This window comes from Daphnia carinata, chromosome 3 (assembly GCF_022539665.2).
Source record: "Daphnia carinata strain CSIRO-1 chromosome 3, CSIRO_AGI_Dcar_HiC_V3, whole genome shotgun sequence".
Classification (NCBI taxonomy): domain Eukaryota; kingdom Metazoa; phylum Arthropoda; class Branchiopoda; order Diplostraca; family Daphniidae; genus Daphnia; species Daphnia carinata.
Genome location: NC_081333.1, coordinates 1,285,368 through 1,553,423, shown reverse-complemented (window position 1 = coordinate 1,553,423; position 268,056 = coordinate 1,285,368). Strand labels below are relative to the sequence as shown.

Sequence of the window (268,056 nt, the reverse complement as noted above, 5' to 3'; positions counted from 1 at the left end):
CGAGTCCCGCCCTGGGCCGGAATCTGAGCCGACTCAGAGCAATCCTTGGCATACAAAGCAAGGTCAACCGGAAGGCAATGCCTACGATCCTTATGAGGAACAAAGGCAAGAGCCTCACAGGGAACAACAGCACGTTCAACATCATCACGAACCAGAGCAACAGCACGAACAGCATCAGCCGGAAGAACCCCTGCCGGTTGCGCCCATTCCAGGACGGCGGCCACCTGGCGGAAGACCCTCATTCCAACCCGAGGAACAGTTCAATGGACCTGAAAATGATCCAAAAGGAAATAACGAAAGTGAATTCGAGGATTCGCCACCTTTCGTAGCCCCTACGCAAAAAAGACCACAACATCCTTCACCCAACAGGCCGCGACCTCATCGCCCTCTGCCTCCACCGCAACGACCCAGGGACGCGTCCATCGTCACTCAGGGTCTCAACACATTGAAGGTAGACATGCACACAAAATGCAAATCGCTATTGAAATTAGAAACATTAAACTTTATTCCTTTCATTTTCGTCCCCCCCGTTAAACACAGAGCCTCGTCGGACTTCAGTCAACGCAACAACGGCTCAGACCACAACCGAATCCTGACGCACGTCGGCCTGAAAGGCATCGACGACCGGGTGGAAGGAGGCCACCCCATCATCCTTCCGGAAATTCGTTTGATAACGGAGGAGAAATAGGCCGAGTGGACCAATTGGATGCCGGCGGAGATGAGTTCGATGCGGCTGATTTGAACAACGCGCCAGTTCAAGCCCGTCACAACGTGCAACCAATCAAAGAAGAGCCCATGGAACATCGCAGCGATCCCGATGATGACATTCCCGATTTCCTCCCGCCCGTTATGTCGTCCACGGAAAGTCCCCTGCGGATCACAGCGCCACCTGTTCGTGTGACCGAAGCACCTGAACTGCCTGTTCCAGTATCTACAACGGCCGCACCGGAAGAACCCAAAAGCACGCTCTTCCCTCCATTCAATAAGCGCGTCCGTCCACAGCCTCCATCACCTGCCCAGACGGAGAGTAAAGCTAATGCGGCTAAAGACAGTTCGGCCGGCCAGCTGAGGATCACGTCGTACAAGCAACGCATCGAAGCCATGAAAGAGCGGGCCAAACTTCGAGAACAACTAGCCCAATCGAAGAAAGATGGCGAATCGACTGCCGATAATATAGCGGAGCCAGTCGTTCCAGTTTCAGTGACTAGCACGTCCACCACGACGGCTAGACCATCGACAACACGGGCTAAAATACCACCGAGGATGCCTGTTAGGAGGCCTGTCACTGCCTCCCCAACGTCTACCAGCAGCACGACCGAGAGTGTTCCAGTATCTGTAGAAAAGAGCCAAGAAACGAAAGAATCGAATTACGAACAATACAAAAGACGATTCAAACCAAAGGCTTCGGCCAATCGACCGGTGAAAGAAGAAGAGCCGGTTACACCAACAGCTGAGGTGGCCCCTGTTCAAGTTGATGTCCAGGAAGAAGAGCCTTCTGGCAGGAAGAATCTCTTCGGCAAGATGCCCGGTAGTCCTTTCGTTCGAAGAAGAATCCAGCAGAAGCAGCAACGAGAAGAGGAAGAAAGGTTGTTAGCGGAAGACAGTCCTAAACCTGTTGTTAAGGAAGAGGTGGTGGAGATGCCCAGTATTCCACCACGACCTAACAAGAGAATGAGACCAGGGCAATTTGCTCGTACCACAACAGCTGCACCGATCATCGAACCGTCATTGGATGATGAAGAAGAGTCTGGCTCGGTCCTCGCATCACCTGACCAATGGCCACCCACATCGGAGCCGCAGATTTCTGGTAAAACAGAGACGTCCAGCATGCCAAAGGCTGAGGAAGAGGCAGAATCTGCGAAGATTGAGCTCGTGAGCGTGGCTTCCATCGCGACAGACAAAGACATTGAGAATCCCGAACCACAACCGATTGAAGAGGAACAGGATTACCCAACGCATCAGCAACAAAGTTATGCTTACGAATCAGCTGGTCAGCCTTTCTTGGACAAGCCGGACTTGTCCAGCGAACGTGTAGATAGCAACATCGAAGAGAAAGAAGATAAGGTATGCAAAAAAACAATGAAAAGATTTCATGCGATTAAGCTGTTTTAATTGAGATTGAAATGTTGATTAGGAACCCGTTCCAGTTCAAGAAAAGCCGCGTCATTCGTTCTTCACCATGGCAACGAACGATCCCATTTTGCCTATTGAAGAGTTGTTGAACATCCGCGTGAGGGACAACGGCAAAGACATGTGATCACTGAACGATTGAAAAATTTGCGCACGTATCGCACACGAACAAAAGAAAATGGCAGGCCCTTTTTTTTTTGTTTTGTTTTCCAATTCTTTCGTTCCAGCTGGATCCCAGCCTTATTCCCGCTTGTCCACTACCTGCGACCTTAAACTCTTTTCCTGGCCAATCAGCAATGCTCCCCCCATCTTTTTACGCATCGGTTTGTTCTCCAAACAAACTCGAATTTCTTTGTTCTATTATTGGTTGATGTCTTTTGTAAATAAAAACACACTTGATTATGCTCTATTTTGTGAATCATACACACACACACACACACAAACAACAACAACAAAAGATTTTCTGTTTGTTTGAGTGTCTTTTTTTTGGTTAAATCCTGTTCTCTCTTTTTTGTGTGTGTATCATTTGTGTCAATTGTAACGAAACAACAGGTTATGTTCTGGGTGACATTGTTTGCAATGCTTTTTTTTTTTCAATGAGGTCGGATCGTTTTAAAAATAGTTGTTGCGATAGTATTAGCTTTAAGCAATAAAGAGAGACCCTAAAAGCTGCTGGCCTGGCAAAAATACTAAACAGCGATTGATATTAAGCCATTGATCCAATTTAAGGAAGGAAAAAAAAAAGAGGTAAAACTAGCAAAATTCGAAAGTTCCAGTAGAATAACAACTAATGGATCTGGAATGATGTTCCAGTAAAAAACTTGCTTTTAAAGTAACACCCGAATTTCTCCGGCTATTTCGAAACAGATGGACGACAAGGAAAAACAAAACAAAACAGAAAGAGCTAATTACATTATGACGTGAAATAAGCACGAACATTGTCGCCAAAGATTATACTAACCTCATACAACTGAAATTCATAAAACGTTATCACACTGAGGCTACGCGTAAAAATGTAGGCCAATAAGACACGACCTGGCTTATGTGGGCCATGTAAGTAATCTGTTTCTGTTCTTATACTGTCTTCCTCACCTTTAGCTCCACTCATGCCGGCGGCCATCCTTCATTCTGTGTTACCTTCTCGCGTTAATTCTTATATTTTTCGAGGCACTGTAGGTTACTATCAGTCTTGAGTTCGCCTAGGAAAACCTACCGCGGGAGGTCCGTGATGATATCACGTCATCACAACGACCTCAACACGCACCGCAATACCGAACCAACCACCTGTTGTGGTTCTATTTCAATAACAACGACCCCCCTTCCATTCTCTATGCATTGTTCATGACTTTGCAATGTCACGGCCAAGGACTGGAAGACTCATGAACAGTAATGTATAACCAAGTCTGCCATTAAAGCAGATTAGGTACAGACGGCTGTCGAGTACAAGGACCTCCTCTTTGGAAATGGCTGATGCGACGACGTGTGTCCCGCGTTCGTTACTGGATCAACCATCATTTGCCGAGATCAAAACTATTACACGACCCTAGCAGGTAATTTTCTAAATAACTTGAATTTCTTCTTCGTTTTTTTTTTTTTTGAGCATTTTTAATGCGACTGGAACAGCCCGACGTGGCAGTTTTTACATGTCACGTTGGCACATAGGTGTTCGTATTAACGTCTGGATGTTTCTTACCGAGGTTGTTGGTCGTTGGTTTTTGAAGTAGAACGGCAGCCTGCACCGTTAGATGAGTGGTAAACAGAAATGCCGGGGCTATTGCACACCACTTCAAATGACAGTCACGCTGAATATATGCGCTCGGTTTTTTGGCCAAAAATATGTTGCGTTGTTAGACACAGGAGAGAGAGTGCAGTGAACCGGAGGGTGAATGCCGGTAGCCCCTTTCAGAAAGATGAGTAGAGGACATGACTAGTGGCATCAGATGACTTTGGCAGAGGCCATTCGTTCTCTTCCTTTGTTAAGGATAACGAGTAAGTGCACTCGCCATTACTTGCACACACTAGACAGAACAAATGCAGACAAAAGGATAAACGTGCGAGAGCATCAAGCAAGTTGATCACCTCATGACCCATTTCTTTTCAGAACGTGTCCGTTAGGTCGTCGCGATATATATATATTTTTTTTTTCCTCTTTGCTACAATCCATCATAATAGTAGTCATCATTGCCGGTCACACGTGTATGCTATAAGTAAAAATGAGGGAAAAGAAAAAAGAAGTTCCTCATGGATCTCGATATCTAACAACCGTAATCGTCCCAGTTGGGATGTTTTAACAGCCCTGCGTATATTCATTTTTGAATATTTCTTTTAAACAAAAAGAAAAAACATTCAGCGTTGTGACCGTGACGGAAGGTCGGCTCTTGACTTCTGGAATCATTCCACACGCATCATCCATCCATCGTTAACGAAAGAAAACAAAAAAATGTTGCATCGTGTAACGGAGAAAATATTTCGAGTATCTTTCTCTAATGGCTCCACAATCCAGGCTATCATTCACGCTTGACGTAACAGCGTCTCTTCGTCGTGATGATATGTGGACACCAAAATAATCATGCCGCTTCACACAGCAATATTAACAAAATGAAACAAAAACAAGAAAAAAAAATACCTGACATTAGCCATCATAAAGGAGGAGAGGATGGTGGACGTATTTTATTTTATTTTTTCTACTTTGAGGTGAGTGCTGGAAGTCGTGGCAAGGCGTTTCTTGAATGAGGACAAGCAATAAGAAGCATTAACAACTGTTCTGGAAAGGGTGGGTTTGTGGGAGGGAGCGAACAAAGACCTGGAAACGGTGCACTTGTGCCGTCAGCTTGATTGGAACTGTAGCTCGACGCGCGTATATAAGGCGATGGTCTTGGCTCAATATCTTCAGTTGTCTGCTCACCTTCAGCCATCCAACCCGAGAAGGGAATTACTCATTCCAATTCTAGCCCGAGATAAATCCCAACATGAAGTTGTCGGTGGTCTCTGCTTGGTTCATTGCCGCAGCCGTGCTCGTGTCAGCTGATGCCGAGCGCAACGAACGCCAGCTCTTCTCATCATCGCGATTCTCATCTTCGGGACTCGTCTTCCCTGGACCACCTGCCCAGCAGGCCAAACAGGTGTTGCAACAAAGGGCCGGCAATCTCGGTGGCCCACAGCAACCACAGCCTTCCGAGAATCTGGCTGGTCCCGGACCGTCCAACAACCGCCCATTGCTGCCCCAGCCAGCAGCCCAGCAGCGTTTCCAACAAGGGCCCAATTTCCAGCGTCCATCCAACGGTCCTAGGCCTCCATTCGTTCCGGGAAATCAGCCGGTTAGTTACAAATTTAAATCTGTTTACATCACATACCCTGCGGGTTATTAATGATTATTGTTTTTGCTTCGTGAATGTAACAGGAAAGAAGCTTACCACCCGTTCCGCTTTCTTTGATTGGTCAACAGCCGGAAGAATTTATTGCCGCCGCTCAACAACGACAGCAGCAACAACAACAGCAACAACAACAACAGGCTAGACAAGGAATACCGCAAGCTGCTCGCCCTCAACCGAAACCCGAAGAAGAGCCTGAAGAGCTACTGACTTCCGCGGAAATCAGAAGAGAATTTCCAGAAGAATTCATCCAGCGCGCACCCGTTCGTCCTCAACAAAGAGAGAATCCGGAAAAACCCATCCGCATCCGCCCCAGACCACAAGACGAGAGGGCCGAGCCATCAATTCAGCAGACACAACAACGCAGACCAAATTACCCATCCGACTACAAACCCAACCGTCCGCAACAGGTGGGCCTTTCATCTAACTCTGCGATAAAAATATAATTGGATAAATTTGACCCATATTAAAATTTAAAAAAAAAAAATGCATTCCATTAACAGAATAACGGATTGGAGGATGAAAGACGTCGGCCACAGGTAAAACAGCCCGCCGAAAACGAGGAAGAATTGCTAGAGGAAGAGGAAGAAGTCAAGCCGGACAAATTGCAGTTGTTGCTCCAGAAGACGGACTTTAGCTGCGCTGAAAAGAAGGACGGTTACTACGCTGATGAGGCCGTCGAATGCGAAATCTTCCACTACTGCCAAGATCGCACTCGCCATTCTTGGCTTTGCCCAGCTGGAGCCTCTTTCCACCAGGTAAGAGTTAATGAAAGAACAAGTCAAAACCTATAACAATCCGTTACGTTTGCACTTGCAGGTTCATCTGATTTGCATGCCGGTTACCAAAGATAACATCTGCAAAAAGTCGTCTCAATTCCACTTCGTTAACGAGTACTTGTACCAGCCCATGCAAGACGAGGACGGTAACAACAGCACCTTGTACGCTGATCGTTATTACCCTGAAGGCTACGAGCCTGGAGATGATATGGCCGATGTTGTGGAGCCGGAAAAACCCAATCTTCAATACAACAAGCGCCCAACACCAACCCAGAACCATCGTAGCCAACCACAACAGCAACGGTACAATCCCGACAGACCCAACCGGGAACGCATCAGCAACGAAAATCGAAGAGTAAGTGCTTTAATTGGTTTCACGAGGCCTAACATTGTATAGCCTAACAATTCCCTGCATATGCTTATGCAAGAGACTAACTTTGTTTTTTATTCTATAACAGCAGGGAATTGAACCGAGGCGTCCAGCATTTCAGGCACCCAACGCCGAAGAGGAGGTAGCCGCATTCAACAAACCTTCCCGTGGTGAAGACTCGCCCAACCGCCGCTCTGGTAGCCGCCCCCAAGCTCAACCGGAATTAGTTGAAGAAGAAGAGGAGCAGTAATTTATAAAAATTCCGTTGACATAATGGAAAAAGCCGATTTTTTGTTTTGTTTTATTTAGTTATTTGTTTTTTTTTTTCAGTTCTTCTGTTCTATGTTTTGTTGTTAATGTCTTCATGTCCTCCCCATTGATCTGGTGCGTTGGCAGCTAGTGTCAAACGTGTCCTGCTAACTGAGAATGTGCGTATACTCGAAAAAGAACGATTACACATGTGTTGCATATAATATTGATTTCAGTGACTGAGTAGAAAATAGCAATTAAGTTGGCCAATTTGAATTATAATAACGAAAAACGTGTTAAGCGGAGTGTTAAGCGAGATTCATATGAAATATTAATATCAACTTCGTTCATCATATGCTTTTGCATAAGGAAAAATAAAAGATTACGTAACAAACTAGCAAACCAGACTGGTATGACCGTTTTGAAATGCGCGCCAGCAAAATAGAAAATTTAAAAAAATTGCTTCTCAGAGACACCTATCGGCGATTACTGTACTAAGAAATCGATAAACAGCTGAACTTGGTCTTGTGACTCAAACGGGCTGTCAGATCTCGTGACTCGATCCAGATTGGCAGTCTTCTCGGCACCTTCTGGACTCGACGTTATCCAGCCGATAAAATCCAAATTGCACCTTAAAGTCATTTTACCTAAAACAGTTTTTCCCTTATCTTCTGAAAGATAGCCGGCTTGAAACAACGAATTCAAAATGCCGCTTTTCAGGAGCGAAGAAATGACACTTTGTCAGCTCTTCTTGCAGAGCGAGGCTGCTTACGCTTGTGTAGCTGAATTGGGAGAACTAGGACTTGCCCAATTCCGTGACGTGAGTACTTGTTTCCTAAGCTTTAGTCCAGTATACTTAATGATTAAATTGTGTATAAAGCACAAATTAAGGCAGGAGTATTAAGAATTAACACATGTTTGTTTGTTGATTTGCAGTTGAATCCCGATGTTAGTGCTTTCCAACGCAAGTTTGTCAATGAAGTCAGACGCTGTGATGAAATGGAAAGGAAACTCCGCTATCTTGAAAAAGAAATCAAGAGAGATGACATCCCCATTTTGGACACTGGAGAGAACCCAGAGGCCCCTCAACCAAGAGAGATGATTGATTTGGAAGCAGCTTTTGAAAAACTGGAAAATGAATTGAGGGAGGTGAACCAAAATTCTGAGGCACTCAAGAAAAACTTTCTCGAGCTGACTGAGTTGAAGCACATCTTACGTAAGACCCAGACATTCTTTGATGAGGTATGAAAAATCTGACATTTTTATTAGGTACAGTTGTGGAGCAATTTTGTGTTGCACATCATATTGGAATCTTGGTTATCCATATTTCAATATGATGTCTATACAATATCACAGAAAATGAAAGCAATATGTAGAGGGATAATAGGTGACCATTAAGAGAAACCGTTTACATTAATAACAACTTGAAAGCTTCTCCCTAAACCTGATTAATCTCAGTATTCATTCTTTTGATAAAATTCTGTTATTATTAACAGTTTTTTTTTTTTTGGTATGAAGTTTTTCGTTGATTTTTGGTTCATGGTAATCCCTTTGAGCTTGCATAATGCCAATGATTTAATTGATTTTACATAGAGCGCATGTCTAGTCAGTTACTTATTTTCTTGTTTCTAATCTAGTTTTATTCATTTCATATGTTTCCCACGCCTCTCGGTTTTTACCATCGGTTCTTTTCTAATGCATCTCATTCTACCTTGACTTCCCCTTATTACTTCATTTTGCATGGCGTCTACATACTCATATCTCCGCTCCTGCGCGCTGGCTCGCTAATCTGAAATTCATTTACCTGCACGCATATACGAAAACGTAAAAAAAAAATATCATACGCATGCACATTTGGGTCGGAATGGTACAATTCTGAACTAAACACACAAACACAAAACAACACAAACACAAAACAAGATTGAAGCTGTCTTTAGTCAAGACAAAGTCACAGAAAAAGTAAAACATACTTCTGCCCATCGGCATGGCATACGTCCACAGATGGCCGAATCGGGTCACGAAGATGAGCATGCCAACTTGCTCGGCGATGACGGACTGCGCACTGGAGGCCAAGTGCTTAAACTTGGGTATACAAACCTATCATAACCATTCTAGAAGCCATGCATGGACAGTTATACAACAAAAAACACTTTGAAAGCAAACATTTTGGAATAGAACGTGTACATTGTAGTCATTCAAAATCCTCCATTGAAATCTATAACAGTCCAGCTGGCATTCTGTTGCGTATTCTAACCGACAAATAGTCAATTCCATTAATTCTATGGGCTCCCCAAGCATTATATCGAATTGATTATTTTTCCGTGAATTTTTGTTTTCTAACATAGCAACATCTGTCTTTTAAGCAATTAGAAGACTAAGATGAACTAGATTAACCCTCTTGTGTTTCTGTTCACTTTATTTTCGTTTGTTTTCATAATAACTTTCCTGTCTTTCTGGTGAGGATTTCTCGTTAGTTGTCCGTTACCTAGAGTTTTTACGTTAATCGTTTGAAATAATTTAAAATGAGAACATTCATACGACACTCATACGTGCAAACCTTGCTGGCAGCCAAATCATCCTTGGCAACTCGTCAACCGTCCATAGTCTCTGTCCGTCTCCATCCTAACTTACTTTTTCGCTCTCTGAACCTTTTTTAGCACAAGAAATTGACTAACGAATTCGTTCTTATTCTAACCTAGGGGATATGTCCCGCTTGACTTTGCCGGTGATGGGTTAAGCTTATCTCGGCGTTTGAGATGTTAATTTTCTTAAAACGTATATCTATGTTAAACCAGTCGCATTAAATGATCCAATATCAGCCTCCACGCTGGTTGATTTGCTTACTTTTGGCGCTTACAATAGTATTCATGCTGGTTGAATATGCTTAATTTTGGCAGAAAGACTCAAATTCTTCATGAAATTACTTTGTAAAACCATAACCAATCCCATGCCATATCCTAGAACACATCTTAAATTACAGCTTATTACCTTTTATCTCTCGAGCGTAATGCTTATTGAAATTCAGGCAAAATCTTTTTTTTTTTTCTGATTTTATTTTACTTATGTTCTGGGCGCGCCGTGAAATGGAAATTAATATTTTTTTTCAAATGTTAACGGTGCGCTTTTATGTTACAATTTTTTCGGTATTTCTTATCTCCTCTGCCCGCTCATTTTCTTCACTTACAAACTCCAAACTGCACGTTGATATAGCGGGAAAGTCTGATGGAAACGGAGAGTATGACTCGAGCCTTGATCCCGGAAGATGTGATCAGCAGACAAGTGGCCTCTCCTCAACAACTCGGGTAACGAAGGATGATTTACGCAACGGCCATATCATTTCGCTATTGCCCAGCATAATGATACAATCTATGGTTAACGTATTTTATTAAACAAGTCGAAAGATGTTAGGTCAAATCAAGGTGAAAGATCAGCGAGAAATTCTCGCCAAATATTTTCAAATTTATTCTTTTGTTCTTTGCTGTTTTATTTTCTTTCTTATCATTTTGGTTTTTTAATCTTTTTTTTTTTTTTTTTTGTTTCTTCATTATTATTATTTTATTACTTTTTCTCCCTTTGCCCATTTTCGTACCCACCATCACCGCTCCACCTCTTAGAGATGCAAATACGTAATGTAGCGTTTCCGACATACAGGTTTGTCGCTGGAGTCATTCTTCGAGAACGTCTTCCTGCATTTGAAAGGATGCTGTGGCGTGCTTGCCGTGGTAACGTCTTTCTTCGCCAAGCCGAAATTGATTCTGCCCTAGAAGATCCAGTTACTGTAAGTGTCCATTACACAATAATATCCTGTCCCAAATGAGTGAGCCAGTTTTCTTCATTTTGACTACAGGGAGATCAGGTGTACAAATCAGTGTTCATCATCTTCTTTCAAGGAGATCAACTCAAAACTCGCGTGAAGAAAATTTGCGAGGGCTTCCGTGCTACTCTTTACCCGTGCCCGGAGACGCCAGCGGAGCGCCGTGAAATGGCAATTGGTGTCATGACTCGTATCGAGGATTTGAATACCGTATTGGGCCAAACACAGGACCATCGTCATCGAGTCTTGGTTGCTGCTGCTAAAAATATTAAAAATTGGTTTGTCAAAGTCAGAAAGATTAAGGTAAAAACAAACAAAACAATTGCATCTGGGTTGCCTCTCTTTAAAAATTGTGTTTGAAATTATATTTTCAGTCCATCTATCATACCCTGAATTTGTTCAATTTGGATGTAACCCAAAAATGTTTGATTGCTGAATGCTGGATACCAGTCGTAGATATGGAAACTATTCAAATGTCCCTTCGACGTGGAACGGTACTGAAATCTTGTATCGCATTTTGTTCAATGGTTTCAAGCCTATAAGTTTTACTGATTGACTTGAACAGGAACGCAGTGGAAGTTCAGTTCCCCCAATCTTAAATCGGATGATGACGAGAGAGGTTCCGCCAACTTATAACCGCACCAACAAGTTCACCGCTGGATTTCAGAATCTGGTAGATGCTTATGGAGTTGCCACCTATCGTGAGGTGAACCCGGCATCTTTTACCATCGTCAGCTTCCCTTTTCTTTTCTCCATGATGTTTGGTGATGCTGGCCATGGTCTCTTGATGACACTTTTTTCCCTTTGGATGGTTCTAAAAGAAAAACCACTTGCGGCCAAAAAGATCCAAAGCGAAGTAACATTTAGCTTTTGGTATCAAAAAGAAATCTTCTTTTATCCACCACGTTAATAACAGATTTGGGTCATCTGCTTCGCCGGTCGTTACATCATGTTATTGATGGGTCTCTTCTCCATTTATGCCGGATTCATCTACAACGATGTTTTCTCGAAAGGTGTCAATATATTTGGCTCGGGCTACAAGGTTAACTTAACGCACGAAGAACTGCAACATCATCACTCCGCGATGTTGGTCCCCGACGAAGCCAATGGTCACTACAGACAAACACCTTACCCATTTGGTGTCGACCCTATCTGGATGATGGCCGAGAATAAGATTCCATATCTGAACGCATACAAAATGAAAATTTCCATCATTTTCGGTGTAGTTCACATGGGTTTCGGTGTTATCCTCGGCATTTGGAATCATCGGTATTGACATCAAGATATTCTTAAACAATAATGAAGGCATTACAAGTTTGTGATTTGATTTTATTTTAGCTATTTCGGCCGTAGTATGAATATTCTCGTCGAGTTCATTCCACAAATCATCTTCTTGGTTTTCCTGTTCGGCTACCTTTGCATTTTGATGTTCATCAAGTGGACCAAGTACTACGCAGGAGCTGAAGACCGTAAGATTTTATTGATTTGTTTCGATTGGGAGTAGAGGAGCTTGTAACACTTTTCTTTTTTCAGAGGCTCTTACGCCTGGATGCGCACCTTCGATTCTTATCACGTTTATTGGCATGGTACTGTTCAAATACGACACCGTACCACTTGATGGTTGTGACAACTACATGTATCCGGGGCAGGTACTGCAAACTAATTTTTGAAGTAAGGATTAATCTGATCCAGCTTTATTTACAATATGCTTGGCTCAGGTGACGCTTCAAAAAGTAATGATTATCGTGGCAGTCCTAGTGGTTCCAGTCCTACTTCTAGGCAAACCTATTTTGTTTAAAATGGAAATGAACAAATCGAAAAATCATGCTGTGAGTCATTAATTTCAAATAACATTTATCTGTTCGACATCACATTCGACACGTGTAATTTTTTTCCCTAAAGGCATTACACAACCAAAATGGAACTGCTGAAGGTGAAGATGTGGAAGTAGCTGGAGTACCGCAAACTGATGGCCATGAAGGAGGGGACGAGCCGCATGAGTTTAGCGATGTTATGATTCATCAGGTAAGATCCTAAAACAAACGCAGAAAAGGAAAATGGTTGGAAATTTTATTAATAATTTGAATCTTAGGCCATTCATACTATCGAGTATGTTCTTGGATCCGTTTCCCACACGGCATCTTATTTGCGTCTGTGGGCTCTAAGTTTGGCGCACTCCCGTAAGAGAAATTCAATGTTTATTTTGTTTCCTATTCCTTTTATTTTATTCTTTGAAAATGCTATAGAACTGTCTGAAGTTCTGTGGCTGATGGTGCTGCGCAAAGGTCTCATGTTCCAGGATTGGTATGGTGGAGTTCTTTTATATTTCATCTTTGCTGCTTGGGCTGCTCTGACAGTCAGTATTCTCGTCCTCATGGAAGGCCTTTCGGCTTTCCTTCACACTTTACGTCTTCACTGGTAAGAAGCAAATAAAGAGTTAGCGAATGGTGCTTTCTTATTGGTTATGTTTGTCTATTTAGGGTCGAATTTCAGAGCAAATTCTACGCTGGCTCTGGATACCTTTTCGTTCCATTCTCATTTGAAAACATCATGGAAGTCCAACCAGGAGAAGAATAGGTTTTACTCTAGATCCGATTTTTCGTCTAATCGCCTTTTTAAAGGCACATGTAATACGCAAGATCTAAACAAAAATCTCTTTCTTAGTAGTTGTTGATTTTAGCAAATTGGTGTTGTAATATCTTCCAATATCCCTCTTAATGAATCTGTACTATTTCTCAATCTAATATAATTAGTAAGCAATGAGATTTAGATTCACTGGATGGAGCTTACACATGGTGACCAGTTTTGACTACCTTATCAAAAGATGACATGTTAAGTATTGAATTTTTGAATGATTTTTTTTCCTAGAATCAGAGCTCAATGATAGCAGGAGAGTCATGCTTTGCTGGGAGAGGAACCTTTCAGTTCAACGTTAGCAGGAAATGAAAGTAGCGATGTGTAGATGTGTTTGGTATGTGGGGCAGTTGCAGACTGCCAGGGAACAGTTGATAAAAAGCTGCATCGTGAACGGCCTACATTCAGAATAACTTGATCCTAGTTTCATTGATATTTCCAATATCAAAACCTATTTTTACAATATTTCTGTTAACAGATGGCGTTGGCGACCGAAAACGAACTAGATAACTTTGATTGCGTTTTATTCAGAAGCTGTAGAAGTAAAACGAAAACAAATACTAGATTTGGAATCCGCGTTCAATTCTGACTATTTCTGGTAAGTTTCATTCAATTCTAAGAGATTTAATTTTTTTTCGGATTTCAACAGAAGGGAAAGGCTATGGCCTTCCCACTTTTCCATTTTTGGCAAAAATCTAACTATAGCTCAATGTAGGTGAATCTTACTCAAAATTTCACGGGGATCACGAAAATCTGCTTTATTTTTGCATGGGACTAATAGTTTTTTCGCTATTCAGATTAAAAGTAGTTGCTCTAAGATAACTTTGTTTGCGTTTTATTCAAAATTCTGCAATTCAAACTGTTATTTAAAATCTTGTCGACAATACGGTCTTGTCGTGGTTTTTCCGATTTTGACAAAAGTGGGAAGGCTATGGCCTTCTCACTCGTAAAAAGCCGCAAAAGTTGGGTTAAAAAATAAGCCTGGGTTTAAAATTTTTTCCTATTAAAAAAAACAATAGCATTAAATCTAGATAACTATAGATGATTCTGATTCAAAATTAACCAAGGAAGACGAAAATTGAATTTTTTTCTACGTAGAGTTTATAGTTTTGGAGTAATCTAAAATATAAAATTGGTGTGTGTGCAAATCGAAAACATTACTAGCGCGCCAGTACGCTACAGCGCTAGGGTGATGCAGCAGAAATATTCGGTAGTGTATGTGTAGAATTAACTAGAAATCTGACCGGTAGATGGCGGCAGTAAAACCGCCATTTTGGGGGGGGCGAGAGAGGGGGCGGGGGGGGTAAACGGATTACGGCATACCATATGGCATGCTAATGTCAGCTGTTTCATTTCGCGTAACGTGGTAGAGAAGCCATGACGGATTGTTCTCTCGTTAAAACTTCTTTGACGATTTTCAGTAATTTCGTGTTTGTTTTTCACGTAGATTTCGCATTTTGAGCTTAATAGGACATTTATGTATGGAAAGCATTCTGTACAAATGCTTTGAGGTATTTTGGCAAAAATTTATTTAGAAGAAATATTTTACCATGCTTTGAAAATTATTTAAAGGAGAACCAATGCTCGATGCTCGTTTGCTTACCAGCACGTTTTACATATTTGTAAGTCGAGTGCGTCCAACTTTACCGCAAAAGGCTTTTTTTTTAACGAAAGTTGTCATCTTTTGTAGTATTATCCACAATCTAATTGTCATAGTTCTTTCAGGTCGTAATTGGGTTTTTGCCCCAATTTGGCTGTTTGACGTTAAAAGTATTAGTTTTATAACTGTACTTGCAGGTCTCCAGGATGTACTCAATAGGCTGAGCTGGCCATGGCATTCTTCTACGACTGAAAGAAATATCACCCGTGTTATGATTTTGGTGCAAATATAATATGTCTAGTATCACTTCTGTGTTTGGGGAGTCATTACGTACTTTGAAGGAAGCTGGGAACTTAAAGCTAAAATTGGTTAAATTCCTTCACAATGCCGTGGTAAGTGATCTAGTGCCAATGATGAGTCATTTCTTTTCTGTTTGTTTTTTGCAAAGTAATTGTTTTCGACAGTTAAACAGAAAAAAAAAGAAAAAGGAATTCGTCGTAAATTTTGACTAAATATTCTTAAGCGTTGGGGGTGTTTTTTTCGCCAGGAAAAGTATATATGTTTATCTGACAGTGAAAAGATGTTTTGGAACAAATACTTCGTTGATGACTAGATAGACAAGTGAAACAGATTGTCGGATAAGTATTCTAAGTTTGTTTTTTTATGTTGTTTTAGTCATGTTAAATAAAGTACACACGAAAAAGTAAATAAAAATTCAATTCTTTTTATTGACCCTCCTCCACCCTACAATTCCGCCACTATTTTACATAATATACAATACACGAATACATATTTACATACACATAAACACATACATACATAACTAGTTAACCTGTTGGCTGCCAAGCCACGCAACCCGTAGGTTGCTGAAACTACAGTAGCTACTCGTCGCGTCTGAAGGATCCCGACCAAGGGGGACTTGTCCGAAGACAAGTCCGGGCTGGCACGGTGATAGAGGCCATTCCGGGAATGCACACCCCAGGCTTTCTATCACCGGACCGAAAAAGAGAAGTCCCTACTGGTGCATTGCCTAGGCGCGCCTAAAGGCCTTGTGCCTTTAGGCGCGTTGGCGACTGTTCCCCCCATGGCCATGGGGAAGAACAGCGCCCGGTTCCCTACAACCTACAAAAAAAATGGGAGCAAACGGGGTGGCAGCCAACAGGTTAACTATACAATACAACACATAACACAGAACAATACAAAACAATATGATACCCGAAAAGTCCCGCGGCGCAGTCTCGGTCGATCGCCGCAATTTTTTTCCTGGATCCGATTGTTCCATCTTTGTGGGTCGCACGCGAACGATGGCGATGAGATGAAAGCGAAAACGGCGATGGGACCCGAGACGAAGGCGAAGACGGTGATGAGACCCGAGACGAAGGCGAAGACGGCGATGAGGCCCGAGACAAAGGCGAAGACGGCGATGAGACCCGAGACGAAGGCGAAGACGACGATGAGACCCGAGACGAAGGCGAAGACGACGATGAGACCCGAGACGAAGGCGAAGACGACGATGAGACCCGAGACGAAGGCGAAGACGACGATGAGACCCGAGACGAAGGCGAAGACGACGATGAGACCCGAGACGAAGGCGAAGACGACGATGAGACCCGAGACGAAGGCGAAGATACCACGATGAAGGTAAAGACGGCGACGATACCACGATGAAGGGAAAGACGGCGACGATACCACGACGAAGGCGATGAGCCCACGGCGAAGGCGAAGAATTGCGAGGGCGAAGGCGAAGGCGAAGAATTGCGAGGGCGAAGGCGAAGAATTGCGAGGGCGAAGGCGAAGACTTGCGAGGGCGAAGGCGATGAGACCACGGCGAGGGCGAAGACGGCGAAGAGACCACGGCGAGGGCGAAGACGGCGAAGAGACCACGGCGAAGGCGAAGACGGCGTGGGCGAAGACGGCGAAGAGACCACAGCGAAGGCGAAGAGACCAGGGTGAAGGCGAGAACAGCGATGAGACTAAGGCGAAGGCGAAGACGGCGATGAAACCACAGCAAAAGGTAGCGACTATACGAAAACGAACCTGTGCAACAGATATAAGAAAATCAGACAAGAAAAAAGCAACACAACATTGGCAGATAAGAGACTAAAGTACCGATTATGATTCAAACAAAGATACATGTTTGAAAACTAGCTCAGGTGATTTCCTTTGATTACTGGGACATAATGTTTGAACTGTGTGAAGACAGGTGATGCTACTTTTGTTAAAATAGATTTTCATTCTAAAAAAATTTTATGCAGACAGCTAGCATCTTCAATTTTCTTTCAATAAAAGCTCTGCATAAACCTGAACCCCTTGAATGAAGATTCAACGGAATCAAATTAAGGGAATATCTAGTGCACACAAAAGTCACAACGTGAAGTACCAAGTGAAAAGGACAAATAAATCACTTGGTTCTCTAGTTATAGATGAATAATGACAGGTGACTTAAGCAGTAATGGTTCAACATGTGTGCCTAAGCTTGAAACAATACAGTCAATCCTTTTAGGTCAACTCACGATTCTTTGTGAGAGATTCTTTGCAAAATAATATTCAAGCATTAAATTAAAAATAATGCTTTTACTATGCTCTGATGAAGAACTGAGAGATAGTTAACTCCTGAAAAACCCAAGATTGCATTTACTTAGGTACAATTTCAGCATTGATTGTTCACTACCTGAGTTCTACTTATCATTACTTGTTAACATAACAGGCTTCCATTGTCCTAGGTCTAATAATGAAGCAAAAAAATAATGCCTGAAGAATAATAATTGTGTCGTGTTACTTACTTGCTAATGTAAATGCACAAAAAAATGGGAAAACTTTGACGATAACAGAGTAGAAATGTTCTCATGTAGACACAGCTAAAATGGCGGACATGACAGACGACGTCAGCGTTCAATCCTGTGAGTTTCGATCCGTCACGACACAGGATTGTTAAAACGTTATACTATAACGAACTATAAGCATTCCAGGATATTTACATACTCGCGGTGAATAGTTTACTATACTACTAAGTTCGGGTGTTTTATGCAGTCTTTTAATATGCAAATTTCCAAAAATGCTCCGAAAATACTGAAAAACTAATACAAATTACAAGGTACCCAACATAACGAACCAGACGTTCGTTATTCCTGCAAAGTTTAAGGCTGGCACGCATTTTGTTAATCAAATAATGCCAGAATCAGCTAAATCTATCGACCCGCAAACTTCACCTCAGCAAGATGTGGGAGGATCCCGAAAAAGTGATTATTTTTTTTACATAGACTGTTTCGTCTGTCTCCTTGGGTTTAATATGGATTAAATGAGGACTTTGTCCAATTAGTCGGCTTTAACTGTTGGCCATAACTGTGGTGCAATGCTACTACAATGTGACATTACATTGTAAACAAGAGAGGAAAAAGTGATCAAAGTCGCCGACATGAAGTTTCATTACAGTTTATTTTTTTTTTAAATTTTGTATTAGCCATGCTCCACACGTTTTCTTCAAGGTGCAGCTACCATTACCAATGCAGGGTACGAATGTTGTCATTTCATTGCGAGCGGCAATTGTACGTGGTTATTTGTTTACGATCTTTGGCGTCTTGCATCTTGGTTTTCGCGCGGATACCGACTTGCATCACTCTAGTTTTCATGCGAAGAAAGGAAAAACAAGAACCAGAGGTGGCAGCCGCGGTATTTTAGATAATAACGATCGCTGCATCTTACAGTCATCAATTTTCCCTGGAAATCGATGCTGCGTACCTATGGACTCATTTTAGATTATGTACTTGTAAATAAAGAACTTGCTCATACCTTCGAACTCTTCACTTGTAAATATAGAATGGGTTTTCACTTGATTGGTTTGCTCAATATGTACATTGTTAAACAAAATAAAATTTTCAAGAAAATGTTTTGCTTAACTTGCATGATTGCCATGTGATTACGCTTGAGTTTTATAGTTGGACTACTTTTATAATAGTCCTAAGGTCAACATACCTAAACTGGATGCAATGATGGATGTAAGAAAACTGATATCCAAACTTGATACCAAGCATGGTTGTAATGTTCAGGGCAAAAAACATGGTCAGTAATCACTTTGATCATGCCTTCTGTAGAGCATAGAAGGGTTTTTAAACATCAAACACTATCATACCTGTAATCTAGAATCTCTGTTGGCTTACCAAACACTCCATCCAATCCAAGCACTGCCTTCAAAGCTTAACGATATTAACACGTTAATCTCCTTTCCATAACCGTCTCCATAGACAATTGACTGGCAAACGAAACTGGCCTAACAATCGATTGACAAATACAGTATTTAGAATACTCCTGCTTCTTTTGGGGAGAGATCTATTCATATCCGCCATCGATGTTGACTGCTAGATTGTGCTTTGACACTCTTGACCGCTAGCTGGCGTTTGTAAAATAGTGAACTACCGAACTATAGTTGTCTGTCAAAAAGTGGGTCAAACAGCGCGTCGTACTAACCGTTGAGATGTAAGAATGAACGCATGAACTTCCCGAATTTCTCCGAAACGCTAACGTCGGCATTGACCAAAACATTGTCAAACACGGACGAGTGTACTTATTAATCGTCTACATTACACATAATCCCTATTGGGAAACTGGAACAACATTCCGATAGAGCTCAAATTGATAGGTGACTTATTCCTTCTATTCAACAGTCCTATGACGAACTATTAGGACAAAATAACTTCAATCCGTCAATTCTGCACAATTATCAGATATTTGCCCATCAAACAAACGAAAAACGTTCGTGACTTTTTCTACCAAATCTCAAGATTTCTGATTGCAACACTTTTGAAGATAATTTTAAAAATTTGTAAAACAGTTTGGAGAGGGGAAAAAAAGCATAACAGTTACTTGGGTCTACATTACCCTATTATGAACAAAATTATGTAAAGAACTTAGTAGGCTGGGTCTTCATTTATTCTTCTATCCAGTAAACCATTCACTGACTTTTTCTTTACGTTCGTGAATTAACGTAGTTTTTGTGCTAGTAACCTACCGAAGAGCTATATTATAATAATTTTACTAAACAGGGCAATTAATTGCATACCGTAGAACATCGAACAGTAAGTTGAGGTTGTGCTTCAGCTGCGTCTGAATTTGTAGAACTACTAGTACCAGACACCACAGCCTCATTTTCCACATGGGGTGGTCGCCCGGTATCTACGGATACCGAAACACGCTGACTCTCTGTATCTACTGTATTGTTAGTTTGAAAATGGCAATATAAATTTATACGTGACATGAGTACCGATTGAATGCATGGTGTCCGAGCTGGATGTCATTTGCGCTGTGATAGTCGAACCTAAAGACAAGATGCAATTAATAAGGTTATTCATATCTGAGGGATAACAGCCTGTTTAAGCTTACCAGGTAATACATGGGTGGGATTTCGACAAACCTTTCCTTTGACATTTACAACTACCAACAATTCGGCTTCTTCACTATCGACAGACTGAGCGTCCATTTCTAAGGTATCCGCTTCTTTGTCCCGTTTCTTATTCGCCTCATCGTCAGGGTGTTTCGGCTCATTAGCATCACCGATCTCACTTTTGTCAAATATATCTGGTTTGGTCGTCGACGCGTCTGATTCTAACGCGATGGGAGGTGTTTTGGATGTGGTGGTCGATGCGTCCGACTCGACATCCACTGGAGGTGTCTCGGTGGTAGTAATTGATGTGTCCGATTCGACTTCTGTGGGAGGTGTCGGAGGACCTGGTTCACCTAGCACTGTCGAGCCATTTTCTTCATCTGTTATGTTTTCTTCAGACATTTCACGTTCCTCGTCGATGGGATGTAAAGCGGTTGAGCTATCTGGAATGTTCTTGCTTGCATTTTGAATTATTTTCATCTGCTCTATCTGATTATCCTTTGATGGATACACTGGGTAAAATTTTCGGGTGGGGTTAATTTGCTTCACAAACTCATCTTCTTCAATCGATTCGGTATCGACACTCACAGGTGGGCGCCGCCCGGTCCCAAAAATTTCAATTTCTACAGGCTCTTGATTGCTCGCACCGGCTGAAGTGGTGGACGGTGGATTATTAATGACTCGGCGAGCGTGGGATCTCTTGGCATCGTCATCCCTGTACAATCAAAAATAGAAAGCTAATTTTTAGAAATTCATAAGTTTGCAAGCTTACCTCGACGTTAGAAAATTGGCTACAGCTTTTGACGCTTCGCTGATGGCGTGTTTAGCTAATTCCCCAGCTAACGTAAGAAAGACGAAAAGAAAAAAATAATTAATTAAATTAATGAAAAAGTGAATGGAAAACAAAATTATTGATCACGCCACTTCGTTAGAACAAATATGTTTCGCCCTGGCTTTTCATACCAATATCACGACATCAATGATACCCGTAATTATCATTAAAAAATTCAATTTACATGTTACGGAAAAGCGACACGGAAAAGGCATCGTACGCACAGCACAATACCGGCACATTCTGCTGTATTCCAAGATATTTATATTTAAATGCACTCACGCAGAATTAGCCTTGTGGCTGTTTGAAATTCGGACGCCGAAAGGGTTGATCTTCTTGTTAATTTCACCAATCCTGCCGCTTCAGCCACCAGTCGCGAGTATATGTCGTGCATGAAATCATCCTCGAAAATAAAAACGGTTATTCTTTTTTAGGGACTGAAAATAACATAAACGTTTACAGAACTTACCATTACTTTCATTGCTTTATTCGTCATCGACAACTACATGAACAAAAAAAAATATGATTTTAATATCAAAACACTGTACGAATTTTTTTTCTTTAATAGAACGGATAGAAAGAAAGCGAATCATTGAACTAAATATATCAGCGATAACTAAAAACTTGCCTGTGGATGCACTTGCTTCAGTACTTTGAACACATAGTTAGAGAAACGAGCCGTCTGGAAAGATTTTTTACGTCGTGTCGATTCCCTGGTTTGCCTATGATTCAGAGCTGGTTGCACAAGCTCTTTTTCCACGGAACCTATACTTCTCTTCCTACGAGCCATGTGTCCAGGATTTCTAATCACGCACAAAAAATTACTTGATTCCTTCCCTTTAACGTTGGAAAATATCATAAAACAGAGGGATTGTGAAGGAAAACGACTAACACACGTTGAAGCAGTAGTTCAACTGACCAATATTCTTACCCTACCCATGGTTTCCTTTCCTCCACTAAATCGATCACTTGACCTTGCAATAATTCGAAAAACGTTACCTCTCATCTAGTTTTTTAGGCAACCTTGCAATTATGCAGTCTTAAAGATAGGGGGGGGGTGATCCCTTCCCCCTCGCTTTTTCTTACCGTATCATAAATTTTTTATTAAGATTTGCTCGAGATGATAATTTAACAAATTGTTACATAATATTCTCATTTCACCTTGTTTCACATTTTCCGTGTCAATTTTACCGCCGTTCATTTATTTGTTTTAGATTATAGCGGCAACGCTGTTTTCCTTTTTTGTTATTTCCAACATGTGATGTAATTTAGCACCTCATAGTCGAAAAATAAAAGATCAGGCAAAAATGGCGATGTATCAAAACATTTCTCGTGCGGTTATCCGGTCTCGTTCAGCGAATCAGCCGTCGGTATTGTGTGCTTCGTATCATCAGAAAGTAAGCAAACTGCAAAGATGGATATTTGTTGAGTTTTTCGTCAAATGAATCACTTGACGCAATTTATAACTTGCATACGTATATGTGTCGTCCGCAGGCCTGCAACCACTAAAAAAAATTTGTCTTATTTTTATATTTGATCGCTTTCTTCAGGTAATAGATCATTATGAAAAGCCAAGGAATGTTGGTTCTATGGACAAGAAGGATGTCAATGTAGGCACAGGTCTTGTTGGAGCTCCAGCCTGTGGTGATGTGATGAAACTTCAAATTAAAGTTGATGAAAACGGGAAAATTATTGATGCAAAGTTCAAAACTTTTGGTTGTGGTTCAGCGATTGCATCAAGCTCATTAGCCACTGAATGGGTGAAAGGAAAATCAGTAAGCTACTATTATTTTTTGGAAAGTGTAATCTTTTTTAACATTTTATATTGGTATAATAGGTTCATGATGCCTTGAAAATAAAAATACTGAAATTGCGAAAGAATTATCGCTTCCACCAGTCAAACTGCATTGTTCTATGCTTGCTGAGGATGCAATCAAAGCAGCATTGAAGGATTACCAAGTGAAACAAACTTTACAGAAGAAAAAAGAAGAAAAAAGGAGTGCTGTTGCTCAGTAGAGGGCAACCAGTAGCTTTTTGTAGAGGCAGAGAAAAATCTCTACCAATTTATGTGATGAAAATTTGAGATATTTCTGGAGGTAGCTAACAGTGGGCACGTAACAAGAAGTTACTACCTTTGCTTAACTACACCGAAGTAATCTTTTAAGATTTGTAATATCGAACGAAATACATGAAACAAGCGAAAGTAGACCTCGTTTAAGAAGTTCAGTCATTGATAGTAGAAAAGTCCGTTAGGTCGTGAATGATAAGCAGAAAATAGAATTTTGGATCAAATAGACTAGAGATTCAAGTAACTGCCTTCATTATTTGGAAAGTTTCCCATTTTTCGTAAGCGGCAGCAATGGTTTTCCGTTGCTGCGCTGATTAAGTTTTTTAGCTGTAGGGGATGCAGAGCTAATTTGATCGTTTCGGCTTAACACAGGAACTTTTACAGAATTGGATCCGGTCATTTCGCTGGGAGCCGAAATAGTACCTCGAAAGTCATTCTGGGTATGTCCCTTAATAGAAAAATAAACATGAAGCGTGAGGAGTAACCGAACATGAAACCCAACATACCAATTCAGTCATCTCAGGACTATTTAACTCTTCAGTTTGGTCGATTTGTGCTTGAGACATCAAATCGGTCAACCCACTGGGGGATTCCTTGCTTTGCGGACGATCGGTCTCCGATATAGATCCAGGAAGATTCCATTCTTCCTAAAAATAAAAAGATTTAACACATGTTTTTATTTATTCTAGTTTCTCCGCAATACTGTTATTTCTTCAAGGGGCTGAAAATGGTTTTTGATGCCATTTAATGGATCAACACAAATCTGTGTAACAGTTTCTTCCACTTCGTTTTGCAAAGCCTTGAGTCTTTCTATTCTCGCTCTTCTAGAATCCCTTTCTTTGTCCTCTTTTGCTTTTTGCGCCGCTATATCATTCGTCACACGCCGATCAATCTTGTCGAAGTTCCTAATAATAGTTTCAACCAACCAACTATACACACACAAATTTAGTTTAATTTGATTTTTTAATAGGCTTGTTTAGTTATTACTGGAATCCAATTCGTATAATGGGATCAATGTTCTTTCCGGTACCCTGTGTCGCGCAACAGATTTCAATTCTAGTAGGCGTTTGGCACACGTTGGCCAATAGTTCGAGCTGAAGTTTGTCGGCAACGTCCACCTCATCGAGAGCATCGAAGTGATCTTGTTTATTGGCTAGCCTGGTAGTAACATGTACGTTGGTCGCAATGGTTTTGTAACGAGAAAAAAAGAACACTGATTACTCACAGAAGTAGAGGCTTTCCTTTAAGTATTGGGTGTTTCATTAATGAACTTAGATTTTCGTGAGCTTCGGACAATCGCTGAGAATCACTAGCATCAACAACGTAGACGACTCCGTAGCACTAAATTCCATGAAAGTGTGGAAAAGATTAGGGGAGTAATGCCTAAACGAACATTGTAAACTTTTTGCAATGTGAGACAATATGTACCTCAGCAAAATAGTTATGCCAAATATCACGAATTCTGGAGCTGCCGCTAAATGCACAAATTTTAATTGAAGTACTGTAAGTGTAACCTGTATAATACATAGCCATACATACAATATTAAAAAGTTGAATAATTGGTATACATACCCAAGATCATAAATATTAATAGTAATTCCCTTTTGTTTGGTTACAAATTTTGAGAACCCAATAGTGGGAACAGTGTCTGTTAATGTTTCTAAAAATCAATGATAATGAAACAAGAGTAGATAAAAGTTAACAAAAAACTTAATAATTATTAGAAGCATAAAAAAAATTTACCTCCAACTAAAGCTCGGCTCATACTTGTTTTGCCAGAGTTATCTAGCCCGACCACAAGAATGGTAAGTTGCCTGTTGAATCAAAATAAAACAAAAAATGTGTTGCTTATTAATAAAATAATATCTTAAAAAGGTATACCGTTTAAGGCCAATATTATTGCACAGTGACCCTCCATTTCCCATTTCCGCAATGTTGTCTATATGGCTATATGGATTGAAATTTTATTCCAACAGTGTGTGGAAACCTGTGGTAAAAAGGATCACAGAAAGTAGTAAGTCAACGTTTTTCCAGGTTCGTACTACAAAATCGAGTGGTAATAACAAACACACGATCCAACTGCTTACCAACCCTTTCGGACATAATGAGAAATTCTTCGATCCAAGAAAGCGTTTTCCGAATTCGCTCGCAAGTTACATAGAAAATGTACGTGCAATACGTAGTGCATATAGATTAAACATAATACGGTAACGAATACAGTGGTGATCAATTACATTCATACGGGTTTGTTGATGTAAACAACGCGGTTGGCAACCCAACGCTGCCAATCTTTTTCTAACGTGATTGCGTGGCTGGAAACGCGCCTATCTCTATCTCCACCAAACAAACAAAACTTCCTGGCTATGATCACACCATTGTTAGATTATTCAAGCCACACTTCAAAGTGGAGAAGTATTGCATAGAATATATCTTTTTTTTTATTGAGAATAAAAGGAAAACGAATAACATTACAAAAGCATTACCGACGCAGCGAAATTTTAGGGTACGTTACATGGAAGAAACCAATAGAAACTTTCTATTAGCTAGGATTGCAATTGTTGATTTTTTCCATCTCCTCTTTAGTAAGAGATTCCTTTTTTGCACCGGTAGCCCATCGAGTCGACGAAGTTGGGGCCACTGCAACAGCTTTCGGCATTCGAGCTTTCATTTCTTCTTGGTGTTGCTCTTGAAGAGCTAATGACGCGGGTAGTGGGTTTCCTGTTGTAATGGGAGCCGAAGTTTTTGTTCTAAGATTTCGCTCGGCCTCCACCAGTGGGCGATCTGAAAGAAGTCGTTATGAAATTCAGTTTGCTTCTTTTTTTGTGCACGAAAATGGCGTTCATACCTGCAGTATTTTCTCGCGAACCAGCAGAAATAGACGATTGACGTTCGAGTGGCTGTGAAGAGTTGTTCGACGAACTGCTTGGTGGCCTCTGTGGGTCTTGGCCAGTCATTTGGAAATACATTGTTCGATATTTAATTAGCTTTTCTTTGTAAAACTCCATTCTTTCGCCAAGATCAGAGACTTTCTTCCTTAGCCGCTCGTTGTCTGAAACGTATTGCTCCATTTGCCATCGGAACTGTGTGTTAAAACATGATTGCTTACAAGAAAACTGACTAGTTAAAGTAAAATTTTTTGAAAACTTACGCCAAATCCTTTATCAGCAATCGGATCAGTTTGGATAGATATGGATTCAACGGAGATAGAAACACGATGCTTGGGTAAGCTAACTGTTGCCTCTTCATTTGGCCCATGACGGAGTAGGCGGAGCTGCTCTTTGCATTTTAAGTACTACAAGGAAAGACAAGATAAATGCATTTTTGGTATACCATAAAGCATAGCGGTACTGCACCTGCTGCTTTACAGAATCAAGTTCTTTTTCCAGCCTCTCAGTTTTCTTCTTGCGAGCATTCTCTTCTGTCTCAAAATTCAATCGTAGAACTTCGCTTTTTGATTTGGTGTCAGCGATTTCTCTTTTAAGACCATCAATCGTTTCTTCCATCTGTCTTTGGGCTACTTGATTTGAGTTCGATTCGAAGGCAGTAAGTTTGGCTCGTACTTGACCGATTTGATCGTTCAATATTTTTATTTGATGACTAAAATCATCACGCTGACCCTGGGCCACACGTAATTGGCTTTCCGTTTCACATAGCGTAGTCTTCAAATTTTCATAATCGCAAAGGATGGCGTTCTTCTGTGACTCGGAAAGCAATTTATTTTGTTCTAATGCCGCTTTCTCTTCAGTAATCAACTGTAACTTTGAGTTAAGGCGTAAAATATCCCCTCGTGAACGCTCTTGATGTTCCAAAATTTCATCCCTCACCGATGCCAATTTTTGACACTGATTGACAGCATCGTTATATTGCACTTGCAAAGCATTAAGGCGTTGCTTTAATTGCGAAGATATTTCACGTTCTTTTTGGATGTCATCGAGACCACTTCGAATGTCTCCAATTTCTTGATCTCGGCATTCTAATTCCGTTTCCAACGACTGAATCCGGTCTGACAGACTCGACTTCTCAGACTGAACCTGTTGCAGTTTGGAATGCAACATATCGAATCTTTGCGTAAGGTTTTCCATGTCTTTGCGTAGATTTTCATTTAGGTTCTCTTTACAACTGAGCTGCGTCAGGAGATCATCATTGGCACTTTGCATAGATTCAAGTGCGGATCGAATGCTTTCCAGTTCTTTGTGGGATTCGTGCAATCTTTGCTCGGTGTGTTTTAAATCTTCTTTGCCTCTAAGTTGACTATCTGTGGCGTGAGATAATTCCTCGTGTAAGCAACGCACTTCCTCTTCTTTCTTCTCTAAAGCACAGGACATCTGTCTTGATTTGCTGGCGGTCTCTTCAAGACGAGCTTGTAGCATTAAGATTTTTTCAGTCATAGGACCAAGACTAACCAGTTTTTCCTCTTTGGACTGTATATCCGACTGGTATTGCTCAATTTCTTTACTGAGATTTGCATTTTGAGCTACAAGATCCTCTATATTGCGTTCAAGGGAAGCTACTTGCGTAGAGTGACCTTGTTTTTCAAGTTGCAGAGCAAGTGCCCGAGATTGAAATGATTCCATATTTCTAGACAAATTTTCAACTTGTAAAACTTTTTCTTCTAATGATGCTTCCAACCGAGACACTTGTTCAATTGCCTCTTTCCAATCCGATTGCAAAGCATCGAAATCTTCGCGCGCCACCATCGTTACGCGACTGGAATGTTCAAACTTCATAACTTCAGCTTTCGCAGCTTCCAAGGCAGTCGTTTTTTCCTCAAGAGTTCGCGTTAATTCATTGACTCTTCCATGGAGCTCAAGAAGCTGGTGTTCTGTTTTCTCCTTTTCCTCCAAACTATTTTTCGATGCTGCAGCCGCAATAGAAGCCGCCTGCTCTGCAACTCGCTGCAAAGCTAAATGAGCGTCGCATTCTGACTCGAGGTTTTCTTCGAGATCTTCAATTCGTCTTTTCGCTTTAGCCAAATCATTTTGGACGATTTCCTTCATGGACTGGACCTCAATCAAACGAGCATGTGCTTCCTTAAGACTGAGTTCAAGTTCATCGATTATTTGCAACTTGATGTCCAATTCAACTGATAATTCTTGTTGTTTTGACGAAGCTTCTTTGTCAGTTGCCGAAAGAATGTTAATCTTTGACTGCAATTCATCGCTAAGCTCTTCGATTTTTATCTTCGCCACGCTTATTTCATCTACGAGTTCTTTATTGGTCACTTGAAGCTCTTCTACTTGACCCCGATTTTTTTCAAGTGCATTACGTAGGCAGTCAACTTCGGAATCATTGCCCTGTAGTTCTTCCAATTGTTTTTTAGCCTCCTCCATCGCAATAGATTTAATGCGAATTTGTTCTTTCAGTTCTTCTACCATAACAAGAACCTCTTTTTTCTCTGTTTCTAACTGCTCCTTTAAACGCAAAAATTCTTGAGAGTTTGTACGGACTTCTTCCAGTTCTTGTCGCACACTTTTGAGATCAGCTGTGGTGGAGTCTAACTCCAGGTGAACTGCAGTTATTTCATCATGTGCTTGACTGATTTCAAGCAGCTTCTTTTCCAATTCAGCTTTGAAGTTTTCTTTTTGAAGCAATGCCTCTTTTTCAGCTTCCTGAACATCTGCGAGTTCTTGAGTCTTGGAATCTAAAGCATCTTGTAGGCTATCCAGTTGACTCGTTAATTTTTCAACAAGCTCTTCCAGCTGAATTTTTTCAAAAGAGCTTTGTTCTACTTCCTCCATTCTAGAACGTGTTTGCTTGAGGTCGTTTTGAGCAGCATGGACCTCAGCCGTCTTCAAGTCGAACTCTAGTTTCAGTTTTTCGATTTGCTCCAGAGCACGGCTCAGTTCTTCATAAGTCTTTTCATGTTCAATGTTAGGTTTCTGTTCGAGCTCACTTGAAGCGGCAAGGCGTTCTAACGTTTCACTCAATTCAGTATGAGCGGCTTCGAGATTTTCATTTGCCTTTCTCACCTGAAGCTCGAGAACATCTTTTTGCTCGGATAGCTTATTCATTTCATTTCGAATATTCGTGAAAATCTTACGTGCTGAATCGACGTTGTTTGATACGACAGTTGACTCTTCATGTAGCAAGAGAATTTTTCCATCAAATTCATCTAGACTTGATATCAACTGTTGTCGTCCTATGCTTCGCTGTTCAAGGACTTGGATGGTAGACTGTGCGGTTTCGAGAGATCGAAGCGATTGTTCCACCGCTATGGTTTTTGAAGCGAGTTCCTCCTTAAGTTCGTGGATTTTGGCAGCCATTTGGGATACTTCTTCTTCAAGTTCTTGTTGGCGTTTATTACTATCATCCACTTTTTGTATGACTTGCGCAGCCGATTCCGACACTTCATGAGCCGTCAAAGATCCACACGTTTCTCCAAGCTGTTCTCTTAAACTAACGAATTCTTCATCCGACCCACAAGATTGTTCCATATTCACGACTGAAATGGAAATCGACGGGTCACCCATGAAGCAACTTGAATCAAATCCTTCTCTTGAATTATTGAATTTGTTTGTAGAACTTTCTTCTTGTCGAGCGGAGAACTCCATTTTGTTTTGCTCTTGACGAAGAGCTGCAAGTTCGTTTTGTGCGCTTTGTAGTTGGTTACGTAGAGCTTCTTTTTCTTGACTTTGAGCATCATAATCAGTTTCGTAACGTAATAAAACGCTCTGCAATAAACAAAACCAAGATTTGCAACAGGTACGGAAAGAAATAAGCGATGATGTGTTACCTGCAATTCGATAAGGTATTCACGTATCTCTTTGATTTCTAACACATCTAATTCGTCAGACTGATCAGATGTAACCGCTAACCGAGTTTTTTTGCTTGGCTCAATTTCCAATTGGGACGATTCCAAAATACACGTTGATTGATCCATCTTTTCCAATGCAACAGATAAAATTGAACTCGGCCGTTTGCGGGTTTGACGTGCACGCGAAACGAAAGAGCAATCATCATTAGCAAAAACGTCACGTAATTCATCTGCCAGGCACATTCCGCTAAGAGAACTATCATGCATTTCATCATCATTTTTGGCAACATCGTTAGGCATTTGAAGAGCAGAGTCCTTGAGATGACGTAGCTCATCTGTAAGTGAGCGAATTTGAGATTGTGCTTCATCGTTACGCTTGTGCCTGTTTGTAATAATGCAAAATTAAATCGAATTTCAGTCAAGCATAGAGTTCCTTTCACATCAGAAGACTGACTTACATTTCGAGAAGTTCTTGTTCCACAACAACGAGTCTCTGCTTAGCGTCAAAATTCTGTTGTATCGCTGTGGGATTTTGGCCAAGCTGCTCCAGTTGGTTCCAAGCTTCCTGCACGCAACACAAAGATTACAATCAACTTAAATTAAATTCCAACCAAATTTACTCGGGATTCCCCATACCTGAAGTGTATTTCGAAGATCAACTTCTCGCTTAGCATATCTCTCACTAATAACTTGCAAGTGAGTGTCTGATTCTGAGTGATCTCTTTCCAATCGATAGAATTTATCCTTAAGATCGCTCTTTAAAAAAAATTACAAATTTTACTTTAAATTGGAATAACTCTGAAATGGTATTATGCCGATTTCTAACCAATTCTTTGGAGACGCGTTTCCTTTCGTTCGTTTCTGATTCTAATCGCTCTTGGAAGTCAGCTTGCTGCGAACGAATTTGTGCTTCATGTTCCGCTTCTTTAGTTCTAAATTCTGTTTGAAGCTCGCTGAGTTTTCGATGTGTATCCAAGTATAAGACTTCCATATCGTTGGCCGTCTGTAATGCTCGATGTAGCTGATCGGCGGATTCCTGAATATAAGAATATTTCTTATAGATAACGCATATGCTTAAATATGAATTTTCATACCGGAGTCGCAACGTTTTTTGCCGTAACTTGTGGATGAACTCCGATTTCCTGCTCTAAGCGGGTAAAGTTTGTAAGATCTTCTAATTCTTCCCTTAGATCTTCATTTTCTTTTTCTTTATTCAATAATGTCATGCGCAAACGCTGCACTCGTTCACGCAATACTGGAACGGGCGTAGAAGGCACGCTAGGTAACTTGAAAGGAGATTCTCCTGCATCAGTCATCGTTCCCACGCTCACTTTAGCTACTGGATCAGAAACTGAACTAAAAACCATTTCCGCTGGCAAAAACGTTTCTGATTCGAAGCTTTCTGCATCTCCTGATGCCTCGTCAATAGCCATATCAGAACCGGTAAGATTACTTGATCGCTGGCGACTAGCAAATACCTGTGCCACTGTAACAATAAATCAAGCAAGATTTTCAATACATATTCAAAGATTGGCACTGTTTCAACGAAAAACTATGTGAAAATGAAAGTTGTATTTTTCAACTAAGTTTAAATTACCTGTGCGTGGAACTCTCTCCGAAGATGGAACTGGGGGTGTATTCACTTCCAGAACGGCCGGACCTAGAAGGTTTAATTCTTGTCTCAAGCGGTTACCACCCCATGTCATTCGACGCAAGTTTCGTTGGGCACACTAACCGTTGTTGTAAAAGAAAAGGTGATTTGATATGGCATTTACATTGAAAACATTTTAAAACTTACACTAAGACTATTATCTGGTCTTCCAGATGCTACATCACCACAACTTGATACCACTAGCTGCTCCTTCAACTCATTGATTTTCATGTCTTTTTCTTGTAGAAGTCGTTGCATTTCTTCAATAGCTTCAGGCTTCTTTTCTAGTTCTTTTTCTTTTAATTTCTTCTCCAAGTCTTTGATGTAATTATTGTATTTGCGCAGCAGAGCCTGTTGGGAAAAACGGTAGTGGTACTTCAGCGGAGTACTTAATTAATTTGTCAAAACACACCTGATCTGAAAGAACTTCGTTGACGTGTGGTTGATTCTGTACAGCTTTGGCGCTACAGGCAAACTTGAGGGTTGAAGAAGTCTCGTCCAAAACGGTTGGAGTAACGTTGCAGATGATAGCAGTGCGTGCATTTCCACCTAGCGAAGCTCGCAAAATGTGAGTGAGCTTGCTGTCACGAAAATTAACAAAACCTTCGCCTTCACTCAGCTGCTTGATGACCAGACTTAAAGCAGACAAACTGGTGTTGATTGCACATCCTTCGCGGAAACGATCGCCAGTTGCATTCGTCTGGGAAGCTTTTTCCGATCCAGCAAGATCAACTAGGGTTTTCGAAAAAATTTTAGGACGAGAAATTCATAATACAATAGCGATGTTACCCAAATTGATATGAGACACTATAACAGCAGCATCAGACCGATCAGCTTCATCACGAGGCAAACTTTCCACAATTATCCTGAAGATGGTATGAGACCGAGAACTTCTTTCATTCATGCTGGTGCCCCCAACTTTTCGCTGCTTGTTACCTTGTTGCATTAACTTTAATACAGCATCAGGGGTATTCACATTAGTCTCAATCAAATTGTGTACAACGACATGACCTTCTGCCAATTCTTGCACTTTCAGTTTTTGATGGCTTGACGAAAGGAGGTCAGAAATTGATTCATTATAAATTTCAATATATGAGCATCGTAATAAGAAGGCACGCTCAGGGTTTTGTTCAATAAGTGTGAAAATTCTGTTAACTGCCAATTGAACAATCCCAAGCTCTTTCTGACTTCCCATCATGGTGTATGTTTTCCCAGATGCAGTTTGGCCATATGCCAAGACAGTTACATTAAAACCATTCATGGCAGAATCAATCAGGGGTTGAACCAATGCAGTAAAAATTTTATAGTTTTGGGTTTCCGTACCAAAGACTTGATCAAACAAATAAGGATTTCCAATCCTTTTTTTGGTGCCAGGTTCAATTTGAAAGACCATACCTTGTTCACAAGCCCAATGAACTTCAACATCTTTCTTTTGAAACAATACTGGCCGTACCCTTACGGCCACTTGGATTTTGTCAGCCATCCTTTTGCAACTGAAATCCAAACACAAGAACGAAACATGCATTTAATGGATAGTTTGCATCACGTAATAAAAAACCCTAAAAAGACAATACTTACAGAAAACAAAGTTTTACCTGAATTAATACTACTGTTGATTGAAATACAGAAGTTTATTTTAAAAACTTACATTTAGTGGAACGACATGAAAATTAACCATCCGTTACTAGACTACCATTCAAATTTCAACTTGACAGTACAAATGCGGCGTTGCCATACTTTCATTTACGCAGATGCAAAAATATGGAGAGAAAAAAAGAAACTAGAGACCAGAATCAATAGAGAATATTCTCTATGACTCTGCTAGAGACTAGACAGAGGAAGGAGATATAAAATATAAAATAAATTTCATATTTGAAATTTCGTTTCAGTATATTGAGATTTAAACAGCACACGTTTAATCTACTATTGTGCATAGTGAAGCACGGTACATTGCAAAAAAACTGTACATAAGTAATTCTACGTTAAGGATGCCACAACCAACGGATAAAAGACAAACAAAAAAGATACTTAAGAACATACTTGCTTACGGTCTTTTTTACGATTTACGCTTTCTGCATAATTATGAAACCTGCTGTAGATAATGGACAACAAGCCATTTTTACGCAGAAAAGTACAACAACTTTTCCCTTTAAAACTACAGTTCGGTGAAGATGTGTTGTTCTCACCATTGGTAAGAAAAAATCACCATGTCAGTGACAAAGTAAGGAATAATAGTACATTTCACAAGCATCTTTATCCCTTAGCCATTAATTATATAATCACTGGATTGGTCTTTATTATTCGATTGCCTGCTATTTAGAGGGCGTTGTTTGCTCTGTTTTCGGGTGTTGTGCAATTTCTTACAAGGCTTACCAAAATCTGACTTATGCGGTTCTGTCGCTAGCATTCCTTGTTGCTGTACGTTGGCTATTAACGATTCGTCACGTTCATGTTTATCACTAGCTGGGGATGTTATTGATACGGCGACGAACGAGTTACGTCTAGATGTCGGATTGCTACCGTTGTGTTTCAACGAAGCAATTTTCTTCCAGTAATTTGGCCCTAACAAATTACTCGTCCCTGGCTGATTGGTAGTATTTTGCACTTTGTGGTACTGGAATTTGGGATGAACCCTAATAACTGGTTTAGAATCATCATCAGCACTTCGATTTTGGTAAGCCCCATTTCTTGTGAGTATCTCTGTAGTCTTTATCTTTCCTTTTTTTTCTTGTTGGCGACCATAAGTGGTGAGGTGCTTCATTTTAAATGGGAACGTACGACTTAATCTTGTTAATTTTTTTAGTTCATCTTCGATTTCACTGAGACGTTCTTCAAAATTCTTTTCTGAACGTCTTTGCTCTGGCTGATTGAGTACTCCTGTAGAAGCCCATCTTTGAACATCTTGTTCGGTTTTTGGTTCCCTGTTTGGTTGCAACCCAGATGCCTCGAGTTGAGGATGAATAAGGTGGGACTCCTCAACAGCAAAAAGGACGTCTCTCCAACGTTGGAATGCCGTTTCTAATGAAGGCGAAGGTGAAATACCTAAACTAGTTGTGTTTGAAATAATAGCTATTTTATCGTCAGGCACATCGTTCCTCTTATCTCCTGGTCTTTCCAATCTTTTATTGGTCCAGCTAGATTCACTCCGGCTGGCATCGATCCTTTGAGAATAAGCTGCATTGTTTGCTTCCAGCGTTTCTAATAATGAAGAAAAATCATGCTTCAAAACATTTTTCAGATATTTGAAATAGTTTCTACCCAAAACTCGATGAATTTGTTTCCAAATAGCCGGATGTTCTGCGATTTTGACAATGAGTTCCAATACTTGTTCGCTTGCTTTAGGATCGATCAATTCCTTCGAGAAAGAAATATCATTATGATTGAATATTTTAGATTTTAGAGCTTCATATGAAAGAGCAAGAAAAATACCACTGCGTCGATTACAGCGTTTCTTCCGTTCTGCGAGTCCAACACGTCCTGCTTTTTCCCAATAATAACGTTCTGCACGATAAAAAAAACAAACAAATTTTTTTTGGTTGACATTCACAATTCTCTTTTAGCCAAAATGATGGAACGTGAAGCGTGGGAATGGAACCACACGTTTGGCTTCCCCACGAGCTATCGTAGTTAACAACGAAGCTATACTTTGCCCTTTTCTGTAAATATATTTTCTTTTCCTTTTTTGAGGAGAAAAAAATGGAAAATATTCTTTAACTTTTATCGGTTTTCCTCGTACCACAATGAGACGATGCTTGGCAAGTGTTAACAATCAGAAGACCATTGAAAATAGTCCTAGACTCACATGCAATATAAGATGTTGTACGTGACTACGTGTCGGGAGTACCTTAGGGAGAGGTGAGATTGTAATAGTTGAGTTGACGGCGAAGCCCGAGGACGATTCAGACGTTGCAATAGAGTCAGTACCGCCTATAGCAGAAATCACGATGAATTTCGTTTTCTGTCTTTTCGCTTATGTTTTTTAAATCTTTCTTTAGCAAAAAATGATTTTTAGCCAATTAGTTGAAAGCCATGTTCACGTCCGCGTTAGAGGTCAAAGTGGATCGTTATTGGGGAAGGACATTTCCAAATATAATATTCTTTCTCCTTATGTAGTTTCAGTTTTTGAACAAAAAAATGCTATTTTAGTTATTGAATAGATTATTTTGGTATGGAAGCGGGAAGAAATGGGATTATTTCAGACCGTGTCGCCTTGCCAATGGCTAAGGTGATGACATGTGTCAGGAACAGGTACAACACCGAAACTTCTCTTATCAGAATGGCAACTGGAAGCCAAATCTGTACAAGCAACGATTTAACTAGAAATATTCTTTTCCTCTGCGATTGGCTGTCGCTCCTACGTCTCTTACTCTTTTTAACTAGAACTACATTTAGGTAAAAAAAAAAAAAAAAAAAGATATTCTAATAACCTAACGTTTAAAACCTAACCTAAAGTTTAAAAGAATGTAAAGAAAAAAACATTACCTGATGAAATGATGAACAGTAAAAGGACGACAATTCGCCTTGCGGTTTGCATCTTCCGGATGGAAGTAAAAAAAAGGGTGGACAATAGAAAAAGGATAAGTCGAGTGAGATTGACGACACAGAAGGAAATAAAGCTCTAGACGGGCTCAGCCTCTCTTTTTCCCTCTCTTCTCTTCATAGTTTTGGGATTGTCCGGTCCGCTACCGCTATAAAGGAGAACGCAGTTTCCAACAAACGCGCTTGCGTATTCGATTGATTGACGATTGAGGTATGCCTTATCACCTTGCCCTTTGGTTTCTTTCGTTTCACGCACAACACTCGAAAAAACGTGACATTTCAACAATTCAAATACGTAAAAAATTGAAGTATTTGGTTTTCAAACGATTTTTAAAGTTAATCGATTTTAGTCTATGCTGTTGCTTCTTATTAATGCAACATTTTACATAAAGTGAGCAAAAATCGGACAAGCAAACATTGAATCGATGTTGGAGGGGAATCGGGAAGAAACCCCACGAAAATATTCGGCCCCCGGCTGGATTGCGACATCAGAAGGTGGAAACCTCATTAAATATCTCATCAACCAACGGAATAGAAAATTGGCGTCAAAGATGCTGCTAATGGTACGTCGCGTAGAATGTGACGTTTTCTATTAGTAATCGATGGCGAACGTCCCAACGACTAGTTCCCTCTTCTTCCCGTTTAACATAAAAGAATCTGGATGATAAAACGCGATCTTTGTATCACCCATCAGACTTCGCAAAGACTCATTAGTCAGGACTAGCAAATCCTTTCTCATCGTGTCGTGATGGACCGCGTCCATTTTCTGGCCGTTCTCCGATACAATACAGAACAATAACAACCGAAAAATCTGAAAGAAGGAGGGAGGCGATCGAACGTGTAGACTAGCGTTGATTAAATTTCTCCCCCGTGTCCGTCTTGGAAGGCCCGGCTCTTTGCCAACAAGAGACGGTCTTAGTATGAAACACGAAGAATAGATCTAGAAAAAGAAGTAAAAAAGGTTGGGAAAGACTAACCACGCCTCTTCGACAAAGGTTTGAGGTCACTAGCCAATTAGTCTTTGAGCCAATCCAGTGGGGAGCATACAATGTTGGATATTTTTCAAATACGCTTTACTTGAAAAACAGGATCCTCTTATGATCATCTGTATTGATTGGCTTGGTTAAAAATGTTATCCACAAAGCTGCGTATATAACTTGAAAAATTTCAACATTTCTTGTCGATGATCTGATGCAAAAGAATAAACATCAAGATTTTTACTTGAAATAGTCCAAAGTATCACCCAAAGTATGACTGCATATGTCATGGGGTACCAATTTCTAATCGCAAGTTGGGTCAATTAAGAAAATATGACATGCAAAATGCGCGCAGATAAAACAATATCAAAAGGGAATCCCGCAAAATGGTAAAAACTTATAGAAATCGAAACCAGCGTAAGTTGCACCTGAATTTCCCACCCGTTTTAATGTAACGTTTGATCGGAAACAAAGAAACGAACAGTCGCCCGTTTACCCATAAGGAAAACTCCCATATGCAAAAAAATGAATAATAATAATTTTAAATAAAAAAGAAGAAAAAAAATGAATAAAATCTAAAGCTAAAGGAATCGTTTCCGAAATTTTGAAAAAAAAAAAAGGTCTCGAGGAGATGAAAGGAAATAAACAAAATAATAATTACGGCGTTTTAGTGGGCCGCTGCAACACCAGATTAAAATCGAGTTTCTCGTTTTCAGTATGTGGGACGAGCAGGATTTCTAAAAGGCTGAAAACGGAGATAACTTGACGAATTGGCTGTTCGCCCGCCGATTCGGGATCCCACACTAAAGTCAACCTTCCAATTCCGTTGTAGTTTTCGTGTGTCATCGTCAATGGCAGTTTCTAAAGAGACGAGCAAAATCCGAGATAAAATTTTAACAAACGTAAAATAGTTTCAAAATATGTTTTACCTCTAGATAAAGACGACGTATGATTCCCAGATAAATTAAAACAACGTCAACGGAATGGTCGAGCACTGCTAACACAATTCCCTTGACTTCGATTGAACCACTTTTACGAATTAAATTAGCCAGATGAAGCTCAGAATGCGTTTCTTGAAGAGCTTTGGCGGCTAGTTTTCTCGAATTACAATTGTCCAACAACCTAATGCATAACTTACATTTAGAACCATTCAAACTTTTATTTGGCACGATTAACTATAAAGAAGACGAAACCTTTTGATGACGTTTTGATCCCAATGGTCTAAAGCCTCTTGTTCCAGAGCAGCACTTAGCAATCGATGGACAAGGATATCCGGATATCTCCGAATGGGTGACGTGAAGTGAGTGTAAAAGGGCACGCTGAGGGCATAATGGCGAAAATTTTCTTCTTTCTTTACAATTCCGGAACAAATATACGAAGCACACTAGATTATAAGAGCACGTCGTAAACGTCAACCAGTGTAAATTGTAATTAACTAAAATGTCACCTTCATTGGCTTGGCCAGCAAATTAGATATCACAAGATTTCTTCCCATTGAAATGGGGTCAGTGCTGCCTTGACCATATCGCAACAGTGATTCTTGCAGCGTTGCTGAACTAGTAACATCGAGATGTATGCCGATTGTTTGTAGTGTCTCCGCAAGTTGTTCCAATTTATGGGTGGGGGGAGGTGGATGTGAACGTAGAACGGCTAATTCAGGGAAAACCCCGTAAATTTTTTCGGCAACACGCATGTTGGCCAGCAACATGAACTCTTCGATCAGCCTATTTGATTCCTTTAGCTCATAAACTCGAAATCCTATTGGGGTTCTAGTTTCCCAATCCATACTGAAGGCCAGCCTAGGCAGGTCGATTCTAAGCGCACCTTGATCCACGCGTTTTTTACGCAAATGACCAGCTAATTCTTGGAGGACTAGGATAGATTTGCAAATTTCTGACGTGGGATAAGGTCCTTTGATAACCGGCCAATTACTGACATCTCTTCCTTCGATAACAGTCTAATTACAAATAAATACAAAAGGAATCTTACTGCACTAAGAAAGAGTTAAAAAATGAATCGATTGACTAACCTGGGCATGGTCATAGCTTAGTTTTACACATGAACGAATAACTGAACGGCCAAACCATTCTTCCAAAATTTCTCCGCGATCATTAACTATCCATTCAACACTAAAAGCTAAACGATCCTCACCAGGATTTAGTGAACAAACGTGCTCGCATAATACGGACGGCAACATCGGAATCACCTATGAATTTCGAATTAGATTAATTATTATTTCAAGATTTTACTTTTCTTTTCTACATACCCTGTCGACTAGATAGGTACTGGTGGCTCTCCGGGATGCAATGTCATCGAGGACGGTGTTGTCTTGAACAAAGAAACTGACGTCAGCAATATGGACAGAGACTTGATACAACTTTGTGATTCCATCCTCAGCCATTCTCAGGAACCGGCCAGATACAGCATCATCAAGATCACGAGCATCAGCAGGATCTATCGTGAATATACACTCTTCTCTGTTGGGAAAATTTTTTTCTGTTATTAACAACATGTATGAGGCAGTTTCATTTGAAATTTTACCTAAAGTCTCGACGTTTTCGAATTTCTTCTGGTGGTATACTCCAAGGAAGTGACGGAAGACTATCAAAGACTTCTTGAGGGAACTGACCATAATCGACCTGGTGTTCCAGTAAAAGAGCTATTGTTTCAGCCTCAATATCGCCGGATTGGCCAATGAAATAACAAAGCGAACTAGATGGAGAAAAAAGAATAGCACCTCCATGCGAGAAAACAACGTGAAAAATACAGTGTTACCCAAGTGGATTATTGATGTCTTCCCACGAATCGATCCGAGCCAAATAGAGCATATTAGGTTGGGAGAGGCAGCTGGATAGCGCTGGTGTGAACGGTATTTTCATGCGAGGAATACGGTGATCCTTGGGCGAAAACAAAATCCAACTTGGTATTGGACCGGACTGACCGTAAGGCCATTGTTTCAAACTGCCAATGGCACAACGCGAATGCTTAAGTTCTTTGATAAATACAACCTGTGCACAAATGTTTAGAATAAATGATTATGGTATGGGGGTCAGTGAAATCAAGAATAATTTACCTTGGCTATTTTACGTGGAAGATTTGAGCTCTGCTGGTTAATTTCTACAATTTCTTCCGTGATTGTAATAGGTGTGCTTTGTGTGGCGATTTTTACTACTGCTTGGGTCACTATGTTGGTGGTTGTCACTACAGAATCTCCAATGGCACACGATTCTGTTAGTTGCGTAGCAAGACTTTCAACCATCATATTTTTCTTCTTTTTTGGTCGACGAGTTCTTTTTTTTTCCTCCTCCACAGCGCTTTCCGTCTAAAGAAGATACGTAAATTCCTAATTCACGGCAACTCTCTTCGCATTCTTTGGAATAATTACCTTGGGTACTTTTTCTAGCTCTGAAAGGCTTTGCGGCGGAATATCTGAATTTTTGCTTTGCAAATCTGTAGAGGTATCATGGGTTACATTGGAGTTATCTTCTTTCAATTTCTTTTTTTTTCTCTGGCTTTTAGGTTTCATGTTTCTTGGGCCATGGAGATCTGATGATTTTTTATCTATGCTTTCATTAACAGCCATTTTTAGAATATTCTCCTTCATCTTGCTCTCTTCCATCACGTTTTTAGGTGTAGGTTGTTTGCTTGGCCGCTCACTTTGTGAAGTTGGACTTTGGCCATTTATTTTTTCACATTTATTTTCTGTTTGTACGGTCAGCACCTTGCAAACCACGACATCCCCATTAAGTGCCCTATTTCTGTGTAGAAGTCCTTCAATCAGAAAGTCCTCTGTTCCGTCCTGTTGTCGAACCACATTTATGGATTACAAGTTTGATCTAAGAAAACAGAAGTACTCACAGGTGCAGAAATATAGGCCTCTTTGTAGTTTCTTGGATTGATTCTTAAGACACCCTAGAAATGGAACAAAATTATAAAAACGTGTTCACAGCACTGATTATTGAAATGCATACTTCAAACAGAGATCCATTGAGTAAACCTTCTTCAACATCTTTTTCATCCCAATATTCTTCAAAAGTTTTATTTTGGCTTTGTCTCTGTGGAGTTGAGCTTTTGCTGATTGAGTGTGCCATGTTAAATGAATAACAGTTGAAGGATTTCTTGTAAAACTTTGATTTGAAAGTAAGGTGATGCAACAATGATGCAACAATGCAATGCAACAATAAATTCAATGTGGTAGAGGTGAATGTACAAGTATCAATTATTGCTTCTGTGAACTTCACACTTTATTTCTCTAGAACTGTCAAGTTCTACTGTACGTCCAAAATTTAAAACGAGAAATTCTGCGATTTCTGGTTATGGGTTGCTAATTCTCCGAAGAGAAAAAAAACTTTACCTAATTTTTGAATTTTTAAAGCTTGAATGCAGACACCTACTGTACAAAAATTCAACAACGATTACCTCTATTTAATTTATGTCAAAATCTAAAAGTTTAAAATACAGATAAATTTAGAATTTCGGGTAACTCGCATACAAATTCGTGATTACCCTTGCAACTCAAAGCTAATCGAATAGATGATTTCTTCGTTGCCTCCAATCGACGACTGACTTTGACCGTAGCAGACGACGTCTGTCGTCAACATAAACAGCTGTGAGATTTCATCAGTTCCATAAAAACAATTTGCCGTCGAATTTCATTTTCAGGGAAAGGAACGGTTAGTGAACTATGGAAGATAAAAGTGATACCCAAATCAAAATGGATTTGAAGGATAGTCTGAAAGACAGCATTATAAAAGAAGCTCTCAATTCAGGTGTAGATTTAAGGCAATATTCACAGCAAGTTGAACAACAGCTGCAGGAGGTAGACATTATGTGCAACTTTAAGGATTGAACAGTTTATTCAAATTCCAATTTATAGGTTGAACTTGTGTCAGTGCAAGACTATGTTAATCAAGGGACTTCCTTGGCGCAACTTCACTCACAGTTCACACAATGTGATGCTGCCCTTGAAAGAATGGAAGAGCTTCTTAGTACATTTAGATCACAACTTGGAGGCTTAAGTAGTGATATCTTACAGCTTCAGCACCAATCAGCTCAACTTGGATTGAGGTTGTCTAATCGCCAAGCAGCAAGATCATTAGCTGGTCAGATTATTGATGATTTAGTTATTCCTGAAACACTTATCAGGTTAAAACACCAATCCCAATCTGCATCATTGGCCATAATTGTGCTGTTTGTATTTGCACCTTAATATTCTCATACAGGCATTTGTTGGAAACTCCAGTGACAGAACCAGTTTTCTCTGAACAACTGATAATACTTCAGGCAAAACTGGCTTTGAGTGGAGACCATCATCAACGGTGTAGTAGAGCTGCCCAGGTGGGTTTGCTATAGCTCACATATAATCAATAGTAACTGTAGGTGCATATATACTTACTTTAGGACGTCGTACCTGTTCTTGGTGCGTTGCGGATAAAGGTGGTTGAAAGATTACGGCAATTTTTGCTCTTGAAATTGCAGCAACTCAGAAGACCGCTTGCGAATTATCAACTACCACAAAATTCACTCCTAAAGCACAAGTAAGTTTGTAATGGCAGGCATATTAAACTGCATATTTTGACTTTAGTGCAAAATAACATTCTTTATTTTATTAGGAATTTTTATCACTTCCTCATAACTCAGGAGCCAGAAATTGCATATGAAGTGAGACAAGACTATGTGCAAACAATGTCAAAGTTGTACTTCTCATATTTCAAAGTTTGTTACACATGCTAACGCTTGATTCTACTATATAAAAAATTGTGTGCAATGTAGAGTTATTCTACACGATTACTGAAACTTGTTGATTCAAACAGCGTTAATAAAGATGACGTTCTTGGATCAGAAGATGCGTCTTTAGGAGCAGCTGCCGCGGCTGCGGCCAGATCTCTGTTTGGGAGAGCTGCGCCTAGTGGACGAAATTCGAGTAGCAAATCGACTGTCTTTACCTTGGGTAATTCAAGCAAGGAAACATATGTTTGTGTGGAACCCCATTCATGCTAATTCTCACTTTGTATATTTGATTTCTAAGGAACTCGAGTTGAAGTCGTTACCAATTTAGAGGCTCCTGTGTTGGTTCCCCATGCCGCAGCGACAGGTACGAGTGCTGGCCATAAGGGTGAAACCAAATATTCGTACGAAATTGTTTTCCGATCTCAGCATTACGCACTTGCCGATAATGCTTGCCGAGAATATCTATTCTTGTGCGAATTTTTCCACGTTGAGAGGGCCCCTGCCATGGAGCTCTTTCAAGAAGTTATGGGAAAGACTTGTACCATCTACATGGTCAGTAGATTAGTTTAATGATGAATGTTGCATATGTTATTTAATTTTTGGTTCAACTTTAGAAATTTGTCGAAGAGTATGTCTCAACTTGTTACGATTCCTTGGCACTCTTTCTTTGCATTCAAATGGTCCAGCGATTGCAATATCTTTGCCACAAGAGAGCTGTTCCAGCACTGGATTTTTATTATGAATCTCTGATTTCCATATTATGGCCTAGGTACCAGAATAGTTTGCCTAGAACTTTAATATCGTGATTAATTTATTTTTCTTGTTTAGATTCGAATATTTGGTACAGGCAAACATTCAAAGTGTCCGCGACTGCGATCCGTCTAGATTATATTCTCACATCGACACGCGACCACATTATGTACGAACTAACAAATTTTACATTGAATCTCAAATAATTGAAACATTCAATAGGTAGTACGACGCTATGCCGAGTACACTTCAGCTATTTCAGCGATTCACGGTATAAATATTTTTCAAATCTTAAGTGCATTAGTTAATAACATTTTTCATTTTGCGAAATAGAACATAACAGTATAACTTCAGCAATGGACTGGACTCCACGCTTGCATCACTTACTTTCGACAATGCAAGAGGAAGTTGAAGGTTTCACTCTACGCCTTGCCGCGGCATTTACTAAAAGAAAGGATCAGCTTGTTGCCCTGATCAACAACTATGACTTAATGTTAAGCGTGATGACTGTAAGGTAGCAAATATGTTATTGCATCGTTCTCTAGTCAACTTATTGTCTTTACCTATTATTTGAAGGAACGCAACAGAGAAGAAAGTCGCGAAGCCGCACGTTGTAAAGAACTACTCTCCGCTCGAATATCCGAATTTGTTGAGGAGATATTGTTTTTCCACTTTGAAGGACTCGTCCGCTTTGTTAAGGATTGCGAAGTCATGTTAACTCGGGGACATAACGAAGCGTTGCGGAATGAAGAACGTATGAAATTTGAATATCTTATTATTGTGTTTTCTCTTTCTGATTTAAACATTTTTCTCTTTGATGTAAAGGTCGAGCTACGCAAACAATTAATTCTTTCATGGCTGGGTGGAAAAAATCTTTAGACGAGATCAACAAGGAAATATTAAATCTTTTTCCAAATTTCAAAAACGGAACCAATATTTTGCAAGCTACTTTAACTCAGCTCGTAGAATACTATCACCGATTTCAAAAAATCCTCACTCAACATCCATTCCGCAACGTTCCTGCTCGCGCCGATTTAATCAACATTCATCAGCTAATGGTCGAAGTCAGAAGATACAAGCCAGCTTTCTAAATTGTTTAGTTTTCCGTTTCTATTTTCACGTTCCGTTGTCATCCAATAAATGTATTAATTAACTTGCGATGTAATTGCCTCTTTGGTGTTAAGAAGAGAAAAGGTTTTCCGCAATTGGAAGGCGAACAATTGGGGATCTCAGATAAACTATGCTGTAATATCACAGTCGAACGGACAGCATAAATTTTCCCACTGATTGTTCAAAAAGTACTAGATAAAAACTTGGGCAGATAACAAAATACAAGTGGAGCTACAGTACATGGTCCCGAAGTTAACGTAGTGCAGTTAACATATTAAATCGGTTGCATCTAGTTACATTCAGTTAGCGTTAAAGAAATAGCAGTTAATAGCATTAAATCTCTACCATCTAAATTTATAATTTGACCGAGGAGTGCTCATTTGCTACAAACTATCTCGTAATAGTTTACAACAAGATTAACCTAAAACTAATTGTAAGGAATATCTCTGACAATTTCTGGGTGCAGCAACACGGCCCAAATCGAGAGACGCATTCGTTAGTGGAAAAGATAAACCTGCTGTTCAAATAATGATTGTAGAATCAGTTGTAAGAATTTGAAATTCTAACACATATTTTGTAATTGCATTCAGACCATAGAATACTTTTTTTAATGGACGCCAATTCTACGCAAAATTCAGAAGCAACAGAAAGTTCAATTGAATCTTCTGATGAAAATGATAGTTCCAATAATAGTTCACAACAGTCAGCAACAACAAATCGTTCAACGGAAAACGATCGTCTGCAAGAATTAAACGTCGATAGTCCAGAAAATAAACCTGGTGAGAATGAAAACTTAAAGTCGGATGATTCACGCTTCCAGCCGACATGGAAAAAACTGTTATTCCTATTACCCAAGAACTGGCCCAAGCGACTAGTATATTTTGCAATAGTAGCATTATTTTTTCTACTTCTTTCTTTTTTTATCTACGGGAAATCAACTCCATCGAATACTTCCAATGACCCAATCAAAGTAATTGATAAAATGCAAAAAACGTTCCCATTTCAAAAAGTCGAAACGTGGATAAGTTTTCTCGCTGCGCTCCAGAGTGTTACAAACGATGAACCATCCCAACCAGCAGTCCTTCTTTTTATTGGCGGAAACACCCCGGTTGCAATGCGTACTATGGAGCATGTTGTTACAACTTTGGCTATCAACACCAACGAGCTGTTGCATACGACGAACTCCGCCAATGCCAACTTCAAAGATATAACAGTCCAATGGGATGAAATTACCGATCTCACGCAAGAGGATAACGCAATCACGCGAGAGCTAGATAGGAAAATTCATTCTATTCTTAGCAAATATTCTTCGGTTGTTCTTGGATCTTTAGAAAAGATTCCACCAAAAGCTGCTATGATTTTGCACGGCTACTGCGATAACTTCATGGCTCCTTTCAAAAGAAGTGTAATCATCTTGACTGCAGCATTTGATTACGAGATGCCACGCAATTCAAAAGAGGTAGAACGGAAACTTCACAGCCTATGGGATCCCTCATTAGGCATAGACAAGTCCGCTTCTCTTGTGTCACGGGTGGCCAATAACGTGGTTTTTATCGAACCAGAAACTGATTCCACATCATCTAATGATATCGGACGTGATTAATCATTGGAAAAACCATTTTAGCGCAATAAAAATACATTGTTTTTTTGGTATTGCCGTGATATAAGAACTAACCAAATATTGTATAGCCCACAAACAAAAAAAAGCCAAAAATAAAAAATAAAACAAAAATAAAAAAGGGAAGAGCAACCTTGAAAAGCTTAATGTACGTAAATTTAAGAATCCACAAGGATTTTCTACAGCGCTCAGAAAGAAAGCGTACCCTGAATCGCATTTTATGTATACGTTTGTTACGAACTGGCCATTGTAAGCCTGCCTCATCGTTGAAACTGGTCAGTCATTTCATTTTAAATTGGTATTGTGCAGAGGATAGAAAAAAATATTTGCCTTTCAATAAAACCAATCTCTTGTCGTTTTGCTTTTTTAACTATGACGTAGCTGAAAAAATAAATAAATTTTTGCGAAAGAGGATAACGAAGTGCTACTATCACGTAGACCTGATACGGAGACTAAGATAAGACATGGGAAGATAAAAAAGAACATACACGGCAGTATGATCCTGTGTTATTACAGTTCAGTTATTACTAAAATTCATACCGGTGGCCACCCGCAACATATCAACCGACATAAAAGAAACAAGAATTAACAGAAGTTGGTCACAACCGTCCTTATTTTCACAATTCTACCGACTCCTTGGCAACCTATTACAACAGCAATAGCTCATAACTAGCTGTATGGAATTTACTGTGAAAAAATTTTATACGCACTACACTAGTCGAGAACGGACTTGAACTAATCCAATTGAATTGCTGTTTGGATAAAGCAGAAACAACTGTTTGGAGAAATTCAAATAAACACACTAACTGTTCACAATATTTCCTTTGTAGGCCAATGACAAGCTATAACCCATCAATTCCCACAAAATGAAAAACATCAGAGTTCAAAAAAAAAATTTAAAATAAAAGCAGCATGGTTCAACTCACATTATAGGTGATCCACAGACAATCCAGACTTTACTAGTTGAGACACCTACACCTGGATGGGAAAAAGAACTTCAGTCATAAATCATTTACCCATAATGTCAAATAATCTTCATTCAAATCTACAGAAATAATTCAGTTATGAATTACTATGTATGTGACTTTTTGCTAGCTATCAACATACTTTTTATTAGTGTTTGCTTACCATTTTTGTTGGGTGGTCAAATTGTGGGTTTTTGGTCAGTTCTCTTCAACGCTGAAGAAGACAGGACATCAATCCAAGCAGATATTTCATGTCAAGTTAATAAACTACTTGATGAAATGCAAAGCTCTTTTCCATTGCAGAAAAAAGAAACATGGATAAGTTTCCTCGCAGCACTCAATAGTGTTATGGAGGATGAGCCATCCCAACCAGCAGTTCTACTTTTTGCTGGAAGAAACACAGCAGCTTCAAAGCAAAGCATGCAATGTGTTGCTCTTACTTTGGCTATCAATGTCAATAAGCTATTGCATAAGAAAAGTTCCACAAATGCCGACTTCTCAAGGGTGACAGTTAACGTCGATGGAATTACCGATCTTCTGCAACAGGACGACACTATCAATCAAGAACTTGATAAGGAAATCAGTTCTATCCTTAGTGACTTCTCTTCAGTTATTCTTGGACCCTTGGAGAAACTCCCACCACGTGCAGCCTTACTTTTGCACGGCTATTGCGACAACTTTATAGCTCCTTTCAAGAAAAGTGTAATCATCTTGACAGCAACGTTTGGTTTTGACATCCCGCACAATTCAAAACAGTTGGAACAGAAACTTCACAGTCTCTGGGATCCTACACTAGGCGTAGACATATCCGCTTCTATTGTGTCACGAGTGGCCAACAACGTGGTTTTCATCGAACCAGAAACTGATCATACACTTGCACGACTGGACAGCTCCACACTGACATCAGACGTCTACCATTGCCACGCTGTCCTAAACAGCTAACGTTGTAAACTAAAATAAAAAATAAAAAGATTAAACTTAATTTTGTGAAAAGCAGGCATTTTTGGACTGGTAATTCTTGCTCAATAGCTTGACAGTAAAATTTTTTTTTAGCAAGTCAAACGTGGTGTAACGAAACAAACTGCAGGTCAAAAGGTTTTGTTCGTTTGAACTGTAAGTGCTAACTTGGGTTTGTTCTGCTAGTTTCAAGCAGCACTGCTAGGGTATAACTCATGGTTTTGGAACATGTCTACTTTTATCGTCGAACTTCACGAAGATAAATTCAAGAATTTTGATGCACTTTTGTTTGGTTTACCAACGATTCAGTATCTTTCCAGTTTAGTATGAATGTGCGAAATGGGCTGGGATGCACCTGATGTGGACATCGATACAGTGTAGAATAACTAACAGGTACTTCGAAACTTCGCCTATTCTCCAAGAATTGGAAACACAAAACGTAATATGACAATGACGACGGTTGACAATATTATCAATATCGACGTAATAAAGAAAAATGAAAAGACAGCAAGTTAAATTGCGAAAAGAATGAAGGGTTTAATTTGTCAAATGTTGCAAGATTTCTTTATAACATAAACATTTGTTTTCAATCCGAATCATCCGAGCCTGATTTAGGTGTTTTAGAACGAGATCCGGATTTAGAGCGTGATGATGAACGTGAGCCGGATTTCGATTTAGACCTGGAACGAGACGATTGAGATGACCGCGAAGAACGGGAGGATCTGCTAACCGAGCGGGATTTGGATCGGGATTTGGATCGGGACTTGGAACGCGACTTAGAACGTGAGTTGGAACGTGAACGTGATTTTGATCGAGATTTGGATCTCGAATTAGAACGTCCAGATGATCGAGAACGAGATCCCGAACCAGAGCGAGAACCTGACGGCGATCGCGATTTTGCTGGAGAACGAGACACAGAGCGTCCGCTGTAGCTCTTCTCTGAACCGGAAGCGATTCTTCTCCTCCGGCTTTTTCCGCCCCCTTCACCACCACTTTCCTCTCCACTGGAAATAGAGACACGCGAAATAAATGAATAAAATATCCATGTAAACTGGAATTAATGGATGTGCTCCACCAAAATTTTAATCTAACTCACCCGCTCGCAATGCGCAATTTGCCACCTTCCTCTGAAGACGAATCGTCTGAAGAAGATATGATGGCTTTCGATACCACTTTGCTTTTCTGTTTGGAACTAAGGCCATCCTCAATATCTCCGGCTGATTTCTTCGAAGCTCCTTTCTTAGCACCTTTGCCTTCACTGCGACCTTTTTTCTCCCTTGCCCGCCCACGTTCTTCTCCGCCTTTCGTCTTCTTCCGTGATTTGCTTTCTGTTTGGCGTGGCTTCCGTTCCGCCTTACGTTTCTTTGATGGCGGGCCAGCGCCCTCATCACCGCTACGTAGACGATCACTACCGTCAGTAACGAAACCGTCTTCATCATCCTTCTTCTTGCGACTCTAAAACACGACAATGTTAAGTAATCTCAAGTACGTTTCGGTTGTGCTAAAACCTAATCACATACCTTCTTGCCCTTATCAGCTTTTTCTGTTGGCATATCGTTAAACTGAGTCGCTTTCTTGGTTTTCTCAATAAATTCTTCACGCAATTTGAGTAGTTTTTCTTGCTCCAGTCTACGACTTTCTTCTAGTCTGTTTTGTTCTTCTCGCTGTTTCATACGGAAGGCTTCTCTCTCTTCTTCTTGCTTCTTTTTCATACGTTTTTCTTCCTCCGCGAGGCTACGAGCACGCGCTACATGGTATTGTGCCTAAAGGGGATAATTCCGGTTAATGGTTATCCTAAGACATTTTGCAAGGAATTACTTACTTGAGAAAGAAGATCTCCACAATGTCTAGCCTCGGCAGCAGCAAATGACAAATCGTAACGCATGCGATCTCCATTAACCGAGAGCCATTGGAAGAACTTGTGCGACAGCTGTAGTTCACTGACAGCTTGCAACACAGTTTGCAAGTCTGATTTCTCATCCTTGAGAATTTGGGTCGCCAATCGTTGCAGGACCAACGCCGTGTTAAACAAGAGAACGGTATCGTGCGGAGCGACATGCTGGGCCTTAAGGAGAGATAGCTTGGCTTCACGGAGCTTACCGGCACGGAAGTGCGCTCGAGCAAGGTACTGAAGAATTTCCACATGCGGATGTCGGAAAAACTTGCGGATGCAATTTTCGTACATCTGGATTGCAGAGACATATTGCCTTTGTTCAACGTAGATGTGGGCGATGTTTAGCCAGACATCAGAAAAGTCGGCCGTTGCTTCACGGACCTAGTTTAATTTGTTTATTAAAGTTAATTATGTAAAATTTTAAGTTACCAATTCATTAGTTACTTACTGATGCAAAGATGTCTCGCGCTTCCGGAATGCAACCCTTATGAGCTAGCACACAACCGACACCATTGGCAGCCCAAATATTGCGTTGGTCGTTTTTCAACACTGTTTTATATAACTGAAGGGCTCGCTCTTGATGCCGTTTTTCCTTTTCTTTGTCTCTTGTTGGAACATGTAAAGTTTGGAGCCAGACGTTGCCCAACGCAATAAGCGAGTAAGAATCATTGGCAGTTGCTGGTTGCTGAAATTATAAAATCAACTTTCAGTTACGGTTTGTCATTGAAACCGACGAAACAAGTCATTTAAAAAAGATTGCATCGATCTAAAATATGCTGATTGTTAAGAAATTATTGTATAGTTACTCTAAGGATGCGCTCGAATTTCTTTTGTCCAGGTCCCCATTCCATCTTAGCTAGATGAAGATTACCAATAAGAGACCAGGCGTCGGGATGCTCGTTGTTAATTTGAAGAGCTTCTTTAAACCAATCAGAAGCTTCGTATATTTGTCCACGATCTCGTGCCATACAACCGAGTCTTAGATAACAGTCGACATAATTAGGATGTTCTGAATAAAAATACCGTATTATTTCCGTTCATTACGATATTAAGAAAACGAAAATACCTTTCAGAGTTTCCTTGTAATTTTTTTCTGCTTTATCACACATAAACAATCCCTCATAGATTCTTCCGAGGTTATAGTTTGTCGTGACGCAAATCGCATTCTCCGTTTGAGGTTCTTGCTCGGTGTTATCCGCTTGAGGCTCCTGTTCAGCGTCCGCTTTGGCACGTTCGATTGATTGTTCAAAGTACTTCCGCGACTCTTCCAGGTTCCCCAATCTATGAATGGTGAACATAAATGTATTCCCAGAAATAGTACCACAATTTCTTAATTCACATACCTATAATACAAGGCACCCACGTTGTTGAGGATTTCTGGTGGTATTTCTGCTTGCACTTTCTCTTTTAGGATTTTCATGGCAGTCGAATATGCTGCTAGAGAGCCTTGTAAATCTGATTGTTCCAATATCTGAGCAAGCTCGATCCAGGCCTCAACGTCATCAGGAAATTGCTCCGTAACCTATCGAACACACATACAATAGCAACACGATGAAAGGGGTGAATGACGAAAGGATACGAAAAACAACCTTTTTGAGGTGGGTTTTGGCAATATCTCTCTTGGACTGGCTACTAGAAGCAGCGTATAGCGACCCCAAGAATTTTCATTGTTTCGTAGTTACCCGGTTGGGCTTTCAGCACTCGCTCGAAACATTGTGCTGCATTTTCCGTATCTCCACGATATATGTACATTTGACCCAGTCCAAAATGCGGCAAGATGAAATTAGTAGAAGCGAATTGAGTAGCCTGTGCAAGACACAGCATAAGTAATAGAGATTTAACGCGATGTATAGCGCGATTGAACCTGATAATAATATTGAAATGCTTGATCGTAGTCGCCTTGTACATGGAAAGCACGAGCCATTTGGTAGCACGATTCTGCGCGCATGGCTTCATTTTCGGTATTATGAAAAGCATGCAAGGCTAAGTGTTGAACTTTCGAATAGTCCTACATATATTTAAATTGAGAAATGAATAAAATTTCTTATCTAAAATGAATGAATTTTTTACTTACCTTTTTGAAGAAGAAATGATTTGCAAGATGATTAAGAACCATTGGATTACTAGAATCTACTGCGTAAGCCCGTGACAAGAGCTGAACTCCGTTGCGAATAGAATCGGACTCTTGTAAATTCAATTCCAGAATAGCCATTCCTACTAGAGCACCCACACACTTAGGATCCAAATCAAGAGCTCTTTCAAATGCCATTCTTGCTTTTTCTGCATTGCCCAGCTTAAGAAAACAGTGTCCCATACCCAACCGTACACCTGTATATAGGTTTTGAATGCAAACAAATGGCCTAAAGGCAATAAATTAAATAACTTTATACCTGCTGGGCAAGTTGCATTAGTTCTCAAAGCCTTTTTATAGTATGCCAAAGCTGCTTTGTAATCTTTCTTATTGAAAGAAATGCAAGCCTTTCCCAGGAGTGAAGGTATATTGTCAGGTGACTGGTTCAACACAAAGTTGAACTGAGCATCAGCCTGATCCATTTTATCACCCTCTAACAAGCAGAGATAAGCACGACCCAGCAAGTGATTCTAAATTTGAACAAGGATGTGACAAAATATTGTTAATTTACTGGAACAGTTAGTATTACCTGATCATACATGATGATTTTATCAGCAGTTGTATAAAGGTGTGTAGCTTTTGTGAATAGTTCACGTTTTTTGTCCTTGTTCTTTTCTCTATTTGCCTGTTGGACATAGTGAGCTGCCAAAGTATCAAGGGCCTTCATTTGATCTTTTTCCGAATCTTTGTAATTCATATTAGACTCAGTGCGTGAGGCTTCTAACACCTTGACAAAATCAGCAATCTTATTTTGGTTGTTATACTCCACCTTAGATAGGGCATAAAAGAATTAGTACAACATAAATAAGGTAAGTAGTTTAAGCTGTATTTACCGCCAAGGTAACCCAAATATGTATTTGTGCATGTTCTTGTTTAAGAATCTGAATGACTTCCTCTCCATCAGGTAGTTGATCAAAAAACAACTCAATGACCTAATGAACAGAGTACAGACAAGAATAAACAAACACAAATTAAAGTGTTGTGTCCCAAAGTTGTAGAATGACCAACGCAATAAATTACCTCGTCAGTATCCCGAAGAGGGATTTCGACGGAACCCATTTTTATTCTTTCTACGCAATTCGCCGGGAAATTTAGAACAACATTAGCCGTGTGAGCTAACAAAATTCTGTTTTCTTTTTCGCGACTCGTCGCAAGACTCAGCGTTGCACGAATTTCGGAAAACCAACAACTAGTAGAGTAGTACTAAACAGCAGTTTTTAGCTACAAAGCAGCGCAATTATTATTTATTAATGATATAATTATTATGAAGATCTGAGTAATCAATGCCGTGGACCATATTTGTTTCTTACTATGCTAGAATTTTATGTAATATTTGAAACAACACGTTAATCAGAAACTTGGAAACCACAATAGTCAAGTTTTCCGCTGCATTTTATCGCAGTATAGCAATGTATTCAAAACCAAAATCTCCATTACAAACTTTGAACAAATAATATTTTGTTTACAATCTCAAATAGAAAACCATCTCGTGCAATATCCATTGTGGAATACGGAGAAATACGAAAAAGTTTTTCACAGTAGCTTCAAAAATGGATATTCCACAGAAATTTCAATAAAGTGGCAATACAACCAGGCATCAATCAAGCAAATTGTAAGTCTTGTTTGTTTTCGTTTGAAACTGGACATAATTTTTAAAATTACATTTGGACCAAACAATAGTTTTTTTTTTTGCAGAATGGAAGGCACTAGAAATTTTCGGAGAAATTCCAATACAGATTCCAGTAGTCCACGATGTTACAATCGCAAGCCATTGGTAAGAGATAGTCCACCAAGTCCAACCAATGAACAACGCCAGAGATCCAAAAAAGCAGAGAAGTCAAAACAGCCTGATTCAACTCATATTATAAATGATCCAAACCTATCTGAAGATGACACACCACCACCTGACGAAATGAAGCCTTCTGCCATGAATCCTTTACCTTCAGTGACAAATAAGCCACAATCGAAAGCACAGGAGGATGTATCAGGGTTGAACTCTTCAATCTCTTATTGTGTTCTACTTCTACTGGTAGTTTTTGGCATTGCCTTATTACCAGTTTATTTTGGTGGTCATATATCGGGCTTCTGGTCTTCTTACTACCATGCTGGAAAGGAGAGGGTATCAGCCCCAGTTAATACTTTAAGCCAAGCAATGGAATTACTTGATGAAATGCAGAACTCTTTTCCTTTGCAAAAGACAGAAACATGGATAGGTTTCCTCTCTGCACTCAGTAGTGTTATTGAAGAGGAACCATCCCAGCCAGCTGTTGTTCTTCTCGTTGGCGTGAACACACCAGCTATTACGCGTACCATGCAGTGTGTTGCCTTAGCTCTGGCTACCAACACCAATAAGCTACTTCACGCGACGAAGTTCACGGATTTCAAATTCCCTGGAGTAACGGTCAAAGTTGATGAAATTTTCAATCTCCAGCAACAGGAAGACGCTATAAAGAAAGAGCTCGATGCGCAAATCCATTCTATCCTCAACCAGTCTTTTTCAATTGTGCTTGGACCTTTGGAGATGATCCCACCGCGAGCAGCCTTATTGTTGCACGGCTACTGCGACAACTTCATGGCTCCTTTCAAAAAACGTGTAATCATCTTGACTGCCACGTTTGACTCTGATAAGCCGCTCAATCCAAAACAGCTTGAACAGAAACTTCACAATCTCTGGGATCCCGCACTAGGCATAGACATATCCGCTTCTATTGTGTCACGAGTGGCCAATAACGTGGTTTTCATCGAACCAGAATCCGGCTCCACACAGTGTAAGGACATCGGGAGTGTTTAATTAACGAATGGACAATTTTGTGACAATAAAAGAATGTTGATAAAAAGATGTATAGATATCTGTATACTGAAAGATAAGGCAGTTTTTTTCTTATCGTTTTCGAGATAAACAAAAATAATAATAAAATAAAAGTATCAAGCAACCTCGGGCCATCGCCACAGACTTGCATGCAAGGAAACTTTGATCAGAAAACGCCATGAATATAACTTGAACGGGCGATCAACTTACTGTTTCACTTTCCTGCTTTCATGGAAAGAGTACCAAAATAAAATATGGCAGCAGTTCATGTACACAAATTTTAAACATCAGTTGGCGGCCTGGTTAGTGAAAGTAAAAATTCGGCCCATTAAACATGGCTTTCACCACCCTCCAATTGTAAATCTTCTCAAAGAACATCCATACCAACAACGAACCTCCCAATACTCTGATTAGTTTTTTGTGCCATAAGGTAGGAAATAGTGGGCTGCATTTTTCTTTGTATGTTTCTTGGTCATTTTTATTTTGTATGGTTAACTTAATGCTCATTCATAATTGTTTTCTGTCTTGTCTTTACAGAAGAAAACCAAAAATTATTTCAGTAATGCATGGATGGAGCCCAACTCGAAGTCTTACAGTTAATCTTATGCCAAATACTGAAACCCGTTTACCTTGGACCAAAGATAAATTTAAGTGAGATGATTGGTTGAAATATGTGCAAGCTATTAACCATCAATGTGTCTTCATAAAGTTAATTTTAATATTTCCGTTACCTTTTAGCTTTCTAGTTGCCAGAGTTTATGGGGCGTTGTAAACTGTTGGATGCAAACGGTTCCGTTTCATCGCCAAGCGCTTTGTAAACCGTCATTTTCTCATACTGGATCCGATTCGACAAAGGGACATAAAATAGAATAAATAGAAAGAACGCAATTTAGATTTTTTTTTTCACAATAATAACAACATTTACCGGTAAAGAAGCGCAGCAACGTCCACCAAAGGCCTCAATCAAGTGAAGACATAGATATCCAACTAAGCTCAAATAAAGCGCCCCTCCTATTCCGAAGGCAGTGTAAATCGCCCAGTGCGGGGGCAGAGCCTCTTTGATGGTCACAACCACGAAGAACAGATTGATGCTGACGACAACAACGGCCAGTATAGTTAAGATGGTTTTGTTGAATCTAAAACGGATGAAGAGAACAAAAATTTCATAATTATAGGCTACGCTGTTCCACGAAGTTAAATGCACCACAACCCCACCAACCCACACACAGAGATGTCCAACTCGTTTGGTACTACGGCCAACGATTTTAGCTCTCTTAGAATAGATTTTTGTTTAAACTTACAGTCCATTCACGAATTGGCCCATGATCTTTGATGAACCTTTTCGATAAAAAGAAAAATCAAGTATTAGTATAATGTTTTTTCAATTCATAAAGATAAAATTATACTTGTGAAAGTTAAAGTTGGAATCAAGGCAAAAGGTAATTGCAAACTCATAACAGCATTAAGGTAGTCGTTTAAACCAGTCAACTGTTGAATGTCGGCAAAAATAGCAAGAAAAAGGGTTGGGGAGATGGCTATCGTTCGCGTAAGCAAAACACGTTTCCAACGAGCCCAATGTAAATTTAAGAACCCCTAAGAAGTTTCAATTGTCATTATAAACAAATATTTTCCTGAGTCACCTTTTTTATTTTTACCTCCATAACAAACTGGCCACTGTAAGTTCCGGTCATTGTGGACGACTGACCAGCGGCTAGAATACCAACAGCCCAGATGTATCTAGCAGCGTCACCATATTTGCAGCCCAAAAAGAGTCCAGCTCGGTAAATATCAGCATCAACTGTTTCGTTATTTGCCTAAGTTGATATGGTACGGACGACATCAAGGAAATAGTCTATCAAAAAATCACGTTCATGCTTTTTAACTAAGACGTACCGGAAAAAATTCTTCGATTTCTTCTGCTGAGGAAGAGGACGTGCTGTTAGCACATAAATCTTGCTGAACGCAACAGAAATTGCATAGCAGTTTTATGTTAAGGTCAAGAGGCAAAAGGGAATTACACTTTACGTAACTTAAAAGCGAAACTTACCACATCTTGATTGGTCTTGCCAAAGAGTCCGTAGGCGAACACGCAGACGACAAAAATATTTATAATCAATGACACCAGCAGAGCTATACACGACTCGATAAAGTAGTACATGTTGGCTTGTTGGACGGAATGCTTATCACTTCGGTCAACTTTGCGGGACTAGAAGTTTAACAAACACGAAGAGAGACAACATAGACCATTAGTGTGGTAACAGAGACAGCCTGTAGCCACTGAAGTTCTTCCAAATTAGCAAGTTTTTAGAGCTAAAAACATAAAATACCTTGACCAAAGCAGAATGGAGAAATAGATTATGAGGCATAATGACCGCACCAACTATCCCTACTGCTCGAAGCACACCTTCAGGCCCGCAACCCGCACAACCCGGAATGAAGAGGCCTTTGATTACTTCGGTTTGTGGTGGCGGATCGTGAATATACTGCAAGTAAAAGATAGGTTAGATGAAACCGCTCCCGATTCAAATGATTACTCAGTTATAAAACACCAACTTCGTATCCGAAAGTAATGGCCATTACGGTAATGAGAAATCCAAATAACAATTCCAACTTTCGCAACCCATATTTGTCAAGGAGTAAGAAAGTAAAAGTGTCAAAAACTGTAATAAGCACACCACCCCAAATAGGAATTCTGAAAACAAAATAAAAACTGTGAATTAGTATAAATACTAACAGATCATACACAGAAAATTAAGCTTACGCCTGGTCAGAAAGAATATAGATCGCAAGTGCGGTTCCAATAACTTCTTGAATATCGGATCCAATAATGGCAATTTCAGTCATAATCCATAATATGATACGTGGTGTTCTTGGGTATTGCTTGTAGCACATCTCGGCTAGATGCAGGCCTGTTACCATGCCCAATCGGATGGCTAACCTTTGTACTAACAGTCCCATAATTGTGGCTGTCATCAGCACCCATAGTAGCTGAAAATAGTCATGTTAGTTTACGTTTGACCACACGTTTTAATTATATAAAAAAAAAGAATTTACCTTGTATCCGGCAACAACTCCAGACTGCAGATCCGATTCAATGTTACCGGGATCTAAATAAGCAATGCTCATCAAGAATCCCGGTCCGGTGAAAGCCCACAACGTACGAAAGCTGAATGATCCCTGTAAAGTTATGAATTGTTAACGTTACATGGGCTTACAGTGAAGGTAATTTTTTACAATAAAACTGGATACCTTTCCTAGTTCTGGGACGTCAATTAATTTTTCATACGTTTCATTCTCTGGAGCGACCTCGTCTTCGTTAATGAAAGCTGGATTAAGTTGGCCTTGTTTGTCATTCGTAATAGATTTTTGCACATTCGTTTCGCTTGGGTTGATGTTACTAGCTTGGCTGGCACGCCTGTTGTTAAAGGATGAAAGATTAACGGAATCCATTGTCGTGGAAAATGTTACGAATCGATCAGCGAAAGCAGAAAAAATCAAGCTTCAATTGTTGATGCTGGTTTGCAGTGGTCTAATCCGCGTTCCAAATACTTTGGTTCTCCACTCGACTACAAAAAGTCGTATCAGCAATTTCATTCGATAGGGATCCTTAGCGATACAACCTAAAATTTTTGGGAGGAATTGCGACATATACCCATATGTCGCAATTCCTGCATCATAGCATGGCTATCCCGTCAAGCGTCTCATCTTGCGCACCCTTTTTCACATCTGAAAGGATAAGGCGTCAAAATAAGCACAGAGACTTATGTTTATATGCAACGATTGGTATTACAAACTTTAATGCAGTCATTTGGACGCGGTTTCAAGGTTTGAGAATGTTTCAACAGGAGTACCGTGTCGGATTCTTGTCTAGAACTGACAGATGCTGCAACAAAGAAAAACATTGTGGTTATTAATCGTGCTGATATGCACATGTGCTCAGTAAACCTGTTACGTCATCAAGAATGAAATCTTGTCCATATGTAAATATACATCAGCCGCGATAACGATGACACCGCGTACTAAGGTGCGTAGAGTACAAATAAATTTCATGAAGATCTAAATTGGATATTCTGTTCAATTCAAATTGTACTGTAGTTATTTGGAATTGCAATGTACAATGAAAAGTTTTCCCACATAAAAACAGTGTAGGGTGCCAGCAGATACACTGCTGTTTGCTGAGGTTATTGCATTTATATTTAAAATAAGCAAAACTATTCATTTTACAATCTTTTGGTTTCTAAAACAAGAAAAATTCAGGCTCACCTCAGATGTATGCTTCACAAATTTTCCCTTGCCGTCGAGTAAGAACTTTTCCAAATAGAACAAAAAAGATATCAGTAAAGCACGCGATTGCTTTGCATGCTGTTACAGAGAACGATTTCCAGTGAAAAAGCTTCGTCTCATGTTATGACGTATGTCGTGGGATAATCACAATTTTGCCGAATCTTGTTCTAACGGACAACTCAACCTTTTTGGGCAGTAAATCAAACGACTAAACCTTGTTTTACTACTTTTCGGCAAGCATATTCAAAATGTTACACGATGTAGGCTAGCACTTTGCAACCATTACTGTGCAGTTCCACAGAAATGTCTGTGTTCAAACGAAAACATGCGGGTATTTGGCACAATGTATAAAAACCCACATACATTTCTTGTTTTATTTTAGTTTTATCTTTATTTTTTAACGTTATTTGTTTGTTTCAAAAATAAGTTCTGAAAACAATCAGCGCCAACAAATACACCTGAGACAACACTACAGAACACGAACTCTGACCGTCGTCTGTAAGCAATAATTCATTGCAGACGAAATTAAATTCAGGGGGAACGGAAAGAGAACAAATTTGTTATACGGAATAAGCGACAAATAATGAGGGAAAATGTATAATGCTGATAAATTTACGTAGAATGTATTTTTGTATGCCTAGATAAATGCAAGCTCTTTCAAGCAAAACAACTAGACGGCATACAACATATGTCTCTAACCCAGTTACCATTCTCAAAAATACATAATGCTAAAAATTCCTGATGAAGTCATTCGTACAAGCATGGGAGAAATATTTGAAGAACAAATTAGCTGATAGCTCTCGCTGGGGGAAAAGAATGTTGCATTGATTATCAGATATTATTCAGGCTTAATTAAAATTCTGTGAACAAAAGGCTATTTCATTCACATTCCGTTGTACGCAGGTCCACCGCCACCCTCAGGGGCGACCCAATTGATGTTTTGACTGGGGTCTTTGATATCACATGTCTTACAGTGAATACAATTTTGAGCATTTATTTGGAACTTTTTACTCTGGCCATCTTCTGTTGGCACGTATTCGTAAACACCTGGAACGAGAATCAAATAAAATCGACAGCCGAGTTGTTATAATGACAATAGCTTAGTTACCAGCGGGACAAAAGCGGCCCTCTGGGCCATCATATACAGCAAGATTTTGCTTGACTGGAACTGTGTCGTCCTTCAACGTTAAATGAGGTGGTTGATCCCCTTCATGGTTCGTTCCCGTTAACGCAACTGAAGTCAATAGATCAAAAGTTATTTTCCCATCAGGCTTTGGATAGTCAACCGGTTGGCATTGGGCAGCGGGTTTTAGCTTTCGATGGTCAGCCCCTAAAGATAAAAAATTGTCGACGATTATAAACTGCACAACCTATTATGTCACCGATGCCTCTGCTTTCATGTTTCTTACCGTGATGTGTAAACGTCCAAGGCTCTTTCCCTCGACCGAGTACGTAAAATAGCCCAGTGTACATAAGCCCGCCATATAAGCCAAGAGCTGAACTGAAAGAAGGTCTTACGTTTCTGACGCTCTGGAGTTCTTTCCAAACGCAACTGTTCCGAATTCGCTCTTCGTAGACTACTGGATTTATGCCGACCGTTTCTTGCTTAATATCACTGTTAATGGTATCAAATATGCTTTCGGCCGCTAACATGGCACTCTTCATTGCATTGTGTGTTCCCTTGATTTTTGGAACATTCATAAAACCAGGTGAACAGCCGACCAGGCAACCTCCTGGAAAAGTCAATTTCGGAATTGACTGTAAACCTCCTTCATTAAGGGCCCGAGCGCCATAGCCAATCCTAGAACAAGACGTCAGTGTCATTCACTTACAGGTTATGGTTAAAGGACATACCTTTTCGCTCCTTCTAGCAATGGCTTTACAGAAGGGTGGAGTTTCCATCGCTGGAATTCTTTGTATGGGCTGATAAATGGATTACGGTAGTCAAGCCCAATCACAAGGCCCATAGCTATAAGGGGCGTTTTGTTTTCGTCCGTAACGTGGTAAAGAAATGATCCACCATATGTTGTTCGCTCCTAGAGAAAGAGAAAAATGAAAAGCTTGTCCAACTGACTTGTTATTCCGATAAATACCAATGGCCAACCGACGGTATGTTCTATCCTGTCCTGGACGATGCTTAGCAGGATCAATCTCCCACAGTTCTTTTAATCCAATAGCATACGTTTGAGGTTCACATTCTGTGCGTAAATTGAATTTTTTGTAGAGTCTCTTCGCCAAATGACCGTGACAACCTTCAGCAAAGATGGTACATTTTGCGTGCAATTCCATTCCCCGAGCAAACGTATCCTAAACGTTAAAAGTGACCCGTTGTAAAATAGCGACACGAAAAAGGATTCTGAAAAATTTTATAAATGTTGGGGGACTCACTTTAGGAGATCCATCTTTTGCGATTCCAACATCGTTAGTAGCGACTCCTTTAACACTTCCATCTTCATGGTAGAGTATTTCAGATGCTGCTATGCCAGGGTAAATTTCGACACCCAATTCTTCTGCTTGTGAACCCAACCACTGGACAAAATGGCCCAGTCTCACAATCATGTTTCCATGGTTATGCATTGGCATACCTGCATAAAAGTAAGTGTTTCATTTACAACACTGTAATTATTTTGATGCCATACAGTACCTGGGAATATTGGCAATGGGACCCTATAGTTTTCAGTCAATAGAGCAAACTTGTCAACTGTTACTGGGGTGTGAAGAGGAGCACCACGTTCTTTCCAATCAGGAATTAATTCATTCAGAGCAGCTAGCTCCAGACAGGCTCCAGACAATGTATGACCACCTACATGGGAGAATGCCTATTACATAAGAGTTACGTCATGGTTATTTCAACCAGATGAGGTTACCTATTTCAGCTGCCTTTTCAACAACACAAATTCTCATTTCTTTTTCATGCTGGGCAGCAAGTTGTTTCAGGCGGATGGCTGCAGACATTCCAGCAGGCCCACCACCAACAATAACAACATCAACCTCATCTACTGCTCGCTCCATGTCCACACCTGAGAGGATTGAAGTCTGTGCAATTTACTGTTCTAACTTATACAAATTAGCTTTACTAGCATACCTTCCCATCTTGGATCCTTTTCTCGTGGATAGACTGTGTAATGGGTCGTAATTTTAGGGAAAGATTGCTCCGTCCACGAATACAAACGTTTAAAAATCAAACACCCATTTTGACCTAAATCATAAGGTTGATAGAATGAATAGCAAAGTTTGCAATGATAAAGGATTTACCTTTATTAAAGGCTCGTAAAACAAACCCATGGACCATTTTTGCTAACAACCTGATTGCAACACAAACAACTGTAAACTGCTAGGTAAATCGTAAACTGATAAATAAGCAGACGACGCTTAGTCAACATTTTTGGGCTTTTCCAGCCTCAAGGGAAAACAAATGCTTATGGATCCTGTGTATCGTACCGGAGGGGCGGTCAAAAATGGAGTTTTTGAGGCTGAAAATTCCCAATTCTCATGACGAAGGCTTTCAACGACGAAAAATCATTATCCACTGGACTGCTGTGGGACGATAAATGTCAGTCCAAACATACCCTGGTGTACGTGACGCATGGATAGGCGATGAGAAAATAAGGAAATCTATATATGGGACATCTCACGTCCGCCTTAGCTATATAACAGTACGTAATCTCGAGGTCATGGAGAACGGGTATGCGTTAACATTACGTTAAACAAGTTTCTATCCATATACAGTTTTGTAAGAAACAATAAGGTAAAGTCGACTAACGTTGGTTGCGCCATAGTAGTTCAACAGTTACTGACACACATATGGCAAGCAATTTCTCAGTTCATGTTTTTACTGGAATTTCCAAGCTTTGACGAATTAAGTGACACGCAAAAATTTCCACTTGTAAAAATTTAACTTCACTAGACGTTCCGTGGCCCTCAAGAAGGTAAAATGAAATCGGAGTTTAAGTTTTGTTCCTTTATGTTTACTATTGTTTTCTTACAATAAAGTACAGACCTAAAGTGCTGAAGATAACGGAAATCTTAAAAGACATGCAAAACAGTAAATCATTCGTGCTGTGGGTGTTGGAAAGTTAGCAGCTCAATCAAGTCAAACGTTTATATGGCATTGACAAAGGCTTTGATTCCATTCCACGTCTCAATGGCTGTCGGAACAATTTGATCAGGTGGTAAAACAAATCCATAAGTGCCTAGGTCACGAAGCTCAACGGTGTAGGAGTGTAGTATTCCTTCACCTTCGTAATAATAATCGGTGGTAACACCCGATCCGAGATCTTGAGGATATTCCAAAAGAACAAAAGGAGAAATAAGCTGTCATTCATAATTGACAAAGCAAAAAATTTAGACTGTACTTAATTTTGACTTACAGAGTGCGTTAGCAAAACTGCCGTATGTGTACTGTGTTCCGTAAGTGGCCGTAAGTGCATTGACGCCTATTTCCATGACACGGTACTGTAGTGACAACAATGAAAAGTATTAAACTTTGCTTTTCACAAGTAATATCATTCTTGCAAAGATTCACCATTTCTGCGTACTCAAGTGGATACGCAGTGGAATATCCATAAGGCGATAGCCATTGCTGATCATAGGAATGAACGGAAATGGCTGACCTGATTCTCCCACGATCGGCACCAATCAAGTCCTTCAATATCCATTAAAATTTAAGTTTTCCGTAACAATAATAAAATAATTACTTTAATTGTGTTGGATTCTATCTCAGAAAGTGGTCCTTCTCCGCGGTAAGCTAGATATGACGATACAAGGTACAATCGAATGCATTATAAAAATTCAGCCATTTCATGCGAGCTATTTCAAACACAATTGGGAAAAATAAAGTTGATAAAAATAGCGTAATACTTGTAGAGCAGGGAGAATCAGATCCACCATCAGGGCTACCAAAACCAATAGGAAAGTTACGATTGATATCGACACCGCGACATGTGTCATTACTTGTCAAGACACGGTTTTTTCTCCACAGGCGATCCTGTTAATGTTAAACAGTTGGCATAAATTCTGTTCGTAGATGAGGTTTCCGAACCCAAATTAAAAGATAATTACGTCACTCCAGGTGTACGCATAACCATCTGGATTGGCGATTGGCACGAACTTCCAATCGTATCTATCGACAAGATCGGTAATTTCGGGATCAGAACCATACCCAGTAGTTATCTGCGTATAATGAATCATGTAATACTATAATGTTGTCAAAAGAAAGCAAAAAATTCTGTTTACCTGGTCAATAATCCAAATGCATGTTGCAGCCGTAATCCACTCTCTTGCATGTACGTTGCATTCAAAGAACTCAACAGGTTTGTTGGCAGAAAGATCAGTGCTGATAATTAATTGAACAATGTCACGACCCTCTGCAGTTATTCCTCCAACCTTCGTCGACACTATTGGATTCGTATTAGCCAAATCAGCCAGGTAAGCCATCACCTATTTTTATTAATATGCAATCAAAGATGGACATTGTTTTAAGAACGTAGGCTATAAATTTACCTCTTCGTATGTGTGGTAATTTTCATGATCAATTGCTTTTCCACTGTAAAGTGCACGTCGGAGAGCGATGGTCTCTTGTTCCTGTCGCACCAAGTCCCCAATATTCGCAATATGAATTTTATGATTAACGTTCATGCGAGTTAAGGTTTCCACGACATGGTTGTACCTGTTAACAGTATAGAAATTAAATAAAATCTACAACCTTATAGAAGATGAAACGTACCATTCGGGATGTACGCGAATGTCGACAAACTTGTTGATTTTGCTCGGTGGGAACCAGAATTCGAGGAAACTGCTCGTTTGCGAGAACCAACCGTTCAAAAGTTCCAGTTGGTCTTTCGTTTCAGGAATCGCACGGATCACCACATGCCTATCATAAAGAAATGCTTCAGATTAACAAGTTAAGAAGAGTCGGTATGCCAATGAGCTTGTTATGCTTTGAAAAACACAATAAAAATACCCGGTGTAATCGACTTTTGCTGTCACTGAAAGAAATAAAAGCAAACTACAAAAAATGGCCAAGGCAACCTTCATTTTTCTCCAATCCGCTTTCGTTCACGATCCAAAAAAAGTAAAGACTGTTTTAAGGTAACAAAAGGTGTTGTGATGGTAACCAGTTTTACGCTTTCGATAATCTTTCATTATCATTAGCTCCCTTGTTTTTGTCTATCTCAATATACTTAATCGTACTCTCAGCTAGACTGAATGAACCCCAACAAATTCTGTTGCTACTCCATAACCGAACTGACCGTCAACGTCACGATGTTTGCCGTTGATAGCTAAGCCATAGCTAAGCTTACCAACGGTGAAAGGTATATGAACCACCTGCTATCACTTGTAAAACTATACACAATAGAAAACAACTTCAAATTGCCACCCTTATCTGTTAACTTGGCCGCAAAAGTTTTCTTGGTGTATATTCAAGATTTAAAACTTATAAAAAGAAATCTTATATTAGCATCATTCGATATATCATTCGTATCGTGAGGATACCTTAGCAGGGGAAATCGCATTTTATACCAATATAATATAAAAAATTTTTCTAAGCTATAAGAAAACAAGGAAAAAGGGGGAGAAGTTTTGTAAATAGGCAGGAATAGCGGGTGCTTTGCGTGAGACATACGAATAACTAAGGAGCCCTACGTAAAACTCGCCATCATGCCAGAGGACAATTTTTCGACCTAGTGTGTTGTTGCGAGCCACATGACTCTTTAATGTACATTTTTCTTTACCCATAAACACTGCATTACTGTAATTGAAATTTACGTCTTACGAACTGAGTAATGGCCACCCAGTTACACAGTTAGATATTTACGATTTTTGCACTGACCTTAATTCCGACGCGTAGTCTAGCGATTCTCCTGGACTGCTTTAGCTTCACTTGCAACATCACGTGAATATGGCCAGCGTGTGACTAGCTGAACGATGCTGATTCAGGTGCAAATACGTTAGGACATTCACGTGTTCGAGACTCCCTTCACTTTGTTTGCTCAAATTTCAACATAGCCGACTGCTTAAACTCAATTGAAATGGTTCTAGAAACGTAAGATTAAAGAAAAAGATCTTTATGATTATTTAATTTGACTGTAAATTTATTCTTAAACAATAATGTACTCAGGTTTGGTTTGGTTACTGTTTAAGCTGTGGTGGCTATGGCACCACAGTCAGTATCTAATCCAAAAGATTTCTTGTTATTTTTTACATTAAACTATGCAAGACGTGATTGTGCTGCGTTGAATGTTAAAATTGTAAGGGCATATTCTGCACAGCTGTTAATTGGCTAGCTATTTCTAGACGAACAAACTATCCGTAACTAAATGTTACATGCCAACAGTCCATCGTCTTCCTCGACACGAACAAAAAGAACCGAATTTGTTACAATTGCAAAGTTTGATTCCTTTTTATTTTCAAATATCTGTTAGATTTCATACATACCGTGCAAACTTATTCCAAAAATAAAACTGTCGATGCTGAAATTGGCCATGTTGGACTGCTTTAACACTGAGTGTGTCTTTTGGGGTGCCAGGAATCGAACTGATATCGGACCCTCTGCAAATGGCGGGAAAAATTTTGTACCACTTTTATTTTCGTAAAGGGCTGTTTTCTACCCCCTTCCTTCACGCTTACGAAAACTTACGCCGTTGCAATGACATTTACCGCGAACAAAAATTGCAGCGGTGAAAAAAAGAAAAAAAGGGATAGAAAAAAGGCGGGGTAAACACTAAGCGGCGGCCATCATGGATTTTTGATCCCTCTTCCCCCCAGTTTGAATGCGCTGTTGTATTCAGTATCTAGAAAATTGGCAACTCTCGAAATTGTGAAATAAAAACATATATTTAAAAAAGAAATAAATATCGATGGCATGAAGCAAAAACACAATAATTCGAGATCACGTTAGCTGGGTTAAGCATTTACATTAATTACCACGTAAAAAAAAAATAACATCCAAAAGAATTGAACCCGAGTAAAATGAATGGGAGCCGTAAGCTATACCACAGCGCTATACTACAGCTGCCGAATATGCATTAAAGGTGCTATAGGTACCTGAACAGGTGACCAACAAAAATTGTTTTGATTTGGATGTGCGGTCCTGGCACAGTGGTTAGCGCCACTCACCTTGAAATCAGAAGACCCGGGTTCGATTCCCGCCACCTCCAACTTCCCTCCCTCCAATTCATCATTCAAGATTCTTCAAAACAGATTCGCAAGATTCTACATCTTCATCGCTTCGACATCATGCCTTCAAGAAAGAAGAAAGAAGAAGCAAGAAGGAAGATGAAGAGCAACCAAGAAAGAAGAAGCAAGAAGGAAGATGAAGAGCAACCAAGAAAGAAGAAGCAAGAAGGAAGACGAAGAAAGAAGAGCCATGCCTACTACAAAGGGGCTAAAAATGGCAGAAGAAAAAAAACACACACCCACACACACACCACTCACGACACGTATACAGACGTTTCACATCGATCTGTAGTACTGTCCACTACACGTTAAAGATCGTCCCAAAAACTGAGGTAGACAAGAGGTGATCATTGAACGTAGGTTGTTCGTAGGTCTCCCCACGGCCTGAAAGACGGTTCGTGGATGCAGGCAGCTTATGATCGGGATATGTGACCCTCTTCGATACCAAAAGTTTTTGTTTTCCTTATGTGCTATTACTATGTGCGGCTAGCAGGTAGGCAGGCTACATATTTTACATTGGCTACATATTTCTATTGGCTTATCTATGATTCATACGGTAAATTGTAATATATTTACATATTTTTCACAGGCTTTTTCGCAAAACGGCATCTCGTTTTATTGTGCGTTAACTAATAGGGCTAATTATAACTAATAATACTACGACTTTCAAATAGCATTGATCATAGCTTTCAATCCATTCCAGGTTTCGATGGCCGTTGGAACAATTTGATCGGGCGGCAATTGAAAACCATATTTTCCCGAGTCTCGAAGTTCTATAGTGTATGAATAAACAACCCCTTCGCTCTCGTAGTAATGATCCGTGGTGCTCCCAGATGCTATATCTGTAACGATTAAAAAAATAACAAATCTGTAACGTTGGACGATCATACAAACGCAAGACTAACGTAAACTTACAAATGGTGACAGCAGTATTGCCGTAGGTGTAGGGTGTCCCGTACGTGGACGTTAACGCCGTCACAGCGATTTCCATGGCACGGAACTGATAAAAAATAAACTTTATTCACTAGAACACTTGTTTACCTTATTTTTCACTTACCATCTCAGGATATTCCACAGGTAAATCGGTGGTATAGCCGTAAGGTGAAAGAAACCTTTGTGAATAAGAATGCATTGAGATGGCTGTTTTCACTCTGCCACGATCAGCCGCAATCAAGTCCTATAATGTTCAATAAAAGAACAATGTCATCCATCTAAATTACCTTTTAGATATCAACGCAAAATTTACTCTAAGTGCGCTGGCCTCGCGCTCTGAGAACGCAGCAATTCCGTGATAAGCTACAGATTGACGAAGAAAATAGGATATCATATTCAATTGTCATATAAGATTTAGTGAGAATCGTACTTCCAGAACAAGGATCGTTGGAGGAACCAGATCCAGCAAAACCGATCGGAAAATTGCGGTTGGCGTCAACACCGACGCACGTTGATCCGTTGTTAATAAGGCGATTCTTCCGCCAGTTGCGATCCTGTGCAATTCAACATTTGTTTTCAAATGATCTAGTATGATTTGGTGACTCCAGCTTACAGTGCTCCAAGTATAAGCGTATCCATCTGGATTGGCAATAGGAACAAACTTCCAATCATACTGATCGACGAGCGACGTAATCTCCGGATCGGAACCATATCCTGTTGTTATCTGTTATTACAAGAACACAGTTAATAAATCGAACAAATATTTCACGAGGTTTTCTTTTATACCTGCTCGATGATCCAGATGCATGTGGCTCCTGTAATCCACTCTCTAGCATGGATATTGCAATCGAAAAAATGAACCGGTTTGTTCGCTGAAAGATCACTGCTTATAATGGCTTGGACAATATCACGACCTTCTTCGCTTGTTCCTCCAACCTTCGTCGAAACTAATGGGTTGGTGTTGGCCAAATCGGCTAAATAGGCCATCACCTGTTGAGGATAGTACGTCACAACGAAGGTCTGCTAATAGCTAGATAAACTCACCTCTTCGTACGTGTGGTAATTCTCGACATCAATGGCCTTTTGCCCATTAAACATTGCAATGTGTTGTGCCATGTTTTGTTGTTCTTGTCGTTCAAGTTCTCCAACGTCAGCAATATGGACAGTATGGCTCATTTTCATATCAGCCAATTTGGCAGCAACATGAGCGTACCTGAAAGATGTTAGGATCCAATGACATTAGTACATAACCGGTAAAACGAGATACAATGGTGCATTATGCTTACGTTTCGGGACTAACGCGAATGTCTGCAAAACGTCCAGCGCTAGACGGAAGCAGCCAAAAGTCGATATCACTGCTTGATTCCCAATCACGCAAGAACTTCAATTGCTCTCTAGTCTCGGGAATAACACGAATCACCTTGTGCCTTTTAGAAAATTTCATTTTTAGTTGTTAAATGGAATATGCGTAGTGAAATTATACTGAAAAATTATTCCTCTTTTTGAGAAAACAAAATGCTAAATTGATTGCGAAGAATCAATGTTTGAGTCTTGTGTCTTTCGTCGCATACGTTACTTTTGTAAATGGAAAATGAGGCATTACTAATTTCTTGTTGCACGGCAAAAGCAATTATTAAATGTTACCCGGTGTAGTTCACCTTAGCCGCCGCTGCTAGGGCTAACAAGGTGAACCCAAGGAGGATGCAATTCTTCATTTCTTAGCTGTCAACCTGAATCGTTTACAAGTTGATGGGAACTATACACGATACAACCAGACACTTACCTGTTATAATCAGCGGCCACACGTTTGTTATCACCACCTGCAATCTCATCATTTTTTAACGGCAAAGTTTGTTTTGAATCACGACTGTCAATAATGACAAGCTAAATGTTTATTCAAGAGTTGTGTCTCGACATTTGATGGCCAGCAAAATGGAATTTGGCTTTTCACAGCTAAATGTATTTAAACAGAGTAGTGAAGATTATGCATTACAAAGTTCACGGCAAATCAATGTCCACTTTGGACACCAACGTCTTTAATAAAAACATTTATTCTATTTATCCACTCTTATGTAAACTGAACTCCCGACCTTCATATTCTCCAGCGCAAATTTATCGTGACTGAGGGTATGTAAGCCTTGTACGTTCTTGCTTTATGTTTGTGCTATCTCATTTTCATAGTCTACGACGCAATGAGAAAACTCGCTATATTCACATTCGAAGTATATTTCACTGTGAATCTTTTTATTGCATAGGCCTCAATTTCCAATTTTCAATTAGTTCAACTCAACACCGTCTAACAACCTTTTCCCTTCTTGTCAATTAAATAGCGTTCATGTAAGCCTTGATTCCGTTCCAGGTTTCAGTGGCCGTAGGTACAATTAGTGATGCCGGCAGTTGGAATCCGTACCGTCCTTGATCGCGGAGCTCAATCGTGTACGAATGGACTACGCCTTCGTTAACGTAATAATGATCCGTAGTAGTGCCCGATGCGATGTCTGTTAAATAGGCAACGAAATTCGTTACACATTTAAGCGAGTTAATTGAAATAAAGAAATTAGTTTCAGAGCAAGTCTGACTTACATAGAAGGGTGCCAGTGCTACCGTATTCATACGGAGTACCATAAGTAGCAACAAGTGCATCAACGCCTGCTTTCATGGCATTCAACTGGAAGAGGGAATATTTTAAAGTAAATTAAGCAATCGTTAATTTAAATGTTAGATGTGTTACGTACCATTTCAGGGTACTCGACTGGCAATGCGCTCGAAAAAGAGTATGATGATAGCCAAAGTTGGGAGTAGGAGTGCATGGAAATGGCCGACTTGACCCTTCCACGATCAGCAGCGATTAAGGCCTTTAAATTTTAAAATAGAACAATGAGCTTGTTGTTCGATCAACGGGAAAAAGAAAGTGGGTACACGTACTTGCAAAGTCTGAGACTCCGGCTCGGAGAAGGCTGAAACACCATGATGGGCTAAAACGACAAACACAATTAATACTAAAATATTAGCATATTCAATGACGTATAAAGCCTACTCTCTGAGCATGGGAGGCTGGAGGATCCTTCTCCACCAAAACCAACGGGGAAGTTGCGATTGAGATCAACGCCGGCGCAGGCGGAGCCACTGTTAATTGCACGATTCTTTCGCCACATTCTGTCCTGTTAATTAGCAGGTTGGCAAAACGTTTAGCAACAGATCAACGGTCATATAATTTTAAATCTTTTAATCCGGAACTACTGTACTATTAAACTTTCATTACATTGGTCCAGCTGTAGGAATAGCCATCCGGATTAGCAACAGGCACAAACTTCCAATCGTACTGATCAACGAGCGCAGTGATCTCGGCATCAGTTCCATATCCACTGGTGATCTACGCAACAATAATCCATTTATAAATATATCAAAAACGCATGTACGTGACACTAGGTATACCGTATCGATGATCCAGACGCAAGTAGCCGCAGTGATCCATTCCCTGGCGTGAATGTTGCAATCAAACCAAGCAATCGGTTTGTTAGCAGAAGGATCGCTACTGATGGTCATCTGAATGATTTCACGGCCTTCGACACTGGTACCTGCTACCAATGTAGATACCAATGGGTTGGTACTAGCCAAATCGGCCAAGTAAGCCATAATCTATTTTGAATCACAATCAATAAATAACACGAAAATGAACAGGTACTTTAGACAATTTATAATTCACCTCTTCGTAGGTGTGATAGTTTTCCACATCGATGGCCTTGTTGTTGCTGAAAAGCGCTCGGCGGAGTGCGATGCTCTGCTGTTCTTCTTTTTCCAGCTCGCCGATGTTAGCAATGTGAATCTTGTGGTTCATGCCATTTTCAAGCAAAGCTCGTGCGACATCCTTGTATCTATATTTCAATACATATTCTTGTATTGAGATGCTTAAAAATTAGATAAATATCACGCTACATACGATTCGGGACTGACGTGAATGTCGGTGAATCGATTAGCGGTGACCGAGCGTGTCCAGAAATCGATAGAGCTGCTTGATTCCAAAGCGCTTAAAAATTTCACCTGCTCCTCTGTCTGCGGGACTACTCGAATTACCATATGCCTTATTTTAAAAAATATCGATTCGTTTCAAATCTCAATTGATTTTCGGCTTGGACACGACAGTAAAGATGAATTAGACAATTTGCAACAAAACGCAAGTGTTGACTAGTTCAATTAAATAGACACATACCCCGAGTAGTCGACTTTGGTGGCGATGGCGAGGGAAAACAAGGCACAGAAGATCTGAACGTGAATCTTCATTTTCTCGGCGTGATGCGGCACGAATTCCAAACGACAATAACGATGGAACCAATGGAAGCTGCTTGATCGTTTGTCTGACAGTTTTTATAGTCTCTAATTTAATCGTAGTACCAGTTCCTTATCGCAGATGGAAACTAACTTGCTGAACTTGGTAGACAAGTACGGCCTTAACAAATTGCGGCTGGCTGTACACAACGAATTCGTTTGTGTCAATCTTAATATAGATAAGTATATTGTTATTGTGACTATAATTTCCTCTGTTATCCCAAACGAACCTGTCATAAGGGATTTGGAAAGCCCGACGTAAAACTCGATGCGTATTAAGCAAAGTCATTGCTGATAATAGAACTAAACAATAACAAAAAAAAAAAGGCAAAAGTGTATGTATACTGTTTGTCTTCTTCGTGACGTAAACCTTATGCGCTGCTTATCATCTTTAACTGCCTTGCGTTCAAATATCAACGAGATTTTGTAAAACTTGGCCTATATCGATCGACCACATTGTTCAAAGGCATCGATCTCCTGGCCAGTGTAAAGGCCATACTGTGCGCAATGGCTGAATACTAAAATATTTATGCTGTGTACTATCCCTTTACGTAAATGCTTGAAAGCTATAAAACTCCATATTTCTTAAAGAATAGTCCATATAGAATAATATGCGTAGGAACAATGCGGAACCAATGCAGGCCTCTATACAAACCGTTCCGCACGATGCGTTGCTACAGGTGCATATGCATTAAGCGATTTAATAATTTATTGGCTTGCGTTTGCCGTGTGTATAAAAGTGTAATAATAAAATTACTGCCATGGAAACTTGAATTTTTTTCGGTGTTGCAAAGATGAACAATAATTCAAGCACACTTCATTAGATGTCTTAAGCTATCCCCAAGCAGTTGTGAACGAGAATATTAATCCTTAACTTTTCAATTTTAATCCTACGGTACACAATACGATAAAGATAGAATGGAAACCTTACTGAACTGTAGAATATATCAAAGGTTTCGTTGAAAATTTGCCCATGTAGTTTAAACGCCTTTGATCGGGCTGACCTGCATATTTGTCCGAATTAAGTGTACCATCACTGGATTGGTTTCGTTTTTTGATGCAAGGACATTGTAAGCATACCGTAAGGCAAAAATGACGTACTCACCAAACCATTACTCATCGTCGTGGACGGACTAGGAAGCCCCCAAAGTTTAATTCAATCACGTTGGTGATGGGCGTTTTCATACTTAACACGACTAATGTTTAACATTTTTCGCAATGCTGTTGTAAGCTGCACACTCCGATACGAAATAACTACAACGGCTTTTGGAAACATGAAGGATTGCAGTTTATTTTGAGAAAATTTCCAGGGAAAAAGAGAACCTTGTATACGTGATTTTTTGTAACAACGCAATGATGCAGACATTAAATATTGCTAAATGGCCTAGGATTAGCTGATGTTAGCCGTTTTCATCTCAAAATAATGCACCTTAAGCCTTCTTGCATTCGAAGAACATCGTACTGCCTGACCACAATAACTTGTTACATTGTATATAGGGCAGCATGGGTTAGAACTTGGTTCTTAAATAACAAAAGCTTCGAAAAAGTTGTTAACCATTCGTATGGTGCACCGTATATCACTTCAGCCGGAACGCTTTTTCAATGTTAAACTTATTTCCCCATTCAAAAAAAAAAATGTCCCGTATGCAAATCTCGGATATGAGAAGCTTCTCCCAACGCACATCGAACGCACGAGCCGATTCAATTTTCAGATTCCCATACAGTAACAGGTTTCCTGTTTAAACTAGTTAAAAGGGAACACTTGCTTTCGTTCTCGAACATCATTGCCCTTTCAAATTTTTATTTTCTGTATTCGGTTAACATGCGACACAAGTGTATGCTGGTGTTTCTTTTTCTACCCTTCACTACTTGTGCATCACACATTGACTTTGTAATTTAAAAATGTGTGCACACGACACACGTTTCACATACTATCATATTGAAGAGGTTATTATTTATTCGTGTTGACGTCGAGCACAGACCGTCAAAATCGTATAGACTGCCAAGATGGAGATCATTTTCACGAATTATTGACGTACGTGCGTTCGCTGCGGTCTGGACCATATTTGAACATCTCATCAAATGTATGCAGTATTAAATGATTTTCTTGTACATAGGCCAGATAGTTTGGTTACTGTAACCTTTACCAGTTCATCCCGTGCAGACCATGTAGACAACTCCAACTCTCATCTTCGTGACATCTCTAAAATTGTGTATGGATTTTCATGGAGCAAGGGCGTAAACATTCATCCGCCGCATTGGTATAGATGAGACATTGATGAAGAGCCTGTCGCTTTAGATTGGCGTCCGTGCTGACATATCCGTCCATTTCCTATAAACGGCCATTTGTGTGGCAGTTTACGAGTCACAATGAAGCCGCAGATCGACAGCATACAACCTAAATCTGCATGAATGTAACGATATGTCACGTTGATGAATCGTACGCGTACGAGAGACGGCCACGAGCAGCATGGACGTGTATAAAGGAAAAGCAATTTCTGGCTGTAAATATGGCAGCTATTCATTTGATGGCCAATAGTTTTGGATATTGAAAGATTATATTGCGTACACGTTTGGATGGGTGTGACTATACACGTTGAAGATAATTTTCAAAAAATTCACAGATTTTAATTGGATGATTGTTGGCCTTTCGTTGGCTGCAAAGTTCGCCATCATTAGAAAGCTCTTGACGGAAAAAAAGGGGACGTAATATAGAAGAGTCTTGAGACACAGTGACTTGCAATGTTTCAAGTGCACTTTCACAGGACAACGCGCCGAGGAAAACTTGTTCTAGATACGTTATATAGTGTATACAGTTAGCAAGATGCTACACCTTTTGCTTCTGTCCTTTAAAAAAAAAAAACTTTTCATGATGTTTTGTCCTTTGACATCAACTTCCTTGTTACCCATACTCCCTGAAACTGTGAGCCACACTTCCATCAACGAAACTGCAGCATAGACTCAGTAATTTAATTTCAATGATTTAATTCGCTTTTCTGGCAATATATTTGATAATTGGCGTGTAGGTTGGTCTTCTTAGTATTTTATTCTCATCATCCCGCGATCAACGAGAACCAAGAATGAAAACGAAACGTATACCAAATTTAGCTATCATTTAAAAGCTTTCCAACTGGATTAATATTCGTAGAAGTGACGTAGCTACCCCATGTTTAAATGCAGATGATTCTCTATAAATCCTATATCGTACGTGCAATTACCGAGAAGACTAAAACGAGAGGGAAACGAAGGAGTAAACAAGCAGGAGGAACAAAAAGAAGGGGAGAGATAAATCACCTTTGGAACTCGCATCGGGATATATATATAGGCACACGAATTTCGTATTTATCCATAAAGGGCTATGGTCTATAGTGCAATATCTCGTGTGGCCTCCATCAGCCGTTGCCATCTCGGGAAAGGGGTGGCCCGTCTACTAACACCGACTGTAGATGGGCTCCGTTCAAATTAGCTTTACCATCAGATATAAATGGATAGGAAGTTGGCTCATTTTCTCTGTCCGTCAGTCTATAATGTACTATATGCCTTGCGGTGTTACGATATATATGCAGTTTATGTGTGTGCGCGTATGTAGAGCCCACGTCTAAATGAGTCGATGCACTGATGCAGGCAAATGAGACGAAGCTACGCGTGGATCACGTTCGACTCACGCCACCCAATCATTAGCTCCCTTTACCTTTTTCCTGGACGTTCGCGTTCGACGGTTATAACGAGGGAATTTTGAAAAAATACACGCTACTATTAGATCAAGAGGGCTGGTCAAAAAAAAAAAAAGCCTATCAAAATAACATCATCATCGCCCTAGAGCCAAATGTTTGGGGGGCGAATAAGGTGCTACAGGCATCCAACAAAAGTTGAACGGAGATGATAAGAATATCAGTTAATGCTTTTCTATTTTGAAGTCAATTTACCAAAACGAAAGAAAAAAAAAGAGATCGTTCGTTTTGTTAAAGTTGTCGATCATATCAAAATTGGCATTCCATTCTTTGGCCAGTAGACGACAGTTAAATTGACCTCTAATAGTTGGTCACTTTCGTGTACAAGTTGATTTTCAACTTACACGCGGCGCAAAATAGCGCACAATTTAACGACACAGAGTCGTATCTGTATGAAGTTGCGCATATTTTGGATGCATAGATGGGAACCAATATGCACCTTCAGGGCACAGGATTTGCGGGGAAGTTGAACCGATGGGGATCGGTGAGACGAGTAATTGAAATACAGGGGTACGAGCAGTTCTGAACGTCGTTATTCGAGCTTCAAAACACATTCAGTCTTCGTACAGATGACCCTCCTCTACATGACTTTGGCCAACGTTACGATAAACCCTGTGATTGATGTGCAGTGGTCCGTTTTGACGGGATACTTGGACTAAAAACGAGAGATCCTCCACCCAACTTTTGCTTGACTATATTTATGAGAATAGATGCTGGAGTTGGTGATGCTTTTCTAACGTACCGCAATGGCCAAACGTCGAACGATGAGCGTGACGTGGAAGTAGGTATCTCCCGTGTTGACGACGACATCAACGACTCAGTGTGATATCGTTTGATGGTTGGATCCCACTAACCGACAAGTGGATACACAACGAGCGCGTCATCCGCCAAAAGAAGGCGGATATCAACGAATGGAAGGAAACTTTTTCTTTCGGAGGGTTCTTCTTTGATCCTCCTGTGCTAGAATGGAGCTCTTTGTCGATAATATATTCCTTCTGATCTTCATCGTCTCCTTCATCTCCCCAACTAACTTTTGGCGAGTCTTTGCAGATCAGCCATGTACTCACGTCGATGCAGACATTTTGCCAACTAATGGCATTATTATGTTTACTGCAGACGTTGTGTAAACACGATTCGATATGATGATATTGATGATAATAGTTGCGCAGAAATGGTAGGGTGTACCACGTCAGCGAGAAGCAAATCTGGCTAGCAAATAAAAACGTGGGGAAAATAATGAATCGAGGATTGATCCGCACAAATGTCAAGAATGAGTTAAATGCTCTTCTCTTGGAATGGAGGAGATAAACAACATCAGAAAACATACATATTTAGCACTGATGGGAGGGCCCAGTGGTAATCCTCTTAGACAACGTATAAGGCAAGGCGATGAAGGAAGAATTGCATACATTTTGCACATAGACGATGAGTTGGGAAGTGAGTCTAGACCAACGTTGAAAAATGATGTAGAACAACAATTAACAGTTGATCGTTCATCAGTATATGAGTAATAAACGCATTGAACAGTAAGCCGCCAACTGATATCCTCCAGAGAATTTATTTTATTATTTTTATACAACTGATTTCTTCCAATGCCAAAACCCCATCTTCAGTTGAAATTGCACTTGGTTAATTAGTAGATATATATATATCAAGCTGAATACGATTGTTCTTTGTGTTTCTTTTTTTTTTAAGGAGAAAATGAATGAACAATAAGTATTTCTATTGAAGTAGTTTTTCTCGCAAATATTAGAACATATTCTCAGTAGAAGCTGTTTGATGCACTTTGCGTAAGAGCTCTTGTTACTTCGTTACCCCACTTGCGGTTATCACAGGTTATTGCGAAAGGAATCAACTTTTACAAATTCCGACTGCGAATTAAAAACATTTTCATCTTTTCTGTGTACTCGATTTTGGCCAAAAGGAATCAACGGATTTTTACAAATTCAAGACAGCAAAAGTTCTGCGAATTAAAAACATTTTCATCTTTTCTGTGTACTCGTTCTTATACAATACATCCGAACAGTGAACTTGATTATCTGTTCTCTTCGTGCAATTGTAAATTTTACTAGTTCTCCCCATATTTTGATTCAAATTCGATCCCAATCGAAAAAGCCATTCCTTTATGCTCGAGGTAATCTGCAGAAGAAGAAATTGGTCTTTTGTTGTATTAGAGCCACCCTAAATATAAATTGAATAGCTTTTTGCGTCTGCTACGCGTGAAGAAGTATTTTTTCGACACATCCATTTGAATATCTGTTTACGACTTGCAACCTTTCGACAAACAAAAATAGTAGTCTATTCCTTGAAGTGAGGGCTTTTGTTGCCTCCTTCCTTTGAAAATGGCAAACACGGAAGAGCAAAAAGAAATTGCCCATTTACGTTCGTTACTGAAAGACAAAGAGGATGAGATTGCTCGGCTGAAACTTCTCATTGGAACTGTAGGCCTACCCGTAAGTACCTGTCAGTTAGTTTTTTTTGTTTTCTTTCACTGTTGAAAGTTGTTCTGTGTTTGCTTGAAAACAGTTTCTTTGCTTACCATATCGAACAATCACTAGACTTGACTGCAACTCTGCCCTTGATAACAACTTTAGGCTTTCAGAAAGCATTAAGGAACTGCATTTTAGGATTGTGTAGGGAAAAATTAGACATCTCAAGTGTTTAGACATTCTCTGTTTTCATTACTTCACGAGAAGTTGGAATAATACAACAGACAGGTATGCCCTGGAGCATTTGGGACTGTTGTAAATATTTTGATTACTATGTGTGTATGCACGAATTTCTTTTTTTTTGGCAGTTAGAATTTTCTTATAATCATCTCCCTTTTCCTGGCTTCCGTGCATTCTCGTTAGATGCCGTCGCGATTTCATCATTGAAATTCATGGTTGACATTCCTCTCCCGAAAGTCCCGAACCGTGCGAAAATCCTTCCACAATCCGATCTGTGTACACATTCACCCTCATTTGTATTCATGAACGAAGACGCATTCTGCAAAAATCGATTTCCAATAGCCAAATTTTGGTGTCGAGGAAGAATAAAAGCGTGCGACAAAAGATTGGCTCTTTAGAAAAAGGCCAAAAATGAAACGCGTTGTTCAACAATGCTCAGTGATTGTTAGTTCATTATTTATCACCGTGCGTCGTTCGTTCTCTAGTGCAGTTTACATTTTTTTTTGTTGCTTCAAAGTCAATCGGTTCGTAAAGTCTTCCACCATCTGTCTGCCTCGCCTATCTAGTGGATGCCAGCTCTTAGAGCTCGGGACGGAAACAAATGCGGCACTTTCGCCAATTCTGTTGAATAAATTATGTCATGTTTTCAACCCGCTCGTCCCATTTTACCTCTGCCCTGGCCCCCCCCCCCTTTTTTTTTTCTCTATCAAATCCATATACAACTTTGTGAACTTTTTTAGGCGGCAAAAGAATATCTCCTCAACTTTTAGAAACGCATAAAGAAAAAATAAAACTTTTATTATATTTTTTTTTTGTTGAAATATTATGTGGGTGCTTGAACTGGCTCAACCCTGTTTTTATGGAATGCCAAAATCAATAATAAAAAAAAAGGGAATTGACAAAGAGGATCCATCAGGAAGGACGCCAACGGTGCCGGCTGCATGTCACGGCAACTTGACGAAGGACCAAGTCTCCCGCTACAGCAGGCAATTAATTCTGCCTCAAGTCGGTGCCGAAGGTAAGACAAGATATAATAGCTTATTTCCATATGTTTGTTCACTATTAATTGTTAAAAAAAAAAAAAAAAAAGGTGCGATTCTTCATTTATTTTTGATGATTAGAAATGGGGAGGAAAAGGGCCCCGTCCTAGATGTTTGTAAACAGACGGGTCCTATTTCACGAATGTTACTCCATATTTTAGATTAGTTCTCTATTTTTTATTTTCTGGTCATATTAAAGAGATGCATCACGTCACGTTAGTATTCATTTATTTTTTTTTATTTTTTTTTTTTGTGAACGCTCCCGGGCCGGTATTGGGCAACACAGCTCATTGGTTATGCAAAACTAAATAAACGTGTTACCTCTCTAATGCATATGCTACCGCTAGCGGCATATCCATCGCCTCTATGCCGAGCTGGGGATCTCTCACTTACTTTTTTTTTTTTTTGTACCCATACTATAAAAAAAATAAACTTTTTTAATTGCCGCGTACAGTGCCTGGCATTACGCACGGACACACTAGTAGAAAACTTGTATGGAAAAGTGATTACTTTTACATTTCTCTCTCACTCTCGCTTGTAAGTGATGTTGCAGAATTCAACTTTCAAACTGTGTGCATCAAAAGTTTTTCGACGTCGTTGCCTGCGAGATGTGCAATTAAAAAGAATGGCCGTGGAATTTCTCTAATGTTGTTCACTTTTTGTTGTTGTGTTGTTCAAATGTTACAGGACAGAAGCAACTGGCAAAGAGTTCCGTCCTGATTCTCGGAGCCGGTGGACTTGGTTGCCCGGCAGCTATTTATTTGGCTGCGGCCGGTATTGGACATTTGGGTGTAGTCGATTACGATGTCGTCGAACTGAGTAACCTACACCGACAAATCATGCACCGCGAGGCGAGCGTAGGTGTTTCCAAAGCGGCCTCTCTCGGCCAGGCGGTGCGTTCGCTCAATTCACGCGTTCGTGTGTCCATTCACGACGTCCAGCTGGACGAGAGCAACGCTATGGACATAGTGTCCGGCTACAGTGTGGTGCTGGACTGTTCGGACAATCCCGCCACTCGCTACTTGATCAACGACGCGTGCGTCCTCTCCGGCCGTCCTCTCATCTCGGGCAGCGCACTCCGCTGGGAAGGCCAATTGACAGTCTACAATTACCGTGACGGACCTTGTTACCGCTGTCTCTACCCGACGCCACCCAATCCCAAGTTTGTCACCAACTGCTCGGACGGAGGAGTCATCGGAGCAGGTGTCGCGCGTGCTCCATCCATTTCCCAATCGATGAGCAAAAACGAAATGTGATTTGTTTGTTTTGATTGTTTTCTTCAGTTCCAGGTCTGATTGGAACACTGCAGGCGATGGAAACGATCAAACTCCTCTTGGCGGAGGTGAAGCCGGACGCGTCCAATCATTGCCGAACAGGCCCTTCGTTCAGCCGGCGATTGCTCGTCTTCGACGGAGAGAGCGGAATGTTTCGTACCGTTTCACTACGCCCCAAGCAGCCAAGCTGTGCCGTCTGCGCCGGCCCGGAGTCGAGGACCATTAACCGTCTCGTCGACGTCGATTACGCTCTCTTCTGCGGTCGAGGACCTCACGACAAGGTTTCCATTTCCTTTTCATGTTTTTTTCTTAAATTTTCATTTTGCTTCTTTTCAATCATTTCGAGGGATTAGGATTTAAGTAGTTTCTTTTCATGTTTGCTCGTTCTGTCGACTACCCTGGCCAAAGTTTAATTTTCAGACGTTATTCGAGACTTGCGGCATTGGACCTTCGCCGTACCCTTCACTTGACAGTTCCGCCCACTTCCTTTTGTTGGTTTTTTTATTTATTTATTTATTTTTACTGTCGTTCAGATGAAAAGCGCACGTATCATTCGTTTGTTGCTACGTACACGTTTCCTAGTCATTGCACCGTCTTTTGCTCCTCTCATTTGCTGTATGATTATTGATAGTCAAAGGGGATTTGCCCGTCCCGTTCGGCGCGTCTTCCTTCGTATCTTTCGCATTTTCAACTTGACGATTTCCACGTTTTGCGTCGTTTTTTTTTTTTGCTTGTGATAGTTGTTGCTTACTACCCGCAACAAGCCCCCCTTTTCTTGTTTATCCGTTCCTCTTAAGTCTTGTTACTGCACTCGCTTCGCCACTCTTACTAATTAAACTTCCCCCCTTCCGTGCGTGTACAACTGATCGAAGAGCCTGTTCTACTACAGCCCCCCCCCCCTGCCTTTATTTTTATCTTTGCTTATTTATTTCTTTTATCTTCCCCTCTTGTTTTCTTTAAGCTAATTGCGCTCGATGGGCCAGGGTTGACGGTTGTTCTAATTTTACCTGTACCATCTAACGTGCGCCGCTGTCTCATCTTTCACGTTGTCATTGCGACTCTTCTTACTTCTTCTTTTCCCCTCTCCCCGCGTTTCAATTGATCCAATCTACAAAAGAAATGGGGCGGGTTAGCCGTGTGTTTCGTCCCTTTGTTTTCGTATGGCTTTGCGTTTGGTTGCACGAAAGTTCACGACTTTTTTGCGGCTTTTTTTCAAGGGGGGTTTATCTATCCGCCATTTTGTTTTAGCGTGACATTTCTCGTCATTTTTTTTTTTGGCATAGTCAAGTCAACAGGATTGTTTTTTGTTTTTATTTGGGGGGGGGGGGGTCTCTTGGCAATGAGTGGGGCGTGGAGAGAGTTAAAAAAAAAACAATATGGATCAATACCAAGAGCCAACTCTTTCGACATCCGCCCTCCTCTGTACCGTTCCTGTTATACAGTCGGGAGGTTACCGACAGTGTTACTTATCCGGTTAACCGACTCCCGAAATCACTGCCGTATCGATTGTGTTTTGTTTTTTGTTTGTTGTTGTTTTTTTTTTTTTTTTTTTTTTTGCTTGCTGTTGACATTTTGATCTTGTTAAAGGAGTATCAACAATGTACTTACTGTTTCTCAACTGATTTATAGGATGAAGGACTGCGAATATTGAAGGGCGAAGATCGCGTGACTGCCTCGGAATTCCGGAATGTCGTCGAGTCATTTGAAATGGATAGACGACCGTATCTTTTGATTGACGTCCGCCCTCGACTGGAAACGTCCATCTGCTCGCTACCAGACAGCGTCAATGTACCGTTTGAGGACCTGGAACAGCGTGTCGATGAACTCAAAGAGCTGGTCAATCGACATTTAGCCCGGAAGGATGCCGGACAATCGCCACTGTCAGGTAGGTCATAAAAAAAGAAAAAGAGAGGAAGAACTAGGAGAAATAATTCAAGCGTACAGCATGTACAACAAAACACTTTGACATGTAAATCCTGTTAGATGTTATGTAGTTCGTCATAGTTAAGACTTTTATTCGTTTTTTTTTTTTTTTTTCTCACTTTGTGGTATTCCTTCTCAAATGATTCATCGGCGGACTTGATCCGTCTATTGTGCGCGTCTTAACTTTTTGCCTCTTCGCTACGAAGCAAACGCAGTCATTTCATTGGACAAGTCCCACAAATCGGTCGGCCGGAATAATGGACACGGTCTAGTGGATTTAAGGACTCGAAAGTCTGATGTATGACCAGTTTTTTCCCCTTCTCGAGTCGAGCCTCTATTTCGTTCACATGGACGTGATCCTCGTTGTTATTTATGATTCTTCTTCTTAAGTAAAGTGTGAATATATTTTCGCTGCGGATGTGCACCAACTCGTACGCCGAGAGCTGTTAGCATTGAATTTTCAAAGAGAATGGACGAGCTTCACAAGCTGCCAGTTCTTCCGCAAACAGATGTCATTGCAAGCGACTTGCATAATGACTGTAACGCTGTGCCCATTCTTTTGTCATTTTCTTTAGTTTTTTTGTTTTTTTGTGGTACGGCGTCTGATGTGCTTTGTTTTGGTTTCCTTGTCTCTTTTGGTTGGCAGTGTACGTCGTTTGCCGTCGAGGCAATAACTCACAGCTGGCCGTCGAGCGGATGCGGACCCTCCTGCCACCCGATTGGCCCGTCGTCGTCAAAGACATCGTCGGCGGATTGCAAGCATGGGCCGAACAAGTCGATCCATTGTTCCCAATCTACTAGTTGTGCCTTCCCTTTTTTTTTTTTATATTTCTCAGTTTCTTAACCATCCGCCAACTTCTTTTTATTTGTATCGTCTTGCGAATTGAATACGAGTTCCTTGAATTACGTATCTGACGAAACGCATGAAAAAGAAGGCCACTGTTATTTTTGGGGTCTGTACAATGGAAAATGAAAATACAAAGAGAATGAAATCAAAAAGAAAAGATATTGGATTGATATTGATATCAGAAGCCTCCGCGGAGACGCTACGAAACATAAGCAAAAGGAGTGGATTCAATCAGATACGAAGCCAAACATACAACGGCAACTTGTTCTTGTTCGACTCTTTCTAAACTCATCTTTTCACTGCTACCTTTTTCTTTTTTTTTTTTTTTTTACTTGAAAAGCAAACAGTATTGAAAGATGGACGAGTGAATAGAGAATTTGTAATACAAATCAGATATAATAAAAGAAAGGAAGAAAAAATTGGAACTCTGTCAGATTTATTTTTTTTTTCTTTGTATCTTCTTTGTTTCGTTCGTGTAGCCGGTCCGAAGTTTTGTTTCATTGCTTTTGGTGAGTGCAGTTTCACGATCCATTTCCAATTGATGGCGAGATCGTGCTTCTATTTTTTATTTTTTTTACTATAGCACCACACGATCTTAAGTCTGGCTCTTGTTTGAATTGTTAATGCCGCGCCATTGACACCGCAACGACGCATACTCGAACAAAACCATGAAAGATGGTCAGGCCATCATCTCTTTCATTTCTTTTTTTTTTTTTTTAGATTCCCGACCAGCATCGACGTTTGCTCTTCTTTTCGGCATTTATTTCTTTACCGTCCATCATTCTCCCTCTTTTTTTTTTTTCTTTCCTTTGGCTTATGTATTTATTCTTTATATCGCCTTTTGTCGAGAGAGCCATTTGCCCTGAGAGTCATTTGTTCACAAAACAGGGTGGAAGCGTGCGCTATTTACAGATATATATACCTTCACATCGCACAGACTGTCTGGCATATCTTGAACAACAAGCTGAGGGCCAAATCGAACTCGTTTTTTTTTTTTTTTTTCGTATCGCCTCTGCACTCGAAAAACCACTTGAAAATGCGTATTCTTTATTGAGAGCCGACTGTTTTGAAACACAAGTTCGTGTCGTGTGTATAAGGTAAAAAAAAAAAAAACGAGATACAAACTTCGATTGGCTCTAGTCGGAAACTGATATATGCGTTGTGTTAATCTTTTTATTTTATTTTTTTTTTTTTCAAAGGAAGAAGAAGAAACACTTAGCCCGAAAAAACCAGAACTTGCATTGAAAGAAGGATTGAAACAGCTGACGGTGTCGAGCTCAAGAAAAAAGGGTGGCCTACAGGTTTCTCCGGCCGTCCTTCGTGAGTTACGTATTTAAAACCAGTGGTATTTAATGTAGTCTTTAATGGAAGTCGTTAGAGTACAAAGTTTGAAAATGGCTTGGAAAAAAGAGGTGTGCCCTTCGTGAATTTTGGGGTGCGCTGTTTCAAAATGCCCGCTATATAAGGACGCCATTCACCGTGAAAATGCCGTCCGCTTGGTGTCGACATACTATAGAAAGATTATATAGAAGGATAATGTTCTCCCACGTTATCTCTTGTACGTATTTTGTAGCCAAAAGAGGGACGAATCGAACAGGACCAGAGAGAATATGTTATGTTCAATTGGATGTCAGCACGACATAACCCGAGCATTTTGTTGTAGACTCTTAGACGAGTTAAGTCGAACTGAGTGGCATACGCAACCCCGCGGGGTTCCACTGTTTTTTTTTGTTTTCTTTTCTCTTATGTTGTTTTTTTTTTTTTTTTCTTTCTTCTTTTCATGCTCGTTCTCTTTCGTATTCAAAATTAAGCGCTCGCCCCATAAAAAAAAAAAAAAAAAAACGCGAGTTGGCTGAAACGCGGGTAAATTGCACCGGACACGGAAGGACGCCCGCAAACGATAACGAACTGTAACACACATACGTACGAAAGGTCCAACCCGGGGAAAAAAAAAGAAAAGAAAATAAACGAAATGGAATAAATGAAGGAAACAAACGAACTCTTTCTGTCCACTATTTTTACATATAACATTATATCCGCCTACTCTCTTTCCCCTCCACCCCGTTTGACTTTGAACAATAGGGGTGAGCAGTAGATATATAGGGCGAGTGCCTTTCATTTCCAGTTATAGTCTTCGTAGAGTTGGACTAAAAAAAAAAAAAAAAAAAAAAAGAGGAAGGGAAGAAAAAGAGGAAACGATCCATGAAAAAGTCGTAACGATTGTCAGGTCGCGTGAGCTTGATATTTGCCACTCATCCAGAACGATAAATGTGTACATTTGGCCCCCACCGTTGCAGCAGGGCCTACGCCTCTTTTTCATACCTCAATCAGGCCACTTCATTCACATAATGCACTCAATTATTATTATGGTTTTTTGTTTTTTTTTAAGGCCTTGCCCGTCTACTTGCCTTTCTCCCGCATTCTGATGCTCCTATTTATTTATTTACCAGTTTGCCCTGTGTGAGTTCAAAGCGCGTTTGGCCCCGTTTTCTCTATTCCCTGTGTGTTATTGATGTTAACACCTCCGAATGCTGCCTGGCAGACTGCGACTTGATCCGAGACTCGAAGTCTCGGCACAGTTTTCGCAATTTTATTCCTCTTGGTCGGGGTTTAGTTGGCAATCCATTTAAAGAGCCAAGGAGGATTCTGCCTGTTGTTTTGTTTGTTTGACTGCCAACGACACGCATTAACACAACCTCCTTATATCCGTTCTCCTGTTTTGTTTTGTTTTTTGTTTTTTTTTTAAGGGTTTTATTTGAGTTGTTTTCCCGCTTTATACCGACACCCGTTCCTTTGCCATGTATTCCCTGCAGGATTTTCCTGCTTTCTCGTTTTTAGCATAGCGCAAAGGCTTTACTTCAAGTAAGGTTCTGTACAGTCTAAACTAGTTTCTAGTTGTATATACATATAAGGGCTAACAGAATTATAAAAGGCTCTGTTTGATGCACTGAAATTTGAAAAGCTCGTGTGTTGATGTTAAGACAAGAACATTGTTCGATTGTTTTAATAGATATTTACATAAAATGGCTGTCAAGCACAACAGTCTTGGGGGTCTTGTGTGAATGGGCCTTAATGTTGGCGTACCCTCTGAAATCGATTTTAGAAAAGGGTAGAAGAATGCATTCAATTGTTTACACATAACGACGTTCCTATTTTTTTTTTTTTAGCAGTTAACAAGTTTGACATGAAATTCGGTGTTATTTAATTGTGCGCTGAGATGAATTCCAACACACACAAAAAAAAAATTCATGGAGAGAAAGGTCAAAGCATAACAAACGACAAAAGTTTTGAGTAGAAAACGCGAAATCATGCAAATTCGTACGAAACCGACTTTGAAAACTTAGATTTTGTTTTTTTTTTCATTTTGCTCGCCGAGTGTGAGTTATAGATCCCTCGAGTGTTTATAAAGACTATACATAAAGGAAAGCAGCAAAACGGCATAGCTTCAAAGCTTCTTTTTTTAAAAAATCCAGTTTCAATTATCCTTTGTTTTGTTGGAGTTTATGTTCTACTTGTAGGAGATGCAAAGGCATGTAATCATGTTTCTTCTAATATAATAAAAAATACAAACACGAATTTAATGAACAGTTTAGGCGCACCGGAGGTTCAACAGAAAAGAACCCCTCGCACAGACCTTATTATGAACAAGTTTTATACACACACACACACACACACACACAAAACAAAACTGCAAAGACCTTCGTCTAAGAAAAAGGGGACAGACGCAACAGAGGCCGTTGACAAACATTTTTTTTTTCTTCTTCTCTTTTCTCATTGTAATCAAGTCCGATGTAATATGAGAACGAACGTCTTGGTCCGTCCAACAAATGGTTAGACTCTTATAATGCTTACATGTTACATCCCTTTCTATCGCTGGGTATTGGGGTAGAAAAAAAAAAAAAAGAAATGGGACGTCTCAATTATACGGTAAGTTGAAACCTATGGGTCGCTATCTTCGTTCATACAGCCAGTTTTTTTTTTTTTTTTTGGGGGGGAGGGGCAAGAAAGGCTCTTTCGAAATGCAACCTCTGGCCCCCCCCCCCCCCCTTCTTTATTTCATCAAATATTTTTTTATTTTTTGTGTGTGCCTTTCTTTCAACTTGTCCCCAACTTTCTTCTTCTTCTGGCAACCATACGTCCTTCCCTTTTGCGGCTGCTTTCGACGATGCGAAGCTGTTGAGAGCTCTATATGTTTCGTTAGATGGGGTAACCGGAGCGCTTGATGTGGGCGAAACACACGGACCATATACACAAGACGAGTGACAATATAGAGGCACCATAGACGCAAGGAAACGCGTCGAGCCGTAGGAAACATGGGGCCTATACAGCACAAGAAGACTGGAAAAATATAAGAGGGCCATTTCAAAAAAGTTTTCTCATTTTGCTCTGCAATTGCAATTCATTTTTTTTTTTTTTTTTTCGTAATAGTACACAGAAGAAGAAGAAGAAAAAAACAGATCAAAAGAAGAGGATGTACTTATGTGTGTATCATAAACACAGGCCGTAATGCGCCGAACGCCATTCGGCCCCGGTTTGTTTATAGGCAAGCAGCTGTGAATTCGAATAACTCAAAAACGACAAGTGTCACGTTAAAATGAAATAGATTTTCGTGATCCTCGTTTCATTTCGAATTGAGATCGTGTAGAGTTTGATGTATTCAGATCTGACCAAAAAAAAAAAAAATGAATGTGAAAAATTTAAGCCCGACTTTTATCTGCAAAATGCTGGGCTTCAGATTTTGACTTGGGAATCGATGAAATCTAACCTATTATATCCTAAATTAAACGCTGATTTCAAATAAACTATCAGTTTTCCCCTAAATGATGTAGAATTTTAGATACAAATGAAATTTTCGTGCTGCTAGCGCAGCCGTGTTGAATTTGAATAAGCTCATGACTCATAGATGCCAAGGGTGTGCTTGTGCTTTAATTATTAGCAGGCGAATCGTTGTTATGGGCGAAGACGCAGAATGGCTATCAAATTAACGAAATAAATGGTAAGCCAAAGAACGGCGTTCTTCCATAAAATAGTGAGGGCAAATGGCGTTCCTTAGTCATGCTCGGTCTTCCCTACACGTACAGTGTATAGGATGTGTCTTCATAGAGGGAGGTACACAGAAGAGCAGCCCCCTCAACACAGGAGCTCCCAGTCGATTTTCAGTCCATCGCTGACGGTCCTCCAGTCCGCACGTGTTCTTTTAACGCTCTCTCTCCAAAAAAACAAAACAAAAAACAAACTTAAATTTGCCGTTTTATTTAGTTGGTTCTCGCATCGAACAGTTTCTTTTAAAACACAATCATCAGCCGGTGTTGTGTGATTGTTGATTGAGGGTTGGAATTCGTTCGTTCGTACAACAGTGGCCATCGTTGATGACTTTGATCGTTGTGTGCTGATCACGTTCATCTGGAAAAACATTTCCCGTGCAATTTTGTGATTGCCCGGCACGCTTGATTAAACTTGTTGATTGGACTCGCCCCACCTGTACGTGGTCACAGTTATTATTATTATTATTACTTTTGTTTCCTCTTGCCCACAAATCATCGAAGATGATGTCCATCCGACCGAAGACGGCTCTCTCTGCTGCACTTGTTTGCGTGCTGATGTTTCTCCTTCAAGGTAAGACCGGCTTTCAGTCGATCAACAATCCAACGCACGATGGATCTCTAGCCTCCTAAAAGTAAGACGGGATGATGAGGAACATAAAAGATTTCCGCTTTTCCCCTGCCCAATCGCTTTGGCATTTAATTGAAAAAAAAAACGTGGACGTTTCTACGTTGTGTGTCGTATGACCAGCAGCGGTTTGTTCAAAAGGGTCAACGCGTGGATAAGAAAAATAGAAGAAGAAAAACAAAATAAATATAACACACACACACACACACAAAAGAGTCGCTTTTAAAAAGTATTGGAACGTATAGGAACGGGGAACAGTGTTCGTGAGATGAGAGCAATATCCAAAGGAGGTTGACAGGTCCAGTGCCAGCGGCTGACACAGTCGGTTTCGTTCACAAACACACACGCGCGATTGTGGAGAGCTTTTATTTCTTCTATTTCTTTCTTTCTTTTTTTTTTCTTTTCATCACTCTCTTCGTTTGTGGCGAGAGATATCTTCTTTTCTTCTGCGTCGAGTTTTCCCACTTTTATGTGGGGCCGTTCTTACATCACAAGGGCAACAGTTCGCCAGAGCCTTTGAAATCGATAAGTTTCAAGGAACACGGTGATACATGGCCCGCTCGTATTTGCCCAGTTGCCTGTATACAATTATTTGTTGATATTTGTTTCATTGTTTTTTTTTATTGCTTCTGCATTTTCCTCATAACATAAGCGAAGTCTTCTTTTTTTTTTTTTTTTTTTTAAAGAACAAACTGAATTATCGATGATGGGCTGCGTTCAACTGGGAACGCTTTTCAACGTTCAGCGTTACGCTCTTATATACGTATATATATATATATTTTTTGAATGAACTCATTGCTTCGACTGAGCCTAACAACTGAGGGAACGCCAGCCGAGTGTTGGATGGACTTTGAAAGGCAATTTGAGCAAAGAGAACGAAGAGAGGGGGTGAGATGATAAAGGGGAAGAGGTGAGTGGTCGGCGAGCGAAGAAAACGGAAGGAGGCGGGCGCGGTTGACGTTCTGACCAACTTGATCACGCTGGACTGCATTTCTGAGCCCCTCCGAAAAAAAAAAAAAAAAAAAAAATGTCTCTTTAACTTCCCCTTTTTTCCCTCTTCTTTTCCTTGTTCCCTCCTCTCTCAATCTATTCGTTCCCCCCCCCCCTTCTTGTTTGTTACCGGCGTTGTCGGCGACGTGTCACTGATTGGATTAGCCATGTAGATAGGGAATGAAGAAGAATCAAACAAGAGGAAAAAAAAAAAAAAAAAAAGAACAAGAGATTCGATAGACTCTTTTATTTTCTAGCGCCGTGGCTGTCTAACCAAAAAGAAAAGTGGCAAACACATCGAACCTAACCAACAATGTCTCCCTATATAATTTCGTCCCGGATTAAATCCCATACATACAAACATAAATTGTTTCTCGACAATGGCAATTCAAGGCAAATGGATGGCTGTTGATGTTTGTTGGTACACATGCATCAGGCACACTGCGTCTGGTCACAATAATCTAAGCGCAGAGTATCAACATTAGTCATAATTTCCTGTTAGTTCAGCTGAGGTTAGATAGGAGGGCTGAGACGTGTAAAGCATCATTAGAGCCCGTTCTTGGCACGTCAAGAGCGTGGAAACCATAGAAACGAAACAAATGATGGTGTAACTCGAACACTCTTGCGGGAAATGACGAACCGCTGGAACCCGAAGCTCGAAACCAGAGTACATATATACACAACAAGACAGAAGACAACAAAAGAACTGTGCGTTCAAGAAAAAAAAAAATAAATCAACTGCAAGAGATCTATATATTCATTGATTTTCTTACGTACAAAAAAAAAAATGGTTACAGCCAACTGATTGATTGCATAACGCCAGAGGAACAAATGTACGCGAGAAATTGCTTCGATCAGTCTATTCATTCAACTCGTTTCCCGCAAAAGGCCATTAGCCACTTATCACTTGTGCGCATTTCCGGCGACACGCCATTTTATTTCGACTTGGGTTTTTAATTTATTGTCTAATGCACGTCTAGTCTCTTCCTCATGAACTGTATACGCTTTCGAGACTGCATTATGTAATGTACCAGTTCCGCTATATCAACGCACGTCTGAAAGTCTCTCGTTTCACGCATTCAAACCCCTCGAAGAGTTTCCGTGTCCGCATAACATTTACGAAATGGCTAGCGTCTTGTGCGTTGCTAAAGTCCATTTACTTTATAGCGAATAGGGTGTAAGCATTTTTTTTAATCGACAACAATGGCCGGCAAACGGCCAACGTGTTTTCTACAGTACGCGTTCCCGGATATATATTTTTTCATTGTATTATTCATTCAAATGTATTTCCGGGTGTGTTTTTTTCCCCCCCCCCCCATTTACACGTCAATAACTTTGGCGAATCTGATGCCTTTTCCGCTTATATTGTGCGCATGAGATGTCTATACAACCGTGACGTGCCTTTTTGGCCTACGTGCTGCTATAGGAAAAAAAAAAAGAAAGAAATAAAGAACCCAAACAAATTCCAGGTCAGAGAAGAAGCAACGGCATTGCGAGACAATTTTTTTGATTGAATCAAAAGAAATAAAGAAAATGACAGCTACGACATGTTTTCTTTTGAGACTTCGTAAACTTCTCTCTCGCCACGGGGTCTACGACCAACGAAATCAAAAATGTTTTTATGTCCACCAAACTTCCGACATCTTTTCTTTTCCTTGTGCCATTTCCTTTTGGCCCGACTGGAATGCGTGACAGGAGGGTCTAGATGGATGGGAATTCATTGTAACATTAAAGAAAATTGAGAAGCCATCGCATTCAGCCGCCGCCGGATGATTGTCTTTCGAATAGCACGCCGACAAATGAACGTTTCAACACTCTCGGTCTTTGTTGTCATTGTCACCTGTTTTTTTTTTTTAAACGGTTCAAGAACTTCACAGATAGTTGATACATAAACCAACAACCTATTACGCAACTGTGGCATTTTCTTGCAGCTATTTGTAAAACACGTTCGACATGACAGACGTCAATTTCCCTCCCCAACTAAAAACAATAGAAAATAAGGGAGAAGATCCGTCTATTGTTCGCAAGAGCTTTGAGACACGTTTGTGTGTACGACACACACACACACAAAAAAAAAATGTCAGTTTTTTTTAGGGGGGGGGGATGGATGGATTGGAACGATGAGGAACTAAAGCGACGGATGAGGAGAATGAACGGCGGAAGAGACGATGAATCTTCGTCAAGTTCACGGTCGTCAACTGGCCCCAGCGTTTTTTTTTTCACGGAAGTCGGACGGACTAGTTCCGTATAAGTCGACAGCATCCCGTCACAGGGTCAAAACCAGAAAAGACACACACGAGAAAATAAAAAACGGAGGGACGGACGGTCTTATTTCTAAATCCGTTTTTGGGGTGCGCTGGTTCACGAGAAGAGACCGCCCGTCTCCCGACTCCGCCCTGAAAAACGGCAAGGGAAATAGAAAGGACAGCAGACGGCAAAAGAGGAGGATACGTACAGTACCATCAGAGAAAAAGGGCAACGAGAGAGTTTAAAAAAAAAAAAAGAATATAACAACGTTTCGGGTTTCTCTGTCGTTTTTAGGGGGGGGGGCGAAGGAAAAAAAAAAAGAAAGGAAGACTGTGGCCGCTACTGGGGTTGCTCTCGGTTGTGCCTCAGCCGTCAGGGTAGGCCACTAGAGATTGCTCGGTCATCCATCAATAAGCTATAAGGGCAAAAACGATATTCTGCCTTCTTTTTCTTTTTTTTTTCCTTCTTATTGCGTGTCGTTCAACTGCTGCTCCCCTTTCCTATCTCTATTTTTTCTTTCCCCTTTATTTTATTTTATTTTATTTTTTGTTTTGTTTTACCAATGCCTTTATGTTTTGCTTATCTCTCTCTCCTTCGCTTTACGGGTTGATCGTTAAGACACTTGATAATTGGCAGCAGATCTCTAATTACCTTTGCTCTCTCGTCCCGACAAGCAGACGGTCTCTTGCGAACAGACGCTCAATGGCTGTGTTCGCCCTCACGACACGGCGCATTTGCGTTGATATTAAGGGGTGCTGGATTCTAATTTCTGCATCGAACAGCGAGACAAAGTGCAGCTGAGAGACAATGATCTAATAGAATTCAGACGGGAAAAAAAAAAGAAAATTTTTAAAGATATACAGTATAGAAATATAAAAGATAGGTGCCCCCCTGGTGCTGGCTAACGTTTATAACTAATCATCATCATCATCAGATCTCTCTTTCTCTCTCTCTATATATATATATATATCGTCTTAAGACTTTTCACTGCTGTTCCACGTCCAGACGCGATTCATTACGAATTCTCAACCCGTCGATTTAGGTTTATGCTGTACAGCCCAAGGAGGGGCGATGTATGAAGCTGCTTCAGGGGAAGGGGAGTTTGGCCTTTATTTATTTATTTTTTTTTTCAAGTTCTTTTAATACACATGGCTACGTTCCCTTCTCTTAATTTATCGTCGTGACTCTTCCGAACGATCTGCGTTCTCGTTAACAATAAGACGATGATCCCACACACACCCACATGTGTGCGGCAGGCATTTTCGGTGGGGTGTTGATTTGATTTGAACTGAAAACCTTGTTATCGGTATACCCACTCGAATATTTTTGACCTTCATTTTCTGAATAACAAACAGCCAAGACGTCTGGCAACAGTCACGCGGCATGCACATAGCCATGCACGTAGCAGTGGACATACATTTCTGTCTCATTTAGTATGGACCGTTGTTTGGCATAGCTGCGAGCCGCTTCGTATAAAGTGATCTTAATAAACGTCCTGTACTTTTCTTTTTCCATCAAAACATAAAAAAAAAAGAAAGAAAAAAGGGGAGATTCGATTCTCAGAGGGCTTGATTCGTATATTGTTGCTAAGTCGATTCCCAACGAGTTTGGGGGGTCGTAACACGTGCGCCGTTGCTCGCCGGTTGACTGGACGTGAACCTCGTTCTTTTTCACTTTATGCATCTAAGGTGCGAGTTTGACTCGATTTCAATCTGTTGTTACACGAACAATCCAGTATAGTCAAAGAATTCGATTTTAGTCCGATTATTGTAAGCTTACAGAATAAAAAGGTTTGGGGTTTTCGAAGTGAATTGACCAACATTCCCTACACCGATCTCATCTCTTGAGCTCAATAAACACAAATTCAATTCTTGAATATTTTTTTTGTTTAAATTAGATTTTGCTTGACGCCGTCATTTACGGTTATGTTATGACATCAGTGTTAATCGCTAATCCGTTCAAAACCCAACGTCTTTAACAATTTGATTAGAAACATTTCGAAAGGGGGGGGGGGGATGACACGTTGCGTCTTGTTTCTTTCTCCTCCCAATCCAAAAAAAAAAAAAAAAAAAAAACAACACAAGAAATGCAAAAGCAAATGCAGTCGGGGGCTTGAGTAGATTTCCTAGAAAGGCAGCATGCCGTTAATGCTCTCGTGCTCTTATGTAGATTGGATGCAACTCACTTGACAGCAGGAAAAAGAAAAAGAGAAAAAAACGAAAATTGCAGACAAGAAAAGAAAGGCAGGGCCGACACTTCCCTTTTTATTACAGCACTATATACAACGACCACTATGTGTGTGTGTGTGTGTGTGTGTACACAGTAGTATATACATATCTATACATTTATATATATATAGGTTGACTTCAAGAATGTTCAGTTGCCTACACTTAGATATAGGACAACTGCTGAGAACCAGTCTCCTCCGGTCCCTATATAGCCGGAGTCTCTAATCTAGACGTATCAATCAGCCCCAAGAGTATCTGCGTGTGTTGCCCGATGTTCTCGCTAGGCGATAGAGTATCACAACACACGAGCCAAAAACAAAAAAAAAATAAAGAAAAGAAAGAATTGAAGCTTCAAGAGGCAATGTAGACTGACATTAGCATTAGTATAGTATATATGTCTCTACTCTTTGAGGGAACGCGTGCGCCGTCCCAAACAGAAGAAGAAGGGGGGGGGGGGGGGGAGAGGCGGCAAAAGGGCAAAAACAGTCAGCAATTCACGAACCATCCACTCCGGCTCCATCGCAATACATCCCAGTCGACTTTTGAACAATACGCGTAGATAGCACTCGAAATGCTGTTTTTCTCGGAGTCAAACTCCCTGGACGGGAGGGGAGGGGGGGCTGTAGGGAAACGAAAAATTTTCTCTTATATTAGTACACACACAACTGAAAATTGAAGTAGAAAGAAGGGGGGGGGGAGGAGGAGGAGTATACAAGTGTCGGGATTGACGCCGCACAGCAACTGAACTCGAAACAACGTTACACACATTTTGTCTATAGCTAAAGAAGATAGCGGCTATTGCTGGCACGTGCCCTTTTCACGTGGGTTTAAGGGTCCCGAAAAAGCCCAAGACCATTTTTATTTTTTTTGTCGTGAAAAAAAAAAAAAACAATCCAAAGGGAACTGCTTTTCACTTGAATCTTGCGAAAGGGAGAAAAACCAAAAAGAAATCTGTTGCTTGGGAAATTGAAATAGATAAACAAGGGCAAACTGTTACCTTCTTAGAAAGTGAAAGCTCAATGTGATTTGATCTTACCAAATCGCATATCAATTTGAAATTGAATTAAACATGAATGTTTGTGTGCACAAGTCGCGTGTCGTGTCCTTCCTGGAAGGAGATAATGTCGCCAACTCCCCTTTTCCTTTTCTTTAATTCTATATAGATCTCGTCCCCCGTACAACGTACACATTGTATTCATAGACGTGTGTAGTACACACACACACAAACATAAATCGTTAGACGAAAAAAAAAAAAAAATGTCTACCACACTTTCTTCCTGGCTATAGGGGGAAGATCCTGCAGAGGCAGCACTTCATTTTGAAGGCCTATTGATATGGGGCCCTATGCTTTTCTGCTGACTATTGTCGTGCTTTTCTTTTCTTTCACTCTACTTGTACTTTATAACAACGCTCCTGTAACCCCCCCCCCCCCCCCCCCCCCCCCCCCCGAAATTTTTCGTCTCCCATTTTTTGATATTTATTTTTTTTCCCATTCAACCCTCACCGTGTACTTGATCTCCTTGATCGTCGTAACTTTCTACGGAGATGGGGGGAGGAGGAGGAGGGTCTGTTTGGCCAAGCGTTTGAAAGGGGAGGCTACTACACCGAAATCCAAATCAGACCAAACTTTTTTTTTTTTTCTTTTGGAACGTTTTCTTATCTAAAGGTCCGACCATCATTTTTGGACGTAATATATGTACATTTTCTCCCCCCCCCCCCCCCTCTCTTTTGGCCTAGTGCGCGATTCATGCCAACTATATACACAATAAAGAGAGAAAAAAAAAAAAGAAATTCTCATTGAACCTTTTTTTTTTTTCTCATTTATTTATTTTTTTGTTTGAGAGGGGTGACTGTCCTCATTGGCTGTCACATACGAGTCGTTCCAAGTTTTTGTTCACACTCGCCCTTTTTTTTTTTTATAGATACAGTATATCGATACGGATCATGACTGGGGCCCAACAGTCTTTGTTTTCACGTGGACGACGTCAGCTAAAAATATATGAGAAGGGTTCGATAGTAAAGCGAAAATTATATGACACGTTCTATTATTGCGTAATACAGCGCCCAGGGCTGATGGGGAGATAATAATAATAAAAAATACGGTTTGAATAGAAATATATTAAAATTGGAGCAGATGCTCCGGACATGAGCGGCTCATTTTCCAGTGATTCACTTTTCGATTTCTATCGGGCTCTTAACGAACCACATCAAGTTATTGGCTTTATCAGTTCCCATATATATATATAGATATATAGAGAACCTTTCGCCCTCCTACTGGGCAAACAATACGTTAGGGCCAAGGAGCTTGCGCATCGAACGTTATCGCACCACCAGTGCGGTTGGTGCGGTTTCACTTGAATTTAACGAGCTATTGTTTGACAATCAGCTACAACACACACATGTTCGCTTTGTGTTTCACTGAAAAAAAAAAAATTTAATTCCTACAGTACAAAAAAATAAAATAAAATAAAAGAGGAGCATGTCAATATAATTTACAGCGGCCATCTGTGGCTGTTTTTCTCACTCGACCGCTCGTAATTTTTGACCAATCGGCTATCGTTTGATAAAAGAAAAACGATTTTTATAGCGAACATTGGCAACAGACTATAAAAGCAGCCGTTACGTCCCGATAAGGTCCCCCGTCTAAATAAGAGAGTCGGTCGTTTATCACGTCCGCTAACAACTGGATGTGCTATAAATATACAACGCACTACTTCATCTTTGACTTGCAATAGCAAAAAAATCCGAATTCCATTTATTTATTTTTTTTTTCTTTTAGTGGCAAATGCGTTTCACTATACAAGTAGAAATGAAACAAAAAAAAAAAACGTTGTGTATCATAGATCTACACACACACATGACCGGATCCTTTTTCCCTTCCGGCTGATGGATACGTACTGCATACATAGCCTCACATATACACGCAACATAGATTCTTTTTATTTTGTTTATTTTATTTATTTTTTTTATTTTTTCTTTCGCAATGCGGCTTCTTTGCAGTTGCCATTTTTTTCCCCTTTTCTTTTTTTTGTTTTTTTTTGCGTTTACTTAAAAGAGAAGAGATCTGATATCGCCTTACTCTTGGATCTCTATCTGCGACTCAATGGTGATGGATCACGGATGTTGAGACAGGGCAATAATGGTTGGCTCTCTGTGTCTATAGCCTTGTACATATACACATCTATTTGTTTCTTTTCTTTTTTTTTTTTCGGCAACTAGAGTATTATATCCGTCCGTCGGGACAACGACGGAAGCATTTCCGGCAAATGGATATATACATACAAACTTATATACACTGTCGCTTCTTTTCTCAGTTTTTTTTCCATTTTATTTGATTTGAGATGACGTCATTCTTCGAAGCAAATGACGTTATGGAATGACGATCGATTGCCTACCGGTCCTGTTTGACAGCCATGTATATAAAGGCTGTATATGTCAATATGCACAAGCCGCTATATACCTTATAAATTGAAAATTATAGCTGCCATACGTTTGGAATATTACATGCTGCTCCTCAAAATGAACTTTCATCCCGAGATGGATACGCCAATGAATGCAATTATATAGTAGTAGGCGATCTTTCGTGCCATCAGTCTTTACACGACGGGCTTCTTTGATGTTGAAAATAAGGCCATTTTTTATAGCTGCCCGTCGTCCTCGAATAGTTTGGATGTGACGTTGCATTTACATTTTTCTCTTCCAACTAGAATGTCGTGCGCTTATATTAAATATAATAAGCCAATATTTTCTGCGCTTGTATAAACAAATCGTAAAAATGATTCGAAACGTTTTGTTCGCTCTCGGGTGGGCCGGGTTTTGTTTGCTCGTTGAATAAATATTATTTCGCCCTGTCGCTTTATATTTTTGAGGGGTTGTTTGGAAGGGAATTAACATGTGAATATAATCGAGAACGGCCCAAAAATGACGCAATGTGGCTGCTACAGATTGCGGACAGCTGTTTTCGGTCCAACGTTTTCACGCAAATTGCAGTTCCACGTTTCAAGAATATAGCCTATATGTATTTATCTTTTTACACTGATGTTCTTTCCATATACACGAAAAGGCTATTTCCAATAAATACTCCCCTTCTTATTTCATCCAGACCCCTCCACCTTTCGAGCCCCCCCCCCCCTTTTTTTTTCATCCCGATTACAATATGGTCCTATAAAATATATAAATAAAATAGCCTATTCACCATCTATTTACTTGCTAATCTGGATCGTAGGTCAAGTTTCCGTTCTTTTATGTACATTTCCTTTTTTTTTTTCTTTCATCCACCCAAACACTGTCACGTTATATAAATAAACGTGTCCCTCTCTCAATTTTTTACGACTTTGCAGAGAGCAAAAGAGAGAGAGAAAAGAAAAAACGAGGAGCTTTTGTGTGTGAAAATTTATGGGGTTTATATTCTTAACTTAAAAGGAGAGAGAGAGAGAGAGGGATCCATCTCTGAATTTCCAATGCCTTACGGGATGTAACATTTGCATACAAACGAGACAGAAATAATTAGACAAGGCAGCCTCTTATTTCCTTGTAGAAGCCAAGCGACAACTCCAGGACGCCTATACGATGGGAATGTGTGGGAATTTAGAAGCCAACCATCGGCTATTAATTTCGATTACAAACGTTTAACCCCCCCCCCCCCCTCCATCCGTTCAGTATATAGAAAATCTGTTTTGATTTTGTAGGATGGACACGGTTTTTAATGCGTGCGGTTTGGAGAAAGAATGATCGTAGAGGACCCACTAGAGAAACGCTTTTGTGGGGGGTGACATACAGAAGAGGGGAAGTTTGCTTTGATATGCGCCTACACACACAAAAAAGAAAAGGGAAGCGACATAAATAGATGGAAAAAAGGCGAGTTCTTCTTAAATGTCCATTATTTATATGATTATTCCGGTCGAGGGGTCGAGTATAAAAAAAAAAAAAAGAGCAAAGAAGAAGAAGAAGAAGCCTAGCTCTCTTTTGATGCTTATAGACACACACGCATTTGTGTAGTACGGTTTGTACGGCCTAGAGTTTGAAAATGACATAACTCATCGACGTCATTTTAGTGCTTTTGGGCATGACGACACACAACAGACAACACACACACACACAAAAGAAACGAAGGAGATGAACTGGAATAAAAGCTAGGCCATCGATGAGCACCTAAAGAAATTGAAAGAATTGAACACACACAAAAATTTGCCGCTATTTCTTGTATTGGCAGATGATCGATCGATAAACTTTATCTTTTTTTCCCCCCTTATTCTCACCCATCTGCCCACCCCCCCCCCCACTTTTTTTTTCTATATATATTTCATTTATTAAAATGCTGAGAAAAAGAGCAGCAGCAGCAGCTTTTTTTTGTGTACAGCATATAGAAAGAGAACCCATTGCACCGTTTACACAGACCACAAGGTCAGTACGTTCGTTCTCTCTTGTGTCTGTTATGAGTTTCTTCCCCCCCTCTCTGTTTGTATTCCAACAAGAAAATGTCATTGCATCGTTGAACGTTTGGAAACATAGCAAAGACCAAACAAAAGATGTATAGAGAGAGAACGGGGGGAGCATCAAGCACGTCTCTCGCAGCTTGATCGCTTCTCGCCCGATATACAAACACGACTGGCATCGTCTTGTACAAGGCGAATATCTATGTACATCTTTTCTCTACAAATAAATAAATAAATAAAAGAAAGGAAAGCTATATGTATGCACATCGACGAGGGGTTAGATTGATATTAAAGGTGGAAACTTGCTGATGCCACCCGTTGTGATGTACGAAACACACAGCTGCTCGTCTCCTGTTCTTATTCTTGTTTATTCATAGACCACACACATGCACAGTATATACGGTAGCTATTGATGTGTGTGGATTGCCTTTGTTTCGTATAGATATCACCACAGTTCACCGATACATACCCCTCGATGCTAAGGCATAATTCACAATGTATTCGTTACAGTCTAACGTCGGGAAAAAAGAAACAAATTAAGAAATGCGAGTGCGTGCTGAATTATATATATACGTCATAGCACTATAGCGTATGGCGGGGATGCAAATGAGAATCTTTTTATAGAAGATCTAACCGACGAACAGCTGTTCGAATGCGCCAATTGTGGCTCTGATGAGAATAACACGGGAAAAACAAGAGACAAGTGTTTCCGATTTAAACATGTTGTGGCGTGTGTGCACAACTTGATTTCTATATCATTCTGTTTGCGCTGTTTCGTCTATTTCTTTTCATCACTGAATCGCATGAGCTACCCGGCTAGAGAGAAAGTGACTGATGGTACACGCGGGTAGAAAGACGTAGATTGAAGACAAGGAAAAAGAAATGCTAAAATAAATGGAAACAAAAGGGGGAGGCAAGAAAACAAAACCAAATAAATAAAAACCCAAAAATAAAATAAAATAAAATAAAATAAAATAAGAAAAGATTAAACGGACACGACGGAAGTGCTCGGGCGCGCGTGCCGCAGTCATCCGACCGCATATTTCTCTCTCCCCTAAAATGCATTTTCTGTTGTTTTATAACCTTCCCGAAATGTGGATTTGCATACACTTCCATGTTTCCTGTAATATTTATAAACACACGCAGGGGCTCGGCTGTTATTACTCTTGTTTGAGAACGATCCTCGCGTCTATAAGAAAAATGAGAGCTCGAAAGAAATCCATTTCTCCAAAAGAATGTGTACTGATGAAGGGATGTGTTCCACACATCTTGTCTATGCTAATGCACACCGACCTATCAACTAGTGAAGCAAATTAGGAATGGGCTCCTCTATAACGGTACAACATAACATACCAACTCAGTTTACGATGTGACGCACTATCCCAACCGAAAATAGGAAATAACACAATCCCCATTCGTTTGACGAATGATTGAACTATTTTGCTGTTCAGAATCCAACATTCCCTTAAACGAAAACACACAGAAATGTTTTCGTTTTTGTTTTTTGTTTTTTTTCTTTTTGTTTTGTCATGGGCCATTTATTCATCAGCATAGAAAACAGGGAACCCGTGAAGAAACAATCCGGAAAGGGGAAAATGGAGCACAGCAGCAGCAACGAACGGAAACACAGTCGTTCGTATCCTGATGGCCTTCTTTCGATCCCGTTCGATCGGAGGGGACGATACGACGTCGATCCCACGTCCGGTCTAAAGTCTTTTAACATTTGGCCAGCATTCGTCATTCCTTGCGGGCTTTCCCTCTCCCATTAAAAAAAACGTGCAGCTCCATCGTGTAGATCCATCGCTCGTGATCTTGGCATTTGTAAGACATCGAGCAAACAGACACAAGTCTACACAGAGCGCAGTTCTTTTTTTTTTCTTTATAAAGACCAAAATAATGACAGACAAAAAGAAAAAAAAAAAGAGAGGAAGTCGGCAAACGGAAAAACTATAAATTCCGGATTGCCGGTCAAATGTCAGAGATCAATAGCTCATCATTAAAAGACCCTGCTGTTGAGCAAAAAGAAATCTGATGCGGTAGCGTCTCTCACAGATTTATAGCGCAGACGTGCACTTGTGTGCGTTGGGCCTGTGTGTGTTTAGCTTAATCGTCTCAACAGAAGGAAGTAATTTTTAAATAATCTAATTTAAAAAAAAAAAAAGGGTCTGCAATAAAAATCCAAAGAATTAAAAAGATGTCAGACTGATGAACCACGGGCAAAGAAAAACTTTACATTCAACTGCTGTGGGTAATGTTTGAGATTTACCGTATACGAGCGGATCGCATGACGAGGCTCTTGAATGCATCCAACAAAAGAGAGAGAAAAAAAAAAGAAGGAAGAGACGTGGTGCAGAGAAGCCAAAGGCCAACTTTAGCGCTCGATCGATTTCAGGCATCCGACGCGCATCCAGCCCGACGCGGCCATAGTGTCATACAGCTGACAATTTAATTCCATATATACATGCGTAGGCGTCAGTTAGGCCATTGGCGTCCAGCAACACATGCCCGGACGTTTTCCTCGTATTGATTAGGCCATTAACTTTTCTTTTTTTTTTTATCATCTCCAATGATCTATTTCTTTAAAAAAAAAAAAAATAAAATAAAATAAAATGCACAAATTTATTGATTCGATTATTTGAAAAAAAAAAAGGTCGTCAATGCCGCTGTGGCCAACTGTTTAATGAATGACGTCCGTTTTATAAACAGGAGGGGGGGGGGGAATAAAATAAATAAAAGTTATAAACGCAGTGATGTTCGATAACGAGCAAAATGCCAAAGACGCGTCTATGTGTGTGTGTGTGTGTGTGTACGTCAATCTTAATCAAGTTGTGATCTGACAAGGATGTGCGGCTCTTTTAATGGAACAATTAAGGAGTGAGGGACATTGGGGAGCACATGCCCTCCGATGTTTTTATCCGAACGCATCTTGGTAAGGAGCGAGGAAGAAAAAAAAAACAAAAAGAAAAACCAAATGATGTTAGATTACAAGCCTTTTTTTTTGTTTACTGCATAACAAATCCCTAGGATATATCTCTTGTGTTTTCATTCTTTTTGGCTTTCATATATATGCGCCGTCCTCCGCCCTCCCCCCCCCCCTGAAAAACAAATGAAAAGCAACAGTCGGATGTCATCAGTTTACGATCCAATGAACTCGAGTAACATCTCGCCTTTCTCGCCCTCTCAGTCACTGTGTGAATCTTCTATCGCATCACACGCTGATAATTATGTTGAAAAAAAAAGAAAAAAAAGAAAAAATGATAATCTCTGTGAGATCAACTTTGCTGATCCGTGATTCCGTCCCTGCCACTGAGTTTTTACGCAAGAATAATATTCAGATCGATATTATTTTCTTTTTTTATTTTTTTATTTCGTATACGCAAAGGCGAGCGAGGCTTAAGTGCAATCGAGTTGAAAAAAAAAAAAAAAAAGAAAAAGGCTAACGGCATAGCCTTTGGGCTTTTATTATTCCGTGTCTTCTATAGATCCTGCGTTTTTTTTTGAACGCAGCCGTGCACGCGTCGTGAAATGAGAAAAAAAAAAAGGAGGAAAAGTTTCATATCCGTTCTTGCACTACATACCTTGAAATCTACACACGTCGCTTTCTAACGAACTCAGCACTCAACAGAAAAATGTGTTTTTTTTCTTTTTTAAAGGGGCGTCATATGCAAATCAAGTGGCTGAATTTTGATTCCTTTGTTTTTCAATGTTTGGCCGAGAGTAGAGCTTTACGTGTTTAATCATTTCAAAAATAAAAAAAAAAGGAAATCCAGAGGCACACAACAAACAAGATAAGCAGATGGTAGATGTGGGTATATCTTCATGTTTTCACATATACCACAACATTCTGTGTGTGTGTGTGTGTGTGTGTGTGTGTGTGTGTGCCCCGTCTTGACGTGATGGCCTGCAGCGTGATAATAAACAAGGAAAGGGATACATGCTGCTGGACTTTCGCTGCTCCGGCCGAAATGTGCTGTGTGTTACAATTGCTCGTGGCTACAGTACATGTATACACTTCATAAAAGAAAAAGAAAAAAAAAACTTATTCCGGCATTAGACTGTCATGCTGAGGAAGGGGACGATGATGCATTCGACAAAGTCCCAAAGTGACAAAGCTCATTCATCACGTGACTCTCATCTTTTTATTATTATTATTATTATTTATATGCGCATATATGTATCTTTGCTTATTCATTTAGATTCGTCTTCTTTTCATGCATTTCCCCTATATTTTTTGCTGTTTGTTTAGACTGGAGGCGGAATAACATTTGTGTATGGTGACAATGGATTCAATTGTCGCAATGCAAAACATTTCGCTGCCGATGTCGGTTTGAGACCCAGACGCTATCATTTGCATAACGCGGCTGGCAGAATGCGCCTGTAATGGAAATGACATGAACGAAAGGGGAACGAAAAAAAAAAAAAAATGCATTTTTATTTTTTTTAATGTAGGCTCTATACGATTTAATGTTGAGCTTGGTTAAAAAAAAAAAACATTAAATAAAATGGGATGGAGAAGACGTGGGGTCCATCTCCGCCACAAAAGTAGGGGAGAGAAACGTACATAACGGTGCCGATGAGTTTATGGCGTGATACGTATCCCGTATATATGTATATACGACTGGCCCTTTAGTCTAGATGTGCTCCTCCCCTTACAACTACTGTGTGTATGCCATCTGTGTGAAGCATTATACGAGACAGAGGGAGAAACGAGAGTGGGAACGACTGCGAAAAATTGTATTTAAAAACAATTCCAAATGCTTTTCAATTTTATATATTGAAACGACTCGGATATATCACGGAAAGTGGTTGCAGAGAGAGAGAGAGAGAGACACGGCCCTGTTTTGCATGTTATACAACTTGTTGGCTCTTCCTTTATATAGAAGACGGGTGCTCCGGATGTCACATAAGATATACATGCGCTATGTTTACTCTCTGGAACAGTTGTAGAAAATTTCTTTTGTCTTGTGTATACACATAAGAGAACTCTTTGTAGTATATCATTCACGCTCAATTTATCTCACTCGTTATTCATTGAAGCAATGACGTAACGCACGTTCCAGCTGTCAGCTATACAGTGCAACATCGCCCCCATTTTCACTGATCAAAATTCTGCTTCTTTTTTTTATTATTTAAACAATTGATGTCTTTTAAATGCCACACAAGACGTTGGCTTTTCACGAAGCCCTCAAACTTATTGGTTTATAGTTGTACCGAATGAAAGACAGTGCGTTGAGTTCTTCTTCTTCTTCCCGTGTTAGGCATTCAACTATAGACCCTCTTGGCTGTGTTATACTTTGAGCAAATGACAATTACATTCTTGTACGTAGGTTCGTTAATTGTTAACTTCTACGTAACCCTTTCTTTTTGTGTCGTCGAGTCATCTATAATGAAGGGGTCCTTACGTATAGACGTTAATCAGTTGTTGGTTCGATAGCGTTCGGTAATGACTTCCGGCCATCATTCACGGCCCTACTGTATAACGAATGATGATTTAAAAAAAAAAAAAAAAAAAAGGCAGACGTGTGTGTTCGAAACAAAAGAGCAGTTAGTGTTAGTCAAAATAAATTTGACAGAAATTTTTATTTGGAACTTGTTGGCTCTTTTTCAATAGGCCAACGGTCTCATTATTCAACCTCCCTGCTACAATAGCTCATAAATTTCAAACAAGTAAGGTCACATATAGTGCTGTTATATAAAACGTAATAAATCAGTGTATCCTTCAGATAGTTAGGGCCCCTCAATGAAACGACAAATGTGTATAGGATGTCAACATCCGATTTCTCCATCAAACTCCAAACATCCGACAACAACAAAAAAAAAATCTGGGGACAGCATGGTGGCTGTGTTGAAGGCGTCGGATTACTATATAGCCCTTCCTTATATCTCTACTGTGTTTTTCTTTCTTGCGTCCCATTTTTTTTTTTTTTTTTTGTTTTACGACGACGCGTCTGTCAGTTTCCCTTCAGACGCACATGCATATGATTATATGCTGTGTGCAGTTTATATAGCCAGCAGCTATACGTTTTTATGGTTTTATGATGATTTTGTCTCGACGCTATAAACGCGCTTCGAATATTCAAACAGGACGCCCGAGATAGAGCCGACGCTTCTTTCCTCACCTCCCCCCCCCAACCACCATTTTTTTTTTTTATTTGTTTTTAACTTTTATCTTTTGAAGAGAAAAACTCCTCCCTATATCTAGTTGGACATTTACAGCAGCCAGACAGTAACACGCTTTTGATGGATGACACCGGAAACTCGGGGGGGGGGGGGGAGGGGGGTTTCATAGCCCACCTCATCGTCATCATCATTCATATCTCCACCCCACTTTTTAGATTTTTTTTTTTTCAACATTTCTTTACTTCCTTCCAAAAAAAAAAAAAAAGGGAAAAATAATCATCATCATCACGATCGTCATAGTGCATGATAGTCTCAATTGCGTCCCTATTTAACCACCTCACATGACCCACCCATTTTCCGGTTAGGTAAACGAATAAAGAGAGAGAGAGGGGGGAGGGCTATAGAACGGATATACTTAGATCGTTTGCATAGACTGCCTCTTCCTGCTTATCTCCAGGCTCTTCTGTTGCCTGTATACGTATGTACATGTAGATCGTTTATTATGGAAAAAAAACAAACCCGGTAGGCTATTGTGATTTTAAAACATGATAAAAAACTATAGAGAGAGATGATCTGGAACAGCCAGTGCGTGACGTTATAGGACCAATAGTTAAACGCATCACGGCCGCTTGAACAGGAAAAAAGCGTGGGCCCATCTGATATGAGAAATATGGGTCACATCGATGTAATGCAATTACGGAATTGCTCGTTCTTCGTGATTGTCTTAATGAAGAGACAATGAACACGATCGTGAATAATTCGTGACATGGTCACGCGTCATTTGTGTACATATGTCCATTTGATTTTATGTTTTGACCTCTTTTCATTACTTGAAATTTATTTCTTTGTTGTCTCTGCGCGATGATCGTCGTTCAACACGCACTTTTCTATACGGGACACGATCACGCGCTTTGAATCAGCGTGTTTTTTTTGTTTTTTTTTTGTTGTCTGTAACGGTCTGCAAACGTCACACAGCCGTGACTGTGTCGAACTAGCAAATGTCACGTGTGTGGAGCACACAAAAAAGAAAACGTTTTGACATTTAGCTATGGATGTATGTATTGCACACATGTTGCGACATAAGTCAATACTTACAAATAAACGACCTATAGGGGAAACAAAAAAGGGCGTGGTCGTTCGTGTATATAAGGTTTAAAGATTGTATTATAGCTATATGTTTTTTTTTTTTTAGGAAGGGAAAGAGGGGGGGGGGGATCCCATAACCAACGAGTTATTCCGTTTCAAGTTACATTGCCAAGACGCGTGTGCTGATGCTATTAAGTCACAACGCAGCGTAGATATATAAAATAAATAGGAAAAAAAAAAAAAAATAATAATATATATTTTAACCTTGCCGGCGTGCTGGTTATATATGTATACGTGTGTGTTTATAATACGTGGGCGGTTGGCAAAGATGAGAAGAGTGTTTAACGTACAAGTTTCTTATTTTTAGCTGGAAACTGTTGAGCAACACGCAACGACCGGCCGCTATTATAATCATAAAAAAAAAGAAGGATAGACACAAACTTTCTATTTTTTCGTCAAAGAAAACTTGTTTAGATTAGGAAAGTTAGCCTATACACCAGACGGAAATAGAGACACAACTAAAACGAGACGTAATGATTTCAAAATTAAAGAAAAAAAAAAAAAAGATTGAAACAATTGCACCTGTTCGGAAATAACCGTTTTCTTTTTTTTTTTTTTTCAAATAAAAAAAGGGGGGGGGGGGAGAGAGAGACTAACTGTGTAAATAGGGAGGAGTAGGTTAACAACGCCCATGATTTCCGGGACTGTGACGGAGAGGATCAAAACTCGTTTTCAACAGATAACGATCTGCTGACGTGAATTGTCTATAAGGGAGGCGGGGGGGGATTGAAACGCCTTGACGATAATGGACAGCCTTATAGATAACACACACACACACCTTGTGTTTATGTCTGTAAACAAAAGCGGCGAGGTTACATGGAAAGGGGAAATGGTGGCGTAAAGGTAAATAGGGTCGTTTCATGAGTGATGATAGCATCATAAACAATAACACACAGTGGTGGTGGTCAAAGGTCGTAAAAAAAAAAGCCGATGATCAATTCAACGAGGGTGAAAAAAAAAACAAAAAAAAATCAACAACTGTCCCGCAGAGTTTTGATTGCTATTTTGTTCTTGTTTGCTTAATCGTTTTTCGTTTGTAGTTAATGGAGAACGCGTGACTCTGTGTAAACGGGGTCCCTCATTTTTCCGACGAGACTCCGCCTACGGGAGTGTGACGTGTAGGCCAATTAATGCAACAAAAACAGCCAACCCTTAAATCATTTCTTCTTTAAAGAAAGAATGTGCTGCGGGATTGACTCACGGACTCAGTTCGAACGCCGGCCGTTTTTACTGTTGTACAGAATGTCATTAGGTTAGACATATACGTATAGTTCCGACCGATGTTAATCATGCCCGATTTTATGGAAGCCTCGGAGTCACGACCGATGTTCCTTTCGGACGAAAGGGCGTACGCACAGTAACTCTTTTTCGAGATCTAATATTTATCAATAAGTTCTTTTTATTATCTTATTATTTTTGCCCTTCATCTTTTTTTTTTTTTTAATAAAAACAATCTCTGTGCCGAGAGCTAAAAGCCGCCAGACATGCGTTGACAGGCTCCCCAATCTGTTGATGCTGCGTAGAGGTTTTTTGCTATACGTACACACACAGAAGACAACCAACTTGTCTCATTACATATAAGTCATACTAATAATTAAAAAAAAAGAGAAAGAAAAGTTGTTTAGGCTTTGCTGATGAAAGGCAGACGAAAAGCCTATTTTTGATTCTCTGGCTCGCGCATTTAATCCGACAAACTTAAAACGAATGAACTTTTTTGATAAACTATTGCTAGAACGGACTAGGAGATTTAAGTTCGATTCGAGTTAAAATATAACAATGAAATTGATTAGCTTTTGAGCTTTAGAAACTAGAAAAAAAGCGCGTCCCGTCGACTACGTAATTGCCGGACGGAATTATCACACACACACACACACACACACACAAAACGAAATGCGTCGGCACGCGTGCGCTCATCAAAATGTCGCCCCCCTAAAGAGCAAAAAAAAAAAGGAAAGAAAAGAAAATTTCGTTTTATATAAAAACGGGGATGCGGACAGTCAGACAGAGAGAGAGAGAGAGGGGGGGTGACCCTCTTTTAGACATGGCCGGCGGGATCGCAGCAGGAACGGAAGCCGGAAATGGCGTGACCGTCGGTGTTTCAAATGCGTTTTTGGCTTCGAAATTTTTATTATTACTCTCTCTCCCCCCCCCCCCCCTCCCCCTTCAAGTTATTTTGAATGAAATAAAAGGTTGTACATAATGGGGTGCTGAGTTTTTTGTAGACATTGGAGAGTTTTATTTTTTTATTCCACTTTGCAGACGACATTTTAATACAACCACGAAGAACATACACACACACAAGACCTAAATAGCAGCGCCAGTCATAATCATAAAAAAAAAAAAAAAAAAAGAATAAATTTAAGAAGAAATAGGGAACGTTTGGTAGACATTCCTTATTTATTATGGCGTCATCGTCGTATCTACGTATAGAAAGAAAGAAAGAACACGGGTCTGGCTTTCAAAATGACGCCAAAAGAATTCGATTACGATTATGCCCAATTCAACGTGACTAAGTCTATTGAACGTTTGAAATGATTCGCAGCTTTTGATAGTCGGGGAGGCAGATGAAGATCGCAAGAAATTCGAAGCAAATGACTCATACGTAATTAAAAACAGCTCGATCCGTTCTATCAAATATGCAGCAGCTAATTATGTGCGTGTATGCAAAATAGCCTCTTTGTCAGAAAGAGGGGGGGGGCGCTCCTATTCATGAAGCGCCGCGTCTTATCAGCTCTATAGGCTGTTTTGCATATGTATAAACGATCCGCACGTATGTATACACATAAGAAAAGATGTTCGGGTTCGGTATAAGAACAAGAAGTTAATCGATTCAAATCGTGGTGCACATCGAACGATCAGACGGTTTGCCTTATTCGTTTGAAATGCCACATCGATATTGAACTTTTCAGTGCCTAGAGCCTTTCTAGTTTTCAAACATTCAAAACCTGTTCATCTGGAATGTGCAGTGTGGTATTTCTCGACATGGAACGCGTCGTTCGAGAGATGGCGTATTGCGTGGGTTTTCGCTGTTGCTTGGCTCTGTGTCCCACCGTAAATCGATCGCGACCTGAGTGACATGCAAATCAACTGGCAGAACACCCGGGACAGACATCCCTTCTTTTCGTTTTCTGGCATTCCCTTTCACCATGGATATTATTTCGGGAGAAAGTCGGTCGGCCTATTCAAATACAATACGTCGGTTAACATTTTATAAGAAACGAAATGAAATACATTCGAAATAAAATGGCGATTAAGACGAGATTATACTCAGAAGTAACTTGCCTCTCACATATCAATGAGTCTGCTCGTCATTATCATAACCGAATCGGCCGGAAACAGACTCACGTCAAGGATACAGAGAACACCATCCTTCTCAATACCAGCGGACGTGTTCCTATAGACCTTATGGATTCTCGTGTCCCAAGAAAAGAAATGTTTCCATTCAAACAGCTATTCATCTGCCGTTCGTGCATATTCGTGCATACATGTGTGTGTGTGTGTGTGTGTCAACAGCAGCAACACGAATTTTATTTACCGTGTTCTAAGAATACTATACTAAAACCCAGGCACGTCACTATGTGTGTTCCAACAAAGAACACATTTCGCTTTATTATTTTTTTTTTTTGAAAAATATATTCAGCAGATCCCTTTGCTTCTTTGGAAGATCTTTAAAAGGAAACCCCACAATACGCCCCCGCGTTTCCTTTTATTTCGGTCGACGTCTTTTTTTTAGATTGATTTTAATGGGCCATCTATTTTTAACGGCAAAAAAAGAAATGATGGCCGCGTGTTATTTCTTTGATTGCTTCCATAACGAATTTGCCTTTATTTTTTTTTTTTTTGGCTCGGGCGCGTATTTCAAAATTGAAACGAGCCCGAATAATTTCATGACTAGCAATAAAAAAGAAAAAAATACATACGGAATGCGTTCCTATATTTATGGCCAGCTCTGTCAAACTACTTCGGTGGGGTACAGCAAACAGCTCCATTTTCTTTTATTTTGCTGCCATTTTCAATTTGGCCATTTCCTGCTCTAAATGGGAGCCAAAACAGCTGCAGCAATCCGCCAACCAATGACATCGCCTATTAAACATTTTCCACCTACGGAACATGCGACGATCGCTATTTGATCAACTGACCATGTAACGCAAAGGTTTCTGTTGTTGTTCATCATTGTTGTGTCAATAAAAGGAAAAAAAAAATAAAAAGGATGAGCGTACAGGCTGGGCTCAATAGAGAAGAGGCGCTTATAATCCACTCGTTCATTCCCGTCAGTTTCCGCTTCTGTGATCGGCAACAATTGACCGCAGCAACTCGCTCACCACGAAAACACCTCACCCCTGATTGAGTTCTCTCCTCTTGTATGGAACGCACACACACGCAAAGGGAGGTAACAAAAAAAAAAAAAAAGAAAAAAAAGACGGATGCCAAGCCAAACAAATCCACCCCCTTTGGCAATCCTTTTGTTACACAGATAACGATCGGCAAGTGATCCATATTTTTACTTGCAGCGCACAGTAAGGGCACAGCCTATTATCTATACACAACACGCACTTTGTAAAAAATGTGTGCAATGTTTGGGGGTATATACAGTACCCGCCCTTAGTATCTGAACACCAAGGGTTTTTGGGGCTTTTTTTTACACGGTGTCTTTGGCAGGGTCCCTTGCGCAATGGGCTATTTAGCACTATTTTTTTTAATTTTTTATCTATAAGACTTTTTGACTTACATGCTAGTCAAATCCGTTGATCTTATAGGGTGCCTAATGACACCCTCATTTTTTAGAATTTTTTTTTAATATAAGGAAATGTTTTCTAGATGGCAATTACATTAATCGATAGGATATTCATTAAACTATATTATTTTAGTTACACAGATAACGATCGGCAAGTGATCCATATTTGAAAAAGCTTGCAGCGCCTCAAGTGGGAACAAGATAAGGGGGAAAAACTTAGCACAGTCTTCACTTAAAAAAAGCCTAAAATAATTGATATTAGTTATATCTATACACAACATCTAGAAAACATTTCCTTATATTAAAAAAAAAACTTTGTAAAAAGTCTTATAGATAAAAAATTAAAAAAAATAGTGCAATATTTAATTAACGTCAGAACAAAATTTTATTTTTTTTGGGGGGTATATATGTGGATGCTACATCTACATAGATGTTGCTCTTCATTGGTGATCATCATACATATAATAATAGTCATAATAATAATAACAGGGGGGAGGACTATATCGTGGTCAGTTCCATCTGCCCAGGGATTGAAATCTGGCGAGTGGGACATCAATCTACTGTATATATCATGGTGGTCTGTAATATATATCAACTGGGAGGTGTGTGTGTGTCTGTGTGTGGCCACATTGTTATTATTCAATCTAATGTCCCTTGTTACGTGTGTATACATATGGACCTATACTGGTCATTTTTTCCGAAATATTCAAAATGTCTGCCTTTGATTGATGGATTTTGAAGTTCGTCCTCTTGTTTTTTGGGGCTTGAAAAGGGACGCACGGTGTACGCACTATTTATAACGTTACAAAACACGAGTTGTAGAGCTGCACTTGTATGTAAGAAACAGATCGATGTGTCGAGTTTCATGCCACCTCTTCCAACCCTACATCTTCAAGTTAACTGTGAATGATTTCGTCATTTACCTTGCACGAACACGATGTCACTAGAACTGTGCAATATTTCCATCCAACTTTACATATCGTTGATGAGTTACACAGACGAAAAGGCTTACGTAAAGGCTGTTTTCGAACGCCATTCGTATATTATTTAAGAAAACAGACGTTCAGGATGAAGCTATGAGCAACAGAGTTTCTCTTCTCAAGGGCACAGGATTTCTGTCAATAATTTCAGCTTTTAAGTCTGGAAAACTCGGGATCCGTGTGTTTGATAAACACGTGAATTATTTCCTCTCGTTGTTTACGAATTGTTACTTTGCTCTTTGACTGTGTCGTCTTATGGCCAACTATTTTCCTGATGCTGAACAGGACGACCCATCGATTAGATATATCCCAGGATGTTGGGCTTATTAAGACTCCGACGGGCAGAAAGTTTGTCCCAATATAACACACGTGCTGCACTTTGAAAATCAAAGGCCCATTTCATAGACTTGTACGACAAACAAAAGTTGCTATGGCTTACGTATTTCTATCATTGATTCACTTTGCAGATGTTGTGCATGTGATACGCACATGCCTTTCCATTGCGTTTCCGTGTATAATCAAAATGTTTAAATGCAACGTCTTGGAACATGTGATGAGAAAACATGCGGCTGTTATATCTTCGCTTCTCTGTACGCCCCAATATGTAAAAAATCATGATTGCAGTGATGCACAATAGAAATTGGGGGAAAAAAGGGGCCATCGCGATGAATTGGATGTAATCTTCACCATCGTGACACGTCCAACAACTGATGCTAATCCTGATTACACCCTTATTGTATATATATTTTTTTTTCGATTGAATCGTGTATAAAATCTGTGGCGAGCAACAATCATGACGTAGCGAATTTACAATGCACAGATGTTTATCGGCCTCGCACGTCATCGTGATTACGACACGAGAGGTCTCCTCTATTACACCACAACCCATCCAGTTTGTTGTTTCTATAGTAAACCCAACAGACTGCATCGTATCCTGATTATCAAGCGCAAAGGGGTTTGTGGACGATCGTTTGAGGAACACGACAACCTTATCGAAACAAATGATCGAATTTTCATTTGAAAAAAAAAACATAATAATTTATGACACGCTGTATTCCCTCTAGTCCGACAGCAATTAACGTCGACAACCTAAATAATATATGACCCTTTCTTTTTTCTAAAGAAGAGACGTGAGAAATGGCAAACGATGGTTTTCTTTCACTTGTAACGCGCAGTCCATTTGCCGACTTGATTGGAGCAGACCGCCTTGCAAAACGGTCACGACTCCCGAATGGCTCACGAGGAGGTCCCTTTTTTAAAAATTTGTGATAGGTTCGCATTTCTTTTTCCCCTTTTACTATTTGATTTGTTGTGTGAAACAATCCTCTATCTGCAAAACGAGCTTCAGCCTGTCGGGCAGATGTTATTATTCAATTGCAAGTGAACTTTGCTATACGTTTTACTGCAAACAACATCGTTTCCCTCTTTATATACCCGCCAAAAAACGAACGGAATCCGACGTGTCTGCTTAGGTCGTCCATTAAAAAGGGACGAAAACGTCCGCCATTTGAAAGTTCCCTTTCGTTTTGTGGTACACGAAAATGCGAAAGTTTAGCCCGATAATCAAGTTTCCTATCAACCTTATAGAATATGGATTGTTCTCCAAATGCATTAACTCTTTTTTTTTTTTTTTTACATCACTTGAATTTTCAACCATGATCTGTAATGTCGACGTTTCGCGTCAGGTGCACGATGAACGTTCACGAAGATGCACGTTCCGAGTTCCTGTGAATGTATCTTTTCTTATCAATTCAGTTTTCTAATTTTAACTTTTATTATCTTTGTCTTTATTTGGAGCGCTGTTTTATTACAACTGCAAACGTCACACTAACATCCCAAAATCCAAACTGCATTTGCAAAACTATAGACTAAGGGCTAACTATCCATCACGATATCAACAGTATAAATATATAGATATAAATAAAAGAACATTTCTTGTTGGCAGGATCGAGTCTCGCAACGTCCCTCGAGATCCCCTGGTGTTTTGATTAACCCGCAGTCTGTCAGAATACGGTTGCCCAGTCTGGGATATTTCCCTCCCCCCCCCCAAAAAAAAAGCCACTGAATCCAATACAATTGTATATATATATACGGTTCCCTATCGTATAGAATCAACTCTTATACACACAGACGTGTATCGAGTTTTCTATGTACCCCGACGCTGATAAATCACCCAGCACGACGCCAATCTATACGGCCGCCTTCTTTTTTGTGTGTGTCACACCCTATTTTTCGGGAAGGGGAGAGTCTTCGACTAGGGGTGAACAGTTGACACACTGTTGATTCGCCCTGAAGAGCGCCCTCAAGGGTTATAGGCATTTTCATAAACGCGGCAGATGGTCTGCTTTGAATAATTGAAATCCAGCGGTCGGTTCCATAGTTTTTCACCCTTCTTGATTTTTAACCCTCCGCTACTTGATTCACCTCTTCTATTTTTCCTATTTTTTTTTTTATTTATTTAAATCCCGATTTATAAAAAAAAAAGATCGTAGCCAACTCTCCCGGCCCCATTTCTCAATTCAACGCAGGGCATTCAGTTGATTTATTTCAGACATTTCACTGATGTTGGTGCTGTCGTTTCGCGATTGACGTCACCTCGTATTTATGTTTCAACCTATATAAATAGACGGGAAATCTATAAAGTCCAGTTTATTCAAATCACCGACGTAAGTTGGCCAGTTATTCCTGTCGTCAGGTGTCACCCGCGATCGCCTTTGCTTATTCACTGGCTTTCTCGTTTTTCTCTTCGCATTACGCGAACACGGATAAGGTGCACACTGCAGACGTATTAATATCAATGGCGCTCGTGTACGTGAATAGCGTATGCAATTTTAACTATATACGTGTATTATAGACAGACGTGCAGGGGCTTGAATTGCGCACACGATTTCCATCGATGGCGAAAAGCCCGTCGCGTTATTTCATTTGAATATATTTACCCCCTTTTTGCACGGCCTACGTTGTGAAGCGAATAGATATCACCAGCCCTTTGAATTAGTTGATGCATTTCAAATTATACATCCGAAATGCCCTTTCTGATGAACATACGCAATCAAAACGTCCTCGAAATTCAAATCGACTTGGATGTTTGACCTTTTTGGCCCATGTCTACAACGTCAAAGGCTTTTAGCTCCTGACATTTTGCGACAGTAAATATAATTATATGCGATTTTTTTGTTCCAAAAATCGTACAGTTGGGCACCTGTCGATTGGCCTTGTGTATACGACACATCAGCCAAGGGCATATAGATGCCACTTTCACAAAGTGCTTCACACTCCCAGTAGAATAAAAACGCACATATACATGTCCTGGACGTAGTACGTAAAAAAGAGAGAGAGAGAGAGTGCTGTCGCGTGTCTCGAAAAAAAAAACAGGAAGTCGACAGGTATATATATAGAGAGTTATATAGCATTAAACTTCCTCCTATATGGCCGACAGTAAACATAAGAGAAGCACCTGCTGGATACCTACCGAAATGCATTTTAGGCAGAGGCGAAAGCAAAGTGACAAATGAAAAGGGGAAACTATGTAGTAGCTATAGAGTGGGGCTGATATATATACATACGTTCGTTAAAAGCCTCGATTATTTATTAAGTGATTAATGGGCTTGTTTTTCTCATCACTTTGCATGTGCAGTGCATCGTATGGGAATAGGATACAACTAGCTGATGTGTTGCATTCTTAATAACAGCAATTCAAATAGATGAGGCCGCACTTTATAGCGATTAGAGAAATCGATGAGCTCTCTGGTCATAAGTCCCATGAAAATTGCATACCTTCACGATTGCCTATTTGCATCAAACTCACTCGTATAGCTATGCAATTTGTTTCCAGTCTGTCAATGCATGAAAAGGTGTTTTGACGTGTTCAAATCTTACGTGACATTATGGCTCGATTGATGCGCGTCACAGGGCAATCAGCTGCCAAACAATCAGACGATATACACAAGCGACCACATGAGCACCGCTGTTGTGTAATACCGAAATAAATAAGCGTCTATTATTGATGTTTTAAAAAATAGTTGAGCGTCTGAATAGAAAAAAAAAAAAAAAGCCAAGGAAACTAACGAGCTCAACGTTGGATAGACGTGATGCTGTAGATTTTCTTTTCACTATCGACCTGTTCCCAAGACAACGAGCATTGTGAATAGGGAAACGGGGCCAACGAGCTCCATCATCTATCTATTTTCAGCCGAAAATCACAAGATCACGGCCTATTATGCGAACAAGTTGCTTCAACTGCGTTTCAATCAGCTTTCCTACTTTGCCCCACAGCATTCTGCTCTCGAAAACGCATTGATTTCTAGCTCGACGAGTAACTCCCACCTGTCCTCTACAGCGCCTTACTTCATCTATCGAGAAGCGTCTTTATTTGAGCAAAAGAAACCCACGCTGAATGCCGAGCAGATTGACGTTTTTTGTTTGACACGCCGAAGAAATCTATCGATGTTTATTGCTTTCTGTCATCTTTGTGTGTCCTTTGCTTTCTCAGTTGCACACAGCGGGATCTTCGTCGCGTTTCAAAGCAGATGCTCTAGATGGTCAATAAACAAAAGGCATGTGACTCTCTGTTCAGTTGGTAAGGAAGGACAGGTTCTTGGTAGGCGGACAAAACAACGCATACGTTTCTGCTTCTTCAACTTCTCAAGTTTAACGGCAAAAAAAAAGGAAAAAGAAAAACTCTGGAAACTGTTGCTCGGTTATGATATAGCTTTCAAACAGAACAGTCCCCCCCCCCTTCTCCGTGTCTTTGTACACAGACGCTGTCGTGAAAGACAAAGAGAAAAAAAAAAATCTGACGGCCGGGAATCAATCTCGCGTCCTCTATTCTTTTAAACCTTTAGAAATTCAAAGAAAGAAAATAATGATAAAAAAAAAAATCTAATTATAATTCAAAAAAAAAAAAAAGAAAGTTTGTTCGTGGCGTCACCGACGTCATTCTGTCACAAGAAGGAATATTTAAAAGAGTCGTTATTTCGTCGGCGTGTTTGAATTCAAACAATCCCTCCGCTTCTTTCTTTTTTTTTTTTTTTTTCCTTATGTGTTTATACAATGCAAAGCAACAGTTCCTCCTCCTTGCCCACCCTTGAGGCTGGCATGTTTTTACAACCGTTGCAGGCCCAGCTGGAATATTCCTTGTTCAAATATATACGAGGCCTCTTCTTTTCTTATACGCTGTCTTCAAGACTTCCGCTTTTTAGCGTACCCCCCCCCCCCTCCTCTCTCTGTTTATAAGACTCCGTAAACATTAAGTGACGAGGACATGGCCACACCATTTTCTGTTACATGTTTTTCCCTGTTGAATTTTTATCTTTTCTGCGGTTTCTGGTAGCAACACGTTGGGCGCACGTCATCATCTTCTTTTTTTTCTTTATTCAGTAAATCCTACGCATAAGAGCTTGAAGCGTAGCTTATTAAATTTTCGTAGCGTATAATGAACGGCTTAAAAACATTCTTATTATACAAAGCAATGAGGGGTTCTCCCGCTTGCTGGTCCTTATATTTATATCCGATATATGTAACACGGCCCGCAGCGGGCTTTTGCCAAACAGGAAATGAAGCGAAATCCGGTCCGCTGGCATTTCACCGGTCAATATGATTATATCGGTGTGTGTGTGTGGGTGAAAATATATACCGTATATGTATTTATATACATTTATGTATGCAGGAGTCGTTTCGCAAACATATGGCGTTAGTTTCTAAAGTCACACGTCGTTTAAGTGAACGTTTTCTTGGCCATCAGGTGCCTTTGAAAACAAAAAAAGGAAAACAACTTGAAAAGGCAAAACGCATACGGCACGTGTAGCAAGTTATCCATTAGTTGAATGGCAATGTCTTCCCTTTCAACCTACGTAAAGAAACTTTCAGAGTTGGCTTGTCAGATTGGGCGACATTCAAGTGCGCAGAAGAAAACTAAAGCAAAAAAAGGACATTGAAAATTCAGCAGGAATACTCACTTAAGTGTTAAGAGCTTCCATTCTACAGTGGGGGGGAATAACAAACTCAATTCGAGTTGATTCTGAAAATCGAGAATCAAAAATGCGCGTTTGATCAAGTTCCGGTTGTGAAATCTGCAGTCAAAGCGTCGATGAAAAATCGAATTGACGTGGTGACCTTTTGTTTTTCACAACAAATTCATTAAAACATGTAGAACTGGAGAAGGATGTGTACAGGTTGTGCTGCCCTCGTCTGTATTGATTGGCCGAGGGTTAACAGACAAAGACAAATAAAATGCACAAAAAATAAGAGGGGGGGGGACTGTCGGGAATAAAGTGGGGAACGCGAATTGCGAGGACAAACTGAATCTCGTTTTTGATGTGGACGTACAAAGTGATGACAGGTGACAGGTCGAGAAACGTAAAACAAGTGAAGAGAAGGGGAGCATGAACGAAGAAAAGACAGCAGCTGAGGGAGTTGAAGAGGGGCATTATATCTCCTTTGTAAATGACGCGTTCACGTCACACGGACGAATAAACAAACACAGTGGGGTGAATAACAAACAAAAGACGGAGAGGCATCACTTTTATTTTTTTTAAAGAGAAATGCTTGATCCCTTGCATTTTGCGTCCATCAGAAAAATTTTGTTATTCTCTTGATTCAAAAGGCGTCGACATCGAAAAGTGTGGCCTCCTTCTTATAACATCTATTATGCATAGCGTAACAATCAACAGTTTGATGACAATGGAAATGGGATCGCCATTCAACTGTTTGTTTTCTCTTATCTATTTCATTCGTGTAGACGTCAGTTTTGACGTCAACAGACAAAACGAGGCGAACTGACAGAACAATCCAACAATAACAATTGATTTTTACGAGCGTTTATCGTGAGGGTTAACAGTTTTTGTTTTTCCCGAAAAATTGGTACAGAGTGACAATGAAAAACATATGCCTCCACGGTCTACCCTCCCCCCCTATTTGAAGCGACATAGTTTCTTGTTAAAGGGCTAAAAATGAGAGACGGTCTGTTTTCTTGGAAACATAGATGATGATGATTCTTTCCTTTTTCTTTAATATTTAATCTTTTCATCTGAGCCGACTGTCGTCCCAAGTTAAGAGCTTGCCAATTCGCGGAATCGCAATAGCTAAGTTCTGACGAAAACAGATGGAGACCATTTGCTTCTTGTCAACTTCAAAAAGAAAATCGAATCAAACTGAAAGACAAAAAGGTGGAAACAATGGATCGCTGTCGCATGTCCCTCTAGCGATGTAGCCGAAAGGGCAGAGTCAACAAGACAACCACAAAAACTGGGATAGCCATAACATGAGTATATGCATATGAGTATATGATAGATATACTATGTTCACGCAAACTCTATTTCGTATAGATGCAAACATTTTAGGCAAATATATTTCGCTGCCTCGGGGTCGGACAGGAAAAGGGCCAATCAAAATCTCTTCCATCTCTCTGTCTGATGTGCTATCCCGAAGGCCAATGTTATTCCAGTAGCAACGACATCACAGAGCGGATGCTTATTGCTTTATTTTCAGCTCCTCTTTCCCCAACGTTTCAACATCGACCCCTGTTTTGAATATTTCTCCCCCTCGGCTTCTTTAAAATCAAAAAGATGGAGACACTGTCAGGATCAATAAACACCGAAGATTGACAACGAATCGAAGCGTGATAAATATTATTGGCACGCTCCATATACAACCGTAGTTGATTTGGCAGTGAAATTCGCCACACGATCCCTCCGACTTTAAAAAAAAAAATCTAAATATTTAAGAGAGATGAAAGGAGAATCGTTCAGCGATCGTGCCATTTCGATCGACAAATCTGTTTTACCGTTCGATTTTGATTGGGTGGGGGGGGGGCGGGAGTTCTAATTCGCCTTCAAAATGGCACGAGTTCTTTTTAAAAGAGATGGCCAAAACACGACGGTAGGAAATGGAGACGCAATCGAACTTGAAAATGTCACGCACATCTTTGTAAACGACAATCGATTGTTTTGAGAAGGTGACAATGAAAAATGGAGAGGGGGGGTGGATCGACAGTTATTAGCTAACGTTCATCATTGACATGCGCCTAAATAAAGAAACGTGAAAGAAGGGAAAGAAAAAAAGATGTAAGAAACACTCGAACAATCGCTGCTTTTTCGATCTGTACTTCTTTTTTGAAATTCGTTTTTATAAATTTCTTGGCCCCCGTCCTTATTCATCGGTTTTTTTTTTTTCATTCTGAAGCGCCTTTTTTTTCTTTTTATTCAAGTGCGGGAGGGACCCGGGACTATTTAAAAGTGTACTTTATTATGCGGACGATGTTGGATAGTCGTTTTTAAATCTTCCTTTTTTTTCTTTATTGAAACGCGATAAGCCACGATGATCGTGACGCAATGGGGAAAGAAAAATGCGCCTTTCGTAACACAATGTCATGAATGAAATCGCGGTTTAAGTGGCATGTATAGTCTACCTAACATTATCAAACAAAATGTTATGAACGTGTGAAAACATTTTGCGTCACAACGAACGTTGATACTTAAAGTTGAATGAATACCTGCCTTTAATTTCCAAATGGTTTTGCTCTTCATTAATCTATATGGCAAATGAAATTGGACGACACCATTTTAATTGATCGGTTAATCATCAAATGGTTTTCGTTCCATGAATAAAATAAAGGGAAAACTAGTCTACAGATTAGTCATGTCGCAATTATCCAAGTGCTAACCGCTGACACTTTCACTTTTCTTTTTCAATGATTAAACTTTGCAACGCAGTCGTCCAGCAACGACCAATTGTACATGTCTAATGCAGTTTGCAAGTGAAAGCAGCGTCTATTAGATACCACTCTATAGGTCGAACCATCGGATCAATACTCAAACATGGAGTTATAACTCAACTCCAAATTGAATCTTGTTACCATTAAAGATATGGATCAATTAGCGTTTGTTCTTGTGCCCGAACTTCAGAGCTGCCCCAAATTTGTATTCACCAAACGCCCAAAATTATCATCATAATATCAAACAAAATTCAAACATAAACGAAACAAAAAGAAAAGAAAAAAACAAACAAAGTTGACCCATAGTTGAGATTACATTAGGCCTGTCATCCGCACAAGTATAGAAGACATGCAATTAAAAACGAACGAGACAAAGCGATGCGTCTGCAAAACATCGAAACGTCCTACACCGTCGGCGGGGTAACAACTGTTCCATAAGCCCGGAACGGGTGCACATTAAGGACATTAGGAGTTTAAAAAAACAAGCGGAACGTTTTGCTATAACACATGAGAGAATACTCGTAATAAAAGGAGGGCGTATAGAGTTAGTTATCCTCATACATCTACGTGTATAACTCTGATTGAGTTTCGTGTCTCGGTATACACACGTATATATATATATATATATATAGCAGCATAAAGATAACAAGGACGAGAGAGGGAGAGAGAGAAAATGACACGGCAAATGGCGATTCCTAACAGCTGGACGTCGACGACGCCTCCCGACGGTATTGCGAAAAGAGGGCAGACGCATCACGAATGGGGGCTCGGCTGTAAGCACGCTCACGTATGTACGCACACACAAATATCAAAGCAGACGATTGAGATTGGTTCGGTTAGTAATTACCTATCCAGTCTAATGACATCAGCCAGCTTCACGATCACAACGTTCAACTTTCTAGCGACAAGCATCTCAACGGAAAATGCAAAGATAACGCGCTGGTTATTTTGCTTTTTCACGCTAGTTGCGCTAACCCGTGCTGACGCTCCCGCTGTATACGTTCGTGGTCGTGATGTTTCTTCAAATATACGAAGCCGGGATTCGCCAATGAGATTAGACGCCAAAAAAAAGGGCTGTTTTGATAGATCGTGTAATTTTGCTCAGCAACGCGAGCGTCTGTTTGATGGAACGAATTGGCCAGGCGAATCAAAAAAAAAAGCTGAACGTGAAAAATGGGAGGAGATGTTGCGATAAGATGTGACTGTAATTTGACTCCGTGGTCGGACAAAAGTAATTACTTTGACATGCGAAGCCAATGTGATCTTGTGAAGCAAAACAAATCTGAATGATGACATTGATAGAATTGGTGATATCCCCAAACAGATGACCCGAGAGGCTTATATTCAACTTTACGGGGCAAGTCAATAGGAAAAATTTCAATTCAATTTGAATTAGGCACTCATTCACGGGCATTTTGGGAATTGCGAGTTGTATAACTGAAAGCTACAAATATGCTATCGAGAGAGTGAAAATAGAAAACAATTTCAAAAGCGGACGAGATGACTTCTGTTGACGATGGCAACACCTTTACCTGGGCAACAAAGTCAGGAACACCTTTCTTCTTCCACTTTCCAAAAATGTACAGAAGCGCAAAACTTGTACAAGATGTTTTGTTCTGGCCAAAGAAACAGCGAGAAATAAAGGGGGGCCATGACAATCAAATGAAATCAAAACTTGTTTGGAAACTTGAGCTTTTTCTTGTATGTTTATTTCATCGTATTTTTCGTTTCGTTTTGTTTAGGTGCCTGTGGAAATCCTGCTGTTGAGTTGCCAACATCTGGAGCTTACACCATCAACCCACAGTTTAGCAGTCCCAGTCAGACTGTCAACATAAAAATTGGCGAGACCGTCCGTTTACCATGCGAAGTTCAAAATCTCGGTAAGCTTTAATCAGCACATCAAAAGAGCTCGATTTTATATTCGACAACGATGTACTCAACGTGGTATCCTTTTTAACGCGACAAAGACAATGTGTTGCACTTCGCAATCTAATTTAAGCAACAGGAATGGCCGTAAAGACGTGGTCCTTTTGTTTTTTCACGACGTAAAACATTCACGACATTTCGATGTTTAAGTGAGAACGGAAGCATTGTCTAGTGCTCTTCACGTTTTACGTCTTATTAATTACCAGCTTTAAGTGGCTGATTTTGAAAACGTGATTATTTTACAGGATATCATGACTGCTCGGGATCTCAAATGATTTCATGGAATTAAGTGCGAATAATATCCGGGATCAAACATACGATGAGGCCATCGTACGTCAGCGTATAGAATTTTTAATTGGCTCTTTACTATACGAAAGTTTTTGCCAAGCCAACGGTCATGTATATATCAATCGAAGATCAAATGCGACTTACATAAGAGCTAATTGGACGGCAAGTTTAGTTGGAAGCTTCTCTTTAGGACTTTATAATTACGCTACAGAGTTACTCCCCGTTCATCCGCCCCCCCCCTCTCCCTACCAAAATAAAAAGGAAGTATAAGCCCAGCTAAAGTAGGACTGAAAATGTTGACTTGGAATTCGATGAAGTCTATCATTATTTTTAAAAACACCGACTAAGCCGGTGTGTTGAGTTTTCACCTTAATTTATGCAACTCTGTTATTTGTTAAATGGGACCATCGGTAGATTCAGGGCAACCGCTTTGACATAAGATAACCAAAAAACTATTGGTCCCACAGGTAAACGATGTCGTTTTTCGTAATCCTCGTTTTAATTTTGCACCGAAAACATGCATAATTCGATGTATTTAGATTTTTTCAAAAAAAAAAGTACCAAAATTTAAGCCCGACTTTTTAAGCCTGACTTTTTAAGCCCGACTTTTTCTGCAAAAACTTGGGTTTGAACAAATTGTTTGAAACATTGTTTGTAAAAACCAGAATTGAACGCTGAATCCGAATAAAATAATAGTTTCACCATCAACTATGCGGTTTTTGAATGAAACAAAATCAAAGAGGCTTATAAACTCAGTCCACTTTGGATTCGAATAACTCATAAACTATACGTCCCAAACCCAAAAAGAATTAGATTTTCGACATCCTCATTAAATTTTGTACCTAAATCACGTGTTTTTTTTTTAAATAACAATATCTATTCTTTTGAAAGAAAAATAAAATAGTAAAAGTCGGGCTTAATATTTTATCAGGCTTAAAACTTTTAACGAGGGTTCCCTAGTTTCGTGTTACGCACCCGAGTTCTATGCCCTCGATGTGGATTCAAAAAGCAAAACAGCTTTTCTTTATAAGGAGAATCCCACGCCATCTAACAGAAAGATGTAAAGTTTCACGAACAACTCACGAATAAAATTTGCATTTCCGCAACTGTCGTTCGCGTTGAAAACCTCCACAGAACATCTTTTTATTAGACTGGGTATTTCGCTACTATTCGAAGTTAAATTTTACGTTTGATAACATTTCAGTTAGTATATCAAAGAGCTATTTCTATGTGAACAACCTTCGTGTTTTTCAGGTACTTTTATGGTCGTGTGGAAGAAAGAATCGGTGCTTATCTCTGCCGGTAGCACGAAGGTGATCCGTGACAATCGTCTCAACATAGTTGGAACATCCCTCGACATTAATAAAGTTTCAAGCAAAGATTCGGGCAATTACACTTGTGAGATTAACACTGACGTGCCATCTCACATCAACATAGCTCTCAACGTCCTCGGTGAGCTCAAACGCATCCACCTTACATTCAAATGACATTTTGCTTCATTTAATTTCACTTTGGCACTTGGTCTAAACGAGTTAGCATTAAAAATAGAAGTTTCAGCCGAATAGAATTTAAAAGGACATTAAAAACGAATTATTATTCATTAATTCTTGTCGTTTGTAGAACCGGCCAAAGTACGTCGATTTCCAGAAGAGGGTCGCATTCAAGCTCGTAAAGGAGATCCAGTTACTCTGAGGTGCATTGGTGAAGGCAATCCTCCTCCTTCCATCCGATGGAGCAAACCCGTAAGACTAACATACTATCAATAACCAAAAACATAGACAAACAATGAATCTATAACTGCATCGATTACACAGGGATTTTATTTCCAAAATGGCGATGACAAATTTCAAGGATCGGTGCTCAGTTTTCAAGCGGTCGGTCGTCCAGACGTCGGTCTCTATGGTACTTTCGAATAGAAATATTGCGCGTTGTCTTGGCCATCACATCATTTTCTATGAAATTTTATTTATTTTTTTTTTTTGTAATAATAAATAGAATGTTCGGCTGACAACGGCGTAAGTGAACCTGCCACGGCAACCATCGACGTTAAAGTTTTGTGTAAGTTTTGCAAAACAATATTCCTTTTTTTCTTATGTGTCATCTTGTTATTTTTCAATGTTTAGATCCGCCGGAAATTGAAATCGAACGAAGCTGGATTCACACCGGAGTGCACCAGGAGGCCTATCTAACCTGCATCGTTCACGCAGAACCTGGGGCCACTGTACGTTTTCACTTTCAATAGAAAATTCGAATGATGTCCAATATAACGGTCCACTTATTGTGTATAGGTTCTTTGGTATCGTGAGGAGCGAGTCATCGTTCCGTCTGACACGCGCATCCTAGAATCTTCCAATAACAAACACACACTGATCTTGCGCAATGTGGAGGAATCGGATTTCGGACTTTATTCTTGCACGGCTGATAACTTGCTCGGAAGATCTTCTCAGAACATTGAACTATCTGGTACGTATATTATTCAGTTTATTATACTTTTGATCAAACCACGTTGTTTATCATAATTTCTTTGTTGCTATCGTGAATTCAGGTCGCCCTAGCAGAGCGATATTCAAAAGCGAACCGATGGGTAACTCGGTTGATTCGTTCAATCTAACGTGGAAAATCGACAGTTATGCACCGATTGAAGAGTACAAACTCATGTTCAGGAAGTTGTTTGTAAGTCTCACAAGCATCGATTGTTGTAACCTTGAATAATGAACAATGACATGCTCATAATTATCTTCATTAGTTTAACGAAACGGACGATCTCAATCGCGTCTGGAAATCGATGATCATCCCGATGAATCAAGGCAGTTCTAGCGGACGTCACCAACATCATAAGCAATCTTACATGTTCCTCCAACTCGATCCAGGTTACATTTAATGCTCATTACGTTATAATACGTAACTCATTTGTTCTTAACATCAAATGTCAGGATCCATCTACGAAGCCACAGTGACGGCCAGGAATCGTTATGGCACTTCTGAATCTAGCGAAGCTTTCCAATTCCACACACTTGGTCTTGGTAAATCAAAGTTCATTCAGATAAATGTCCAAATACCTTTGATTTTAACTTGTTACTTTTGTGCCATTGCAGAGTCTGTGCCAAATGCGAAAAACCTGGAAATCAAAGACGTTGGAGGTATGTTTGAAATATTAAATTTAAACGAAGAAATTTGAATGATGACGTGTACGTTAAATGTAGGAATCGACACTGGGTTAATGAGCAATGGCAACAGACAACTTTACAGCAAAACGATGGCGGAATTGCAATGCTTGATCTTAGCCTTGCTGGCGGTATCGGCTACAAAGGCCTTCACGTCCGTTTAAATTATCGCATCGGGATTCATTGATGTATTTTGTCCTCCCCAATATTTTTTAAACAAACACAAAAAAAAATTATCTTTTTTTTTCCTTTTCGTCTCGTCGTGGAATTGTGTGAAAGTGTGCGTGTCTCACGAGTTTTAGTAAATCCTCCCCTCTCTTATTTTTTTTTTTTAACTTTAAAAAATATTTAAAAAATGAATTCCTCAAAAATATGAATCTATATGAGCCAACAAGAAAAGCGCATAGCATCAGCTATCAACCGAAGTCCTTTATTACGGTATATACAGTATACATACAATAAATGATGTATACGTACACCGTATATACCTATACACTTCTCGGCGTCCATATAAAATGTACTCGATATAACTAAACTATACTCTCGTATCCGATATATATTTGCATAGACTGTCTAGCTGTCATTATATATATATATTATTTGTCTCATATTCTTCACTGTTTTTTTCTTTCATTTTATGTTGATTGCGAAAATGTCATTCTTTCAAAAAAAAAAAAACTGTCGTGTATCTCTTTATACTATTAACCCTTCGTGAGTCTTTATAGCCTTTTTTTGCTTTTATCCTCATGCCTAAACACACACACCCACACACACATACACACTGACGAGAATAATATACGAAAAATTTGTCCGAGACTTTCCATTTTTCTTTTCTTTTAAAGTCTCTTTTGCTTCTCGGGTGTAACTTAACCAGTTTCTGACATTGCCTCGTTCCGCATACGATTCTATGCACAAGGATGTTGGCTATTATCTGGAACCACAAAACTCTTTTACGCAATAAAACAGCAAAATATATTGACCGGATGGGTGAAGTTTCACCTTCACGTTGATCAGATGAACTCATTAAATATGTACACATAAACCAGATGTTTTGCTTTTTGGCTAAACTAAAAAAAAAAGGGCAGAGGCGTTATGTGATACGTATAGCTGAACACACCGCTTAGAAAGCGACGTGGAAATACAGCCTCCATTATATCTTAACGTTAACGTCGCTATTTTCTATTTCTGATTGTGTGATGCTCTATAGAAAACAGCAATCATCTCGATTTTCGTTCCAGTTAACGGAAGAATGCGAGATTTTCGCAACTTTCATTTGTTGTTATGTTTCCAAATGAATTGCTCATTAGAAGCTTTTATATTCTCATCTAATAATAAAAATAGGATCGTATCACGTTCGCAACTATAACCGAAAACGTGACCGATTATTTCGTGAAACTCTAAACGATGTCCGAATTTCTAGCATCGCGTCTTTGCACAACCTGTTCGAGATAAGACACTCAAACAATATTGGCCTTAAACGAAGAAATAAAAAAATTAAAAGAAATGTAAGGCAGGTATCGTTTTCGATCCACCACTCGTCCAAACAAATGGCCAATCGCTTTTTATTCATGCACCGGGCAGACGAGTTAGCCGAATGATTACCACATATCTTTTCCTTGGTGATGTAACCACCGACATTTGAAAAGAAATCAATTGGTGAAATTTGTTGGTTAAAAAAAAGGAATAGTCGAAAGGGAGAGGAACGTAGACCATTAAAACTTGGCCAACAAGACGAGCTCAGCTGGACTAAATGACCTAGTTTCTGCTCATTTGCTCTCCTCATTAAGAGACACGAAAATGAACATTCGACGGTAATCAAATCGACAGCGTGAACTGGACATGCCGCCCGAAGAAGAGAGGCCGATAAATAAATATTGCTTATGTTTTTTTTTATACTGCTTGTTTATGTACAACGCACTCAACTGGACTATAATGAACAAGAGAAAGGGCAAAAGAAAGACATGGACTATTATTATTATGTGTCTATATTTTTCATGAGCCAAGGTCTCCTTCATATCTTGCATCTCTCTCTCCCTCTGTGTGTACTGAGAAGAAAGAAAAAAACAAAACCCTCAAAATATTGTTTTGGTTCTTTGATGCCGTTTCTCTGTGTCCAAGTTCCGCACTGAAGACTTTGAACTGGAAGGAAAAACAACGACACGGTCATTTCGGCATTTCATCAACGCGTAAAAAAATAGTTCTTGTAGTTAAATAATATTATGCCACTCTCTTCTGAAAATGAGTGGGTCCTGTTTCACCGCGTTGTATGTAAGTTCTATTTTTCAGTGGGTTTCGGTTGCCACTTGACACCGGTAAAACGCGTCAATAAATCTTTGAATAATGAGAGCTCACGAGAAGGCCCTTTCCCCTTTCAGATTCAAGCAAGAAAAGAAAAATTGGGCCAGTGCTCGTCAATAAGCCAAGACGTTGTTCGAACCGAATGAGCAAGCTCGATGGGAATTTTGCGGTGACTCTTTTTGGTACCTCACATTTTATCGATGGCAGTTCCGATCACAGAAGGAGTGAAAAAAAAAACAACTGAAACTTGTCACTTCAAAATGATTCAGCTTAAAGAACCGCAAAGAATTCGATGCTATGCACGCGTAAGTTCCCAAGCATGAAGATCGAGACGTGTATATGACAAATGATCACGTATATAACGCGCATACGTAACCAATCTGAAGGCGTTATATCAATGAGTGGAACGATCAGGACTTTCACTAACGCGCAATACCACCTTCGCATGGACAATCGAATGCGGCCAGTGCACGCCACGTACCTCTTTGTAAAAAGACGGCTAAACAAAAAGCCAGAGCGGAACCAGCGTATAATTAACCTCATTTAAATGGTGACATAAAGGAACTCGAATCCTGCAAAATCAGCCAGACGCTGAACAATACGATTCAAGTCCTTGAACTTTTTTTTTCACTTTTAGGCATGCGCATATCGCTACAGTTTTCAACAGGTGTGATAAATTGTTTGCAAATTCTTATAATGGAATGTTAGACGTATAAAATTTGTTAGCAAGACATTTTCGATCGCATTTGGGCAAAAGAAATTCAGCCAAAATGCGCAATGCAGAGACACTAGTGCGCAAAGATCAATTTTTCCTGGAATATTGAACTGATTCGCCAAGGAATTTCTAGAATTGACATCATCTAAGGAGACACGTATCCTCGATATCGCTCACGAAGACTACCCTTAAAGATAATCTCAAAAGTTAAACAAAGAAAATAGCACTTTCGCCATGCCAAATAACAACCTCGATGTTTATGTTATACTAACCTATAAAGGTGACAACACAATATGGACAGCCTTTATATTCGTTTGAAAGTATACGTTCACGCATAACAGCCAAACCAGAATTGAAATTTATATCATGACCGCTCGATTGTGATGCAGTGTCTCAATAATTTTAGTTATGGTTTCATTTTTCCCAAGGCCGTGTCATATTTCAAAAAAAAAAAAAAAAATGCGAATTTCCCAAATCATTTCGCATTTTTAAACATTTTCCCGCTATGCTTGTCCGTCCCTGGTTTCACGCCCAGACATGCGCAGAATGAATTACGCAAAGATTTTTGCTTGCATCTTAACATCAAATGCGTATATGCTCTTACATACACACAACAAGCTAAAGCGCGATCGGGTTGCCTTAGCAACGCTGTAAGACTTAACGGTCTAGTGCTAATGCCGTTGTTTCTGTGTTTTCTTTCAAATTCTTTCTGTTTCATTTGACGTAAACAAGCAACTTTTGTTCACAATAATGTGGCACGTTTTTTGAACGCAGCGCTAATGTGATGGGCAGAATCCTTTCAGTAGAAGCGCGTCAGCAGACATTCAGCACGTGAGAAACTTTCACGACACCAGCATAAATTTCCCGTTGAGATGAGCACACACGCAGACGTGCGCCACACCTGAAATGTTTGAACATCCATTGCCTCTTATTTTTTAAAGAAGAAAGAAAATGTAATGCGGCCTTTGTTCTCGTTGGCTCCAGAACGGACGCCGACTGCGGTTAACCGTTTCTCTGTCAAAATAAGTAATAACCCACAAGCCGATCTTGACCGCAAAAGAATCGGACAGTAAGTGTGTGAATCAACCAACTCGGCGTCAATCGAATCCATAACTCACCAATCGATTTGACAATGGTGTACTGCTGTTTTGTTCTCTTCGAAATCGAAGCTATTGCAAATCAGCGGCCAATCAATTCACGCATCATTTACTCGATTAGTTTAAATCAAGACAATGTATTGCATACTTGAGGTGATTACATGTACTTTGGGAACAATATATATAGTTGTGTAGGCAAAAAAAGATGAATGGAAAATTTGAACACGGTGGTGCGTGAACGCGGGTCGATTCAATAAAAATCACGGCGAGACAGAAGAGCGTAAAAATTCGAGAAAACCTTTAACATCGATTCGCACCTCGGCAGACATTCTATGATGAACTTATGGGAAATTCTTTTTAACTCTCATGTCCCGAAAGTTCTTAGAAATAGTGTAGCACATTGGCTCTCTGACAGAAAAGAAATGAAGAGTCTTTTCTCAGACAGCGAAAGCTATTTTTCGTTTTTGTGCTACCGAAAGAGAGAGTTTGAAAATGCGGTTCAAATTGTCGATTCATTTCCTGGCCATTCATTTAAATAATATTGCTCGGCATTAGACTGTTATGCGTGTCATCTGTTTCCCGCTTTTGCCGTGAATATGAACGAAAAGCTTAGGACAAGGCTGTTCTTGGATAGACAATGAATGCGATCTCTTCAGCATCGGCCTGCGTAACGGTATGCATCACGTTCAGGGCCACACCTCTCTAAGTGAAAAAAAAAAAAAACCTGTGGGTCCATACCGTAACTAAGAAAGAGAAAGAGAGCAGGAAAGCGAGAGACAGAGAAAGGGACTTCTATATAAGACAGTTCCTCGCTGACCAGTCGGACACTGTCTCGTGCATGTTCGCCACCCTTGTGCCAATCTGTAAACAGTCCCGCAACACAATTCGAGTTAAAAATAGTTGGTTTAAAATTAAACATCTAAATAAAGATGCATTTTGCAAGCCTCTTCATAGGTAAGCAAATGTCTTTATTTTATACAGCTGAATCGTCTTGACGCCCGCAAATTTTCATATTTGATTGAATTCCGTCGTTTATTCAGGTGTGTTCCTCTTCAGCCTTTCGGTCGTGATGGACTGTGCTATCGTAGAAAGCAATAAGGTAAGCTCTTCATGGTTCCTATTGTATCATGTCTATTTAAAGATCCTGCGTAATTGGGGATGTTGTTTTCGATTTTGAATGCCGTGGTTCATTCGCTCGCGCGTGAAACTTCTTTTTCTAACGATTCAGCTTGTTGCCTAGTTCATTTTTTTCGTATTACTTATATTTTTCAAAGAGAACGTAGTTTGCTGGACGGTAGACTTTAGTAATACCATCCACTTTCGTTTGATGGGGCTCGAGTGCGTAAACATCGCACACGTATTGATTATGTGAAACACAGGATAACCGACGTAAGTGAAAACGGGGAGTACGTGAATATCAATTAACCAAAAATAAAAAGAAAGAACCTCGTACTAGATTCGCAATCTTTCGAACAATTGAAAAAGAAAGCTTTTGTTTGTGATATGAACTGACTGATTGAACAACGTAAAACTGTTCGACCATATAGCGTATCTGCGCTGTGAACGAAAAACTTTGGCTGTCAAAAGCCATTGTAGCGTGCAATGACAAGTCTGTGGCAAACGGACACAACACTATCGCCTACCCCCCGAAAAAAAAATTAATAAGACCACCAACAGCGATCGAATTGTGGTGGTCACACCAACAACAATCTGTATCAATGTGTTATGAGACGTTCGAACACATTTATTTGTCCAGACCACATTTAGATTCCCTCTATATTGTACGCAAATCTTGCAAAATGCATCGCATTTCGGAGAAACAAACACAAGTGCATAATACATTTTGCTGTGTCCCTTTAATGATTGGTTGACCGTAAAGACACCAGGGGAGTTCCAAAGACAATCAACTCGGATCGGACGCAAACTTCTCGGAAGCGCAGATTATCCGACCTTCCCGCTTGTTCCACCGACGTCATTTAAATGCAACCCGGGTAATCCTGGCTACTTTGCCGATACGGAAGGACTCTGTCAGGTAAATGCAACGCATTTCGTTCGTCGTTTTTCAAATCCCGTCCTTGTTTAGCATCATTAATATTAGTTCAGTTTTCGGGGCTTACGTCCAACCTCGATGAACATTAATGATGTACAAAAGATTTGATATATCTTCCTGGAACAGGTGTTCCACCTATGTCAGATAGACGGACGCCACGATAGCTTCCTCTGCCCAAACGGGACTCTCTTTAATCAAAAACATTTCGGTAAAACAAAACAAAACAAGAACAAAATGAATTATACAAAAATGTGGTGACGTGTTTGTCGTTTCTAAATGTTGATGGATCGCAACAGTGTGCGACTGGTGGTACAATGTGGATTGCGCCGCCTCTCCTTCGCTCTACGTTCTTAACGAAGTATTCCGACAGCCGCAACTATCTGGCCGGGAACACGCCAACGTACATCCGCACAGCGTGAACGAATTTGTCAATCCCGAAGCGTCGATACGAAGTTACGACGTCCCGTCCACTATCTCACCCGCCAGACCAGAACCCATCGCCAGCACGAACAACCGCAACCAACAAGCAGTTACGGCAACGATCGCTAGCGGGCAGTCCCCTGTAGTAAGCCATCAACAGTACGCAACGCAATTCGTGAACGCGGGAGACAGATACGGATCGAAAGTCCCGGGCGTTAATCGAATGGGTGGCCTCGACACGGTCTTGCTTCAAAATCAGATCATCAATCGCGATAAAGATGATTCCATAACACCTGTTACAAACGCAGATGTCCTGCTGGAATTTACCGAGGCCACTCCGACAACCACCGAGTCGTTTAACCAGGATGAATTCGGTGCTCATTTAAAGTTGCAATTGGGAGTGGATGAAGAGCTGACCATCATCCCGGTGACGACGAACGCAGCGTTCGCCAGCGAAAACAATCACGCTGGCACGACGTTTCTAACTTTGCCGAACGAGGATTCGTTCGTGAAAGTCGGAGGAAAGTTGGAAGAATCATCGGACGCTGCAGTCGAATCAGTTCAGACCAACGGCGATCAATTGAACGACGAGTTATCTACGTTCCAGCCTAATCTAGCGGACGTTCAAACTTCAGCTGTTGTTGTCACGTTAAATTCCCTGTCGGAGAGGGATTTCGACGATGAGTACAGGACGACTACACCGCTAACTAGTCCCACCACTGATCCAGCAGCTCATTTTCTCGAAGTTGCCAGCAATGCGACGGAAGAGTCAACAGAGGACATGGCGTCGATAAATAAAGTCAACACCGCCAACGCAGCTGTGGATTTAAGCGAATCAAACTTTGTGACTGGATTAGAAGCCACGACTTTTCCAACAATTTCGTTCGACACGGACGACGTGCAAACGCTGCCAGAAGTAAAGACAACAACGGCACCAGCTTTCATAGAACCTCCCGTCATTGAGGGTCTGACTTTCAACGTCATCTCGGATTCTAAGCCGCTCGATTTCGGGACAAAAACAACCGAAGACAACGCCATCACAACGGATGTGCCTCTTAATATCCAAGTTTTTGCATCGGCGTTTGCTGAAAGTTCCAGCGCGGGTGATAACCTCAGTGCTGGTTTTAGCAACAGCAATCAATTGGTAACGACTACGGAAACAATTAGCGAATCCACTGCATCTCTCGATACGGACGCAACGTCGGTATTATCGACGACAGTTGCATCTATAAAAGGCGATGACGCAGTCGCATCATCTTTGCTTGCTAATTCCGACGCAAAGAAAACTCTCTACGGTAATTTTTGGCATGCGCTTATTGTTTGAATAATCTTTAAATTGATGTAATCAATGAGAGTTTTCCAATTACAGAAAAGCTAAAACCGGTGATAGCCGATCGGCCAAACATCCCAGCCATTTATGGACGAAAAATCCCGAGAAACGGCACCAAAATCACCAAGTTTATCGTAAATAATCAATAATGTAACCTCAAAATCAATTGAACATGACATAAATATAATAGATATATATATATTACATAACTATTCCTTCTTTTTGGTTACATTTTCTCGAAACAACAACATACAGTTTTCGTTCGAAAACGAATTTTCACGGGAAAACAAAAATATTTTATTCAGACTCAACGTTCAAATTAGCCTATTATAAGTTAAGTTTAATCGCATTCCAAGATAAAAAAAAAAGTTTTAATCTAATTGTCGGGCTTAAAAAAATAAGCCCGACAGAAAAATAACGATTTTTTTTTTCACTTCAAAAATTTTTTTTTTCAAAAATGCTAAAAAATTACACGATTTAGACACCAAATTGAACGAGGATCGCGAACATCGATTCGTTTTTATAGCCGGAGTTTTTATTTTTAGTTATATTCAAATTCAAACTCGAAAATCATTGTTTCTATTATTTAGAACAACATTGCTACTGTTGCAGTCCTACAGTAAAATCGCACCCAAAACTAATGTTACTGTATTCACAAGCAATCTCTATTTAAAGACCGAAGGTGACCCACTGACGTCGGTTTATGGATTTACATTTTACGTGGGGAAAGTAGACTTATCAATGTTTACGTCTCTTATATGCACGTATATATAAATATAGCTATTAAGCGAGGACTTTTGTCACAGTTGTATATCGATTCCTCCGTCAAGTGAAAATGAAACGCCGTACTTGTTTCCATTCGATGACTGTGCAATGCGCATCTACCGCAAAATAAAGGCCATTACATCAGCTCGTGCATGCAGCAAAACGAAAGCGATTCCACATATTTACAGCTGAAGCGTGAAAAAAAAAGCGGCTTTCCGAAATTACGTACAGGATGCGTGAACGTCACAAGGCAACGTTTACGTATGACACACTCGAGCGATTAAATCGCGTAACCTTTGAACGAGAAATATAAAGGTGCGATCGTATACACAACGAAGCTCTTTTGTGATCGCACATTTTCAACCTGCCACAAATGTCGTGAATCGCTATGGCAAACTGATATTGACTGAGAGAATGTTTCCGTTTCTAATTCTCAGCTACGGTTCTTAAGGAAGAATTCGAATTCTATACCAAGAATCCTATGCTCCTTCTGATTTCTTATTAATAATCAGTTGGCTCTATAGCAAGCGCTATCGTTTAAAACAAATGGCTCAAGCTATAGTTTGAAAATCCAATCTATATTATTTAGCGCATAATAATCCCAACAGTGTCACGTGACACGATCAAAAAATACGCTTGGCGAATAAACCACGTCTACACTAACGTATGAAATGGTTCCTCCGTTTGGCATATGAGTTTCTATCCGCTGTCTCCTATATCGGGTGACACAACCCGAAAGAAGGTACGCGCTATGTTGAATATATTAAAAACGAGCTGAATTACCTGTTGAATAAATAATTAGAACACACACACACAAAAAAAGTGAAACTAAAATCTTCTTCCAACCTTACACGTGTGGCGCCTTAAGATATTTTTTTCTTCTTAAATACGTAAGCACAAAAAATGTGTCCAAATTTCAAACGCCCCCTCGAGGAGACGGATGCCGGATGTTGTATACACGGACTGCGTGACACTGACTATGACAAACGACGAATAAGCCGTATATACGTGCCTCGAGTCTCAGTGCTCGTGTTCAGATTTTGATGTAGTATATTTATATATACAGACAAGGCAATAACCCAAAATGACATTTACCTTTACGTTGGTTTCACCCAATTTTTTGTGTGTGTGTTTCCACCCTTCTTCCTATCGATTTTCATGGCAGAACACTGCTATGCACCGTGCTATGAAAGGCTTATCGTGTACCAAAGGATATAGCAAGCACTTCAATCACGCCTACGAGAGACAAAGACATGTAGCTTCTTTTAGTCGCAATACTCGATTTTGGAATGTCTTGTTTTATTTATCATTTGAAACCCGACGTCTTGTTTTTTTTCTTTAAAGAGAACGCGTGTGCCACAGATAACAGCACCTGTGACTTGCTCTTTCCATGATTATATTTCGACGAGCCAAACGAGAGTTTTGACTACACGCTGTGGTCTTAATGGCCGAAACTCATTTGCAAATATGTACTATACCCTGCGATGTATGGGCGGAGGTCCACTCCCGCAGCACGTGCGGAAGTGTCCTAGTTCACGGTCAAACATGAACAAAGGCTAACTATAACTTATGGTTACGTTTTGATAGAGATTTCTTTTTGCCCTGTCTACTATCGCGTTGGCAAAAATGAGATTGCCTTCTGCTTGGATAGCGATTTAAACTTCATCGCAATTTGATTTCTTTCCTTTCGCAACGCATTTGAATATTTACTTTTAAAGTAGAGTGGATAAAAAACATGCAATAAAACTGGATTTTAAATCAAGCTTCTATTTTTCAAACGGTAGAACAAAACAAAGCAAAGGTTTTTCAATAATCTTATGCGGTTGTTATTGCTGCATTGCACTAAAACCATAAGTTTATTTTGGGGACTTTCTGCGGAGACATTACACAGTTGACTGTATAAAAAAAAATATGATGTCCCATCACCTCCGGCAACCTCTGTCCGTCGTTTAGAATAAAACAAGAATTGCGCTACATGATAAAAGCTTTGTCTTTTTAAAAACTCGTTTTGCCTAGAAAAGTCAAGAACTAGAAAATTGGAGGAGAAGGGGATATAAAAATGTTTTATTCGCTGCCAACATCGTAACCTCAACGTAATGATAATTTACTATACCCAAGAAAATGTCCCATCAGCAATGTTTTAAAATCCTTTGCTTCTATCAAATAAACAAAATTTTTGCTTTGCTGCTAGGCCCGTTGCACGTCCATTACTCGATTCCATGGCCTGTTCGACTTGTGAAGCCTATGATTATTTCTATGACATTCCGAGTTTTTCTACCTACGTACCGATGCCCATTGGTTCGCCTTCCATCTGATATTCCAACCGTCATTATTTAATTCTCTTTCATTTTGGACTGAAGCCTATAGGTACATATATAACCAAACCTTGACCCGAAACCAGATTCAATTACACCTGCACGAAAATCAAATCAACTTTTCCGTCCCCTAAAAGGCTGTGTATTCCCGGGAGTTTGACGTACATTATACATTTCAAGAAAACAAAGTTACCTAATCCTCTTGTATACAGTCTGTATGTCTATTACTTTGAAGGAACAAATGATTTTTATTGAATAACCAGCCCCAAACCTGAAATTCACAATAATTTCAGTTCTGCCCTTCTTTTTTTCCCCCCTGTAATATGTATAAACAAAAAAATGGAGTTTGCTTTATCAATGATGCAACGAAGGCCAAGCAAGCTCGTCTATTGAAACGTCAGTGTCCTATTTTCCCACGTGAATTTTAATTCGCACAAAGACAGCTGAAAAATCTACCAGCCAAGTGGCTGCTACACTGTACGTGTATAAACAATGTTATAGTATATGCACAGGCATCCTGTGAGTGCAGCCGATGTCATATCTCTATAGCGTGAGGTACGTCGGGAGTGCAAGCGAAAACTGCTGTGAGAATAGAGCGATGCCGAAACGCTTGTCGGGGGGGGGGGGGGGGGGCAAGAACGCCCGGCTTATTCCATTAAGCCGGCTTGCCGTGCGCACACAGTTTTAAGTGCCAAGTAGTGTTTCACGTTCGAAACTAGTTTATTATAGATGACGTTGTGCTGTTGTTGCGAAATTCAGCAGCCGGCGCTTTTATAAGCGTTTCAAGTTACTATTATGTAGCTGGATGCTGTTGTGCCCGTTTGTGTCTTTACCTGTTGAAGACGTCTTTACACGAGCCACTGTCACGCAATAAGAAATGAAGAGCGACGCAGTTAATTGCCACTATATGGTTGAATTCCATCGTCGAAGTTGACCCTACGGTCGAAAGGAATTTCGATAGCAAATCAAAGTTGAATCAGATTTGAATTCAAAAAATTTACAATTGGCAATTCAGTTGTATTTTTGGCCTCTTTTAGTTGTTGTAAATCTCGTGCATTGTGATGGGAATTGGCTATTTATATTGTGGAAGATAAGATTTGGAAAAAAAAAATAGGCTCGTCACGTACCAAACAGTCACAGCGAACGATCGTTATTCGGGACTTTGGATGGACTGTCCGGACTTTTGTGCTGAGTCTGCATTCCTGTACAGTTTCCGTTTGTTCGAATAAACAGCAGTTTCCAGCCATCGTGACCAAAAAAAAAAAAAAAAGCACCAACTTTGTCCAAAAAAAAAAAAAAAAAAAAAAAAAAAACTTGGTCCTCTTATGTGGTGTGTAACAAACATATTCAAAGGTCAACAGAAAAGGCCATTGAGTTTGTTATTTTGAAGACGTTACATTTTCAGTTCAAGTTCAGTTTTTGTTCAAATAAATCCAACATGCTTTTTACCGTGACTGATTCTTATCGATAGTGCAAGGAAAACGTATGATGTTTAAAAAAAAAAAACATTTCCAAGTGGATGATAATCAAAACACTTGGCCGCAAAACTAGCGATAGAATTGCCTTTTGCGATACGTTATAGTCTCCGCAGCCCCTATTTCAAACATTTTTTGATTCACGTACTTAGATTTACGTGGATGGACAACGTTTGAAAGTTGAGTTATGGCCATCAATCGATATCGTATAAATAGGTGGGCGGCATAAAAAACTACCTCCCCACACACACACACACAGACACACACAAAAGAGAAGTTGCAACATGCAAGGCTTTGAGCTTCGATGAATCTTACGTATATGACGCTTCCCTTTTTTTTTTATCCGTTTTTGAAAGACATCGATCGCCGTTGCCTCACTTGAAACATTTTTGCATTCGTCAACACGCCTCTCACGCATACACTTTTTTTTCCCCCATTTTTTTTCCAACGCAAAAACATTTTCCTTCCGATTATTTCATACACACAAAATAGAGGCCCTCTCAACCGTTTAACCGCGTTTACAAGATGCCGTCATGCTGAATTCATTCAGGAATATTCGCTTTTTTTCCTTTACTTGCCTCCTATCAAGTTTTTTTTTTTTTCAGAGACATGGAACTGGAAAGAGAAGGGTCAGAGGTAAATTTGAAATGCAAAGCGGATTGGCAGCGTTTCAAAAGGCAAAAATGGTTTAAAAAAAAAATATGAAAGAATATCATAATAATGAAATGGTATATATATATATTTTTAAGAATGATTACAGAGCCAGCTGGTAAAACATTGGCCGTTCGTACGTAACATTTGGCCACGGCGAATAGGCGGAGATGTTTTGATCCGCCTTGGTCCATCGTCCACCTATAAGTCGTGACACGAGACAAGCCCTATGGCCGTCTTGTGTTTAGCTTGGCCCTTATATTCACGGCCACAGTATTATTTTTTTGTTGTTGTTGTTGTGCGTTCTGTGGGTGAACACCAAAGCAAAAGCGTCAGAAAAAAATACCGAAAGCCACATGTTCTTTTTGGGAGACCTGTGCATTTTCAAACACCAAGTCCCGTTCTCTGCCTCTTTTTTTTTTGTTCTTGTTGAAAGGATCTCTTCTATTTCCTATATGAGTCTGTGAGCTTGTCACACTTGATCTCAGCTCGTGTCGTCGAAGCTTCACTCTCGTCCTACCCTCCCCGTATACAACCGAAAAATGCTCAACTCTAAACATATATATATAGGAGGAAAAAGAACGGAAAAGCCCCGCCCCTATCATCATTGAAATATGGACGGGTGGAAGGAGAGAGCAAAGAGAAAGAGGGGGGGGGGGGCTGGGAAGAGGGGAAAGAAGAAGAAGAGACACCAGCAACGAAGCGTATAGAAACAACGGCTTGGCTGAATAATGCCATAGCGCGGCGGAGGGTGCGTGCTGCTGCTTGAACGCCGACATGGTACGCGAACGGCAACTGCGACGGCCTCCTCTCTTTTAGTCAGTTGTGTTTCACGTGGCGTTCCGACAAGTCAGACACACAGTCTCTCTCTCTCTCTCTCTCTCGCGCGCACTCTCTGTAGAGAAAATAGATATATACATTTAAAGATTGTTTGCCTTCTCTTCGCAGTCTGTCACGCGGAAAAGAATTTCTCCTTTTGAGTTTGCATCGCTCGTTTCACGATGTTTCCTTTTTCGTGTCGGTCCAACAACCGGCGCTGTGAATCTACAAGTATTCTCTTTTCAACGATTCTTCTTCTCTTCGGTGAGTGTAAAAAAAATATATATCTATCCTGAATTTTATTATTTTTTTGTATTGTTTGATTTTCTTTTGAAAAAAGAAAAAGGAGGAAGCAATGCGCATTTTTTTTAACGATAAAGAAGTGAATTAAATCGGGAATAATCGCGTTGTGTGCATACATAAGGCTTCCAGTTCAAATAGCGTTAGACCTTCTTCTTTTCCTGGATGACCCAGTAGCTTAAAAGTGGATTCTACTAATCTCGTATTAAGCCGAGCGAGGGGGAACATCATCAACGTGAGAAGCCTTATAATAATAAAAAGGTACAGGGAAAGATGGAGACGTTGACCTCTCATATTCACGAAGGGCAGCTATTGAAAGTTTTCTCCAATCTAATTGCGAAGTTGCTTGCATAAATTAGAGACACGCAAGGTGACGTATGTCGAAAATATTACAATATATACAGTACACACTTTTAAAGGATTACTCTTTCATCTAGAAGAGACGATGAACGGATGCAACTTGATGAGACTCTTATGAGATAAGATCGTTTTTAGATGTAACGTGCATAGACTTCAAGACGAAATTTATATAAGGAGCATAGAGATTTTGAAAACTAAAAACTGATTAAAAAATGAACAACTCCATCAAAGAATATAGGAACGCCCAAAGAAATGGTTCAATCCAATAGTTCATTTGTCTATAGATGATGCCATTAGTCAAAAGACCTTTTGATGTTGTACAGAAAGAAGGACGTTATATACATTTTGTACCGAAAATATTTTACTGGAAGACGCGTGTAGAGGGTCGTTGCATAAATGTCGAGACCTTCTGAACGAAACCTGGGAAATATTATTCGGGGAATTCATTTTTCAAATGAAGACGGGGAATTTGCCTAATGAAGTCAGACTCCCCTGATCTTCCTGTTGAGTGCAATGAATTGAGTTCAACAGCCAACACGAATTTCTTCTTTTTATACGGTCGTCAAAAGAATTTATTCATCCACAGGTTGAGCCGCTTCGTTTCATTTCTACTTCTTTTTAAACACGGCCTTCTTCTTCCTACGTGCGTACAGCAAGTAAAACGCAACTGGAACGAAATTATTTAAAATCATGTCTAAAACTCTATAGTGAGAAAAACGATGAAGGCGAAATAAAACAAAGTAGATACAGCGAGTCGTAATGACACGATCCCGCGGGATTGCCCGCTGCAGCAATTTAGCATACACGCATATACTCTTCATTAAGCTTACCATTTGAAAAGACATTTGAAAGCGTAAAACGATTCAGCGGAAGGGGGCGAAGCTAATGCAAACGAGCAGCTTCTTATATAGTTGAGCTTTTGACAGTTTGGCTCTCCTTCACCCTTCGTATGTCAGGCTCATCATCTCTTTTCATCCGTTGTTAACAGACAAACACTTATGCAAAATTCTTACACTCTCCTATCAAATGGGGATAAAGAAAAAGGGTACAAGAAAATTTGAATGTGCAAAGTTCTCTTTAAATAGAAAGATAGCCAGAACACAGACGCACACACACGAAACGGCTTCTTGATAGATTATTCAAGCCGAAACTCAATGAAGAGCGGACACAGGGAGAGAAGCGGCAGAACATAAAGAGCGGGGGAAACTAGTCGATTTGGGGGGCTCATTCGATTCGAAAGGAGCTCGCCATGGAAACTGGATCAAAACCGGTAGTTATAGTAGATACAGTAGAGTTTGCTCGTCTTTGACTCAAAGTACAAAGATGACATATCTCTTCATTGAGTTTCATGTCAAGAGAGAGAGAGACACAAGAGTCGTTTGTAATTCTGCCTGATAATTTTCCAAAGCTGAGTTACATGTGCCTCTAAAGAAGCTGGAGAAGGACGAAGTGGTCTATGACCAGCATTAACGTCGCAGGTGCCCCCAATCTTCGTTTCAAATTCTTTGTATTCAACGTCAAAGTTAAACCCGAGTGAACAGATTTTGCGCATTCCATACTGTAGTGGCTTTCCCAACCTTGGCAATGTCATTTGTCGTTTTCTTACTTTGATTTAATATATACGAGATCAGCTTCGTAATATGATTTCACGTGCTCTCCATTTGATATATGCGATGCAGTTCGATTGATCTATAGTCGAAGCTATGTGCGTCCACTGGCTTTTTCCCCGCTGATATAACATTCATTTTTCTTTTATCTTATCATCTAAAATAATAGATAAGCCAATCAAAAAATGGAGACATGAAGGAAAAAAAAAAAAAAAAAAAGAATAAAAATACTTGATGCGATTTTTGCTGGCAAAGGTCGTCGCTACTTTACCTTCTGTACTCCGCACGTCCGGCAGAGACCGGCACCGCCTTTCACGCCAACACTATGATTGAGTGTAAATCAGTGGGCGTCATATAATGACGCCATACCCTCCTTTCCCTTACGAAATGTCAACTTGTACAAAATAAAACGAGTAAAGAAAAAAGGGAGACAGGAGGCGTAAAGGCAATCGTCAAGATCTAGGGAGGATATGTACAGTGGTGAAGTGGAATGGGGGAGGCCGTTGAACGAAAGACGAAGATGACAAGCAAGTCTGACATTTCACAAAGGCATACCGAACTTTAGATTGCACCTCGCTTCACTGCTTAAATGAATCCCGTCTGTCTGTACCCACTTCCGGCCAGCTGTGCGGGTCCTACCGGCTTCTCGTCGGCCAATCAAATTGCAACAACATCCACGTATTTTGATTGTTGTCGGATGGAACCATGTCCCTTCTTTTTTTTTTTTGTTCAATAACAAACTGCATGAAACACTAAATTATTACTCACTCCAATCTATTTATTTAAACACTAAAAACTAAATGGAGGTGTTGTGGCTAGTGACTTAATGCCGGACGTAGGAAATACGAGAGGCCTTTGAATACAATGTTCCATGTGACTAGATGAAAGGAAGCGTCTCGTTAAGACGCAACTGTCTCCTCCTCCCACCCTCCATGAACCAGTCGTCATAAGTATATATACACACACACACACACACAGAGGCTACTATATACTACACCCTGTAGAATCTACTTAAGAAACAAAAAAAAACACAACAACAAAAATAATAATAATAAAAAAAGGTATGTAGAACCCGACAAGCGAACACGATGGTTGGGCTTATTTGCGCTCGGCTTCACCGGCTCTTGTTATCAGCCGCAAGTTGCTGATTACCTGCTTGGACAAGAGGCAATAATAAGCAGTGGGCCGGATGACAACAAGCAAAAGACAATGATGTGCTGCGTTCTGAGGAGAACAGCAACCCGCTGTGTTATTGGAACTTCGTATCTCTCCCGTGAACGTAGCCGACAGGCATTTTCGTTTTCATTCGAAATGAAGCGTTTTCTTTCTCGGAACAGGAAAACTATAGTCGTTCGGTATTACAAGTATGAAGATGTAAAATAGAATAGGAGAACTTTGTTTTCCATTTGTTTGATTCACCCGCTATATGAAATTGCGGTAAGAATCAGTAGATACAATATCGAAACAAACATGAATGATCTAGTCATAGCGAACATGGTGAGTCATAATCGATATGGGCCAATTCTGCCTACATGCAAGCCGTTTTTTTACATTTGATTGGCCCGCAAAACAATGCCCATTATGAGCTAATTTCGCGTTCGATTTCGTCCTTTTCTTTGAGGCCCATGTGCTTTATCTATAGTTTCCTTCACACCGAACGGAGTCAATGAAGACATTGTCTTTTCTTTCACAACGTTGTCAAGAGTAGAATCGTCTGATTGATTAGCACGTTCCAGCATGTAATCTACAGTACCCATTCACCTCGATTTTACCAAGGCAATTTACCACTCATGGCTGTCCATTTTCAAAAACACGCAATCAAAACGCCATTACAAACAGCGACAATGAGTCTTTGAAAAAACAAATTACAATCCCTCAAAAGAGATAGCTGGAAGAACGGACTAATCACTTTAGTTAAGAATGTGTGCTGTCTATAACGCATACACTTGAGGACAGCATCGCTGGTGGCATTGATGGTGTTATAAATAATACGCCTACACCCTAACAGCGGGACATGTTGGATGACGTGAACGAATAGTCTGGAGAAACGTACCATCAGCCAACATCTAAGCCTCTGGCTACGAAACAATAACTATTACATTACGTGTACATACATAAGAAGAGACAAACGAATGGCGTTGGTCACTTAAGTTTAAGAGAGGAACGTGTCCATTTTCTTTTAGCTCTTAACGAAACGATTTGAGGATGTACATATCGCGTTGGGAATAGTTTGAACAGAGAAAAAGAGTCGTTCCATCTCTTTACGGGAACGGGGGGGGACCTCTCTCTGTGATGCAGAACTTGCGCTGATTGTCTCATCCATAACCGGAACAGCAGCCGATAGATATCCTTTTGCTTTTTTGATTTCATTTTCTATATGCTTCCATGTTTTTCCGTTCGATGGACGAGTCCTTTCTTTTTCCGGTTGCTTTAGTTTTGCTTCGTTTTTTTTTTTTTTCTTTTCTTATTCCGCCTAACACATCACTCGTCCATGGCTTGACAGGCTAGTGAGATGACGTCATGCGGCGACCAACAGTTAAACCGAGAAGGGGATTCTTGTCTATGACATTAAGAGAAATAAAAGCGCATCAACCTTTCTTTTTCTTCTTCGTAGTGCTGTACACACAGATAGAGATGAAGAGCCGGAATGATTGCGTCCCTTCTTCCTGCGATTTCTATTGTCATGCAATGTAGGAAAAAGCCCGTCAGAAAGGGAGAAGAGTCTTTTTTTTTTTTTTTTTTTTTTGCTCTGGTTCCATCTATCCAATCGAACGCCCATTTGTTGTCTCTTGTCTACTTCATTGGATTCATTCAGTCGTATTTTTGGCTTTACGCTATCATCAGTAAGCCACGTAGAGTTATACGTGCGCATTGTACCAAATGATGTCCGTTCTCTTTTCATTTTCTATCATCCTAATTTGTTTTTCAAAAATTCAAGCGTTTCCCGCCGCACGAAACGAATGAGAAAACATCAACTAGACACACACACACAACCGAATTTAATATTCAAATCTCCAACGCCTCTTCTCTCTAATATCTTCTGCCTTTTTTCTTAAGGGGGGGGGGGGGGGGTACCAAAATAGAAGCTTTTAACTAATCAGTTTCGTTTGTTTTCTGGAATCAGTTTTCTTTTTTTTTTTGTTTTCAAAGTTTTTATTAAAGAAACGAAATCAGTCAATCAAAACATAGGCGGGAGGAGAGGAGAGAATAGAAAAGCTACTATTTAATCTCGTTGTGCGACTGCATGTGGCATCGAGTTAATGAGCTTTACAAATGGGGCTCCCAATGGGAACCTAATTGTTGGACGATAGTTGGGCCGATTGCGGGGTCCGGCCGGGTGCGGACGCGTGCCGTACGGCCGCTGTTTTTCGTACAAAAGGGTCGCGTGTCGTTGTTATTTTTGTTGTTCACGATGACGAGAACGCCCGTTCCAGTAAAAACATATAAAAAAAAAGAGACAGAAAGAGGGCCGAGTATAGGAACAATAAAAAAAAAAGGGGGAGCCCCCATCAACAACAGCAAACTGCAGCGGCCGGCTGTCCGCGCTCTTCTCTCGATCTAAGGTTTCACCCTCTTCCGTGAATCAGGTTTCTATTCTATTTCTTTTTGTGTGTGTGTGTGTGTGTGTCTATATTGAAAGCTTGACTGCGTTGACTGGACGCTTGCTGAACCGTTGGCCGAACGGATGTTTTATTTATATAAACGACGAAGAGAAATCGTGGGACAAGAGGCGATGAGAGGTTTATATATAAAAGAGGCCAATTTTTACTGCCCCCTCCCGCCGGTCTATAAAGGGGACGAGGTTTTCTGCTTATTGGATAAAAAGTAAATCGATACTTGTATAAATATAGACGTCCATTTTTTTTGCTCGGCTGGTAGGACAAAACGTTCGTTCCCCATTTTTCTATCGCACGTCAATTTGTGTGTGTCAAAATGTGATGCTTTAAATGCTTCATTACATATTGACTATGGGCGATGGACTGGTATAATTGAATAAATAATAAGAGTGCCTTATATTCTTTTTGCCACGGTCAGCGTCATTGATAGCACCGCGCTTTTAATAGGTTCCAATTGTGTTGCGTCGTGTAAATCTTGGCCTCCCCCCCCACCCCCACACATTACCCCTGCGAACGAAATAATTGCTGTTGGCGATGTTGACGTCTCGTCAACACTGGCTGGAGATCGACAAGCTTGAACTCCACCCTTGCTCTCTTTACATATAGAGCTACTTCCGTGCCCACGCCCTTTTGCGGAGGGCTACGGCCGCCGCGTCATTCGTGATCATATTGAAAGCTTCTCTATACTTCCCTCAACAACAACACACGAGAGAACTAAAAAAAAAGGGTTGAAAAATGTAAACGAAAAAAAAGAGACCATCATGTATAGAGAATAATGTTGCGGAACCCTAGTTGAAAAAAAAAGAAAGAAAAAGGATACAGTGGCTAGACTGAGGCACATAGTCACCAGGGGCTCTAATGTATTGATCATCATCAACAAAAGAGGGGCGGCTAATACAATCATTCATCATCACAGGCATCTCATCATCATCATTGCACGAAGCTATTCCTCCCCCCCTCTCTTTTATATCCTCCTCTCGGGTGGGGGCTTTGGGTATTTTTTATTTTTTTTTTTTTTTTTCACTCCATCAGTCAGTCTTCATGTGTGTGCAACTGTATAGATACATACAGCCTCTTCGCACACACGCACGAAACGAACTTGTACACGTATAAAAAAAAAAAAAAGCCTTTCGTCCCGTCCTGTCGTGACTTGAAAAACTTTACACTCAGCCAATTTATTGCGCGCATCAGTTAAATGATTGTGGTTTTTTTATGTACGGACAAAGATTTGCTTTTTAGTCTCGTTTTTTAGCGGTCGCGTTCCAATAGTTTGCTATGCAAGCTTTTTTTTGGAACTTTGATATTAGAAGAGAACGAAGCTTTATCACGGGAAGTAAAACATAATCAAACACTGAACCTTTTCGGAAGACTGTCTGATTTTTTAAAAGCTTTAAAAAAAATAAAATAAAATAGAATGAACAATGTCTCACCTGCTTCATATAAAAGCTACGCTTTTCCTTGTATTAACGCGCATTTATTGAGGAAAAAAGAAACAAACAAAAAATTGGGTTGGGTCGTCATTTGAAACTGCGACAGCCACAAAGGACCCTAAACGATGGGTCTATATATTTTCTAGAAAATTTGTGTAGAACATGCGACCCAGACTAATGAAAAAAAAAGAAAAAAGAAGGGCGACTGGGCCTGTGATTTGGCGCAAACGGCTCTTGGGCGATGTTTAAAAAAGAAAAAAATTCCTCTATCCCGTTGAAAACGAGGACGTTCACCGCCTCATATTATCCCGACGCCGTGTAGAGTAGACACATGAAAAAACACTTTGCAAGTTTTTTTTTTTTTTTCACGAGATTGCACAACCATCAGCTTTCTAAATAAGCAGTCAGCTGGAACAGCCGTATTTAAAACGCTTTTTTTTTTTTGTTGGTGTGTGCTGCTTATTTATTTATTTATCTTTCCCTCTGCCTAAACACCAATAGGATTTTTCGTGTGGAATATGGCCTCAAGTATATCACGCGCTTTTGATGAAACCACTTTTTTTTTCCTCATTGTGTCGATCGCCCGTCGAAAAACGCCACAACATAAACACGCGTCCATCTTTACTTCCAAAAACGAGTTGAATTTTTTTTTTAAATGTCGCCTGTCAAAAAAAAAAAAGAAAATAAGAGAATAGTTTGGCAGTTAGCCAGTGGCACAGCCTCTCCATCCAAGAAAGAAGAATAAATGCAACTATGTATTTTATTCGAGTAAAGTCATGACAATACATTAATGGTATAGCCAATGGACCATCACGTTCCTTGGCCATCTCGAAAAACATCAGCGCTCGGCTGTGATTCCATGCCACGGCTCGAATTAAAAAAAAAGATCTGTGTATCTCTTTGTGTGTGTGTGAAAAAAAAAGAGAACTGCTGCGTACATGTGTTAAAAGAACGGAAGAGAAAAGAAAGAAACATCAGCCGCGTTTCGACAATGAACGTCAAAAAGCTGCCAACAGAGGAAAAGAAGAGCACTTACGATACATAACAATTAGTGTGTGTGTGTACACAGCAGTGCGACAGCCAACAAAAAAGAAAAGGACCGTCATTGATTCAACCACAGCGAGTCCGTTCAAGTCTTTAAACATGTAAAGAATAAACCCCCAAGTGTTTGTCCTAGATGGACGGCGTTATCTGTTAACTAGACGGCGATGCTTTGATTGTTGATGCAAGGACTCGCCCTCTTGTCCCTGGATAAACACTAACTTGCGCACAGCATATCTATGTACCCAATTGTATATCTACTCTCTTCTTTTTTTTTTTTCTTTTTTCATTTTACACACACACACACACACACTACCACATCCGACTGTAGTAGACAACCTGGTACAACAGTGTGTACCATTTGCGGGGCCAAAAAGTCTATAGCTAAACAATAGGTCTAACATCAATGGCTAACAGCTGTCGCGTGTGCAATATAGACTCTGTATGTGTGTGTGTGTGTCTATGGTTCCCCTATATTTACTGTCTACGCTGACTAATAAATAATGAACTCTAGAATGAATAGCCAAGATGACCGTACTAGATATACAGCCCTACCATATACGTACACACGAAACCCATCGATGTCAAATGTGGGATGCTAGCAGTTCGCCGTCCTCTGTTCGGCCATAGATTGCGCTGGATCTTCATTTGATATCGTGTTCTATTTCTCTTTATACTCGTGACAGTTCTCCACCCTATTCACCCCAAAATAGAAATGGGGAAAGCGAACAGACCACATCCGGTTTGACGGTCAACTCGCAACTACGTCAATACATTGATTGAATCTGGTTGTATAAACCAAATGGTTATGTAACTCGAAAGCCTAGACTTGGTGACATTAGCTATTTTGGAATGAAACATCCAATATTTAACGAACTGCTCTCCCCGATGTTCAGCCAAACTAACTGAACACGTTCACGAGAAATGCATTTATTTATAGACTTCATCAATTCTCTATGCTCAATTGTTTCAACTATTAACGAGCACTGCGATGACGAAGCACTTGGATGACATAAGGAAAGAATTTAATTACATATTGAGCTTGGGCCGTGGCCATTTTGGAAACAACTGCCGCTCCATCACTAAGTGTCGGTCGGCACAGATTTTTTTTCCGATCGAGGATTGGGTTATACCACTGGGTGTGTACGTTTCTCGCCACAAGTCTTTCCACAACAATGTCAAGTCCTTGTACAACACCCCCCGCGAGCCCTATCAATATCATCAGAGGCGTCAGAACATGTGTCGAGCGTGATTTTTGTTTCTTTTTTTTTTTCTTTTTGCTTTTATTTTAGCCGTCTGTAATCACCGTGCGTGTAGACATATATACTTAAGAGCAACGGGGGAGGCCGGGAGGTCTGTGTTTTGTTTTGTTTTGTTTTTTCTCTGTTTGTTGTTTGTTTGCTTTATTCTATTATTTAATGATGTTACTGCAGGGGGTCGAGGACGATGTAAGATCAAAGGGGAAGGAGGGGTAGAGTGGATGCCGGAATCCTGATGCTCTCGCTTCTTTTAATGCTCATCTAAAGATCGATCCGAAACTCTGGCGCTAGTTGAGCAATATATTTGCTGTCTCCGTCTTTTCTTTTTTTTTTTCGTCTTTTCTCTCTCCTATCGTACGAAATCGTGCGTCAACACGTATATTATTTTTTATTTTTTTTTTTTTAGCCAGCAGAGTTTTATTAAAATTCAGCGATTCTAACAAATGAAACACACGTCGAACCAAAAACGGCCCAATTCAAACTGCGTTCGGGAGATGTAGGCCACAGCTTGGGAGTGGCGAGGTACCTTGAACTTTTGATCTCGTGCTTATAGCCGATGTTTTTCTATCTAGTCTAGCATTACCACGATCTCTTTAAAATCTGTTTTATTTCGTGTATATCATTCACAAACATGTGGCATTCATCTTTTCAAAACCAAAACACGCACGCAGCCAATTCATTAGAAAAACGCGATCTAGAAATTTAAAAGAAATAAAATCTCCGTAATTGGGATGAATATAAGAGAACCATTAAGCATCAGAAATACATAAAGCCGCTAGTTTGCCCAAACTAAGTGGGACGTATAAGACGAGTTGACAAATGGCTCACTCTCATTCTTCCATATCCCGTGTCCCCACCATTTTTATGTTTCCTTTTTTGTTCGATCGAATCAATGCTCCGATAAAAACTTGCTGTACGTATAGTGAACCTCCATCGTGAAGCCATCACGCCAATGTTTTTAATCAAACAGCTAACCATCCGTTTCTCTCTTTTCGTTTTGCGAGGCTCTTACGCGCTCCTGTCTCGTCTACTTCTTTATCTCTGATACCTCGCATCCACTTTGTGTATAGTACAGCGGTCGTGTTTGTATCGAATATATGTTGTTATTTATATTTGCAACGCTCGACCGATTCCATCGCGCAACTTCAGGGAATATTGAATTAAACGAACAAGTAGATACGGATGAATGTCAAGAAGTAATCTCAATTCTTTTTTTTTTTTTCGCTCCATCGTCTCTGCATCGAGATGTCGTAACCTACGTCAAAACTTGTGTGTCATTGCTTGTCGATTGGAGCTCGTGTATATTTGATTTTCGCGAGTTTAATTTCAACGGTAAACGCGCAATTAATCGGAGAGTTTGTCGTCAGTCAAGCAAAGTACGTTGTCGACGTTTCAATGTGTTATTAAATATTGTGGTGAACGTGATTGGTCGATGGTGACACACCGATAGGGAAGCAGCACACCCATGAATATATTGCCAATATGCTATCAAAGTTTACAGCCTGCGTTGTAATACGCAATTCGGCAAGTCTTTCCACCTGAAAAGCTATCCGGTTTTGTATAGCTGAAAGTAAAAAGAAAGAAACGGAAAAATATGACTGTCTGCTTTATATTGTTTATGACGTTGCGGGGAGCTTGTGCTATATGGTCTGTACTCTGCATAATGTACACGCTTACATGACAGCCAGGACCCTAGATATAGTTTACAACTGTGTGGTCTTGCAACCACTCGGCGGATTGGGTTGCTAGGGCATAGAGACTGAAATTAGATCAAAGAAAGAAGGACACGTCGACCAAACGCAAACATTTCAATTTCAAAAGTTAGCTGCTTCGAATTATAACCTGCGGAGTTGATTTATAGTTGCTACCTGTTATGTTTGTATTAAACAACTGTTGCTCAGAGCATATGTATACAGACCCACAATACGTTTTTGAATCATTTAATCTAAGAATTGGTTGCAAGACGTGATCTGGACGCTTCTGATATTGCGAAAATATGAAACTCCCAAAATGTTTTTCCAGAACTCGAGATGTCTCGACGACGGTAGAGCAACAAATAACATTTCTTGTTGATTACACCAGTACGTTTTGGTTATGACATTTCCTTATAGCGCTTAACATTTGTCGCCATTATACAAGTCCATGTTTCAACGAATTACATACAGCGCAAAAAAAGAAATGATTTTATATGATCTGTCGTAATTTAGTGTATTATTCGTTTACGGTGTCATTCGCATTGAATGATTGCATTAGTTTCACGCCATGGACTATAAAATGTTGCAAATTAAATCAAATTTAATTTACTCTAAATTCGTTCTTACAGTATTTAATTGTCCAAATGTCAATAGTATAAAACACAGGAGCCGACGGTTGGAACCGCAGTCCATTTACGGTCGAAAGGGTGAAAACAAAAACACCATGTACAGTATTACAATTGAAATTTGATATGTGCGTATCGGAAGACAATTTAATGCCATTTCCACCACCAGGCTTTTCCTTCTTTGCCTTCCCAGTGTCCGCCCTTGTGGTCCCCGTGTTTTTTGTTATCCCAGTCGTATTTGTGTCCATACCACCAATGTTTCGTCTCGGCAAGGTCTTGATCCGCCCCCTCCATGGCTAGAGCTTCCCTGTCCGGAATTAAAATGTGGGCTGGCTTGTCCGCCGACGCATCGGCATCCATCGCCACGCATGTTCCGATGAGGAACAGAGCCAAGCAAGTCGCAATCTATAAACAAAGACATCACACAATGTCTATATCAGAGAACCGAAAATAAGAAGAACCCATGACTTACGAGGAATGATTTCATTTCTGTTTAAGAAATTGACGTTAAATTTAACGCTGTTTTGATTGAGAAGGTTCGCTTTGGACCTGACGATCAATTGTGAGTTCAGTTAAGTCGATGATCTCCGTTTATAAAGGATGACAAGAAGAGTGAAAGTTATGAACGCGACCTTTAAAACATGTTAATATGAGTTATGCTTAAAAATTCTATGCCCATCGTCAGTGTGCCGATGATAAGATGAAAAGTTAAACTAGAAAAATCAGGTGATTCCGAAGGTAGCCTACTTAGATTTTAAAAACAACAACACGGGAATGTTCGCCCAAACTACGTTGGATAACATTGGCTTACGTAACATGCCTTGGTTCGTTAGTAATTGAGCAACGTACAGATGAACGTTTTCACTTGATTTCTCATTTCTGCAGAAGGAATTTTGAGGCATAGTCTGCAATAAGGCCAAGGTTCATTGAAACCACACCTTGTTCAAACAACGACACGCATCAATTTTTAATCACGTAAAAAGACTTTGTTCTCACGATGTTCAACACATTGCAACTACAGTGGCGGGTGTAGCCCTGCTTGAATGATCCACCTCTGAAAACAAAACAATTGCGCAGAAAGACACGTGAAAAGTTTAACGGAAAGTTTAGATAGCCTTTCATCCGCCATGGACTTGCTTGTTGATTCAAAACTATTGTGCCAAGATGTCTGTTTTAGACAAGTGAAGGCTGCGAACTTAAGGCCATTTCAGATAAAAGATTTTTCAAGTGTATTGCAACTGAAAGATTCGACGCAATCTTCTAAACAACTTCGACGGCCGAACTACGTTTAATTAGATTTACATTTACAAGTTAAACGACACTACAATGAATCTTTAGTATCAGAGCCGAATGCTTCGAAAAAGGAAAACAAAAACACTGTAATGGCTATGCAGAGATTGAGCAACAAGCGTTTTAACTACCAAGTAGAATTTTAAAGATGTGTATACAAGCCCCTATGTTATGTCCTATTGTGCATTGAGTTTATCAATGGTTACTTGACTGAACGTTATTTTTAGTTCCATCGACGCGGCTATTTCTGTCAGTCAGATGGCATTTCAAACAGGACGAGGAAGAAAATTAGTTTGAAATTCCCAGAGGCTAGCACGCTGAAGGACACGCCCCTCTTCCCGAGACAGTTCACGATGTCAGTTGCCAAAATATGAAACCCAATTATGCGATAAAAGATTTCTAATTAACTACAGTCGTACTCGTTCGCCTCGTCTTCTGTCCCCCTATACATTTAACACGACATAAAAAATGTGTCGAATGTTGCGCACACGAATTGGTTAGACATTGCCAACTCACGTTTTTACTTCTGAGGTCACCATAGCATAGCAAACAAAAGATCACGTTTTTCAATTTGGCGTCGTTTCTCTGAAAATGAAATAAGACATCTAAACAGGTTAAAACTTTTGAAAATCTAATCACGTCGTAGATAGGCTTTCCAATCTTTTATCTGCCATTTTAATCTGCATGAAAAAAGGGAAGCATTGTCATCACCTTGTGTCAAACTTCATGTCACGTTTGTTTTTGTTTTTTTCTGAAAAATAATCCCGATTTTAATGGTCATGCGTATATTAGACAGATTAGACGAATGTTCTAGAAATATCATTTGTATACTAACGAACGTATGTAACATCACAAGTTCGCATGGCACCTTGACAACTGTTGAACAGAATCGAGCTGGAATTTGGCCGAACGGGAACTCCTGGATGCCGTGGGTTGTCTAAAGACAATTAGATCCGAATGCGTAGGATGGAAAGGCACAGTTGATTGCCACGAGGTGACATTTTTTATTGTATAAAATGAAGGGAACCGGGAATAGTACAAAACAAAAAGCATAGTAGTATGTGCGGAAGTAGCTTAGACAAATGAGATATCAAAACATATGTAGCTATTAGGATTCGCTTTCAAATGCTGTGTTCGATTGGCTATAATAATATTTGTCCGTAAGCCGTATGACGTTGGACGGTCCGTAAGAGCTAGTTGGCAGAGCGGGATCACGATTTCTATATATCGTACATTGATAGTCAAATAGTACAGACACGGTGAACACATATGATTTAATACCTTCTTTAACCATAATATGGTCCGAAGCCATATCCACCATAGCCTCTATAAGAAAAAACAAAAACAAATGTGTCATATAGAAATTCAATTTTTTCCTTATAGAAATTTTTGCATTTACCCGTAATTGCCGTAACCACCATGGCCACCGTATCCCCTATAATAAAATTGAATGTTTACTTATAATAAAAAAACAAAAAAAACATGTAATATCGCGAAAATCTAGACTTACCCACGGAAACCTCCGTATCCGCCATAGCCACCATAGATCTACATAATTTGTGTATATCAATGAAAATAGGGATTACGTCAGACGAGTGGAAACGGTATGTGATGTTATAAATGCTATTCCTTATGTACCGGAGGTCGGGGTAGAATGAAGATTGGCCGATGTTTGGTTTCATCGCCGTTGTAATTCATTCCCTCCATTCCGGCAGCAAATTCAGCGGAAGCTTGATCCGCTTTTTCGTCTGCAGAAACGGACGCAAACATTGCCAAGTGCACTAGACAAAAGGCCAACTGTACATAATTTATATGAAAAAACAAAGAATGAGTTATCATACAATTCAATGCTAATGAAATACGTAACTAAGGAGCATTTCACTTCACGTTAGCTGAAAATTTGTGCATCTAATTGCGAATTGATATTTAAAACAGGCAGCCTTATTTTATCAGGCAAAATTCGTAATAATAATGTCAGCATGAGAGAGCAAACAAATGTCTGACAGTGTTACATGAATCGATAGGCTTATATACAAGTGAACACTACAAGCTTTCCACGAAAAGCAATCACAAATGCAGGAGGCGCAGAGTTTTTGTTACCGGTGTTACACATATAAGTCCCTTAAATCGAATGCAATGACACGGAAATCACCTACCAGCACGATTTTCATGGTGTCTTTCCGAAAGAAGGAGAGCGTTTGTCACAACTATGTTTTTACTCAGAAATGAGCGAGTGTTGGTGTTCTAACCAGCGGGCCGTAGCATTCTTTTATACTCGACAGCTTGGAGGACGTATTGATTATGCAAACATTAATGGAAGAGTTTTTTGAATTTCTTTTTCTTTGTTTTCCTTTTTTTATTTGAATGCGTATGGTTCAACGTTTCGCCATTTGTCGTGAAGCACGCACGATCAAGATACCTTTAGCAGGAAATAGGAAAACATGTCGACATACTTCGATAATTAGTCGGATAGGCTACGAGGAAAAAAGAAAAATGAGAGGCTTTAACTGGAAACGAGAAGTTATGTTTATTCATAATTCAGAAAAAAAAAATATTCACTTTCCCTGCTTTCCATTTGCAACAAGTTCCTGTTCTTGTACACAAGTGCGAGAAAGATTTCTGGCTTTTCAGACGTAGAAAAAAAAAAAAACAGATGATAAAAATCTCGCTACACTGACTTTGACAAAAGGAACTTTTAATGGCTTCTGGTTACACCTAACCATAACTTTTGGACTGCGCTGGCGTTTGCAAAGACGTCTCCGCACATCCGTGAATTCACCTTGTCCCTTTCGTATCCTACGCGCTGCTGATCGCGAAGTTGAATTTCAAAAGAAAAAAAAAAGTTGGATTTATACACAACGATGTCAGTTCATACGGCCCGGATGAAACAGTCAGCCATGGATTCATATGGTTGCACATAAATAACAGTCAAAATCACGAAAGCGATCATTGAATAACCCATATTGATCTATGGGACATTCATAGTCAGATTCTCGTGTCGAGGTTATTGAGAACGATGTGGGCACATTTTCTACCCGTTTAATGTCATGTCATTCCACTGCGAAGTTATCGGCCAAGGCCGTATATTTTGATCTCGCAGCAAAATGGTGTTGAATTCATAAATGGGCCAACACCGACTGTCTAGACCGTTTTAATTGCCATTGACCTCAATTGCTGGAACGAGAATCACGTTGCAGTATACGTTTTCGCACTTGTCGTAAAACAATCCTTTTCATAGCTGTTAATCGTTTCAAACTAAACATCCGTCCGATGATGATTGTGGTTTCCGTTTCGAATGTAACGTCGGTGGGTATATCCTTTGTCTCCAAACGACCAATAGGAAAAGATTTGATCAAATAGAGTGCCTGTGCGTAACGATGAAACACAAACGGATAAATGTCCTTAATGCGACAATTAAATGGTGTTAAGTGGAAAAGGCTCGACTATTGATTAAAAAGTTGGAAGGGGCGCAAAACTTTCCTTTTAATTTGAGTTACCCTACATGTACGGTGTTTGTGTGTAGAGTTTACGACGCCATAGAGCAAACGCTTGTGACATAACGGGTGGCAGTTTCAATGCCCAAACGTTACAGTAATTCCCAAATTGTAATTAAACATTGTTCTTTCGACTGTCCGCATCATCGTCAGCCTCTAATAGCACAGTCGTAAAGCGGCTGACATTGATGGAATTCCCAATCACAATCCTGCCTTAACTTGCCCTCAATTGTTCAAACAGTGCAATCAATTTCAAATGAAAGATGTCTAATAATCATTAGCTTAAACGAGTTCTTGCACACGAGAAAACATGTAGAGAGACAAATCGATTGGCATACAGTGTTTTTCATCGATTTTGCAGACTTTTTTATTTTCTTGATGTTGTGTTATAAAGAAGGTACATTTGCGATGATGAGTGGAATGATCCGCTTACGGCTTCCCTATTTGTTCCTGTACTCGCTTTTGTTCTTCTTGCTCTGTTGTTCCAGCAGTATTTTTTTTCTTCATGTTTGTTTCAATTACTGAAAGCACGTTTTTCGTCTTCTTTGAAGTACTGGAACAACTTGAAGGTTTAACGAATCTCTTCCATTGTATTTTAAAGGCAAAGAGAAAAGACGGCGCTATACAAAAGGGCGTCTTCATGGCCTGCGACATTCTCCCTTGCCATCGTCGTAGTGCCGTTATCATAAGATCAGGATCTTATGCTCTCAAAGGGGAAAAAGGGGGTTAGAATAACGTCAAAGTGAAATACTTCTAGACTCAAGACACTGTTTAATAGGTTTTAACTGAATTGCCTATTCATTTGAATCAATAAGTTGCAACCAAATTGAGAGTGTGACGAATTGCGTTCACCTTATATATAGTTGATGATCCCACGGAACTGCAACGCCATTGGAATTGAAACGGGCGAATAAATGGTTCCAGCCAGGTGAAATGGCAATTTGCCTCATATGGATCTCTAGAATTTACAGGAAATATACGGGCAGTCGCTTACCCGTTCGGAAAGCTCTCGGCTTACTTGACTTGATGAATAGCTTGTTGTGCACGTCACTATCGTTTGATGGATCGCCCGTGTATATACAGTATATGCAAGGATGGCACTTGTGCCATATCCTATAGGCCGGAAATCTGTGTTATGCCGGCCCCTGATGAATATATGTGTTATGTCACAACTCTTTTGAAGATTGCTCACATTCAGCCAAAAGGTTATACGTGTAGTATAAAATATAAACAAAGTTTTCTTTCGAAAAACGCGTTGGTTTATTAGCAACTTGCTTTGTGATGATGTCTTAACAAAGAGGACATAAAACTAAAAAGCGGTTATAGTAGGGCCTTATTATTTAATAATGAGGCGTCCAAATGCGTCTACTAAAAAAGTTGAACGTAAGCCTAGTATTACATTGGCCCTTCTTCGTTGTCCATTAACTCCGTAGCCAATTATTTAAAATAGCCTACTAATTATTATGATGAAAATAAAAGATTTATTTGCATTGCAAGTTAACGTTTTCAAAAGCCAATGTATAGCGACTAAAGCTTTATGTATTAAACAAGACATAAAAAATAGCATAGATCCATATAGTGAATATTTTAACCGTGTAAGTAAATCTGTGTTAGGGCTTGCTTGCCTTCTTATTCGGCTCCTCTCCCAATGCATATAGAGGGCAAAGAAAGAAAAAGGGATGTATAACTGAATGAAATTCATTGATTTACATGCGACTATAAAAGTGTCAACCTAAACGAAATAGTCGACTCTCGCCCAGCTGTTTCGCCCCATCGTACAGATCAAAAGGAGCTATACGGATGGTAGTAAGGATAAATTCTGATTAGATGAATAGCTTGGCTCTATACATACTCGCGTAAAAAAAAAAAAAAAAAAAAAAAACATGTCTGAAAAGAATCCAGATGCGAAATCGGAATAACTTGCTGAAAGTTGAATGCATTATGTTTGCTATACACCATGGCTTATGTAAATTTCAAAATGCACGTGAAGAGAAAAAAGAAACAAGTTTAACCCCGAAATCACACACGTGGTGGTATATACATATAGTCTCAAATTCTAAATATGCCGTGGTGGAACAAATTTCAGGCGGTCTCTTTGACTTTCTTTGATGCCATCCTATATATAACTTCATCATTCAAAGGAATAAGTTTCATCTCTACAAGGAGAGAAAGAGCTATCGACGCAACCAGAAATGGCGAAGCAATGATTTGTTTACAGCCAGTGATACATTTATTTATGTAGTTTCCCGATCTTGTTCATTGCACCACACCGTTTCGATTACCTCTACCTGATTTACATAGCTACTACATAACAGCGACATCAATGGGGGGAAGGGGGGGGGGAATAGACTATATCTTCTGGTTGTCAAATCATGTCTTCGAGACTTATGTATTACAGGCGAACGAGCTATACATAGCACAGTTTAACACAGTTGATATGGACCTTATTTATCTCTTTCTCTCAAACAGTGAAAAATATTATCTTGTGCGATATCAGTAGGCTTGAATACGATCGATAGCTAAATTTAAGAAATCAATTCAACTTGTTGAGGGCGGTTGGAATCTGCCGCCCACTTGTGCAGACACTGTAATTCAATTGTTCATCCTTGCATACTTTCCTTATACAGGGTGCAGTTGGTATTACGGCGTTGACGGTTTGAAACTGCTACAAGTGCAAGTCCCGACCGAAGTGGAAAGAGGACGTTCAGCGGTATTGGGATGCCGATTTGAAATGGAAGGCGACACCCTTTATTCTGTCAAATGGTACAAAGGTAATAAAACGGAGTATACAACCTCTTTGTAATTCTACTATTTATAGCGTGTGTTGATCTATTTATTGGAGCGTGTTGACTGATATGTACTGTACATCATTTGAACTTCGTCTTTATAGGTGGAAAGGAATTCTTTCGTGTTGTTCCAAAGGATACACCGCCAGCCCAGACTTTCAGTGTCGAAGGAGTCCAAGTCAACGTAAGCAAACGCCCATGTAACATTCGAGAATGACAGTTTCGAGAGTTACGTCTCACTCTTTAAGGCGTACGACTTTCTAAAAACATCGCGGTCTGCTGATTGATCGATGGTTTTTCCCTTCCCATTCTTTCGCTCTCTTCTTCTCGTATTTCCGTTGTTTATGAATCTCAACAGTTTTCCTAGTCTGTTTAGTCTTTACATTTGTCTAATACGTATATTTTCAATCTTATTTTGTGTATCTTTTTCTTGTATTCAGTTGGCGGCGTCAGATCAGAATCAAGTCGTCCTGGAAAACTTAAATCTCAAGAGCGAGGCATGACATATTTTGTTCGATGAAATAAAAATAAATATCAGCCAAACAATAATTGGGGTTATGTTTACAGGGCCGCTACAAGTGCGAAGTCTCAGCAGAATCACCAAATTTTCAAACAGTTTACGACGTCGCTGAAATGAGTATTGTCGGTGGGTACCAATGCATTTCTAGCCCTCATTTATTATAAAACATTTCGACGGAATGCTGAATCGTAAAACTTAAATAGGCACACATAGAATTGCGGAATACGAATGCCGTATAGCTATGGCAGCAATAATAACGTTACGGCCCTTTGCACATATTGACAATAGCGAAATCAAGTGACCAACCTTTAAACGTAGGGGCTTGGGATGATGTTGAATTAAGATTGATTACGCGACGCAAGCAAAGCTTTAATTCGACTGCGAAAAAAAAGAGCTCGTTTGGAAACCCGGTAGTCCTTTTCAACGGTGGAGAGTTACATTACTATAAACCGAGGGTGAAAACAAAGAGCTTCTAATGAACGTCAACCTTGAAAGAAACATCATGCATGGGCCGACAATCTGCACGCTCTTTTGACTGTGCAAAGACAAGGCGTTCAGTGAACCGTCAGCGTATAGCATCAGCGTTCGGATCGAATAGTCAGAAGTGTAGAACACCATTAGCTGATTGAAATCTAACGCAATCTGTATATAGGTTCAACGCTAACACGCTTAACGCTGGCAGAGAACAAAAATCGGGTGGGGCTCTTAACTGTCACTTGCAAAAAGGGAGCAGCTCCACCAACTGTGAATAATTCTTCCGTTCTGTTCTATCGTCCAGACAGTATCTGAAATTGTGTATGCAGAGGCAAGGATATGATGCATCTATTCAAGTTCCGCCCAGTTCACTGAGCATCAGATTAGAATGGACGTTTCGATTTCGATTTGGCCTAACATCGATGCAATGGAATTCATGTCTATACTCTTGTATGCTGCGGAATTTAATAGCGGCTATTTTCCTATGGTACATTCGCGAAAAATCGATAATAGCTAGTGTCTTTTTCAAATTCTCATACGTCGATTGTGCAATACTGCTCTAGTTGTAGTTCAGATTTACTGCTTTAGCTTATGTTGCTGATAATTTTGTTCTTGATTGAATCGCAGTTCCACCAAGAGATTCACCGGTAATTAATTCACCTAAAACTGTCTATCGTATTGGAGAAGAATTCACGGCTAATTGTTCGTCGTTTCCATCGAGACCACCAGCCACGATTACCTGGACGATTGGCGACAAACCGGTAAAAGCTTTAACACATCTCGCACTTTTGATTTTCTAGATTGTACCGCACTATTCTTCTAGTTGATGGATCAATTATCTATGAATATCTAAAGCTTAGTGATAATGGCAATGGTTTGTTGAGAATGTAATTCAAAGTGAACGAGTATTCTCAGAAGATATTGGCAATATGTCGATATTTACAGGTAAATGCTGCATAGAATCGTAACTCCGTTCATCCAGCGCAAGTACGCTGCTCTTCAAATATTATGGAATTTAAGGCCTAGTATTCATAGAAACGATTTTTGCGCACGCTTTTCCCATAAAACTGATGGCATCCACTCCCATCTCTGAAATTCAATTCAGAATGGAATAACGCGCTCTTTGTGGACACGGATCCTCAGGTTTTCTCTTGAAATTTTCAATATGATGAATTCATGCAAGATATTCAACTTGGAACGTGACGTGAGTCAAACCTATTCACGCTATCCCCATACGAACACGTTAGCTCGTATTAAACATGATTTCAAAAACTATATGAGAACGTGATGTGCGCAGGCCAGCGGTTCGTGTGTCGCTATCATATACCAACTTTTCGCTGGCTCTTTTATAATGAAACAATGAACTAAATGGTCGAACGTTTCGCATTATGCTTTTCTCACAACTATGGCATTGCACTTTAATTATAGGTAATGAAAGAGGAACTAATACAATATCCATCCACACTGACGGACGGCGGCCTGGAAGCTTCTGTCGTCGGTTTACATTTGAAGCTCAGAGATGCGCATTTTGATCGGAAAGGAAAGATGAAGCTTACATGCACGGCTAGCGTCGGAAGGATGCGCATCGATGGACGGACGGTTGTTAACATTAGCATCGCCGATGCATCCATTAACGGTGACTATCCCAGACAGAGGTCTTTGACGCTAGACAGCCGCTCCGGCGTCAATGCTGGTGAATTTGATTTACACTTTATAAAAAAATATAGGTCAAGCATGTAAGCATTGTTTGTCTGTATATTTTCTGCAGGGATTTCACAAAAATCGGAATTCTGGAGGTTTTGCCCTGCGATCCTGTTCGTCATAGCTCTGATGTGTCAAACGTTTGGCTAACACCTCATTTTTTTGTTGTGCGAGGCATTTTCAGTCAGATTCAACCAGAGATGAAGCCTTTCAAGCGAAATTGAATTTTCACTTATACAGGAGACACTCTACTTTGATTAGATTTTTGTTTCCTTTTTTGATTGAATTTTTTTTATTTCATTTTTTTGGCCCCTCTTTTTGATTCCGTTTTTATATGCGTAGTCATCGATCGAGTCGCATCCCAAATACGACGTTCGTTCGTGTACGAGAAAAGAGCCACACCCTTATTTTGTGTTAATGTCATTTGTACATTATATCAAAACGCCCCTCAGTTTTGACTCTTTTGGTGCGATATACTGTACATATAGGTTTCATTTAATATTTTATGGGATGTATTTACCCACTCTAACGTTCCATCGTAAAGATGACGTGTTATTCTCGTGTCTATTCTTTTTAATTCATTTTTTTTTTTGATTTGGGCTGATTGTGTTTAAGCTATTCGGTTTGAACAGTGAAACGTGCAGTTTATAGATGAAGGCGTACATAACGATATGAACTGTTGCATTGTCTTTTCGGTGGAAGCCAAACTGCTGTGTTATTGCTTATTTCTTTAATAACACTACACTATCTTATAGCCATAGAGTTGATGTAGTTCACACAACACTTTGTACATGAAAAGCTATACAGTGCCATTTTTTTAGTTTCCCATAGTCAATTATGTTCGTCTTTTCCCTTAAAATGAATGTTGATGCTGTGACAGTTATTTCTTATCATTTACGAATTCTTTTTATGAATAATGTTATACGTGGCCATTTTCCCCCTTTTTTTTGATATGTTGTACTAAAACAGCAAAAAAAGAAAAAGGAATGGAGCAAATCATACCAGTCACACGTCTATGTCATATTTTTCTCTCCACCTTTTTTGGTTATTATAATGTCAAGCGCGCTCATCTTTCCTTTACGGCTTTAGCCCTCTCATTTCCTATGTATACGCGTGTGCGATCAGCAAAGATTAGACTTCTACGGAAGCAAAAAGGATTCACATTTGAACGTCTGCAAAAAGTCGTTTCCGGTACGCTCCGGCTAACGGATGCCCACCATCTTCTTGTCATTTCGCATTTCCCATCAAGCAGCTACACCGAAGTGCGCCAGAAGAGCCGCCAAGCAAGTACGCCACCAAACGAAACCTAAAAATAAAATTATTGAGGGGTTTACTAAAAGGATATTTGTTTGGACAACAATTGTAGAAAATAAACAGTTGAACGTGTATACGCATTGACACATGAATCACTGCTTCAAATCTGATTTCTTTATCAAAAGGAAAGGTGGGAGCGTTGCGCAATTGAAAGACCATTTTTGTTTCTTTTATGTTATGTATATGCTCTGTCCACCAAAAATGCTGATTTGTTTTTATGTTATACCTTTCTCCAAGCGCGTTGTTTCACCAAAACTATGTAAAATTTTATATATATATACGAGCATCGGACTACACCGCTGTAAACTTTTCTCTTCAATAAAAATGAAACCCCTAAATGCTTTTTATAGTTTGATTAATCAGAAAGCCAACCGTATATTTATGCAGTCGTTTCTTTATTTTATTTACAACGCCAACAACTCTGGTTGAAGATATACCATCTAGGGATGCTCAACAAATCCTGGTAAGCCTATAAAATTTTAAAGAGATGAATAGCTTTAGATAAAATCGAACAAACCTTATTCATCTAGCGAGAAAAGATAACGACTCACAGGATGCTTATATTTTGCCCTGTTTTTTTTTGCATCTTTCCAACTCGCGCCATTTTCTTTAACACGCGTCTCTCTTGCCTGACGATGGCACAATTTACTAAAGAAATGGGTGAAAAAGAAAAAAATATTTTCCCTTTGATTTTCACGGTTTTTTTTTGAACACCACATCGTACATCAACCTCCAAGTTCGTCAATGAGCTGTAGTATTTGCTCTGAACCTTCGCCCAGTGCACATCGTCTATTTCTTTTCAATGCACGTCTGCTTATCGCACAGCAAACCATACGGCTGAGCAAATCAGCACGGCCATGAGTTTTCTTTGTACTATTTGATGATAAATAAAACATGTAATCGAGACAAATGTGAATCTATATAGACCCACGACTTGAATTTCGGACGCTGTTAGTTTTCCATTTGAACACGTTGCGCAGTTTGTCGGACTCTATAGCGCTTAATAAAAAAAGTAACAAAAAGTATTTCCAGGCAAGTTCGGCAGTATATTTATACTGATAAGTAGTACCTATTGCCCCATTTGCCACGTATGGTCTTTTTCGGTAGACTACTCTTCAAATAATGTTGCGTATACAACTTTTGTCCGACTTTTGTGTTAACGGGTAGTCATCCTTTTGACGTCCGGCGATTCAATGGTAGGGAGCGTGGATTACTAAGCTTTATGATCTTAGTTTATAACCTATGAAAAAAATGACAATTTTATCACGCTAGCCCAAGCCAACTCCTCGTTTTAAACGATGGAAATTATCACGCTTACATAATAAGTCACGCCATCGGCAATAAAAATTTGTCACACGCTCAATATAGGCTATCTTGAGGTTTTATGCTCGACGTCCCAATGTAGTGCCAGTGAACCAGAAAAAATTATAGGTTTTTTCTAAAATAATATAACTTGAAAATTCATTATCTCTCCTATTATGTGTGAAAAGCTTATTTGGTTGTTCTCTATGTTTTTGCATGTACTAAAACCAAGCATGGAATGCCCGAGATTTCTATTGCTATCACAGGAAAATTGTATAGCCATTTATCTAACCGCAATTAAGAAGAGAAAACATGACATCTAGGCAGATCATCATTTAGGCAGAATCACTCAAATGATTTTTCTTCCTTTGAAATTGGATTTCTTCGCGGTGACTGATCTAGTTACGAAGGCCATCTATAGTTGAATTTTGGAGTGAAACCATCATGAGCAGAAGACGCTAGTCTCAATGTTTTGTGTCGTCAAGCGTTTCTTGCGACAAAAAAGAGACTTCTCAGTTTTTAAGGAAGATGGCCCGTTTCAAGACGGTCCATCATGCTTCCGATGAACAAGTTCGCTTAAGTGAGGAAGAAAATAGCATCAACCACCCTCAGGTACGTTTTTATGTCTATAATATTTAATTGTAATACATATACAGAAGCTATTTCTTCCGACCCTCCCCTCGTCTGTCATCTTGTTTGTACTGATGTTCGGCAGACAAAGGCCAATACAATAATACTTTCATTGATTCTATGTTACCCCTTTGTAGAAGGAATCATTAAGATTTCAACTAGATACATCTCTGCTAGCTCCTCATCTTGTGGATCTCGTTTTGGAAATTCAGCGAACAGCTGAGAGCACCCTCTTCCATTGGAAAACATTTCCTCTCAATCTTCCTCAACCTATAGCAGTTCAGGAATTCAGTGAAGGTTCAGCTTCAACTAGAAGGAAACCTCTGGTTGTAGACAATCTTTTTGACATTCCATCATGGGATGATCTGGATGTTGTATCTGTTGATGCACATGGTGAAGCTAAACATCTCAGCAATAAGCAGTTAACTTCAGTGAGGCAGCATGGGTAATTATAAAATGTTTTTGTTATCAATTCAGTGCATTTTGTCGAGCCATCTTGTATCCAAAACGAACTTACATGTAATCTGTATCTTTACAATAATGATTTTCTTCTTCTCATTTTTCCTATCATGTTCATTAGTATAACTGTGAAAATTGGTACTTGGAGAACATTAACAGCCGATCAACTGCGTTCCATAAGCAAAACAGGGTAGGAGTTTCGGGAATCAGCATGCACATCTGGGTTTCTTTTTCTACTTAAATGCATGAACTTCATATCAGTTCGTCAATGTTTAGGATACAATGTGAAGCGTGTTAGCTATTATTGTTTTTTGACATTTTGTCCGTATTCCATTTTAGCTAAACGTGTGACTCTTTTTTCTTCTGCCAACATACGTTTAGGTTGTTTACCGTCGCAAGTGTAAATTTTCCCGGCCAACATCATACCTGGCGAGTGAATCCACTTTTGCAAAAGGGCACAGAAGTAGCAATGGATTCACTACTCAACACGTTGGCCTGGGCAGCCGCAATTATTAATTTGACAGCTAGCGAGAGGTTCACCGGTGATGTTTTTAGCATTCAAGAATCATTTCGCAGTCTCCGGATGGGATTCCATCGCTTCTTGGGTAGATTTCACTCCGAATCTATGATCGTTCTTCTTCATTACTTTTCTTTTGTTAAATTATTTTAGATTTGATTTTCGGAATGCCAAGTCTACAGCCTCGGGACTTTGAGGCGCGCCTGCACGAAGAAAGAAGCCGCTATTTAGTGGCAGAGTTGTTATGCGCGGTACTTAGAAAATAACGCAAAGAAAAGCACGCAAAAACTTCGAAGAGTAACGAATGCAATTTTTGACGTCTTAGGTTCATTGCCAAGAAGAATATATTGCCTTGTGTCGATTTATTCGCCACTATCTTGCCCATCATCAAGGGGCTGGCAGTAGCGAGCGGTCATCAGATATTCGTCAACAAAAGCCTCCGCCTCTCCCTTATATCTTCCAAACCCCGAAAGGCTTGTTGATTGATCTGAGACTCTTTTCCAGGTACCATACGCTTTGCGCAATGCGTGAGAAGAAATGTTTAAACTTCATGCTATCGGGTTTCTATTTTCGGTTTCTAGAGAAATCATGGACAAAAGCAAACCAGTGATAAATAGGATTTTGCAACAGGAGTCCAAAACTCGCTGGTCACGGCAACAAGTAACAGAAATTAAGGCCGATGGCAAACGCAACGAAGCCGGACATAGTGGTCCTGATGACGACTTTCGAGATTTAATTACCGATGAGCCCTTCGGTCATATTTGGGAATCAATTCTTCATCATCCGGATGTAGAACAACTAGGACCTGGCATTGGGCAATTGCTGATTGATCAGGCGAGGGCTACTATCACTATGAAAAAAGCTGTTGCCAAAGTGCGAGAGAAATTTACCGCTGACTTAATTCAAGCCGAACTGGACATACGTCTACGTCACCCAATGCTTTCTCTCGTCAAACCGTGGATGGAAAAACAACTTCACAGCATTAAAGTATGATGACATTATCTTTTAAAATCCTAGCCATGTAATATAATCGGACTAAACGTTTTTCTCCAGGTGAAATTGGCAAAAGAATATCAATGGAAATGCCACGAAGAAGCCATTGACGCATGCCGCCTCAAGTCACTTGATCAGTTTGTTTATTTCCTTTCGCGGGATCTCGCTTTTCTCAGAGATGTATGAGCAGCGTACTTTACAAACAGCTTGTTGTTGTCCGTCAGCTGATTTTATTTATGTTTAGCGAGCACCCATCTTGAGCAAAGAGCTCTGGGCAGACAAGCAGGCAACGCGTACATTTCATTGGGACACTTGGATATGGAACCCACATGCTTGGATCGTTCGTCGTCATTTCCAAGGCGGTGTTGAGGTACGAATCCATTTGTCAACTTAAGCTGACCACGACCCATTTCCAACCACGTTCCATTTCTGTTTTTAGGTGATACCGACCCACTTGAGTGGAACGCCGACATCTATTACGAATCCAAGATGCAGCAGCAGTGGCAGTGACGGTCAAGAACAACCTGTTTATACGTTGGAACGAAGCAGCAGAAGAACAACGACGACGCAATGGCCGTTCTGGCGTTGGGCGAATTTCTTACAACGAGCGTGGGTTTGGTCGTGCAATGGCGCTTATGCTTGCGGTTATATTGTTCCTTGGTGCAGTCCGATCGGTTTGCGAGCTCTCGTGGCAAGTCAGCCTTTCTACGCTGATCTTGAATTGTCGCAAGTGAATGGCACCCTCTGCCCACGTCGCTCTGCGTACACACCGACCCTTAACTCGCGTTTAGCTTCCCTTTGGCGTCACATCTCGAAATCAAGAACCGAGTTCGAAACGAAACCGGACACAGGTTTTATGGGAAAAGGCCTAACTCGACAGCTGAATAGAGTATGGAATTACGGCTTTAAAGGTCTTCTCTGCAGTCTCTTGTTTCTCCTGATCTTCCCGGTTGTTTGTATCCTGTGCAGCGCCGGTGGCATTTGCCTGGCGCTGACGGCCCCTGTTTGGGCTCCCGTCTTCGCCCTTATTTATCAGGTCTGCATCATACTAGTGTGGGACGTGGATAATCCCGATCCTAAACGTAGCCCTCTCCTTCCCCTGATCCGCGTCTTTGTTCGCGACCTACTACTCGATGGACTTTTGCAACCTATTGCCTGCTTGGTCACTGCCCTCATCGTTTGTCCGCTGATTTCTCTTCTCTTGGCCGTCTGTAAGTCAAGACTATGAAAATTATGCCAAATTTTCACTGAATGTCTTTCTTTTCAATTGCTATTTTATCAACAGATGGGATGCTGCAATGGATGATCGTACGTTCTCGAGACGCACTTGTCTACAGCCTCGCCATCCGACCAAGAGGTCGTATCCCGGCGTCAGAAGGTTTCCTAGTTAAACGAATTGCTGGACCTGGATTAAATACCGAATTCCACTATCAGGTGATTTCCATACACTACTGCAATTACGCCAATTAAACGTGTTGTGATTTAAATGTTTTAATTTTTACGTGCGTTATTTAGATATCAAAAGAACAAGCTTTAGCAGCGTTTGAAGCTCGCCTCGAATCGGATCGTTTGATTGCTTACCGCCGACAAACGGAACGTTTAATTCGACGTCCAGCGGAAGAATTCCGACTGTTCATTCAACAAGTGTTTTCTCCTTTCTCAGGCACTGCCTGGTGCCCTACACCCGTCGCTGAAAAACCCATCGAAAAGGCAGATGCTACGTCATCCAACCTTAAGTAAGTTTTATCGTTAACCTTGTTTTTCTAAACGCTTGCAGTTTTTGCTAATAATATCATCGAATGATTAACCAGGTCATCGAGTGTTGCCGTGCAATTGGAGCGGGAGACACAAGCTTTGCTGGCGTCACTGGAAGAAAAAGTAGAGCGACGTCTGGAAGAACTGAGACTGTCGTTGAATGCCAACGTCCTGAAAAAGATAAGAATGTCGTCGGCTGATCTCAAGGTTTTTTCCTTTGCAAGTTTATGTCTTTCGATTCTGCGATTTGACCCAAGATTTCTTTTTTCCTACCGCGTAGATGGTACTTGTGCGATCAGCTATGATGATACGCACTTTTTACCCTTCTGAAATCCTGGTCCGCCTAGGTGTCAACGAATCTGAGTTATGGGAACGTTATAATGTAGAAGAAGGAGACTGGCTGGCTTTATCAGCCATCTTTCTGAGTGAAATATTCAGCTCGGCAATTCTAAATCCGCTTGGCGACGAAGAAACCCGTATTCAGCTTCAGGTGGCTAATCGCCTTTCAATTAAACCTATTGCTAACATGAATGTTTTCCTTTACCATGTTTCTATCTTTTTTAGGCAAAGGACGTCAATTTATGTCGTTATGGAGTCATGTTCACGCAAGCTGATCTTGACAGCGAACCTTTTGAATGGCCGCAACGGACGTTCCAACCAGCGGCCGCTTGCCTACCTGATTTTTACCTTTTTACTCCGCTCGGTCGCGATGCGGCCAATAGTAGCCCACCATGGAAGAAGAAAAGGATGCAGATGCACGGTCATTCAAAACGGTAAAAATATATTTTTAATCTACTTGAAATTCAATTTGGTATCACTAATCTAATGCAAACGAACTGTCTTTTTAGCCTTTCCGAAGGGGTCGCCTCATGGATGGGAAAGTCGGTCATTGTTTCAGAGCCCAGTCGAGCCGGATGGAACTCTGAACTGTTGGTTCCCCTACCAGTGTCCCACCCGGTTCTTATTTGCATACTGATATATAATCGACATCGAGACGTTGGAGCCATTCCGCTAGAATCGGAATCGTGTCGCCTGCTCATTCGCTACCTAGAGGGCTCAGTCACACTTTCACGAAAAAAAGAGTAAGTTTTAAACTACCGCCGTTGCAACCGATTAACCATTGGCAAATTGTTTTTGTGTCCTACAGCCATTTTAATTATTACAATGTTTTCAAATATCTTCTCTTGTGAAGGAACACAATTTCTCGTCCACCTATGGTATTGGACGCAGCAGCAAGCAGAAGCCCAGCCAGTCATAAACCCTTGCTGGGAAGCTCGGGATCGGATCTAGCGTTGTCGCAACCTTCTTTAGCAGCTGATTTCTCAAACACGCCCAGCACTAGTCCTTCACAGCACGATACACTTGTTTCCATCGCCCAGGACGGCACGCTTTCGTTAGTCGGGACACTCGTCTCGGAGCACGCTTCCGTCGATATCGACATTGGATTGGATCCAGAAAACGTTTCGCAGTAAGCCTCTTTGTATGATGTATTAACAGGAATTCTCAAAACGGTCCTTTTCCCTTCGTCTTTTTCTTAGAAATTTATCAGCATCCAGAGACGTGGACGCTGATGAGGTACAATCTAAAGGCCTAGGTTCAACTCTTGCTCGAGCTGCAGATACGTTGCGAATGGCTCTTTTAGGGGAGAAAGCCGAAGAGGCATCGTCTGCGTCCGGCAGTCACGGAAAATTCAGCGTTGAGAATTTCGAATTGTTGCCTAGTAGTGATGAACAGCTTGCTGTTGCTGTCGCCAATGACAAACGTCAAGATATGGTCGAAAAAAGCAAGAAGTTTCCAACTTATCAACCGGCTTCTTTCCGTAGCTGGCGTATGAATCTTCCTGCGCCTATACGGTACAAATGAAACAGTTATTTTTATGCAAGTGAAATGTTAACAATCCTTTCTCTTTGGTTTTGTTAACAGATATGACTCTGATCCGAGGCTGAGGACCGCGATCGATTCGAATCAGGCTCCTCCGACAAGTCCTCGGCCGTTGGGTCTTTTCGAATTAAGCAAAGGTTTAGCCCTAGATCGTGGACCTGCCTTTAGTCCAGCACAATTATCAATCGGTAGGAGGTTGATGGAAAGAGGAGAAATGACGGCATCGGGCAGCCAAGACAGCCTACCTTTTGCGGAGGAAGATGCATCTCTTGTTGATTCACCAGATTGCGACCTTTCCAAAAATGCTCCGTTACGAAAACATCCGCCAGATACTTTAAGGTGCGTTAGTTACTTCCTGTGCCAATGTTTACAAGATTAAGAAGATCATACCTTTCTTCATTTAGGAACACTGGTCAGTCCTATTGCGAAATGCAGCAACCTCGACCGTCAGCCGTTTTGGCGTCGATCGAAGATTTGAGTCTCAGCATTGAAAGTCAACATACTCACCTAGATATTACTTCTCAACTTGGAACTCAAGTTTGATATTACTTTTCTTTACACGTTTTCAGTTTAAATTTCTACACTTTTACAACCGTTGGGCCCGGAAGCGATCAAAGCCCGAAGCCGTCTTATGTTTCAATTATTGGTTTAAGAACTCGGCGTGTGGCTCGATAATCTGTCGCCTTTTCAATTAGCCAAACTGCCGTGGTAAAAAAAGAAACAAAAAAAAATTAAATTGGAACAAAAACAAAAAACAAAATAGAAGAGAATAATTTAAGAAAAATAATAAAAGGCAGTTATGCGCTTACGCTTTTTCCTTGTTGAACACACGGCTATGTTTCGTTGATCTTGATGCTTAATTTGATGTTGATGTTTTTAATTTTCTAATCTATGCGATGACTTTATTTCATCTGCTCGGCAATTGTTTCTTTTACCCCTCCCCTCGCGATTCTAGTCAAATGAACAATATACTTTTTCCTTTTCATTTTCAAAAGTTTGTTTACACTCTTCATCAGCCTTGAGTCCTAGGCCATTAAGACGATACTGAAGCTTAGCTAGCATCGTAATTCAACGTAAACATGAATTGGTAGCGACGCCTTTGGAAAAGGTAACTTGGTGTATGGCAATTATTTGGTCCCATCTCGCGTGTTATAAGCCACGTAATCTTGCAACCAGCTATGTGATCAATACGCAATCCTGTAATCAAAATCATCTACTGTTATGGCAATCCGTTTTACACAAACCAAAAAATAAAATTAGAAATCTATGGCAACCCGTTTTACCAAAAAAAAAAAGCAAGCCTATTTTTCTATTTCGTTGCTATCGCCATCAACCGGCCAGATAGCTAGCAGGTAGCTTTGTTTTTTAAATACACCGAATATTTGACACAACGCTAGCGCGCCAGTACGCTATAGCGCTAGCACTATGCAACAAAAATATTCGGTGTATTTCCAAAATGATTGACTTAATGAACAAAGTAATAATTTTGTCGGAATCGGCATTCAACTTTGATTATATGCTGTGATATTCAACCAATTCCGATGAGTGCCGGTTTCTGCAGAAAATTTTTTAAGCCCGACTTTTCTTATTTTTTACACGAATATTGGGTGTAATTCGAAAACGGCTAACTGGACAAGAAAACGATTGGTTTTTTCTGAATCAGCGTTAGATTTTCATTATAGTGTGTGATTTTCATCGAATTCCAAGAGATGTCATTTTTGGCCGATTTTGACAAAAGTGAGAAGGCTATAGCCTTCTCACTTTTTCATTTTTGGCTAAATTTTAAATTTCGCTTAAAATACATGAATTCGATTAAGAATTAAAAGCTTATCAAGGAAATCAAATTTAGTTCTCAATGGGCTTTATGGTTTTTCAATTAAACGTAAAAAACGAAAAAAATATATGAAAATTCGGGCTTATTTCATGGGGCTTAAATATTTTTAATGCAAAAACTGACACTCATTGGAACTGTTTGAATATCACAGTATATAGTCTAAATTGAATGCTGATTGCGATGAAATTGCTATTTTTTTCATTTAGTCAATCGTTTTTTAAATACACCGAATATTTGACAGAATGCTAGCGCGCCAGTACGTTACAGCGCTAACGATACAGCAAAAATAGTTGGTGTATTTCCAAAACGGTTGACTCAGTGAAAAAAATAGCAATTTTCTCGGTATCAGCATTCAATTTAAAGTATATCCTGTGATATTCAACCAGTTCCGATGAGTGCCAATTTTTGCAGGAAAAATTTTTAATCCCGACTAAATAAGCCCGGCTTTTCTTATTTTTTCGTTTTTTACGTTTATTTAAAAAACCATAAGGCTCATTGGAAAATAAATTTGATTTTCGTGATAAGCATTCAATTCTGAAACGAAATCATGTATTTTAAGCGAAATTTAAAATTTAGCCAAAAATGAAAAAGTAAGAAGGCTATAAGCCTTCTCACATTTGTCAAAATCGGCCAAAAACGAAATCTCACGGAATTGGATGAAACTCGTACCGTACAATCAAAATTTTACGGTGATTTCGATTCTGTGATTGGTATTGTCGCTAAGCCACCCGTTTTTGAAATAGATGAAAAAAAGTGCTGTTACTTGTTAGCGCACCCTCTGTTTTTTACGTATATTTCAAAAACCATAAAGCCAATGCAAAAATAAACTTGATTTTCATAATTTCCATTCAATTTTAAATCGAAATCATGTATTTTAAGTGAAATTTAAATTTTTGGCCAAAAATGAAAAAATGAGAAGGCTATAGCCTTCTCACTTTTGTCAAAATCGGCCAAAAATGACATCTCTTGGAATTCGATGAAAATCACGCACTATAATGAATATCTAACGCTGATTCAGAAAAAGCCACTTGTTTTCTTGTCTAGTTAGCGGTTTTTGAATTACATCCAATATTCGTGTAAAAAAAAATAAGAAAAGTCGGGCTTAAATAATTTTCTGCAGAAACCGGCACTCATCGGAATTGGTTGAATATCACCGCATATAATCAAAATTTAATGCCGATTCTGATAAAATTGTTATCTTTTTCATTAAGTCAATCATTTTGGAAATACACCGAATATTTCTGCTGCATAGAACTAGCACTAAAGCGTACTGCCGCGCTAACATGGTGTCAAATATTCGGTGTATTTAAAAAACAAAGCTACCTGCTAGCTATCTGGCCGGTTGATGGCGATAGCAACGAAAAAGAAAAAAAGGCTGACTTTCTTAATTTTTTCTTTTTTGGTAAAACGGATTGCCACAGATTTATTTTTTTATTTTTTTGGGGAGTAAAACGGATTGCCATATCAGTAGTGGATTTTGATTACAGGATTGTATTGATCATATAGCTAGTTGCAAGATTACGTGGCTTATAACACGCGAGATGGAACTAATATGGTCTTCTTGCTCTGCGTCAATTGTACACCGGTTATGATGATCACCTACAGCAGAACGGGCATTTCAAGCAAAAGATCCCTCACCAAGATTCAATCTACGAACTGGATTTGCAGAATATTATCCATGCATAAAAGTTACGCAAATAAAATTAGGCCAGGAATCTGGGTTCAGTAGCATAATTATCCCGATCTTTGTAGATTTTCGGTGTCAGCCGATGTTGTGGCACGTTTGCTCCAAAATAATGTTGTGAGAGGCAGAAACAGCTTTCTTTAACGCGTTACGCTATAGTTCGGTTTTCGGATTGACCAAATTCCTTGAAAGTGAAGGAAGGACATTAACAGTAGAGCTTGGTCAACCCAGAACGAAGAGGGGGAAACACCTTTAATGATAGCCGTCCAAAATGGAAACTTGGAACTTACGCAATTTTTGGTCGAAATCTTGAAGGTTCCCATTAACCAAAATAGTAGGTTTTTGTGGAATAGGGTTGTCTATCCAGAGGTATCGGCACTGTTCGCGTCTATTATTTCTGGCAGGCTGGATCTCGTCGGTTATCTAATTTCATTTCAAGAATTATCAGGCCAGCCAATCTTTTGTAACTGCATCTGTTTGAAATCGCTGTTGGAAAGCGTCAATGATCGATGGTAGGAATTGGACCGTTGGACGGACACCAAAGACGTAATCGCCAATGTCCTTTATTATCAATCGTCAAGGTTTCAAGGTCTGCGAATTGAAAACCTTGGTGGTGAAGAGCTGTCGTACTTGATGAAGGTGTCTAACTTTGGATGCGCTATATGAAACGCTTTTCGAATTCAATCCACTTGCTTGGAATAATGATGGCAGACGTAAAGGAAAGTCCATTTTCGGATCGGAGGTAAGTATTTTGACCATAGTTTCGTTGTTAGCTGAAAGGGCTACCAAGCAGCGGAGTTCAGAACTGCGTGAACAGTTCCAGCAATCTATTTCGGTATTGATTCAATGCGACGGACGTTGGAAGGCCAGGAGAGGTGGCGAACTATTTACCAATTGTGGTGTTCTACATCTAATGTGTTTGTTAAGTTACAATGAGAATCGCAAAACTAGTTCTTACCCAGCTATTCGCCTCCTGTTGCAATTGGGCGCTGATCCGAACGCTGTAGAATGGTTACGGTAATACTTCTCTCCGTTTATTAGCCAAGAATACGAACGTTCCTCAATTTCACCTCTTTGCTAGGATGTTGCTTGACTGTGGGGCTCATCCTGATAAACGCAATCATTCCGGCGAAACGGTTATACACCTCATTAAAGGCAGACAGAAACCATTCATCCGATCTGATCATTTCCTTTCGTCTCTAATAAATCTAGTTCTTCCCTTAAGATGTTTGGCTTCTCAAGCACTCAGCCAAAATGGGACCGTTCTTGATGAAGGAACACTTCCGTTAGCTCTTCTTTCATTCGTCCATCTGCATTGAAATTATTTTAAGCATTACAAAATTTGAGAATGGTGTACGTACTGTTGCCATCGCTCACGCAAAAAAGTAACTGATGCACATATTTTTTAAAGCGTTACTACCAAATAGGTGGTAAAAATTTTTTATTCTATCAGCAGTCGAACTGAATTTAACTTAGTTCTGCGCACTAATTTTCTATCATATAGCTTGCAAACGAAATCAGAATCTAACACAATTAGCAAATAAACAAACAAGTTTGCAACTATCTGGAACGTTTTTATTGAATCATTTTACAACTTTGCACACGGCGGCATATGCAAAATTCTCTCAATGAGCCCTATGTAAAAACTTGTAAATAATTTATATCTTAAAATGTTACCAAAGGACAAAGGATTCCTTCCCATCTTTTAATGGATCAAATGTTAGATATTTAGTAGTCAGCATCGAGATGTTTCTATGAGGGACATATTACGTTTACTCGGTGAACGCAAGCGTGTTGCGAAGACTTTAAAACGTAACTAATAATTTGTTTCAAAAGAAGGATGGTTAAAACTAGGACAAAAACACAATTACACAATCAATTCATTTAAGAACGGCAGTAATAGGACGTTTCCCACATCTCCCTTAGTAAAAGATGAGTTTTAGAAATTAGCGCAGCTACCGGTTTCATCCAGAATTCAAGAAGTTACTTACCCCCCTCCATCCCCAAAAGATCTCGTTTAGAATGAATATAACCTGCCAAGTTGTAAAACTGACGCTGCAGCAACAAAATATGAACATGCACTGAGCAATCTTCCGCGTACATTCAGCCCTATCGCGTTCTTCGGGTAAACGAATGTTCCGCAAGACGAAAAACAATGACAATACAAAGACAAACCGCACCGATATTGCTTATGATCAGATCCAAATGCTGACATGACGGACCCTGCCCTCCGTAATCAGCTGTCCTAAGACATGAAAGTTACTTACCAAAACCCTGTCAGCAACATTTGTTTTGCTGGATCGGTTAATCAATGATAAAATTCGATTTTTAATAATCTCGATTGCTATTAGAATCTCGGAATGCCGGAAGACGGTTAGGGGGATATCGATGACCAGATCCTGCTCCTTGAGCCTGGCTTTGTGCTGGATTTCGAGCTCCACCAGCTGGAATCGTGGATCGTGTGCTTTGCGGCTGACGGCGCAAATTTGAGCGTTCACGGTCCATCTCCAAGTCTTCTAGGCGCTCAGTCAGTGAAAGCTTCTGCTGGATAGCCATGCGGAGCAATGAATTCAATGTCCGTTTTTCGTCTTCAGCCGCACTTAGCTGCCGACCAAGCTCATCATTCTCCGAAACGTATTCTTCGCAGCGCGCAGCAAAGAGGGCTCGCTGACTAGAAAATGTAGCTGCCTCTTCCTATTGCAATACACATACAGGTTAATATACATGCAACAGGTCTACAAAAAAAAAAGAACCTAAAACTTTAATACATCGGGTACCCTTTACCTTTAGAGTTCTGAGTTCCAACCGAAGTTTGTTCATCGTTTCAGAAACTATGGACTTTTCAGTTTCATACTTGGACTTGAGATTCGCCAATGCAACTTCAGCGGTTTGTTTGTTGGCCTTGACAACGGTGCGCAATGTAGCGATCTGTTCTCTCTTGGTCGATAACAAGGCTGTAAAAACATCAAATAAATAATTAAAAACCTTAGATCCTATTCTTAATATTCATCAACAATAGTTTACCTTTGAGCTTAACAATTTGCTCTTGGAGTTCGGCGACATCTGATTCGAAGGTGTCGCGATCTTTGTCTGATACCAACTCGCTTGGCGTTTCTTTGGCGTGGCTCTGCTTGACCAGCATTTCGGCGGCTCGACGTAGCATGCGAACTTGTTCTTGGAGCATGTGCAAAAGTCGAGTGGGACTGTGAACCGAAGTGACTGTGACACTGGTTTCTGGCGAAATATTTTCCTTGTTGTACTCTGAACCGATAGAAGGTGGCCCGGTAATGTCCGAAGTTAAGCTACTAGGTCCACTGCCAACATCTACTCAGGAATTTCATCAGCGAAAATCTGCATGATCTGAACAAAGTTTAATTTACCTGTTGAGCTACGTGCGGTGCCCGCATTTGTCCCTGATCCAGTCTGGATGCCTACCGCCGCACAAAGATGCAGCGTAAGCGCAGTAATGTCATCTACGAGTGGAGACAATTCTGATTGAAGTGTCGCCAATGTAGCTCGACTGTCACCGGCTGATTCTGACGAAGCCGCAATCTCTGAGTGAAGAATTGCCACTTTTTGCTCTGTATCTAACAACTGAATCAAATGTCAGTTAAATATACGGTGAGAGCTGAAAACAGTAAAATCATTACCTTCTTCTTCAAGGCAGCGAAATCCTGTTCCAAATCAGTAGGCAAGTATCCAGTGGAAGCTCCTCTAAGAGCCCATAGTTCCTGCTGAGCTTGCTGAAGTTCACGCACAGCTAAAGCAGTACGATGTTTAAACTTGTCAACCAGTTGTTGAAGTTGTGTCGTCTTGCCGAGGTTAACTGATGGTTCTGCTGATGTTCGATCTATCTCCTAGTCACCAAAAGAAGTTCAATTAAATAAATCTAAAAACATTCAAATGCAACTGCACAAAAAAAGTAGGTTTTACAGATGCATTCGTAGGCGTCTCCACAGCTTCATGAAGGTGAAGCAGGCTGGCTAGATATGCATCAAGTTTGGCCAACTGAACGTGCCTAGAAGCTGCTTCGTGCCGAGCGACATCAGACGATTCTTGAGCATCACGTAACCGCTGAAACAACATTCCCTTTTCTGCTTCGACCTGTTCCAATTGCCGTTCTAGCTTCTTCACTTCGTTCAAGTGAATTTCACTGAACAAATCTCCACCGCCTTTGTTGTTCCCGTCACCTCCCTCCGTTCCTTCGTTGGTGACACCACTGTTCTTTAGGAAACTAGCTTCTAGTTTTTGTAGAAGTGGACCGTCGTCTTCACCTTCGCTTGTTCCATGTTCTTCGGAGAGTCCTTTAAAGAATAAAAGGTAAAAACATAATTTGATTTAAAAATTACTACTGGTACTAGTACCTTTGATGCTGTAAGCCAAGTTACTTAAGTTGAACATAGATTCACTATTAATTCTTGCATCCAGATCTTTCTTGATTGCATATTTGGCTTCTCTTTCAGCTTGAAGGGCATCTAAAGCTTCCTCCATCTGCTTTTCGGCAAGTTTTCGCAAATGCGCTAACTCAGCATTTTGTTGATTGAGCAGCTCGAGTTCTTCTTGAAGCCGGCGTAGTTCATGTTTGTCTCCTTCTAGCTCAACCTATGAAAATAAAAATTATTCCAACAGTTCCACAGCAATGTTTTCTTTTACATTACCTGGGAAGATCTCAGCACTGAAACTTGCTTCTGAAGACTTATATTCTCTTCCTCTAGTTCAGAATAATCACTAAGAAGGCGAGTCTCTCTATACTTGAGTTCTTTGAGTTCAGCTTTTAAAGTTTTTCTTTCAAAGATATAGACTTCCCTCTCTTTTCCAGTATCATTAAGCTAAATGAATTTTAAATATAAGCACACATAGGGTTCAAATGTTGCCTGATTTTACCTGTTGTGTAAGTTGATCTCTTTCAGCTGTCACCCTCTCCAGTTCAAGCCTTAAGTGCTTGGTGTCAGCCTCAAGGTCAAGGATTTGAGAATTAAGGGATGTTTCTCTTGCAGCTGATTCATATAGGAGAGATTCTTCAGTTTCAATGCCACTCTTAGTTGTTACTTTATGACTATTCTGGAAGCGGGCAAGAGCCTATAAAAATACATTAATATTATGATCATTATAGTATTTAGAAATTATGATTGGTAGCAAACCAATAAAGGTCACAACCAATAAAATTCAAACTGTTTGGTACTAGTGTATAAAAATAACAGATCTAGCAACATGACAGAGCAACTGTTGCAACACACTAAATGTTAATGTGGCATGTTACCTCACGAGTTAGTGCCAACTCATGTTGTGTGTTTTCAAAGAGACTTTCAAGTTCCTCGCATCTATGTTGAAGATTCTCTTTTTCTTCCAGCAAAACAATTCCATATTGGGCGGATTGAATTTTTTCACTATTCGTCTGGTCCAGTTCCCTCGTCAAGCGTTCGATTTCCAACGATAAAATTTCTACATTACCAGTACTCGCTTCCATTTTTGGTATCAGTTAAAACTAGTTGCGTTCAACCAGTATTTAAGAAGAAAAAAAATCGAACAATTAAAATGACAATGGAAGCGAGGATAAACGAGATGTTCACGAGGATAGGTGTAGGACGGTAGCCATCACGGAACTGTCAGAAGTAGAACTGGGGAACACCAGAAAAAAAATTAACTGAACAGCTGACCGCATTTGCCCTCAAAAGAAGGCATGGGCAGGGTTTGCCGGGAAAAAATTCAACTAAAAGAATGTAAATTTCATTTTATTCGAAGCTTGAATTCAATAAATTTATTTTGAAAAAAATGTTTTTTAAATTTCATTTTTCATGAAATCAACAAAATGATGTGAGAAACTGAGAAATTGCAAACATGGAAAACTAAATCTGGCAACCTACTGCATACTAATTTGGCTGTTGACGAATGAGAATGTTCGCTTAGAAATATAAATTTCATTGGATTTTTAAGTACTAAATATAAGACACATTGAAGAGAAGTATAAAATTACCAACTGACTCATTTCTGGTAATTTATCTACGTGTTTAAAGCATTAGTGAAAAAGTCTAGATCATTGTAGTTATTCTGATGGAATTTTTTAATTGTCAATTTGGTAAGTCACTTGTGATACTCAACTGCATCCCTTTACTATCATTGTTATTTTTGTTTTCTTAATAGTGAAAAAGTGGAATGTCATCAGATGAAGAAGCCCGTGCCTGGTTAAGAGAACATTTCTTGCGTACTCTAACTAAGTTTAATGGTAACAGTCATTTGGTTCAGAATGTAACACTTCTAATAATAGTTTTTCGTTGCCATTCAGGAAAGGATGCTGTTTTTACAATGCATCAGAATATTACAGTTACTGGCCAGTATGAGTGCTCAAGTGCAGATTTAAAATATTTTCACGTATCTGACCTAAAAACACCCCTGGGGAATTGTAAACAATCCCTCTTAAGATCTAGAGATGTAATCAGCATTGATTTCAAAAGCCAAACTAATTTGTTCCCTGAATCCATTTTGCATGCTTTTGCAAAAGGTTGTGTACAGCAAAATCAATAAATGTATCTGATTCCTGCATTGCAAATGACATTCAAACATGAATTTTGTAGCTCAGTTACAGTGGAGAATCCTTTAGCCTTGCTTTCTCTTAGATTTGAAGCTACAATTGAAATAACTAAGTTCTAGAAAACGACGAAATTTAGTGGTCGTTATTTCATAATAAAATCAATAAGTAGACAGCCCACCCAAGGCGAGCGGTAACCATAACCTTGTTAATAAGAATTATGAATTATAATAGAGCTCGTCATAATGTCAGTTTTATTGTTACAAAATGCGAAACGATTACAGGGATCCAAGACCGCTGAAGGCAACTTCCATATCTGAAGCCAGCTTCGCACCAACTTTTTCTATAAAATATTCAAGTACGAAAAATATAAATACTTACACACATCAGTCTAAAAAAGCACTTTCTAGATTTAAATTACCTCGTCGAGCTTGATCCTTCTTAGCCTTTTTCATTTGCAATCTCTTGGCCTTATTCGACCTTTGGTTGCCGGGCAAAAGCAGTTCAGGATTGCTTTTTTTCTGAAAAACGACACTTTTTTTCAGGCGATCTTTAGTTCCAACGACTGGCTTCGAACTTCCGATTTTAACTTGTGTTGTCTGAACGGAAATTTATACAGTATGATAGGAATATAAAGAGCAGTAAAGATCAAATAAATTGTACCTCATTATCTTTCTCATTTGTCGATACTTTCTCGTTGTCGTCACATTCCATCGTCGACACATCATCCTGGGATTCTGGTTTTCCTTCAAAGAAACCCATTGTCTCAACAGCTACGGTAGTCGATGGTCTTACAGACGGTAGTTGCTCAATATCATGCGTCTCTTTTTGGTTGAAATCGGCATCATCGAGAGAAAACTCTTTAGCCATGTCAGCAACAATAGAAGCAGCAATATGGGTAGTCGGAGAAAAAGTCTCCGGCGGGCAAGTGAAATACTTGATTTTTCCACTTCAAACGATATGGCAATCACATTAATTTTATATTTAAAAAAAGGGAACAAAACAAATAGCATACGTGTTCCACTCGTGAAGAATTTTCTTTGCAGCTCCGAAGACATCTGGAACGGCTCCCTTTCTCAACTGGCCGGTTCGCTTGGCAAGAATGCAAAGAAATTCTTGTGTTGTTTCAAAGTTACTTAGATTATACTGAAGCATCATCTGCTCAAAACAGGTGGAACACGATAAGAATGAATTGCGTAGGCGTTAGAAGTTGTAAAACATTACGTATTCTTTTCCTGTTCGTTTTAGGATAACTTCGACTGGTGCTATGGCATCTTCAAGGCTATCAATACGTAGCGCATTTCGAAGAGCGATTGTCGTATCAGATGCATCACCTGTGGCCATCACAATGCCAGGACTGTCTAGTAGCATAATTTTGGAGTCGAGCGCCACTTCCTGCATCATCCTAATTTAATAATTAAAGAATAAAAAATAAGCTACAAATGAAAAAAACACTTTTGACATCTAACTTGGTAACACCGGGCACTGCTCCAACATTACAAGATTTGCTACGCTTCAAACTGTTAATAATGCTGCTTTTACCGACATTCGGTAAACCTAAATTGAGATAAATAAAACATAAGACACAAGCCATGTCCGCGTTATGAAAAAAAAATCGAAATTTACCAACTACACCCACTCGGATGGCTGTTTTGATTCCTTTATTACGAGCGTAGTTTCCCAAAAGTGTCATCAGAGTGTCTGCTCCCAAACAATTAGAAGTTTGGATTTCAGGCTGGCTGCTTTTAAGAAATTTATTGCGGCCGCGCCCAAGTTTCGTAGATTGCATTTGAGTGCTTGCTTTGAAAGCAATTGCAGGAAGCTCATTTCTCAAATATTTTAACCACTGTGTTAAATTTTCTTTCGGAACCAAATCTAATAATAAGTTAGCATAAAAAATGAATTAGTGTATCAAATTATACTAATATAGAATATAGATTTACCAGCTTTATTTAAAACAAGAACAAGTCTTTTGTTGGCTCCTGCGTCCAATACAGCCTGTTCAACTGTTTTACATCTAGTTCCAATAGGGTCCCTTGCATCTAAAACTTCCAATATGACATCAGCGGCTTCAATTACCTTTCGAAACTCCTTGTAAAAAGCTTTGAAAGAGTTGTCATGTAAAGCTTCATTAGTTTGCTTCAAAGCTTCTGCAGCTTCATTGTTTTTCTGTTCAAACATGGCATCACGCTTTTCAGCATCTTGGGCAATGGTTTCAAGATTTCCTAGAGGTCTGTTTCCATTAAGTTTTGCTTCTCTCATTTGTTTTCTTTTTTCAAGGACTTCAGCTCTCTTGGCTTCTTGCTCCCTTTCCTTAATTTGTTTTAGTTTCTCCATGTCTAGGAGAATTTCTTCCTTGAAAGGACAAGAATTTGGCACTCCATGATCAGTGCGAGGTTTACGCCTCTTTTCTGGGTGTCGCCTTAAATCCCGCTTTACTTTTCTTTTGTGTTCTTTGATCTTTTTGATGATGGTATACTTCCTTCTCAAAGGCAATCGGTGACTTTTGGCACCTAGAGATAATTAGCAAAAAAAACGTTGATGAATGATGCTCAATTAGATTGTTGAATATTATCGAGTGTAAAATTCACAACGAAAAACAAAAATAACCAATAACATACGTAATTGTTTCTTCATTTCTAAACTGCTTGCTTAGTGACGAACGTTTAACAGTACACGTGGTCAGGTAAAACACCGAGATGAAAGGAGAATGGGCGTCTGCTGGGAATCGGAAACTTTGACAGTCGAAAAGGAAGCCTCTTCTGGTTTGGGTCATTCTGAGCTTGAAGCTTTGAATTGAAATTTTTTTAGTTGTTTATTCTTGAAATTAAGTTTCATTAGCTGGTTTTCTACGACTTCAGTTAATTATTGTAATCTGTTAATTGTAATTTTCATTGTGGTCCTGGAAATTTATGATTTTTAAAAATAAAATGAAGCTTTCATGATTTGGTGCAGAAAAAAATTCCGGTTGGGGTAGTGGGCAGGTATTTGTCGTGACATCAACCAGTTTTCTTTCAAGAACATTAAAACCAAAGTAGGAAAGAGTTGATAACTATCTACCACAACCATGTAACGGTTATTTTACTGGTTTTAACCACCAATAGTCTCACGTTTCCAGTTCAAAAATAACATAACCATATTTGTGAACCACGCTTACCGATTCTGGCCATTTACACTGTTTAACAATAAATAGTTGGTTGGTAATCATTTGTACACTCAATAATGGAACAAGTAAAGAAACTGGTTTATTCTCTACTGACCATACTCCTCCACAGAATGTCAACTTTTTCGATACATGCAGTACATTGTTAGCCGTTGCCCTGCTACGCAAATGTTAAAAACGCAAACGCGAGCAGGTGTTTTATTGTGAATCTCAAGTAGGCAGATAGAGTCGAAAACAAAACGATTCAAACATCACCAAAATGTAATAATCGCCTTAAGATAAAAGAATGGGATTTTTACTTTAAGTCGCGAAAAGGTGCAAAAGAAAAGTAATTACTTGGTAGGTGACAAAGAGGGAGAAGAGAAGGAATAGCAAAAAAAAACGAAAAAAAAAACTAATTTGAATTAATATTCTTCTTCAGGGGGCGGGACACCTTCGACTTCTTCAGGAGCTGCAAAACCATCTTCAGTAGCATAAAGCTTCGCCAAAATTTTCTGAATAATCGGATTATCCTCTTGAGTGACGTCTTGGCATAGCAGTTCGATATCACGAAGCTTTCCAAAATAGAAATCGCGTTCTTTCTCCATGCCCTCAAGCGTTAATTTCATTTCCATTAACTGAGAGTTTAAATCTTCAATTTTTGCTTCATGCATCTTCCCAGCTGAGTTCATTCCTGCACTTAGGCCTCCCCTGCCTGCACTACTCACGTTGGAGGCTGGTGTTGAATTATTTCTAGGGGGAGCAGGCCGAGCAGCTATTGACCACAAACCAGACAAAAAAAGAAAGTTACGTAAATGAATTAAAATCAACAGAAGGTGTTTTTTTTTTGGAAAACACTTTTCTACGAACAACCAAAATCCTCAACGAAACATCTCTTGCAACTATAAATCCTGTACGTAGGAGGCAAATCTGAGACAATCTGAGGATTTATGGTAGTCAAAAGATAAGTGACCCCAACATAAGAAAATATCGATGCGTAAGTGAAGCAAAAGTGAACGCTATTAGGAAGCAATTCAGAGCAGCATAACACATCAAGCAACATGAAACAGAAATCAACAGTCAAAATGCTGATGAAAAGCAGAAGAAGCAGTTGAAGAATAGCGGGAAGCAAGATGAGGTTAATGGTACCCTGTGGTTTGGCCAGCGATTGAGGAGGAGCCCGAGGAGCGGCAGCAGGGGTAACGGGCGGGTGCATGGAACGCGGAACGTTCGCACCGGTTCCGCAGCCCAAGGGCTCCCCTCCGCGGACCTCTAGGGCGTTGTACGCTTGGATGTCCTGCCCTTGGTAATTGGCGTCAAAGAATTTCTTAAACCACTGGACGAACTCGAAATTATCTTGAAAGCGACCTTTCACCAACTTGTCGATCGGGATGATCTGATAGGACACGCAAAATAAAACAAGAGAACGGTAGAGGCAAGAAATATGGCGAATGTAAGGCCGGCCACTAAGCGCTACGACTAGTGGACAAAGTCATACCAAAAAAAATAATAAAAAAAATAATATAACGAGTGTACCAAAAAAAAAATAATAAAAAAATCAAAGCACACATACGCAAAAAAAAAATAAATAAAAAAAAAAGTAAACAAAAAAAAAAATAAGTGGTTTAACCCTTAAAAAGTATTGTCAAATTGTTGGAGCAGTACACGTGTTTTCGAATACACATCTACCAGAAATTAGCGCAATCTACGGTTCCTCTACTAAATAATTAGACGGGGAAGCTTTGGGTATTTTGACCGCCAGTGATTTACGGGGACTTCAAGCTTGACACAACCACTAATTTCAGTGCGAAGAAATACAGCATAAAACAACAAGACGATGTAGATTAAAGTGGCGAGAGGTAAGGTGGTGCATAAAAGAACCGAATACTAAATACCAAACACCATTCTACATATACAGAATAGTAGCCAAACTAGAACGAAAGATGCCAACGGGATCTTTCGATATGCGAAGCCAAGTGTGTTGTGCTGTACCGGTTCTGTGAGGGGCAGGCTTGTTGTAAGCCTGTCGCGAGTAGGACCCCGTCGACGGCGAGTGTCGACCCGATCCGCCCAAATGAGACTGAGATCCACCTGACGTTGCTGGCCCTAGACCCAAGACTTCGCCACCGCGAGCTTCATGGGCATCATAGGGTGAACCATCAAAGTTGGCGTCAAAGAACTTCTTGAACCACTGCAGGAACTCAAAGTTGTCCTGGAAGCGACCTTTGATCAATTTGTCCACAGGGATGATCTGTGTGCGACAGACAGGGATGTTGTTTTTGTTTTGTTTTATCTTTCAGCAAACCAACTAACTAACTAGGATTAACAGACCGAATGAAAAGATACAGCAAAATATAATACAGGAAAAGAAGTGGAAAATTTTTCCATATAAATCTAACGCTGCCATAGATCTAGGTGTCAACTTTTGTGTCCTACATTTGAAAAACTATAAAGTGTTTAAGTTTTCGTTCCCTAGGAGAATTGTTAGGGCCAAACTAGCAAGATTCACACCGATGCTGCTCTCCTAAGACAGGATAATACCTTTTCTAATAAGAGAAACTGTTTGAAGTGCCAACTTGAATAATCGACATTAGATTTTGGTTTCTGTGGCATTTGTTTGCCTTTAGAAATGCACACTTATTCTTGGACCACTAGACTAACGGAACAACAAATAATGAGCAACTACGGATGGCATACCTTATCCACACTCATTTTTTTGAAGGATCCCTGAAGTAGTTTGAAGTTCTGGATGTATTCGTGCTCAAGATTTGTTTTAAACTTGACTTTTTTAATCATCATTGAACCTGCAAGCCCAGTTAAGACCAAAAAACAAAGAATCAAAACATCAGTCAACTGTGGGATGTCAATATATTTTGAAGGTGTGGCATACTTTGCTTCTAAGTTCTTTTGGAATAAGGCAAGCTTAATAAAGCAGGAATAAATTTTACCTGGGAAAAGCATATCCATGAACTGACAATAGGCAGCCCCAGTGCACATTTCTTCAATTTTCGTCAAGTTCGACATGAGGCAATCATTGACCCAGGCTAACATGTCATGTCTACTAAGGTTTTCTGTTGTCACGCTGGTTGAATACACATTTACAGCCATTTTAACCTTTATAAAAAAAAGATAACACCAAAAGATTGAATGACGGGTTTGTTGCGAGTAAGAAGCCATAAAAGGTAGTTTCTTGAGCCCAGCCCACAGGCAGGGCAGGAATCCTAATCCGATAAAATTTCACCCTAAGGCAATGGATAATTTTGCCGTTATTTCTTAAACAAGGAAAGCTTTTATTGAAATCCATCAAATTTAGATAACATAAGCTTATCAACAAATAATTTAATGTGGTTTTACATACCTAACTTGAAATCTTCAACAATACAAACTCTAATAAGTTAACTCTTGTAATGCGTGAGTGGCAGACCGTCAACGCTCACCGGTGAGCTTACACGAAAAATGAATTCTTTTTACAGACCGTTTGCCAAATTTCCTCTACTTTATTAAATGTGTGCACTAATAGTAATTCTAATAGCACAGCAAATTTTCAATTTTTCTAAACCTTCCAGCTTGGTCAAAATTAATTGTTAAACAATATTCTTGATTTAGTTTCAAATGTTTTTTAGCAACACTGCCGGCAATGGAAAACTGACATTGCACTTTCCGAAAAACTTCAGCATTTACTCGCTGATCAGACTGAAGTTTTTCATATTATCGTAGTGTTTTACAGGTTGCATTAACATGGAGTGTGTTTTAGGTATCTCTTGTAATGACTTTGTCATTTTGGCGTCAGATATGACCAACGCTCACAGCATTCTTGTCAACAAACAAGGTTCGTTTTTTTGGTAGATGTGAAAGATATTGATGATTTGCTTATTATATCATGATTAAATTAAATTTCATTTTTTCTTTTGTATTTTGTTGTGCAGATGAGGACAAAATGTTTAAATTGTCTGATAGGCTATTGATGGCAGTTACGGGAGAATCTGGAGACACTACACAATTTGCTGAATACATCGAAAAAAACATTCAGCTCTACAAAATGAGGAATGGTTATGAACTATCTCCACCTGCAGCTGCCAACTTTACTCGCCGTAACTTGGCTGACTCATTACGCAGCAGGGTACAGATATAGTCATAAAATTTTGCAAGTTCACGTGTTTTTCAAGAAATCCATTTGTTTGCATTCTTTCCATTTAGTCACCCTACATGGTTAACTTTCTCCTAGCTGGCTACAGCGAAAGAACAGGCCCTGAACTTTACTGGATGGATTACCTTGCATCTATGATTAAAACTCCATTTGCTACTCATGGATATGGAGGCATGTTCAGCATTGGTATTATGGACCGTTATTACCGTCCAGATCTGACGGAAGAAGAAGCATATGATATCCTGAAAAAGTGCGTTGCGGAAATCCAAAAGCGCCTTATAATCAACCTTCCAAATTTTCAAGTTAAAGTATTGGATAAAAATGGAATTCGTGCTTTGAATGTCATAAAATCCCAGAATTTGACTGCCTAGACAGTCAATAATAAACGTCTTGAACTTGTTTAAATACATCCATCGAGAAATCTTTTACTAAAAGTTTCAGTAGTTTATCTTTTATACCCTAAAGCAAAAATAACTAGCAGTTGGCTTAGGGAGAAGGTATAAAGTGCCTTATCTCCGAAGGTCCATTACAACTTCCTTGGAGGTTTTAATAGGAAATTAATTAGGTGTATAAATGTGTTACGTTTAATACAAGAAATGGGACTGCTGTTGCCATTTTCGCTCCATAGACGCTTCAAGTTACAGCGATGCAGACGAAAAGCATAACTGTTTGACTTTGACCTGATATCTCATCTCATTCGAGAAAAACTTACTGGTAATTTAAAATTCTCCACTCGTTTGGATACACTTTCATGTTGTTTTATATGAAAGTTGATGCAGTTATGTCCTTGATAATCGTCTTAGTTACTTTTTCACAGCAATGTCTTCTTCTAACGAAGATACAGAAATTAAAGTAAGTGTTATGGTAATGTTATAGTATTTGTAAGACATTTCGGTATAGTTTCTAATGCATTTGATTAGGCAACCATTCTAGGGAGAGATTTAGGTTCCATCCCTTGTTTCCGTAGTTCGTTTCTTAATGGAATTGGTGGTGGAATCGGCACTGGATTGGCATTCTTTTTGTTCACAAGTAAAGTAAGACGTTCATGTAACACAGCAGTTCTTTCATTTGCTGGAATCACCCTCTCGTACTGGTAATATCTCAGTTGTTATATACACAATGTTTCTCAGACATGCCTAACCATTGGGTGTCTAGGGTCTATTGCAGATACAGATGGTCACAGAAAAAATTCAACATGACCATGCTCCAAACAGCCATGAAAGAGCATGGCAGGGAAGGCACTGAAAATGATCTCCAGGTTCCAAGGAAACCAGAAGAAAAAAGCTGAACCTTGATCACAATGTGTGCATTAATACCGACTGCTACTAAATGAATGTTTGTTAGTTTATTGATGTAATAAATTCAGGAAATTCAAGTCTAGCTAATCAGTCTGAAAATTAGTTTTCTAATAAAATAAAGCCCTGAACTCTGTCTTTTAAGTTATCTAACAATCACTTGGAATGAACTGATTTGTGATGAAAAGAAAAAGCAGAAAATTAGTCAGACCGTGAAGTTTCTTTATAAAAACCGCGCGATACGATTACATCTTACAATCGCGATTACAGTACAGTTTTTTCAGGAGGAAGGACCGCACACAATCCTGCCTTTTTAGGGAAATGCACGAAAATAAAGAAGACTGAAGGTTGGTGGGAAGATGAAGGACAACAATCAAGGGGACATTATGAAGGATTACGCTTGGAAGAGAAGATGAGGGACAAGAAGAGACCACGAGTAAACTGTTGAAACAATTAGGAGAGTCCGCATGATCGTCAATCCAGCAGTGTCACATGAACAAATCCAGTCCAACTTAATAAAAAAAAAGGAGAAAAAAAGAGCAGCATTTTCCCTAAAAAGGTTGTGCGGCTATAACTGTATGGCTTAACATACAATATACAGCAATTGGTATTTTGGGATAGTAGAAGATGGTGTATGTATGACAATGTTAGATAATATATGGGGGAAAGGGAAAGTAGGTGTAATGTTGAAAGAAGGAGCTGTCGTCAGGTGCCGGGCGTCATCGAGCAAAGCTAAATGGGAAAGGGATCCAAGCGGGGGAAGGGGGAGGGAGACGCCGGTCAAGATGCAACCATCTAGTCTATCAAATAACAATAAAGGAAAAAATGTACAGAGCAGCAAGCTTTTTCGGCAGCAGAACATCACTGAGCAACACCACAAAATGACCACATTCGCTCTTCAACCATTTGATTCTCGCCTTCTGTACATCCCATGCGATGCGCACACGTTCATATTGGTCCGAAAACACATTGGATACATTTCCTCTGTCGATGTTATAACTATGCTACACTGTTTTCTCTCTTCATCGAACAAAGAATGGGGAAAAAAAATAATAAAGAGAGCTCGAGGATGTACTCTTTACCACTTCTTTGCTGCTCTTCTTCCCCGTGTAACCCCCAAATGCACTGATACTACCACCTCGTCACTCCCAATGGGAACGCCCGCAAAATCATAAACCTTTAGGGGCTAGCTGGACAAGGAGAGGAAAGAGAGATAGGGAGAGAGAAAGAAGTGGAGCTAGTAAAGGATTAAAATGAGGGTTGGACGAGTGGCTCAGGTCAGTTTGGCGCGTTTGTTCGGTGATTCCACATCGTAATCTTCGCCGTCAACATGAGACACAACAGGGAGAATGGTATCATTGTCCTTTTTGGGCTCGATTCCTTCCATTTCACCAGAAACCGGACCTGTTTCTTCTTCTTCTTCGGAGTCACCATCGTAATCAACTAACGCCTGAAATAAATGAAAAAAAGGTTTGAACACTCGACTTGACGTGAATCCCAGTTGGTAAGCGATACCTTCTTTAAAGTTGAAGGAGATTGGACATCTGTTGACGGGGGAACAGGAGATGTCGTAGGGGATGACGTCGAAGGTGAAGAGCTGCCGCCATTAGAGGATGCACCAATAATGGGACTGTTTGAGCCACCGCCATGATTCGCTTTTGGTGATATCAAGTTAGCCTTGGATAAGGCGACGGGCGATGTGGGAGACGTTATAAGACCGACTGCCTGTACTTGGGACACCGGTGAAGTATGTGAAGGTGTTACGGCGTCTGCCCCATCTTCACCTTCGTCTTCTTCAGAATTGAACCAAATTTCTTCCTCTTCCTCTAGTTGACGTGGATCGCGTCGGAATCGGGTGGTTCTTAATAAGGACGGGACGCTAAATCCAATGGAAGGCAAACGGCGTCGGTTACAATAACAATTTATCGCTTTTCGCATTTACAAATTTTTACCTGTCAAGAGCTGATGTTGATCGCTCTCTTTCACCTATTCTGTCTTGTTGTTGATCATATCGCAGCCTTAGGCATTTGAAGGTCTGGACGTATTCGACCTTGTCTAGCGCTTTACCGAAGGTGTCAACAACATAGACGCACAACGATTTTATGTCTTCCATCTTGATGAATTCAAATAGTTCAAGGATGGCTGAATCGAGCAAGTTATATCGTCCGTTATTTCGTAAGAAGGCATCCACGACCGGAGAGAGCAGATTACTCTTAACGATGTAGCGATTGTAGAATTCATCTGCAAAAATTGTTTTTCAACTAGTTATTTTAAGAGTTCCAAAGCTTTAATAAGTAAAGAATTACCTTTCAGAGATATAATTTTCCGCAGGAAACGGAGGGCGCTGAGGACAAGAAAAGTATGCCTAGACCTCATAAGGACCAGGATGCGCCGAAGGAGATCGCGATTGAGGATATAGTTTTTGATGTGGTATGTGTGGTGCTCAACACAGAACGACAGCAATTCTAGGATCAGCCCTAGTAGCTGGACGGTGGGGTAGTCCTCTTTAGTCGGGCGGTCCCCAGTTGTGTTAGATAATAGAGGGGTTACTAGCACGTGCATGCTGTGCTTGTAGAAAAAATTAAGAAAGTCCGCTTTTTCTGATTTGTTGATGGAAGCAAGCATGTTTTCTGGGTCGATGAGCAATCGTAGAATGCCGCTAAGCTGAACAGCGCCACCCAATTCGGGATCAGAGTCACACATCATTTGCTCAATAATGATGTTGAGAAGCAAGTGTTCATCTTCAGCACTATTGGCCTGCTGCAGCATGTAGTCGCGCACCATCGAAGGTGAGAATTCAACGATGTATGATAAAATGTCAATGGAAGCCGACTTCGTGGCTAAATCGTCAACGCCTAGCGTGATTTCCAGCGCCGGAAGGATACCAAGACTGGCTAGGGTTTTGAAAAAGGTTTCCCGGCTCTGTGGCTGTAGCGTTTGCGAAAAGGTGCAGAACTCTTTAAGGAAGAGAACCAAGTCTCGACGCTTGCTGATCTCCATGGTCTCGTCCGTCAAATGACTGAACAATTCGTTTAAAAACTTCTCATCGTCTTGTATGAGACTGACAATTTCAACCTAAAGGGAGGGAATCGATTTTACTTCTTGGGCACCCACACTGTTTGAAATAGAACATTTTACTACCTTGTTAAAAAATATGAAGCTAGAAAGCGTCGACAACATATTTTCTTCGAATACCGAAGGAGTTGGCAAAACCACATCCTAATTTCAGAAGAAACAGCGAATCCATAATTAATTAGTATAAACCATACTGAAATGAATAAGAATATGAGAACGACTTACCTGTATGTACTGTACTCTATATGTTTGATGGATCTTGGCCAAGAGCTCTGGGTTAGTGATTGGTATAACTTCTTTAAATTTCGCCATTTGTCTCAAATAATCGCGATGTTTCTTTCGAACTTTGGCATTGGGATCGTATTCAAGACAGCCAACAACATCGAAAATTGTGTCTTCAGCAAACATCACTTCAAACAGTGCATTCTTGTTGAGGAGAAAGATGTTCTTAAAAACTTCAAACAAGTGATTGAGGCCTTCAAGATTCTCTAAATCCTCACAAATGTGAAAAAGGTTCAACAATTTCCGAATATAGCCTTCCATTTCAAGAGCTGTAGAAAGTTTTTCTCTTCTGACAGCTGACGACAAACAGCTTGCGATTAACTAAATAAAGCCATTGTTAGCATAATACATTTCCATATGTAGAATAATAGATGTTTGCCTCATTTATAGTTTCTAGTTTGTTGAGTTCACAGGGCGGCAATTCCACTGGTGGAGCAGTGTCAGACATGTCTTCAAACCTCTCATCTTCCGATTCCTCAACAAAATCTTGGGTGATGTCCACCGACGGATCTTTGCCTTGTACCTGAAGTAAATACATTAACGTTACCTATGTTCATGGTTTCATACTATTTTCCTATTTTTGCTTACCTGACAAATCTTCTCCCAAATTTCATCACAACCAGCTTTTTCTTGGAAGCTAAGTGCCAAGTCAAAATTGTCCCCTTCAGACCACACTATCAAAGTTTCTTGTTGTTTCTGATAGGCAGTGTCTGGTTGAATTTTTGATTCAAGCAACAAGGAACCTAGATATTTAAATTGTTATCACATATATACAAACACAAAACCCATGAAATTATTATTACCGTCAGCTTCAGCTCTGACTAGGAGTGAAACTCCTTTTAGTCTGTCAACATAAGAAGATGTGACATGACCAGTTCCTCTGTCATCCCACTGTCTTTCCGCATTCAGCGCGTACAACTTTACTCGCCTTCGAGTGTCGGTCATGTTGTCTAGTCTTTGACTTTGGTACGCGAATCTTCAAACACACAACAGCTTTTTGTCGGTCGGTTGTCAATGCTTATCAAAAAGCACGCCCCGACACCACACTTGTAGCTGAACAAAGTAGAAAATAGTACAAAAAACTCTCAAACTTCGTCACTAGACAGAACTTGTCATATAATCCACTCAATTCGGAAACTATCGCGCCGATTTACAAAAAGTCAAGGAAAGCGGGACGCTAGCGTCAAGTCAACAACATCAAAACCGCCATGTTTGATAAACCAACGGGGACTCCCGGTGCAAAGTCACGGGCTTGCTACTGTACAGGGATCTACCTAGCCCAGTCTAGCGCCTACAACAGCTTTGCGACGAGTCGACCGAGACAGTAGAAAGCATGAGCTAAATTATAATTATTTTTTAAATTAACAGTTCTTCTAAGGCTGGAACAAAAAATTACTAATTACTGTATTTTTGAACCTTAAACTTAAGCTTGTTTGCATTTTCTAAAGTTTTTTGGCCAAAAAAAGAAAATTTTTTAAGCTTTCATTGTGTTCGTCTGCGGCGGTGGCGCTTTTGTTGTTTACGCGCCAAATTTTGATCATCAGACAGACCGAAGAATGCATTCAGATCTATCATTTTTAAAACGGAGGTGACAGTTATTTCTGAATATCTACAGCATCATATTTCATAGAACATCATTTACAAGTAAGTTAAGTATTTTCTTGTTTAAGTTCCCCCGACAAACGCTTGCTAAATATTTGCATATGTTTACGATATGAAATACGTATTTGTTGTTATACGTCCACATTTCCTCTGTGGACGTCGTAACGTGACAACTAGGAAAACGAAGAACTGAAAAATCAATCATTCGATAGGTGTGGATTTGAGGATATGTGCTATTTTAACTAGTAAACAATGAAAAACCAAAAAGTATCAGGTAGAGAACTTTATTTTAGGCACCACATACTTTGTTTGGAACATCACGTCGACAAACATCGACATTTATATGTATCTTGTCTTGTTTTGTTAGTATAAAATGAAAAACACGTTTGATTTCAGTTTAAGAGTTAAGTGTACAATTGTTTGGCTTTGTTTGGGTTGTTGGATAAAAATAGTTTGAGATTTTTTAGGTAGCTAGTGTCTTTTTATGGGGATGTCAATGTGACGTTTTCACAGTACATGAAATATTTTTTTAAATTTTGGATAATACGAAGAATTGGCAGCTGTATCTCGTACCACAATAGTAAACTTTAATTGTTAAAGCTGCTCGTCCATAAAAAAAGTATTCTTTGCAAAGGCTGTGAAAACGTTCTTGAAAGCTTCTACTCTAAGGTGAAAAATTCAATATTTTTTCATTTCTTTGTTATAAATATCCCTTATCGTGTTATTCGTTTAAAAGTGTATTATGGGAGGGAGATACACTGAAGCCTTTGTTGAATGGGGAATGTCCAAAAACTATTAGTATCAGGAATTCAATGCCTAAATGCTTAAAAGAAAGCATTAAAAACAAACAAAATTCACACCATAGCTAATCTTGGAAAACTGTCTGCTTCCTCTTCCGATTTCTAGTTGAATACCGAGGTTAAAATCACTGGCTTCCCGCTGTTGCCCTGTTTCTATTTCTTCGGCAAAGTAATCACAGTATAGAGGAAGAACAGCTAGCCCAAAGTTTCTTCTGAAATCAAAATATTTCCCTTTCTTTTTTTCAACTTGATTTTTCAATATTTATATTTCACAAAAAATTCTTGTACAAAGCAGTATGGCGAATTCAGGAATCCCGATAGTCCCTCCTTCAGCGTTAAGTTCAATTTCTAGAGATTTGTCTGACTGAATTTTGTTTTTCTCCCTTCATTTCACGCTTGGCATTGCTGTACACGGTAAATGTTGAAGCAATGTATGTGTTGCAGAGATTGTATATGGGTTTGGGGTACTTATTTTTCGAGTACAGTTGATTATCGCACAGGTATAGGATAGGTGCAGGAGATCTATAATTAGCCTGTGATGAACCAGCAAGGCTACTATCTATTTTTAGCATTTTCGACTCTGGCCAGCAGATTTCCAAGTACGAGTGATCGTAGCTGTTCAGCACTTCAGTCGCGATTCTTCTAACAAGTTCATTGAACGTTTCTTCATTAGTGGTGGGGTTTTAAGCCAATTTCAAAGTCCATGACAATGGGCTGAGATATGGCTGATCGCTTGGATGATCTAATCTGTACTTTTCACCCTGGGGCTGGCGCAATGGAAACACTTGCAATACTCTTACTTGGTTGGATTATTTTTGGTACAATTCTGACAATTGTAGGGAAGTTTGTGTACTCCAGATTACTATTAGATCCCCCTAAGGAGACCCATGCATTAAACTCTACAATTCCCCCATTGTCTGCTGCAGTAGTTTCAGCACCAGTTGAGAAACCCAACATTAGCAATACCGAGCGTTTCATCAATACTCTCAAATCGCATCCTCCCCCTGCTCTTCCAAAACTTGTTAGATCCAAGAGCGTTTCGAAATCCGAAGCCGATCAACACCCAGATGTGCCCTCAGTAACAGGTTCTAACTCAGATTGTGTCAAATGGGTCACCAGCTGCCTAAGCTTTGTGTACACAAGGCCTCAGGTTTTGAGTGATTTGAACACATCATGGAAAGAATCAATCAATAATCATACCAAGCAGTCTGAAATTGAAGTAAATTTATCTTTCTAAAATATTTTAAACTCAGTAATAATTAATTATTGATTTTCATCTTTGTTTATTTCGATTGGTTGTAAATTTCTATAGACTGGAGTCTCAGTGGAAATTCAACAGATTTTGTTTCTAGATGATCTTCTCCCACGATTGAACAATGTATTTTGCGAGCTAACTCCAAATGAACGAGCTGTAAGTTTTTGACAATTTACCTTCTTCCGTTTAATTAAAAAAATGTTTTGACGTCCTCCCATTCTTTTTTGCAGACAATCACCGGTGATTTTGAAGCACGTTTTAATATTCTAGTCCGAGCTAAACGTGAACAACGTGATCATCAAACCATATCCGACTACCGCCTTCATGTTGAGCGACTTCGTGGTCGTTTAAACGCCTCATCTGATTTCCGTGATGGATCCGTTGCAATCAAATTTGACGGCTGGCCAGACGTAAATTCTCAATTCGATATACTTGCATAAAATGCCTGCATCCTATATTTATCCATGGTTTCATTTTTTGTTTTTCTTGGTAATTCAGGTTAGGGTATCGATAATTAAGGACGAAACGATTACAAGTATCAGCAACGATGAGCAGCTCGTTCAGGACATCATTATTGAAATGGTGACAGCCGCTCTGCGTGCCGCCACCAATCAATTGCATACGTCCCGATATCCTGATACACCGCGATTCGTGCCCAGTATAAATCCATCTGAGCCCATTCTTCCAGTCCACTACGATAGCATGGTATCCCTTTTAAATATATTTTTAAATAAGAAAATCAACGAAAGCTTTTTACTTGTCTTTTCCTTTGACAGTTGGAGACTAGACTACGGCGCTCTTCAAAAGACAAAAAACTATTGGTGAAAATAGTTAAAGCTAATAACCTTGGTTCCCAAAAAGGTATAAACGTTTTATTTTATTCTTCATTTATATTTTTATCGCCTATTTTCATTTAAAGGTGTCCACCAGCTGTACAGTATAATAGAAATGGATGACCCTCCGCAACGTCATCAAACGACCATAAAGCAGGGCACAGAAAATCCATTCTGGGACGAAAATTTCCTATTGTAAATTGACTGAAATGAAATTTCATTTTATTAAAGGAAAAATACTTACAATTGATTATCTCTTTTATTAGTGATCTGGGTCCTAATACGGAAGAAATCATGTTTGAGCTTTATGATCGTGACAAAAATCGCAACACTTTCCTAGGACTTGGAATTGTTGGCATGGAAGAATTGCTGATGAATCCTAGCCAACGTCAGATCATCCCACTTCAGTCGCGACCTTACGAGAATGATTCTGTGTCTGGAACACTAACAGTCGAGGTAATAGCCATCAATCCGTTGACGCAATAATATTCCTAAACACAACGTTTTCAAATGAAGTTTCTTTTCATTGATGGGATGGATGTACCTAACAATCTACCTTCAGCCGTTGCCACTTCAGCCACCAAAATGACTTCATGTAGTACCTCCCTAATAATAATTGTGAAATGATTATCGATCAATTTGACTTCATCTGACGCTTTTATCTAGCTATGGATGCCGAGAGCCGTCTAGTACGAAGAGATTCTTACAATCGTGCAACGCAGCGACATTCGGGTAAATTCTCCAAAGTCAATTGCATTTCCTGATACATTTATCGACACAAATATTTTTCCTATCAGATATGATTGTCTTCAACGAACTCAATGATAAACCGACCTCGGCGACAACTACATCGAAACACCTGGAAGCGAGACGACCAAGCCCTCGTCGAGGATTGAATCCCCTTGTTGGATCAAGAGTAAAAATGAAAATCAGATCTTTATAGGCCCTTTTCATTTTTTTTTTTTGATTCTCAAAAACGTTTGAAAGGAAGCACCTTTTACGGAAGGCACGGAAGCTTTTAAGGACAACTACTATTCAGATAACCAATATGCACCGATGATGGGAAGCGTTGCTTCATCGCTTAGCTCAAAAGATGAAGGTATAATTCTTCATTCACATGTGAACGAAATGTCCATTATTAATTTTTCGTAATAATGTAGATCGCAATCGCGGCCGTTCACGAAGGCGATCTTTCTTCCGGACTTTGAAAGAACGCTTGAGTCGTTCCAAAAACAGATCGAGATCTGTAGACCCTGGAACACCAGGACGAGAAGATTCACTTAACCGAGATGATCCACTTGTTCGATCCGTTTCGGCTGATCGGGCCCGATCCGGTACGTCTTTATAGTTTTGTCCTAAAAATTTTTAATATCTATATTTCGTGCATCGCCTAGGCCAACTACTTGCTGTTCCTGGCCTTGGCGGGGAAATTGATTCAGCGCGGTCTAGCTTGAGCGAAGTATCAGCTATAAGTAATGCGTCAACAAGAACTTACCTTGACGAAGCATCAACTCTTGTCTTGGAATCAACAGATAATGGGGTTAAAAAGTACTTGCTTTTTGGTCCTGAAATCATCGTTGCTCGTAGCATAATAGTTTCAAATCATTATTATGTAACAGGCACTACTTAATCCCCATGGCTTTAGCTGAAAAACGAAAGTGGAAGAAGAAAGGCGTGAAATTACATATCTTTAGCGACCACGTCTTTATTGCAAAACATCTTACAGGGTAAATTTGCTGGTCTTGAAAGGCAATTACCGTCTATCGTTTCTCATCACCGTACTGTTTTATTGTTTTGCACAGCGGAACTGTATGTCAAGTGTGCGAAGCGCCGTTGGCAAGGCGTCCTGGAAAACAAGGCTACGAATGCCGCGACTGTCTGTTGCGTTGTCATAAACCTTGCCACGTCAAAGTGGAATCTTTGTGCCCCAATTCTACAGTCCATTTTATGGAATTGTAAGTAACAAAGAGATCTCCATTGATAACTTAACAAACAGCTTGAAACTGAATGACTCATCAATAACTTCTAGCCATAGGGATGTACTATAATACTTTGTTTTCAGGGAATACGTCGAGGACACACCGGGGGTGCCTGAACGAAAACTCCGGCGCAATTAAACATCGCAATGTGTTACCCTATCTATAAGAAGGATGGGGACATTTTCCCCCAATTGGACAGAACTTTTTGCCGTTCATACATGGTAGATGTATGACGGCCCTATTAGCCTATTAGAAAGCTTTTGAATACGTTTTCATGTCCTGAATGTTTGCTGTCATTTTTAAAGCTCACCTTAACCTCAAAATAAGATCCTTAACATTATGTTGGGGTTGATATCTTTCAACCTCTTTTAAATCTTCATTAAAATCATTCATTACTAATAAATCGCCATGTCTGTTCCTGTAAACTTGCTGCGTGCTATCGTAATTTAAAAAAATCTCATCCCTGGTCCGTCGGCTTGCTACATGGAGTATACGATGTCGATAGCACTTCCTCCAGGTTGGTTAGAATATCAACGAACTGGACAGTGTGACAACGAGAAACTAAGTCAATACATCCATAGGTGGAAAACTCCACAGGAAACTCATCGTAAAGCTTTATTAGGTCTTGCACCAGGATTCTACTTGAGCACTAATATACATTTCTTAGATGCATTTTCACTTTTCCAGCAACCAATGGTTCCTAGATGGCTGTACTTGCGATGGAAAAGGTGCTGTAGGGTGTGTAAAACTTTAGGGTGTGTTGTAAAGGTAGGTTGATAAATACGGTACAGTACACGGTAATCCAAGTACAAAATAAAAAAATATAAAATTATAATACGGCAAACATGCCGGTACGTCACCGGTGCTTACCTGCCCCAAGCGGTAAAAATAGGAAAATCAATATGTATGTTCCTTTTTTTTAGTGTGATAAGAATTTAATGAAACCAATATATTATTTGTATTGGTATAATACAAGGAAATAGAATGATTCGCAATTTTGAAAACTGTAGTATCTAACGCTTAGTTATAAACTAAACTTTGTCTTCTTCACAAGACGTGTTGGAACAGAGATAAGATCTTATCTCTGTGTTGGAATGTTTTCACAAATTGTACGAGTCGCATGTCAACATGATTAACACGTTTAATATTTAAAAAATTATGTGAAACTCACAAATTTGTTCACCGTTTGTTGTGTGGGTTCCATTATGTTAAAGAAATCTAGATTAACTAAGCTAAAATTCTATGCTGTTGAAAACTTTTTTCAGATAGGTGGCAGTCTATGCTGAAAGGCCTTATATTGTCATTGGTCAGTTGAGGTAAAGGGCTGGAAATGGGACGAACACCCAGTGGCATTTGTTTAAGCCTTTTAATATTTCAAGTTTTGATATAAGGAATTACGAATAGCATGCGGAATACCTCCAATATTCAGAAATTTTCTTGATGCTCGTTGCCGATATTGTTGTTGAATTCACGACTACATTTGTCGACTTGTTCCTTTTTTTACATGTTGGCTGATGCTTTGTTTTTCGTCAACATTGATTGGACCATTTCACAGTGGTTGTTGGCCGGCTATTGGTTTTCTGCGCGCAATGGCAAGAGTTCATGTAGCCCATGGTTCATTTTGACAAATTCTGTGGTTTGGTGATTTATGGATCACTTTGCGAGACGCGAAGGTAAATCAAAACATGCAAGTATGTCGGGATTACATCAGTATGAATAAGCCCTTTTTTTGTATCAATCTGTTTGTTTCATAAAGCTTTTGGTCCCTTTTTAGCAGACTTCAAAAATTCAAAGTTCATTAATACTTAATGAAAAACAAATCATGAATCTCCCTATAAAGAATTAGTGTGATCATCTTCTTTACTTTCTCTAGGGCGAAAGCGTCCAGTTCAACTGCTCTGAATTCAAATTACACCGGGCCACACAAAGTGATATCAAAATAGCAATGAATTTACGAAGCTCCAACAAAATCTTGGTTCAAGCAGCCATAATTCTTTTCTTCTTTTGGGTTGTTGCTTTGATTCTTTTGACAAGACCATTGTTGAATTCACCTCAAAGTGACCTAAGCGATGATGTGCTTCAACGACTTTCAAGAGCTGTGAATGAGCTTGAAAGTCTAAAGGTGCGGAATCAAGAACTTCAGTGGATTCTGACAAACTTCAGCCATGAGGCACAGTCAGGAAAAATAAAAGAAGATGTTGTTGAAAGATTGAGATCTACACTGGAGAACAAGATCAGGGTACCCATTAGTTTTGGGGGTCTTGAAAAAAAGTTGATTGACGGACCTAGTAAAGAGTATGAAGTCAGACGTCGAGAAATCTATAGAGGTGTTCAAGAAGTCTGGTATTTTGTGCAACAAGAAATGGAAAAATTGAAAAAAAGGGGGCATGACCAAAGTGCACCTGAATTAGCAAATTTGATTCAAGAAATTGTGACCTCAGGGAAAGAGCATGAAATGTAATTTTGGACTAATATTTGTTTGTTTTTTTGCCTTGTTTTTTAATGGTTTCTTTCTCTTTTTGCCAGAGTCCTTTTAAATGACCTACAAGAGCTTAGCAGCATGGAAGGTCATGATTCCTGGAGAGCTGCAGAGTCGCGTGCCTTGTCCGACTTGGTTCAGAGACGTTTACATTACCTTCAAAACCCAGTTGACTGTTCCAAGGCAAGGAAATTAGTCTGTAATCTTAACAAGGTACTTGCTTGTGAGGTTTCTTATGGCTGTTTACTTTTTGTGACATAAGATCTTTTTTTTTTCTTTTATATAGAGTTGTGGGTATGGCTGCCAAATCCACCATGCCGCGTATTGTTTCATTATGGCATATGCCACTAAAAGAACTCTAATATTGAATTCCAAGAAATGGCGATATCATCGTGGCGGATGGGAAAAAGTTTTTTTGCCCCTTAGTGACACTTGCACTGATCCTTCTGGTTTGGACAGGAGTAATTGGCCAGGTGAAAAACTTTGTTCGTAATTATAATTGCCTAAAGCATCATTTGACGTTGCCTGCTGGTGTTTAGGAACCAATGACACTCAGGTGATTGAATTGCCTATAGTTGATATGTTGTCTCCTCGGCCTGCATTCTTGCCATTAGCCATTCCCCGAGATTTATCGGATCGAATGATTCGCCTACATGGTGATCCGCAAGTGTGGTGGATTGGCCAGTTTATGAAGTACCTGTTGAGATATCAGCCCGAGACTCAAAAGATGTTAGATCAAGCAAAAGAAAAAATGAATTTTAAGATGCCTGTAGTTGGGTAAGACATTCGGTCTTAAACCTAGTAACCACATTTTTAATATACTTTATTTTTAGGGTCCATGTCCGACGAACTGATAAGGTTGGAACTGAGGCCGCATTTCATTCCATTGACGAGTATATGTTATTCGTGGCTGATTTTTTTAATAAGCTGGAAATGAAAGATAAAGTTGCTGTACGGCGGGTGTACTTAGCTTCCGATGATCCATCAGTTATTCCAGAAGCAAAGAAAAAGTTAGTTCAGTTCATAACTCCTTCCCTGTTGGATTTCCAGCCATTGTTATGCTTCTCTTACAGGTATCCCGATTACGAATTTCTTGGTGACGTGTCCATAGCTAAAGGTGCTGCCGTGGCAACCCGCTACACGGATTCGTCCCTACGCGGCATTCTTATAGATATTCACATGCTTGCCCACAGCGACCATCTTGTGTGCACTTTTTCTTCACAAGTTTGTCGATTAGCTTATGAGATAATGCAAACGCTTCATCCAGATGCGTCAAGCAAATTCAAGTCGTTGGATGATATTTATTATTACGGTGGCCAAGGACCTCATCAGCAAATAGCAATCTACTCGCACAAGGCACATCGTACTGGCGAGATTTCCATGGAAATAGGAGACGTATTAGGAATAGCTGGTAACCACTGGGACGGCTATTCGAAGGGTATCAATGAGCGAACCAAGCAATCAGGACTATATCCTTCTTTCAAAGCAGTGGACAAGTACAACATCGTTGATTTCCCCGTTTACAGCGAGGTTGCCGTGGCTGCATGAGATATGTCTGTCTGCCTTAGGTTAATAAGATTTTGTTGAATAACGTGCGTCGAATTCCATCAGATTTGTAAACCAGATTGAAATGTGCAACAGTCACAATCACCAAGGTAATTTAAGTTTGGTTTCTAGCGCTTTCCATCCACAGCTTCAGTGCTGCCGGTTACATACCTCTTGCACAGCTTCTAAGAAATTCGGAATTATAATTGACATTGCACAGTGCATTTCTTGTACAGGGTGCTATTCTACTGAATATATATCCACAAGATTTAATTATTTTATTATTATTATTTGTGTCAATTGCGAACATTGGAAGGTAGCAACATGTATTAACGTTACAGCAGTTAGTTGGCTGTGCGTTTTAACGGTCTTGCGAGAAGTTGACTCAGTTCTTTGCGTTTCGTCTTCAGTTCGGTAATCAGCTGGGAATGGTTTTGTGCTGCACTACCACTGTCAGAATCTTCATCACTTTCGCTAACTAATAAATCCGCCTCTTCAGCCATTTGCTTCATCCAGTTTTTATCTGACCTTTCTCGTTTGGTTCTGTGTTCCAATGACTCGATAGCCTTTGCAAGATTTACCCGCTGCTTGATAGCAGAAAATAATCGCATATCAACGTCGTAATCGGGAAGATCCATCTTGTCTTTCTTCAAGTTGACACAAATCTTGCGATATAACGTGGCTTCTTCAGGTTCAATGAGAATCAAACTTAATCCTTCGCGAGAAGCTCGAGCGGTACGTCCACTACGATGAACATAGTTTTCCGATGTTCGTGGGACCTATTCAGGCGAAAAGTGATTAAAAAATACCGGTTTTCTCAAAGTTTAACTGAAACATTTACTTGAAAGTGGACTACATGTTGCACATGAGGAATGTCAAGTCCTCTCGCCGCGACGTCTGTGGCAATCAACAGTGCGTTGTCTAAACTCGAAAAGCGCTCCAGATGCTTGAGTCTTTGTTTCTGATGCATTTGCGCATGCAATGGAAGGGGATTCGTTTCAAGCAGGGTAAACACTGATGTGAGTCGGCGAACGTTATTAATTGAATTGCAAAACACCAATGTACGACCCTGGTTATGTCGCAAGAAGTAGTAAAGGTAATAATCCTTGTCTTCAACGGTTGCAGAAAACACCTTCATTTCTGACAGCGACGCGGGTTTAAGCGATCTGACTTGAGTCGTTAGGTCAACTACTTTGGCTTTAGGACGGACCCCAACCAAACTAAGCAGCTTATCAAGTTTTACAGCTTCTTTCTTTTTCCTAGATTTGATGTTACCCAATCGGGTAGGTAAGTCATGTGTTAACGTCAATGTCGCAGAAAAAACAAAATTTTGTCTCCAACGTTTCTTTGATTCGTCTTTGTTTATGTGTTCCAGTAAAGTACGAACTTCGGCAAAATGGCCTTTTTCTAAAAGACGATCAGTTTCGTCCAAGGCAAGATACCTGGCATAAGGTAGAGAAATTAACGATAGTTTTATCGACTATAACATTCGTAGATTAACATACCGAATATCGTTGACTTGGGACAAATGCGAATTACCCCCCTCAATCATTTCCCATAGTCGACCAGGAGTTCCAATCACAATGTCAGGTCCTTTGTTTAAAATCCGCTCTTGTTTAGGAGCTGCCATGCCGCCAATAACGAGGCAAATTGTTATGTCAGTGTACTTTGCAACAGCTTTTAAATGCTTCTCAATCTGAACGGCCAGTTCCCTTGTGGGTGTAATGATCAAAGCACGCAATTTCTTTTGTCCTTTGACTGCTTTGGTTTTCTGAGAGCTTAGCTTTGCTACATCAATTACTCTTACACACCCAATTCCTCCTCCGAAATCCTCCATTTCTCCTATTTCTTCGGTGTTACCAGCCAGATCTTCATCACCGAACACTTCTTTTTTATCAGCATTGTGTTCTTCTTCATCATTTTCACTTTCATCATCACTTTCTGTCATGTCATCAGCTTCTTCTTTCTGTTTCATTTTTTTCAGTTCAAACTGTTTATCTTTTAGGATGCCATTAAGTATAGGAATACCAAATGCCAATGTTTTTCCTGATCCTGTTTCGGCAGCCCCTACAACATCTTTTCTGCCTTTCATTGCTGCTGGTAAACAGGCAAGCTATGATAAAATGTAAAAAGCCCAGATTGAAAGAGATAAAAACTCTTATACATGACAACTGTTTCAAAATACCTGGATGGCAGTAGGATTTTTAAAACCAAGCTCCCAAACAGCTCTGACAATTTCATCTGGAAGGAACATGGCTTTCCAAATCATCATATCTGGTGTTATTTCAAATTGCTTTTTCTTGTTTTCATCTTGGTTTTCATCCTGGTTTTCATCCTGGTTTTCATCCAGGATTTCAGCCTGATTTTCATCCTGATTTTCAACCTGGTTTTCATCGTTGCTTTCTTCGTTATTTCCCTCGTTACTTTCTTCGTTGTTTTCTTCATTATTTACGTCTCTACTTTCATTACTTTTTTTCAGTTTTTTTCTTGGTACTTCCTACAAAATGACACAATATGTTCAGAAAGACGCAGTTTAAGATCTCGAAGTTTAGAAATATACCTTCATCTTGGGGACTCAGGAATATGGTCGTGGTCGAAGTTCTACACTAACAATAATAATTTGACTTTAAACACCACGTGTGAGCTTCCGTTAACACATGCAGCAGACAACTTTCAATTTCTAATTTGAAGTAGCATTGCCATTTATTGCTTGTTTTTGTTTATAAATTTCAATTTTCAAATCATAAAAAAATTTTAAAAATCCAAAAGCCACTGTTCAAACTCAAAATTTTTTATTAAAAACATCAGTTTATTATTTTTAGACAATTTTATTCGCATGCTTGCAATTTTTTTTTTCTATCGCATTTTCGAATTTTAATTTATCAGTGCAGCTTTTATGTCTACTAGAGATACTAGTCTACTACTTCGAATGATACTCTCGTACTAGTTAGGTTGGGTTTCAAAAAGCAGACGATTTTCGTTGCCCTTGATTAGCCAATTTTGTGCATGAACCGACTACTTTTTTTCTTCACAGTAATCATTAGTGTTAAACGTAAAGTAACCGTGTAAGAAAACTACGTAGTTTCAACTTAATAATGGCAACTATTGAAGAACTTGACGAGCTTAGTGTGGAGATTATAAATAGTATAAATGGCGAAGAAGAAGAGGAATCCAAAGAAAACGCTCCCAGTCCGGCACGTGTTGATGAACGACGAAACTCTGAATCGGGTGATGCCTCAGTCGTTGCCGTGTCGTCATCGAAAGCAGTAGAGAACGAAGATTCAGACGACGATGATGAGGTAAAAAAACGAAATACAATTGGTGGGTACATTACTGTAAAAAAAATTTCTCTATTAGGATTTTGATGAAACAGTGCTTGAAAGATTGGTTGGGCTGACAGAAATGTTTCCAACATTTGTACAAGTTGGAACTGCAAAACTTGTTCGTGGCACATTTTCATCTGTGAAAGGTTCGTGTTGATGTAGTTAGGGTAACAGCTTCCGTTTTGGGAATTAACGGAGGTTGTGTCACTTACCGTCAAAGAAAACATCATGAGCGTTTTTTTATTTGATTTTCAAGGTCTATACTCCTTTGCCCGTTCAGCATCTTGGATTCTGTTCAGCACATCTGCCATTCTCTTTGCACCAGTTATATTTGAAGTTGAAAGAGCACAAATGGAGGAAATGCAAAAACAGCAGCAACGACAGGTAGATTAATAATTAACATGAGTACTGATTCATGTTACTAATAACTTTGAAACTGTGAAGATTTTATTGGGACCTGGTGCTGCAATGTCAGTTGGTGGTCAGCATGCAGGAATGGGAGGACCAGGAATGGGATTGGCCCCAGCACCTCCACGTTAAGATCTCGTCAGCTTCTTCATTCGCCGTAGTCTTTTTTTTTTATGTAACCGGTCCGATAAATTACAACTACTGACATTTAAGACTATCTTTTATACGTTTGCCCATAATCCACATAAGTGGTTTTATTGTGATCTTAGATATTTGAGTTATCGTTGTAATCGCCGGTAAGGTAAACACTATGCCAAATACGATGCTAAGTATTAAGTAGCACCAAAAAGTGTATTGCAGTAACTTAGCAAGCTCGTACTTTTAAAGTATAGTCCCTGGGAAAATTTGCGCGTTTCTTTTACGGCTTAAACTTTTGCAATGTAGATCACACGAGGACTTTTATCAAATCTTGGAAATCCGTAACGAACCACGATGTATTGGCTTTGACAACTTCGCGTACGACATTACCTCCAAATCCTAGTAGCAACATACAATAGTGTTGGGAATAAAGTTATTCTTAGATACGATCTATCTTTCATACCTATAAAAGCATCAGCTGGTGGGCAAGCTTCCATGTCTGTTACTCCATCACCAATCATGATGATAATTGAATGGTCAAATTTTTCCCTAATTGTTTGAATGACAATGTTTTTCCCTCCTGACTTGGAAGTTGGTTGATCTTCATCAAACCCAGCATAACTTCCATCATAATAAAATTTAAGCCTATTGGCATAAACATTTTCCTTTGGAATTCCAAGTTCATGTGCAACTGGAAATATTAAAGTTTCAAAGCCACCAGATACTAAATATGCCTTTTTATTAAGAAAATGTAGGGTATTTATCAGATTCCTAAGTTACAAATATAAATATGATTATAACACTTGATTGCATGTTGAAAGAAACCCTTAACATACTGCACATGCGGAGTTATTTTAAGTGGTTGTTCCTCTGCTAGGTTCCTTACAAGATGATGATGAGGTTGAATAATGTTCTAATGTATTATTATGAATGTGTAAGAAGGTAAAAAAAAAAAAAAAAAAAACAGCATGAAATTATATACAAGCCTCAGTTTAAGGGATTCCCGAAAATCCAAATTCCCACACATAGCTTTGCATGTCCTATGATAAAAAAAACATTCAAGATAGAAGTTGATAGAAATATGCGGTATGAAGAGCAGAAGTGCGACATATTTACATTTCTTTGACTTGGTCTTCCTTACCACAACGAAATGCCAAATCGTCAATACCTTCCCCTGTACATACCGTTGAATCAACATCGAAACAAACTGCATCAGCTTGTTTAAGTAATTCAATCACCGCTTGTTTCGTGGACATTTCGATCCAAGGTACCTGATTTTTTTTTAAGGAAAACTTGTTAAAGGGAGCAAGCTGGAAACAACAACAGAAAACCTCCTTTCCACACCCCTCATCATAACCGCTTTAACTGTTGTAGTAAAACAAGGAAGGTGGAGCAAAGTGAAAAATGAAAAGAGTATGCGGAATTGCGGATACGAAGTCTAATAAATTACCTGAGCCTGAGGTGTTCTGATACAAACATGAAATAGCTCTTTTGAGTTTAAAACTACTGTAATAAGCAAATTTTGGTTTCTGCTAGCATAACATTTAGATTTACAAAAAGATGTATAAAAAAATTTCAAATGGTAACTCTATTTAAGGGAATTTTCCCTGGAAATTACGAAAGCGAAGTTTTTTCTCGGCCCCAATTACCTGAAACTCGATTTACCACCGCAAGATACTTGGGGATAAACTGAAAAAAAATTTGAAAAAAAGAGATACATTTTATGTATGTAGTGCCAGTACCACCCGGTAATAATTTCAGGTAAGTGGGGCTGGGTACTAATCGGAAAGACGTTTCCGGCCTCGTATATAGTAGTCAACTCGTCATGACACGTGGAAGTGTGTAACACAGTTCGTGAAAAACCAAATACACTCTGCATCTCCTTGCGTCACGGTGGGTTCACTATTTCCCATCTCTGTCGTCTGCTCAGTTGCCGCAAGACTGCTCAACTTCGTTCTCTAGTGATCATTAATCTCCTTCCACGTTCTTCGTTTATCAGCAATTAAAAGTAAGATTTTGTTGTAGCCGGTCAAGGATTTAACGAATTTCTCGACCAGTTCGTTATTATGTTAATTTCTTTTTTTAAGTTAAATTTTGGATATAATTTGCTATCAGGAAATCAATACTTGTTATGAAAATGGAGCAGTTTTTTCAATAATAAAAAATTGCAATGTTTCTTCATCAGGTCTTTATCAGAATGACTGAGAGAAAAGGTCGCTTCAAGGTGGATTTTCTTCTGGAACTTGAAAGAGTTATCCAGGAAAAGTGGGAAAATTCCAAGATATTTGAAGAAGATGCACCTGAAGATGAAACCAGCATGGAAAAATACTTTGTCAATTTTCCATATCCATACATGAATGGGCTGCTACACTTAGGGCATACTTTTACCCTAATGAAGTGTGATCTTGCCGTTGGTTACCAACGATTGAAGGGGAAAAAGTGTTTGTATCCTTTTGGATTTCACTGCACAGGAATGCCAATTAAGGTAAGGAAAATCAGACATGATATAAAATGTAGCAGCATCAGCTATATTTTATCTACTATTATCATTTTATCTACTTTATTTATTTGCAGGCTTGTGCGGACAAGCTTAAAAGGGAAATGGAACAGTTTGGATTTCCACCAAATCTTCCAGAACAAGTTGAAGAAGTCATAGAAGATGTCAGGGAAGCCGCCATTCCTAAAGACAAATCAAAGGGTATATTGACATTTAGATTATAATGACAAATTTGACATTTTTACTGGCCTGTTATAGGCAAGAAAAGCAAACTTGTAGCAAAGTCAGGATCAGCAAAATACCAATGGCAAATTATGCAAAGCCTGGGGTTGAAAGATGAAGAAATTAGACCTTTTGCTGATGCAGAATATTGGCTAAAGTTTTTCCCTCCATTGGCGAAGCGAGATTTGATGAAACTAGGCCTACATGTAAGTTTGCTTTTACATTAGGATTGGATGTCTCCTTAATGTTTTGCTTTCAAACTAAAAGGTTGATTGGCGACGATCCTTCATTACGACCGACGCAAATCCCTTCTACGATAGCTTCGTACGTTGGCAGTTCTTGCGCCTACGAGACCGTGGGCACATTCAATTTGGTGAACGTTACACGATTTTCTCGCCCAAGGACGACCAGCCCTGTATGGACCACGACCGGGCATCCGGCGAAGGTGTTGGTCCAATGGAATACACTCTGATCAAGATGAAAATCTTAGATCCTGTGCCTAAAGTCTTGGCGTAATAAACCATTATTATTTTTATTTCAATTTTTATTTCTTAATTATTGAATAATTTTATTAATTTTATTTTCAGGCCCTTTGACAAGAAGCCAATATTTTTGGTAGCTGCCACTCTTCGCCCTGAAACTATGTACGGCCAAACCAACTGTTGGCTACGTCCGGACATGGATTATATTGTTTTTGAAACGAATTCTGGTGAAATTTTCGTTTGCACGTACCGAGCGGCTTTGAACATGTCGTTCCAGAAAATGACAGCAGAAGTAGGAAAGGTTTCCGTTTTGGCTAAAATCAAAGGCGAAGTAAGTTTATAGTTTCATTTTGATTTTTACACTGTTTGATTTATCTTTATATTTTTACAGCAAATTCTAGGTGCGTCACTTCAGTCTCCTCTTTCCAGCTACAATCCAATTTATGCTTTGCCAATGTTAACAATCAAAGAGGATAAGGGAACTGGTATTGTGACCAGCGTTCCCTCCGATTCTCCCGATGATTACGCAGCTCTTCGGGACTTGAAAAATAAGGCCGCTTTAAGGTAAACTTTTACTGCAAATATCGTTTTATCAATTTCGTTTTCTTGCACATTTAGTAATCAAGATATGTACATATTTGTTTGTTTTTTCCTCGTAAATTTTATGTTTTTACCTTCAGGGAAAAATATGGAATCAACGATGAAATGGTTTTACCGTTTGAGCCTGTTCCTATTGTAGAAGTGCCTGAGCTAGGGAATCTGAGTGCGGTATACGCTTGCGATCGCTTCAAAATCCAGAGTCAAAATGATAAAGATAAACTTCTGGAGGCGAAAGAACTTGTTTACTTGAAAGGTATGGCGTTTCACAGCGATAGTAAGGACAGTGGTAAACTAACAAATAATTGTGACAGGGTTTTACGACGGCGTTCTCCTCGTTGGACCTCATCAGGGAAAAAAAGTGCAGGATGTCAAGAAAGTGATCCAGAAGGAGATGATTCAAGCTGCACAAGCCCTTGTTTACATGGAGCCAGAGAAAACAATTATTTCCAGGCATGCTGTATTTTATTTATTTTTTAAATTCAGAAATTTTACTCTTACGAAATACTGCACATTATAGATCCGGCGATGAATGTGTGGTGGCTCTGTGCGACCAGTGGTACCTCGACTATGGAAAGGGGGCGTGGAGGGAACGCACTACCGAAGCTTTGGCGAAAATCAACACTTTTCACGATGAAGTTCGAAAAAATTTCACTGCCACCTTGGATTGGCTTAAAGAGCATGCGTGTTCTCGGACGTATGGACTAGGCTCAAAGCTGCCTTGGGATGAAAAATGGTTAATTGAATCCCTTTCGGATTCTACTATTTACATGGCTTATTATACTGTGGCACATTTGTTACAGGGGAACACTTTTGATGGATCAGGTACCATATATTTTTCGGCTAGCCGTCTCGAACTTTGTTAATTTGCAATATTCATACACCCGTAGGAGATAATGCCTTAGGTATCAATGCCGAGCAAATGACTCCTGAAGTTTGGGATTACATTTTCTTCAAAGAGGCACCACTGCCTACCACTGCTATTCCTGAAGAAAAACTACGCGTTTTGAAAAAAGAGTTCAATTTTTGGTACCCTGTTGACTTGCGTGTTTCCGGGAAAGATTTGGTGCCAAACCATTTGACGTATTTCCTATACAACCATGTCGCAATCTGGCCGAACGAACCAAACAGGTAATTGATGAAACATATAATGTACAATTATAGTTTTACGAAATATTTTTGAGTCTAGGTGGCCTCAAGCCATTCGAGCCAATGGACATTTGCTTCTTAATTCTGAAAAAATGTCAAAATCAACTGGTAATTTTTTGACACTTGCTGAAGCCATTGAAAAGTTTAGCGCCGACGGCATGAGATTAGCTTTGGCGGATTCTGGTGATTCTGTGGAAGATGCCAATTTTGTTGAGGCAATGGCAGATGCAGGAATTTTAAGGTAAATTTACTGTGAAACGTTTGTTTTGCTACTTTAACATTTAATTCCATTATCGGATAAAATTCATAAAGAATGTTTTATGTTTCAGACTCTATAACTTAATCGATTGGGTTAAGGAATCTCTTGCTACTATCGATCAGTTAAGAGATTCCGATTACACGTTTAATGACCAAGTGTTTGACAATGAGATGAACCTGAAAATTACAGAGACAAATCAGAATTATGACCGCATGCTTTTCAAAGGTTACTTTTAAATTTTTTCTTAAAAACCAAGTTAAAATTTTTTTTATTTGTATTATTCCTGTATTGATTTATTTATTTTTAAATTTTGTTCAGAGGCCCTTCGCACGGGATTCTTCGAATACCAAGCAATCCGGGACACTTACAGAGAAATAAGCATGGGCAATATGCATAAAAAGTTAATACTCAAATACATCGAAACCCAAGCTGTTATTCTCTCACCCATTTGCCCACATATTGCGGAACATGTATGGCAATTGCTTGGTCACGAAGAAAGCATACTGAAATGCCAATGGCCGTCTGTTCCAGAATATGATAGCGTTCTCATCAGCGCCGGGGCGTATCTGGACCAGGCTGCCCATGAATTCCGTTTGCGAATGAAAGCATACCTATCATCACTTTCCTCGAAAGGTGCCAAAAAAGGGGTCAACGTACCAACTGACAAACCCACACATGGCACTGTTTGGATTGCAAAAAATTATCCTACTTGGCAATCAATCATCTTGACCCTTCTTCAAGAAAAATATAACGTAAGAAAAAAAAAAGTAAAAAATTCTTTGATATTATTGAATTATTAATTATTTTGCATTATCGTAGCAAGATGGAGTTATGCCTGATAACAAGTGGTTATCATCAGAGCTTAGCTCGAAACCGGAATTGAAAAAATCTATGAAGAAAGTTATGCCTTTCGTTCAAGTGGCAAAAGAAAAAGTAGCCAAGCATGGTATTCGTGCTCTCAATTTGACAATGGACTTCAACGAAGCGGAAATAATCACGAAGAACATCGAATATCTTACCGCAACATTGGATGTAAGTTTACCTTTCTAACCTTCACTGAATGTACACTAATCCTGTCGTTACGTAATTTGCGCAGTTAGAAGGATTGAATGTCCTGTATTCAGATGATCCTACTGCCGATGAAAAAATTAAAGAAGACTGTGTACCTGGCGTCCCTCACATTACCTTCCGTTATCAACCTGGCGTTTCCATCAACTTCCTCAACCCGCAACCACTTTCGGGTTTATTTGAAGTAAAGCTTGCAATAATGCAAGGAGACACGCCGGCCAAATTAGCCAGTCGTTTAGTTAAACATCATAAACAAATTAAGGGTTCGTTTCATAACTGAAGGATAGAGCTCATCCGTTGTATTTTACATGCGTGTTTTCTTTTTTAGATCCCAAACGAGTTTCCCTCTGGCGCTACCAAGATCCCCTTCTTGGACCTAGAAAAATCCCCACATCTGACGACTTGGAAAGGGGCAAGATTCGGCTGACTGAGGCTCATACCTTCCTCGTGAATCTTGAAAATAAAACTGTTGCAGTAGAAGAAAATGGAACGCAAGTTGACATTGGATCAAGCTTAACATACATTGTTGCATAAACTTCCAACATGTTTGAACTGATTTCAGAAATGGAAATTAATACTACAAAGTGTTCGAAAATGACAAACTGTTTTTGACTTTCTAAGGTTTTTAATGAAGGGCTTCGGGTGTTCCCGAAGTTGCCGATAGACAAAAGGTTAATGAAATAAAAAATGTCAAAATAAAATTAATGGCGTAATGGTCCTGGAAGGTGACGTAGTGGGCCTTGAAGCGTGATAATCGTAGTAGTACGGGAGAAGCAGGATAGCGTTCACACAAAAGTACGACATGCGTTGCAACTGGAAGCCACTTGAAAACTTTTTATAACCTGTCCAACCAATTCCGCGACATCTTCCAAAACTCGTAGGTGGTACAGCTGGGCGCAAAGCACCATTTTTCTCCAGTAGAGATAACGACGTATTGGAAGGTGGAACAGTGTATTAAAACTCAGAGAAACTCGATCAGGAATTAAGAAGCTTTTGAAGCCAAATTCAAAGTTAATTTGTATGTTGATTGCCGCTAGATGACGCTACCGTCGTCTGTAATGTCTGCCATTTGAGGTGTGTGAACATGAAAACGTTTTCACTCTGTTGTTTTTTAAAGTTTTTTCGTTGTTTTGTGCATCTACAAGAGCAAGTAAGTAACATGGGACATTATTCTAATTTACGCGTAATTTTTTTCTTTGTTGCTAGACCTAAGAAAATTGAAGTCAGTTATGTTAACAATTGTGATAAGTAGGACTCGGATAGCAAAAAACTAATGCACAGATTGTGCTTGGTAAATGTAATTTTCTGCCTTTCTGAAGTTAATTATCTCTGAAGTTAATTATCTCTCAGTTTTACTTCAGAATATAGAGGAACCATTATTGGTAAATTTAATGCTAGAGGGTTACTTTTCAATGAGTCTCTCACATAAATCGTGTGATGACTCCAAAGGATTGATTGGACTGTTTCAAACTCAGACCCGGTGGTTGAACTATTACTATTTAAGCTATCTGTCACTTTTCATCTATAGCTAGAGAACTAAATGATTTACTCATTGTGTTCACCTTTGTATTCCATGTTATGACTTTCCTGTGACTAGTTGTTCACTTAATAGTATTTCCTTGAATCTTCATTCAACTAGCAAAGCTGTATGACACTGTTGTTTGTGACTCTCTCCTTTTGAAAATAGGTTGTTTTGATAATGATTGTTTTATTGCTGTTTTGCCTAAGATTGTTTAAGAATGAAAGGATATTTTACAAAAGAAGCATCCTCTGGGTTTAGTCAGTTTAATGATTATGGTCCCAGTAATGATTCCTTGGATAAAAAAAAATCCAGTAATTCAAGGAAATCATCTAAGTTAATTTTCAAACCTAGTGAAATTGAAAAAAATCACACCTCCACCACACCTCGCCCATGATCATACTTCAATATCTAAATCAACAATGTTGCATCCTTTAATGTCGTTTCTTTACATGTTATGCAGGGCCGAGAAGGAACCTAGTCCTAATTTTCGCCTCATCGCCGTCTTCGCCTAGTTGCCGTCTTCGCCGCCTTCGCCTCGTCGCCGTCTTCGCCGCCTTCGCCTCGTCGCCGCCTTCGCCTCGTCGCCGTCTTCGCCGCCTTCGCCTCGTCGCCGTCTTCGCCGCCTTCGCCTCGTCGCCGTCTTCGCCGCCTTCGCCTCGTCGCCGTCTTCGCCGCCTTCGCCTCGTCGCCGTCTTCGCCGCCTTCGCCTCGTCGCCGTCTTCGCCGCCTTCGCCTCGTCGCCGTCTTCGCCGCCTTCGCCTCGTCGCCGTCTTCGCCGTCTTCGCCGCCTTCGCCTCGTCGCCGTCTTCGCCGCCTTCGCCTCGTCGCCGTCTTCGCCGCCTTCGCCTCGTCGCCGTCTTCGCCGCCTTCGCCTCGTCGCCGTCTTCGCCGCCTTCGCCTCGTCGCCGTCTTCGCCGCCTTCGCCTCGTCGCCGTCTTCGCCGCCTTCGCCTCGTCGCCGTCTTCGCCGCCTTCGCCTCGTCGCCGTCTTCGCCGCCTTCGCCTCGTCGCCGTCTTCGCCGCCTTCGCCTCGTCGCCGTCTTCGCCGCCTTCGCCTCGTCGCCGTCTTCGCCGCCTTCGCCTCGTCGCCGTCTTCGCCGCCTTCGCCTCGTCGCCGTCTTCGCCGCCTTCGCCTCGTCGCCGTCTTCGCCGCCTTCGCCTCGTCGCCGTCTTCGCCGCCTTCGCCTCGTCGCCGTCTTCGCCGCCTTCGCCTCGTCGCCGTCTTCGCCGCCTTCGCCTCGTCGCCGTCTTCGCCGCCTTCGCCTCGTCGCCGTCTTCGCCGCCTTCGCCTCGTCGCCGTCTTCGCCGCCTTCGCCTCGTCGCCGTCTTCGCCGCCTTCGCCTCGTCGCCGTCTTCGCCGCCTTCGCCTCGTCGCCGTCTTCGCCGCCTTCGCCTCGTCGCCGTCTTCGCCGCCTTCGCCTCGTCGCCGTCTTCGCCGCCTTCGCCTCTCGCCGTCTTCGCCTCTTCGCCTCGTCGCCGCCTTCGCCTCGTCGCCGCCTTCGCCTCGTCGCCGCCCTCGCCTTCGCCTCGTCGCCGTCTTCTCCCTGGTATTGTTCTGTTTTGTATTGTTGTATTGTGTAGTTAACCCGTTGGCTGCCACCCCGTTTGCTCCCATTTTTTTTGTAGGTTTTAGGGACCGGGCGCTGTTCTTCCCCATGGCCATGGGGGGAACAGTCGCCAACGCGCCTAAAGGCACAAGGCCTTTAGGCGCGCGTAGGCAATGCACCAGTAGGGACTTCTCTTTTTCGGTACGGTGATAGAAAGCCTGGGGTGTGCATTCCCGGAATGGCCTCTATCACCGTGCCAGCCCGGACTTGTCTTCGGACAAGTCCCCCCTTGGTCGGGATCCTTCAGACGCGACGAGTAGCTAATGTAGTTTCAGCAACCTACGGGTTGCGTGGCGTGGCAGCCAACGGGTTAACTAGTTATGTGTATGTGTATGTGTATTTATGTATGTATTTATGTATGTCTATTTATGTATGTATTTATGTATGTCTATTTATGTATTATGTTGTATGTAAAACAGTGGCGGAATTGATGGGTGGAGGAGGGACAATAAAAAGAATTGACTTATAATTTAATTTTTCACGTTTATTTTATTTTGTCCTACCATAATTATATCAAACTTATAATACTCGTGCTACAAACCTATTTCACTCAATACTGACTATTGACAGTTTTTTTCAACACCATTTCACTATCAGGCAAACATTTACTTGAACACCAAAGAATATTTACAATGAAAACTTTTAGAATTCGTCTTTCTTTTCCATCTGTCAAACAATTCCTTTGCATCAAGCAAAAGGAAAAGTGACTCTTTGCCAGCATAAGATAACTTAGCTTAGCATTACTGCAAAGCAGTTTAACCAATTTCAGTTCAATTTCCCTATGGCTCATTAGAAGTAGGTAATGAATCACAAACACAACAATGATACTTGATAAATTATATTTTACATCGAAACCATAATTCAGGTGATGTTCCTTCCTATCATGGGTTGATCCCACTGCCAACACAGCAAATTATGTAAGTCTTGGAGAACTCGTAGTACTCTCGAAGTACAAAACTAACACTTTTCACGACAAGTTGTGAACACCCCTTTCGAGACCTAGGAATGATGACAATTAGATTGGCAACTATCTTACGAAGCAACAAATATCTAGCAAAGTTAGGTACCTTTTACTTACAGCTGCTTAATATGAAGGCTGGTGGTCACACAAAAATTAAGCCATGCTGCTTTAAATTTTTTTGTTTTGAAGATTGTATGATGTTTCTTTCACATTAATAATGCCCTGTTACCTGAGAACTTTGTATGAATTAGCTACGATGTGTTAGGTTATCATTGTAAAGAAATGAGAAAAAAATCTACGTTAAAACCATGCTTCAAGATACTGGAATTGTGCAGAGAAGGAACTGGACGTCCATTTCACCCTCCTTCCTCGACGACGCCACGCGAAATACTACTGCTGACAGTAGTATAGAATTGGAAAGCAGCTGGTGACCCCTAGATGTCTCATCATAGCAGTTGAGAATTTCGACGCTAGATGTTTTATAACTATGAAGCATACCAGGAACAGCGCTGTAGCGTACTGGCGCGCTAGCATTGCAGTTTTTGCCGAAATTTTTTAAAAACCCGACTGATAAATAAGCCCGAATTTCTGCGGCATCGCCCTAGCGCTGTAGCGTACCGGCGCGTTAGCATTGCATTAAATATTCGGTGTATTTCAAAAACGATTAATTTAATGAAAAAAATAGCAATTTTCCCGGAATCAGCATTCAATTTTGAGTATATTCTGTGATATTCAACCAATTCCGATGGGTGTCAGTTTTTGCCGAAAAAAATTTTAAGCCCGACTAAATAAGCCTGACAATGCAAGCGCGCCTGTGCGCTACGCTGATTTTAGTTTCTACAATCTTCTGTCCAAATTTTTCACACTGTCAGTTAGACGCTGCTACATCCTTTAACTGTGCCGCATTCAATCCCATTATTAGTTCTGCCAATAAATGATCCGTGATTACTGATGAATTAGTAATTGTTAAAGAATAATGGTTTTCACTAATGATAAAATCTATTTTCCTACCAATTTCTAAAAAATAGTTATCTACTGTAGAAATTTACTACTACAACAATGTCCAAAATTACAGTCAAGTTCAACCATAGGTTTCAGTAATAACCAAGTAGGATTTCTGCAAAGTGAACGGAAACGCTATAAAAAGAACTGCTCCGGGAATACGCCGTTACTACGTAGAAGTCGTTAAAACAAAGAACAAATTCATTGTTACACCTGACTAAAGCTATTGAAGCAATTGGTCTGTTCCGTATCAGTCGCATGCATAATCCGCGTCGCCATTGCCTGTTGTCTAGCAATCGAAATGGGTATAAAATTCGAATCAACCTACATATATAGTGCTAAGGAGACTCCTTCTTGTGGGGCGATGTCTACTCAAATCCATCTTCGGTTGTTACCTTTGAATGCTAGATGGTACTATTATTTTAAAATGGGTCAAAGAGAATGTCAACGGGGAGAAAAAGAGAAGTCAGAAACAGTCAGGAATCAGAAAAAAAAAAGTTCACCAGAGGAACACACGATCGAAAAGCGAGTGGAACAATAGGCTAACTGCAGTTTATTGACCAATCTATTCCATAAGTAAGAAATGGGAATAACTGGATAAAGTATAAAACGCCCTCGACGAATTTTTAACCCACGGCGGAAGCTACCAACTCGGATACCTCCGCATCCCCAGACCGTACGGACAACTGCATAGTGACACCTCCTTCTGGCGAAAGGGCTAGTTTAGATCTTACTAGTACCTCATATCCACCACGAAAAACTCCTACAACGAACAACTTTCCATTAGCCTATTCTTTACAATGGCAATATTTTGTCGCCAATAGAACTATGTGTTGTACCTGAAAGTAGCAGTGTATGGGCACTCTTCCCTTCGGGCACTTTGTCTGACCACTCGCAAGGCTGCAAGCCAAGGAACGATATGATATTGCGGACAGCCTCGTCCAATGTGCGGATAGCAGGTAACGAGAAAGTTTCCTGCAATTCATTGGTAGAACCCATTTCTTCCCATGCCGTGCCAAATGAAGCTTTAGCAGCTCGCTGAATGTGATCAGAAACTCCAATCTCAACATCTTCCAGCTAAAAACGAAATTCGGAGATTAGTAATGGTACTAAATTAATTATAATAATTTAATGCGATTCTTACAACGTAGTCATCCTCGTAACCGTCATCCGAATCCGGTTGGCCTGTAGTTGGATCACAATCTTTAACCGTAAATTTCAACGTGGCACTGCAAGTTCCTGTAAGGGTGTTTAATAATAAATGAATGAATGGGCAAGTAGACGATGGTCCTTCATTTTTTCATTTGTTTGCTCGTCGTTTGCTATTTCGAAGTTGGTTGCATCTTTTCTTTTTCTGCTTTAATTTGGTCGTTTGTTTTATGTTATGTTAACTTAGAAATGGAAACATACCTGTACTGGAGAGGACTGATTCGGGAAGAGACAAAGCCACGTAGCAAGAACTTAGGACATTATACTCCAATTTGTCACATGGAATGGACACGAGAATATCAAAGCCTTCTGGTGCCTCAACCGCAACATTTACGTTTTCCAGTAGCTGGTCATTTAGGGTGTTCGTGCAATCAAACTGGAAAAAGGAAGATTTTAAGATTAACATATTCATAAAAAATAGTGTCATTACATATCTACTGCACCTGCAGAACCATATGCTGAGCGTAAGTATGCTTTACGCAACGTACAACATATTCGGTTTCCGATTCCGTCAACTCAGCTGGGGCAGAGCTCTTAAATAGCGGTCCATACGAATCAAACTGTGGAATGGCGCTAAGCTTCTCAATGTAGACATCTTGGCGAGTAGCAGTGGCTGGCAGACGAGCAGCCGTCGGAGCAGTGACACTGGCAGGCGTCGCTCGTGAACCTCCGCCATCTAACTGCCCAGTAGGGGCAACATGTCGTTCTTCGATTACTGGTGCCAGTGGAACTGATTTGAGGTCGAATGGTGCCTCCGATGGGTGTTGGACATAATTCAGTAAAGCTTTTTCAAGCGTCACAAGAGAAGCCTTTGAAGACAAATTAGAAAAATTATTCTCGTTAAGAAATAATTTGTTTCCATTATCTTTAAGATTAAATATATACCTGAAGTCCTTCCAATATGTATTGGCTGTTGAGAGCCGCTTGTTTGCGGGAAAGAACAGAGTAAAAGTAAGTGGCTCGGTCGCGCACTTCATCATCTGTATCCATTTGGCTTCGTTGAAGAAGCACTAAAATATTGGGCAACAAATCCTCACAAGTGGCACCAAAGTGAGCCAGAGCTGAAACGGCAGCTGCCCTGACAGCAGCGTTTTCCAAGATGACACGATTATAGATGAATCGAATGTATTTAGAAGGCTGCTTAGTACGCGGCCCCTCTCGACCAAGTAGATGAAGAATGCGTACGGCCAGACTTGTATGTTCACAATCTTCAATAAATTCACATAGATGGGTTAGGCCGGCCTCTTTGGCATCCGGATTGTCTTCTACGATGGCGATAATGGTGTCAGCAATCGAGGCTTTGTACTCCAGTCCACCCTCGTCACGCAGCATTCCAGACAAAAAGCTCATCAGCGTACTATGCTTGCGCGGGTACTTCAAGCCTAGAGATCTTATGGCTTCTACAACAACCACCTATTTTGACAGTAAAAATCGTTGAAATTAACATATATGTTTAGAAACAAAAGTAAATGAACCTTAAATTCGTCAGAAATTTCGGAGACAAACGAGGCAATCTGTTTCATCAGCCTATCAACTGATGCTTCTCCTCCAGTTTTCAACAAAGTCGTAATGGCCAAAGTGGCAATTGAACGATTTGAATCCGTGATAAGGTTCTCCAAATCTAAGTTGCATGCTGTGACAGCAGCAGGGTGCGTCATTGCGACCTACGAAAGTTAAATTCCAGAATGAAAACAAATAGTAAAAAACCAAAATTCAAACGTCGATCAATCAACACATACATTTGATAGCGTCCGTACGGCAGCAAAACGCAACGCCGGCTTAGGGGACGAGCAAAAGAGCTGTAACACCGAGATGGCCGGAGCTAATTCACGTGGGCCGGTCCGACGAAGGTTTACAATTGCGTGGGCCGCTTCGTAGATAACCATTTCAGATTTGTGTCGTAGACACGATTCGAGATAATCCATCAAAGCCGTTACTTCTCCACCAGCGCTTTCCTCTTCTTCGATAAGTTTGCAAACCATGCGAATCTGTCACAAGATATGTAAGATACCACAATTTGCTAAAATACTTAATGTTAATAATGAAAGTACCAAATGGCAAGCTGCATAAGGTGATTTCAGTGGCATTTTTGTTAGCTTAGCCACTAGCTTTGTAACGCCCAAACGATCGGTCTTACGGATTTGATAGAGAAGCCCCAACCCATGGTACTGAACCATGACACTGAAATGGAAGACGAAAACGATAAAAAAAAAATGCTTTAGAAGCGATGTATGCGTGCAACCTACTTGTCGGAATTCAGGGCTTCTTGGGCTTCGTTTACCCAACGCTTAATGACTTCCGGTGCTGTTTTGAAAAGATGAAGACTGCTAACTAATGCTGCGCTGCTCACGGCTGGGGATTTGTCAACGATGGCTTGTTTCATGTACCGCTCAATGGCTTGAAGCATTGTGTTCTAAAAAAAAAAAACTAGTCAAAATATGTCCTAGCAATTGTGCATTGTTAATTAACATTAGTGTCTTTACATCAGTGATAGCTGTTAAGGCACGAATTGCTGGTGCACGGTAAGTATCTTCTTTTCCTGTCATATCTTTAGTTAAGCTTGATGTAACAATAATAACATCCTCAGCTATCATTGCCAGCTCTTTGATGCCAAGGTAGACCATTCGACGCAAAACAACATCTTTAGATTGGAAAAGCTTTGTCATAGCAAAGAACGCCTCTGTTGCTTCAGTTGTTCCAAGTACTTCACCCTGTAAAAATGTGGTAGAATATAAGTAGTACTATAGACTTAAGTTATCTGTTTCTTACCTGGTTTATGAGGTAAAGTATCTTGGTTAAGACATGAGTACATCTTCTTGCTTTCACAGGTGTTTCATTGAAAATTCTTGCTTCTTGCAGAACAGCAGTTTTTTCCACATTATGAAAAGGATTTCCTCCACTAGCTATTTAACACATTGACACAAACATATCAAACATTCTTTAATTGAGAACGGCACATTATGAAACTAAATAATACACAGCCAGTTCTTATAACTAGTAGATTCATGAAAGTTAAGGAGCTCGTTCTATCTGTAAGAAAAAATTCTAGATTTCACAACGTACCGTCCTCTTCGTCTTTTTTATCACGCTTCATTCCCATCATTTTAAACTAAATTGAAACAATATAATAGGCCGGTTCCTTAGAAGTCTTCCACGTCACTATCGGATCTGCATCTGCTTCTGTGTCAAAAATGGATAGTTTCCTGTCTGCTGAACTTGCAACGGCTGATCTACTGCAGTAAGGTGTCTCCGTAACAGCCACTGCTCTTTTGCTTTGGTATACCCCTTGCCAACAGAATAATTTCTAATTTTGTTCTTCCATCTAACAATAATGCCAATAAATGATATTCTTTTACTTCAGTTTCATGTGTTTGTTATAAAGAAAAATCAAAATTACATACAATTATATGAAAACAAATTTTGATTCTTTGCATTAGGGGGACATAAAGTATAGATGATAATCTGGAGATCGTGCTGCGCCTGCTAGAGAGCCAGCGAATGTATTTTTCATTTTTTTTTATGATGAAATAAAGCACAACTTTTCTCATCAATTCTAGAGAATTGAAATAAAAATCAGCCAGCTACGTGACAACATAACCACGTTTTCCTTTGGGGCTACACTTTAGCTATTAATGGAGAGAACTAGAGCCTTCGAACCTTCCTCTTTTCTAGGAATGCTTTGTGGCGAAATGTGCTACCTAGGGATTTTGGCATTTTTCGGTGTATTGACCATTATCCCAGTTCTCAGAATTTCTATGGTTTTAACGCTTTTGTTATTAGAATCAGATTTTGAACTTAAGAGACTCCATACTCGTATAAATATACAACTTTATTCTCGTTTGTTGAAATCAGTGTTGCCAACGCAAACGTTTCTAGATTACGATTAGTCCTGAACGAACGTACATAGAACTAAAATTTTGTAATCTCTGCTTACTCCGATTTATAGCCGATTACTTACTACCAACCAGCAGCGCTAGAAAACATTTCAACCGTTCGTGTCAAGAACCAATCTCAAGCTGGTAGAACAAACAGCATGTCCATAACTATACAAATGCGACACGCAATTATCCGTCAAGGAATTTATTCATACAGGTTCAAGGTTTTCTTCAGAAAATAATCATCTTCATTTCAAGAATGCCGAGGGAAATGGTAAAAAAATTTGGTTTAAAACGAATTCGAGGGGAACAGGATGGATGAAGACAATGTGAAAAACCATACGTTGAGCATATCCTCCGCTAGCTTCTTAAACGAGTGGATAGCTGGCAGCGGTGGCAACTCCGCAGTGATTCTTTCTATTACGGGCAATCTTGATGTAACCCTTGTCTCCCCACTTCTCACTCCAGGAATTCTTTACGAGCCAATAATCTTTACCAGCTTTATCTTTCCCATAGCCAACTACCAAAACTCCGTGATCGAGATCATCGCTGGAACAATCAGGCTCGTAATAAATACCTGCAGAAATTTCAATATACATACACATATGCTCTAGTGGAGGATTGAAGCAAACTCCTATTGATACCTGCAGAATAAAACTGAAACGATTCGTGGGAAGCATCAATAGCAATCGACACCGGACCAACAGTTGCAAGGGCGGCCATTAGCTTAGCTTCATTGCCAGATGGGATGTCCACAAAGCCAGTGTCGACAGCTCCACGGGTTTTGGGGTTATAACGGCATGTATCGTCCTAAAAATTAAATTGCAATAAGACGCATCTTGGCCTAATATTGAAACAATGTACCTCAGCTTCGTAGGGATATGATTCCTCGGTATCGATACCTTTGTTATCCTTAATGTACTGGAAAGCTTGATCCATAAGTCCACCATTGCATCCTTCATTTCCGTATCTGCCACTGCAGTCGATCAAATTTTGCTCACTCAAAGAAACCAGCTGTCCACTTTTTCGGAAATTCTGAGCTTCAAGCGCACCAGTCTTAAATTCAATAATAAAAAGGTTAAGGATCAAGTATTAAAGCAAATCCAAAAATTATTCATTACAGCCGAAAATGACCAGCAAGATCCGCATTGGCCTTGATCCTTAACGGGGGTGACGGCACCTTCTGTACGCCAATCAACAGATTCTGGGATTGCTACATTGGCTGGTTCCATGAAGAAAGCCCCATTACCAGATTTCGTAAAATTTTTGCCCTTAAACCCATTTACGACTGCAACAAATTCATGATGAAGCTGTAATACAAAAATAAAATGTGAATACTGTGTAAGCTGACAAAATAGTGGAATAATACCAGGTCACCAAAATGGTTCATTTCCATGGTAAACGATACTTCTCCTTTGTGAAATCTAGCATTGTGGCGTGCAATCTTGTGACGATTCTCCATATACACCTTTTGGCGAAATTTCTCTTCAAATTCTGTGTATGACTTGGAATGAATATTCTATTCACAAAAGAAATTGAAATTAGAATGTTTCATAATAATACAAATGAATCCAAAGTACCTTGAACAAATTCCATTCATCAGCAAAAAGTTTGTTCACAGATACAGCTGAAACCATTCCAAGAGAAATGGCCAAGAGAACAGCAAGAGCCAGATGCTTCATTATGTATATTATCACAGGTCTGGAAACAAAGAGATAATTTATGTAAATGGAAAAAAATTAATAGCAAGAGTTAATAAAAATTATACATTTTCTCTAAGAATATGTAAATTCAGAATAATGTCTATTCTACTATTAATCCCTGTTTAATATAGCGTTTAAACAAAACAAACTTTTAAAAATAAAGAGCGATTTACATGCTACATACTGTCATACATAGATTGAAGAACCCCCTCCCCCAATGTGTCAATCACAAACCTTAAGACTACTGACTTAAGTGATACAACAAATTTTAAGCTGTCGTATTTACCAGTAGTATAATGTTAACCAAATTACTGCTTCTCCAATTGAGGTCGTGACAAAAACTGCGACGTAAATGAAGAATCAGATTTGTCTTCACTTCTTTATACAACTACCACACAGCAGGGTTGCCGGTTTTTTAAATAAATATTCAATCCAATAATATTTTGGTTGCTTACGTAAAATACGTAAAATAGTAAAAATACTACTGGTATTACATAAATGAATTACCAGCGACAGACTTAGAGAATAAGTTCTAGAATTTATAACGGTTAAATGTTGTTAGAATCATAAATTAACTATACAAAATTCGAAGGCAACTCTGTGTAAGGGTAATAACAATGACGTAAGAATGAAACTGAGTCAGTGGAAATACATTTCACAATGTTTTCGTCTTTTGGATTATCGTTGTTCATATCAAAGATAATAATACATGCCTGAAAATCTAGGTTATAACCATCAAACTACTCGCTGCTAAGACGATCGAAAAAAACTAGTAAAATTGCACTATCAGCTGCCTAGTGTTAAGGCGGCAAAACACCCAAGAGAGGTAAGTTTAAACAGGTGTGAAGGAAAAAGAAACTGCCCAAATATATTTATCACTTTCACAAAATGATAAGCTGTATTTTTCTCGTACATTATCAGCACAAAAAAAAGAATCCTCCGAGTTAGATTCATTAGTTACCATTTAACGCGTCATCTAGCCAGGGAATCGATAAAATGCAAGGTCATCCAGGTCAAAAGCCGATATCCGAAATCGAAACTCAATATCCATTGGGGTCAACGTTCTTCATCCCCAACTGCCGACGGCAAACGCACTATGCCATAGCGCTGTTTGTGTATCAATCAACTCAGTTGTTTTTACCACAAAATACAAGGTCGTATAATAACCGGGATATTGGGCATTCACGACGGCACTTGTTTTGTGTGCGGAAACGAAACGAGTTGAGGTCAATGATTCATTTTTTGATCGCCACAATAAAAGAATTCCCAACATTCTCGAGGATGACGTCAATCCGTAATGTCGCAAACTTAAAAAAATAATTATTAACATTAACCTACTACATGTTGGAGAACACACACAAAGTAAATTAGGTAGCAGCATGAAAGATGCATACGTTGGTAGATAAACAGTTCTCCGATTACAAATTTTAGCGCGAGTATGAGAATTTCTAGTCCAATTTTCGCTTTCGATAGATAAATAGTATACATCCACAATGTCTCCAACCTATTTTCGCAGAAAATATGTAAGTCACACAACTGAATCGCGAGCAATATTTTTTGAGGGCGTATTCTATTAGCTGCCATTAAAACAACTATGCACTATAATGGAGCGTCTAGTTCAACAGGCAAGGAGATGATACAGTTGTAGTCTCAACATCCGGTTTTCTATCTCGTAGATCCCTGACAGTTCATTTAAAGCATGAATTCTATGCTTCTTCCGAATTCCACGAAAACGAGTCGTAACGTTGGACTATCGCGACAGTCGTTAAAAGTTGCTAATGAACTTCACATTTCGAGGAATTGTACGTACAACCTTGCTAGACAAGTTTGGGTTAAATAAACTATCAGAAACAGCTGAAACATTTAGCCAATCTTGGGGTATGAGCCAGGTAATCGACCCCAAGGGCAAAATGGAAATCGACGTTGAATAGTTTTAACAAAAGGAAAAGGACTTGAAGCGGTGTGAATCCGCCTAAAAAAGCCAAGTATCCGCATTCAGCCCCCCCCCTTCCCCTCTCTCCCTACCGACTATAAGAAAACCTGTCTCTTTTTTTTTTACGAATCCAAGACAAAGAGAGAGAACGAATACCAGAGCTGAAGAAGAGGGAAGTTAAAACCTGCCGGCAGGGACTTACCTGGCGCTCAGTTCTTGACGGTGCAGCGTCGACCAAACAACTAACCAGAATAAAAGTATTTAAAAAGAAAAAAAGAAGATAAAACGTTAATCTCAAGACATTTTGATTGACCGCAAAAATCAGATATGCTACTCTTGTCGTGTTGAACGCGCGTTAATCTTTTTAATATTTGGAAACTGGATGATCGTCCAGCCTTGAGTCAAGTGTTTACCGTTCATCTTCTAGCCCAGCTTCCAAATATTATAGACAACAGACATTTTAAAGGTAAGAAAATATATCTACAGTTTATCCAATTGTGTGCTGCATGGTGTTATCATTAGATTCAACTTTAAACAAAATTTTAAAGACCAATTTAAATTTACACGACGGGTAGGAAGAGGGCGATTTCTTAAAGACTTGATTTCCTGGTTTCTTGGAGGCCTAGCAAACAACACTGAACAAAGATCACTGAGAGAAAAGAACGCATGTCAACTGTGACATTGACCTCTTGGTTCTTGACCCTCTCTGAATTTTTAAAAAATCTTGGCGGAATAGGGGGAAAAAAAAAGTTTAAACCAGGAAGAAGGAAACCAACGAACTCCGTTGATTCTCCATTCAACGACGATCTTATTCCTTAACAATTGATGAATGTTTAACGGTATCTCATCCTTTCTATAGACGTTTTTTTTTTTTTTTCAAATAGTTTAAACCGGCTAAACATTATAAACAACACATTAATTGGTAAGGGTACGCGTAAGTTGGGTAGGAATGCGTCCTTTCCCAACGTCGAATCTGTCATAGCAAATGACATCAGGCGGAAGCCGCTTGAGCAACTCCTCGACAAAGAACCAGTTTTCGTGGAATAGCCCGACATAAAATGACCCTTCGGTTTTATTGCTGCATGCCACAGACGCGTGTTCCGTTACCTGACCAACTTCCATGAACCATCACCCTTCTCTGCAGCATCAGATTTTAACCTTGGACATGCCCGTTACTTGTTAGAAGAAGCTCTCATTTCCCAATTAGAGGCTACCTAGTTATCCCTTTACCTACATACCCTGTACCCTACTATACATTTGTGCATGGGCGTTGATTACCACATCAAATCCGTAATAATCTTTTTTCTTTCCCCTCTCACAGTTTCAGATATGGCAATTGTTGTCTACTTGGCAATTTTCAGCTTAACGTGTCTCTCGGGCCTGGTCCACAGCGAGCTAAGCTCGTGTCAAGGTGCCGGCTTAAAATACCTCAATGGCGACGCTCTATCGGGATTGACCTCATGTCTTGGACCGGAAAATACGCCTTATCCCACGTGAGTGCATTTAGAATTCAGGAAATTTGACATTCAGTAGCCAAACGTTGCGCAACTCAACATATTCGCCATGAATGCCCTTGAACTGTCGCGTTCGTGACTGAAATTCAAGGCATTTTCAGACGACTGGAACTCACCGGTAGAAAATTCTAAAAAATTCAGATAACAGAATCATCAGAATAATTAAACCAATGAACGAATTGTCATAAAGATATACTCAACCTATCAATTTCACAGATCTGCCATTGAACGCATGTTCAAATCAGACCGACGAGGTCGGGCATCGCGTTTGGTCGATCCCGCCGAAACGCAAAAGACGTTGCTCAAATTTCACGAAGCTGCCAACTACGGCCACGACTCCAGTCAGCTGTTACAACGCCAAGGTAATCGAACTAAAAATGAAAAGATAAATTTTTTATTATTATTATTATTAAACGGAGAAATAACCATTACGGTGGTAAACAGCAAGGAACGTGTTTGATCTGCCACAATCGCAACAGCGTGCCGGCCCTACCGGCTGTTCAACTCCCGGTAGTCGGCTGTGCAAGACGCGGTACAATACTACGGCGCCGTTATACGGTGTTTCATTGACTTCCGGCCAGCCTGTCACCATCGTCCAGAAATTCCCAGACCTTCTTCAGCAAGTCATCTTCGAGGTTTGCGAGTGAGTACAAACACACTTGCATTTTATTGAAGACGATACACGGATGAGTGCTTTTATTAATGCGTTCTTTATCCTCACCTATGCAGTTCAACCGAGTGTGACGTCGTGCACGGCGAGTGCGTCCAAACCTACGTCCCTTATTTGTTCCTGGTCATTCCGCTAGGCCCCGTGACGTTGACCGGACAAGACTACGTCCTTGTTGAAAACGGTTGTGTATGTCGTCCAAAATACGCTCGCCTGGCTGGTCAGCAGGAGTCCTCCCTCTCCGAAGTCCTCCCCGGTTTAAATTGATCTTACATTGTATATCTACTACGACTTTGAAAAAAAACAAAACAACATCCTTTCAAGAGAATTCCATCTGCGATGGAGTTCTGTTGTGACGACAGCGCAACGTTGGTCAATCAACCGAAGCGCCGAATAATTCCCAATCTACTATTTATCATTCCCCGCACATCTCAAACAAACAGAAGGACGACCAGGAAAAAAAGAAACAAATCCAGTTCAAGCGTGTTCTCGATTCCTTATTTACTAGAACCACAACCGTAATGCTAAAAAAGCTGTACATAATGAAAGGATCTTTGATGTTCTGTGCTGAATACAAAAAAAAAATCTTAAACAGGAAGTCTTTAAACGCTCTTTGTTGTCAATATCCTGCGAAAAGAAAACATTATTATGTTGCTACTATAGTTCTGTAATGTTGGGCAAGGAAAGAACTCCCGGGGCGAACCACAAACTCAGTTCCATTATTTTTTTACCACAATTGAGCATATTTTTGCGGATATCCAACAATGTAAAAATAAACTCTTACTGAAGCTTTTAAAAAGTGGTTCCTAAAATACCTGATGGCGATTCACGACATGAGGAAGTCATCAATTCAGTAACTGCTGAGACTTTAATCAAAATGGATACGAGTTTTTCGCGTGTTTGTCTTCATTTGAATAATCAACCATGGACCAGGTTGTTCAGAAGAAGGCCCATGAAATGTCCAGTTCCTAATTAAAAAAAAAAAATAAGATAATGCAAATTTCAATTTAATTTAGGAAATAACTGTTCTAATGATGAGTCAATATCCGTTGCGGAATAAATGAAGAAACAAGGAAAAGAAACTAAAATAGAAATAAAATAGTAAAAGAAAAAAACTAACGTGGAACTGTTACGACTTTTTCCTCCATTTCGATCCGCTGATTCCGGAAATTACCTAATAAATGTTTTTCTTCTTACCACCAAAGATCGGGATGAAGAGAACCTCTGCAACGCGTTTCAGGCCAAATAAAACATGTAAAAATAACTTTCCATTGAATTCGAAATAGTTATTCCTTTCGATTCGTTAGTTTTACAAACAGTTTAGTTGCTAACCAACGAAAACAATTTGCCTTTTCAGTTATTATTTACTATCTTTTCAATGAAGTAAATGAATGTTTTACAATTAATTTATGGACGTATTTCCATTAGGAAATAGCCCATAAGAATTGTACAATCTAAAAGTTGGCTTTCAGCTTTGTTCCAAAAGGCTAACAAATTGCATACAGAGAACTCAAACAGATGCACAAATGATTAGAAACTCAACTAAACGAAATACCTGTTCGAGTCATCCATACGAGTTCAAAGGCAAATCACTTCATGAACTAAAAAAAAAACTGAATTATAAAATATATTGTATTCGCTTACAATCATTCGCGAATTCAAACGGATAAACGATACCCAAATAAAAATTCATTACGATTGTTGTGTAGACCTTATAGCATCACAACAATCACTGCATCAATGACAAAAAAAAAGACAGATAAGTCGACGTAAAACATTGAAAATTATACAATCGCAAGAGAAGACTTCGTCTATACTTATTACTTCGTTAAGAATTCATTCCTCAAGATGGAAGTTTTCCACAACATATTGGTAACGCGAAAAACACTAAGTTTTTTATCACTAGGCGAACTCTTGACTTTCAATTGACTCAAACCCAGTGGATCTAAACTATCCGTGGTCTATTGCGGAATGTTGGGCGCAACAATAACTACTTTGCCATCTCGTAGAGCTACTAAAAGTTGCGTATTGCGAGGAGCCATCACTAGATCTTCAATCGGGCTTTGCATTGGAATGTCAAACACGGGAACCAAGCTTATAATTCGTCTTATAGTCACATTACCATTAGAATCGCCACAAGCGAGGTAGCCATCGCTGGCCGAAGAGAGGGCAGTAAATGCGAAAGGGCTGTACGATAGGCCACATCTTTCGCCATTGATCGAATACGATTGGATTGAAAAATTGTCTTTCTCTTCGGCAGAAAAGACTACATCACCTCGGTCTGATAGCCACAGCTGAGTAATGATGATCCGTTCAATATCTGTCCGGCCGGAAGCGTGAAGCGTGCGGATGTATTGACCCTCTTTAATTGTGTGCACGTTGACCGTTCCATCTAGTGATCCACTAACAGCCATGTCCAAGGATGTGGACAAACCAACACAGGTGACAGTCTTGTCATGTCCATAAAGGACCTGGACGGATTTGAGCACAGAGGACGATAGATCCCAAACAATGCAAGTGGTATCACGTGAACCTGTGATCAATTGCGATCCACTCTCGTCCAGGGCCAAACACGTAACAATGTCGATGTGTTGAGTGACTGAATTGAGCAGCCTCAGTCGTGGAAGGGCGTAAACTTTGATGCTGTTGTCCAATTGACCACCGACATACACTTTGCAATCGGACGAAACGCTAATTAAACGACTGTTCAGCTTCACGCTTGGATGAAATGATTCACTGATTCTCCTTCGATTTCTAAATCATTTTCAAATTGGTTATTGACTTAAACGAAATGTTTCAAAGAAATTGATTTTACCTGGGGTTGCTCAGTGTTGGATCGCGTTCCAGAGAAAAGCCGTAGGGCAGCATCTTGTCATGAGAAGCCCAGGCATGAAGACCAATGCAACCGGATCGACTGACGCTGACCAACACGTCCGGAATGGTAGCCGTTTGAGAGCCGTAACCGCGACTGCGAGTCGAATCGATATCGGAATTGGGTATGCTCAGATAAACGATAGAATCTCGTGGTTCAACAGTCAAATCGGCAATGTGAACGCACGACAATCCGTCAAAGAAAAGTTCCATCGAAGGAGGGTACTTCGATTTGGCTAATGCTTCAGATTGACTGAGCCGAATCGGATGAGGCTCTTTAAACAGCTGACACGGCGTTTGGCCAAAGTGATTTATCATGCCCTCAACTGCTTGGCGTTCAACTGGATCTGAGATGGCATCCAGATCCACTGCACCTTCATAGCTATTGAACAATACTATTTTTTTCAAATGGCTATCCATAGAATAAACAATATTAATAGTTCACCTGCAATAATAAAAGACATTGAGAGCTTCTACAGCAGCGGGGCCTCTTTGTTTGTAACCGAATATGAGATCAATCCACTCGTGCAAGTGCGCAGAAATATAATCTGATTCCTATAAACATTCCAGCCAATGCGTCGTAGACCGGTTTAATCGATTGAAATGTGTAGATTAACCATAACTAACCAGTGCTTTTCGGTGGTGATCGATAAAATCGTGTGGAGATTTGGCCCAAGGTGGAAGCTCCACGTGATCAACTGGTTGCTTAGTTGCTTGCAATATTCCAAGGTCTAACCGGTTCATGTTAATCAAGAATTCAGGTTGGCAAAAGAATTCGGGAATCAGTTCCTTCACGTCGTTTGGGTTATCCATGAGCAACCGCCACGTCGAGTTGAGAGAATGGAACTGTCTATCAGCTACATCAAACCTGTTGAACGAATATCGTCATTGTGTGCCATTTACGAAGACTAAAGCGCATAACGTACCTGCCACTCTGCAATTCAATGTGCAGCGAAGTAAAAGGTTCCATTCGAACTAAGTAATGCAGTACACCAGCCGCGTTAGAGTAATGTGTGCCGTAATGAAATTTGGCAATTATACCTAAAGTATGGGGAAGTTTGAATGTTAAAACAGTTTGCTGGAAATGGAAAATGGAAATACCTGATGGATCTTCAAACTGATCGTATTTGGCACGAACTTCTTTGGCATTTTTCGGATTCACGACACCAATGGGCCGTGAAAGGTCCCGAAAAGTAGTTGGTTTCGTTAAATCAAGAGTTTCAGATTGATAATCGGCCAAGATCCACGGGAAAACGGGATATTGCGACAGATCATTGTAGGTCCGACCAGCGATGGTGTTTAACTAGGTTTAAATGACGGTTGTTTAAAATGATACGAGTGGAAATCAAACCTATTTTTTTTTTTACCTGCATCAGATAGTCGAAGTTAGATATTTCACGTTGGACCCATCTCTGAGTGAGTCCCGACGACCGAAGGACATCAGCTGGAGAACGACTACTGTAGTAGAGCAAATTAGGCGGACGCAAACTCAGAATCCTGCTGTAAATTCTGTTACGTGTCTGTTAAAAATCAAAAAGAAATTTAACATTCATTCTATTAACTAAATTTGATCAAACGACGAATTACCTTAGTGTTGAAATTGACAAAGTAAGTCGTGTGGTCTATAAGGAAAAATTCAAGGGCGCTGCGACGTAGATTGTACCGTCGCAAATGGACTTCTTGCAATTGACTAAGAGCGAATTTGAAATCAACTCGTTCTCTATCCGCTGATTCGCAGCCGAGGCCAGCATCCCAGAAGCAAATCCAACCACGTGATATCTCTAAACGGCCTTTGATAACGGACATAAGTGTCACTAGTTCGCAATCTTCACTAGTTGTCACTTTCTCCTTTCCTTCGTTCAATTCTTCTTTCCTGCAAATAAAACACGACATTCAATCCAAGTCTAAACAACACACCATTTACAAAAGGAATTAACACAAAAATCAAATGCACAATACAAAACATCCTACTTTCACCCACACGATATCTGTTGGTGAAAGTAAGACCATTGGGGAAAAAAAAGAGTCTAACTTTTAACTGCACTTTTAGATTACTAATTTTGTAAAGACCCAGTTACGCTGAGCTAGAACATTACTCTAAGGAAGCAGCTAAAGCCAAATCTTCTTCAGTTAGACTGTCCTCCGGCTCTTGAGCGTTGAATGCTCGCTTCAGTGCTTGATTGGCCACCTTGCTAGGCAACAAGCAATTGAGCGAATCTGGACTGTGGACATCCACCTGGATTCCTGAAAAAGTGAAAGAGAAACGGGAGGATAAAAAAAAAAACAGCAACACACAATTAAAACATATGCAATAAAGCAGGCCATAACATAAATGCGTTAACTGACCATGCACTGACTAGCTATTAAAATGATTAAAGATGCCAACGGTGCTGTGTTAGTATACCTACCTGGGTTCTGACGGCCTTTTTTGAAAGCTTTTTAAGTAATTCATTTCGTTAGTTTAATGCACAACAAAGTCTGCCCGTTATGTTTACCTGCGTTGTCCCTTAAACGGCTCGCTTGGATATGAGGATCAAAATGTTGGTTGGGTATAAGTTTGAGGCGCATTCGCGAACGATTTTCACACAGCGACAACTTCCATCTTTTCTCTGAATCGACTCTGTTGTCCATCAAACAAAAAATGTGAATTGAAAAATAAATTTAAAAAAAAAGGATATCCAGGAAAAAAAATGTTTTTACCGTTGAGCCCAGGAGCCACGCGGACCGATAAGGAATTGCTTCAATTGTCGCCATTTCTTTCGAATAACTAAAGCGTGACCGCGTTGATGACTCAAGAGAGCATTGAATCGCACGTGTTCTTCCGACTGTTTGCTCCGGAATGCGTCCAAAATTTGCATCTGGTCAAACAGAAAATGTACACTACAGTTACAACCGTTGACACTTCAATTACACAACAGCAACAAAATATCGATCATATAATTTTTTTTTCATGAAAGTAAGACAGCGTAACCGCACGACATGCCAAACGAATGTGACCGAAGGGCTCACCGAAAGGAAAACTTGGTCATCTACATTTTTTCAAAAAATATTATAATAATATGGAGCGTATAACTGAATTTCTTTCTTTCACCAGGTGGCTAGATATTGTAAGTAAAAAAACACAGACATAAATTAAAAGATATCGACGAGAATGACAGCTGGCCACACTGTGCAGTATTGTGGTCAGACAAGACAGCTGCCAGTCAACATCAACTTTCACGATATTTTTGCTGTAATCGCGTATTGGATAACACGATTTGAACTAAATGCGTTCCGGAAAAAAGTCGGCCATTGAATAATGAATTTTGGCGATGGGGTTACTTACCTGAAATTTGATTTTCGATTCGTTGACTTCTCGATATCGACGATGTACAGCTAACATAGCCGACTCGTCGCTCTCGGCCCAACTTCGGTTCATGATTTCAGGCAAGGCTTGAAGGTGAAGGGTGCGAAACAGGTCGCTTTTCGGACGGATCTATCACATCACAAAATGAAATTGAATACAAACATTGCATTACTTATGCGGAAAAACTAATGGCCTACATAGAAACATTTCTATTTAGATTAAAATAATAAATAAATTAAAACGCGATTGTGTTGATCATCATTTAGCAAAATTATGCCCAAATGTCCAGATCTAATTGCTGCGAACAACATTGCTTATCCGTTACGGGCTTCATGATCAATTTCGTTTTAAGTTCGCAAAGACGACAAGATGATTGGTAGGAAACTATACGATACTGCTAAAGGGAGGGATGCTAGCTCTCTGAAGATGAAACCGATTTCTCTTGTTTTTCTTTCACAAAGACATAAGCAGATGTTTCCCTTTTTCTTCTTGCCTAGTAGAAACATCTGAATCGACCTAGTTATAAAGCCATACCAGCAACCGATCGACATCCATCTACTATAGTTTTATTATTTTGATGACAGGAAAACCATACGCTACGCAAAGTCTGTCCATCATTCTTTTTCCTACCACCAAATCGGACGCTACCACATTGTCCCACATCCATACCAGAGAAAAGGAGGAAAGAAAAATTAGAAGCTCATCGAATGTAGAAAAAACATCAGCCCTTTCTCCTGACACTAATAGATCTCGCGTGTTCATTATGACAAACTGATGTACCAGCATCGTTGCAGCCTGGCCAAATACAAGCAGAAATAAATTGTTGCGCTCTAATTTTCAGACAAAATTACGATATGCGTCTCTGTAAAAAAAACCAGGAAACAAAAACAACATGGATAATTTTCCTCGACGATCTCTTGCGCACGAAGGCTATCGTGGCAGTACCCACGCTATCGCTAAGTTCGTGCGGTGCGCAATAAATTCTACCAAAACAAAACGAATAAGTGGCAAACAACAATTACGTTACCCAAAACAAACAAGCTTTCAGGTTAATTTCAGTTTAAACGATGTCATTCTATTGGGGCATGGAAAAAGCATGGAACGCTCAACGGTACAACGTTGAGCGTTCCATCGCTAAGCAACGCTAAATCATACTAACGATACTTTGTCAATGAAACAGATTGCTCAAACGAAAAGAATATACAACTAGGTCATCTAAATAAGTCTTTTACGAAGATGCAGACAGGAGGGAAAAAAAAAAGGATTCCTACCAATACATAATTTTTTTCCAAACATCCTGATGACGGCAAACTGTGGCTTTAGGGGACACTAAGACTAACCCAAATTCAACGCAATTTTTCGGCAATATGTTGCGGGTTTTTTTTCTTCCTCCATAATAACACCGTTTGCCGAAGTCAGAGTTAGAAAGAATCAGGTGGACCCAACATTTTAATATGTACCCTATAGCCGATGGTCACTTCGTCACGGAGAACGATTACTCTACCTATATTTAATAATAGACATAATGTTTATGTCCCCCCCCCCCTTTCTTTCCTAGAGCGATTTGTTTTTGGAAATTCAAATAGATCGAACTTTCTAAATTCACAATTAAATTCGAAGAAGCGTGACGGGAAACGATTCAAGCGTATCAGTCTCTTATGACAATCGTGTCACAAATTCTTTTGGCGAAGATGGTACATGTTTCTGTGGTCCACCTTTCATCAATACGGTGATCGAAATGGAAACGAACAAAAGCAAAAAAAAAAAAAAGAAGGCCATAACTCTTCTGCTGAATCGAAGCCAAATATTCGAAACGGGAGAGCGGTCAGTAGCGCAGACCATGTGCAAGCGGGAAACCAAATCACGTGACTCGGGTTCCAACGGACGGATTTCAGGGATGGATTGGACAGTTGGGGTGGGGGGTGGAGCTTTCTTCGACTGGATATAAGTCGGTGTTGGCTGGATTAATAATCATACCAGTAAAGTTCTTCAGTTTTAACACATCCTCATCCTGCGCTGAACAAACGGTATAGATACATCGACAAGTTTTCGCAACCATGACACGTTCCGGAATTCAAAAGGTAAATTTAAAAGAGAATTTGCCTAAAATGGATAATTGATCTGGTGCTCTTTAAAGACAAACAACTAATCTAATCAAATGATTTCTTTATGTTTGCATTGTAGTTTGTTATTCCAGCATTGCTGGCCCTCTTAGCTGTAACGGTGGCGGGAGTGGATGACAACGTAGCGGAAGAAACGAAAATGAGGGCCATGACAGTCGAGCATAGAATGGATGACTATAGTGAGGGTACGGAGGCCAGAGATGGCCACGGCCATCACCATCATGGACATCAACAGCACGGAAGCGGCAACGGATTCCGCCCTTCAAAATGGCAGGAGAAGTTGAAGCGACCGAAATCCCAATATCCAGCAAAAAAGCCTCAATACGGCCCACCCAAGGCTCAACATAAAGCACCGAAGCCTCAATACGGCCCACCAAAAGCTAACCATCAAAAGCCAAAATCGCAGTATGGTGCACCTAAGGCTCATGGCCCACCCAAGTCATCCTATGAGCCCTCAGCTTACAGACCTCCGAAAGCTCAACACATCCCACCAAAGGCTCAGTACGGTCCACCAAAGGCTCAGTATGGTCCACCAAAAGCTGAATATAGCCCTCCTAAGGCTGAGTACGGTCCACCAAAGGCTGAGTACGGTCCACCAAAGGCTGAGTACGGTCCACCAAAGGCTGAGTACAGTCCACCAAAGGCTGAATCCAAACCCCCCAAAAGTCATCACAAACCCTCCAAGGGTAAATATGGTCCACCAAAGGCTACACATGATGCCCCATCTTACAGTCCTCCCGCATACAGCCCACCATCTTACAGTTCTCCCGCATACAGCCCACCATCTTACAGTCCTCCCGCATACAGCCCACCATCGTACAGTCCTCCAGCATACAGCCCACCATCGTACAGTCCTCCAGCATACAGCCCACCATCGTACAGTCCTCCAGCATACAGCCCACCATCCTACAGTCCTCCAGCATACAGCCCACCATCCTACAGTCCTCCAGCATACAGCCCACCATCTTACAGTCCTCCAGCATACAGCCCACCATCTTACAGTCCTCCAGCATACAGCCCACCATCTTACAGCCCGCCAGCTTACAGTACGCCAGCTTACAGTACACCAGCCCCAGCTTATAGTACACCAGCTCCAGCTTACAATCCACCAGCTCCAGCATACAGCCCACCATCCTACAGCCCACCATCTTACAATCCTGCACCAGCACCATCTTACCCTTCTCCTGCACCCGAATACAGTCCTTCGCAAGCAGCTGAAGTGCCAGAATCTAGCTATTCTACAAGCTACGAACCCATCTTCCCACCAATTTCACAGGTATGAACGATAGTCTTTACCTAGACTTCCACTTTCGATATCCCATTCATTCCATACTTGAAGTTTCAAAGAAAAACATCGCAATTTGTTTCATTAACAAGTTCCCCTACAATTTTTTGCTTTCCTGTGTAACCAAATCAAACACACAACAATCCTAACGCATTCAAAATTTGCAATTCATTTAGGGATCGGGATACGAGAGACCGCAACCAGAGTACGAACAGCCATCCTACAATCCACCACCGTACGAGTCTCCCAGCTATTTCCCAACCGAGGCGCCATACCCTCCCCCTGCCTACACCGAAGCCCCAAGTTATCCAACTCCTAGTTATGATGCCCCAGCTCAAACAGAAGCTCCCTACTCTCCTCCACAGGATCCCAGCTACGAATTACCGGCGTACGTTCCTCCCACCTACACCGAGCCCCCAACTGACCCCGAAGTACCAGCCCATACTGAAGAACCAGCTTATTCTCAACCACCCCAAACTGACGCTGCATACTCTCCACCATCGGAATATGATGTCGTCGATCACACCGAGCGTAGCCAGTATCCAAATGCTCCGGCATCTCATGAGCCTGGCAACCACGGCTTTTTTAGCAGCAACGATTTCCCCGATTTCGACGATTTTTTCAAAGATGTTTTCAGCGGATAAAAACGTGCTCAAATTACTTGCAATTATCAAGCAAGTGACCCATTCGTTTTGACTATTTAACTTAAATTCACTTAACCAAATTTAAATTGTCGTACCATTTCAAGGCAGGCCCTATTAAGCTTTTCCTTTCCCTCTTATTTGATGATGTACATAATTTCAATCAGTCGATATTTTGTTACAATCTTATAGAGGTAAACAAATTAAAAAAAAAACGGCTTATCGTTTAAGACTAAAGCGCTTGTTCCTTATGTAAATCCATGTAAATTCTAAAAGAAAAATACATGGAAAGAAAATGAATGTTTCATTACCTTATCGTCGATCCAAGATTTCCAGGCATCTCCTTGGCTGACTTTTCGAAATTCATCGAATAGGTTTGCAGTAAGCGTTAAACATGGCGACTCAAATTCCAATTCTGATCCGCCTTTTTCCAGGGCGGCTTTCATGATTGGTATTAAGCAGGAGTAACGGTCAGCATCATCTTCACTTCCTTGAATACCAAAATCAAAAGATAAGATTTGATTTTACAATTCATTTCGATGAAGAACGTTGGTATTTTCAACGACTTTCATTACCTTGAACGGCCAAAAGACTTGAATTGATATTAAAGATGAGGTACGCAACTTCGATGGCTTCAGGATGACCTCTGAATTGAATGAGAGCATGAAGCCGGGCAGAGGCGATGGCACACAATTCGGAACTCGAACTGGACGCAAACCGAAGGAGTAGCCCTACATGAATAAGACTCGGTTGATCACGTTCGTGACAATTGAATGCGCATCTATACTACCAAGAGCGATGTGATACATCTCTGTTGATTTTTTGGCTGCAAAATCTTCTTCTCTAAAAACATCCATGATGTCGAATATAGCTAAAGTTAATTCCAGCAGTTTCAATGACATCTTTTTAGCTTCGTCCTCGTGGGGATCTAGTACGACTAAATCGTACACCCAGCGTATTGCGTACTGACAATTAACCAAGACATTGCTTCTAGAAGCGGCATTGGCTGGCAGCTGTTTCAATTCGTTGGAGGCAACTTGCAGAATTATTTCGATTAATCGACGTTTAATCTCCAAATGGGAACGATATAGCTCGTTGTTGAGACCGAGAAGATTGATGCAACTCAGAATCTGGCTTCTTTCACGCCAATCATCTTTCGAGCAGCCCGGAATGCCACGCCAAAGTAGCACGAGATAAATGCTGAGCACCGTCGAGCACAAGTCCTCTTCCGGATCTAACGTAGGATCTAGGACCAAACCAGACCATTGTCCAGAAACTTCTGAAATAAGACTATATGTTTCAACGTCCAAACTGCAATGATTTTAAACATTCAGTATATATTTTCAAATAATTCGTGTTTACGTTTGAAATCCTTACCTTTCATGAGGACCAAACTCACTCAAATTCTTTGACATTGGCTGGCCCGAGGTTCTCGACGAAATGCTCAGGGAAGACTCTCTATGTTTACTTCTATAAACTTCATCATCACTGAGGAAAACAGAAAAAAAACCTGTTGTAAAACATTGTCGAAATTGATAAAATTGTGAGCTACTCTGGGATTACCTCTGGTCGATATTTAGTGCATCAACAGCCACTTCAAGTGGGGCTACTAAAAATCGATAGGGATGTTTGAGTCGTGGAGAAGAATTTGTTGAAGCTCCTGCATCGGCTACATCCGTTGTTTCGATTGATCCCTGAGCCGATTGACTCCGTCGTTTCAATCGCTGTATGGTATTTTCCCCCAATTCTTCCAAACTTCCCTGTTGGTTAAGAAAAACAATTGAAATGTAAGAAAACTTCAGCTGTACTTACAATTCTTCATACCTGAACTTGAAGAGTTTTCTGACGAAACAGGCTGTATGCGCTACTGACCGCGCTGTTTACCGCACTATGAATGTTGGTATGTAAATTACCCGCTACATTATGCAGATTGTCCGTAAGTACTTCAGCAGCATTTTGTAAGTTTCCAGTTGCGATGGCGATGTTATTGAGATTACCAGTTACTGCACCAGCTACTAGATTGCTAACGCTTTCTGCGACATCCTAAAACAAGAAGTGCCGCAACATTAATTTTGGCCATCTTAGCTAAAAATAAAAAAGAACGCATTGAAGTCATACTTTGATATCTTGTTCCAATGTTGCACTTAAACCAAGGTTCAGTCCACTAGAGTCTCGCATGGATGGCGTGGTTGGCCATGCTTTAGACGGCGATAATGGTGTGGTTGCTGTAACTGGAGTCGATATTGAGCGGTACGTGGCCGCTTCCTCATCCAGGTCAATCAAATCTGGTACCATGGGTTTTATTCCTGTGTTAGTAGCGGCTGCGATCGGTTTCCGAATTAACAACCGAGCAATACACTCTTGCCAACTTGTCTACACGACGTAAAATTAAATGAATCGAATAACTTCCGGCAAATGGTTAGGAAATGTTTTACTTGTTTGACGAACGTGGATGGAGCATTGGGTCGTGAAAGCATAAAGCCCAAAAGCCTTTTACTAAACTCCAATTTGATTTCCAGGTTTTCTTCAGCAAGTGAAAAGGCTAGTGCCATAGTTCCAGTGTAGCTATTCGGATGATCTATTGATTGAAATTGTTAGTTTCGATTTAACGTGGGATATTGCTGATAAAAGAATACCTCTTGATAGAATAATGTCAGTCAATAAATGCGTCATTTCCAAACTCGATGGTTGTCCTTGCATAAGCATAAGTAGTCCTTGGAATCCTACATCGTGTAGGTGAAGACGTAGCTTACTCTTCTCATAAGCTCGATCGGTCTTAAGAATATTGATCAACAACTAGAAAGAGAAGGACACATCATTTAGAAAAATATGAATTACATTAGCAGAGGCCGTATTTACCTTCAGTACTTTCTCCCGAAGTTCAACAGAAAAAATCTTCTCCAGCAATAGAGCGTAAAGTATTTCGGCACAACGGGGTTCCAGGAGAAGCAAGTAAAATTGATCCTTCGTGTTCTTGTTTTCAACGTAAGTTAAGAGGACATCTAACATCTCAGTGATCTTTCACATGGATGAAAACGAAACAATCAGTCACCACCACTAAATTTGCATTTCATTAAAAATGAAAACCAAAATCGATTACCATTTCGTTGTCACGGACGGACCACAAAAAACCGGTTATGGCCGAAATATCATTGGCGGTGATCTCCTTGTTAATGTACATCTTCAAGATGCCCAACAATGCTTGGCGCATTGTCTTCCTGTCATCGATGCTCAAATCTAACTGATCTCCGTTTTGATAATGTTGTTTGATTACATCAATCAGGTATTGGGGGCCGTATTTTTTTCGAAACGAGAGCCGATCTTCATGTATTAGATTCGATAAATATTGGACGTGCCCGATCCGGACGTGGAATTGGGATCTTCCCCAAATTCTCATATCGAAGAGAATATGCTGGTAAAGACTTTGAAGGAATGAAGGGTCTTGCGCATCTCTAGCGAACTCGACTAGTAGCTGGACAGCCATAAGGACTTGGACGTCAATTAAAGACGGTTGAACCTGTATTTTCAATCAAAGTTGACGATCTGGCATAGAAAACCGTTGTATCTTTTCCAACCTTTTGCATCAGGCTTCCAATTATTGCTATGTTAGCTCCTCTCACGAGCTGGTCCGTGTTTGTTGAATGATGATGCAGGACATTCCGTAGTAACGACAGAAACCCAGAAACTGGATTTTGCTCAAGCTTCCAATCTTAAGGGCCACAAAACATTCGCGAATTAATATGATAACATATGCATTTAATGCATCAGAAATATTTTTCAACCTGCATAAGATGAAGAAGGAAGAACTTCCCATCCATCCACTTCAGGTTTTTCGGAATCGGGACTCAACAGTGGGCCAGTTAGAAGCGTGTTGGCATATTCGTTTCGTACGACAGTATCAAGAATTGGGAAAAGAGCTTGAACACCCCCAATGCAACTCAAGACCTCCTAATAAAGAAAATTCCTTATTAGAAATCGTTTAGCAAAGTTTGAATAGTAGGAATACCTTAACATCCCACGCAGAACAGACTGGAGCTTTAGTGATACCACTAAATTGGTGGGTAGACGAAAGATCCATGCAAAACGAGTTGTGGTAAGCTCTGGCTGAAAGGCATATCGCCACCTTTGAATAGAATTCAGCGACGTCGAGATTTGGGTCTTCGGAACTCCATGTTGACATATTGTTGGCTCCTAATGTCAACAAGAAAAGTTAGAAGAAAATAAAGATGACATCAACTATATGTAGAAATCTACCAGCTTCGTGGAAAGTTCGAACATTTTGCGGGTTCAAGGAATCCTGTAGTACGGCAAAGAGTCCAATCTGGCCATGCAAACACGTAGACTTGCCCCAGATGGAATCTTGACTGCCCTGGGGAATCACGCGGACTTCAGGATCTAGATTTTCCCCACATCAAAGAAGAATAAGACGCCGTTTTGAAATGACATTCGATACCCAAATAACATATATAGAAACATACCGGTTTGTTGTTCGTTGGCAGACGACTTAAGCGAGGAAAGCGCTATGGGTAGGGAAAAATAATTGGGAATGTGAGACGACAATCCCGGCGAGCGGACGTCACTATGGAAACATGAGTCAAAGCCAACATAAGTCTCAGTAAAGCCCTTCAAATCCTTTATTCACGGTAAACTGGTACCTCTTTTTCCTTGGAAGACTGTGAACGCTATTGCTTTCTTGCTTATTCGAACTGTCTTGATCTAAAATGACAGGGGCACCAATGGTGAAAGAGGAAAAAGTCTATCGCACGCGAATAAAAGAAAAATGCATCGTAACATTTGGAAAGATTAAAAAAAAAATTATTTTGTTTAGAGGACTACAGCGATTTTTACCTCGCTAACTGGAGGGATTCGGACATTCACCGTCAACCGCAATGTGCCGTCCACAAAAACCGAAAGGTGACTTTGACCAAAAATCCGTCTGAAAATGGAAACAATGTGGTTTGTTTTTTAACGAGTCAACTAGCAACCATAGAAAATTTCCTCACCTGGATGGAATAAATGAAATACAAACGCTATGCCACTGATGATCATTTAAAATTACGCTGTGAACCATGGCTGTTGTATATTCCTTTTTCCATGTGACACCTACTACCAAAGTGCCATCCGAAAGGAAAAAAGCTTCGAAACCGTGTCCTTTATTCGACGACAAGCTATGAGAAAAAATATTCGAATTAAACCGTCATGAAATATCAATAGGATGCATACTTAAAGAGCTGCCGTCTATAATTGCTGGCTATGGAAGACGGATTTTCCAGTGCATCCAAACGTAGCCACGTGCATATGGAAAGTGCGTAACCAGAATTTTGCCATTGCGCGATATCAGTAACCATAATGCCCTCTGTAAACATAAAGAACATTTTAGAAAGTTTCGTTTAAAAAATGTTTGTTTTTCGTTTCACCTGTTTCGTACTGAATATCAAAGTAATAATGGCATTCTTGACAAGCAGCATCTTTCTTTGCCATAGATGATAAGCAATGAAGTATGTACGAAGAATATGGAAACTGGAAGGAAATGTTTGTATATAACCGAAAAACATAGAGTGATTGCAAGTGGGCGTACCTCTTCACCGTTCGTATCTCTCATAAGCCGCAAAATCAATTTCAATTCGGATGCGGTGATTGAATGGGAACCTAGGCTTTGGATTAATCGCAACATTTGTTTGACGCTGCGAATGTTAAGTTTCGAATGAAATTCCAGAACTGAGATCACATGACGAAGTAGTCCACGTTGACAACAAATAGCTTTGCTAAAAGAAAAAATTGGGTTGCATGCGATTAAATGTAAAAATACTGTATAAAATTTCTTTGAAATAACCTCTGAAGTGATGAAGAGCAGAGTTTATTGATGGCCGAAGCTGTTTCGAACTGAAGTTCATGATCAGTGATTTCCGGAAGCCAATCAACTAAATACGCAATAGGCTCCACGTTGCGAACCATCGATTCATGCTCCTCACCATTTTCATCGTCGCGCCCAATCGCCATGGCAATTAAGCTATCCATCATCAGGCGCGTAGGTTGTCCAAGCGATTTAATCGCTTCAAACAGTTTTTGATAACCTCCGCTACTCAGTAGCATTTCCTATTATGGCAAATGGAAATTACATTAGAAAGATGAAGGATTGGTTTCCTTGGTGAATTTCTTCAAATAATGACTCGCCTGGGCTTGCTTGTTATCTTGTAAAACAGCGGTTAAAGCCTTGACAATTGAAACGACCAACACTCGTTTGTCTTCCGGACATAACTGAAACATATTTAGAATAAAAACAAATTTTGGAAAATCGAGAACGTTGTCTACAAGTTTTACTTTGGCATCAAAAAGGAGCATTATTAAAAAGTCGACTACTCCTGTTCGCACTAATAAAACTTGGAGTGATTCTCGACGCCGATGTCGCAAAAATTGAGCTAAGAAAACAAACACATGTTAATGAAAGAAGGGCATTGAAAAACAAACGGATTAAACCTATTGACTTCACGGCGAGACAAAGGATTGGCGTCCGGTTCGTTGATATTTGAATTAGTAACTCAGGTTCTTGACTGGCTAGCAATGCTACAGTGTTTTGGTATATTTCCATCACTTCGCCCACCTCAATTTGACACTACATATAAACGAGAAGCCCGTTAATTTTAATCACAAAGGAAAATAGCAGTGTTCTTTATATCCTTACCTGATCAGGTCGCATGTTCATCAATGTATGCACTACAGTAGTTTCACAGTGTAAAACCGCACTGGCTAATTGAAGATTGTCATTTGAATTAAGAAAAGCTTTTTGCAGAAGCTGCACTGTCGCCGGAGCTATGGCCTTGGCTGCATTATGCTGATAATAATACAAATAATAGTATATTATTGCCACACACAGAAACTTAAAAATAAATTTTCACTGCAAATCACCTGGGCTCCTTTGATGATGCCTCCAAAAAGATGCAATAAACTGTAGGCAATTACTGGAATAGAGGTGGCATTCAAATGCTGAAAACAATCTATGACAGCAGTTCTGTTAAACCATTAACTTAAAATGAAAATAGCTAAAATGTTTACCATAGATAAAAGGGATGACTTCAGCTTGAAGTAGTGCAGGTTGATACTTGATTTTAGATATATCAACTGTTTGATTGACTATAGACTTTCTGTAGCTAAAGTATGGATCATAAAGAGCTTCTAGAAAAAGGCACACTAACACGACCGAGGTCACTTCATCCTTTCCTAATTCCCTGCCATTTTCCATGCAGGTCAAAATATTGGATGAAATTGAAATGCATGATGGAATCAATTGGCATGACGCAATAAATGGAATGTTGTCCAGATTTCTGCTGACAATCACAAGAGCTTTCACAACTCTAATGAATGTTTCTATATCTTTCCCACTCACATCCTTCAGACAAAAAGTATGATTATTGGTTGAAAATCAAAAGGTAGAAAACTCTTTTAACACTATACATTTTCAATCTGTGCCTTTAATTGAAAGAGTTATCGGTCCAAGGAAGGAAGGAATTCATCAGGTAGCAAAGACAGATGTGGTCCTTCATCAGACATTGATACAAATTCATTTTTGACATCCCAGTTGATTTCCAACTGGCTCTCCCACAGGTGAATAAATTCTCCAAGAAGCTCTTCAAATTTTGGATCTGCCTGCAAACAAAACACAAAAGAAAAATATATCTTGACATGTGCTACAATCTCACACTCCCTGCTAGTTGAAACTTCAGTCTTATAAGAAAAATACTTGATGTAATAAATTTAGGTTTTGCAGATTTCATTTCAACAAAAATTTGAATTATTATCGATTGTAAATCAGCAACGATACAGATCTTTTACTAAACCATAAGCACACGTTAATAAAAAAAAAAAAACACATACTAAAGGGGGAAAAAATCTCTTACCATAAAGCTTTGAGGATATACGAATCAAAGTCAACGTGATCACCGGCAAATTAAAGCTCGTCAAGCTGTAAATTTATTGCGACAAAGATGCGTTTCTGACATCCGTGACATTGAGAGTTTGAGAGACTACTAAAAAAAAAAATACATTGAAATCAGCTGATCGATATTTACTTCAAGTCCATCTTCCGGTAAAAAATAGAAACTTTTGTTGTTGTTTTTTTTGGACGTTTCGCTTCATTTTCCATTTTGAGCGACCCAACCCACAATACACCAATCATGCCTTGGCTCTCTTTTGTGTATTTGAACGGGAGATAACGGGAACCAGTTTCTCCCCAATTATTGGGTTGGCCATTCAGTTTATTCCTGTTATCCGAATCAAACAGTTCGAGTGCTTCGTTTGTGCACAAACGTCTTCAATTTCAAATCACAACCCAACAGTCCATCAGGTAAGAGCCACGTTTTGTAAACCAAAACAAACATTTTTGATGTTACACGATCCACTCATCTTAACAATCTTGTAGTGCACGTAAATCGATCGGCCAGAAAACTCATCGAAAGTGGGAATGAGTATGCAAAATTATATGAGAAAAGGATCGTTGAACTAAGGAGAAACCCGTTTGATCGTAATCTATTGTGTTTTAACTTTGGTTACACCATCTGCTCCGGTTCGTGGGACGAACTAGAGTACATATACATGTACCTATTGTTTACACAATGTAGACTTGCACACGTTTTGGCGAAAGTTAATGATGCTGACGGTCATCCATAGTTTTGACCTTCTCCTGGCTTATTCTCTTAGCTCCAGGACATTGGTGTGAATACTTTCGTGACAACAAAAAACTATTAAAGAAGATCGAAAGCCACACCTACTGTGTTCATCCGTGCAAAAAACGTATTTCGTATCCACCAATGTGACGAAGACTAGACAAGTTATAGCGTGTGCCCCTCAGCGGTCTAACAGCTTATTATAATTTGACATCATCTCCAAGAACAGCAGCGAGTACTGCCCGGCGTGAGCTCACGGTTCTTATAGCCGAGAGCTAAACAAAAAAAAAAATTATTTCCAACCGAGCGTCTTGTCTAAGCAACTATAGGCGTAAGAGTTACGCGAGAAAAACATAGCCAACACTACGTGGGATTTTTTGTTTTCCTTTCTTTTTTTTCTTTTGCTTTCTTCTTTTAAAATAAAAAAAAATCTCTCCACAAACGCTACCGCCAAGAATAATTCGGCCTGAGATAACAGGATTTTCCTTCAGTAGGGAGTCTCGTGACGTCGTGAGAGTCCGATCCCTCCGTCGTGATTTACAGACCCGACGAAGCCAGGCTCGTGTTTCGTTCCTATCCATCTGCTCATTGTCTTTGATGCATTCACGATGGGTCGTTCTCCCCGCCTGACATTCGGCTCGTTTTTTTTTTTTGAACCCCACCGCAAAGAGGAAAACAAAAGATAGTTAGACCTCAAGTCGGACTCGGAAAAAGATGCTCAACAGTGCGATACAGTTCCACGTAGACAATTATAAACGAGAAATAATTGGATTAACTACCACGGCAGAAATTTTTTTGTTCTTGTGTTCGGTTTCCTTGAAGGAAACGACAATAATCGGATGCCAAATGTTTGTTTTTTCCCTTCAACAAACCACAATGGTATTCGCCCGGAGGTTGCGTAGATATACGCGTAGTAAGACTACGAAGGTCGTTTTGCTGTTTTTAGATAGAATATTATTGACGTAAGCCAGCAGTGCGGTCACCATTTTTTTTATAACCGGTTTGTGTTTTTCTCCCATTCAAAACACATGCAATGAAGGTCTTTGTTTTCGTGACCAAAACACGTCGCTTTGTATGTCTACATGCGAACCTATACCTGCAATCATCCGACATTATCACGAAAAAAAAAACGCTGATGACGAGGAGGAACGGTTTGTTTCTTGCTGCCGTGACCACTACAGTTTGACCAGATGTGTGTGTGTGTAACGACAGCGATAAGAAATATATGGACGTCATTATCTTCGATTTTCTTCCACCATGTTGTAGACGGGACGTTCTTCTTCTCTTTTTGGGTTGAAACAACACGAATTGGTGGGAATAGCCGGGAATAAAATAAAAACGTTGACCCGGTTCTTTACGGTCCGTTTGACGGCGTTTAATTCACATTATGGTAAATAAAAAGGTCTTTTGGAGATTGTGCACGCTAACGGACTTTTTAGTTTTAATTTTTTCCTTCTTTTTGTTCCGCTTTAGTGTTTTTTGGTGTCATCTTGTTAGAGTACATCTAGCGCAATACAAGACAAAAGCATCAACGTGTACAATTTCGGTCAAATTTCAATCTCGGAAGGCGAAATGTGTCGCGCGACAGCTTTTTTCACGGTCACGCTTCCGCACCGTAACAAACAACTAAATAGCTGAATAAGCAAATCTTTTTTTTTTTTCCTTCCTAATTCCTCGTGACACAAAAGTCAAGCACGGGGAAGGACAATTATAGTTGTTACTGTCGTGTATACGGTTCAAATGTTTCGACGGTCGTTTTCTCTACAGTTACATATCTCTCATTCTTCATTATTTTTATCGAGGTCTTCCTTCTATTCGAGATTCTCTTCCTTATAACATGAAACGTATAAAAACATTTGAAAGCCTTTTTTTTTTTATTGTGTGGCCTTCTACGTTGAAAGGACACAGTTCGTTTCCTGACGCCCTTGATGGATTAGTCCCTGGATAAAGAGGTGCATGCAAGTTTGATCCATCAAACTCTTTCAACAAGCATGTATCAAAGTAGAGCCGCAAATCTACCTTTCTCCTTACGCTTTTTATCTCATTAGGCCATTTTGAATTGATCCGACGAAAGCAAGGGACGCTGTGTTATAAAAAAGAAAAAAAAAACTGGACGGGCTAATCGTTGGGCCTCTACGATTAAACTACGCTGCTGGGCAACTACGAGCCTCCTTTTCACTAGATTTCACCTAATTTTTATTAATATTTTTAAAAGAAAAATAAATTCAGAAGAAAAAGAGAGAGTCTGAATGAGGAGAGCCACACAAAAGTATGCTGAGGAAAGGAAACTTGGTATTTGTACAAATAACAGAAGAGAATGAAATTTTTTTTCAAGAGTTCTCGGTGCAGGGACCGGATGAGGGGGAAAAAAGACAAGTTCGTCACGGTGTGGTACATCTTGGACCTCATGCTCACCAAAGTATAAAATGTAGCGGCGTCATTCCATCAATGTCTAGAGACACAATTTATCAGATTTAAGTTAAAGAAAATCATTCCCCCCTAAGAGTTTTAACAACGATGCCATTCGAATTTTGTTTCTACACTTTGACACCAATCGCATTCATCATCCTATGTGCTTCCATCTAACGTTGAAATACTCTTTGAAAAGATACCGACGATAATTACACTTCCAAATAATAAAAAATAGGCCTACCCTTCATGTGAGGCAATGCTTTAATATGCCCTCTGAGGGGAAAAAAACCAAACAAAATGAGGGTGGATAACTCTTTTGTTTTGCCCTCTGCAGAGTGTATATCGAGGTTACCACCTCTGATCCCACCTCTGGCTACTTTATATTACCTGTCGCGTTTCCTGCCGCATGTCATGTGATATATAGACAGCTGGCAACAAAACAATAATCACGTACGCTAAACTATTGACTAAGTGAAAATACGCTGCACAAAAAAAGTTTCGCTTAGACGTAGAGATCACGTTACAATAAAAACGACACTTTACCTGGAGAAAACGGTGAGCATCCATTCAAAACGTGGACGCCATATCTAGTTGCTGAACAGTTTGTTGTTTTCTTTTGTTCGTTTGTAGATTTCTCTTGCATCCCACAGTGTCGAGTTCTTCGTAAATTAGACTGTCGGATGTTAAAGGCTTTACGAGAAGCCTAATTAAAACGTGGCTCTGATACAACGAGCTTGATCATGTTCCGATTACATTCGTGTCGTAATGTAGATCGAATGGGAAATCACTGGAAAGTAAAGGACAATTGCACTAGACTGTTGATCAAGCATGTTTGTTTTTCCATCTTCCACAAGTCGTTCATGAAGTTGGTTTGTCGACGAGTTGCAACGTTAAAAAAAGTGGGTGAGATTCACTATACTCTCGCTATTGTTCCGCTTTTTTTTTTTTCAAGAAAAACTAGAAAGTCACGTTGGGAAGAAGTGAAAAATCGTGGAGAGAGAGACCAAAAGAGATTGCTGCTGCACGATCTCCAACTAACAACAATTAAGATTCAACAGACCTCCCAAACGTATGTGTGTCTACGTAAACTTTGAGTTGGGAGGTGACGTGACCATAAAAATGTGGTGTTTTGGAGACAAAAACGTATGAAAATGAACTCACTTATTTTGAAAACAGAAAGGGAAAGTTGCACAATTGTACCGTTAACCTATTGTGTTTCATTTGTTTGATCACTGTCGAGTTCAAATTGCAACAAGTTTGCACGCCGAAAGAAGGGGAGCTATTAGTTTGGCAGGATAGCCGCCAGCGCCATTGCGGTGAAAAATCTAAACTACCCCGTTCGCCTTCGATGGGAAAGGAAAAAATGTTGGGAAAATGACAGTTGGGACTGAGAGGAAGGGAGAGCCAGTTGCACTGGAACTACGGTCCGAGCTGGGTGTGTGTAATTGTTCGTATGTGTGTGTGTGTGTCTGTGTATTTTTGCCAGTAAAGGTCAGAATTCATTTGGAGTTTCCTTAAAGATAACGTAAGTTCTTTATATTTGCTCGTTCTACCTGTAACGATTGTGGGAGGAGATTTATCCGTTGCCCAAACATGGAGATTGTTGAATCGAACACTGTTGAAGGCCAGCCAACTTGAATTACGCCAGCGTCGTCTGCTACGTTTCCACATTTAATTCCCCTTTCAATTAAAAACTAAGACTAGGAAAGAAAAAACGACATATAATTTGTCTGTTGTCACTCAAAAAGAACGAGGCTCATTATCTTCTGTTAGATTTTAATCATTTTTCTTTTTATTTACCTGCCCTTTGCCACTCTTTTATTCTACTGTGTGTGTGTGTTCAAGTAGGTCACTCCGCCCGCCCATTTTTTCTGTCGTAACCACAAAAGAGACTGCGGAAAAATCGAAATTCATTTTTGCATCTATTTACGAATAACAAAAAGCCGGTTAAAATTGTTGTTGTTTGAACTCTTTTGTTATCGAGAGAGCGTCAAACACTAGCAGTGATTTAGGTACCTTGTTCTTTCTCAGTTTAAATAGTATTTACCATTTCAAAAAAAAAAAAATCTCAAACGGATAGATATTCGTAAAACACATAAGAAGGCGTTAATAGAAATCCTCTGGCGAGTGACTCGCACCTTGGTCGACCACCAAAAATCACCCGGCTTCTCGATTGGCTTCTGCGGTCTGGGAAAACGACTTTCCCATCTTTTCCTTCTCTTTTTCTTTGCTTTTTATGATCTTGTGAAGTGAGTTGCCATCGTCAGTAACCAGTGTCAACTCTTTTTCTAATGAGTTTGGTTTTTTTTCTTTTTGTTCCCCCCTCTTTTTACGACAGGACTGTCTGGATTGTTCAAATGGGCCAGGGAGCCGACATGGACTAACTGAAAACAGACTTCTCAAACGGACTGAAACACAAAGGAAGGAGAGAAAATAGATTCACGGAAAGAAACACGGATAACGTGTGCGAACCTCGGCGCGTTACTGTGCAATCGATTCGAGAAAGATTTGAAATTCAGCAACAACAAACTCCGCCCCCAAGTCGTAACGAACAACCGGAAATTCTGTCGGAAGTCGACTCAAACCATAGTGGATCGAGTAACGCTAGCGAAAGTGACCACAGTTCAACCGGCGGTGGGTTTCAGCAACACAGCAATCGCACCAGTATCAAACGGAGTCCGGCGTTTCGAACGGGACTCAAACCGGCGGAAGCCATTCCCGAAAACATTTTAAAGAAACCTTCACTTATCCGAAATGGCCTAAAGGATCCCAACGTGATCATCATCAAGAATCATAAAAAACCGAGTCTCAGACGGAAGCCTGGAGTGGATCGCACATCCAAACCGAATCTCAGCCCCGAACCGACGGCTACAATCGAAAACGATCCACTGATAGAAGAGGCGTTAAAAGCGCCACTACCCACCGGCCCAGCGCCTAAAAAACCACCTCGAACATTCGTTCACGATGCATTCATTCAGCAGCAGAATGTCACCGATGAACCGGATAGCAGCCCACAACGTCCGGTGCGACGGAACAAAGCCCTACAAAGTCCGGCCAAACCTGCCAGACCGACGAGCATCGCTCTCGGATCGCCTTTCACGATGAGCCGGTCTAAAACGGAACCGTTTCTATTGGGCCGGAAAAAGTCCGTCGAATCGGAAGAAGTTCCAGCTGTGGAAGACCTGAGGCGATCGCCTTTAGACGATGTTGAATTCTATTTCAAGGAGAGTCGATGGCTAAACCCTGTACAGTGGAACAGTTTCTCACCGACACCGTGCGTGACCAAGTCTCCTTTGAAGAAACAAACGAGTCCTCGAGTATCGGCTTCCATGCTGACCATATCCGATCCGGCTTTAGTGCAAGGGAGGAACGGAACGCGTCATGGAGGCAAAAATGTGGCCGCTCGCCATCTAGAACCAACGAGGAGGATGAGCTGCGATTTTGACGCAGGAAGGCGCCGTCCGAGTAGCTCCGAGTTTACCTGGCAGTCGTCGACAACTCCGGGGTTGCTGGGATTTCACGGTCGTAAAGACTCTCCCGTCTCGCTCGGCCACGTCTATGAACAACCCACGCTTGAGGGCGGCCTGCATTACATGGTGAGGCATTCCTGACCTTTTCTTTTTCCAATACGTTTCGCTTTGTGTTGAACTAAGAAAACGAAAGAGAGTCGTCTATTTTCCATGAAGCCGTAAGTCTATTGTTTTGTTCCACCTTTTTTGTCCCTCCCCCATGGCGATAGAATCGATCGGCCCATCAAGACGGAGCCAAAACATGCAATAATCAGATTCGTATGGTTATGCCAAAAAGAAAGTAACGTGTTGTGCAGCACGAAATTTCGAAACGTACAACTGCAAAAAAAAAAAAAATTATTTTCAAAGAGGAAAATAACATCCATCACATTGGGAAAATAAAGTCCGATCATCAATTGCTTCACAGGGAAAGTTAAAAAACAAAAATAAAGACCGACACGTCCTTGGCTATTTAAATTAACGCACATACTTTGACGTTTTTTTTTTTCTTTTGGTTTGAAATCTTTTTTCCCAACGTTTGCGGGTGGTCTTAAAGGAAGCCCGTAACACATTGGCCTAATAGGCATGTTGATGATAGGTAGAGGAATGACCGCCGGAGAGAAAAAAAAATAAGAGGGTGGAAAACGCTGTCGTTGTATTTTATTTTTCTTATGCAGCTGACTCCCTTTTTTGTTTCTCACGGATGGCTATTTCAAACACTCTTGGTCTGGGCAAACTCCGATGGTTTTTCAATAATGCTTTCCGCCATAGTCGTAAAACTAGTTCCCGATGTGAATTTGTTTTTTTGTTTTTAATATTTTTACTATTTAATTTTTTTTTATCATTTCCCCAAACTGACCGTGAGAAGATTTTCGTTATCGCTATTAAATTTTATATATTTTGTTTTCCTTGTATTCGATTTTGACTGCATTTCGACATAAGGAAAGAATTTTGAAAGTTTGATATCTATCTCTTCATACCCCAGCGTATCCGCTTCCGTTCAGGGGATCCGTCAAAAAAACATCGAACAGATGGGAAAAAATGAAAAAAAAAAAATGTTCTATTTATGACTTACGGCAATGACAGAAATAGCGCTACGTCTCAGCGGGGCAACAAGAAAAAAAAATCCGTTCATCTAAGACGATGGATTTTGCGTGTGACATGTGTGCTTCCGCAACCACCGTTAACCCGAAACGAATAAACAGCTGCAACCGTGGTCCGTTACGTTCTTGACCGACACTAAAAATGGCTTTATTTTTTGTTGTTGAATTCTGTATAATACCCCACAAAACATGATGGTTTTTCAATATTTTGCTTGTTTTCTATTTACGTAGTGTTCACCCATTATGGAAGTCAACGATATCCACAGTTGGCACAACGAGATGAGGGTCACCGACGACAGCGACTGCGAGTCGGAAAACGATTTCAGGTACAATTTTTTTTTTTTAAATCATTCTGACATTATCGGAGTTTTGTTTTATTACCTCAAAACAGGAAGAGTCAGCTGGTGGAGGATAGAAAAATTTACGTCCGCCGAGTCTCCAGTAACGTTTGCGACCTGAGAAAAGCCTCTAGACCGTTGTCCACCAACGTTGAACCCGGAGCCGGCCTTTTTGAAACCTTCCTCGAAGTGGCTCTCTTTTACGACCGTCATCAACATCTTCACACTCCTTACATCAAATCCAGCTATCCCAAATCGGTATCTCTGCTACTTGCTTTTTAAATCGTCGAGTGAATAATCAAATGTAATTTTTCTATATCAATCTTTCAGTCAGCTGTCCCTTCTGGCATGGAACATTTTTGCTTCCCGGATTCAACGCATTGGCCGCCACCACTACAGACGGCCGGTGAACCGTACACCATCATCTTGACCGATTCCAAAGGCGATCGAATGTACGGCTATTGCCGACGGGTGGTTCCAGAAGGAGCTCAAACCTGCATTCCCATCACGTATTGCTTATTGAGCCGCCATCGAGCGGCCGGGTTTTACAACAAGGTAAAAAACATCGATTTCTTTTTTTTTCCTTTTATTTTTATTAGCAATATAATTTTAATCGCCATTTTCTGAATCTCGACAGCTGTTGAACGTCATGGTGTCGCGGCACGGGGTCTCGGTGTCCCAGCGTCTAGCTCTGCTCGATTGTTTGCACAAACAACCATTTCCAAATCCGGGCCGTTTTGTTGAATTCCCCGCCGAAAGTCCCGTCAGTGGAAATAAGGTCAACAAAGTACAGCGGTTACTCGACGGACGTCTGGAGGACATCGATTTGAGGGTACTCTTTGAACGGCTTAACGAAACGGTCGTCCTCCACGTCTTGGGCACTGTCCTATTGGAAAGAAAACTCATTTTTGTCAGTCAAAATCTCAGGTAATTCCTTTGTTTTTCAACTAGTGCTTCAACGTATTTACATGCAATTATTGATTTTTAGTGTGCTGTCGCTTTGCATCGACGCTGTTCAGTCTATGCTCTACCCATTTGTATGGCAGCACACTATCGTGCCCGTCCTTCCTCAGTCCATGACGGAAATAGCATCAGCTCCCACACCTTTTATACTAGGCCTTTTGTCTAAAAATGTCGACGATTGGAAGTCCATCTACCCTGATCAGGTATTCATTATCATAACATAAATATTCCATCGTTTTTTTTTTCTAGTGTTAATCTCTCATTTTTATTTAGGGTATGCTGGTTGATTTGGATAGCGGCAAAGTCCTCCATAACGTTGGTGACGAATCAACCATTCTGCCTCGACGGAGCGTGCGTAAGCTCATGTCAGACTGGGAGGTGACCGTCAATATCACTCAACAAGCGGAAACTGCCCGCAATGCTCTTTACAGCGAGAGCTTTTTGCGGATGTTTGTCGACCTCTGCGGTCACTATGAGCAGAACATTCACTGTAGCGATTCTGGCCACAAGTACTTTGAGGTATTCTTTTTTTTTTCCTATTGGTTTGTTTGGTTCTGGTTAACCAGACACATAACATTTTGGTTTTCTCACATTCAATTAGCGAGCCGCTTTTACTCGGAACCATTCGAATTCGAGTGTCCGCGATTTCTTGGAATGGTTCACCGAAACGGCAATGTTCAATTTATTTATCGAATCACGCTTGAGACACGACGCTGTTCAAACACTGTATGAGCACAAAATCCTTGAACATTCAATGCAAATCGTACGACCCAATACCCAACTGATTTTGCCCAACTCCAAAATTCTTGGTCGCAAGATCAAAACCATCGGTAACAATACGAAACTGCGCCCTTGATCGATGGCAAATATCTTATTTAATACTTTTGTTTTTCGCATTTTCTAACAAAAGGGGACAAACTTAGGGAGATGAATATGTTTGCTTGACTGCTTGATGCCGGACATTGACTACCATCTTCGACAGTAGCACACCTTCACTGTAACATCATTCACGCTCTCTGAGGGTCAGGTTGCCCTCCGCTTCCATGACAAACATGACCTTATTTAATTTGCTAGTCACGCCTCACTCGTTTCTGTATAAACTGAATTTAATACTCTCGCCCACCTGGACGAGTATGATATGCGCTGAGACAAAAGCTTTTATGCTAAATTGAAATAATTTTTTTAAATTAAATATATTATCTCTGTACAAGTTATACGATCTGAACATACATTTAGTGAACATGTTTGGTTTTCATCTCACTTCTATTTATCGACTGTCGAAGCAGATAGTTTAGAGAATAAGATAATTGTTATCATTGTTGGAGTGACAAGAGTCCACAAGGTTTTTGCTACTAATGCAAAAATCACCTGCTTTGGCACAAATGTAGGATGAAAAATGGAATCCATCATTCTTTTTTCACATTTAAAATCGACTATCAGCTATTGCCTTATTGCGTTGGCGATTACTGGCTTATCGTGAAATTTGCTTCAAATAAATATATTGAAATGGCAACGCTGTAGTTCAATATAAACAGACGATTTTTTTACGTACCGGCGCCACGGTTGTCAGTCAAGAGTCTCAAACCCGGCCAGCCTGTCAACGGACCATTGAAGATCTGAATCGTGCACACCATCACACGTTTTTTTCACAATGGGGAAATTCACATTTCAACATATATATGAATTTCCCTGGGAACTGGTAACGCATACTCATTTAACAAAATATCCAACTGAAAAGGAAAAAAACATCGTTGGAGCTGAAGTTGTCGAATCAAAAAAAGGTAGTAAAAACTCATTCTTTAACTCAGTCTTGCAACAATAAGTATTTTTGTCAAAAGGACCAGGCAATCACCTTTATCTAAAGGTTATTGTCACCTGCTTAAATGTGCTCCCTAGTGTATTTCGAAAGGTAGAATTTTTACCATGTTAATGCTTCATAGTTATATTTATCATTTATTTTTGTATTCAGCTCAAAGTTCTTGATGTCCCTAACATTGTGTATGAGGAAGAATGCTGGATTGATACAAATAGGAGAATAGCACAACTTAAAAGTAAACCGTTAGGCTACCAGAATTATGCTGTGATGACTGAGAGTTCTACATTTTCACCAGCCTCAGAGAACCCAAATTGGTATTTTGCCAATTATCACCAAAACTATTACAAATGATAGCCATGTTTGTTTCTGTATCTTTGACAGGACCCTGTTTACACAAGAAGGAGTTATTGAAATGATTGGTTTTGGAAGAATGAGCTGGCTCATTGAAGTGTTTGCAACCAAGTTCCTGACCAGAGGTGCTAAGCGTAATGTTACAATTATGGAAGAAATAATGAGGGAGAGGCTGGCTGCATTCAAACTATTGGCGCAATAATACTCGCCGTTACGTCTCAGTGACATGAGATGTACTTTAATTGGAGATTAGTGAATGAGTTGTGAATTAATTTCCTAGTCTTAGAAATTTAGCTGGAATGAAACAATAGGTCCTGGGAGGCGTTGTTTGTTTTATCTTCTTCCTGAGGCGTACCTGCAACTTTTCCATGACTGGCCACGCGAGTCGTAGCCATTTCATTCGCAGATGTTCTGTGGTAAATCGTCTTTAGTTTAGCTGCCTACCGGTGTTTTCTTAACTTTGTTTAGTCTAAGTTTTTCCTCCTTTTTTTACAACTGTACGTTACGAAAGGTTGTATCTGTTCCTCTTAAGCCATTACTACTGCACTACTAAAACGAAACAAAATATCACGAAGAAATTCTTAACTGAAAAAAAAATAGTTTTCGATACCTTCACCCAGAAAAAAAATTGCTAGATAAATTCCAAAGTATCAACGTTTATTCCCAAAAAAGTTCAAAGATCTATCGTAGGTTTACTTTTGAATTTCCTTGCTGCCCTTTCACTGGGCCTTATGTTCATGTGGTTACCAAACAATGTAAAAGTCCATTTGCTGACATTGAACGTGAATACACTGTCCCGCTTAGGTATAACTGCATTCAAATAAATATTAAAACTAGAAATACTGTAATACAGTGAGCTAACTTACTTCTGAGTTGATCGTCTTCACAGATGATCTGAAAAGTGTTTTTTGTTTCTAATACCACAATGCCCTTTGCACCAATGTATGATGGACACTTGGATCTTGTTACCATTAGCAAACATCCATGATAATCTGCTTTTGCAATCCGCTGATACAATAAATCCTTATTGGCTGCCTTAGTGCTATACATTTAAGTTAGAGCTTAACATGTAAAGTTTTAAAAAATTTGATCACCAATAGTTAGCATTACATACCTGTTTTCCAATTCTAAAAAATTTTCCATATATTCAACCCATAGTTGGTGTAGGGGAGCACATGCTTTGTATTTTATTCCTGTTTTTGGCAACTTATGTAGACCAAGTTTTCTTTTCTCAACAGATGTCAAAACCTTCTTTCGTGTTCGGGTCTTTTTATTTTCCTTTGCAGGTCTACTAACCTTTAATGGAAAATTCTAGGCAACAGCAAACATTGTTGTTAAGCCAAGTAGCATATAGGGAAATTAATGTGGTTGCTTACTTTCTTAAACAAAGCTGACAAATCCTCGGGTATGACTGGGGTTCTTGGTTGGATGTAGCTCATCAAAAATTTATCTTCCCCTTTCTTTACATTTGACTTAATTTTACCCAATAGCAGGGACTGCCGCTCCAGAGTAACACGAACTTCTGCGGGTAGGGGTTGGTAAATCATCATCTCAGACTCTTTGCTATTTTCTAATTAGAAAAAAAATTATAATTATCCACATATATTATAGTGTATAATTATAAATTGATAGTGATTATACCTACCATCTTTTTCCATAATTTTAAATGACTTTGGATTGTGAAAGACAGTTCTGCTACTTTTTATAAACAAAACTTCACCCACGTTTCCTTCCGAACAACTTGTTTACTGTGCTGACGATTGGCGCACTGTTGCCTCTGCCAAAAAATCATCAAAATCTATCAAAAGAAATAAAGTATCTAAAAATACAAGCAAATAAGCGCATTTGTAAAAATTAAAATTAAGGGCGAGTTAATTTGGGTAAATATTGACACTTTTTTACTATCTTATAAAGTACGGCATTGCTGTATCTGATAATCCTATTCACTTCCATCAGTTGAACAATTTCATCACAAACCTGAGTCATAACAATTCGATGTCATAAATTGTTTTGCTGTATAACCTGGACCTGGGCAGGGATTTGTCGGAAAGTGTTTTCAGTATATTGGCGAACTTTAAAGATTGAGTTCGAAAAATTTCGTTACTTTGCGAAATGGAGAGTATCCTTTTCAAATTAAGCTAACTTTCTGAAACATACATAGGCGTTTTAGCAATTTAAGTCAATTTTTTAGTTGTGTTTTGATTTAGTATTTACAATTTGCTAGCATATTTTAGTTTCTATCTTCTTTAGGTCTCTATTATAATCATAGCCTAATTATAATACCAGTTTCTGATTGGATAACTACAAAACATATGAATTGATTTCAGAATGTGATCGCTAATAGTTATATTTCGAACTTGATTTATAATTTCTAGCTGTGCTCTTAATCATAATCCTTGAAATGTTTAGTTTTTCCTTAAGCAAAGTTTTGTTTAGATCACTTATTCAGTTTGAAATTTACCGTCAAAGAATTTGAGAGGAATTCAAAGAAATGTGACAAAGAAGAAAAAGCAGAAAGGGCAAAACTGAAGAAAGCCATTCAAAAGGGAAACATGGAAGTGGCGCGGATTCACGGCGAAAATGCCATTCGCCAAAAAAATCAATCGCTTAATTTTCTTCGTATGGCGGCGCGAATTGACGCAGTAAGCAGTAGAGTGCAAACAGCTGTTACAACTAAAAAGGTACCTTTCAGTAGCAGTAAAGCCATGTTCACTATCACATTGTCACTAAACGTCTGGTGTTAAAGGTTACACAATCGATGGCTGGTGTTGTCAAAGCGATGGACAGTGCTATGAGGTCTATGAATCTGGAAAAGATTTCAGCTTTAATGGACAAATTCGAAAAACAGTTTGAAGATCTCGATGTTCAGAGCTCGTGCATGGACACAGCCATGTCTCAAACCACAACCACTAGCGTTCCTCAGAATGATGTCGACTTCCTCATGCAGCAAGTGGCAGACGAAGCGGGGTAAGAATTAATTTGACAGATCTAATCTTTACGTGAAATGATGAAAATGTTATTGCTCAAACAGCATTGAACTCAATATGGAACTACCGCAAGGTAATACGAGCACACTGAATCCCAGTGTTACCGTTGGAGCCTCCACGCAAGCCTCCACCGAACAAGATGAATTGACGCAACGTCTAGCTCGTCTTCGTCAAATGTAAAAGTCGTTTACACTCCATCTATGGATATTGGCTCCTTGCTTTCTGAAATTCATTGATCTTTCGATGGCAAAGATTTCGTGGGAATAGCCTAGTTCCGCGTTCGCCCACAACACACCTGTTTATATTTTTACAAGTTGCTCCTTCATAAAGAGTTAAACTCGTGGGTGTCTTTAAAACTCTCTCAAGCACCAGTTCATTCATGAATGTGTGCCGCGTTCGAATACATACATCAGACGTCATTAAAAGTTGTTTACATCCGGATGTCTAATCATTTCTTCAAAATTCTAATCGCAACAGTAGAGGCCCTTCTGTTTGACACAGACGTTGCGCACTGTGTTTGCTTCTAGAATACGTTCTCAGAAATAGGAATTTGATTTTTATAACTAAGGCAAAAGGAGAGCGAGAAGAGCCATTTCTTTTGGTCTACTTTCTTTGTTAAACGCATTTTTCTTTTTAAAATCTCAACTACTTTTGCTACGCTTGGTGACGTTCGCAGGACAAAGGGATTTGTTTCTATCACTTCATGTCGCCAGTGAAGGAAAAAGAATGTCAGCCAGGTTAAGGCGTCTATTGGTTTTCTTAGAAGAAGTATTGCTAAGTGATATTCAATTCAGCTAGTATTGAAGAAAGTGATAAGTATAGAGCATCTCCCTTCGTTTATCTCTCACACGCTGCAAAGTAAAAAAAAAAAAAGATCGATGTTTCTTAGCATTCGCCGACCTAAGCAAAGAAAAGGAAACATAAAAAAAGGGTGGCGAACGATACCGTCTGTAGCGGAAGAATAAACAAAACGGAACACAACAAGCTGGCGTTTTCTAGTTACAGAACTCGATTTGAGACCCTCTTAAATAGATAGTTCTGTACATATAGAACTACACATCGTCAACCATTTGCTGGCTGTGACAACGACCATTTCCGTCCTGAATCAATCTTTACAATTGGACAGCAGATGTGACCCTCATGAAGCAAAAAATGTGGACAATGAAAAAAAAACGTACCCTGAGCAGCACTCGTGTTTGAACCTCTTTTGTAATCGACGAAATGGAATTGTGAATGTGATTTACTCGGTTTACAAATGTCTTAAAAATCATTTCCTAAAATAAATTATAGCTTTGGTGCTGACTTTGAGGCTTTGCCATTTCTCATAATTTTCTTGGAAAATCTTCGATGAAAAGTAAACAAAGATTATCGAAGAGACAAGTCCCTAGCAACATAAATAAAGTTATCTACCAGCCGTGTAATATATCTGTAAGGGAGAATCCGCAGCTGTCGTTTTTCGATCAGAACCAAAATAATAAGCTATTATAGGGATGTAGGTGTACCTTTGGCTCTTCGACTCAACGTCCACTTTCTTTGGCTTATTTTCTGTGCCACACATAATGCTGATCATTCACACGGTTAAGGCAAAGCCGTAACGCCAACCTATAGAGCTGTATTGATTAGAAGGCAACACACACAAGCGCTGATGGCAGTCAATTTTGATAAAGGGGAAGAGAACAAATAGTTCTTGTTCCTATTGTTTTGTGCGACCACTTAACCAACATAGTACAAGAACCCAATGCTGATAGAGTACTTTATATTGTATGTGCTCCATAGAGAATGGATTTTAGTTACTGCGGAAAATTGAAAAGATGGAGTTCGCAAGCTATATCTTAATATCGGATATCATACATCATGTCTAGTTAGCCACGCTTACTAATTTATACGTACAGTGCAAGCAATTCACTCCAATATGCATGGAATAGCGAACAAGTTTCTTTGAAATCCTTCGCAGTTATGTCACAATTTATGGTAGTAAGACTTTCGAAGCGGTTTGCATACTAAGCCTGTTGGATTATGAGTGTCTTAAAGTACGACCTTACATGTATCTCAATTTTTTTAGTTCAGTTCGTATAAATCTACGAATTACATTACATTACAATGTTACAGATATTAGATTGGGTCGTACTCGATGATTAGATGTCTGGCTCGTGGGCAGGAAGAGCCACTTCACGTTATCTATTGGTTAAAACTTACAAACCTACCAGTTCATCAACCAAGTTAGTGGGTTTTGATCTTTATGTTGTAGCGAACGGGATACTACGAGATCGTGATAGCGGCGTCTGTAACGTATCGAATTGTTGTGTGTCACACGTGTAGTTTTGTTATTAGGTGTGGTAGTGCCATTCTCTAAATTTAGCCAACTGTGCCCTAACATTGAGGCATGACTCTTCAAGCATATGTTACGTAGTCGTTGGTAAACGAGTGTCCCATTTTGCTTTGATATAGCTAGGTAGCGTGTAACGCTTTGCGCACTACTTTCCTCCGCCGGGCGACGGGTATGTTGGCGGTGAAGCAATTAGTTTTTCCCATCAGTGGGCCTGAATGCACAGCGAAAATTTATCAGTCGATCCGTCAAATAAAAAATAATAAGCGTTTGCATCGGTGAAAAATATCACCAAGGTTTCATCCGGTTCATTAAGGGTTTCTTCCGCTATGTTTGTATTGCCTACAATAACGGCTGCATTAACGTGTATTGATAAAAAGCTTAATGACAAATTCATTTAGCGCCATGAAAGTTTTACCTTTTTTTTCTCCTTTTTGAGCTGGTAAGTCTTTTCGTTTCCTAGTATGCAAATTTCAGGTATTGCACCTAATTTCTTCGCTACTCATCCAGATACTTTCGCTGAAAAACTTGTTGCTATATGGATTAGCTTTAGAAATCGGCTTTTAGCAAAAACTGTCCTCTTTAAAGATAAAAAGGAAAATGATATTGCTGATGACACTGCAAGCAGTGCACATTTTCGCAGTTGTATTGGAGGCAATTGCAAGTCGTGCGGAACTACCCTTGAGTGCGGAGGAGGACTGTAATCTTCTGCCGTCAGTTACAATCTTCCACTGCTTGGTGGCATCAACACAATAGATGGCATAGAAAAATGACACATCGTCATTGCTTTTTCTTTCATTACTGTTACAACACAGAAAGACAAAAGAAAATGACGTTTTCCCCTAAATCAGTTGAAGACCAAATGTCGCGCAAGCAACTGTGTGCGTCGTTTGGTTTACGTAAGTTTGTTTTATTGCGCTTTTACGTTGATTTTCTTTACAGTTTTCTGTCGGAGGTTTGTAAGGAAAAGTGCCAGTAAATTATAAAAAAGAAAGGAAGATCACATTTCCTCGTTCGAGATAGCCAATGGTGGCATTCTATACGATAGGGCGTTATTCCATATTATGCATATAGAAATGCTTAATATTTTTCTGTTACCTGGAAACGCACTTTCCCTAACATTGAAACGAGTCGTATTGATTCACTTATCCATTAATCCCGTTATACTAAAAAATTATTATGTACACTTTCGATTAAGCACTTTATAGATGTGCAGGTACACTTTAGAATTAGTGCATCCATGTGTTGTATAGCAATATATTAATTAGTGGGCCCCAACATTTATGGGTGCGATTTTTTAAGGCTCCATATTCAGGTTGAACTATGTGAGTATTCTTTGTTATTCTGTAAAGGTTTTTTATGAAATTATGCATGAGCGCATCCGGAACTTGATCGGTACGGTTCTCAGGCGGTTCAATGGAAGTTAACCTTCTCGACACTAACTGAACCAGAAGCGAACCGAGACTTAACTACAGTAAAATGTTTCTCTATACAACATGTCATGCATATTCTGAATAACTAAAGCATGAAAGATTTAAAGTTTATAACTAAAATGTAAGTAGATAAGTCAGCAGCCGACTGCCCACATCTTCGCTTTGTCCCTGTCTTACGTAACCGGTTACTATTTCTTCAACCTACGCAGGCAGACTTGGTCTCTGTATAGAGGTTTAATCAAGCAGTTGTCAAAGGCACTCTCAGTCCATCAAATCATAAACATTTATAGGATAGAAACTTGTAACTGTTTATCTAAACAAGACGCCCTACTACTTAT

At 40.0% G+C, this 268,056-nt stretch overlaps 46 protein-coding genes and 4 long non-coding RNA genes across 61 annotated transcripts in view; 25 read left to right on the top strand and 25 right to left on the bottom strand.

Moving 5' to 3' along the window:
* LOC130692845 (titin-like) overlaps window positions 1–2,537 on the top strand; it is a 4,571-nt gene extending 2,034 nt beyond the window's left edge. The window contains exons 2-4 of the mRNA XM_057515922.2: window positions 1–451; window positions 541–2,064; window positions 2,135–2,537. The exon at window positions 1–451 is cut by the window's left edge and continues 1,777 nt beyond it. Coding sequence (XP_057371905.1) covers window positions 1–451; window positions 541–2,064; window positions 2,135–2,257 — 2,098 coding nt within the window. The 3' untranslated portion in view covers window positions 2,258–2,537. The remainder of the gene's footprint in view (window positions 452–540; window positions 2,065–2,134) is intronic.
* The window catches only part of LOC130692857 (putative uncharacterized protein DDB_G0271606), a 32,477-nt gene extending 25,354 nt beyond the window's left edge, over window positions 1–7,123 (top strand). Inside the window, exons 2-6 of the mRNA XM_057515938.2 lie at window positions 5,082–5,447; window positions 5,531–5,911; window positions 6,005–6,259; window positions 6,321–6,635; window positions 6,739–7,123. Of these exons, the coding sequence (XP_057371921.1) occupies window positions 5,100–5,447; window positions 5,531–5,911; window positions 6,005–6,259; window positions 6,321–6,635; window positions 6,739–6,900 (1,461 nt within the window). The 5' untranslated portion in view covers window positions 5,082–5,099 and the 3' untranslated portion in view covers window positions 6,901–7,123. The remainder of the gene's footprint in view (window positions 1–5,081; window positions 5,448–5,530; window positions 5,912–6,004; window positions 6,260–6,320; window positions 6,636–6,738) is intronic.
* The window catches only part of LOC130693607 (V-type proton ATPase 116 kDa subunit a 1-like), a 49,108-nt gene extending 35,634 nt beyond the window's left edge, over window positions 1–13,474 (top strand). Inside the window, exons 1-15 of one of the 4 annotated variants that reach the window (XM_057516782.2) lie at window positions 7,438–7,719; window positions 7,836–8,141; window positions 10,110–10,201; window positions 10,551–10,677; window positions 10,747–11,016; window positions 11,088–11,207; window positions 11,279–11,569; window positions 11,630–11,982; window positions 12,052–12,182; window positions 12,247–12,362; window positions 12,432–12,542; window positions 12,616–12,738; window positions 12,806–12,893; window positions 12,960–13,131; window positions 13,194–13,474. In XM_057516782.2, the coding sequence (XP_057372765.1) occupies window positions 7,606–7,719; window positions 7,836–8,141; window positions 10,110–10,201; window positions 10,551–10,677; window positions 10,747–11,016; window positions 11,088–11,207; window positions 11,279–11,569; window positions 11,630–11,982; window positions 12,052–12,182; window positions 12,247–12,362; window positions 12,432–12,542; window positions 12,616–12,738; window positions 12,806–12,893; window positions 12,960–13,131; window positions 13,194–13,290 (2,511 nt within the window). In that variant the 5' untranslated portion in view covers window positions 7,438–7,605 and the 3' untranslated portion in view covers window positions 13,291–13,474. Of the gene's footprint in view, window positions 1–7,437; window positions 7,720–7,835; window positions 8,142–8,819; window positions 8,987–10,109; window positions 10,202–10,550; window positions 10,678–10,746; window positions 11,017–11,087; window positions 11,208–11,278; window positions 11,570–11,629; window positions 11,983–12,051; window positions 12,183–12,246; window positions 12,363–12,431; window positions 12,543–12,615; window positions 12,739–12,805; window positions 12,894–12,959; window positions 13,132–13,193 lie in introns of those variants that run through there. The other 3 variants (XM_057516783.2, XM_057516780.2, XM_059494626.1) reach the window with 3 other exon arrangements.
* LOC130693630 (uncharacterized) lies at window positions 4,814–55,134 on the top strand. Its single transcript, XM_059494631.1, has 2 exons — window positions 4,814–4,824; window positions 53,996–55,134. Exon 2 carries the CDS (start codon window positions 53,997–53,999, stop codon window positions 55,089–55,091), a length of 1,095 nt encoding a protein of 364 aa, XP_059350614.1. The 5' UTR covers window positions 4,814–4,824; window position 53,996; the 3' UTR covers window positions 55,092–55,134.
* Window positions 18,424–19,251, bottom strand: LOC130693666 (uncharacterized). Its single transcript, XR_009001738.2, has 4 exons — window positions 19,105–19,251; window positions 18,920–19,032; window positions 18,737–18,750; window positions 18,424–18,685 (listed from the first exon to the last, which is right to left on the bottom strand). It is a non-coding gene; the product is annotated as an uncharacterized LOC130693666 (long non-coding RNA).
* Window positions 19,568–22,036, bottom strand: LOC130693620 (uncharacterized). Of its 3 annotated transcripts, none has more exons than XM_057516803.2 (8): window positions 21,785–22,036; window positions 21,626–21,658; window positions 21,439–21,559; window positions 21,097–21,163; window positions 20,324–21,039; window positions 20,205–20,258; window positions 20,004–20,143; window positions 19,568–19,948 (listed from the first exon to the last, which is right to left on the bottom strand). In XM_057516803.2, exons 1-8 carry the CDS (start codon window positions 22,013–22,015, stop codon window positions 19,880–19,882), a joined length of 1,431 nt encoding a protein of 476 aa, XP_057372786.1. In that variant the 5' UTR covers window positions 22,016–22,036; the 3' UTR covers window positions 19,568–19,879. The 3 variants fall into 3 exon arrangements, with proteins under 3 accessions (XP_057372786.1, XP_057372783.1, XP_057372784.1); XM_057516800.2 differs by having other exon boundaries at window positions 20,004–20,152; window positions 21,785–22,035; XM_057516801.2 differs by having other exon boundaries at window positions 20,004–20,149; window positions 21,785–22,035.
* On the top strand, window positions 22,398–23,359 carry LOC130693649 (iron-sulfur cluster assembly scaffold protein IscU-like). The gene is given in 4 exon segments (XM_057516838.2): window positions 22,398–22,553; window positions 22,707–22,931; window positions 22,994–23,009; window positions 23,012–23,359. Coding segments are annotated over 4 exon segments (492 nt in total). The 5' UTR covers window positions 22,398–22,463; the 3' UTR covers window positions 23,173–23,359.
* LOC130693629 (ADP-ribosylation factor-like protein 13B) lies at window positions 23,313–25,507 on the bottom strand. 3 transcript variants are annotated; one of them, XM_057516811.2, is made up of 10 exons: window positions 25,312–25,507; window positions 25,106–25,211; window positions 24,968–25,038; window positions 24,797–24,884; window positions 24,653–24,698; window positions 24,450–24,565; window positions 24,212–24,382; window positions 23,928–24,153; window positions 23,731–23,871; window positions 23,313–23,672 (listed from the first exon to the last, which is right to left on the bottom strand). In XM_057516811.2, exons 2-10 carry the CDS (start codon window positions 25,147–25,149, stop codon window positions 23,478–23,480), a joined length of 1,098 nt encoding a protein of 365 aa, XP_057372794.1. In that variant the 5' UTR covers window positions 25,150–25,211; window positions 25,312–25,507; the 3' UTR covers window positions 23,313–23,477. The 3 variants fall into 3 exon arrangements, with proteins under 3 accessions (XP_057372794.1, XP_057372795.1, XP_057372796.1); XM_057516812.2 differs by having other exon boundaries at window positions 25,316–25,507; XM_057516813.2 differs by lacking the exons at window positions 25,106–25,211; window positions 25,312–25,507 and having other exon boundaries at window positions 24,653–24,738; window positions 24,968–25,019.
* Window positions 25,638–33,359, bottom strand: LOC130693602 (uncharacterized). Of its 2 annotated transcripts, none has more exons than XM_057516774.2 (14): window positions 33,208–33,359; window positions 32,419–33,122; window positions 32,042–32,361; window positions 31,777–31,980; window positions 31,576–31,708; window positions 31,073–31,464; window positions 30,805–31,014; window positions 30,615–30,734; window positions 30,437–30,543; window positions 29,958–30,360; window positions 26,578–29,895; window positions 26,373–26,516; window positions 26,070–26,304; window positions 25,638–26,005 (listed from the first exon to the last, which is right to left on the bottom strand). In XM_057516774.2, exons 2-14 carry the CDS (start codon window positions 33,110–33,112, stop codon window positions 25,764–25,766), a joined length of 6,522 nt encoding a protein of 2,173 aa, XP_057372757.1. In that variant the 5' UTR covers window positions 33,113–33,122; window positions 33,208–33,359; the 3' UTR covers window positions 25,638–25,763. The 2 variants fall into 2 exon arrangements, with proteins under 2 accessions (XP_057372757.1, XP_059350608.1); XM_059494625.1 differs by having other exon boundaries at window positions 33,225–33,319.
* Window positions 33,541–36,283, bottom strand: LOC130693626 (uncharacterized). The gene is made up of 5 exons (XM_057516809.2): window positions 36,112–36,283; window positions 35,474–35,556; window positions 35,059–35,130; window positions 34,888–34,984; window positions 33,541–34,827 (listed from the first exon to the last, which is right to left on the bottom strand). Exons 1-5 carry the CDS (start codon window positions 36,161–36,163, stop codon window positions 33,890–33,892), a joined length of 1,242 nt encoding a protein of 413 aa, XP_057372792.1. The 5' UTR covers window positions 36,164–36,283; the 3' UTR covers window positions 33,541–33,889.
* Window positions 37,261–41,664, bottom strand: LOC130693604 (DIS3-like exonuclease 2). Its single transcript, XM_057516777.2, has 12 exons — window positions 41,117–41,664; window positions 41,004–41,057; window positions 40,531–40,944; window positions 40,219–40,467; window positions 39,921–40,153; window positions 39,687–39,857; window positions 39,412–39,622; window positions 39,175–39,351; window positions 38,593–39,102; window positions 38,339–38,529; window positions 38,075–38,267; window positions 37,261–38,006 (listed from the first exon to the last, which is right to left on the bottom strand). The coding sequence occupies exons 1-12, from the start codon at window positions 41,234–41,236 to the stop codon at window positions 37,803–37,805; spliced, it is 2,727 nt and encodes a 908-aa protein (XP_057372760.1). The 5' UTR covers window positions 41,237–41,664; the 3' UTR covers window positions 37,261–37,802.
* On the top strand, window positions 41,718–44,757 carry LOC130693658 (vacuolar protein sorting-associated protein 52 homolog). Its single transcript, XM_057516846.2, has 13 exons — window positions 41,718–41,964; window positions 42,022–42,290; window positions 42,368–42,482; window positions 42,546–42,682; window positions 42,758–42,860; window positions 42,918–43,095; window positions 43,174–43,427; window positions 43,490–43,644; window positions 43,704–43,794; window positions 43,848–43,896; window positions 43,959–44,134; window positions 44,202–44,379; window positions 44,451–44,757. The coding sequence occupies exons 1-13, from the start codon at window positions 41,830–41,832 to the stop codon at window positions 44,714–44,716; spliced, it is 2,106 nt and encodes a 701-aa protein (XP_057372829.1). The 5' UTR covers window positions 41,718–41,829; the 3' UTR covers window positions 44,717–44,757.
* Window positions 45,008–46,658, top strand: LOC130693632 (uncharacterized). Its single transcript, XM_057516818.2, has one exon. The coding sequence runs from the start codon at window positions 45,346–45,348 to the stop codon at window positions 46,336–46,338; it is 993 nt and encodes a 330-aa protein (XP_057372801.1). The 5' UTR covers window positions 45,008–45,345; the 3' UTR covers window positions 46,339–46,658.
* On the top strand, window positions 46,814–48,279 carry LOC130693194 (uncharacterized). Its single transcript, XM_057516316.2, has one exon. The coding sequence runs from the start codon at window positions 47,418–47,420 to the stop codon at window positions 48,258–48,260; it is 843 nt and encodes a 280-aa protein (XP_057372299.1). The 5' UTR covers window positions 46,814–47,417; the 3' UTR covers window positions 48,261–48,279.
* On the bottom strand, window positions 48,793–53,467 carry LOC130693653 (RNA polymerase-associated protein CTR9 homolog). Its single transcript, XM_057516842.2, is given in 16 exon segments — window positions 48,793–49,279; window positions 49,372–49,730; window positions 49,796–50,038; window positions 50,098–50,550; window positions 50,618–50,854; window positions 50,976–51,178; window positions 51,236–51,450; window positions 51,513–51,691; window positions 51,759–51,827; window positions 51,829–51,975; window positions 52,034–52,177; window positions 52,244–52,497; window positions 52,560–52,770; window positions 52,830–53,069; window positions 53,134–53,232; window positions 53,321–53,467. Coding segments are annotated over 16 exon segments (3,510 nt in total). The 5' UTR covers window positions 53,360–53,467; the 3' UTR covers window positions 48,793–48,861.
* A 191-nt stretch (window positions 55,135–55,325) lies between the features above and the next one.
* Window positions 55,326–58,735, bottom strand: LOC130693615 (natural resistance-associated macrophage protein 2-like). Its single transcript, XM_057516794.2, has 13 exons — window positions 58,359–58,735; window positions 58,164–58,286; window positions 57,871–58,097; window positions 57,663–57,801; window positions 57,437–57,592; window positions 57,157–57,315; window positions 57,003–57,065; window positions 56,765–56,923; window positions 56,516–56,702; window positions 56,411–56,447; window positions 56,035–56,245; window positions 55,841–55,944; window positions 55,326–55,738 (listed from the first exon to the last, which is right to left on the bottom strand). The coding sequence occupies exons 1-12, from the start codon at window positions 58,557–58,559 to the stop codon at window positions 55,852–55,854; spliced, it is 1,755 nt and encodes a 584-aa protein (XP_057372777.1). The 5' UTR covers window positions 58,560–58,735; the 3' UTR covers window positions 55,326–55,738; window positions 55,841–55,851.
* A 1,265-nt stretch (window positions 58,736–60,000) lies between these two features.
* LOC130693660 (electron transfer flavoprotein-ubiquinone oxidoreductase, mitochondrial-like) lies at window positions 60,001–62,806 on the bottom strand. Its single transcript, XM_057516849.2, is given in 11 exon segments — window positions 60,001–60,440; window positions 60,502–60,723; window positions 60,803–61,194; window positions 61,248–61,429; window positions 61,487–61,513; window positions 61,515–61,700; window positions 61,782–61,978; window positions 62,038–62,196; window positions 62,261–62,413; window positions 62,479–62,592; window positions 62,649–62,806. Coding segments are annotated over 11 exon segments (1,833 nt in total). The 5' UTR covers window positions 62,686–62,806; the 3' UTR covers window positions 60,001–60,276.
* A 533-nt stretch (window positions 62,807–63,339) lies between these two features.
* Window positions 63,340–65,479, bottom strand: LOC130693622 (carboxypeptidase B-like). The gene is made up of 10 exons (XM_057516805.2): window positions 65,356–65,479; window positions 65,119–65,265; window positions 64,896–65,061; window positions 64,629–64,832; window positions 64,455–64,565; window positions 64,254–64,380; window positions 64,091–64,140; window positions 63,919–64,038; window positions 63,764–63,848; window positions 63,340–63,670 (listed from the first exon to the last, which is right to left on the bottom strand). Exons 1-10 carry the CDS (start codon window positions 65,427–65,429, stop codon window positions 63,495–63,497), a joined length of 1,260 nt encoding a protein of 419 aa, XP_057372788.1. The 5' UTR covers window positions 65,430–65,479; the 3' UTR covers window positions 63,340–63,494.
* A 2,640-nt stretch (window positions 65,480–68,119) lies between these two features.
* On the bottom strand, window positions 68,120–70,303 carry LOC130693624 (carboxypeptidase A1-like). Its single transcript, XM_057516807.2, has 10 exons — window positions 70,149–70,303; window positions 69,791–69,931; window positions 69,549–69,717; window positions 69,291–69,494; window positions 69,118–69,228; window positions 68,935–69,058; window positions 68,818–68,867; window positions 68,629–68,748; window positions 68,487–68,571; window positions 68,120–68,413 (listed from the first exon to the last, which is right to left on the bottom strand). Exons 1-10 carry the CDS (start codon window positions 70,217–70,219, stop codon window positions 68,238–68,240), a joined length of 1,251 nt encoding a protein of 416 aa, XP_057372790.1. The 5' UTR covers window positions 70,220–70,303; the 3' UTR covers window positions 68,120–68,237.
* Window positions 70,304–70,727: 424 nt separating this feature from the next.
* Window positions 70,728–72,875, bottom strand: LOC130693623 (carboxypeptidase A1-like). The gene is made up of 10 exons (XM_057516806.2): window positions 72,715–72,875; window positions 72,445–72,585; window positions 72,211–72,379; window positions 71,940–72,143; window positions 71,767–71,877; window positions 71,542–71,665; window positions 71,430–71,479; window positions 71,240–71,359; window positions 71,088–71,172; window positions 70,728–71,002 (listed from the first exon to the last, which is right to left on the bottom strand). The coding sequence occupies exons 1-10, from the start codon at window positions 72,783–72,785 to the stop codon at window positions 70,827–70,829; spliced, it is 1,251 nt and encodes a 416-aa protein (XP_057372789.1). The 5' UTR covers window positions 72,786–72,875; the 3' UTR covers window positions 70,728–70,826.
* Window positions 72,876–78,804: 5,929 nt separating this feature from the next.
* LOC130693621 (adenylyltransferase and sulfurtransferase MOCS3-like) lies at window positions 78,805–84,432 on the top strand. Its single transcript, XM_057516804.2, has 6 exons — window positions 78,805–79,014; window positions 80,122–80,248; window positions 80,958–81,473; window positions 81,554–81,825; window positions 83,174–83,429; window positions 84,114–84,432. The coding sequence occupies exons 1-6, from the start codon at window positions 78,904–78,906 to the stop codon at window positions 84,266–84,268; spliced, it is 1,437 nt and encodes a 478-aa protein (XP_057372787.1). The 5' UTR covers window positions 78,805–78,903; the 3' UTR covers window positions 84,269–84,432.
* Window positions 84,433–89,487: 5,055 nt separating this feature from the next.
* On the top strand, window positions 89,488–128,772 carry LOC130693619 (neurotrimin-like). The gene is made up of 13 exons (XM_057516799.2): window positions 89,488–89,930; window positions 124,321–124,458; window positions 126,047–126,244; window positions 126,413–126,534; window positions 126,607–126,694; window positions 126,788–126,850; window positions 126,916–127,013; window positions 127,081–127,255; window positions 127,338–127,465; window positions 127,539–127,662; window positions 127,726–127,815; window positions 127,888–127,932; window positions 127,996–128,772. Exons 1-13 carry the CDS (start codon window positions 89,861–89,863, stop codon window positions 128,118–128,120), a joined length of 1,464 nt encoding a protein of 487 aa, XP_057372782.1. The 5' UTR covers window positions 89,488–89,860; the 3' UTR covers window positions 128,121–128,772.
* Window positions 128,773–132,885: 4,113 nt separating this feature from the next.
* LOC130693611 (uncharacterized) lies at window positions 132,886–136,062 on the top strand. Its single transcript, XM_057516788.2, has 6 exons — window positions 132,886–133,020; window positions 133,107–133,165; window positions 133,946–134,098; window positions 134,243–134,324; window positions 134,413–135,831; window positions 135,906–136,062. The coding sequence occupies exons 1-6, from the start codon at window positions 132,996–132,998 to the stop codon at window positions 136,013–136,015; spliced, it is 1,848 nt and encodes a 615-aa protein (XP_057372771.1). The 5' UTR covers window positions 132,886–132,995; the 3' UTR covers window positions 136,016–136,062.
* Window positions 136,063–141,920: 5,858 nt separating this feature from the next.
* On the top strand, window positions 141,921–165,742 carry LOC130693633 (cell adhesion molecule DSCAML1-like). The gene is made up of 8 exons (XM_057516819.2): window positions 141,921–142,155; window positions 161,237–161,380; window positions 161,500–161,579; window positions 161,836–161,892; window positions 161,963–162,041; window positions 163,017–163,150; window positions 163,818–164,082; window positions 164,158–165,742. The coding sequence occupies exons 1-8, from the start codon at window positions 142,074–142,076 to the stop codon at window positions 164,238–164,240; spliced, it is 924 nt and encodes a 307-aa protein (XP_057372802.1). The 5' UTR covers window positions 141,921–142,073; the 3' UTR covers window positions 164,241–165,742.
* On the bottom strand, window positions 153,816–154,407 carry LOC130693664 (uncharacterized). Its single transcript, XR_009001736.2, has 2 exons — window positions 154,298–154,407; window positions 153,816–154,230 (listed from the first exon to the last, which is right to left on the bottom strand). It is a non-coding gene; the product is annotated as an uncharacterized LOC130693664 (long non-coding RNA).
* LOC130693651 (protein suex-1-like) lies at window positions 156,091–157,351 on the bottom strand. The gene is made up of 6 exons (XM_057516840.1): window positions 157,272–157,351; window positions 156,754–156,912; window positions 156,626–156,663; window positions 156,515–156,550; window positions 156,397–156,441; window positions 156,091–156,335 (listed from the first exon to the last, which is right to left on the bottom strand). The coding sequence occupies exons 1-5, from the start codon at window positions 157,284–157,286 to the stop codon at window positions 156,402–156,404; spliced, it is 288 nt and encodes a 95-aa protein (XP_057372823.1). The 5' UTR covers window positions 157,287–157,351; the 3' UTR covers window positions 156,091–156,335; window positions 156,397–156,401.
* Window positions 165,743–167,163: 1,421 nt separating the features above from the next.
* On the top strand, window positions 167,164–173,706 carry LOC130693603 (uncharacterized). 2 transcript variants are annotated; one of them, XM_057516775.2, is made up of 20 exons: window positions 167,164–167,318; window positions 167,474–167,781; window positions 167,917–167,985; window positions 168,177–168,400; window positions 168,466–168,563; window positions 168,638–168,816; window positions 168,894–169,299; window positions 169,366–169,485; window positions 169,550–169,675; window positions 169,745–170,516; window positions 170,591–170,739; window positions 170,821–171,041; window positions 171,117–171,267; window positions 171,341–171,550; window positions 171,625–171,833; window positions 171,909–172,142; window positions 172,253–172,528; window positions 172,599–172,913; window positions 172,984–173,280; window positions 173,346–173,706. In XM_057516775.2, the coding sequence occupies exons 1-20, from the start codon at window positions 167,235–167,237 to the stop codon at window positions 173,482–173,484; spliced, it is 4,587 nt and encodes a 1,528-aa protein (XP_057372758.1). In that variant the 5' UTR covers window positions 167,164–167,234; the 3' UTR covers window positions 173,485–173,706. The 2 variants fall into 2 exon arrangements, with proteins under 2 accessions (XP_057372758.1, XP_057372759.1); XM_057516776.2 differs by lacking the exon at window positions 167,917–167,985.
* Window positions 173,707–178,022: 4,316 nt separating this feature from the next.
* Window positions 178,023–182,100, bottom strand: LOC130693657 (protein bicaudal D-like). The gene is made up of 10 exons (XM_057516845.2): window positions 181,720–182,100; window positions 181,344–181,538; window positions 181,118–181,288; window positions 180,824–181,061; window positions 180,393–180,763; window positions 180,110–180,316; window positions 179,840–180,053; window positions 179,484–179,783; window positions 179,244–179,413; window positions 178,023–179,153 (listed from the first exon to the last, which is right to left on the bottom strand). Exons 1-10 carry the CDS (start codon window positions 181,924–181,926, stop codon window positions 178,788–178,790), a joined length of 2,439 nt encoding a protein of 812 aa, XP_057372828.1. The 5' UTR covers window positions 181,927–182,100; the 3' UTR covers window positions 178,023–178,787.
* A 275-nt stretch (window positions 182,101–182,375) lies between these two features.
* LOC130693663 (uncharacterized) lies at window positions 182,376–182,995 on the top strand. Its single transcript, XR_009001735.2, has 3 exons — window positions 182,376–182,535; window positions 182,601–182,682; window positions 182,743–182,995. It is a non-coding gene; the product is annotated as an uncharacterized LOC130693663 (long non-coding RNA).
* Window positions 182,996–183,222: 227 nt separating this feature from the next.
* On the bottom strand, window positions 183,223–185,710 carry LOC130693614 (guanine nucleotide-binding protein-like 3 homolog). Its single transcript, XM_057516793.2, has 9 exons — window positions 185,607–185,710; window positions 184,929–185,498; window positions 184,612–184,860; window positions 184,455–184,542; window positions 184,210–184,390; window positions 184,001–184,143; window positions 183,649–183,934; window positions 183,407–183,584; window positions 183,223–183,328 (listed from the first exon to the last, which is right to left on the bottom strand). The coding sequence occupies exons 1-9, from the start codon at window positions 185,620–185,622 to the stop codon at window positions 183,264–183,266; spliced, it is 1,776 nt and encodes a 591-aa protein (XP_057372776.1). The 5' UTR covers window positions 185,623–185,710; the 3' UTR covers window positions 183,223–183,263.
* Window positions 185,711–186,210: 500 nt separating this feature from the next.
* Window positions 186,211–189,247, bottom strand: LOC130693636 (microtubule-associated protein RP/EB family member 1-like). Of its 2 annotated transcripts, none has more exons than XM_057516823.2 (4): window positions 189,076–189,247; window positions 188,825–188,931; window positions 188,120–188,378; window positions 186,211–186,902 (listed from the first exon to the last, which is right to left on the bottom strand). In XM_057516823.2, exons 1-4 carry the CDS (start codon window positions 189,233–189,235, stop codon window positions 186,553–186,555), a joined length of 876 nt encoding a protein of 291 aa, XP_057372806.1. In that variant the 5' UTR covers window positions 189,236–189,247; the 3' UTR covers window positions 186,211–186,552. The 2 variants fall into 2 exon arrangements, with proteins under 2 accessions (XP_057372806.1, XP_057372807.2); XM_057516824.2 differs by lacking the exon at window positions 188,120–188,378 and adding an exon at window positions 187,277–187,523.
* A 518-nt stretch (window positions 189,248–189,765) lies between these two features.
* On the top strand, window positions 189,766–190,679 carry LOC130693643 (proteasome subunit beta type-2-like). The gene is made up of 3 exons (XM_057516832.2): window positions 189,766–189,956; window positions 190,054–190,247; window positions 190,325–190,679. Exons 1-3 carry the CDS (start codon window positions 189,866–189,868, stop codon window positions 190,643–190,645), a joined length of 606 nt encoding a protein of 201 aa, XP_057372815.1. The 5' UTR covers window positions 189,766–189,865; the 3' UTR covers window positions 190,646–190,679.
* A 248-nt stretch (window positions 190,680–190,927) lies between these two features.
* Window positions 190,928–191,674, top strand: LOC130693650 (cytochrome c oxidase assembly protein COX20, mitochondrial-like). Of its 2 annotated transcripts, none has more exons than XM_059494491.1 (4): window positions 190,928–190,988; window positions 191,054–191,126; window positions 191,195–191,367; window positions 191,430–191,674. In XM_059494491.1, the coding sequence occupies exons 2-4, from the start codon at window positions 191,094–191,096 to the stop codon at window positions 191,560–191,562; spliced, it is 339 nt and encodes a 112-aa protein (XP_059350474.1). In that variant the 5' UTR covers window positions 190,928–190,988; window positions 191,054–191,093; the 3' UTR covers window positions 191,563–191,674. The 2 variants fall into 2 exon arrangements, with proteins under 2 accessions (XP_059350474.1, XP_059350475.1); XM_059494492.1 differs by having other exon boundaries at window positions 190,956–190,988; window positions 191,078–191,126.
* A 96-nt stretch (window positions 191,675–191,770) lies between these two features.
* On the bottom strand, window positions 191,771–196,214 carry LOC130693655 (serine/threonine-protein phosphatase 4 regulatory subunit 3-like). The gene is made up of 9 exons (XM_057516844.2): window positions 195,730–196,214; window positions 195,515–195,669; window positions 195,306–195,449; window positions 194,870–195,247; window positions 194,711–194,788; window positions 193,876–194,644; window positions 193,522–193,810; window positions 193,085–193,448; window positions 191,771–193,019 (listed from the first exon to the last, which is right to left on the bottom strand). Exons 1-9 carry the CDS (start codon window positions 195,869–195,871, stop codon window positions 192,843–192,845), a joined length of 2,496 nt encoding a protein of 831 aa, XP_057372827.1. The 5' UTR covers window positions 195,872–196,214; the 3' UTR covers window positions 191,771–192,842.
* A 1,750-nt stretch (window positions 196,215–197,964) lies between these two features.
* On the top strand, window positions 197,965–201,996 carry LOC130693609 (uncharacterized). The gene is made up of 16 exons (XM_057516786.2): window positions 197,965–198,547; window positions 198,641–198,739; window positions 198,814–198,993; window positions 199,082–199,288; window positions 199,360–199,444; window positions 199,503–199,611; window positions 199,683–199,872; window positions 199,933–200,011; window positions 200,083–200,148; window positions 200,214–200,332; window positions 200,404–200,515; window positions 200,577–200,750; window positions 200,811–200,964; window positions 201,036–201,143; window positions 201,219–201,371; window positions 201,479–201,996. The coding sequence occupies exons 1-16, from the start codon at window positions 198,050–198,052 to the stop codon at window positions 201,531–201,533; spliced, it is 2,388 nt and encodes a 795-aa protein (XP_057372769.1). The 5' UTR covers window positions 197,965–198,049; the 3' UTR covers window positions 201,534–201,996.
* A 717-nt stretch (window positions 201,997–202,713) lies between these two features.
* LOC130693612 (alpha-(1,6)-fucosyltransferase-like) lies at window positions 202,714–205,692 on the top strand. Its single transcript, XM_057516789.2, has 7 exons — window positions 202,714–203,086; window positions 203,269–203,852; window positions 203,922–204,087; window positions 204,161–204,347; window positions 204,414–204,651; window positions 204,708–204,884; window positions 204,948–205,692. Exons 1-7 carry the CDS (start codon window positions 203,081–203,083, stop codon window positions 205,420–205,422), a joined length of 1,833 nt encoding a protein of 610 aa, XP_057372772.1. The 5' UTR covers window positions 202,714–203,080; the 3' UTR covers window positions 205,423–205,692.
* LOC130693195 (ATP-dependent RNA helicase DDX24-like) lies at window positions 205,684–208,098 on the bottom strand. The gene is made up of 5 exons (XM_057516317.2): window positions 207,980–208,098; window positions 207,605–207,916; window positions 206,925–207,532; window positions 206,261–206,861; window positions 205,684–206,198 (listed from the first exon to the last, which is right to left on the bottom strand). Exons 1-5 carry the CDS (start codon window positions 207,983–207,985, stop codon window positions 205,764–205,766), a joined length of 1,962 nt encoding a protein of 653 aa, XP_057372300.1. The 5' UTR covers window positions 207,986–208,098; the 3' UTR covers window positions 205,684–205,763.
* Window positions 208,099–208,381: 283 nt separating this feature from the next.
* On the top strand, window positions 208,382–209,362 carry LOC130693647 (mitochondrial import receptor subunit TOM22 homolog). Its single transcript, XM_057516835.2, has 4 exons — window positions 208,382–208,718; window positions 208,777–208,888; window positions 208,999–209,126; window positions 209,187–209,362. Exons 1-4 carry the CDS (start codon window positions 208,515–208,517, stop codon window positions 209,280–209,282), a joined length of 540 nt encoding a protein of 179 aa, XP_057372818.1. The 5' UTR covers window positions 208,382–208,514; the 3' UTR covers window positions 209,283–209,362.
* A 125-nt stretch (window positions 209,363–209,487) lies between these two features.
* LOC130693641 (phosphoserine phosphatase-like) lies at window positions 209,488–210,605 on the bottom strand. The gene is made up of 5 exons (XM_057516830.2): window positions 210,405–210,605; window positions 210,271–210,328; window positions 210,125–210,201; window positions 209,752–210,059; window positions 209,488–209,687 (listed from the first exon to the last, which is right to left on the bottom strand). Exons 1-5 carry the CDS (start codon window positions 210,542–210,544, stop codon window positions 209,596–209,598), a joined length of 675 nt encoding a protein of 224 aa, XP_057372813.1. The 5' UTR covers window positions 210,545–210,605; the 3' UTR covers window positions 209,488–209,595.
* Window positions 210,606–211,151: 546 nt separating this feature from the next.
* LOC130693652 (leucine--tRNA ligase, cytoplasmic-like) lies at window positions 211,152–216,164 on the top strand. The gene is made up of 17 exons (XM_057516841.2): window positions 211,152–211,296; window positions 211,474–211,773; window positions 211,863–211,986; window positions 212,044–212,213; window positions 212,275–212,519; window positions 212,595–212,820; window positions 212,881–213,053; window positions 213,170–213,342; window positions 213,401–213,539; window positions 213,607–213,911; window positions 213,977–214,217; window positions 214,276–214,476; window positions 214,565–214,719; window positions 214,813–215,246; window positions 215,314–215,526; window positions 215,591–215,825; window positions 215,891–216,164. The coding sequence occupies exons 2-17, from the start codon at window positions 211,486–211,488 to the stop codon at window positions 216,094–216,096; spliced, it is 3,528 nt and encodes a 1,175-aa protein (XP_057372824.1). The 5' UTR covers window positions 211,152–211,296; window positions 211,474–211,485; the 3' UTR covers window positions 216,097–216,164.
* Window positions 216,165–221,188: 5,024 nt separating this feature from the next.
* Window positions 221,189–225,085, bottom strand: LOC130693606 (coatomer subunit gamma-2-like). The gene is made up of 13 exons (XM_057516779.2): window positions 224,926–225,085; window positions 224,632–224,765; window positions 224,346–224,573; window positions 224,109–224,275; window positions 223,914–224,043; window positions 223,602–223,850; window positions 223,338–223,526; window positions 222,748–223,275; window positions 222,306–222,671; window positions 222,064–222,238; window positions 221,798–221,892; window positions 221,493–221,730; window positions 221,189–221,416 (listed from the first exon to the last, which is right to left on the bottom strand). Exons 1-13 carry the CDS (start codon window positions 224,963–224,965, stop codon window positions 221,280–221,282), a joined length of 2,676 nt encoding a protein of 891 aa, XP_057372762.1. The 5' UTR covers window positions 224,966–225,085; the 3' UTR covers window positions 221,189–221,279.
* An 841-nt stretch (window positions 225,086–225,926) lies between these two features.
* LOC130693631 (procathepsin L-like) lies at window positions 225,927–227,748 on the bottom strand. Its single transcript, XM_057516817.2, has 7 exons — window positions 227,727–227,748; window positions 227,318–227,438; window positions 227,107–227,256; window positions 226,859–227,047; window positions 226,602–226,793; window positions 226,382–226,547; window positions 225,927–226,314 (listed from the first exon to the last, which is right to left on the bottom strand). The coding sequence occupies exons 2-7, from the start codon at window positions 227,417–227,419 to the stop codon at window positions 226,106–226,108; spliced, it is 1,008 nt and encodes a 335-aa protein (XP_057372800.1). The 5' UTR covers window positions 227,420–227,438; window positions 227,727–227,748; the 3' UTR covers window positions 225,927–226,105.
* Window positions 227,749–229,632: 1,884 nt separating this feature from the next.
* LOC130693640 (uncharacterized) lies at window positions 229,633–232,061 on the top strand. Its single transcript, XM_057516829.2, has 5 exons — window positions 229,633–229,839; window positions 230,695–230,866; window positions 231,104–231,249; window positions 231,332–231,530; window positions 231,617–232,061. Exons 2-5 carry the CDS (start codon window positions 230,703–230,705, stop codon window positions 231,819–231,821), a joined length of 714 nt encoding a protein of 237 aa, XP_057372812.1. The 5' UTR covers window positions 229,633–229,839; window positions 230,695–230,702; the 3' UTR covers window positions 231,822–232,061.
* Window positions 232,062–233,168: 1,107 nt separating this feature from the next.
* On the bottom strand, window positions 233,169–249,868 carry LOC130693601 (neurobeachin-like protein 1). Its single transcript, XM_059494490.1, has 44 exons — window positions 249,716–249,868; window positions 249,273–249,464; window positions 248,874–249,207; window positions 248,727–248,815; window positions 248,503–248,652; window positions 248,298–248,433; window positions 248,142–248,239; window positions 247,995–248,078; window positions 247,654–247,916; window positions 247,399–247,585; window positions 247,238–247,340; window positions 247,044–247,176; window positions 246,824–246,988; window positions 246,669–246,756; window positions 246,476–246,576; window positions 246,299–246,399; window positions 246,075–246,215; window positions 245,827–246,011; window positions 245,603–245,768; window positions 245,396–245,529; window positions 244,921–245,337; window positions 244,680–244,838; window positions 244,457–244,616; window positions 244,256–244,398; window positions 243,939–244,193; window positions 243,645–243,863; window positions 243,384–243,580; window positions 243,198–243,308; window positions 242,611–243,131; window positions 242,396–242,551; window positions 242,132–242,310; window positions 237,751–237,900; window positions 237,126–237,283; window positions 236,921–237,045; window positions 236,834–236,860; window positions 236,522–236,669; window positions 236,013–236,298; window positions 235,793–235,945; window positions 235,527–235,728; window positions 235,352–235,466; window positions 235,053–235,293; window positions 234,871–234,980; window positions 234,370–234,807; window positions 233,169–234,308 (listed from the first exon to the last, which is right to left on the bottom strand). The coding sequence occupies exons 3-44, from the start codon at window positions 249,058–249,060 to the stop codon at window positions 233,516–233,518; spliced, it is 7,974 nt and encodes a 2,657-aa protein (XP_059350473.1). The 5' UTR covers window positions 249,061–249,207; window positions 249,273–249,464; window positions 249,716–249,868; the 3' UTR covers window positions 233,169–233,515.
* Window positions 239,737–242,010, top strand: LOC130693616 (uncharacterized). Its single transcript, XM_057516795.2, has 3 exons — window positions 239,737–239,852; window positions 239,956–241,170; window positions 241,356–242,010. The coding sequence occupies exons 1-3, from the start codon at window positions 239,829–239,831 to the stop codon at window positions 241,821–241,823; spliced, it is 1,707 nt and encodes a 568-aa protein (XP_057372778.1). The 5' UTR covers window positions 239,737–239,828; the 3' UTR covers window positions 241,824–242,010.
* A 699-nt stretch (window positions 249,869–250,567) lies between the features above and the next one.
* LOC132087824 (uncharacterized) lies at window positions 250,568–254,230 on the bottom strand. Its single transcript, XR_009420651.1, has 3 exons — window positions 253,426–254,230; window positions 251,026–251,117; window positions 250,568–250,755 (listed from the first exon to the last, which is right to left on the bottom strand). It is a non-coding gene; the product is annotated as an uncharacterized LOC132087824 (long non-coding RNA).
* A 1,046-nt stretch (window positions 254,231–255,276) lies between these two features.
* On the top strand, window positions 255,277–260,049 carry LOC130693654 (DENN domain-containing protein 2B-like; the record flags this gene model as incomplete). The annotated part of the gene is made up of 9 exons (XM_057516843.2): window positions 255,277–256,488; window positions 257,736–257,830; window positions 257,896–258,100; window positions 258,173–258,397; window positions 258,480–258,769; window positions 258,831–259,008; window positions 259,079–259,324; window positions 259,407–259,635; window positions 259,716–260,049. Coding segments are annotated over 9 exons (2,715 nt in total), but the record flags the coding sequence as incomplete, so codon positions are not given.
* Window positions 260,050–260,367: 318 nt separating this feature from the next.
* Window positions 260,368–261,782, top strand: LOC130693648 (PRELI domain-containing protein 2-like). The gene is made up of 4 exons (XM_057516836.2): window positions 260,368–260,586; window positions 260,644–260,714; window positions 260,775–260,935; window positions 261,003–261,782. The coding sequence occupies exons 1-4, from the start codon at window positions 260,457–260,459 to the stop codon at window positions 261,172–261,174; spliced, it is 534 nt and encodes a 177-aa protein (XP_057372819.1). The 5' UTR covers window positions 260,368–260,456; the 3' UTR covers window positions 261,175–261,782.
* LOC130693662 (ribonuclease P protein subunit p29-like) lies at window positions 261,609–262,958 on the bottom strand. Its single transcript, XM_057516851.1, has 7 exons — window positions 262,898–262,958; window positions 262,722–262,770; window positions 262,618–262,667; window positions 262,349–262,542; window positions 262,087–262,283; window positions 261,839–262,014; window positions 261,609–261,782 (listed from the first exon to the last, which is right to left on the bottom strand). The coding sequence occupies exons 1-7, from the start codon at window positions 262,956–262,958 to the stop codon at window positions 261,646–261,648; spliced, it is 864 nt and encodes a 287-aa protein (XP_057372834.1). The 3' UTR covers window positions 261,609–261,645.
* Window positions 262,950–264,400, top strand: LOC130693642 (charged multivesicular body protein 1B2-like). The gene is made up of 4 exons (XM_057516831.2): window positions 262,950–263,091; window positions 263,409–263,653; window positions 263,719–263,939; window positions 264,004–264,400. Exons 1-4 carry the CDS (start codon window positions 263,085–263,087, stop codon window positions 264,137–264,139), a joined length of 609 nt encoding a protein of 202 aa, XP_057372814.1. The 5' UTR covers window positions 262,950–263,084; the 3' UTR covers window positions 264,140–264,400.
* Window positions 264,401–268,056: the final 3,656 nt, after the last annotated feature.

What these genes read in the sequence shown, in the direction of transcription:
- LOC130693616 (XM_057516795.2), top strand. Translation starts at nt 239,829, where the DNA reads ATGACACGTTCCGGAATTCAAAAG. An exon ending in CACGTTCCGGAATTCAAAAG is followed by an intron (nt 239,853 to 239,955) that starts GTAAATTTAAAA and finishes TTTGCATTGTAG; the next exon opens with TTTGTTATTCCAGCATTGCT. An exon ending in TCTTCCCACCAATTTCACAG is followed by an intron (nt 241,171 to 241,355) that starts GTATGAACGATA and finishes CAATTCATTTAG; the next exon opens with GGATCGGGATACGAGAGACC.
- LOC130693612 (XM_057516789.2), top strand. An exon ending in TCAGGGAAAGAGCATGAAAT is followed by an intron (nt 203,853 to 203,921) that starts GTAATTTTGGAC and finishes TCTTTTTGCCAG; the next exon opens with AGTCCTTTTAAATGACCTAC. An exon ending in TAGTCTGTAATCTTAACAAG is followed by an intron (nt 204,088 to 204,160) that starts GTACTTGCTTGT and finishes TCTTTTATATAG; the next exon opens with AGTTGTGGGTATGGCTGCCA.
- LOC130693623 (XM_057516806.2), bottom strand. Translation starts at nt 72,785, where the DNA reads ATGAAGATTCACGTTCAGATCTTCTGTGCCTTGTTTTCCCTCGCCATC. An exon ending in ACCAAAGTCGACTACTCGGG is followed by an intron (nt 72,586 to 72,714) that starts GTATGTGTCTAT and finishes TTTTAAAATAAG; the next exon opens with GCATATGGTAATTCGAGTAG. An exon ending in CAGTCGAGTACCCTGAAATG is followed by an intron (nt 71,173 to 71,239) that starts GTACGTAACACA and finishes TCCCTCTTCCAG; the next exon opens with TTGAATGCCATGAAAGCAGG.
- LOC130693194 (XM_057516316.2), top strand. Translation starts at nt 47,418, where the DNA reads ATGAATTACTATGTATGTGACTTTTTGCTAGCTATCAACATACTTTTT.
- LOC130693652 (XM_057516841.2), top strand. Translation starts at nt 211,486, where the DNA reads ATGACTGAGAGAAAAGGTCGCTTCAAGGTGGATTTTCTTCTGGAACTT. An exon ending in TCCTAAAGACAAATCAAAGG is followed by an intron (nt 211,987 to 212,043) that starts GTATATTGACAT and finishes GGCCTGTTATAG; the next exon opens with GCAAGAAAAGCAAACTTGTA. An exon ending in AGAACTTGTTTACTTGAAAG is followed by an intron (nt 213,343 to 213,400) that starts GTATGGCGTTTC and finishes TAATTGTGACAG; the next exon opens with GGTTTTACGACGGCGTTCTC.
- LOC130693626 (XM_057516809.2), bottom strand. Translation starts at nt 36,163, where the DNA reads ATGCAAACCGCAAGGCGAATTGTCGTCCTTTTACTGTTCATCATTTCA. An exon ending in CAATCTCACCTCTCCCTAAG is followed by an intron (nt 35,131 to 35,473) that starts GTACTCCCGACA and finishes TTTATCGTGCAG; the next exon opens with AACGTTATTATTGGGAAAAA. An exon ending in ACAAATTCATCGAGTTTTGG is followed by an intron (nt 34,828 to 34,887) that starts GTAGAAACTATT and finishes CTTCATTATTAG; the next exon opens with AAACGCTGGAAGCAAACAAT.
- LOC130693657 (XM_057516845.2), bottom strand. Translation starts at nt 181,926, where the DNA reads ATGGAAGCGAGTACTGGTAATGTAGAAATTTTATCGTTGGAAATCGAA. An exon ending in CTTGGCTTACAGCATCAAAG is followed by an intron (nt 180,764 to 180,823) that starts GTACTAGTACCA and finishes TATTCTTTAAAG; the next exon opens with GACTCTCCGAAGAACATGGA. An exon ending in TCGCTGCCTTGAAGAAGAAG is followed by an intron (nt 180,054 to 180,109) that starts GTAATGATTTTA and finishes CATTTGATTCAG; the next exon opens with TTGTTAGATACAGAGCAAAA.
- LOC130693195 (XM_057516317.2), bottom strand. An exon ending in AAAATCCTACTGCCATCCAG is followed by an intron (nt 207,533 to 207,604) that starts GTATTTTGAAAC and finishes ATTTTATCATAG; the next exon opens with CTTGCCTGTTTACCAGCAGC. An exon ending in TCCCAAGTCAACGATATTCG is followed by an intron (nt 206,862 to 206,924) that starts GTATGTTAATCT and finishes ACCTTATGCCAG; the next exon opens with GTATCTTGCCTTGGACGAAA.
- LOC130693642 (XM_057516831.2), top strand. An exon ending in CAGCTGTTACAACTAAAAAG is followed by an intron (nt 263,654 to 263,718) that starts GTACCTTTCAGT and finishes CTGGTGTTAAAG; the next exon opens with GTTACACAATCGATGGCTGG. An exon ending in CAAGTGGCAGACGAAGCGGG is followed by an intron (nt 263,940 to 264,003) that starts GTAAGAATTAAT and finishes TTGCTCAAACAG; the next exon opens with CATTGAACTCAATATGGAAC.
- LOC130693640 (XM_057516829.2), top strand. Translation starts at nt 230,703, where the DNA reads ATGGCAATTGTTGTCTACTTGGCAATTTTCAGCTTAACGTGTCTCTCG. An exon ending in GAAAATACGCCTTATCCCAC is followed by an intron (nt 230,867 to 231,103) that starts GTGAGTGCATTT and finishes TCAATTTCACAG; the next exon opens with ATCTGCCATTGAACGCATGT. An exon ending in TCAGCTGTTACAACGCCAAG is followed by an intron (nt 231,250 to 231,331) that starts GTAATCGAACTA and finishes GGTGGTAAACAG; the next exon opens with CAAGGAACGTGTTTGATCTG.
- LOC130693604 (XM_057516777.2), bottom strand. Translation starts at nt 41,236, where the DNA reads ATGGCACACTCAATCAGCAAAAGCTCAACTCCACAGAGACAAAGCCAA. An exon ending in TCAATGGATCTCTGTTTGAA is followed by an intron (nt 41,058 to 41,116) that starts GTATGCATTTCA and finishes TTCCATTTCTAG; the next exon opens with GGTGTCTTAAGAATCAATCC. An exon ending in TTCCACGTAAAATAGCCAAG is followed by an intron (nt 40,154 to 40,218) that starts GTAAATTATTCT and finishes ATTTGTGCACAG; the next exon opens with GTTGTATTTATCAAAGAACT.
- LOC130693602 (XM_057516774.2), bottom strand. Translation starts at nt 33,112, where the DNA reads ATGGCTGACAAAATCCAAGTGGCCGTAAGGGTACGGCCAGTATTGTTT. An exon ending in GACCAGATAATAGTCTTAGT is followed by an intron (nt 31,709 to 31,776) that starts GTAAGTTTTAAA and finishes AACAACGGTTAG; the next exon opens with TGTGCCCAACGAAACTTGCG. An exon ending in AACGCGTCTCCAAAGAATTG is followed by an intron (nt 30,735 to 30,804) that starts GTTAGAAATCGG and finishes TTTTTTTTAAAG; the next exon opens with AGCGATCTTAAGGATAAATT.
- LOC130693648 (XM_057516836.2), top strand. Translation starts at nt 260,457, where the DNA reads ATGGGGAAATTCACATTTCAACATATATATGAATTTCCCTGGGAACTG. An exon ending in AGTTGTCGAATCAAAAAAAG is followed by an intron (nt 260,587 to 260,643) that starts GTAGTAAAAACT and finishes TTTTGTCAAAAG; the next exon opens with GACCAGGCAATCACCTTTAT. An exon ending in TCCCTAGTGTATTTCGAAAG is followed by an intron (nt 260,715 to 260,774) that starts GTAGAATTTTTA and finishes TTTTGTATTCAG; the next exon opens with CTCAAAGTTCTTGATGTCCC.
- LOC130693641 (XM_057516830.2), bottom strand. Translation starts at nt 210,544, where the DNA reads ATGTCCACGAAACAAGCGGTGATTGAATTACTTAAACAAGCTGATGCA. An exon ending in AATCCCTTAAACTGAGGCTT is followed by an intron (nt 210,202 to 210,270) that starts GTATATAATTTC and finishes ATAATACATTAG; the next exon opens with AACATTATTCAACCTCATCA. An exon ending in AAAATAACTCCGCATGTGCA is followed by an intron (nt 210,060 to 210,124) that starts GTATGTTAAGGG and finishes TTTGTAACTTAG; the next exon opens with GAATCTGATAAATACCCTAC.
- LOC130693601 (XM_059494490.1), bottom strand. Translation starts at nt 249,060, where the DNA reads ATGGAAAATGGCAGGGAATTAGGAAAGGATGAAGTGACCTCGGTCGTG. An exon ending in GTTCTGCGTGGGATGTTAAG is followed by an intron (nt 245,769 to 245,826) that starts GTATTCCTACTA and finishes TTTCTTTATTAG; the next exon opens with GAGGTCTTGAGTTGCATTGG. An exon ending in AGAAAACTCTTCAAGTTCAG is followed by an intron (nt 243,581 to 243,644) that starts GTATGAAGAATT and finishes CTTAACCAACAG; the next exon opens with GGAAGTTTGGAAGAATTGGG.
- LOC130693620 (XM_057516800.2), bottom strand. Translation starts at nt 22,015, where the DNA reads ATGATATTTTCCAACGTTAAAGGGAAGGAATCAAGTAATTTTTTGTGC. An exon ending in GCCAATTTTCTAACGTCGAG is followed by an intron (nt 21,040 to 21,096) that starts GTAAGCTTGCAA and finishes TTGATTGTACAG; the next exon opens with GGATGACGATGCCAAGAGAT. An exon ending in TCCCACCCATGTATTACCTG is followed by an intron (nt 20,259 to 20,323) that starts GTAAGCTTAAAC and finishes TCTTGTCTTTAG; the next exon opens with GTTCGACTATCACAGCGCAA.
- LOC130693621 (XM_057516804.2), top strand. Translation starts at nt 78,904, where the DNA reads ATGGCAAACACGGAAGAGCAAAAAGAAATTGCCCATTTACGTTCGTTA. An exon ending in GTCGAGGACCTCACGACAAG is followed by an intron (nt 81,826 to 83,173) that starts GTTTCCATTTCC and finishes ACTGATTTATAG; the next exon opens with GATGAAGGACTGCGAATATT. An exon ending in CGGACAATCGCCACTGTCAG is followed by an intron (nt 83,430 to 84,113) that starts GTAGGTCATAAA and finishes TTTGGTTGGCAG; the next exon opens with TGTACGTCGTTTGCCGTCGA.
- LOC130693662 (XM_057516851.1), bottom strand. Translation starts at nt 262,958, where the DNA reads ATGACTCAGGTTTGTGATGAAATTGTTCAACTGATGGAAGTGAATAGG. An exon ending in GTGCGCCAATCGTCAGCACA is followed by an intron (nt 262,668 to 262,721) that starts GTAAACAAGTTG and finishes TATAAAAAGTAG; the next exon opens with CAGAACTGTCTTTCACAATC. An exon ending in TGTCAGCTTTGTTTAAGAAA is followed by an intron (nt 262,284 to 262,348) that starts GTAAGCAACCAC and finishes GCTGTTGCCTAG; the next exon opens with AATTTTCCATTAAAGGTTAG.
- LOC130693619 (XM_057516799.2), top strand. Translation starts at nt 89,861, where the DNA reads ATGATGTCCATCCGACCGAAGACGGCTCTCTCTGCTGCACTTGTTTGC. An exon ending in GCTGATGTTTCTCCTTCAAG is followed by an intron (nt 89,931 to 124,320) that starts GTAAGACCGGCT and finishes CGTTTTGTTTAG; the next exon opens with GTGCCTGTGGAAATCCTGCT. An exon ending in CATCGACGTTAAAGTTTTGT is followed by an intron (nt 126,851 to 126,915) that starts GTAAGTTTTGCA and finishes TTCAATGTTTAG; the next exon opens with ATCCGCCGGAAATTGAAATC.
- LOC130693643 (XM_057516832.2), top strand. Translation starts at nt 189,866, where the DNA reads ATGGAGTGTGTTTTAGGTATCTCTTGTAATGACTTTGTCATTTTGGCG. An exon ending in CATTCTTGTCAACAAACAAG is followed by an intron (nt 189,957 to 190,053) that starts GTTCGTTTTTTT and finishes TTTGTTGTGCAG; the next exon opens with ATGAGGACAAAATGTTTAAA. An exon ending in CTGACTCATTACGCAGCAGG is followed by an intron (nt 190,248 to 190,324) that starts GTACAGATATAG and finishes CTTTCCATTTAG; the next exon opens with TCACCCTACATGGTTAACTT.
- LOC130693658 (XM_057516846.2), top strand. Translation starts at nt 41,830, where the DNA reads ATGGAAGATAAAAGTGATACCCAAATCAAAATGGATTTGAAGGATAGT. An exon ending in AGCTATTTCAGCGATTCACG is followed by an intron (nt 43,897 to 43,958) that starts GTATAAATATTT and finishes TTTGCGAAATAG; the next exon opens with AACATAACAGTATAACTTCA. An exon ending in AGCGTTGCGGAATGAAGAAC is followed by an intron (nt 44,380 to 44,450) that starts GTATGAAATTTG and finishes TTTGATGTAAAG; the next exon opens with GTCGAGCTACGCAAACAATT.
- LOC130693629 (XM_057516811.2), bottom strand. Translation starts at nt 25,149, where the DNA reads ATGGGAAATGGAGGGTCACTGTGCAATAATATTGGCCTTAAACG. An exon ending in AGCCCCTTGAAGAAATAACA is followed by an intron (nt 23,872 to 23,927) that starts GTATTGCGGAGA and finishes TTTTATTTTTAG; the next exon opens with GAAGAATGGAATCTTCCTGG. An exon ending in GTCCTGAGATGACTGAATTG is followed by an intron (nt 23,673 to 23,730) that starts GTATGTTGGGTT and finishes TTTTCTATTAAG; the next exon opens with GGACATACCCAGAATGACTT.
- LOC130693603 (XM_057516775.2), top strand. Translation starts at nt 167,235, where the DNA reads ATGGCCCGTTTCAAGACGGTCCATCATGCTTCCGATGAACAAGTTCGC. An exon ending in AAACCCGTATTCAGCTTCAG is followed by an intron (nt 171,551 to 171,624) that starts GTGGCTAATCGC and finishes TATCTTTTTTAG; the next exon opens with GCAAAGGACGTCAATTTATG. An exon ending in ACACTTTCACGAAAAAAAGA is followed by an intron (nt 172,143 to 172,252) that starts GTAAGTTTTAAA and finishes TCTCTTGTGAAG; the next exon opens with GAACACAATTTCTCGTCCAC.
- LOC130693615 (XM_057516794.2), bottom strand. Translation starts at nt 58,559, where the DNA reads ATGGATTCCGTTAATCTTTCATCCTTTAACAACAGGCGTGCCAGCCAA. An exon ending in AAATCGAAGAATTTTTTCCG is followed by an intron (nt 56,924 to 57,002) that starts GTACGTCTTAGT and finishes ATATCAACTTAG; the next exon opens with GCAAATAACGAAACAGTTGA. An exon ending in GGCCAATTCGTGAATGGACT is followed by an intron (nt 56,246 to 56,410) that starts GTAAGTTTAAAC and finishes CATCCGTTTTAG; the next exon opens with ATTCAACAAAACCATCTTAA.
- LOC130693655 (XM_057516844.2), bottom strand. Translation starts at nt 195,871, where the DNA reads ATGACCGACACTCGAAGGCGAGTAAAGTTGTACGCGCTGAATGCGGAA. An exon ending in AACTAGAAACTATAAATGAG is followed by an intron (nt 195,248 to 195,305) that starts GCAAACATCTAT and finishes GGCTTTATTTAG; the next exon opens with TTAATCGCAAGCTGTTTGTC. An exon ending in GCTTCATATTTTTTAACAAG is followed by an intron (nt 194,645 to 194,710) that starts GTAGTAAAATGT and finishes CCCTCCCTTTAG; the next exon opens with GTTGAAATTGTCAGTCTCAT.
- LOC130693630 (XM_059494631.1), top strand. Translation starts at nt 53,997, where the DNA reads ATGGAAGGCACTAGAAATTTTCGGAGAAATTCCAATACAGATTCCAGT.
- LOC130693636 (XM_057516823.2), bottom strand. Translation starts at nt 189,235, where the DNA reads ATGGCTGTAAATGTGTATTCAACCAGCGTGACAACAGAAAACCTTAGT. An exon ending in CATGGATATGCTTTTCCCAG is followed by an intron (nt 188,932 to 189,075) that starts GTAAAATTTATT and finishes CTGGGCTTGCAG; the next exon opens with GTTCAATGATGATTAAAAAA. An exon ending in GCCTGCCCCTCACAGAACCG is followed by an intron (nt 186,903 to 188,119) that starts GTACAGCACAAC and finishes TGTGGTCAATAG; the next exon opens with CTGCTCGGCCTGCTCCCCCT.
- LOC130693647 (XM_057516835.2), top strand. Translation starts at nt 208,515, where the DNA reads ATGGCAACTATTGAAGAACTTGACGAGCTTAGTGTGGAGATTATAAAT. An exon ending in CACATTTTCATCTGTGAAAG is followed by an intron (nt 208,889 to 208,998) that starts GTTCGTGTTGAT and finishes TTGATTTTCAAG; the next exon opens with GTCTATACTCCTTTGCCCGT. An exon ending in AAAAACAGCAGCAACGACAG is followed by an intron (nt 209,127 to 209,186) that starts GTAGATTAATAA and finishes GAAACTGTGAAG; the next exon opens with ATTTTATTGGGACCTGGTGC.
- LOC130693609 (XM_057516786.2), top strand. Translation starts at nt 198,050, where the DNA reads ATGGCTGATCGCTTGGATGATCTAATCTGTACTTTTCACCCTGGGGCT. An exon ending in GCTTAGCTCAAAAGATGAAG is followed by an intron (nt 200,516 to 200,576) that starts GTATAATTCTTC and finishes GTAATAATGTAG; the next exon opens with ATCGCAATCGCGGCCGTTCA. An exon ending in ACAGTCCATTTTATGGAATT is followed by an intron (nt 201,372 to 201,478) that starts GTAAGTAACAAA and finishes CTTTGTTTTCAG; the next exon opens with GGAATACGTCGAGGACACAC.
- LOC130693624 (XM_057516807.2), bottom strand. Translation starts at nt 70,219, where the DNA reads ATGAAGAATTGCATCCTCCTTGGGTTCACCTTGTTAGCCCTAGCAGCG. An exon ending in GCTAAGGTGAACTACACCGG is followed by an intron (nt 69,932 to 70,148) that starts GTAACATTTAAT and finishes ATTTTCTAAAAG; the next exon opens with GCACAAGGTGATTCGTGTTA. An exon ending in ATTCGCGTTAGTCCCGAAAC is followed by an intron (nt 69,718 to 69,790) that starts GTAAGCATAATG and finishes AACATCTTTCAG; the next exon opens with GTACGCTCATGTTGCTGCCA.
- LOC130693611 (XM_057516788.2), top strand. Translation starts at nt 132,996, where the DNA reads ATGCATTTTGCAAGCCTCTTCATAG. An exon ending in ATACGGAAGGACTCTGTCAG is followed by an intron (nt 134,099 to 134,242) that starts GTAAATGCAACG and finishes TTCCTGGAACAG; the next exon opens with GTGTTCCACCTATGTCAGAT. An exon ending in CGCAAAGAAAACTCTCTACG is followed by an intron (nt 135,832 to 135,905) that starts GTAATTTTTGGC and finishes TTCCAATTACAG; the next exon opens with AAAAGCTAAAACCGGTGATA.
- LOC130693650 (XM_059494491.1), top strand. Translation starts at nt 191,094, where the DNA reads ATGTCTTCTTCTAACGAAGATACAGAAATTAAA. An exon ending in ACGAAGATACAGAAATTAAA is followed by an intron (nt 191,127 to 191,194) that starts GTAAGTGTTATG and finishes GCATTTGATTAG; the next exon opens with GCAACCATTCTAGGGAGAGA. An exon ending in GGAATCACCCTCTCGTACTG is followed by an intron (nt 191,368 to 191,429) that starts GTAATATCTCAG and finishes TTGGGTGTCTAG; the next exon opens with GGTCTATTGCAGATACAGAT.
- LOC130693631 (XM_057516817.2), bottom strand. Translation starts at nt 227,419, where the DNA reads ATGAAGCATCTGGCTCTTGCTGTTCTCTTGGCCATTTCTCTTGGAATG. An exon ending in TGAACCATTTTGGTGACCTG is followed by an intron (nt 227,048 to 227,106) that starts GTATTATTCCAC and finishes TTTGTATTACAG; the next exon opens with CTTCATCATGAATTTGTTGC. An exon ending in GTTTCAGTTTTATTCTGCAG is followed by an intron (nt 226,315 to 226,381) that starts GTATCAATAGGA and finishes AAATTTCTGCAG; the next exon opens with GTATTTATTACGAGCCTGAT.
- LOC130693651 (XM_057516840.1), bottom strand. An exon ending in TCATTCTACCCCGACCTCCG is followed by an intron (nt 156,664 to 156,753) that starts GTACATAAGGAA and finishes CAAATTATGTAG; the next exon opens with ATCTATGGTGGCTATGGCGG. An exon ending in GGTGGTTACGGCAATTACGG is followed by an intron (nt 156,442 to 156,514) that starts GTAAATGCAAAA and finishes TTTTTCTTATAG; the next exon opens with AGGCTATGGTGGATATGGCT.
- LOC130693614 (XM_057516793.2), bottom strand. An exon ending in TCTTGTTTTAAATAAAGCTG is followed by an intron (nt 184,861 to 184,928) that starts GTAAATCTATAT and finishes ACTTATTATTAG; the next exon opens with ATTTGGTTCCGAAAGAAAAT. An exon ending in ATTCTTCACGAGTGGAACAC is followed by an intron (nt 183,935 to 184,000) that starts GTATGCTATTTG and finishes TATCGTTTGAAG; the next exon opens with TGGAAAAATCAAGTATTTCA.
- LOC130693622 (XM_057516805.2), bottom strand. Translation starts at nt 65,429, where the DNA reads ATGAAGGTTGCCTTGGCCATTTTTTGTAGTTTGCTTTTATTTCTTTCA. An exon ending in TGATTCTCCCTGCTCTACAA is followed by an intron (nt 64,141 to 64,253) that starts GTATTACGCTAT and finishes CGTCATATCTAG; the next exon opens with CTTACCGCGGAGAAGGACCA. An exon ending in CAGTTTTGCTAACGCACTCT is followed by an intron (nt 63,671 to 63,763) that starts GTAAGTCAAAAT and finishes AATATCCTCAAG; the next exon opens with ATCTCGGATCGGGTGTTACC.
- LOC130693632 (XM_057516818.2), top strand. Translation starts at nt 45,346, where the DNA reads ATGGACGCCAATTCTACGCAAAATTCAGAAGCAACAGAAAGTTCAATT.
- LOC130693633 (XM_057516819.2), top strand. Translation starts at nt 142,074, where the DNA reads ATGTTTCCTTTTTCGTGTCGGTCCAACAACCGGCGCTGTGAATCTACA. An exon ending in AACGATTCTTCTTCTCTTCG is followed by an intron (nt 142,156 to 161,236) that starts GTGAGTGTAAAA and finishes TTCCTTATACAG; the next exon opens with GGTGCAGTTGGTATTACGGC. An exon ending in TTCTGTCAAATGGTACAAAG is followed by an intron (nt 161,381 to 161,499) that starts GTAATAAAACGG and finishes TCGTCTTTATAG; the next exon opens with GTGGAAAGGAATTCTTTCGT.
- LOC130693606 (XM_057516779.2), bottom strand. Translation starts at nt 224,965, where the DNA reads ATGATGGGAATGAAGCGTGATAAAAAAGACGAAGAGGACG. An exon ending in CTTATGCAGCTTGCCATTTG is followed by an intron (nt 223,851 to 223,913) that starts GTACTTTCATTA and finishes ATCTTGTGACAG; the next exon opens with ATTCGCATGGTTTGCAAACT. An exon ending in CCGTACGGACGCTATCAAAT is followed by an intron (nt 223,527 to 223,601) that starts GTATGTGTTGAT and finishes TAACTTTCGTAG; the next exon opens with GTCGCAATGACGCACCCTGC.